This window comes from Petromyzon marinus, chromosome 60, assembly GCF_048934315.1.
Source record: "Petromyzon marinus isolate PM22_M1 ecotype Great Lakes invasive population chromosome 60, UKy_Petmar_22M1.pri1.0, whole genome shotgun sequence".
Taxonomy (NCBI): domain Eukaryota; kingdom Metazoa; phylum Chordata; class Hyperoartia; order Petromyzontiformes; family Petromyzontidae; genus Petromyzon; species Petromyzon marinus.
In genome coordinates this window covers 3884513-4094019 of record NC_133726.1, presented here as the reverse complement: position 1 = coordinate 4094019, position 209507 = coordinate 3884513, and the positions used below count along the sequence as shown (strand labels likewise).

The window sequence follows — 209507 nt, the reverse complement described above, 5'->3', positions numbered from 1 at the left end:
CCTCCACCACTCCCCACCTCCCCCTCCCTCCACCACCCCCCCCAACCTCCCTCCCCCACCCCCAACCTCGCCCCTCCCTCCACCACCCCCAACCTCCACCACCCCCAACCTCCCCCCTCCCTCCACCACCCCCAACCTCCCCCTCCCTCCCCCACCCCCAACCTCCCCCCTCCCTCCACCACCCCCAACCTCTCCCCTCCCTCCACACCCCCCAACCTCCCCCTCCCTCCACCACCCCCAACCTCCCTCCACCACCCCCAACCTCGCCCCTCCCTCCACCACCCCAACCTCGCCCCTCCATCCACCACCCCCAACCTCCCTCCCCCACCCCCAACCTCCCCCCCTCCCTCCACCACCCCCAACCTCGCCCCTCCCTCCACCACCCCCAACATCCCCCCTCCCTCCACCACCCCCAACCTCCCTCCACCACCCCACCTCGCCCCTCCCTCCACCACCCCAACCTCCCCCTCCCTCCACCACCCCAACCTCCTCCACCACCCCCAACCTCGCCCCTCCCTCCACCACCCCCAACCTCCCCCCTCCCTCCACCACCCCCAACCTCGCCCCTCCCTCCACCACCCCCAACCTCCCTCCCCCACCCCCAACCTCCCCCTCCCCTCCACCACCCCCAACCTCGCCCCTCCCTCCACCACCCCCAACCTCCCCCCTCCCTCCACCACCCCCAACCTCCCTCCACCACCCCCAACCTCCCTCCACCACCCCCAACCTCGCCCCTCCCTCCACCACCCCCAACCTCCCCCCTCCCTCCACCACCCCCAACCTCCCTCCACCACCCCCAACCTCGCCCCTCCCTCCACCACCCCCAACCTCCCCCCTCCCTCCACCACCCCCAACCTCGCCCCTCCCTCCACCACCCCCAACCTCCCTCCCCCCACCCCCAACCTCCCCCCTCCCTCCACCACCCCCAACCTCGCCCCTCCCTCCACCACCCCCAACCTCCCCCCTCCCTCCACCACCCCCAACCTCCCTCCACCACCCCCAACCTCCCTCCACCACCCCCAACCTCGCCCCTCCCTCCACCACCCCCAACCTCCCCCCTCCCTCCACCACCCCCAACCTCCCTCCACCACCCCCAACCTCGCCCCTCCCTCCACCACCCCCAACCTCCCCCCTCCCTCCACCACCCCCAACCTCGCCCCTCCCTCCACCACCCCCAACCTCCCTCCCCCACCCCCAACCTCCCCCCTCCCTCCACCACCCCCAACCTCGCCCCTCCCTCCACCACCCCCAACCTCCCCCCTCCCTCCACCACCCCCAACCTCCCTCCACCACCCCCCAACCTCCCCCCTCCCTCCACCACCCCCAACCTCCCTCCACCACCCCCCAACCTCCCCCCTCCCTCCACCACCCTCCAACCTCCCCCCCCACCAGCCTTAACCCCCCCCCCCCCATCACTCGATGATCGGCAGGTCCACGCGCGCGTGCGGTGGTAGGGCAAATCGTAGGTAACTCCCACCTCTTCAAAAACTTCTCGTCGGCGTGGAAGAGTAGGCCAAACACTCTCGGCAGAGGCTCGTCTACCAGAGTTCCCTCTGCCGGACGTGGTGTCGCCTTCTGCCGCCAGCGCACGTGGGCAAAGTGACAGCTTCTAGCATCATAAACTCGCCCTTTTTGCCCGTCCCATAGGACGGAAGCTGTAATGTTTACGGTAAAAATTTGGGCAGATTTTAATTGCATCTTGTTTAAATGCAACGGCAGTGATTCTTGCACAAAACTATGCCATAAAACGCCTCACTTCACGTCACTGTAGCACTTTATGTAACTGGCCTTCAGTTTTTGCTCGGATGCATTACTCTGTTTTCCGTCGCCGGGGTTGAAATAAATTGAAAATCGATACACTCTCTGGAAAATCACCGAGAAATGTCTATTTTACCATAATGTAGAAGCATCAATTAGACTTGCCTTTCGTCTCAAGTGCTGAAGAAATAAATAAAGACACCAAATCCACTTTGTTGCTGCGTAGAATTATTTATCAGGTTAACTTTCAATAAAGAAAACGTGAAACTTTAAAGCGAATTTGCGAAAGAAAAAAATATTCCCGCTCAGACCTTCTTCTGCGCGAGTGGAAAAATCCACCGGCTCATGAATATTCATGAGGGGGGGTGCGGCATGTGGAGTGACGTCACGCGCGTTACACACAGACAAAACATTCTTGGCTCATAATAAATGTTATTCTTTGGGTCTTTCGATAAAGTCACGTAGATAGGTAAACTTTTTTTTTATTACAAATGTGTAATCTACGGTAAAGTCACGCGGATAGGTTAAAAAAAATAACAAATTTGTAAAAAATAAAAAATGTGAACCTATCTACGTGACTTTACCGAAAGACACAAATAATTTGAAATCCTGCAGTCACCGAAAGCTTTAAGTGAAGATACAATCAATGTCGTTTTGGGTTAGATCGCCGTCAATATAACAGGTCCCTGCAGGGTGGGCTGGTAGGACAAGTCTCCGCGCTGTCTATTGCTGATTTTACACCCAACAGCACGAGATTTCACTTCGTTAAAGTATTGAAAGGGGACGGACGGACGGACACATTAATCTATTGCAGGCTGGTACACTCAGTTTACAACTTTTTCCTACCAGTATAAATGCGTCGTTAAACCCGCCACCACCCGCGACACAGCCAATTTGTGAGGTCTGTCACGTAAACAGAACGTGACGATTTCGATTTAAAACTTTCGTGACTGCAAGGATTCATCTTCTTTGGTTCTTTCGGTAAAGTCACCACGTAGAATGAGAATAAAATAATACATTGATAAAATAAAATAACGCAATCAAATTCTCACGACGTTTCGGCCACAACAGGTGATGAAGGCCGCTTGTGTTGTGGCCGAAACGTCGTGAGAATTTTTATCGTGTTATTTCATTTTATCAATTTATTATTTCATTCTCATTCTACGTGGTGGTGACTTTACCGAAATAACCAAAGAACAGAACGTGACGCTTAGTTACTCGCGCAGAAACCTCAGGTGGCGTGTTGGGAGGTCAAACCCACTGCAACGTTCACAATTCGAGTACCGGTCACGTTCCGCTGGTGCGATATGCCGGCGTTGTGAAGCAAGTCACTAATTGGCGCGTTTCGTTTTACGTGACAAGCCTCGCTAATTGGCTGTGTCGGATGCTGGTGGGTTCACGATAGAGGCCGACCCGAAATTCGGTTTCCCGCCTTCGGCGCCGAAATTTAGCAAATGACCTCTTTCGATTCTAGATTTAAAGCTTTCGTGACTGCTAGGATCCATACTCTTTGGTTCTATTGGGTAAAGTCACGTAGGTGAAAATAAAATAACAAAAAATCACGACGTTTCGGCCACAACACAACCGGCCTTCATCACCTGTTGTGGCCGAAACGTCGTGATTTTTTGTTATTTTATTTTCACCTACGTGACTTTACCCAATAGAACCAAAGAGTATGACCTCTTTCGGTTTAATTTCGGTGTCAGCCGAAAGTCAAATTTTTTTTTTAACTTTGCGGTGTCTGGTTTCGGTTTCGGCCGAAACTGACATTGACTTTCGCTCGTCAACCGAAGATCTACTTTTAGAATATAACGCCAGTGCTAAGTCTATCACAATCCTATGCGATGGGCTGCAAACGCACACGTCAGCAGCAGCAGCAGCTTGGGAGCGAGGTTACAGCGGCAAGGATGGTGTGCTAAGGGGCCGTCCATAAATGACGTCACGCACCTGTGTGGGGTTGGGGGGGGTCAGATATTTGTGACGATGTGTGACGATGGGGGGGGGTGAGTGGGGGTTGAGAAATGTGACGTCACATCAAAATGCTGCAACTTTGAATAAATATAGACAACACCTTCTTTGGTTCTTTCGGTAAAGTCACGTAGAATGAGAATAAAATAATAAATTGGTAAAATAAAATAACACAATAATATTCTCACGACGTTTCGGCCACAACACAAGCGGCCTTCATCAGGTGAAGGGGACGAGACTGTCCAGACAGCAGACAGCTATCCTCCAGACAGCTGTCCTCCAGACAGTCTCGTCCCCTTCACCTGATGAAGGCCGCTTGTGTTGTGGCCGAAACGTCGTGAGAATATTATTGTGTTATTTTATTTTATCAATTTATTATTTTATTCTCATTCTACGTGACTTTACCGAAAGAACCAAAGAAGATGAATCCTTGCAGTCACGAAAGCTTTAAATCGAAATTTATAGACAACACGTTCTACTTAATTAAATCGACTTTTTAAATAAATGTTTTCTCCTATAACAGCAAAGTGCAGCGCGACATTAAATACGCGCTACAATGCCAATAGTTTAAAGCGATTTGAAGCATATCCGAAGTTACCGAACACCAAGATTTATGAAATATATCATGATGCAATGCTACTTTAATTTGAAATAAATCTAGAAATAATCATTCAGAGCCTGCAGTAAGAGTCGCTAAATATCAAATCTTTAGGTGTTACTTACTTAGTAATTACTGTAGATCCAAACAAACGAATGTCGTGGTTAAGAAACAAGTTTTTCCGCATTCAGCCAGATAGGCTGCCGTCTGTTGACCGGTCGTATCTACATTTGGGGCGTCCATAAATGACGTCACGCGATTTTGGACGATTTTTGACCCCCCCCTCCTCCCCTCGTCACACGGCGTCACAAAAAGTCAGACCCCCAAAAAATAAAACATGCTTCAAATCGCTTTAAACTATTGTCACAGTGTAGCGCGTATTTAATGTGGCGCTGCACTCTGACATTGTAGGAGAAAACATTTATTAAAAAGTCTATTTAATTAAGTTAGAACGTGTTGTCTATATTTATTTAAAGTTGCAGCATTTTGATGTGACGTCACATTTCTCACCCCCCCCCCCCTCGTCACACATCGTCACAAATGTCTGACCCCCCTCCCCCCATAGGTGCGTGACGTCATTTATGGACGGCCCCATTTGTGATAGCCAGGTCGCGTCTGAAAAAGAGCTATATTAGCTCAGTAGGCCTTACCTGGTAAAATAAAAAAATAGTTTAGTTTTAGTTTCAGAGACAAAAAAACTGGCTTCTTCTACATTGTAAGTTTACCGACCCCTGTGTTACACCGTACAGCCTTGCAGGGCTGCGCCTTTGCCAAATTAGAAACACAAGCCCTGTTGTCGCGCGTCTCGAACGGCATCACGCAGAAGCAACTGCTTCCGCGTCACGGGCGAACGCCGAAGAAAAATTCACTTCCGCCCTCTCCCCACGAGCGGCTTCGCTCATTGGTCGAGGCGGTCAAGTGGAGGGGGGGGCGGTGGCAGCCCCGCGCTGTGATTGGTCGCCCGTGCCCTCCACGTGTTCCGCGGAACCGGCTGATGAAACGCCTCGGATTGACGTGGGCCTTTTAAGCGCTTAGACCACCAGGTAATTCTCTTTTCACTTTAACCTTAATTCACCCACGCGTGCGTTAATTACGATTCGATATCGCCGTATGAATGCCGGTCTCTGTGCACGTGTCGAGCCGTACGTAACGTGTTCGTTATGGTGAGGAACGCGATGCTTCAGTTGGCGATTGAGCTGCAATATGGGATCCCATTCATTTTGCTATGGGCCACCACCGAAGATCGTTAATTCCCCCACCCGTTGTCGCCAATAACAACACTAAATTTAGATTTAAAGCTTTTCGTGACTGCAGTGATTCATATTCTTACAATAACAACACTGTTGGGACAAGTGCTGTTAGTGAAGGCCGGCACGTCATATCGGGCACCACCACCACAATCATCAGCAGCAGCAGCCATGGTCAATCCACTGCTAGATGAGAGCCTCCCTATCCAGGCCAGCGCGCGGTAGCTGCTTGGGCACACGAGGATTGTAGGCTTCATGATCGCTCCGTCTCCCATCGCTGGGTGGGCTGCTCGATCCTTTGACTGCCACTCCATGAAAAACCGCAACATTCGTCCGTAGCAGTAACCGTGCGTGTTGGCATTGGGGGAAAAAAACATATATATAACGGGCAGACGTTTCGGGCAATGGGCCTTAGCACGAAACATGATTTACGGCGGATTGGGTGGAGGCATTCATCCAAGAGGGGATTGACCATGGCTGATGATGACAAATCAGTGGGACACGTTAAATGCGAGTCCCGTGTATAAACCGCGTTTTTATTATTTGCCCTCATTTGCATCATTGCTGAACAGTACTTTAATCATGTTTGCGTTTGTAATTTTGGTGACAACGCAGGAGGAGGTCATTTCTTGCGAATGAGACTCATCCTGGCCTCTTGAGTTCTCGCCATGATGCAACAAAATCGCCTGGAACTTTTGAAGCCTGTGCTATGACGTTGGGCCATTGCCCGAAACGTCGTCGCGTATCTTTCCGTTCAAAGCATACTGCAGTCCCTCCATCCCTGCTGCTGTTGTTACCCATCCTAGAATCTCACGCATGATCAGGTTGCTTATGAAAAATAAGCTAATAGCTCAGTGGGCTTTACAAATAGTTCAGTTTTGTTTGTGTATTTGTAAGTGATTTGTTTACCTTTCCTATAATTTGCACTCTGTTGTAACGTTCTGACCTGCCCCTACTGGACATCTCTGAAAATTAGCTTCATAGCTCATCCCGATTCCTCCGGGATGAATTAATATTCTGATTGTGAGAACCGGAGGATTAGCTTCATAGCTCATCCCGATTCCTCCGGGATGAATTAATATTCTGATTGTGAGAACCGGAGGATTAGCTTCATAGCTCATTCCGATTCCTCCGGGATGAATTAATATTCTGATTGTGAGAACCGGAGGATTCGCTTCATAGCTCATTCCGATTCCTCCGGGATGAATTAATATTCTGATTGTGAGAACCGGAGGATTAGCTTCATAGCTCATTCTGATTCCTCCGGGATGAATGAATATTCTGATTGTGAGAACCGGAGGATTAGCTTCATAGCTCATCCCGATTCCTCCGGGATGAATGAATATTCTGATTGTGAGAACCGGAGGATTAGCTTCATAGCTCATCCCGATTCCTCCGGGATGAATGAATATTCTGATTGTGAGAACCGGAGGATTAGCTTCATAGCTCATCCCGATTCCTCCGGGATGAATGAATATTCTGATTGTGAGAACCGGAGGAACGCTGCTGCTGCTGCTGTCACCCATCCTAGAATCTCACCCAGAACCAGAGAAAAGCTGCTGCTGCTGTTACTCATCCTAGAATCTCACCAGCCAGATCCGTCAGAAAGCCGATACTGCTGTAGTCACCCATCCTAGAATCTCACCCAGATGCGGAGGAAATCTGCTGCTGCTGTGCGAACAGAGAGTGGAACAATGCGGACGTCCACAATAATGAACTCCTCCTCATTGCGAGACTCAAATATCATCACAGCCACTCCTCCTAGCTTTGATGTTCCCCCTCGAAGACACCGGTGTGACCGTCAAACACAGCAGAACATCAGCAGGCCGATGGCCACATCGCCTTCGTAAGTGGAAAATTAAAGACAAGCCACAGTGATGCGTCTGTGGCCATGCAACCAGAACTATGGACCACACGCTTGTCTGCCCTCCTTCGACAAAGGAGGAGAAACATCAAAACGACAAGAACTGACTCCTGAAGCCCCCCCCACCCCCCTCTTGTTGTGGCCAGCAACAGACCTCGACATTGGCATCTAACTCCTGAACATATTTCCATACTCAAGAACAGAAAATGTTGGATGAGGTCATTAACCTGCGTGTGTTCCCTGTGTAACCCACGTGTTCCCCGTTCTGTGTCTCAATGTAATTTTATATCGTGCATCTCTCCACGCTTCTGTTTAGTTTGTGTTCCGTATTGATTAACGTTCACTAATAACGGCATTTAATGATAACTAGCAACCTGGTCGTCCCTTGAACGTGGCATCCTGCCAGCCAGGATATATTTTTTTTGTCTAATATCTTACGGCAATCTTATTGGTTCTTTCGGTAAAGTCACGTAGAATGGAAATAAAATAATCAAAATAAAACATTTTTTATTTAAAGCTTTCGTGACTGCAGTAATTCATATTCTTAGCTCTTTCGGTAAAGTCACGTTGGAGGGAAACAATAAAATAATAACATATATATAAAACAATAAATTTCTCACGACGTTTCGCCCATAATGCAAACGGTCATCATCAGGTGTGAAAAAAAACAACCTGATGATGACCGTTTGCGTTATGGTCAAAACGTCGTGAGAATTTTTTATTGTTTTATACATATTTTATTATTTTATTGTTTCCCTTCAACGTGACTTTACCGAAAGATCTAAGAATAAAAAATAAAACGTAATAAAATAAAATTCTCACGACGTTTCGGCCACGACACAAGTAGCATTCCTCAGGTGAAGAAACAGGACTGTCCGGAAGACAGCGCTTGAGTGAGCACTGCCAAGCATGGACAGCGTCTTTTAAGCTGTGTGGGAGGGAACAGAGCGCCTTGACAAAGGAGTTAACATATAAATTAGCATGTTGCTGGGGGATTAGCATGATGTTGGTGTGAGGGATTAGCACCACGGAGAGCGACGAGCTATGTTCAGACGGACGAGGGGAGGTGGGAGAGGAGTTTACATACAAATTAGCATTACGAAAATTTGCAGCCCGTTTTTCAGTCCACTGCTGGATGGAAGCCTCCCCATGCTTTGTTAGTCATGGGGAATGTTTCACCCGATAATCTTTTGATTGATTCATTGAGCCATACCCCACTCAAAACAACATTTTAATGTTAATAGCGTTCACTGCGTTAGCAGTGGTGCACAAGCGCAAATAACTACGGAAACTGAACACGTTTGTCAATAGCAACACTGTGTGTGGGGCCTTTAGAGGAAACAAATATAATGGCCCTTCTAAATGTAGTCTTCTTCGATGTGCCATGAAGAAGGCCCGTTGCTCGAAACGTTGCCTGTATCTTCTTTGGTTCTTTCGGTAAAGTCACGTAGAATGAGAATAAAATAATAAATTAATAAAATAACACAATAAAATTCTCACGACGTTTCAGCCACAACACAAGTGGCCTTGTATTGTGGCCGAAACGTCGTGAGAATTTTATTGTGTTATTTTATTAATTTATTATTTTATTCTCATTCTACGTGACTTTACCGAAAGAACCAAAGAAGATGAATCCTTGCAGTCACGAAAGCTTTAAAACGTTGCCTGTGCTATGCTTCCTTTAAGGCCACCCGCACGCAGTGCTGTTGACGGATGTGCTGAGCTCTTTGAGAAGGGGGAGGGACCAGAGTGGGGGAGGGGGAAGGTGGGGGGGGGGTGAAATATAAAAGAGGAAGCCCAGTCTGGTTCAGATTTTACTGCACAACTGAAGTTAACCCTGGCCGGGAATCAAACTCACGTCTCCAGGTTCGTAGAGCCTTGTTTTTGGGGTTGTTTTTTTATATGTCTATGTATGTGTGTGTGTGATTTACAGGATCTGAATCTTTATTTAGACGGGAGGAGGAATCCGATAAGCCATGAAGCCCTATTTCACAGATGCCCAGTATGGGTGGCTCAGAAAGTTATACCAGCAAACAATACAAAAAAAATTATCGGAGTGCAAAATAGAGAAAATGGTAAACAAGTCACTAAATATAAAATATAACTACAGTAAAACCTTGGATTGCGAGGAGCATAATTCGTTCCGGGAACGTGTTTGTAATCCCAAGCACTCGTATATCAAAGCACTCGTATATCAAAGCACTCATATCAGTTGTGATCACGTGACACTCGCGATCCAAGGTTTTACTGTACATTAAATATGTTATTTTGAAACAGCATGTTATCTTTGATTATTATGACACATTGTTGGTGATCCATTCTGGTTGTTGTTTTGATGTTGTGTATTTTCACAGCCCTTCAATCATGGGTGAATCAATGGACGTCGACGAGAAGCTGAAACTCATCAACCGCAACCTGCAGGTAAATCTATGCACGTGTGTGCGTGTTTTTTTTTTTATACACAAGGTGCACCTAGCTTGGCACGAGCCATGCGGTAACATCACCGTCACTTAGTTGTTAGCGGCAGGTGGCTCAGCTGCCCGTTACACTCAAAAATCTAAGTTTGGGAGTTTGACTCGGCCCATTATCTCTCCTGCCGGGGGGGGGGGGTCGATCAAATTGATACCAAATCACATTATTTAACAAGATAAATTGAGTACCAATTTATGGGGAAAGTCAACAGCGGTTGTGCCGTGGATAAACACGGCCCCACCATAGTAATGTGGAATTTCCACAACTGGCTCTGCAGGGCTGTGAGCACCGATAACTCGATGCTAGTGTGATCAGGAATGCAGTCTGTGCAGTTCGTATGGTCAGGTTCTGGCTGTTTAAAATTTGCCACATTTTTTGACGGTACAGTGCTCAACTTCACGATGTGACGCTTATCGCGATTGCAGTTTCGCGTATTTTTTTTTATATCAATGGCAGTACAGGACAACTATGTAAATAGCATCAAGTTGCCACGTGGGCAAATATTTATTTTGTGTTTCGGGAAAACTGGAGGAGGAATTGAACAATTTTGTGCAGAGTTTAATTTTTGGCCATCACATTTCTGTCATCATTGTGCTGTTATTTCGTGAATATATTCTGCTCCTGAATAAAATACAGCACAACCTTGGATTGCGAGCATAATTCGTTCCGGAAACGTGTTTGTAATCCAAAGCAGTCGTGCATCAGTTGTGATCACGTGACGCTCGGCAGTACAAAGCGTCTACACGTGCTACTACTACTCGTATAGCAAGGCCCTCGCCCGTTTATCAAATTAATATTTATTTAAAATGTTTGCTCGTCTTGCAAACCACTCGCAGACCAAGTTACTCGCAAGGTTTTACTGTATTGGTAATCACGATATGACAACATTGTGCACACCGGACGAAGCGTTTATCGCGACCCGTATATCGTACGGTGTGCCGTGGCAATCCCAAGTCGGTACCATAAACACCATGGCCTAGGCTACTGCTAGGTTGACTCGGCCTAAAAAAATATCAATTTGCGTTGCAGCAGCGGTCGCGTGTGCCGACACATTTCAGCAGAAACGCTCGGCGATATCCGATGCATGTCCTGGCCTTCCTCTAGGTTGGCTCAGCCTTAAGTGAATACCTGGGGCGGTGCTGGGAGTGTCCCTGTTGGCGGGGGGTGGGGGGGGCGAGAGGTGGCCGAGTGCAGTGCGGGCCACCACCATCACCACTTAGTGTGCGGGCATGCCGGCTTTAAAACTATTTATACTAAACTCTTTTTATCTTACATTTTAAGGCCCAGTTTAACACGTAGGCTTTCGCGACCAATATTATTCATGAATACAGGTTTTTGGGTTAGATCGCGTTATTTATAAATGTGTCGTAACCCTCCACCACCCGACACGGCCAATCAGCAAAAAAGTGTCACGTTATTATGAATTTCAAGGCCCCCTGAGCTATGTGGCTCTTCTTCAGAAGCGACCTGGCCACAAATAATAGCTCAACAAAGTGGCTTTTCACGTGGAAATTTATTGCAGCCAAATACTATAAACACATGTTTCTCAATGTGGAGGGAAAAACCACAGGACCCAAAGTAAAATCCACGTGACCACGGGGAGAGATAGAGCACGCAAACTCCAAATATACAGCAGGCATAAGGGTTGAGATCGAACCCACAACCTCGTGAATACCATTCGAGATAATCAACATCTCCTAGCCACCGTGGTGCGATATTAACAGGTGCTCGCTAACTGCTCTTAACAGCAGCAGACCGTAGCGTTACAATGAGCACGAGTAATTATGTCGATGTTTGTCTTGTGGTGGTCTGTGTGCGTTCTCAATAGAGGAAGCAACTTGACCTTTATAACTTCAGTTTCGCATCGGTGAGGTCACGCTCTCGCTACGCAAGGACAAAATACCTGCCAGTGTAAACGGAACACCTCCCCCGCCCGCTCCCCTTGCCACGCCCCCTAACCCCTGCAGTGTTGTTGCTACCACCACATGAAATCCCTGCAATGCAGAAGCGAAAAACACTCGACGTCTGAAATACTTTGGCGACTGCCGTTCGGAGTTGGGGGCGTGGCGCGGCTCGTTCGCGCGCTCCAACCAAAGTTTCCGCTGTGGGTATTTGCAAAAAAAAAGATGCAAATAGAGCCGCTTGCTGAAGGGCGCCGGGAAAATGCGAAGGTTTAGGAATAGGTTTTACCCTTTTAACTGGCACAAAAACTGACACCTTTATTCAACTCTGATAATAATATGCACTGTGCATATGCACTGTGCATATTATTATCAGTGTTGTCTTTTTTGTTTGCATTCTGACTGCTTGTGTTGTGTTTTTTGCAAACATGATGCCTTGAATAAAGGTGTCAGTTTTTGTGCCAGTTAAAAGGGTAAAACCTATTCCTATATCTTGTTTCTGGCAAAGGAGGTCTCATAATGCGAAGGTTTTTAACCGACCCCACCCACCACCCATTCGCCTCCAACCCCCACGACCTGGAAAAAAAAACCGATTGAACTGCCCGAGGGGTTTGTGGCACAGTGGGAGAGTTTATTGCCTTTTGCGCTGCCGTGGCAGATCCGTAGGCTGCAGTGGGGTCCGGGAGGGTGGTGGGGCAATCGGGGCACCATAGTGGCGATAGGAGATGTCAACTTACCTCGCCTGGTATACAGGAGTTCATATTCTTGGTTCTTTCCGTAAAGTCACGTAGATAGAAAATACTAATTATAATGAAATTTTAAAAAAATGAAAATAATAGAAGCAAAAAACCCACGACATTTCGATCGCAACACAAGCGGTCTTCATCAGACGTTTTCTTTTGCTTTTATTATTTTCATTTATTTTTTTATTTTCTATCTTCGTGACTTTACCGAAAGAACCAAGAATATGAATTCCTGGTGTACAGGAGGTCGTGGGTTCGTTCCCGACCCCTGACGCCTGCTGCTGTATATTTGGAGTTTGCGTGTCTCTCTCTCATCATCATCACGGTGGCTCGGAGATGTTAACTACCTCGCCTGGTATGCATGAGGTCGTGGGTTCGATCCCGACCCCTGACGCCTGCTGCTGCTGTATATTTGGAGTTTGCGTGTCCCTGTCGCCGTGGTGGACGTGTCGATTTTTCTTCGGATTCCTCTGGTTTTTCCCGCATCCTTTTAGGAAGTTTCCAGATCTGCCTCCGGATTAGATTGGTACCGGAAAAAAATGTTGAGATTTTTAGACGACCACGGTAATCGTCACGGTGTGTGTGTGCAGGAGGTGCTGGGCGAGGAGAGGATGATGGAGGTGGTGAGGGAGCGGCCGCTGCGGGTCTACTGGGGCACGGCCACCACGGGGAAGCCCCACGTGGCCTACTTTGTGCCCATGTCCAAGATCGCAGACTTCCTCAAGGCCGGATGTGAGGTACGGCTCCTTCTCGTAACGAACGGGTGAGTGGCTGGCTGAGTGAGTGAGTAAATGGGTGAACGAGTCATTGGGTGAGTGAATTGGTAGGTGGCTGAGTGAGTGAGTGCTTGGTTGGAGTGAATCGGTGAGTGCTGGATCATCAATCACTCTTGGCTGCTACTCAACTCTGAATTCTCTCTGCAGCGAGGTAGCAACTGGGTGTGCTCCACCCCAGATCAGACTTGCGTGCTTTGCATAACACTCACCTGCAGATTAGAAACAACGATAGGGTCAACTTGTAATGCGCATAGCATCCGCTCCTTGCTCTCGTAGAGAGAGGGTGACTCAGAGAGAGAAAGGGAGGGGACGGCTCAGAGAGAGAGAGAGGACGTATCCGAGAGAGAGGGTGACTCAGAGAGAGAGGACGACTCAGAGAGAGAGGACGACTCAGAGAGAGAGAGGGTGACTCAGAGAGAGAGGACGACTCAGAGAGAGAGAGGGTGACTCAGAGAGAGAGGACGACTCAGAGAGAGAGGGTGACTCAGAGAGAGAGGACGACTCAAAGAGAGAGAGAGGGTTACTCAGGAGGAGGAACCACAAACGAGGAGCAGGAATTTCGATTTAAAGCTTTCGTGACTGCAAGGATTCATCTTCTTTGGTTCTTTCGGTAAGGTCACGTAGAATGAGAATAAAATAATTTCAATAACACAATAAAATTCTCGTGACGTTTCGGCCACAACGCAAGCGGCCGTCTTCAGGTGAAAGGTACAGACCTGTCGGGACGACAGAGCTTCAATGTACCTTTCACCTGAAGACGGCCGCTTGCGTTGTGGCCGAAACGTCGTGAGAATTTAATTGTGTTATTTTATTATTTTATTCTCATTCTACGTGACCTTACCGAATGAACCAAAGAAGAGGAGCAGGAAAGCGGCAGCAGCAACAGCCATGCGGTGAGGGATCCGGCACTACCACCAATTGCCCAAGCTCTGCGCCCCTTTATGTATTAACCCCATTCCCTACGTCATCGGTTTCATATACGTTATCGGAACGGAAACGCAACAAAAAACTAAAATAAAATAACTTCATCGTTACCGAGGCTCCCACGAGGCCAATGCGGGAGGGCGTGTGGCACAGTTTGGCGCCACCTATCGTTGAGTGCATTTGTGTCCCTACGGTTCTCTGCGGCGAGTACAGTGTCTTAAAAACAATGGCGCTACGCCTCCTCTGAATAAAATTAACGCGAAGCCAGCTGCACGTCCCGAGGTTCAGCGGTGAATGGGACCCACCCCGAAACTTGCCGTCGGCTCGGAACATGAAAGGGTGAAGGTGCTATCAGCGAGGGGGCAACACTCTATCCCCTTCATGCAGGTGGAACAGGTGCGGTCCGCATTTTTAGCGGTACCGCATTCTCCTGGTAGAGCCAGAGCTCGGCTCCTCGACTCCCAACAACCCTCGCTGCTGCCTCCGTAGTGCTGAATTATTCCGGGCAGCCAAGAGCAGCGTAGTAGCCACCACCACCACCACCGCCACTGGCTTCTGCGGCTGAACTAGAACCGTGGGATTCACTCAATCCTGGGTATCAAACCCAGGATAATAATAATAATGCTTTCATTTCATGTCGCGTCATTCCTGCAAACAGCATCCCACAATGCCGTGCTTTATTTGTATACAAGGACTAATTCCCATATACAGGGTTGGCTACGCACAGCGCAAAAGAAGCTCAACACACACACACACGCACTAAGCAAATGCAAACCCCTACTACTACCAAGCAAAATTAAACAAAAAAAATCAATAAACAAATTAAGTAATGGAACCTAAACGAAAAGTGTACAAGCAACAAAAAGTTTTCAATCAAGACAAAAAGTTATCGCAACAGAGGACGCGAATTGCTCTCGAGCGAACCGCGCGGCGTCGACCTCATCGCCTGCTCTGCCGCCGCCGCCGCCGCTGCTGCCGTTGGTCGCCGCTGGCGTGCAGGTGACGGTGCTGTTTGCGGACCTGCACGCGTATCTGGACAACATGAAGGCCCCGTGGGAGCTGCTTGAGCTGCGCACGCACTACTACGAGAGCGTCATCAAGGCCATGCTGCGCGGCATCGGAGTGCCCCTCGAGAGACTCGCCTTCGTGCGGGGCACGGACTTCCAGCTCAGCCGGTCAGTGACCTCAACGAAAACTAAACCTGCATTCCAAGCTCTTTCGGTGAAGTCACGTCGTTGAAGGGAAACAATAAAAATGATCAAATATATATATATAAGACAATAAAAATTCTCACGACGTTTCGAGCATAGCACAAACGGTCGTCGTCAGGTGTGAGAGACGTCGTGAGAATTTTTATTGTGTTATATATATTTTATTATTTTATTGTTTACCTTCAACGTGACTTTTACCGAAAGAGCTGAGAATATGAATTACTGCAGTCACGAAAGCTTTAAATCAAAATTTAAAACTAAACTGGTTTTTATCCTCCCAGGTTGGGTGAGGCCCACCGAGCTGTATATATATATTTATTTACTGCTCCTTTTTCAGACGCGACTTGGCCCACAAGTGGCTCATCGCGTGGAAATTTACAGCAGCAAAATAATTTAAAGAATTAACTAAATGGATGATAGAGGGTTTTTTTTTTTTGGGGGGGGGGGTTAGATCGTGTAAATATATAAATGTTGTGTCGTTAAAACCCGCCACCACCCGACACAGCCAACTAGTAAGGGTTGTCACGTGAACAGAACGTGCCAATTCGTCACTAGTACAGCACACCGGTTGTGTGTTGGAGAGCCAAGCCAGATTGTAAATGTTGTGGCTTGATTTCTCTCCAACACACAGATTGTAAATGTTGTGGCTTGGCTCTCCAACACACAGATTGTAAATGTTGTGGCTTGGCTCTCTCCAACACACAGATTGTAAATGTTGTGGCGTGAATCTCTCCAACACACAGATTGTAAATGTTGTGGCTTGGCTCTCCAACACACAGATTGTAAATGTTGTGGCTTGAATCTCTCCAACACACAGATTGTAAATGTTGTGGCTTGGCTCTCCAACACACAGATTGTAAATGTTGTGGCTTGAATCTCTCCAACACACAGATTGTAAATGTTGTGGCTTGGCTCTCTCCAACACACAGATTGTAAATGTTGTGGCTTGAATCTCTCCAACACACAGATTGTAAATGTTGTGGCGTGAATCTCTCCAACACACAGATTGTAAATGTTGTGGCTTGGCTTTCCAACACACAGATTGTAAATGTTGTGGCTTGGCTCTCCAACACACAGATTGTAAATGTTGTGGCTTGGCTCTCTCCAACACACAGATTGTAAATGTTGTGGCTTAAATCTCTCCAACACACAGATTGTAAATGTTGTGGCTTGGCTCTCCAACACACAAATTGTAAATGTTGTGGCTTGGCTCTCCAACACACAGATTGTAAATGTTGTGGCTTGGCTCTCTCCAACACACAAATTGTAAATGTTGTGGCTTGGCTCTCTCCAACACACAGATTGTAAATGTTGTGGCTTGAATCTCTCCAACACACAGATTGTAAATGTTGTGTCTTGAATCTCCCCAACACACAGATTGTAAATGTTGTGGCTTGAATCTCTCCAACACACAGATTGTAAATGTTGTGGCTTGAATCTCTCCAACACGCAGATTGTAAATGTTGTGTCTTGAATCTCCCCAACACACAGATTGTAAATGTTGTGGCTTGAATCTCTCCAACACACAGATTGTAAATGTTGTGGCTTGAATCTCTCCAACACACAGATTGTAAATATTGTAGCTTGAATCTCTCCAACACAGAGATTGTAAATATTGTAGCTTGAATCTCTCCAACACACAGATTGTAAATGTTGTGGCTTAAATCTCTCCAACACACAGATTGTAAATGTTGTGTTCTTGGCTCTCCAACACACAGATTGTAAATGTTGTGGCTTAAATCTCTCCAACACACAGATTGTAAATGTTGTGGCTTGATTCTCTCCAACACAACCGGTGTGCTGTACTAGTGACGAATTGGCACGTTCTGTTTATGTGACAATCTTTACTAGTTGGCTGTGTCGGGTGGTGTCGAGTTTTAACGACACATTTACATATTTACGCGATCTAACTGAAAAAAAAACAACCTCTTATGGATAATATTGGTCGCGAAAGCCATCTAAAAGTGTTTTTCTAAATGTGGAGGGGAAAGAAAAAAAACGAAGGACTCAGATAAAAATTCCATGCTACCACGGGGAGAGAGAGACACACAGACTCCAATATTCAGGCGTGAGGGTCGGGATAGAACCCCACGACCTACATACCAGGAACCAAGTATCTCACAAAGATAATCCGAGTCTCATTTCACTCATCCAGCATCGCACTCAACAAGTCATTCACTCACCCACTCACTCAACCACTCACTATTGCAAACGAGAGACTCTCAGGGGCTCTTGAGTTCTCACCTAGCAAAAACAAACTTAGAAGTCACTCATCGTCGTACTCAATCATTTACCCACTCACCCACCACCTCACCCAAAATCTCACCCACATCTCACCCTCCATCTCACTCACCCACTCGTCCACTGATCCACCCACTCACCCACTCACTCATTCATCCACCCGCTCACACATTCACTCATTCATCCACCCGCTCGCACATTCACTCATTCATCCACCCGCTCGCACATTCACTCATTCATCCACCTGCTCACACACTCACTCATTCATCCACCCGCTCGCACATTCACTCATTCATCCACCCGCTCGCACATTCACTCATTCTAACCCTTGACTTCGCAGCTTCTCAGCTGGCTAAATAAGTTCACCTTGTCGGAGTTCCTAACAGTCTTGTCGCTTGTTCGTGCGTGCGTGGGTGCGTGCGTGCGTGCGTGCGTGCGTGCGCGCTCACAGGGAGTACACACTGGACGTGTACCGCCTCTCCTCCGTGGTGACGGAGCACGATGCCAAGAAGGCCGGTGCCGAAGTGGTGAAGCAGGTGGAGCACGCACTCCTCAGCGGCCTTCTGTACCCCGGCCTGCAGGTGAGTGGAGCGCTAAGAGAACCGTACTCCCCCCTCCTCCCCATCGCCATCTGATACACAAACCGAGTCTCATCCCGATACAGATAGTCTAATTTGTGAGACGTTAACCACCTCGCCCGGTATGCAGACGGTAGTGGGTTTGATGCCTACCTTGGAGTTTGCGGCGTCTCTTTCTCTCCCTGTGGTCGTGTGGAGTTGTCTCCGCGTCCCCGTGGTTGTCCCCGTCGCGTTGAGAATCAACATCGCCACGCGTTCAGGGTATTTGCCTGCCATACATTTCGACGTGACGAAAAGCCACTTCGTTGAGCCATCGTTTGTGGTCAGGTCGCTCCTGCAAAAAAGATCTACATAGCTCAGTGGGCCTTACCTAGTAAAGTAAAAAAAAATTAGTTTAGTTTAGTTTTAGAAAGCCGATTCTCATCCCGACAGGGGACCAGATGTTTGTTGTGCTGGAGCCATTTGTATTTCCTGCCCAGGCTTTGGATGAAGAGTACCTCAAGGTGGACGCGCAGTTCGGAGGAGTCGACCAGAGGAAGATCTTCACGTTCGCCGAAAAGGTGGACAAGACTCCGCTGGCGTTTTTACTTTTTCTTCCTCTTAGCGATTCGTTCGAATCGGTGATCGAGTGAGTACCGCGTTGTGGGGAAGAGTTTGCGGTATGTCACGAGTTAGACTCCTGGCTGTAGGCGGGGGTTGCTACTGGACACGAGTGAAAAAAGAGCTCTATAGCTCATCAGATTCCTCCACGATAAATAAAGATTCTGACTCAGTCCATCATCATCATCATCATGTTCTCCCCGTGGTCGTGTGGATTTTTTCTCCGAATCCTCCGTTTTTTTTCGCTCCGCGTTTGGAATCGACGTCACGTGTTTAGAGTATTATTTGTCTGCTGTAAATTTCCACGTGACAAGCAGCTTTCTTTGGGCGATCATTTGTGGCCAGATCACTTCTGAAAATGTCTATGAAGCTCAGTGGGCCTTACCTGATACAATAAAGAAAGTCATCCATCTCTCCAGAGTCGATCATATTCGACCATCTTCATGGGGAAGTCATCAACAGCAGTTGTCCTTTGTAGAGAATCGCCCCCACCATAGGAATGTGGAATTTTCACCACCAGCTCAGTGCTGCAAACAGGACATGAGCACCAAGGAGTACAATTGAGCAGCAAATTACATTGAGGCTCTTTTTTTTTAATCGTATTTTTGCGTTTCGAGTTTAACTTGCACCCCGATCGCATTCCCAACTTCATGTGGACGCCATGCTACGTGAAAAGAGGGAGACGTTTCTCACGTTTGTAGCCACAGGGTAGACAACTTAGAGGTTGGGAACAGGAGGGGAAAAGGTGATAGTGATGGGTGTCCAGGGTGGGAGGGCGGTGGAGGGAATATGGTTAGCAATTTCGAGGAGGGGGGTACCGAAATGCTCTCGCTGCTGTCATCAACGCTTCTGATGCCACAATTAACGACGACGACGGCAATGATGATGATGACGACGACGATTAATGGATGACAATTTCTCGTAACTTTTTTTCCCAGTACCTCCCGGCGCTGGGCTACGCGAAACGAACCCATCTCATGAATCCCATGGTTCCAGGACTGACCGGGGGCAAGATGAGCTCCTCCGAAGAGGTAAGCCAGGGGCCCGGCGATTATTCCCATCCGGCACATTCGCGAGCAGAAGAGGCGCGGCACGTTGCAACAGAAATCTTCCTCTTTTTCTTTTTGCATGTACAGGCGGTACCCCCCACCCCCCCCCACCCCCCGCCCCCGCATTGACGACGTGACAACGTCTTCCTGGAAAATCCGCGTTGTCGTTACCGGGACCCTGTTCACCCATAAGCAGGAGAGACATCACTTGCCAGTGTGTTTGTGTGTGTGTGTGTGGTTTCTTTCCCTTTACATCGTACCGTATTTGAAAGGGGATTTTTTTTTTTTTAAAAGAGAGATAACCCTCCGCAAAAAAAAAACACTCGAGAGCAATAAACGCTCCACGCCAAGTCACATCGGTAGACGCGCCGTGAATCAACTGTCTGCGTGTCGTAAATGAATCCAGGGTGGCGTTGTATATTAACGTGGTATAAGTGGGTCGTAGCACATCGCACCGTTGTCGTAAGGCTGTTTGTATCCCCCTCCCCCCCTTCCCCTCCTCGTTTCGTTTGTGTCCCATGCGCTCGCTCATCCGTAAAAGGCGTCTGTTTGTGCACGCACGTTGAGCTTCTTTCGCACCGTACGTAGCCGACCGTGCTAATCGGATTTTCTTTTTTTTGTTTTTACACACATATATTTGCCCCGGCTAAGCGCAACTTGACGGTTGGGCATTGCGTTGAGAGCTAGGCACGAATGTGAATTCAACAAAACGAACGTTGCGTGTCGCATGCTTGGATAGCTGACGTGGAAACATACGTTGTGTGTGTGTGTGTGTAGGTGCTCGCTAGTGGGGAGCGGTGGTGTAGCGGTTAGCGCTACGCTGCGCTATGAACCTGGCGACCCGGGTTCGACTCCCGCTCACGGCCAACACCAGTGACGATTATCTGAACCGGTCCCGGGCCTCCCCTAGGTCGACTCGGCCTCAAATGAGTACCTGCTGCGGTGTGTAGTAAACATCGCCGCTGGGGAGACAAAGGCGGTCGGGCGTGGTGCTGGCCACCCACCCCCTCGTGTACCGTTCCGGCCTTCATAGGTGCTCGCTAACAGCACTTGCCCCTACAGTCAGTTAAGGCTATACGGGGGGGGGGGGGAAATTTGTCTTTTTTTGTGCGTGTGTGTTTGTGGAGCCATGGCGCAGCGATTCGTGCGCCGTAACTAGAAACCCGGCAAACCCGAGTTCGATTCCCGCACGCAGCCAACAACAGTGGCGAATATTTGAACCGGTCCTGGGCCCTCCCCTAGGTCGACTCGGCCCCAAATGAGTGCCTGGTGCGATGCGTAGTAAACATCGCCACTTGGGAAAAGCGCAGGTGGGCGGGCGTGGTGTCGGCCACCCATCCCGCTCGTGTGCCGTGCCGGCACTTCATTAGGTGCTGCTCGCTAACGGCACTTTCCACCAACAGTCTGTTAAGGCTATCCGGGGAATCTTCGCCTTTGCATCCCGTGTTCTTCGGAATGGCAGACGCACTTCATTTCTCTGTGTTAAAGAGCAAAAGTTCTGGACGGCGCATCTTACCATCCAGAGAATGCATGCAGTCTGCTGGAAGAAGCATTGTAATCAGAACCGGCTCCCGTAAGTAAGGTGCTCGCTAACAGCACTTGCCCCAGCAATCTGTTAAGGCTATACGGGGGATATTTGTGTTTGTGACCAGGTTTGTTATAACTTTAAGATCTGCTGCATACGTCACGTGATCCCTCCCCAGGCATCTCTGCCTAGGCCCCTTCCTCCCCCCCCATTCCAGGTGGATGAATGGGTGAGTGGGTGGATTAATGGGTGAGTGGGTGGGCGTGTTAGTGAATGGATGGGTAGATGAATGGGTGAGTGGGTGGATGAATGGGTGAGTGGGTGGACATGTTCGTGAATGGGTGGATAGATGAATGGGTGAGTGAGTGGACGTGTTAGTGAATGGGTGGGTGGATGAATGGGTGAGTGGGTGAATGAATGGGTGAGTGGGTGGACGTGTTAGTGATTGGGTGAATAGATGAATGGGTTAGTGGGTGGATGAATGGGCGAGTGGGTGGACGTGTTAGTGAATGGGTGGGTGGGTGGATGAATGGGTGAGTGGATGAATGGGTGAGTGGGTGAGGCACCATGTGGGTGATGGGTGAGTGAATGAGAGGGTGAGTAAGTGGGCGAGAGAGTGAGTGGGTGAATCAGTGGGTGACGTAGTGAGTGGATGAGATGGTGAGTGGGTGGGTGAGAGTGAGTTGATGAGTGTGTGAGTTAGTAAGTGGGTGAGTGAGTGAGTAAATAATCGTGAGAGTACGGTGTGTACTGTATATGTAGGAGTGTTTGTGTGTCTGCGTACCGTGCCGTTCTGCCAGTGAGACGTCTATAAAATAAAACACAGGCATTGTTCTTGAGAGGTCTATTGAGCCAATGTCCTCTGTGTAACGAGGTTAAGATCCCACTGTGATCGAACATGTTGTTTGCAGATGGTTTGTGGGTGGGGTGGGTGGGTTGTGTGTGGTTGCGTTGTGAGTGGGTTTGGGTGGTTGGGTTGTGGGTGGGTTGTGGGTGGGTGGGTTTTGTGTGGTTGCATTCTGAGTGGGTTTGTGTGGGTGGGTGGGTTGTGTGGTTGCATTGTGAGTGGGTTTGGGTGGTTGGGTTGTGGGTGGGTTGTGGGTAGGTTGTGGATGGTGGGTGGGTTGTGTGTGGTTGCGTTGTGAGTGGGTTTGGGTTGTGAGTGGGTTATGGGTGGGTTGTGGGTGGGTGGGTTGTGGTTGGGTTGTGGGTGGGTTTTGGTGGGTGGGTGAGTTGTGGGTGGGTGGGTGGGTGGATGGGTGGATTGTGAGTAAGTTTGCGTGGGTGGTGGGTTTGGGTGGGTGAGTTGTGGGTGCGGTCGGTGGGTTAGTTGTGGCCGGGTTATGAATGAGTGTGCTGTTGCCGGGTGGTTACTTCAACCAGAAACGTGGCACGAGAGAGATGGAATGCAACCGCTCTGCACTGTGCTTTGCGAGTCCAGGGGGCGTGCGCCAGCGATCGTTACACCGCTCTGGCGGTGAAGTCCGTCCACCCGCGGCACGAGAAGGAATTCTCTGAAACTGCCCCACAGCGACGAGCAGAAAATGCAATTCCATCAAAGTCATTTAAAAACTGATTTGTTGGAATGGGGAGGAACCGGAGGCTTGGTTGCAATGAAGTGAACCACAAATAGATGGTTGAGACGTCTGCATTTAATTTATACAATGCGCGCGCGTGTGTGCGTGTGTGCGTGTGCGTGTGTGTGTGCACGTAGCAGTGCTAGCTAACATTACTTGCCACGAAAAGTATGTGAAGGCTATAAGGGGGATCTTTTGTTTTTTGCATGCAGCTGGTTAGCGTGCTGCACTGCGAAACCAGCGAACCGAGTTAGATTCCTGCTCGCGGCAAACATCGGGACGAAAACATGAACTGGTCCCGTGCCTTCCCTAGGTCAACTCGGCCTCAACAGAGTACCTGCTGCGATGTGTAAACATCGCCGCTGGGGAGACAAAGGCGGTTGTGCGTGGTGCTGGCCACCCCCCCCCCCCCCACCACCTTATGTACCGTGCAGGGCTTCATAGGTGCTCACTTACAGCACTTGCCCCAACAGTCTGTTAAGGCTATACGGGGGATCTTTGTCTTTTTATATCTAGCCACGGAACAATGTAATGCTCGCTCGCTCGCTCGGTGCTTTTAAGAATTCTTGCGGAACAATCCAGGAAGATGAATATTTACATGTGACTGTCTCGTCTGTCCGGTCGGCCTCATTGTGTGCTGTCTAACGTATCTGTCTCACGTGCTAGCATGTCGCGTTCGCAATAATAATTTCATTTTATACAGCGTCATTCATGCCAATGGCGTCCTGCAAGGCTGTACATTGACTATTCATGAGGACCGAATCCTGCGTGTCTCATTTGTACTGTGTCTTGTTTGCACTGTGATTGATGTATAATGCCTCTCCCGTGTACTGTGCAGTCTCATGCGCACCAATAGCAAGCAGTTGCACGTTGTGCGGTGTCATTAACAGCCAGCAGAGAGACGGACCGCTCCGTCTTATTACACGCGGGGTGTAGCAGCGGCGGCGGCGGTGCCTAGCGCACTGTGGCCGTGAAAACCCAGTCCACCTGAGTTGGATTCCCCCCCCCCCCGGCCATGGCCAACGTTGGTGGCAAGTGATGTCGGAGCCGGTCCTAGCCCTAGGCCGCTTCGATTCCCCCAACCGACGCCGTCCGCCACCGTGGAGAGGAACGGCGCGGGGGGGGGCCTTCATCCAGCAGTGGATTGACAGAGAGGGGGGGGGGGGCTGCAAGTTGTAGCTATTGCTTTGTAATAAGTCACGTGATGGGAGGACGCACGCGCAGGTAGAAGACGTGGTTTAAACTAAACTTTTTTTTATTTTACCGGGTGAGTCCCACTGAGCTACTTTGTCTCTTTTTCACAAGCGACCTGGCCACAAAACGATAGCTCACCGAAGTGGCTTATCGCGTGGAAATTTATAGCGGCAGGCAAATACTCTGAATGCACTTTGATTCCGAATACGTGGGGAAGGGAAAACCGGAGGGCCCAGATAAAAATCCGCGCTCCCCACGGGGAGAGAGACACGTAAACTCCAAATATACAGCAGCAGGCATAAGGGTCAGGATGGAACCCACGACCTCCTGTGCACCAGGCGAGGTAGTTAACATCTCCTAGCCACCGTGATGATGATGAGAGAGAGACACGCAAACTCCAAATATACAGCAGCAGGCGTCAGGGTCAGGATGGAACCCACGACCTCCTGTATACCAGGCGAGGTAGTTAACATCTCTCCACCAAGGCGCTCTCTGATGACAAACTTGAGTGGGGCTCGGGCCGGACCCGTCATTAGAAGGGACGATAGCCGATGGTCAAGATTCATGAAGGAGTGACAGCTAAGGAATGGAACGCGTCCGAGGGGACATCTATTGAAGAGATGGAGCAATAGAATAAATAAAAAAATTAACGGAATATTTACCCAGTTCAGGCTTCCACAGATTATTTATAGCGGATCTCACTGCCGCCACTTTCGCGCATTCCTCCATCCGGTCGGTGACCTTGGCGCGGTGACCTCTGACCTCCGCGTGCCCCAATTAATCCTCCAGCCAAAGCGCGCGTCCATCTCCGGGCTTAGACGAGTGGCCGACAGCGTCCTTGGCGTCACGACGAGGACAGCTCGCGCCCTCTCCCGCCCCCCTCCCCTGCCGATTCCTGCTCGTGCCCGCTAAAACCGGTGACGATTGGTGAACGCGCGAGTGAGTGGGTGAGCGGGTGAGCGAGCGAGCGGGTAGGTGAGTGAGTGAGTTAATGAGCGGATGGTTGAGCAAGTGAGTGAGTTATTGAGTGGGTGGGCCAGTAAGTAAGTGAGTTAATGAGTGAATGGTTGAGCAAGTGAGTAGGTGGGTGAGTGTGTTAATGAGTGGATGATTGAGCAAGTAAGTAGGTGGGTGAGTGAGTTAATGAGCGGATGGTTGAGCAAGTGAGTGAGTAGATGACCAAGTGAGTAGCTGGATGAGTGAGTTTATGAGTGAAAGCTTGAGGGAGTGGGTGAGCACGTGAGTGAGTTATTGAGTGGATGATTGAGTGGGTGGGCCGGTAAGTAAGTGAGTTAACGAGTGAATGGTTGAGCAAGTGAGTAGGTGGGTGAGTGTGTTAATGAGTGGATGGTTGAGCAAGTGAGTAGGTGGGTGAGTGAGTTAATTAGTGGATGGTTGAGCAAGTGAGTAGGTGGGTGAGTGTGTTAATGAGTGGATGGTTGAGCAAGTGAGTAGGTGGGTGAGTGTGTTAATGAGTGGATGGTTGAGCAAGTGAGTAGGTGGGTGAGTGTGTTAATGAGTGGATGGTTGAGCAAGTGAGTAGGTGGGTGAGTGTGTTAATGAGTGGATGGTTGAGCAAGTGAGTAGGTGGGTGAGTGTGTTAATGAGTGGATGGTTGAGCAAGTGAGTAGGTGAGTGAGTGAGTTAATGAGTGAGTTAATGAGTGGATGGTTGAGCAAGTGAGTAGGTGGGTGAGTGTGTTAATGAGTGAATGATTGAGCAAGTGAGTAGGTGGGTGAGTGAGTTAATGAGTGGATGGTTGAGCAAGTGAGTAGGTGGGTGAGTGAGTTAATGAGTGAGTTAATGAGTGGATGGTTGAGCAAGTGAGTAGGTGGGTGAGTGAGTTAATGAGTGGATGGTTGAGCAAGTGAGTAGGTGGGTGAGTGTGTTAATGAGTGGATGGTTGAGCAAGTGAGTAGGTGGGTGAGTGTGTTAATGAGTGGATGGTTGAGCAAGTGAGTAGGTGGGTGAGTGTGTTAATGAGTGAATGATTGAGCGAGCGAGCGAGTGAGTGAGTGCGAGTGTACCGTTGTGACCTGCAGTGTGGCGGTTGTTGAAATGCCACGCGGTCCGGCTAACCCGGAGCAACGCACGACGCAGGACTCCAAGATCGACCTGCTGGACTCCGAGGCGGAAGTCAAGAAGAAGCTGAAGAGGGCGTTCTGCGAGCCGGGCAACGTGGAGAACAACGGCCTCCTCGCCTTCGTCAAGCACGTCATCTTCCCGCTCCACGGAGGTACGGCTCGCCGGGTTCGTCACCAGGGCCGCGGCGGCGGTGGTAGCTTCACGTGGCGCCGAGTTGCTGCCGTCTGTGAGCGTTGGGGGTGTAGGTCCCCGAAGTCGACTCGGGAACAAAGGCGGCCGGGGCGTGGTGCTGGCCACCCACCCACCCACCTCGTGTACCGTACCGGCCCTCATAGGCACTGTTCGTGAACAGCGCTTGCCCCCAAAACAGGCTGTTTAAGGCTACACGGGGGGATTCTAGATTTGAAGCTTTCGTGACTGCAAGGATCCATATACTCTTTGGTTCTGTTCGGTAAAGTCACCACGTAGTAGGTAAAAAATAAAACGACAAAAATCACGACGTTTCGGCCACAACACAAGCGGCCTTCATCAGGTGAAGGGTCCAGACTGTCTCTAGAGGACAGCGCTGTAGACAGCCCGGTCCCTTCACCTGATGAAGGCCGCTTGTGTTGTGGCCGAAACGTCGTGATTTTTGTCGTTTTATTTTTTACCTACTACGTGACTTTACCGAATAGAACCAACGGGTATACACGGGGGGATCTTTGTCCTTTGATGTCGGTGGTGGTGGCGGCGCAGGTCAGCTCGTCCTCAAATAAGCACCCGCTGCAAGGCGTAGTAAACGTCGCCGCTGGGGGAGAGACGCAGGCGGGGGAGACGCACTGGACGTCTGTGAAAAGAGCTTCATCGCTCGTGGGGATTCCTCCGGCACGAATAAATGTGCTCATTCCGGGCCCCGTTTGAACGTCGGCGGCTGTGGCTCCAGGTGAACGACGTCGCGTACATTGCCGTCGTTGCAGAGTTCATCATCGCGAGGGACGAAAAGTATGGCGGGACGAAGACTTACCAGGTCTTCGCGGACCTGGAACAGGACTTCAAGGACGAGGTGAGAGAGCGAGAGTTAAAGCCGGCGACGGGAGCCTCCGTTTAGTCTTGCCACGGGATTGGGCTGCGCGGGAAAACGTGCAGCACGGGAACACGCAGAGCCACTGCGGCGAAACGACTTGCATGGCGGGATTGCCTCGGAGGCTTACACAGAGGCCTCTGGGCCAGCGTTTGTTACTTTGCCGACCCCGCGCATGCTGGACATCTGTGAAGAAGAGCTTTGGCAGCTCGTCGGATTCCTGCAGCCTTAATCAAGATTCTGATACACACCCATAGACATACATAGAGACCCAGCGACTTCCGAAACAGCTCGCTTGCATCGAGACGCACAGACTGAGACGGTCACCTTCACTTATTTTATTGACGCCAGAGTAATGATGGTGATGATGGTGGTGATGGTGATGATGATGATAATATGACGGTAGTGTTGACGATGATGATGACGGGCTTATTCGACCACGCAAACCAGCATTTGAACTCGTGACCTTCCCCGTTGCAGATCACACGCACGCCCTAACCAAACCTCTGCTACTTCGTGCCACACTTTCTCATTTGGCGAGAGAGAAAAAACGCGCGAGGACGCACACAAACACAAACAAACACATACACATGCACACACACACACGCGTGCACACACACACACACGCACGCACACACGCGCACACACGCACACACACACGTGCACACACACGCGCGCACACACACACACGCACACACACACGCACACACGCGCACACACACACACACGTAATAGAATACATTATTCATCCTTAACATTTTCCCATAAATAGCGACGCTTGCTCGCAAGGCACGCACGCACGCACCAGCGGGCGCGGGGGGTAGTAATTCACTCGCGCGGGAAAACGTAACGCAGTGTGTAACTCATTCCGGATAGAGCTGTTCCCTCTTGCCCTCCCGAGCGTTAAATGATTTTCTGGAAAACGAATTCAAATGTGCGCGACTCTCCCAGCAGTAGCGGTCGCGGCGTCGCTAGAGGCGCAGCCCCTGCAACTGCTCGCACCGTGCCGCTGCTGCCAGAAGGGCCTCCTCGGCCAGAGCAGAGCCGGAGAGAGAGAGAGAGAGAGCGCGTGCACTCCGAGAGGGTTTGTACGTACGCACGTTGAACTTCTTCCGCACCGTGCCAACCGGAGGCGCTGGGGAAGGATGACAAATGAAACGCAAAAATGGGCGGTAGGGAATTGCCGACGACAGAGCAGGAGCCGTGAATTTTCGCGACGTCGCCGCCAGATTTTTCCGGATACCGGGAGCCCCGTTGGGCTCGCGGTTCGGCGTGGGCTGCGGCGGATGCCTTGACGACACCCCGAGTCGAGCGTTGGGCCGACCGTGTCACTACCCCCCCCCCCACCTCCTCCTCCTCCTCCTCCGCAGCACATCCACCCAGCAGACCTGAAGCAGTCGGTGGAGAAGTCGCTCAATGTCCTGCTCGACCCCATCCGGACCGAGTTTCAGAGTCCGGAACTCCGGAAGCTGATGAGCGACGCCTACCCCTCAGCCACCAAGCAGAGTGAGCGCCTTCCACCACGTGACCGTCACCCCTCCCTCCCTCCCTCCCTCCTCCACTCCCTCCTCCACTCCCCCCTCCCTCCACTCCTCCACTCCCCCCTCCCTCCCTCCCTCCACTCCCTCCCTCCCTCCTCCACTCCCTCCCTCCCTCCCTCCTCCACTCCCTCCCTCCTCCACTCCCCCCTCCCTCCTCCACTCCCCCCTCCCCTTCCCCCTCCCTCCCTCCACTCCCCCCTCCCCCCTCCCTCCACTCCCCCCTCCCCTCCCTCCCCTCCCCCCTCCCTCCACTCCCCCCTCCCCTCCCTCCCCTCCCTCCTCCCCTCCCCCCTCCCTCCACTCCCCCCTCCCTCCCCTCCCCCCTCCCTCCACTCCCCCCTCCCCTCCCCTCCCCTCCCTCCCTCCTTCCCTCCCTCCTCCCTCTCCCCCTTCCCTGCACTCCCCCCTCCCTCCACTCCCCCCTCCCTCCACTCCCCCCTCCCTCCACTCCCCCCTCCCCTCCCCCCTCCCTCCACTCCCCCCTCCACCCCACACCCCCCTCCTCATCCCCTCCCTCCACTCCCCCCTCCTCTCCCCCCTCCCTCCACTCCCCCCTCCCTCCACTCCCCCCTCCCCTCCACCCCACACTCCCCTCCTCATCCCCTCCCTCCACTCCCCCCTCCTCTCCCCCCTCCCTCCACTCCCCCCTCCCTCCACTCCCCTCCTCCCCCTCCACCCCACACCCCCCTCCCCATCCCCTCCCTCCTCCCCTGCTGCGTCTCTCACCGTCTCACTGTCACGCCGAGTCTCTAGAACTCGTTACCAGGTGGGTCCTGCCAAGTTGCCTCGTGGTGGTGGGGGGGGGGGGGGTGAGGGCGGGGGGCGCCGTGGCGATCTTGTTGCGAGATGCGATCCCGATTCAGTAGAATTATCGCAGTGCTGATGTGCCTCTGTAAACGAAACTCTTTTCTATTGTACCAGGCAAGGCCCCCCACTTTGTGTGTGTTCTCTGGCTCCTGTTCACGAGTGACCCGGGGCCGCAGACGAAGTGGCTTGGCGTCGCCGTGGACATTTTTACGGCATGCCCGATTCTCGAGACGTACGCCAATTCTAAATGTGGAGGGAAAAATGCGGACGCTGCCCGGAGAAAAATCCACTCCTCCACCTGGAGAGAGAGAGAGAGATAGAGAGAGATAAACATTTATACGGGCGTTAGGGTCGGGATTGAACCCACGACCGCCTGTATTTGAAATAGGGCGCCACATTTCACCATGGAATCCTTGCCGACCATTGTGAGACTCCACTGGGGCGAACAATCACAACGGGACAAGCTCCACACACGCGCAACGGCACCTGGCTCGGGAATCAAACCTCACAGGGCCCTTCTAAACTAAAACTCTAAAGTAAACAATTGTATTATTGTATTATTATTATTTCCCGGGTGAAGCCCACTGCGCGATCAGCTCTTGTTCAGAAGCGACCTGGCCACACGTGATCATAGCTCATCATCGACGGTGGCTGATATCGTCATCATAATCGTCGCACGTGGGGATTTATAGAAACAGCCAAATCATCTGAACACGAGTTGATTCTCAATGTGGACCCCAAAACGGTTGCGGTCACCACTGCTGTGCCGCCACCACCCCCACCACCACTGAGCTACCTCAACCACACCACCACCACTGAGCTACCTCAACCACACCACCACCACTGAGCTACCTCAACCACACCACCACCACTGAGCTACCTCAACCACACCACCACCACTGAGCTACCGCCACCACACCACCACCACCGCACTACCACAACAACACCACCATCACTGCACTACCGCCACCACACCACCACCACCACTGCACTACCGCCACCACACCACCACCACCACTGCACTACCGCCACCACAGCACCACCATCGCACTACCGCCACCACACCACCACCACTGCGCTACCACAACCACACCACCACCGCGCTACCGCCACCACAGCACCACCACTGCACTACCGCCACCACCGCCCTGCCGCTAACGCTAGATGCGCCGTTACCGCAGAAGGGAAGGCGGCGGCGGCGGCGGTGGCGGCTGACGATGAGATCTCTCCACGGCGCCTCGACATCCGCGTCGGGAGAATCATCTCGGCAGAGAAGGTGAGAGGATCCCGACCGGGTCTCACGATCCCTCGCTCAGGAGGGGTCCTGCCAGCTCCTCGCAGTTAGGGGGGGCGGGCGGTGGTGGTAGGGGGTGGTGGTGGTGTAGGGGGTGGTGGTGGTAGGGGGTGGTGGTGGTAGGGGGGGTGGTGGTGGTGGTAGGGGGTGGTGGTGGTGGTGTTGGGGGGGCGGTGGCGGTGCGGAGCACAATGATTGCCGCGTACAACTCTTGATCAGCATCGGGGTGAGAACTCGGTGAGACCCAGCGGTAGGGGGTCTCATTTGCGCGAGAGTGAGCGTGGGGGTATCGGTCTGCCGCCGCTCGGATCGGGGGGCGGGGGCGGAGGGCGGTGACGGACCGTTGCTGCAGTCTGTACCATCGCGGTTGAGGCATTTGTTTGCGGCGACGCTGGGGCCTGGCGGGGTCTTCAACGCCCGCCGTTTCTGTTCCTGCGAACGGCAAGCAATGTTATGAGTTGGCGGAGGGAGGGAAGGGGAAGGGGGGGAATGGAAGGGGAGGGAGGGAGGTGTGAGCTGGGGGGGGGGGGGGGGACAGGACACGCGTATGTCCGTCCACGCATCGGAATGTCCGTCCAAGTCTCTGCCCGTGTGTCTGTGTGTATGTCCTTAAACGCCCTTCCAACGCGGTCCGTCTCTCCGGTCGTGCGTCTGTCCGTGCGTCGGAACGTCCATCCAATCGTCCGTCCGTGTGTCTTGTCTCAATGCCCTTCTGTGCACGCGTGTGTCCGTGGTGCAGCTGTAGCGTAGCGCTGAGCGCTACGCTGCAGCTACGAACCCCCGGCCACCAACACCGCTCGCGCCGACGATTATCTCAACCCTTGTCCCGGGCCCCCCTCCCCTAGGTCGACTCGGCCTCGAATGAGCACCCTGGTGCGACGTGTAACAACAAAAAAACACAAAGTCATGCGGGGGAGACAAAGGCGGCCGGGCGTGGTGCTTGCCACGCCACCCCCGAGCGTGCGCCGTGCCGGCCTTCATCGGTGCTGCTCGCTCAACAGCGCTTGCGCCCGACAGCCCGGTTGAGGCGACACGGGTTCATCTTTTTGTTGTTTTTGCCCGTTTCTTCTGTGAGCAGCACCCGGATTCGGAGGAGCTGTTTGTGGAGCGCGTGTCCCTGGGCGAGGGTGAGGAGCGCGTGGTCGTGAGCGGCCTGGCCAGGGCCGTGCCACTTGCTTCGCTGCCCGGACGCCTCGTCGTGCTGCTGTGCAACACGAAGGTGGCGCGCATGCGCGGCGTTGAGTCCCGTGCCATGCTGCTCTGCGCATCGTCGTCACCGTACGTGCAGCGCACAGACAACACGTGGGCACCACGGCGGGGGGGCGGGAGAGGGGGAGAGGGCGAAACCTGGACTATCATAATGCTCGTGAGCGGCAGGGCCGTGCCACGTTCACTACGCGGTGTGCGCGCGAGTCACACCGGCATAGGTCACGGCAATATCCGGTCTTAGGAACTGCAACGCCGGCGTGTTTAAGTACGTACTTGCGTGCACGCGCGTGCATTTGGGCGTGCGTGTGTGCGTGCGTGTGTGCGTGCGTGCGTGTCGTAGGGAGGGGGGGACGCCCAAGTTGGAGCTCCTGGATCCCCCCGAGGGCTCGGCTCCAGGAGACCTTGTCCACGTTGCCGGGTACGAGGCTGTGTCCCCCGACGCGGAGCTCAAGCCCAAGAAGAAAATCTTCGAGAAAATCCAGGTGTCGCAATCGCCTTCTCTCTCTCTCTCTCTGTCACCCTCTCCTCCTCCTCCCAATACCCCTTCATCCACCGGGCACATCCGAGCCAAGCCAGCGCTGGCACGGTACGGGTGGTATTTCCCACTGCCTCTTTGCCGAACCGAACCAGAACCAAGCCGTGCTGCGCTGCTTGCCTCGAAAAAAAAACATTTTAATCTGGCTTGGGGCCAAGCAGGGCCAGGGGTGCCACGGTGGCCAGATGTTAACTACCTCGCCTGGGATGCAGGAGGTCGTGGGTTCGATCCCAACCGTGACGCCTGCTGCTGTACTTTTGTAATTACCACGTCACCGTGGTCACGTGGATTTTTGCCTCGGTCTTCCGTTTTTTTTCCCCCTCTGCATTTAGAAACATGCAATTAGATTGTTCGGCTCCAATGAATTTCCACGCGATGATAAGCCACTTCGTTTGACTGTAATTTGTGATGGCCAGGTGACTTCTTAAACAGGGCCCAATAGCTCGGGGTGGGCCCTTACCCGATTAAAAAAAAATAAAAAGTTTAAAGTTTTAGTCGATGAAGCTATCATCTTCTTTTTTCCACCGCCCCGGCTCCCCCGCGCGTCCATCCAAGGTCGACTTGCGAACATCGGAGGGACGCATCGCTCAGTGGAAGGGCCACGACCTCGCCACAAAGCTGGGCCCCGTGACCTGCGCGACGCTCGCCAACGCCCTCATCGGCTGAGAGCGGAGCCGCACACACGGTCTGCGGTTGGGGCGGTGATGGGGGGGATACACCGGTGGTTCGCATAGAAGGGAGGGAGTGGTTGCCCCCAACACATGGTGGGTTGATTGGTCAGTTGAAATAAATAAACACGTACATAGTGCAAGTCTACACCACAAAGTAACCTGCTGCTGACTTCATTGCCACAGAGTGGCAAGTGATTTTATCGACCGCGGAGAGAGGATGATTGTGGGCCGGGTCGACCTCCACCCGCACATTCTGTTGGCTCATGGCTTCTAAGTGGGGTAAATAAAACACACTTAAAAAAAATGTATGTTTACTCATGAACGTTGAATTATCCCAAAAAGCAATATGTGTACACACGGCCTATGTCAAAATTAAAACGTTCCGTCAGGCACAAAGCCAGTCTCGTGCAGTTTCCAACAATCACATGGGCTCCATCGGCCAATGGGATGCGTCGTAGCTGAACGGCCATTTAATATTATTGGATCTTGTGCCAATGGCCCAAAAATGTCTTATTGACGGTACCACCCAGGGTGGCAAAGGCTAACAGTTATTCTCAGAGAGGATTTTGTCCCTAGACCTTAGATATGTATGATAGCAAGGCCACAGTGGTAGTTGTGAGAGAGAAAAACGTTACCGTTGTGCAATGTTTTATAGAGTGTATGTATTTAGAAGGGGGGGAAATTATCTGATATGAAACATCTATGGAATATTAAGATGATTTGCATCTATAAAACAGAGTGTAACGTGAAGCTTTCTGTCCATGGTGGGCATTTTGTAGTTATTTCCACCCCAGATGGTACCGATCAAATCTAAATTTAACCATGGATTATCTTATGCATTGGTGAATTTAACCGGACAGTGAGATGCCACTTGTTCATGAACTGAAATTTATATTTCGGAGCATAATGAGAAAACGTGCGGTTGTAACGCTGAAGTTAGTGGAATAATATCAAATAAATATGAATTGCATACCCTTTTAAATCGCTATCTGGATTTAGTTTGCACTTAACTCCGTGAAGCTGTTTATATATATATAAAAAAGTACGTTTTGCAACATCATTTGTAACGGAGAGGTGGCCGATGAATTGGAGCGCGTAGATTAAAAACTCACTTCTTTAGAACTGCTTTTTGTGTTTAGTTGTCCTTTGCCCCACACTTGCAATTAGCACGATTGGCTACGTACGGTGTGAGAGAGTTCAACTTACATAGATACATAGAGACCCACAGACTCACACAGAGACCCATTGGCTTGCACAGAGACACACAGACTCGTAGAGACCCACAGACTCGTAGAGACCCACAGACTCGTAGAGACCTACATACTCACATAGATTGAAAACTAGACTCAAAACACGTTTATTTGGAACGGCTGTTTGTCTTTAGTTTGTCCGTTCCCCGCACCTCCGATTAGTACGGCTGGCTACGTACGGTGCGAGAGAAGTTCAACCTGCGTACATATTCATAATAAACATGTTTGGGTTAGATCGCGTTATTATTTATAAATGTGTCGTAACCCTCCACCACCCGACACGGCCAAACAGTAAAAAAATGTGTCACAAAAGACAAATAGTTCACTACTTTAGCCCACCGGTGTGTTGAAGAGTGATTCAACATCATTTACAATTTTTTGAGTACGACGTTTCGCTGGTAATTACATCCAGCATCATCGGGCAATTTGCCAGAATAATAAAGCCCTCCACTTGCTCCCAGTCTTAAATAGAGCAACAGCAGGGTGACTAGATACGAGGTTGCCAAAATAATTGAGAAGAGCAAAGTACCAAAAGTAAATATTACCTCGAACGAAGCAAAAGCCTTAAGAGTGCTCCGATTGAATAGAGATATCCAAATCCTGGTAGCTGATAAAGGCCGCACTACTGTAGTGATGTCACGAGCCGATTATGATAATAAAATGAAAGATTTACTGGAGGAAAGTACCTACATTATAATTAAACGAGATACAACTAATACTTTAGAACTAAGACTACTGCAACCATTGCAAATTCATTCATCCTTAAGCAATACCAATTTAAGCCAAGGACCTCAAAACCACCTAGACTCTATGGGCTACCAAAGATTTATAAAATCGGTGTCCCATTACGACCCATAGTACAATTGGCTCTGCCACATAAATTAGCAAAACATATGACTAAACATACAGCCCTACATCGGTAGGATATCTTCATTCATAAGAAATTCAGAACATCTTGTGAACGTGTTTAAAGATATTAAACTTAACCCTAATGATATTCTGGTGAGTTTTGATGTGATTTATTTATTCACTAAGGTTCAATTACTTGATACACTAGTAAAGAATACAGGTTTACCAAAAGATATCCCGAAACTAGCTGACCATTGTTTAAATAACACTTCTTATGGAGAGGGGATTTCTTTAAACAAAAGGAAGGAGCAGCAATGGGCTCTCCTTTATCACCTGCTATAGCAAATCTGTACATGGAAAACTTTGAAACAAGAGCACTTGCCTCGAGTACATTAAAACCATATTTTTAGTTTAGATATGTTGATGACACTTTGCTTGTCTGGCCACATGGTAAAGATACACTTAATGATTTTCTAAATCATCTCAATGCACAAAACCCGGCCATCCATTTCACCATGGAAATAGAGGTGAATAACACACTACCGTTCCTGGATATGTTTCTTTTACATGGTCTAAATTGCAAAATAACACAGCGTTCACAGAAAGCAAACGCACACTGATTCCTATCTGAATGCAGATTCACATCATCACCCAGCTCAGAAATCCTCTCTTATCAAGACGCTCATACATCGGGCTAAAACAGTGTCAGATGGTGAGAGTCTAGTGAGAGAGATCAAACACGTTAAAGAAGCACTACGACAGAATGGCTACAATGATGCTAAAATTAATAGAGCACTGAATGCCAAATCACGAACGCAAAGCAACACTGCTGAAAGCGATCAGATTGTTAAAACAATTAAAATACCATTTATCTCAGGAGTAACTGACAAATTAGCCCGTGTTTTGCAAAAGCAAAACATTTAAAAGTAAGATTTGGTACAGTAGACAATTAAAAAACTAGTATCTTGCACTAAAGACGAATTACCTAAATTACTAACAGAAGGTGTATATCGGATTAATTGTTTATGTGGCAGATGCTATATTGGTCAGACGGGACGTAACATCAGCGCAAGACTAAGAGAACGCAAAATAAATATTAAATTATCTCAAACACAACTGTCGGCAGTGGCAGAACATGCTTGTCAACAAGGACACTCAATTGATTTTGATAACCTTGAAGTGTTGTGTAATTATTACTGGCCAAGACTAATTTGAGAATCCATTGACATACAAATAACTTTAATCGCTCTGACAGCTGCAGGCTTTGTGCGGCCTGGAAGCGTATTATTAAATAAAATATATATTACAATTCCTTATAGGGGAAACATACTCATTAATAACAATTGAATGATTACCAATCTATTATATAATTACAATACCCTCACCCTCTCTGCCTCAAATCACTGCACCAGAATGGGTTAAATGATGACGTCACCCTGCTGCTGATCTATTTAAGACCGGGAGCAAGTGGAGAGGGCCTCAGCTTTCTGGCAAATTGCCCGATGACGCTGGATGTAATTACCAGCGAAACGTCGTACTCCAAAATTGTAAACGATGTTGAATCACTCTTCAACACACCGGTGGGCGAAAGTACTGAACTATTTGTCTTTTGTAAACGTGAGACACTTTTTTACTGTTTGGCCGTGTCGTGTGGTGGAGGGTTACGACACATTTATAAATAATAACGCGATCTAACCCAAAAACGTTTATTATGAATAATGTTGGTCGCGAAAAGCCTGCCTACGTGTTAAACTTGCGTACATACGTAGTGGGAACACGTCCACCCAGGGCGGTTCACGGAGGAGGTGCGGGTCCCGTGGTAAACCCCACCCTGTGGACCGCCCCGACACCTTCGAACTAAACTGGAAAGTATTCCATCTGACACCGTGACGTCGAAACGCCGGATGCCCCCCAAAGCACGGGACCCGGGGCTAGTCGCCCCAATTCGCCGTACCCTAGGGACGGCTGAATAAGGCGCATTGCCAGAAACGTCGCCTATTTTATATCGCTTATTTTTCCTGCTAAGGCCACAGTAATTGAATTCCAGCTTCGTGTAAATAACCTTTTTTTTTTTACCACCGTTGGTAGTAGTGTGGGCAAACCCTCAAGAGGAGGAGGGGGGCTGGGGGTTGGGGCTATAATCTTCCACCGCCTTGCCACGCTGCGCGTCTCCCAGGCCCTGTGATGGGATGGTGTAACAGATGTCGGGGGTTTGTAAAATGGTGTTGTGAGAATGCGTTAAGGGGGCGAGTTGGGTCTTGGGTGCTCCAACACGGCCGGTGCTCCTAAAATAGCCTCGTGGCTGAGTGGAGGGTGGACTGGGTGGATGGCGAATCGTCGAGGGGTATTTTGAGTGACGAGCGAAGGTGGCCTTTGGCATTCCTCCTGCAGATGAAATGCGACGTTGCCCGCACGTACAATGTGCGCACACAAACACAAAGATCCCCCGTATAGCCTTGGCAGACTGCTGGGGCAAGTGCTGTTAGCGAGCGGCACCTATGAAGGCCGGCACGGGACACGAGCGGATTGGGTCGCCAGCATCATTCAAATATGCTCAAAAGGACCCCCCCCAAAATATATTGCTATACAATAGATTTATGTTTATATGATTGTGATTATGGTTGTACTTTATTAATTCCTAATCTCTGCCATTACATACAATGAAAACAAGAAAAGGTAAAAAAGAAAAAAAACAGGGCAATGTGATACAATAACACTCTTAGACATTGTTACAAATAAATAAAAAGTCCATCCAATGTGTTAGTGATTTTTTTAATATTTTAGGCAGGAAATTAGTTTTCAAATTTAGATTTTTTTTCTGGGTTGGGACCCCCAGACACCCTGGAAGATTTGGTCCCCCCCAATGTTGACTCCATGGCTACGGCCTTGGTTCACACCCTGCACCAGGTACTCCTTTTGAGGCCGAGTCGACCTAGGGAAGGTCCAGGAATGTTTCGGATAAATTGTCGCTCGTGTTGGACGTAAGCGGGAAATCGAACTCGGCTGTCGGCGCACAATCACGTGCTCCCAACTGTTCTCGCACGGCCCATGAGATTCGTAATTGATTGTGTGTTCATATTCTTAGTTTTTTCGGTAAAGTCACGTTGAAGAGAAACAACAAAATAATAAAATATATATAAAACAATAAAAAATTCTCACGACGTTTCGACCATAACTCAAACGGTCGTCTTCAGGTGTGTTGGTTCGCATAAATTTATTTTTAAACGGCGCATTTATTTATTTATAAAAAAAAACGTTGGCGTCACGCGCAGCGATTTGGCAGTTTGCCCAGGACTAGTCCATCTATATTTTGAAAAGAGGAGGGGGGAGACGAAATTTTTTATAATGTATGCTGTCTGAAAGCCAATGTAAGCGTGAACAATCAATTAAGAACTGAAATGGTTTATCAAATCTTTCCAATGATTGCTAAGATAGAATCCATCTTCTCGGTTGAAATTGTCTCTGTGCTTGTATATGTGGATAGCCTCATGAACGAATCTCTCATGGAAGCCAGATGGCTTACAAAGAACCTCTGTCTTGGAAAAGTCAATGGCATGTGAGCCTACTGAATTAGAACAATGATCTGCTACGGCCGAGGTGTTGGTCCTACCGTGTTTAAGGTCTGCTTTGTGTTCACGAATGCGGTCCGAGACATGGCGTTTGGTTTCTCCAATGTAACTACTACCGCAGAGGCAACTTAGTTTGTAGACACCAGGGTATTGTATGTCCGGAATCACATCTTTTTACAGACGGAACCAGATCACGGATTTTCTGTAATGTGTTGAAACGGACCTGGATCTTGTGTTTATTCAAGATTTTGGAGATCTTTTTTGTGATCCCAGCAATGTAGGGTAAAGTGATGGTTTTGATTGTGTGTTGTAAAGCCACCCGACGACACAGCCAGTTGACACAGTTGTCACGTGGCGATATTAAACTTAACTGTTAGCAACTTTTAATTTTACCGGGTTAAGGCCTGCTGAGCAATATAGCAGTTTTAACAGAAGCAACCGATTCACATTCTTATTCTTGGTTCTTGCGGTAAAGTCACGTAGAAGGGAAACAATAAAATAATAAAAATATGAAACAATACAATTATCTTCTACGTGACTTTACCGAAAGAGCCAAGAATATGAATCCCTGCAGTCACGAAAGCTTTAAATCAAAATTTCCATTCTTTTCTATTTCGGATTTATGATTGCTCAACGAAGTGACTTATCACGTGAAAATGTATAGCAGACAAATTACTATTCTTGGTTCTTTCGGTAAAGTCACGTAGAAGGGAAACAAAATGATAAAAATATAAAACAATAAAATTCTCACGACGTTTCGACTGCAACACAAGCAATCATCATCAGGTGTGAAAACCACAGCAAGAAAATTTGAAAAAAGTGGTGGGTTTTTTTAACGTTAGCGCCACTTTTTCAATTTTTCTTGCTGTGGTTTTCACACCTGATGATGATTGCTTGTGTTGCAGTCGAAACGTCGTGAGAATTGTATTGTTTTATATTTTTATAATTTTATTGTTTCCCTTCTATGTGACTTTACCGAAAGAACCAAGAATATGAATCCCTGCAGTCACGAAAGCTTTAAATCAAGACAAATTACCGTAAACATACGTTGATTCTAACTACTAAACCTTGGCCGCGCTGATCGCTCCTTCGACTTACCGGCGAGGAGCTGAAACGACAGTAAACTGGCACGTTGGCGCACGTGGTGAGCAATTTGGTGCACGTGGTGAGCAATTTGGCGCACGTGGTGAGCAATTTGCGCACGTGATGAGCAATTTGGCGCACGTGGTGAGCAATTTGGCGCATGTGGTGAGCAATTTGGCGTACGTGGTGAGCAATTTGGCGCACGTGGTGAGCAATTTGGCGCACGTGGTGAGCAATTTGGCACGTGGTGAGCAATTTGGCGCACGTGGTGAGCAATTTGGCGCACGTGGTGAGCAATTTGGCGCACGTGGTGAGCAATTTGGCGCACGTGGTGACCAATTTGGCGCACGTGGTGAGCAATTTGGCGCACGTGGTGAGCAATTTGGCGCACGTGGTGAGCAATTTGGCGCACGTGGTGAGCAATTGTTACGTTTGGCTACGTCGGGTGTTAGAGGGTTTTTATACGACAAGAATTGTCACCAAAAAAAATCAATCGGACATGACAAATATTGTTTTACCATTGATAACGTTTGCGTGAAAATTCAGTGATTATTATTCAAGATTATTATAAGATACATTTTCGTGCAATGACTAATGAAAGTTATGATTTTAAACGAGGAAAAAAAAATTACAAGATCCAAAATCGAGCCTTAACATGTTAAAACTAAAAACTCTTACCTAATACATGCTTGACCCCCATACGCACGCTCACACTTTACGTGTTTATATTACACGCACAAAAACGTACACAAAGGGGTGGGTGGCCGGTACCACGCCCGGCCGCCTTTGTCTCCCCAACGCCGATGATGTTTACACACCAGGTACTCATTTAAGGCTGAGTCGACCAAGGGGAAGCCCAGGACCGGTTCAACGTCACTGTTATTGGTCGTGAGCGGGGACTCGAACTCGAGTCTCTGCGGGGTTCAGTGGCGCGCGGGTGCGCTAACCACCGTGCCACCGTTCCCCACCAAAGACAAAGATCCCCCGTGTAGCCTTAACAGACTGTTGGGGCAAGTGCTGTTAGCGAGCGGCACCTATGAAGGCCGGTGCTGCACCACGAGGTGGTGGGTGGCCACCACCGCGCCCGGCCGCCTTTGTCTCCTTCGTAGCGACGTTAACACACCGCACCGGGTACTCATTTGAGGCTGAATCAGCCTGAGAGAGGCCCAGGACCGATTTAGATCATCGTCATTGGTGTGGAATCGGAACTCTGGTCGCGGCTTCGTAGCGCAGCGTGCTAACCACCGCGCCACCGCTCCCCACAAAAGACACGTGTTTGTGGAACACGCATTGCATGCATGCACGCAACTTTGGTGCACAGAAATAGACAGACCCCTGCTACAGCATCTCCGCATCGACTTTGGGGACTACTGCTCTGTTAGTGAGCACCTATTAAAGGTTGCCATTGCGTGCACGGCGAGTACACACGCGCCAGACGTCTCAGTAGTCATATGTGTACGTTGACATGTTTCGGACACACACTGACACGTGATTAACACTCACCCACACACAGCCCATGTAACACCATCACACACCCACACACTCTCAGTCCGTGTAACTCCACACACACCTCACACACACACCACACGCACACACACACCCCACACGCACACACCCCACACACGCACCCCACACGCACACACCCCACACACACACACCCCACACACACACACCTCACACACACTCCACACACACCCCACACACACCCCACACACACACATCCCACACACACCCCAACACACACACCACACACACACCCCCCACACACACCCCACACACACACCACACACCCCACACACCCCACACCACACACCCCACACACCCCACACCCCCCACACACCCCACACACACCCCGTGTAACCCCACACACACCCCGCGCGCACACACCCCACACACACCCCACACTAACACACACCCCCCACACACACACCCCACACACACACACCCAGTAGGATTCACGATTCACGCCGTGACTGGGCCACCAGCTCTGATCGAGTGGGCTCGGTTTAGAAACATTTTGATCTGCGAGCCGACGCAATGGAGGAGGAGGAGGAGTCGTCGTGCTCCAGGTGGTTCATCCTTCTCATCGCTCTCACCTCGCCAGCAGCCACAGGTAACAACACAAACAGGTAACAACACAAACAGGGTCGTTGTTATAATTTATTTATGTAGTTTATTGTTAAAAATTCGGTCACAGTCCCTATGATCACTGTTACATTGGATTTATGGCTTTTATTTTGGTGATTTCGAAAAGTTTTTTTTTTGTTTTGGCCATGTTTTTGTTTATTGTAGTATGGAGTTAGACTGATGGCCTTAATCTTGTGGTTGTTGTTGTTGGTTGACTTGCATCCCACTGGGATTTTTGCACACAGCGTTGGTGTACGGTGCTATTTCAGGAATATTTTGATATTTTTTTCCTGGATTTTCTGTTTGCACAGTCACACAAAGTCACTTTAAGATGTTTTTCTTGTTCGTGTTTTTTTTGTTTGTTGCGGTTGCACCCGATTCAAGAGCCGAATGGCTCACAGGGCTATACCAACATAAATTAAACTATGAACTATGAACTAAACTATGAAGTGCTGTCGGCGAATAGCACCTGCAAACGCGTGGCGAGGATAACACTACGCCCGCACGGCCGCCTTTGTCTCCCCAAACGGCGATGTTTTTTTTATTGACACCGCACCAGGGTGACTATTGTTTTAGGGCCGAGCGAACCTAGAGGAGGCCCGGTTTGGGTTTTCGCTGTGCACTGTCGCTGTTGTTGGTTGTAAGCGAGAATCGAACTCCCGAGTCGGTGCGTGAACCACGACGCCACCGCTGCACGTGCACAAGGCAAGGACAAAGATCCCCTGCATAGCCTCAACAGACTTGGGGACAAGTGCTGTTAGCGAGCTCCGATGAAGGCAAACGAGTTGGTGGGTGGTCAGCACCACGCCCGGCCGCCTTTGTCTCCGCAGTGGCGATGTTGACACACCGCACCGGGCACTGCACTCATTTGAGGCTGAGTCGACCTCGGGGAGGGCCAGCACCGGTTCAGTTCAAAGTCCCACCGGCGTTGGCCGTGAATTTGTGCCGCCGGGTTCAACGGTAACCGTTTCGACAATCGGTTATGCAGTTTAACACGCAGGAGGATTTCGCGACCAATATCATTCGCAATAGAGGGGTTTTTTTGGGGGTTAGATCGGGTAAATATCTAAATGTTGCGTCGTTAAAGCCCGCCACCTCCCTACACAGCCAACTAGTAAGGGTTGTCACGTCAACAGAACGTGGCCAATTCGTCACTAGTACAGCGCTAGTGTATAGTGTAGTGTATAGTGTAGTGTATAGTGTAGAATACTAGTACAGCACTAGTGTATAGTGTAGTGTATAGTGTAGAATACTAGTACAGCACTAGTGTATAGTGTAGTGTATAGTGTAGAATACTAGTACAGCACTAGTGTATAGTGTAGTGTATAGTGTAGAATATTACTAAAGCACTAGTGTATAGTGTAGTGTATAGTGTAGAATACTAGTACAGCACTAGTGTATAGTGTAGTGTATAGTATAGTGTATAGTGTAGAATACTAGTACAGCACTAGTGTATAGTGTAGTGTATAGTGTAGTATACTAGTACAGCGCTAGTGTATAGTGTAGTGTATAGTGTAGTGTACTAGTACAGCACTAGTGTATAGTGTAGTGTATAGTGTAGTGTATAGTGTAGTGTACTAGTACAGCACTAGTGTATAGTGTAGTGTATAGTGTAGTGTACTAGTACAGCACTAGTGTATAGTGTAGTGTATAGTGTAGTGTATAGTGTAGTGTACTAGTACAGCACACTGGTTGTGTGTTGGAGAGCCAAGCCACAACATTTACAATCCGAGCACGACGTTTCGCCAGTAATTGCAACCAGCTTCATCAGGCGGACAGCCAGATTTGTGGAGAGGTCCACCTGTCTCGTTCCTTATATAGAGGCGTGGATGTGGTGACCACGCTTCTGCGCTATTGCGCAAAGTGTGGTGTGGAGATTACTGAGTCGTCGTTCCTTAATGCACGTGCATTATGCAAGCCCTTTGTATATATTTACGCGATCTAACCCAAAAAAAAAAAAAAACCTCCATTATGGATCCTTTGATCCTACTCGGAGCGGCCTGGCTCCGCCCTGGCCACGCCTCCCTTCTCGAACCCACGAGCGGCTTCCAGGGGGCTTCCAGGGGCTTCCAGGGGCCTCCGGGTGGGGGTCTCTGTGACCCTTGCCCCAGTTCCTCCGCCCTGCCGGCACACACAGCCGCGTCAGCGCTCACCGGCGCGTGTGCCGCTCGTCCACCGGCGCGTGTGCCGCTCGTCCACCGGCGCGTGTGCCGCTCGTCCACCGGCGCGTGTGCCGCTCGTCCACCGGCGCGTGTGCCGCTCGTCCACCGGCGCGTGTGCCGCTCGTCCACCGCACTTGCCGCCTGCTGGACAGCAGTCGGCGCTATTACACTGCGCATGGATTTCTCAGAGCCACGTTGGGTCAGACAAGGGGGGGTGAGGGTAACACTCGGTGAAAACAACATTTTAAAAGGAAGGGGTAGAGCAGTAGCCAGCCAAGGTTTGAGACCAGTGGCTCACACCGCCAACGACACGCGATGCAATTGCACTGCTGCTGTATTTAGCCAGAGACGAGGGTTTTTTTTATTTTCTGTACTTACGTAAAAATATATAAGAACCCCCATCGTTGCAACTGTCGCGGCGCTGGGAAAGGCGTCGAACCGGCGACTTCTGAGTGCGACTGCTATCACACCGCCGGTGTGGCAGCTTCCTTTAGTATCTCAGTTCAGTCATCGTTTACCGCTCTGGACTTTCCTACGTGGGTCGGACGAGTGTTCTGCATCGGGTGGACAGATTGTGGTGGCGATCCTGATTGGGGTGAACGAGCGAGAGATTGTCCAACCCCAGGTGGACTCGGCGTGCCCTCCCCTCCGGCGAACGTGAGCGTGGCCCTGCTGGGCCCCACCACGGCGCGGGTTGCATGGCAGCTGCCCGACCCCGGCGCTGTCATCGGCTTCACCGTGAAGCAGCAGGTGTGGCCCCTCCCCTCGGCTCACCCCCTCACCCCCTCACCCCCTCACCCCCTCACCCCCTCACCCTCACACCAGCCCATCAAACCGCTCGTTCACCGCTCTGCCAGCTCGTGTCGCCCGCCACGTCACCCCCCTGCCCACTTGTCCCTCCACTCACTCATCCCTCCCTCCAGCTCTGCCTGTCTCCATCCTCACGCTCATCCCTCCCTCCAGCCCTGCCTGTCTCCCTCCACTCACTCATCCCTCCCTCCAGCCCTGCCTGTCTCCATCCTCACACTCATCCCTCCCTCCAGCCCTGCCTGTCTCCCTCCACTCACTCATCCCTCCCTCCAGCCCTGCCTGTCTCCATCCTCACACTCATCCCTCCCTCCAGCCCTGCCTGTCTCCATCCTCACACTCATCCCTCCCTCCAGCCCTGCCTGTCTCCCTCCACTCACTCATCCCTCCCTCCAGCCCTGCCTGTCTCCATCCTCACACTCATTCCTCCCTCCAGCCCTGCCTGTCTCCCTCCACTCACTCATTCCTCCCTCCAGCCCTGCCTGTCTCCCTCCACTCACTCATCCCTCCCTCCAGCCCTGCCTGTCTCCATCCTCACACTCATTCCTCCCTCCAGCCCTGCCTGTCTCCCTCCACTCACTCATCCCTCCCTCCAGCCCTGCCTGTCTCCATCCTCACACTCATCCCTCCCTCCAGCCCTGCCTGTCTCCATCCTCACACTCATCCCTCCCTCCAGCCCTGCCTGTCTCCATCCTCACGCTCATCCCTCCCTCCAGCCCTGCCCACTTGTCCCTCCACTCACTCATCCCTCCCTCCAGCCCTGCCTGTCTCCATCCGCACGCTCATCCCTCCCTCCAGCCCTGCCTGTCTCCCTCCACTCACTCATCCCTCCCTCCAGCCCTGCCTGTCTCCATCCTCACGCTCATCCCTCCGCCTCACCACCAATCCAGCCTCCATTCGCTCATTAATTGCAAGGCCACGGATAGATTGATGCATGTCGCGTACGTTGTTCCCCTACATACGTACGCTGGACTTGTCTCGCACCGTGCGTAGACAACCGTGCCAATCGGAGGTGCGAGGGGAATGACAACAAGCTGAACCCGTCGAAGACCGGCGTCAGGTTTTTGAGAAGACAGCGGTGGAGTCGAATGAGGAGAGGCAAAGGAGTGAGAATTAAGGCGGGAGATTGAAGACAACTCGCGCGGAAGAAGCGTTTCGAATTTGCTGGAGGGCAAGAGGACAGTGGCAGGGAGACGAGGAAGAAGGGAGTGGCGGTGGTCCAGATCACAGAATGAGCCGCATGGCCCACAGCATCTTTATTTATTTTTTTCCTAGAGAAATCGAACGAGCCATGGAGCACTCTTTTTCACAGGCGTCCACAGTATGGGGGGGGGGGGGGTCAGGAAGTTACAACAACAAGCGGGTACGAAAAACACAATAGGAGTGCAAAGTCTGGAAAAGGAAAACAAATCACTGAACCATAAGAACGTAAAAGGAATGCATGAATAAATACGTAAAGAGTATATTGCACCTGGCTCTCTCTGTGTCACCGTGTCACCGTCTCACCGTGTCACCGTGTCACCGTCTCACCGTGTCACCGTCTCACCGTGTCACCGTGTCACCGTCTCACCGTGTCACCGTGTCACGGTCTCACCGTCTCACCGTGTCACCGTGTCACCGTGTCACCGTGTCACCGTCTCACCGTCTCACCGTGTCACCGTGTCACCGTCTCACCGTGTCACCGTGTCACCGTCTCACCGTCTCACTGTGTCACCGTGTCACCGTGTCACCGTCTCACCGTGTCACCGTCTCACCGTCTCACCGTGTCACCGTCTCACCGTGTCACCGTCTCACCGTGTCACCGTCTCACCGTCTCACCGTGTCACCGTGTCACCGTGTCACCGTGTCACCGTCTCACCGTGTCGCCGTCTCACCGTGTCACCGTGTCACCATCTCACCGTGTCACCATCTCACCGTGTCACCGTGTCACCGTGTCACCGTCTCACCGTGTCACCGTCTCACCGTGTCACCGTGTCACTGTCTCACCGTGTCGCCGTGCGGTGTCACCATCTCACCGTCTCACCGTGTCACCATCTCACCGTGTCACCGTCTCACCGTGTCGCCGTGCGGTGTCACCGTGTCACCGTCTCACCGTGTCACCGTCTCACCATCTCACCGTCTCACCGTGTCACCGTCTCACCGTGTCACCGTGTCGCCGTCTCACTGTGTCACCGTGTCACCGTCTCACCGTGTCACCGTCTCACCGTCTCACTGTCCCACCGTCTCACCGTGTCACCGTCTCACCGTGTCACCGTCTCACCGTCTCACCGTGTCACCGTCTCACCGTGTCACCGTCTCACCGTGTCACCGTCTCACCGTGTCACCGTGTCACCGTCTCACCGTGTCACCGTCTCACTGTGTCACCGTCTCACCGTCTCACCGTGTCACCGTGTCACCGTCTCACCGTGTCACCGTATCACCGTCTCACCGTCTCACCGTATCACCGTCTCACCGTCTCACCGTGTCACCGTGTCACCGTCTCACCGTCTCACCGTGTCACCGTCTCACCGTGTCACCATCTCACCGTCTCACCGTGTCACCGTGTCACCATGTCACCGTCTCACCGTCTCACCGTCTCACCGTCTCACCGTGTCACCGTGTCACCGTCTCACCGTCTCACCGTGTCACCGTCTCACCGTGTCACCATCTCACCGTCTCACCGTCTCACCGTGTCACCGTGTCACCGTCTCACCGTCTCACCGTGTCACCGTCTCACCGTGTCACCATCTCACCGTCTCACCGTGTCACCGTCTCACCATCTCACCGTCTCACCGTGTCACCGTCTCACCGTGTCACCGTGTCACCGTCTCACCGTGTCACCGTGTCACCGTCTCACCGTCTCACTGTCCCACCGTCTCACCGTCTCACCGTGTCACCGTCTCACCGTGTCACCGTCTCACCGTGTCACCGTGTCACCGTCTCACCGTCTCACTGTCCCACCGTCTCACCGTCTCACTGTCCCACCGTCTCACCGTCTCACCGTGTCACCGTCTCACCGTGTCACCGTCTCACCGTCTCACCGTGTCACCGTCTCACCGTGTCGCCGTGTCACCGTCTCACTGTCTCACCGTGTCACCATCTCACCGTGTCACCGTGTCACCGTGTCACCGTCTCACCGTGTCACCGTCTCACCGTCTCACTGTGTCACCGTCTCACCGTCTCACCCTGTCACCGTGTCACCATCTCACCGTGTCACCGTGTCACCGTCTCACCGTGTCACCGTCTCACCGTCTCACCGTGTCACCGTGTCACCGTCTCACCATCTCACCGTGTCACCGTCTCACCGTCTCACCGTCTCACCGTCTCACCGTGTCACCGTGTCACCGTGTCACCGTGTCACCCTCTCACCGTGTCACCGCAGAAGCGCCCGGGCGCTGGCCAGCGCTTCATCACCGAGGTGAACACGACGGCACGCTCGTGCCTGCTGTGGGGCCTCGAGGCTGGCAGTGACTACGTGGTGGCCGTGCAGGCGCTGGGCCGCGGCGGGGCGGCCAGCGAGCCCAGCCCCGGCCTGCGCTTCAGCACCCCCCCCGCGGAGGAGGACGGCGAGCGCGACAACTCCTCGTCGCGCTCATCCTCGTCGCGCTCGTCGTCGTCGTCGTCCGAGGTGGCGGTGGCGGTCACCTCGTCCCTGGCGTCGCACGGAGGAGGTGCGGTGCGGCTGGGCACGCGACGGGCTCGCTGGCCACCCAGCCCGCTCCGTGTGCCGTGCCGGCCTTCGTAGCTGCTGCTGCTGCTGCTGCTACTCGCTTACGGCACTTTTCCGAACGAGTCTGTTAAGGTTATACGTCGGCGGGGGGGGTGGGATCTTTTGTCTTTGTTCCAGAGGCTGGATTGGGTGTCGGAGACAAAGCTCGCTACTTTGCGAGTGAGGGTGTGCTTACGATCACGGTCTTCCTCCTCTGGATTGGTGAGGAAATGCAAACGTTTTTGGGATATGTGTTTGGGACTTTGGTTTTTTTTTGTTTACCGGTATGAAACGGGAGGTGTGAAGATGTTCAAACACCGAATCGATACCTATTGCCAGGCATCATCTGTGGCTAAATATGCAGACAAACACGCTCGGATAATGAAATGCATGCTTCGTCTTTGCAACCGATTGCCCTTACACCAGGGACATCCTCCTTCATGGCTTATTCTCACCGCCGGTGTTCGACCGGAGAACAACACCAAATGGCGAAAAGTACAAAGGCAACTTTTTTTTTTAAGTTGGGGTTTCATAATTGCCAGGGTCAGGGACACTGAGCCAGCACAGCTAAGGTCAAGAGGTTGAGTCGTGAAATCCGCAGTGTGTCTCTCCCAGGGGCTCATAATAAACTAAAAACTACGAAACAAATTTTTATTTTTACCAAGTAAGGCCCACGAAGGTGTATAGCTCCTTTTGTATCAGAAGCGACCTAGCCACAAATTAAAACCCACCGAAGTGATCTATCACGTGGAAATTCATAGCGGCCACATACTCTGACTGAATGTTGTAGAACATCTACACAACCACGGGGAGAGAGACACACACATACGCAAACTCCAAATATACAGCTAGTGGTCAGGGTCGAGATTGAACCCACGATCTCATGTATACCAGGCGAGGTAGTTAACAGCTCCTAGCCACCGTGATGATGATGAGAGAGAGAGATACGCAAACTCCAAATATACAGCAGCAGTGGTCAGGGTCTGGATTGAACCCACGACCTCCTGTACACCAGGCGAGGTAGTTAACATCTCCTAGCCACCGTGATGATGATGAGAAAGAGGGAGATAGAGACACGCAAACTCCAAATATACAGCAGTGGTCAGGGTCGATATTGAACCCACGACCTCCTGTATACCAGGCGAGGTAGTTACGATCTCTTAGCCACCGTGATGATGATGAGAGAGACACGCACACTCCAAACATACAGCAGCAGCAGTGGTCAGGGTCTGGATTGAACCCACGACCTCCTGTATACCAGGCGAGGTAGTTAACATCTCCTAGCCACCGTGATGATTATGAGAGAGAGACGCAAACTCCAAATATACAACAGCAGTGGTCAGGGTCGGGATTGAACCCACGACCTCCTGTGTACCAGGCGAGGTAGTTAACATCTCTTAGCCACCGTGGCGCCCCAGTGACCATGTCAGAGCTGTTGTGAGTGAAGTAATTGTGTCTTTGTGTGCGAACCCGATCACCCGAGTTCGATTCCCGTTCACATCAGTGATGATTACCCGAATTGGCCATGGGCCACCCCTAGGTCGATTCAGCCTCAATTGAGTACCTGGTGCGGTATGTAAACATCGCCATCGTGAATGGTGCTGGCCACCCACCCCTCTCGTGCACCATGCCGGCCTTTCACAGATATCTCGCGACCAGAACTTGCCCCAAAAAGTCTGCAGAGGCTATACGGGGGCCTCCCCTGAGTCTATTCAGCCAGACAACTGAGCATCTGCTGTGGCTTTAGTAATATCAGCGCTAGAGAGACAAAGGCGGCCGGGCGGGCGTAGTTTTCCCTGGCCACCCCCCCCCCCCCCCCCACATGCGCCGTTCCGGCCTTCATTCATCGGCACTCACTTACCAGCACTTGTCCCCGACAGTCTGTGCAGGCTATACGGGGGACCTTTGCCTTTAGTGGGTATAGGTGGTGGTGGTGGTGGCGGTCGTGGCCACGAAACGTAGTCCTTGTGCGTGCGCGTGTGTAGCAGTGATGGTCCTCTGCTTGCGCGAGTACCGCACCATCAAGGACAGCTCCATTCTTCACCACGGCGGCATGGTGAAGCCTGCGCTGGGGGAGCGGGGGAGCGCCATCCTCCGCAAGCCGGACACCCCCATCGCTACGGCGCAGGCAAGATGATGCCATCGCTGGGGTGGTGGTGATGGTTGTGGTGATGATGGGAGATGGTTGTAGTGATGATGATGATGGAGATAGTTGTGGTGATGATGGTTGTGGTGATGATGATGATGATGATGGAGATGATTGTGGTGATGATGGTTGTGGTGATGATGGGGGATGGTTGTAGTGATGATGATGGAGATGATTGTGGTGATGATGGTTGTGGTGATGATGGTTGCAGTGATGATGGAGATGATTGTGGTGATGATCATTGTGGTGATGATGGGAGATGGTTGGAGTGATGATGATGATGATGGAGATGGTTGGAGTGATGATGGTTGTGGTGATGGGAGATGGTTATGGAGATGATTGTGGTGATGATGGTTGTAGTGATGATGGAGATGATTGTGGTGATGATTGTGGTGATGATGGGAGATGGTTGTGTGATGATGATGATGGAGATGGTTGTGGTGATGATGGGGGATGGTTGTAGTGATGATGATGGAGATGATTGTGGTGATGATGGTTGTGGTGATGATGGTTGTAGTGATGATGATGGAGATGATTGTGGTGATGATGATTGTGGTGATGATGGGAGATGGTTGGAGTGATGATGATGATGATGGTTGTGATGATGATGGTTGTGGTGATGGGAGATGGTTATGGAGATGATTGTGGTGATGATGGTTGTAGTGATGATGGGAGATGGTTGTAGTGATGATGATGATGATGGAGATGGTTGTGGTGATGATGGTTGTGGTGATGATGATGGAGATGATTGTGGTGATGATGGATGATGGTTGTAGTGATGATGATGGAGATGATTGTGGTGATGATGGTTGTGGTGATGATGGTTGTAGTGATGATGATGGAGATGATTGTGGTGATGATGATTGTGGTGATGATGGGAGATGGTTGGAGTAATGATGATGATGATGATGGAGATGGTTGTGGTAATGATGGTTGTGGTGATGGGAGATGGTTATGGAGATGATTGTGGTGATGATGGTTGTAGTGATAATGATGGAGATGATTGTGGTGATGATGATTGTGGTGATGATGGGAGATGATTGTAGTGATGATGATGATGATGGAGATGGTTGTGGTGATGATGGTTGTGGTGATGATGATGGAGATGATTGTGGTGATGATGGTTGTAGTGATGATGGGGGATGGTTGTAGTAATGATGATGGAGATGATTGTGGTGATGATGGTTGTGGTGGTGATCGTTATAGTGATGATGATGGAGATGATTGTGGTGATGATGGTTGTGGTGATGATGGGAGATCGTTGTAGTGATGATGGAGATGATTGTGGTGATGATGGGAGATGGTTGTTGTGGTGATGGTTGTGATGGGAGATCGTTGTCGTGATGATGATTGTTGTGGTGATGGGAGATGGTTATGGAGATGATTGTGGTGATGATGGGATATGGTTGTAGTGATGATGATGCAGATGATTGTGGTGATGTCGATGGTGCTGGTGGAAGTTGTGATCGTCTTAGTATTAGTGATGGTGCTGGTTGAGATGATGGTGACGATGCTAAGATTTATGGTAATGACGATTGGAGGGGTGATGATGATGCTGACTATTAAATATTGCTAATTTTACTTTTGCTTTACACCCATTTAAAATCGTCAGATTGTGAGATTGCTAAATATTAAATGGTTCTGAGCGTAGCACTGCAGCCACTGTCAAAGTATAATTAATGAAATATGAATAATTTATATACCATTTTAAATTAACGCAAGTCAGCTATAAGTTGTTTAGAGTTTAAATGTCACGTTTTACTAATGTGCGCGTGTGTGCGCGTGTGTGCGTGTGCATGCACGGCTGCATGTGTCCGTCTCTGTACACACGTGTGCAATGCGTGTGTGCGCGTGCGTGCATGTGCAAGTACCTGTGTGCATACATACGTATGTGTTTGTACATGCATGCATGTGTCTGCGTGCGTCCACGTGTGTGTACGTGTACGTATCTGTATGTACGCGTGCGTATGTGTACCGTATGTTTGCGTGTGTGTATGTATTTATGTACGTGTGTGCTCGTGTCTGGGTACGCACGTGTGCCTGCGCGTGTGTGTCCTCTTGTGAATTTCGCAGCCTCGGAGGAATTCCCATAGCCCCCGCGTTTCGAATGTGTGACTCACATCGAAAATCGACCACTCAGCCGGGTGAACAGTGTTCATGCGAAGAGGGGTTCATAATGGCCACGTCAGACACTTAGCACCACCAGCAGACCAACGAGCCACCATCAATGATCATCACCATCATTATGGTCATCAGCACTGCCACTATTAGAATGAGAACCACAACCAACACTAACGTAATTTTCATCATCATCATCATCATCAACATCGCAACCATCACGATTCCCATCATCATTCTCATCGTCACAATGAGGACCCCCATCGGCAGGATCATCGTCGTCATCAAAAGGAAAAAGTAGAGATTTTTAGAACGCAAAAAATATATAAACTCATCCATTCACGATACTGCATCAACTTTATTACATTTTTTCAAATTACATTTTTTATCTAGAATAAAGGTTTTATAAACATTTTTTTTTTGCACGGACGTATTCCGGGATGTGAAATTTATTGCTTGTTTTGAAAGTCAGTGCTATGGACTTTGTGGTGTACCATGATCTTAAACAATAGCGCTCACATATGGAAATATACAAAACAAAACATCGAACAATAATAAAAAAATACAACAACTCACAGCCGCCGTCCATCCACTGCTGGATGAAAAGCCTCCCCCATGCCGCGTCGGCCATGGGATTCGTACAACCATACTTCGCCGCGCTGGTCGACGCGCGTGTTGGCGAAGGCTCCGCGGGGGTGTTCGCAGGCTCGGCAATCACGCCCCGCCGTTCGGCCGTGGCGGGGGAATCCAACTTTAAAAAAAAAAAATAATAAACTTGATCCACCCAGGCGGGGGAAATAAACACGCGATAGAAAATTAGACGCGCAGTGCACGGCGGGTCCTCGCTTCGACGCGTGGCGGTGTCCACGCGGCGCTGTGCTTACGCCACGACGGCCGTGCTTCCCACCTTCGGGAGCGCTTCGCGCGCCGCTGTGGTGCCGAACACGTGCCCGTTACAACGCGGTTTCCGAGTGGTCGACGGGCTTCTTTCCTGAGCCGCGCCGCTAGCGAGCGCTGGTAGCGATAGAGCTCGTGGAATGATGCAGCGGCAACAACGCGGTGGCGACGTGCCGCCGTCTCGCCCGTGTCCTCGCCAAACTTTATCGTTATTGCGTCGCTCGTGGGGGGTGGGGGGGGGGGAATAGTTTACGCTTGAAACGCGTTTTTCGCTTCATGCGGCACTTTTCGAATGCATCTGCTACGACGGCTGTACTCGGAACGGGTCACGTTCGACATCGTAGCTGCGTGGCACAGCGGTGAGAGCGCTCGCCCCTCAACGATGAAGGTCGCGAGTTCAAATCCCGGTCGCAGAATGATGGAACGTATTATTAAATAACGTGGGATAATTTCATCACACTTAAGTTAAGTAACGTTAATTACAATAATGACGTGATTTACAATTAATTCCCCCAGAAAGAGCATCGCTGAATCTCACGAGATTGTTTGCAACAGGGCCCTGCTGCATTCAGATGTTGGGCCAATTTCACTTAATTCGTGGAAAGAAAAAAAATACCATTAATTTTTGCGTCACAATTATTAATTGACGTGTTTAAAATGTCGGGAATGTCTCCCCCCTCCCCCTCCGCCATAGGGAGATTCAAGATGCATTTGTGCAGGAAACTCAGAAGTTAATACAAATCTGGTATGGATGGGGTTTTTTTTGTTGTTAATTGCTTAAAATGAAATCGCTTAAATTAAAACAATCGTCTTGGGGATTGTCGCATCATATTAACACAAATTAGAATAATTATGACAACGTATGAATCGTAACGTTTTGACCCGGCTTAGATTTAGGAGTGTAAGCGTGAATGCATACTGTATACGCAGGTACATGTCACACACAAGGACACGTCCCAGGCTTCAGGCAGGCAGGGTCCCGTCATGGAAACGGGGAATTTTTTTTTTTAAACATTCTCCACATCCAGGCCATCATGCGCTGCGCCCGACTTGAGCTCCCGCTTATCGTAACCTGAAACTACAAGCGCATTGATTTCGCTGTAATCACGAACAAGTTCACAGTTCTGCTGTAGGTGTTTTTTTTGGGGGGGGTTTTGTTAAAAACGAGAGATAAGTGTTTGGAAAAAGAAAACACAGACTCTTGGTCATATCTACAGGAACCTTGCACATCTGCGCGTCAAGGTCGTCGAATGAACTCCATTTTTTTGCGATCCATCAAATGTTCTCAAAAACTGTACAAGGTTAAACGGGTTTAAGGGTCAAAGAAGGTCAAAGGTCATGTTTGTAAAGAAAATTCAAATGCACAGGCAGGAGGAGTGTGTCTGTGTGTGTGTGCGTGTGTAGGGTTGCCACTTGAGTTGTGAAAAAAATCCCGGGGCAGATCACGTGATGAAGAAGACTTATCTCACGATCGCGAAAAGAGGAGAGAGCTCTCTGTAAACGCATCGTCTTGAGTGGTGGATCATCATCACCATCATTACTACGACGATGACAAAAACCGGGACTTTTAATGTCACACCCACTCACTCGCCCGACTCACCCACTCGTACTCATCCACTCACTCGCCTCTCAACTTACCCACTCTCACCTCATCCATCTACCCATCCACTCACCCATCCACTGACCCACCCACTCACTCGCCCATCCGCTGACCCACCCAACCCACTGACGCACCCACCCACCCACCCACTCACCTATCCACTACATGTGAACGCATTGTCTCGAGTGATGCGTCACCATCATTGTCACGATTGCTATTCATTACGCCATTGACAAACACCGGGACTGGTAATGTGCCGGGAAGACTTCGAGATGTCCCAGGAGCAGCAACGGCCTCACTCGACAAAGAGGAAGGTCGCTGGGGAATACCGGGGCGGGTGGCAACTCTACCGTGCATGTGTGCGTGCGTACTTCCAGGATTGTTGTACACAATGGTTAAATACTTCTTAGTTCAAATCAAATATGCATTTGGCCATTGTTTTCACCCCCCCTCTTCTCAAAAATGCAGGATAATTGTGCATGCGTGTGTTTTTTTATATATATACAGAGCGTAGACCCCATCCATAGTCTTCCCCCTGGGTGGGCATGGCTCTCGGGATGCAGTGTAAAAGGTCCCGGCCGGGGTTGGATCCCGCTAAATGCCGAGGCATTATTGCTGCGGCTGCGATCATCGCCACCGCTGGATTGAAACTTGAACACGACTACCCCCCCGTTTATCCGCTGCCACGTCCAAAGCCAGCCCGGGGCCATCATGGAACGTGTGTGTGTGTGTTTTTTTTTCCATTGGGCCTGGTTTGCCGAGCCGAGCACAGAAACCAATTGGCGACACGCTGCTGGCCTCACGAGAAGACTTCTGAAACTGGCGCCAGGTGGGCGAGGTTGGGATGGGGGCGGGGGAGTGGGGCGGAGCCAAGCAGGGGCGGGGCTAACGACGCGTCTGTTGCGTGCGACGTCACTCGGGGGCACACTGCGTCGGTGCAGCGTCATGGCACGGCGATTGGCGTAGGCGGGGGTGGGGGGGGAAAAAAACCGTGGCGCTTACCGGGCCAGCCCGGCATGGCCCCGGCACGGCACGGCACGGCCACCTAGCACTGGTCAGCTGTGCAGTGGAATAAAAAAACAGAAAGGTAGGGAATTCGGAGCAGCCCGTGGAAACGGAAATCGCGCCAGAGAGTTGAGGCCGCCTCCTCAGCTCGGCAGCCAGCTCGGGCTGCCCGATTGGTCAGCCCTTGGGTAAATCCACTGCTAGAACGAAAGCCCGTCGAAGTACATCTCGGGCCATAACCGTGCCACCTCAATCCCATCTCAGACGATTCTAAGGGCACCCCCGGCGGCAGCCGTCCCTGTTAGGCGCCAGGTGACTTCCGCAACCGTGTGGGGGGGGGGGGGGGGGGCGTGGAGGTCGCCGTGTTGCGATCGCATTCCAAGTTGTTGCGTGGCATCTTTTTTCCCAAATTTGGCAAAACGCCGACGGCGACGTCCGACACACGGTGGCCTCCTCGTGTCGAAACGGCGACGTTCCGGGGGACCTTTAAACGCCCAACGCGACGCGGACGGCACGTGCACGCTACGCGCTTAACACGCGTGCGCTACACGGTCGACCGAGGCGGGCCCCACCGGGTTCGACACCGCAAATCTCTGCAACGAGCAGGAACATGCACTCTCCTGCTGGGCCAGGTGTGGCGGGACGACACGGGAAAAACAACGTGTCCAGCTTTCTGGGCGGGTCCAGCGATCACGGACCAGCCCTGCGAAAGTAAAACACCCACCCACCCACACCCACCCACACCCCCCCCCCCATTAATTAAGCGATATCCGTTACGCTCGTACGGCGGAGTCGCGGAAGTGCCCCCCCGCCCACCGCTACTGTCCACGTGTGCGGAACAGACGTCACTTTCAAAAGCTCTCCGAGGTAGCTCTGCGATGTCCACTTCAGCGGATTCCATTCTCTAACAATACGGATTTGGGGGGGGGGGGGGGTGGGGTGAGGGTGAGAACAGCAGGAAGGCAGGGGTGGCGGTCACACCCCGCTGCTAGATTTCCCGACGGGGATTCCGCGTCTCGCCGCGGGCGGCGCGACGTGCGGCAATCGGGGGTCGACAGGAGAACGATCAAATTACTGACGGGGAAAGGAAGCGTCGGCGAATCGCGAATCCACGGCTCTCCTTGCGCGCTCTCTCGCTCCCCGCTCCTCCCCGCTCCCCTCGGGTGTCGCGTTGCCTGGCTCACGGGGATCACTCCTCTCCCCCCCCCCCCCCCCCCCACCGAGGAGGTCAAACTTCGATGATGTTGATCGTTGGCGTCTTTGTGTACTGCGCACGGGACGGGACACGGAGACAAACACCGGCGCGGTCAGCGGCGCGCGACGCACGCAAGACCGATGGGATGAAAATTCACCATCGGCCGCTTTCCACGATACAAGTCCTCTCCAAGCCGTCGCCGCCAACGTCTCGCGAACCCCGCGATCTGCCGCCCAGCATCTGTTCTACGCGCGAGGAGCTGACGTCGTCGTCATCGTCATCATCGCTCAATCCCCTTCGTGGATGTCCTCCTTCGCCTACCGTCCCGTTATTAGTCTCGACCATCTTGGCCATCGTCATCATCCCTCGTCCCCATTGTGGCCATGACGCGTGCTGTCCCCCAAGCCCCGCTCATTCCTCCTAACAGATTGGATGGTGGCGATTATGTTATTAATCTCGTGGAGGAGCATAAAACCATCACGCAAAGTCCAGTCATCCGCGCAGCAGCGGCTTTTGTCTGGCCATCGAACAAAGACGGTCACCGCATTGCGTGCATTCAGATGCTCCTTCTTCGGACGTCTGGAACGCTCTTCTGATATCAGGAAGACACTGGAGCTACGCACTTTTAAGTCATCGTCTCGATTGAAAACGAATTTCTTTAAAACTGTTTTTTGTCTTTAGTTTGTTGTCATTCTCCCCCCTGCACCTCCGATTAGCACGGTTGGCTAAGTACGGTGCGACATAAATTCAACGTGGTGTTTTTTTGAACCCACATGTTCCTCTTTTTAATGGAGTTCCCTCCATGTTTATTTAGCCATGAAATTCTAACGTTATATTTAAAATTTGTATATATTTTTTTTTACCAAATGTGCGAAACTAAACGTTTGTGTCGTCAGCGGTGACCCGGCTGAGACCATGAGACTCACTCCGCTTGAGAACACGGCCTCGTCACGGGTGACTGAACCCCGGGGTTCAAACCCAGGCTCTTAGTGGTGCGTGCCGTTTGAGTGACGTAAAAGTCGCCCAGGCCCGGAACTCAAACCCCCTGCAATTCAAAGATTACTGACGCAGAATGTTAAGAAGCACCCAGACCCAAGGCTTGAACCCAGGATCTCGCAGATTCCTGGTTTTGTATACAGAGGGATACCCATGGCTCAAACCCATATCATCATAGATTATGGGTTCACTGTCTTGATAGAGACCGATTGCCCTGGCCCTCATATATTGCCAGCTGAAGTCGGACCAATATTTGTATTTACAATTATAAATACATGTTTGGGTTAGACCGCTCTGGACAAATCTGTGCAGTAAGCCCCTCCACCACCCAACGCAGCAAACTAACCGGGTGATTCTGAGCCGATATAATAGCGCGTGGACAATGTGTGGCAACTTCGTTTGTTTGGCCTGGCTGGGTGGTGGAGGGATACACGACACCAATGTATTTGGCCAGATTGTTGCGTGGCCTAAACAAAAAAAATAAAAATTACGAATCGTGCCACAGTAATAATACCCGGAGTTACATGTCCCCCTTTAGCGTCATTTCGCAGGTACGTCGTCACTTTATCATTATTATTAATGCTACTACACTCACGTCGCTGACAGCATCATCCATCCTTTCCCGTATCCGTCGCCTCCCAGCCTTCACCTCCACCACCGTACTACCCCATGAACCGTTTTTGATTTACGTCGTTTCGATATTCACCTCCCATTAGCGCAGTTGGCTACGTACGTTGCGCAAGTCCAGCATACATTCACCGTTGCACCTTTCAGGAATGCATCCCCAGCGTAAACCGGGGCTGTTACCGAACCGACAGTGACAACATATGCATTAACATACGCGTTTGACCTTCTGATAAGAACAATCTATTTTATTTCCTAAAAAAATAAACGGCCAAAACAAACGTGACCCCCAGCGTGTGTCCAAATCATTACACCAGCGTCGCTAATTACTAATTAAGGCGGTCGCCACCTCGGTGACGTTCGCCGGTAATGCCCAGAATTATTTGTTGGTGGGCGCGGCAGGGGAGAGAGAGAGGGGGGGGGGGAGCACCGGACCATCGACAATACGGCTAACGAGGTTACTCGATATGATCGTTAAAATGTCGGCGACCCCACCCCACCAACCCCCCGTGACCCTGTCCGGTGCAGGAAGGGTCGCGTGGATCCATCGCGGAGCGAGGCCCCCCCGTCCTGCGGAATCCCTTCCCCGCGTCATTAACGACCATTAAGTAAATTGGGAATGCATTAGCACGCTTGTTTCGGTGCGGATTCTATTACAGCGCATGGATTTTTATGTTTTGTCTAGCTTCATATTGGCAGCACGGACCATTACATGAATCATCGCGCATGTACATGTATACAATTCCATATATATACACACACACACACAATTTATATATTCTGTATAATGCGTTGTGGCGGCATCATGGCCAGGCGATAGTGCATTTGGCTGTTGCAGCCAGGGGATCTAGCAATGCATTCGCAGGCTTGTATGTGTGTGTGCGTATTATATTAGAGAAGCATGGACTTTATTGGTTCATTTAAAACAAAATTGTGGAGCTTCGTGTTGGCAGCACGGGCCATTCCGTGAATTATCGCGCATGTATACAATTCCATGTGCGTCTGTGTGTGTATATATATAAAAAGATAAAGACAAAGACCCCTCCCCACCTCCCCCCCCCCCCCCCCCCGGGGGAATCGAACCCGGGTCACCAGGTTCGTAGCGCAGCGTAGCGCTAACCGCTGCACTACCGCTACCCACACACGCACACGCACACGCACGCGATCACACACAATCACATTTCCCATAGTACCGCGTGCAGCTCCATGGAAGTAAAGCTCACCATTTGCATTCAGGGCTGCACGACTCGGAATTTGCGTCCGTGCGCACAAAGAGACCCCAGGTGGCCTTTACAGACTGTTGTGGGACACGTGCCGTTTGCGAACAGCACCTACGAATGCCGGCACGGCACCGCACGAGGGGGTGGGGTGACCAGCCACCACGCCCGGCCACCTTTGTCTGGCAAGTGGCGGAGTTTGCACAGCGCAACAGGTTACTTATTTTGGGCTGAGGCGACCTAGGAGAGGCTCAGGACCGATTCAGATAGGCGTCGCTGCTGTTGGCCGTGAGCGGGAATGGAACTCGGGTCGTCTGGTTCGTAGCGCAGCGTAGCGCTAACCGTTGCACTACGGGGCCGTCCATAAATGACATCACGCGATTTTGGACGATTTTTGACCCCCTCCCCCCTTAGTCACACGGCGTCACAAAAAGTCAGACCCCCCCCTCAAATATGACGTCACAAAGCTCTGCCCCCCCCCCCACACAAAAAAATATAAAAAATATGCTTCAAATCGCTTTAAACTATTGTCATTGTAGCGCGTATTTAATGTGGCGCTGCACTCTGATGTTGTAGGAGAAAACATTTATTAAAAAGTCTATTTAATTAAGTAGAACGTGTTGTCTATATTTATTTAAAGTTGCGCATTTTGATGTGACGTCACATTTCTCACCCCCCCCCCTCGTCACAAATGTCTGACCCCCCACCCCCCCACCCCAGGTGCGTGACGTCATTTATGGACGGCCCCAAAGTAGCGCAGCGCGCTAACCGTTGAACTACCGCTCCCCATACAGACAGACACACGTGCACACACACACAAAATCACCCATATAGCCTAAACAGGCTGTTGGGGCAAGTGCTGTCAGAGAGCATCTACTGTAAGCGTTTCACGGTGGCCTAGAAAACTTGACCAGATCGATGGGGAGATATTTAGGAGGCCAGCCCATTCAATGTGTCCTTGAGAAGCGGAATCTTAAAGTCGATTCAGTACTTTACAGGCAGCCAGTGCAGCGGCGAAAGAATGGAAGGAAGATGGTCATGCCATTTAGATTTGGTTAAAACCTGGGTTGCCGAGACTTTTCTTGTACATATTGTGATCTATTTAAAACACTTTTAGAAACGCCAGCAAAGCGAGGCATTGCAGGTATCGAAACGAAGGCATGCACCAGCCTCTCGTCATTCGGAAGAGAGACAGCCTGAGTCTCAGGTCGAGCCGTTACATAAAATGAAAGAACGAGATTTTGGTGATATTACGCACGTAGGCTTCAAATGTCAAACCGAGGTCGACGGCAACAGCCAGCATTCTGACCGCAAACTTACTTACTCCTATAATAAAGGTTTTTGGGTTAGATCACGTTATTTATAAATGTGTCGTAACCCTCCACCACCCGCGACGCCAAACAGTAAAAAATGTGTCACGTTTACAAAGGACAAATAGTTCACTACTTTAGCCCACCGGTGTGTTGAAGAGTGAATCAACATCGTTTAAAATTTGAGTACGACGTTTCGCTGGTAATTACATCCAGCACCATCGGGCAATTCGCCAGAATGGTAAAGCCCTCACTTGCTCCCGGTCTTAAATAGAGCAGCAGGGTGACGTCATCATTTAACTCATTCAGGTGCAGTGATTTGAGGCAGAGGGGGGGGGGGGGTATTGTAATTATATAATCGATTGGTAATCAGTCAATGGTTATGATTAGTAATGAGTTGTAGATTAGTAATTCGTTGTAATGTGTTATTGTGATTATATGCTACGTTAGTAATCCGTTAAATTATGTTGATTCACTCTTCAACACACCGGTGGGCTAAAGTAGTGAACTATTTGTCCTTTGTAAACGTGACACATTTTTTTACTGTTTGGCCATGTCGGGTGGTGGAGGGTTACAACACATTTATAAATAGCGCGATCTAACCTAAAAAACCTTTATTATGAATAATATTAGTCGCGAAAGCCTGCCTACGTGTTAAACTTACTTACTCCTTAATTCTATTTCGATTTAAAGCTTTCGTGACTGCAAGGATTCATCTTCTTTGGTTTTATTCGGTAAAGTCACTTAGGTAGATTTTGGCTGTGACTGGTCCCACCTGAAGACGGAAGCTTGCGTTGCCTCCGAAACGTCGTGTTTTAATTGTTTATTTTATTTTATTTTTAATTCGTTTTACTTTTAATTACTCCTCTTCGATCCCTGTGGAGCACTAGGCCGCAACAAGCCCACACGATGCCGGACGGTCTTTAGCGGCTTTCTCTACGAGACTTTTGGACCTCAGGAGGAAGACCAAATTACAGTCCCACCTGTGGCCATTCGCAAACCATCCAATTTATGCCCCTTGATGTGGAGAGCCAAACAACATCATCTTGTCGCAACTGTGCTTAAGAAATTTTGATTTAAAGCTTTCGTGACTGCAGTAATTCATATTCTTAGTTTTTTCGGTAAAGTCACGTTGAAGAGAAACAACAAAATAATAAAATATATATAAAACAATAAAAAAATTCTCACGACGTTTCGACCATAACTCAAACGGTCATCTTCAGGTGTATTATTTTGTTGTTTCTCTTCAACGTGACTTTACTGAAAAAACTAAGAATATGTGCTTAAGAAAGTTGAGGTGCATCCACGACTTGACCTCAGCAAGGTCACGTTGACCTCTACCAACTTGTGTGCAAACACCTTAAACATAATCGCATGGCTGACGCACAGGCGAACCGCCCTTAACAGACGATGACAGAGCGCCCTGCAGGTGACGCGAGAGTGAGGCCTACCGAGGGCTGTTCCTTGCCTGTGATGGAACTCTCCACGGCCTACTTGCTAGCAAGCGAGACCCACATCCAGGGCTTGAACCCAGGTACAATGCTCAGCGGTGTTGGCTCAAGAGTCACCGACAGGGGCCATTATGAACCCGGTGAGAACTACACCGAGGCTGAGGATCTTGGAGTTGACCACAGGTAAGTAGCTGTGCTGGCTTTGAGTGTATCCCGACCTGGCCATTATGAACCCCGCCCGGTTCGGCTACCTTGCCGCGCTTGATGCTGTCCTCGGAGCGGTCTGGAGAGCTCTCGCTGGAGGAAATCTTCACCTTCTCCTTGCTCTCCTTCGAGTCGTTGTCCTTGATGATGTCATACTGGCGGCAGAAGTGGGCGATGACAGCTGGGGGAGGTGGGGGGGACAGGGGGGGGGGGACAGTGGTGATGATTGTGGTGGTGGTGGTGATGATAGTGTGGAGAGAGGGAGTGCAGTGGTTAGCGACCCGAAGTTTGATTCCCGATCACGGCAAACATCGGTGACGATTATCTGAGCGAGTTCTGGGCCTCCCCTAGGTCGAGTCAGCCTCAAATGAGTACCTGGTGCGGCGTGTAAACATCGCCACCGGGGAGACAAAGGCGTTCGGGCGTGGTGTTGGTCACTCACCCCCTCGTGTGCCGTGTCAGCCTTCTTGGGTGCTCGCTAACAGCACTTGCCCCTACAGTCTGTTAAGGCTACACTGGGGGGGGGGGTCTTTGTATTTGGTGATGATAGCGTTGGTAAATCTGGCCTGAATAGCACCGCCAGGTGAGTGTGGCCACTCACCTGGCTGCCTGGCAACTCACCTGGCGAATCAGCCACTCACCTGGCGAATCAGCCACTCACTTGGCGGTCCAGCCACTCACCTGGCGAACCGGCCACTCACCTGGCTGCGTGGCAACTCACCTAGCGAATCAGCCACTCACCTGGCGGTCCAGCCACTCACCTGGCGAACCGGCCACTCACCTGGCTGCGTGGCAACTCACCTGGCGAATCAGCCACTCACCTGGCGGTCCAGCCACTCACCTGCCCACATGACGAGCACCAGGACGATGATGATCATTTCTCCCGTCATGAGTTCCCGGTTGTCAAGAGCGTTCATCTGGACGTCCGATGCCCCTGGGAGGGAACATGCGGCGACGGAGAAGTAACCGTTCATGCACAGCCTCAGAACGACAAAGGTCAGCAACAAACAGCACCATTGAAATTCAGAATAGATTTTTGTTTTCTATTTATTAACATGTATATTTTACCGACATTGCATCCTGAGTAGCTCACGATGCCAAGCACTGTTACCTTTGTAATATATGAGAGAGAGAGAGTTCAAGAAGCAAGCGCGTTTCCTGAATTGTCCGTGAGCATGTGCCCGCGTGCTCACGAACAAAGACAAAGATCGCCCGTATAGTCTTAACAACCTTGTGGGGCAAGTGCTGTAAGCGAGCACCTATGAAGGCCGGCACGGCACGTGGGGGGTGGGGGTGCCCAGCACCTCGCACGACCGTCTTTGTCTCCCCAATGCCGATGTTTACAATACACCACGCCAGCTATTTATTGATTGCCGATTCGACCTAGGGAATGCCCAGACGAGGTTCAGAGAGACACGCAGACACAGGCACGCACACAGGCCTACACACACACACACAAATATTTCTGGATGACTTAAACACAGACACAGGCAGGTACACACAGAGGACAGGCGGACAGAAATAGGCAGACACAGATCACAGGCACAGACAGAGACACACAGAGAGACAAATACCATCCCCCGTACTCGTGGGGAGATAGCATCATCAGCGCTCCTTGCAGAGAACCTCAGCACTTAGCCAAATTACATGCAGCAGCAGCAACAGTCGCAGCAGCAACAGCAGCAGCACCTTTTTTCGTTTCACATTTGTAACATCATCGGGTACAAAGACGCGAGGCGATAGGCCCGTGTTCATCGAGCACGGCTTGCATCTGGCTCTCAAGTGAGCCAGGCCGGCTCACAGCCAATGCGCTCGCATACCGTGAGCCAGCCCCCTTCCGTCCGAGCGAGCGGCGAGTCCGCCACAAGCCATGAGCCGGAGCCGCGAGCCCGAGTGACAGTCCAAGCCGCTCGTTCGTGCCCGAGGACGAGCCGTGTTGGAGCTGACCTCGAGCCAGGACTCGAGAACACGAGCCAAAGGATCAGTTTCAGCCTCCAATTGTTGTAGCGGATTCCTCCAATTGTTGTAGCGGATTCCTCCAATTGTTGTAGCGGATTCCTCCAATTGTTGTAGCGGATGCCTCCAATTGTTGTAGCGGATTCCTCCAATTGTTGTAGCGGATTCCTCCAATTGTTGTAGCGCTTGCCTCCAATTGTTGTAGCACTTGCCTCCAATTGTTGTAGCGGATTCCTCCAATTGTTGTAGCGCTTGCCTCCAATTGTTGTAGCGGATTCCTCCAATTGTTGTAGCGCTTGCCTCCAATTGTTGTAGCGGATTCCTCCAATTGTTGTAGCGGATTCCTCCAATTGTTGTAGCGGATTCCTCCAATTGTCTCAGCGCATTCCTCCAATTGTTGTAGCGGATTCCTCCAATTGTTGTAGCGCTTGCCTCCAAATGTTGTAGCGGATTCCTCCAATTGTTGTAGCGGATTCCTCCAATTGTTGTAGCGGATTCCTCCAATTGTTGTAGCGGATTCCTCCAATTGTCTCAGCACATTCCTCCAATTGTTGTAGCGCTTGCCTCCAATTGTTGTAGCGCTTGCCTCCAATTGACCGACGACAACCGCCGTTCGCCAGGATGTGGCGGTGACGTTGCCGCCAAGTGGCGGGGGCGACATCCACCACGGTGCTCGTGCCGGGCTAAGTGCACCTTGAGGCCAGACAAAGTGTCAAAGGCTCTCCGCGTGCAGGAGGTCACGGGACACATCCAGGTGTTATGGGTTGACCGACTGGACGAACAAAGATCCCCCATAGAGCCTTAACATGCTTTCGGGGAAAGTGCTGAGAGCGAGTATCACCTATGAAGGCCGGCAAGGCACACGAGGGGTTGGGCGGCCAGCACCACCATGTTTACACACCGCACTGGGTTCCTCGTTTGAGGCCGAGTCGACCTAGGGGACGCCCAGAACCGGTTCAGATCATCGCCACTGGGTGTTGGTGGCCGTGAGCGGGAACGGACCTCGGGTCGCCGGTTTGGTGGTACAGCGCAACGCTCAGCATGACGCGACCGCTCCCCAATACCAACACCTGTCATTCGCCACGTGACCAAAGCGCCTGTGCCAGGCTAGGTGCACTTTGAGGCCACGTGAAGCGTCGAAGGCTCGCCGACGGCCAGACCCAGGTGCCACGGGTTGGCCGACTGGGATGATCAATAGATGGACCGGCTGTGCCCCCTACTGTGCCAACTTGCAGCATTTTAGCCGCCCGGCGCTCCGCTCGTTGTTGTGAGCGTCGCTCCTCCGCCCTCCGTTGTTGCTGGAGGGCGACTGCCTCCAACTGCCCAGTAGCAGCAGCGTCCTTCACGAGCCTCCTCCACAGAGGCCGATCTTGACACCGCTGGTACCAGTCGTCGGCAAGTCCACTCAGCTCCACGTCCTACCGTACCACATCACTCCATCTCTTCTCCAGGCAGTGTTGTGCCCATTTAGCCCCCTCAATCCGGCCAAACAGAAGCTGCTTGGGGCATGCGGTCAGTGGGCATGCGGTCGGTGGGCATGCTGGCAACGTGACCCAGCCAACGCAGCCTTGAAACATCTGAATGTGTCCAGATCTTTCAACGATTTGTGAGCTCCTCACACAATCCAGCCTGGTCAAACCCAGGATGGATCGTTGTCAGGCCAGCCTACATGTTTCTAACCGGCGAAGATGTTCCATTAGAGGGGTCCAGGTTTCACAAGCGTAGAGAAGGGAGGGCATGACTGTGGCCGAGAAGACCTGAAGCTTTGTGCGGAGTGACAGACCAGGTAGCTTCCACACAGCGTTACGCAACCGATGAAAAGATAATTCTGCCCGACTGATTCGGAGTGAGACCTCTGCTGTCAAACCGGAGCTGGTCATGAGCACGCTGACCAGGTATGGGAAACTCTCCACTCTCTCCCACTACTGCTCCATCACCAATGGGGAGCTCAGGCGATTTGAGTTTTTCGTAGCACAAAATACCCAGGAAGGTGCTTAGTTTTGGTGGGGCTGATGGTAAGACCCCACCTCTTCATGAAACACTTCAGGTTCAGCAGCAGTGCCTCCAACTCGCTCCCCACACAAAGATCCTCACGCAAAGATCCCCACACAAAGATCCCCTGTATAGCCTGAACAGACTGTAGGGGCAAGTGCTGTTAAGCGAGCGCCTCTGAAGGCCGGAACGGTACACGAGGGGGTCGGTGGCCAGCACCACGCCCGACCGCCTTTGTCTCCCCAGTGGCGATATTTACACACCGCACCGGGTACTAATTTGAGGCTGAGTCATAGTTCTACAGCTTATAGTTCCATTTATTTGGTATAGCCCTGTGAGCCATTCGTATCTTGAATCGGATGCAACCGCAACAAAAAAACACATGAACAAGAAAAACATCTTAAAGTGACTTTGTGTGACTGTGCAAACAGAAAATCCAGGAAAAAAACACCAAAATATTCCTGAAATAGCACCGTACACCAACGCTGTATGCAAAAATCCCAGTGGGATGCAAGTCAAATAACAACAACAACAAGACAACTAAGATTAAGGCCATCAGTCTAACTCCATACTACAATAAACAAAATCATGGCCAAACCAAAAAACTTTTTAGAAATCACCAAAATAAAGCCATAAATGCAATGTAACAGTGATCATAGGGACTGTGACCGAATTTTTAACAATAAACTACGTAAATAACATGTAACACCAAACCCTAGAGCCATAGCTGGCTGCATGAGTCACTCCACAACACAGGAGCATCAGTCGGAGAATCACATTTTTCAATGCACCTTTAAGATCAGCACACTAAATCAAAATACAGATAATACTTTGCAGCGTCATCCGGAGCGAAACATTTTATTTTATTTTAGGCCACCGAATAGCAGTGGCAGCTAGGGGTGTACAACTCCTCTAGAGCAGTTTTGAGTGAAGATGTCATAGGTAATGATTCAAGTTGCAGTTTATTGGTAATAGCATTCCAGATCCTGGGGGCATCAATAACAAAGGCCCTTCCTCCGGTTTTTGTATGGCAATAGGGAATGTGAAGCTGGTAAATGAGCGAGGAGCTGAGGTCAAATTTGTTCTTTGAAACAGAGAGGACATCCAGCAGGTAGTCTGCGGATTTTTTTGTAAGTACATCGTGAATAAATAAGATCTGGTGCACAAGCCGTCGAACATTAAGAGATGTTAAGTTTGACCCAATGTAGAGATCACAGTGGTGAGTCCTATATGGGCAGTTCAATGCAAATCTTAAGGCCGAATCAAGCTTCTTCAGTACAGTACTTGGGGCTGATTTATACACGATATCACAGTAATCAAGTGGAGGCAGTATGGTAGCTTTTATCAATTCCAAACGGAACATAGGGGGGAAGCAGTGCTTGTGTGATCTTCAAAATTCAGGGGAGGCCCAGGACCCGTTCAGATAATCGTCACTGGTGTTGGCCGTGAGCGGGAATCGAACCTGGGTCGCCGGGTTCATAGCGCAGCGCGCGAACTGCTACACTACCGCTCCCCACACAAAGATCCCCCGTATAGCCTTAACAGTGCCTCCAACTCGCTCCCCACACACACCCACACCCATGCATTTCGTTAAGTGTTCTCATTCCATTAACATTGGGAGTGATTAATTTAGCGAGTGCTGCATGTGACGGAAATGAGCATGCCCGAGTAAAAAGCAGCTCTTAGTGAATCACTCAGGGAGGGGGAGGTGATGTGTGGGACACGTGGTGTGCAGCCTGCAGGTAGTAATGGGTCTCCCTTGGATATCGGGCATCCGGCAGAAGGAACGAGGCGATGGCGAGGTGCGTTGGCCATCGACGGAATTGACTGGGACGGAATCGTCATCTTATATATGATGCTCCTGTTGGGACACTGAGATCCTGGGATCTCGCCCTGGGGTTGGGTCTCAAGATATTGAGATACTACAGACTCTGGTCCCGAGACTCAGGTCTTAGATCAAGACACCGATCCTGAGACCAGGTCTCAGCTCATGACACTGATCCTGAGAACCGATCTCAGCGCAAGACTCGAATCCTTAGATCCGGTGTGAGCTAAAAGACAGATTCGGAAACACAGTCTTAAGACACCGATCCTGAGAGATTGAAACCACCGCATCTTGCTTAGCCCAGTCACCAATATGACATTTCAAGCGAGGGGGTGGTGGGGGGGAGGGTGATTTCCAGCCCCGATGATGAATTAGGGCCCGCGTTTGATCGATGGCACACACGACGCTATAAAAGCTGCCACCATAAATGATAACGAGGAAATATTGACGCAAAGCAATAAGCTTAAGTGCAGCGCTGTTTGTATATATACACACATATATTTTATGTTTCGCCACCTTCATCACGCTAGCACGGTGCCAATCGCGCCGTCGTAGAAGCGGCGTCTAAGCTGACCCACATTTACGAGTTACGGCTACCATCGGGGGGGGGGGAGGGGGTGGGAAGGCACGTCTCCCAAATTACGACGTAGAACGTAAACAACAAGCGACTGGAGAGAGCGAGAGGGCAAGAGAGAGAGAGAGCGCCGTAAACAAACAACAACAATAATAATAACCATGGCAGTGATGAGCGATATACTTGCAGCGGGAATTCGGCAGCCAACGTGAGCAGGGTGAGTTTAAAACGCGGTAGACTTTGGGGGCCAATCTTCTGGGTTTTTTTTGTTTGCGCGACAAACTCGACCGTTTGGCTGTGTCGGGTGGTGGTGGTGGGTTTCACGACACATTTCTATTTACACGATCTAACCGCCCCTCCCCCCACAAAATAATAACCTCCTCCCCGTTATTGTGGATAGCACGAGGAGAACCGGGAGTTACTGTATGATGGTAGCCGGTGAGTTTAACACCTCATGGTTGTTCAGCGGTAGAGCGAACGGTGAATTCAGTCCTCAGCTCATCATCCCTCCCTCCGGGGGTCGATAAATTGGGTACCACTTTGTGAGACTGGTCCGGTGGCTCAGCAGTAGAGGGAGCGTCTCGCAGCAATCACTAAGGTGTGGGTGTTGACTCAGCTCATCATCCCTCCAAGGGGGGGGGGGGGGGGGTAAAACGAGTACCACTCTGCAGGGGAATTCTCGGGCGGTTGTGCTATTGTTGTCCTCGCCCCCGACATAGGAATGTGGAATTTACACCACTGGCTCAGGATGGTTGTGAACAGGATGAGCACCGATGCCAGGAAATTTGTGTTTTTTTACTATCAGCACTGGGGAGACAAAGGCGTGGGGTTAATTGGTATCTCGCTTGCACGAGTGAATGTTGCAATGGACTATTTCGCCGAAAAATAAATCGCTCGCCAATTTTATGAACAGAACGGCCACGAGTTCTGTCGGCGAGCGCACGTTCAGGACAATCTCGGGTGCGGTTCTGTATGATAAGAGAGTGTGAAGCGAACAGTTGAGCGATGAGCGAGAGGGTGAGAGAGTGAGCGAGTGATTGAGCGAGCGTGGGGGAGAAGGAAGGGGGGCTGTATGACCCCCCCCCTGCCTGCCTGCCCTGCCACTCGGGTTCTGGACACAGGGACTCACCACAACGGCCATTCGTCTGCCGGATTATTAAGACATTGCCATCCTGCGCAGCTTACACACTCCCTTTGCTCACTCACGCGTGTGCTCGCTTGCTCACTCGCTCGCTTACTCACTCGCTCGCTTGCTCACTCACTCGTGTGCTCGCTTGCTCGCTCACTCACTCGCTTGCTCACTCACTTGCGTGCTCGCTTGCTCACTCACTCGCTTGCTCACTCACTCGCTTGCTCACTCACTCGTGTGCTCGCTTGCTCACTCACTCGCGTGCTCGCTTGCTCACTCACTCGCGTGCTCGCTTGCTCACTCACTCGCTTGCTCACTCACTCGCCTGCTCACTCACTTGCTTGCTCACTCACTCGCGTGCACGCTTGCTCACTCACTCGCGTGCTCGCCTGCTCACTCACTCGCGTGCACGCTTGCTCACTCACTCGCTCGCTCACTCGCTCGCCTGCTCACTCACTCGCGTGCTCGCTTGCTCACTCGCTCACTCGCGTGCTCGCCTGCTCACTCGCGTGCTCGCTTGCTCACTTGCTACATCACTTGCACACTCGCTCCCCTGCTCACTCACTCAGATGCTCGCTCACTCGCTCGCTCATATACACATGCAATGGCCAAATTACTCAGTCCCAGACTCACTCGAATGGCCACTCACTTCACCCACTTGCCTCAGTTACCCACTTCACTAAAACATATGAAGACAAAGACGAAGATCCCCCGTATAGCCTTGTCTTTGTTGATGAAAAGTGCCGTTAGCGAGCACCCATTAAGGCCAGCATGATACACGATGGTCAGAATTTTACCCGTCCGCCTTTGTCTCCCCAATGATGATGTTTACACACAACACCGGGTAAACATTTCAGGCCGAGTCAACCTAGAGGGTGGCCCAGGACCGGTTTAAAATAACCATCACTGATGTTGGTGGCCGTGAGCGGGAATCGAACTCGGATCACAGCTGCACCACCACTCCCCACACAAAGACAAAGAACCCCCGTATAGCCTGAACAGACTGTTGGGGCAAGTGCTGTTAGCGAGCACCTATGAAGGCCGGCACGGCATACGAGGGGGTGGGTGGCCAAGACCACGCCCGGCCGCCTTTGTCTCCCTAGTAGCGATGTTTAAACACTGCAGCAGGTACTCATTTGAGGCTGAGTCGACCTAGGGGAGGCCCAGGATCGGTTCAAACAATCGTCACTGGGTGTTTGCCGTGAGCGGGAATCGAACCCCTGTCGCCAGGTTCGTAGCGCAGCGTAGCGCTAACCGTTACACTACCGCTCCCCATACACACACACTCAGACACGCACACACAGACACACACATAGTATGATATTTTTTTTCTGATTCACAACTGGCTTTCCACTAAAGATAAGTCGAGAAGATACACAAATGGAGATAAATTCTGGCTCCTCGCGTCTGGAGTGATGTGGAGATGTTCCGACCGATAGAGACAGTCTGGAATCATATAAATGATCGGTTTCATACACAGACACTCAATCAACATCTACAAACGATGCCCACTACATCTGTATAATACCCACTACTATATGCAACTGCACACACTACATATATAAAATGGGCAATATAAAAAGTACGCACAATATACAATGAGACCCATTAAATGTAATGCACACTGTATATAATACCCACTATATATTAATTATTTTGTACCGTACATAGCCAAATGTGCTCAATCGGAGGTGTGTTTTTGTAAGCTAAGCAGGCTTTCAGCCTGGGGTAGTGGACTTTCCACCATTATTATCTCAGGGATATGCATTTTGATTATAATCATGACTGCACTTCTTTAAATTTTGATTTAAAGCTTTCGTGACTGCAGGGATTCATATTCTTGGTTCTTTCGGTAAAGTCACCACGTAGAAGGGAAACAATAAAATAATAAAACTATAAAGCAATAAAATTATCACGACGTTTCGACTGCAACATAAGTAATCATCATCAGGTGTGAAAACCACAGCAAGAACATTTGAAAAAAGTGATGATGATTGCTTTTGTTGCAGTCGAAAAGTCGTGAGAATTTTATTGTTTTATATTTTTTTTATTTTTCGATTTAAAGCTTTCGTAACTGCAATGATTCATCTTCTTTGGTTCTTTCGGTAAAGTCACGTAGAATGAGAATAAAATAATATATTGATAAAATAAAATAACACAATAATATTCTCACGACGTTTCGGCCACAACACAAGCGGCCTTCATCAGGTGAAGGGACGAGACTGTCTGGTAGGACAGCGCTGGAGTGAAAGAGCCACGTTCAGATCACGACCTTTAAGCTGTGTGAGAGGAAACAAAGCGCCCTCTTTCACTCCAGCGCTGTCCTACCAGACAGTCTCGTCCCTTCACCTGATGAAGGCCGCTTGTGTTGTGGCCGAAACGTCGTGAGAATATTATTGTGTTATTTTATTTTATCAATTTATTATTTTATTTTCATTCTACGTGGTGACTTTACCGAAAGAACCAAGAACATGCACTTCTTTATTTCAGCAAATCCCGACTGATTTTCACGACTCTTCCTTCAGGAGGGCCTTGCCAAGTTACCGCTGGAATAGGGGCCCGACCTTCCCCTCTTCTTTTCCTTGCTGATGTAGATGCAGAGCATCGACTACAATTTCCGGGTGGGTCAGGCCAGATAACCGTGCCAGGAGCAGTGGAATTGCATCACTTGCGATGTCACCTTCGTATTTGTGAATCGGGCATTGCATCGCCCTGCGTTGTACGTTCTGTTCTGAATGACCAGAGTCGAAGACCTGAGAGTTTTTTTAAAAAATTCGATTTGTGCATAGGGGTATCGGCATCTGCCATATTCGAGTGATGATTGCTGCTGCGACGTGTTTGCCATCCCAAGAGGGCAAAACGTGCGGTGTCATTTTTCAAAATCCGGCAGCAAATTTGAACCGTGGGCCGGCACACAATGTCCATCCGCTGTCGTTGTAAAGCGACTGCCCCCAACTAACCCAGTAGAGTCCCTTGACGAGCCTCCGACAATTATAGGGTAAATAAACAAAGATCCCCGGTGTAGCCTGAACAGACTGTAGGGGCAAGTGCTGTTAGCAAGCACCTATGAAGGCCGGAACGGTACACGAGGGGGTGGGTGGCCAACACCACGCCCGGCAGCCTTTGTCCCCATAGTGGCGATGTTTACACACCGCAGCAGGTACTCATTTGAGGCTGAGTCGACCTAGGGGAAGGTCCAGAACCGGTTCAGATAATCGTCACTGGTGGGGTTGGCCGTGAGCGGGAATCGAACTCGGGCCACCAGGTTCGTAGCGCTAACCGCAGCACTACCGCTCCCCACAGTAAACACAAAGATAAAGATCCCCCGTATAGCCTTAACAGACTGTAGGGGCAAGTGCTGTTAGCGAGCACCTATAAAGGCCGGAACGGCACACGAGGGGGTGGGTGGCCAGCGCCACGCCCGACCGCCTTTGTCTCCCTAGTGGCAATGTTTACACACCACACCAGGTACTCATTTAAGGCTGAGTCGACCTAGGGGAGGCCCGGGACCGGTTCAGATAATCGTCACTGGTGTTGGCCGTGAGCGGGAATCGAACCCGGGTCGCCAGGTTCATAGCGCAGCGTAGCGCTAACCACAGAACTACCGCTCCCCACAACAGTAAACACACACGCGCGCACACACATACACACCCAGCACAGTATTAACCAGGGCGGGCGGGCGGATTCCAACAGCAAAGCGACAAAGTGACGATCGCGCCACTGCTGGGCCACGTCAGCTCGGCACCGACGCGCCGGTGGCAGCAGCCACGTGGGGCAACACCCCACGTGGGACTCAGGTGGGGGTCTCAGGTGGGGGTCTCAGGTGGGGGTCTCAGGTGGGAGTCTCAGGTGGGGGTCTCAGGTGGGGGTCTCAGGTGGGGGTCTCAGGTGGGGGTCTCAGGTGGGGGTCTCAGGGCCCTCTCTTCAAGCTGCTGAATGATCCGGCTGGTCGCCCAGATCGGCAAGATGAGCAAATAAATAAATAAACAATGTGCCACATCGTCCGATGACTGCCGAATGCACACATGCAATCGTAGTAATACACAGTGATTTACACTCCTAAGGCACCTTCCACAGCGAATATTTAAACCCACCCTAGGCCTCCCCGCTAGATCTACCGGGCCTTCAATGTGTACCCGGCCTTAATGTGTCCTTAAACAGCACTTGTCCCTAAAACCGTTGTGAACGACCTGGGGTATATTTGTCTTTGGAGGATAGGGGGCTCCTCCTGGCATGCACGTGCAAACATTAACAACAACAACAACACACCACTAACACCACTAACACCACTAACACCACCACCTCCTCCTCGTCCTCCTCGCATGCACCATCCCAACAATAACAACCACTACCACCACTTTCATCACCACCACCTTACACACACACACATCCAACATTAACAACAACCACTACCACCACCACCTTACACACACACATCCCAACATTAACAACAACAACCACCACCACCTTACACACACATCCCAACATTAACAACAACCACCACCACCACCTTACACACACACATCCCAACATTAACAACAACCACCACCAACACCTTACACACACACATCCGAACATTAACAACCACCACCACCTTACACACACACATCCCAACATTAACAACAACCACCACCACCACCTTACACACACACATCCCAACATTAACAACAACCACCACCAACACCTTACACACACACATCCCAACATTAACAATAACAACAACCACCACCACCACCTCCTCCCCACATGCCACGGTCACCCACCTCCTCCGTGCGCCGAAAGCGACGACGCCGCAGACAGCGACGACGACGAGGAGGAGGAGGAGGGCGACGAGGATGAGCGCGACGAGGAGTTGTCGCGCTCGCCGTCCTCCTCCGCGGGGGGGGTGCTGAAGCGCAGGCCGGGGCTGGGCTCGCTGGCCGCCCCGCCGCGGCCCAGCGCCTGCACGGCCACCACGTAGTCACTGCCAGCCTCGAGGCCCCACAGCAGGCACGAGCGTGCCGTCGTGTTCACCTCGGTGATGAAGCGCTGGCGAGCGCCCGGGCGCTTCTGCGGTGACACGGTGAGAGGGTGACATGGTGACACGGTGAGAGGGTGAGACGGTGAGACGGTGACACGGTGACACGGTGAGAGGGTGAGACGGTGAGACGGTGACACGGTGAGAGGGTGACACGGTGAGACGGTGAGACGGTGACACGGTGAGACGGTGACACGGTGAGACGGTGACACGGTGAGACGGTGACACGGTGAGACGGTGACACGGTGAGATGGTGACACGGTGACACGGTGAGATGGTGACACGGTGACACGGTGAGATGGTGACACGGTGACACGGTGAGATGGTGACACGGTGACACGGTGACACGCTGAGACGGTGAAACGGTGACATGGTGAGACGGTGAGACGGTGACACGGTGACACGGTGAGACGGTGACATGGTGACATGGTGAGACGGTGAGACGGTGACACGGTGAGACGGTGACACGGTGAGACGGTGACACGGTGACATGGTGAGACGGTGAGACGGTGACACGGTGACACGGTGAGACGGTGACACCGCACGGCGACACGGTGAGACGGTGACATGGTGAGACGGTGAGACAGTGAGACGGTGACACGGTGACACGGTGACACGGTGAGACGGTGACACGGTGAGACGGTGAGACGGTGACACGGTGAGACGGTGACGCGGTGAGACGGTGACACGGTGAGACGGTGACACGGTGACACGGTGACACGGTGAGACGGTGACACGGTGAGACGGTGACACGGTGAGACGGTGAGACGGTGACACGGTGACACGGTGAGACGGTGACACGGTGAGACGGTGACACGGTGACATGGTGAGACGGTGAGACGGTGACACGGTGACACGGTGAGACGGTGACACCGCACGGCGACACGGTGAGACGGTGACATGGTGAGACGGTGAGACAGTGAGACGGTGACACGGTGACACGGTGACACGGTGAGACGGTGACACGGTGAGACGGTGAGACGGTGACACGGTGAGACGGTGACGCGGTGAGACGGTGACACGGTGAGACGGTGACACGGTGACACGGTGACACGGTGAGACGGTGACACGGTGAGACGGTGACACGGTGAGACGGTGAGACGGTGACACGGTGACACGGTGACACGGTGAGACGGTGAGACGGTGAGACGGTGACACGGTGACACAGTGAGACGGTGAGACGGTGACACGGTGACACGGTGACACCGTGAGACGGTGACACGGTGACACGGTGAGATGGTGACACGGTGAGACGGTGAGACGGTGAGACGGTGACACGGTGAGATGGTGACACGGTGAGACGGTGACACGGTGACACAGTGAGACGGTGAGACGGTGACACGGTGACACGGTGACACCGTGAGACGGTGACACGGTGACACGGTGACACGCTGAGATGGTGACACGGTGAGACGGTGAGACGGTGACAGGGTGAGACGGTGAGACGGTGAGACGGTGACACGGTGACACAGTGAGACGGTGAGATGGTGACACGGTGAGATGGTGACACAGTGAGACGGTGACACGGTGAGACGGTGACACGGTGACACGGTGACACGGTGACACCGTGAGACGGTGACACGGTGACACGGTGACACGCTGAGACGGTGACACGGTGAGACGGTGAGACGGTGACAGGGTGAGACGGTGAGACGGTGAGACGGTGAGATGGTGACACGGTGACACGGTGAGACGGTGACACGGTGAGACGGTGACACGGTGAGACGGTGAGACGGTGACACGGTGAGATGGTGACACGGTGACACGGTGAGATGGTGACACGGTGACACGGTGAGATGGTGACACGGTGACACGGTGACACGCTGAGACGGTGAAACGGTGACATGGTGAGACGGTGAGACGGTGACACGGTGAGACGGTGACACGGTGAGACGGTGACACGGTGACATGGTGAGACGGTGAGACGGTGACACGGTGAGACGGTGACACGGTGAGACGGTGACACGGTGACATGGTGAGACGGTGAGACGGTGACACGGTGACATGGTGACACGGTGACACGGTGAGACGGTGAGACGGTGACACGGTGAGACGGTGAGACGGTGAGACGGTGACACGGTGAGACGGTGACACGGTGACATGGTGAGACGGTGAGACGGTGACACGGTGAGACGGTGACACGGTGACACGGTGAGACGGTGACACGGCGAGACGGTGAGACGGTGAGACGGTGACACGGTGAGAGGGTGAGACGGTGAGACAGTGACACGGTGAGAGGGTGACACGGTGAGACGGTGAGACGGTGACACGGTGAGACGGTGACACGGTGAGACGGTGACACGGTGAGACGGTGACACGGTGAGACGGTGACACGGTGAGATGGTGACACGGTGACACGGTGAGATGGTGACACGGTGACACGGTGAGATGGTGACACGGTGACACGGTGACACGCTGAGACGGTGAAACGGTGACATGGTGAGACGGTGAGACGGTGACACGGTGAGACGGTGACACGGTGAGACGGTGACACGGTGACATGGTGAGACGGTGAGACGGTGACACGGTGAGACGGTGACACGGTGAGACGGTGACACGGTGACATGGTGAGACGGTGAGACGGTGACACGGTGACACGGTGAGACGGTGACACCGCACGGCGACACGGTGAGACGGTGACATGGTGAGACGGTGAGACGGTGAGACGGTGACACGGTGACACGGTGACACGGTGAGACGGTGACACGGTGAGACGGTGAGACGGTGACACGGTGAGACGGTGACGCGGTGAGACGGTGACACGGTGAGACGGTGACACGGTGACACGGTGACACGGTGAGACGGTGACACGGTGAGACGGTGACACGGTGAGACGGTGAGACGGTGACACGGTGACACGGTGACACGGTGAGACGGTGAGACGGTGAGACGGTGACACGGTGACACAGTGAGACGGTGAGACGGTGACACGGTGACACGGTGAGACGGTGAGACGGTGACACGGTGACACGGTGACACCGTGAGACGGTGACACGGTGACACGGTGAGATGGTGACACGGTGAGACGGTGAGACGGTGAGACGGTGACACGGTGAGATGGTGACACGGTGAGACGGTGAGACGGTGAGACGGTGACACGGTGACACAGTGAGACGGTGAGACGGTGACACGGTGACACGGTGACACCGTGAGACGGTGACACGGTGACACGGTGACACGCTGAGACGGTGACACGGTGAGACGGTGAGACGGTGACAGGGTGAGACGGTGAGACGGTGAGACGGTGACACGGTGACACAGTGAGACGGTGAGATGGTGACACGGTGAGATGGTGACACAGTGAGACGGTGACATGGTGACACGGTGAGACGGTGACACGGTGACACGGTGACACGGTGACACCGTGAGACGGTGACACGGTGACACGGTGACACGCTGAGACGGTGACACGGTGAGACGGTGAGACGGTGACAGGGTGAGACGGTGAGACGGTGAGACGGTGAGATGGTGACACGGTGAGATGGTGACACAGTGAGACGGTGACACGGTGAGACGGTGACACGGTGAGACGGTGACACGGTGAGATGGTGACACGGTGACACGGTGAGATGGTGACACGGTGACACGGTGAGATGGTGACACGGTGACACGGTGACACGCTGAGACGGTGAAACGGTGACATGGTGAGACGGTGAGACGGTGACACGGTGAGACGGTGACACGGTGAGACGGTGACACGGTGACATGGTGAGACGGTGAGACGGTGACACGGTGAGACGGTGACACGGTGAGACGGTGACACGGTGACACGGTGAGACGGTGAGACGGTGACACGGTGAGACGGTGAGACGGTGAGACGGTGACACGGTGAGACGGTGACACGGTGACATGGTGAGACGGTGAGACGGTGACACGGTGAGACGGTGACACGGTGACATGGTGAGACGGTGAGACGGTGAGATGGTGAGACGGTGACACGGCGAGACGGTGAGACGGTGAGACGGTGACACGGTGACACGGCGAGACGGTGAGACGGTGACACGGTGAGACGGTGAAATGGTGACACGGTGAGACGGTGACACGGTGACACGGTGAGACGGTGACACGGTGACACGGTGAGACGGTGAAACGGTGACACGGTGAGACAGTGACACGGTGGGATGGTGACACAGTGACACAGTGAGACGGTGACACGGTGAGACGGTGACACGGTGAGACGGTGACACGGTGACACGGTGACACGGTGAGACGGTGACACGGTGAGACGGTGACACGGTGACACGGTGACACGGTGAAACGGTGACACGGTGACACGGTGAGATGGTGAGATGGTGAGACGGTGAGACGGTGACACGGTGAGACGGTGACACGGTGAGACGGTGACACGGTGAGACAGTGAGACGGTGACACGGTGAGACGGTGAGACGGTGAGACGGTGAGACGGTGACACGGTGACATGGTGAGACGGTGAGACGGTGAGATGGTGAGACGGTGACACCGCACGGCGACACGGTGAGACGGTGACACGGTGACACGGTGAGACGGTGACACGGTGAGACGGTGACACGGTGACACGGTGAGACGGTGAGACGGTGAGATGGTGACACGGTGACACGGTGAGACGGTGAGACGGTGACACGGTGACACGGTGAGACGGTGACACAGTGAGACGGTGACACGGTGAGACGGTGAGACGGTGACACGGTGACACGGTGAGATGGTGACACGGTGAGACGGTGACACGGTGACACGGTGAGACAGTGACACGGTGAGATGGTGACACGGTGAGACGGTGAGACGGTGAGACGGTGACACGGTGAGATGGTGACACGGTGAGACGGTGAGACGGTGAGACGGTGACACGGTGAGACGGTGAGACAGTGACACGGTGAGACGGTGACGCGGTGAGACGGTGACACGGTGAGACGGTGACACGGTGACACGGTGACACGGTGAGACGGTGACACGGTGAGACGGTGACACGGTGAGACGGTGAGACGGTGACACGGTGACACGGTGACACGGTGACACGGTGAGACGGTGAGACGGTGACACGGTGACACAGTGAGACGGTGAGACGGTGACACGGTGACACGGTGAGACGGTGAGACGGTGACACGGTGACACGGTGACACCGTGAGACGGTGACACGGTGACACGGTGAGATGGTGACACGGTGAGACGGTGAGACGGTGAGACGGTGACACGGTGAGATGGTGACACGGTGAGACGGTGAGACGGTGAGACGGTGACACGGTGACACAGTGAGACGGTGAGACGGTGACACGGTGACACGGTGACACCGTGAGACGGTGACACGGTGACACGGTGACACGCTGAGACGGTGACACGGTGAGACGGTGAGACGGTGACAGGGTGAGACGGTGAGACGGTGAGACGGTGACACGGTGACACAGTGAGACGGTGAGATGGTGACACGGTGAGATGGTGACACAGTGAGACGGTGACATGGTGACACGGTGAGACGGTGACACGGTGACACGGTGACATGGTGACACCGTGAGACGGTGACACGGTGACACGGTGACACGCTGAGACGGTGACACGGTGAGACGGTGAGACGGTGACAGGGTGAGACGGTGAGACGGTGAGACGGTGAGATGGTGACACGGTGAGATGGTGACACAGTGAGACGGTGACACGGTGAGACGGTGACACGGTGAGACGGTGACACGGTGAGATGGTGACACGGTGACACGGTGAGATGGTGACACGGTGACACGGTGAGATGGTGACACGGTGACACGGTGACACGCTGAGACGGTGAAACGGTGACATGGTGAGACGGTGAGACGGTGACACGGTGAGACGGTGACACGGTGAGACGGTGACACGGTGACATGGTGAGACGGTGAGACGGTGACACGGTGAGACGGTGACACGGTGAGACGGTGACACGGTGACATGGTGAGACGGTGAGACGGTGACACGGTGACATGGTGACACGGTGACACGGTGAGACGGTGAGACGGTGACACGGTGAGACGGTGAGACGGTGAGACGGTGACACGGTGAGACGGTGACACGGTGACATGGTGAGACGGTGAGACGGTGACACGGTGAGACGGTGACACGGTGACATGGTGAGACGGTGAGACGGTGAGATGGTGAGACGGTGACACGGCGAGACGGTGAGACGGTGAGACGGTGACACGGTGACACGGCGAGACGGTGAGACGGTGACACGGTGAGACGGTGAAATGGTGACACGGTGAGACGGTGACACGGTGACACGGTGAGACGGTGACACGGTGACACGGTGAGACGGTGAAACGGTGACACGGTGAGACAGTGACACGGTGGGATGGTGACACAGTGACACAGTGAGACGGTGACACGGTGAGACGGTGACACGGTGAGACGGTGACACGGTGACACGGTGACACGGTGAGACGGTGACACGGTGAGACGGTGACACGGTGACACGGTGACACGGTGAAACGGTGACACGGTGACACGGTGAGACGGTGAGATGGTGAGACGGTGAGACGGTGACACGGTGAGACGGTGACACGGTGAGACGGTGACACGGTGAGACAGTGAGACGGTGACACGGTGAGACGGTGAGACGGTGACACGGTGAGACGGTGACACGGTGACATGGTGAGACGGTGAGACGGTGAGATGGTGAGACGGTGACACCGCACGGCGACACGGTGAGACGGTGACACGGTGACACGGTGAGACGGTGACACGGTGAGACGGTGACACGGTGACACGGTGAGACGGTGAGACGGTGAGATGGTGACACGGTGACACGGTGAGACGGTGAGACGGTGACACGGTGACACGGTGAGACGGTGACACGGTGAGACGGTGACACGGTGAGACGGTGAGACGGTGACACGGTGACACGGTGAGATGGTGACACGGTGAGACGGTGACACGGTGACACGGTGACACGGTGAGACAGTGAGACGGTGAGACGGTGAGACGGTGACACGGTGAGACGGTGACACGGTGAGACAGTGACACGGTGAGATGGTGACACGGTGAGATGGTGACACGGTGAGACAGTGAGACGGTGAGACGGTAAGTCGGTGACACGGTGAGACGGTGACACGGTGAGACAGTGACACAGTGAGATGGTGACACGGTGACACGGTGACACGGTGAGACAGTGAGACGGTGAGACGGTGAGACGGTGACACGGTGAGACGGTGACACGGTGAGACAGTGACACGGTGAGATGGTGACACGGTGAGACGGTGACACGGTGACACGGTGACACGGTGAGACGGTGAGACGGTGACACGGTGAGACGGTGACACGGTGAGACGGTGAGACGGTGACACGGTGAGACGGTGACACGGTGACACGGTGACACGGTGACACGGTGAGACGGTGAGTGACACAGTGACACAGTGACACGCCGACACAGTGACACGGTGACACAGTGACACGGTGAGACGGTGACACAGTGACCCGGTGACACGGGAACGTGGTGACACAGTGAGTGAGACAGCGACACAGTGACACAGTGGCACGGTGACACAGTGACGCGATGACATGGTGACACGGTGACACGAGAACGTGGTGACACAGTGAGTGAGACAGCGACACAGTGACACGGTGACACAGTGACACGGAGACATGGGAACGTGGTGACACGGTGAGACAGTGACACAGCGAGTGAGACTGGTGTGTCGTGACTCCGGGATACACAGCGTGCATTGTAAGTCGGGGGCGACGTTGCTGCTGCTGCCGTGTGTGTGACCCTAGCCGAGTCATTTTCCTTCAAAAACGTGGGCCCAGACGCCTGCACGCAAATGCCCTCCTCTTTGCGAATCACATCACGGGATCTTTAACGTCCACAGTGAGCGAAGCAGAGCGCGCGAAATAGTCGCATTCCCACGATTGATAGACGCGTGCTATTACATCGGGGCGGCCCACTGGATTCGAACTGTAAACCCCCACGACCGCTGGACCACATTACCACCCTACGGTAACGTCAACAAATTGTAACGCTGCGAGGCCACAGACGAGGATGAGGCAGCAGCAGCAGCCACGCGTTCATCTGACGCCAAATTCCCCCTCCCCACAAAGCTCTGTGATCCCCTACATATGAAGGTGTTACCGGCCAATGACGGAGCGTTTACGTGTGGAGGGAAACTGGAGCTACGCCGGAGGAAACCCACCTCGAGCAAGGGAGCAACACGCGATCCCATGCAGACGGAACAGACGGAGTCCACGGTTTCTGCTGTACCGCCCCCTGCCCTCGCTTCACGACGACATTGGCGCGTGTGTGCGTGTGTGTGTGTGTTTCCGTGTGTGCGTGTGTGTGCGTGTGTGTGTGCGTGTGTGTGCGCGTGTGTGTGCGTGCGTGTGTGTGCGTGTATGTGTGTGTGCGTGTGTGCGTGTGTGTGCGTGTGCGTGTGTGTGCATGTGTGCACGTGAGTTAAACTGAAATATGTAACTAATAAGCTTGTGCCGGAGGCCCTGGGGGGACAGGCGTCTATGACGTCTCCTGGCCAAACCCCAATTGGCGGAGCCAGGAGATTGAATCTCTACCCTCGGGGCTCCTCCAGAAACAACGAAAAGCCACTACGGATGGCCACGTGGAATGTTCGAACACTCACTGCGGAGGAGAGGCTGCCACTCCTCTGTCGGGAGCTGGACCGGTACCGCCTGGATCTCTGTGGCATTCAGGAGGTCCGGTGGACTGGTTCTGGCTCCTGCCACCATGAGGGGTGGACAGTCCTCGACTCGGGGTAGCAGACTGCCAAACAACAGGGTGTGGCTCTTCTTTTGAACAAAAGAATGGAGGAGTCGTGGTCGTGGTTACTTATGTACCCACCGAAGATGAACATCCGTGGAGGGATGCAGGCAAAGCCGATGAGTCAGATGCTTTCTATGACCTCCTGTCACAGGTGCTGGCTAAAGTGGCACCTCGGGATACAGTCATCATGTTGGGTGACTTCAATGCCCGAGTTGGTCATGATGCTGGCACCTGGTCTGGAGTGATTGGAGGGCATGGGCCACCTCAGATAGATTGTTGTGCTGCCCATGGGCTTGTAATTACCAACACGCTGTTCCGGCATCGGCACATCCACACAACATCATGGATGCATGCCCGGTCCAAGCAAGAACATCTGCTGGACTACATAGTGACGGACCAGCGGAAGCGAGCCCATGTCCTTGACACCAGCACCTACCGTGGAGCTGATCTGCCCTCTGACCATCGACTAGTCATCTGTAAGATGCGCCTGCCATTCTTCCACTCCGGTGGTGGGTGTACACCCAGGACCCCATTCCAACCTAAAGTGGCCTAGTCTCAGTTATCTGATGAAAGTTGCAAGAGAGAATATCATCATCGCTTGCGGCTGGGGTTGGCATCGTCCCCCACTCCTCCTGATGTCGAGGGTAAATGGGCGAGGTTTAGGATTGTGACTCATGCAGCTGCAATGGCTGCTTTGGGTACGCGCTCCAGACCTCCCCAAAGACCCTGGCTGACAGAGGAGGTGTTCAGGATGGTTGAGAAAAAGCGACAGGCCCACTGTCATCGGCTACAGAATCCCACGTCAGAGAATGAGGAGGCTTACCGCAGCCTTCGCTCGGAGGTTCGGAGAGCCGTGAGGCTCTGCAAGGATGGGTGGTGGTCGCGGGTTGCTGAGGAGTTGGAGTCTGCCTCAGTGGCCCACGATCACAAATCTCTATTTAACTCCATCAAAAAAGTAACCTGCAGCACCACACCTATTACCATCATTAGGGGAAAAAACGGTGATCTAATCTCCGACCCCCAGGAACAAGTTTGCAGATTTGCTGAACATTTCTGTGAGGTCCTGGGGGAGGGAAAATCCCTCAGCCAGGAAAACATCGTGGCACAAAGTGAGGATGACCCTGCTGAGGCTGCGGTGCCTCAAATATTGGAAGAAGTCACCCCCTGTGAGTGGCTGGCTGAGGTGCCATCTGTTGAGGAAGTACTGAAGGCGATCCGGAGTCTGAGACCAGGAAATGCAGCGGGCAGAGATGATCTCCCAAGCGAAATGCTGAGGGAGGGTGGCGTTTGTGCACAGACTGCCATATATGATATCATAAAAACAGTCTGGACCACTGGACGGGTTCCACAGGATAGGAAGGATTCCCTGGTGGTCCCCCTCTTTAAGAAGGGGGACCGCACAGACTGTAACAACTACAGGGGCATCTCACTCCTCAGTGTGCCGGGAAAGGTCCTGGCAAGGATTATTCAACATCGCCTTGCCAGGCACGCTGAGGAGAGGCTTGCGGAGCCCCAATGCGGTTTCAGGAAAGGGCGGTCCTGCACAGATGCCATATTTTCTGTCCGTCTGCTACAGCAGAGATGTAGAGAATTCCAGCAAGACCTACATCTCTGCTTTATTGACCTGGTCAAGGCCTATGATACCATCAGTAGACCTGGGCTCTGGGTTGTTCTTCGTGCTTTTGGAGTACCTGACCCTCTGCTCACGATTATTAAGGACCTTCATGATGGTGAGCGGGCCCGGGTAAAATTATGTAGCCGGGAGTCAGAGCTATTCCCTGTACACCTTGGGATGAAGCCTTCAATAGCTGTACCGGGGGAATCTCCATATGGTACAGATATAATGGGAGGCTGATCGATGCCCGGGTGCGGTCAAGGGATGGCTGCCTATTACTCAACCACGTTATGTTTGCCGATGATTTGGTAATAGCTGCTCATTCAGAGGAGAAGTTGGAGACGCTGCTGCTGAGACTGGAGCGTGCTACTAAGAGATGGGGCCTTACCATCAGCCCCACCAAAACTAAGCACCTGCCTGGGTATTTTGTACCATCGGACACTCCACCCCCACAACTCCCAATCGGTGATGGGGCAGCTGTGGAGAGAGTGGAGAGTTTCCCATACCTGGGCAGTGTGATTATGACCGGCTCCAGTTTAACAGCAGAGGTCTCACTCCGAATCAGTCGAGCGACAATATCTTTTCATCGGATGCGTAACGCTGTGTGGAAGCTACCTGGTCTGTCACTCCGCACTAAGCTTCAGGTCTTCTCAGCCATGGTCAATCCCTCTCTTCTCTACGCTTGCGAAACGTGGGCCCCTTAATGGATCATCTTCGCCGGTTAGAAACATTTAGGCTGACCTGCCTACGACCCATCCTGGGTTTAACCAGGCTGGATTGTGTGAAGAGCTCACAAATCCTTGAAAGATCTAGCTCCACCGGCAGGCAAGGCTGCGTTGGCTGGGTCATGTAGCCCGCATGCCCAGCCACCGCATGCCGAAACAGCTTTTGTTTGGCCGGATCGAGGGGGCAAAACTGGCGCGGCACGGGCGAGAGAAGAGATGGAGTGATGTGGTACAGGAGGGCGTGGAGCTGAGTGGACTTGCCGATGACTGGTACCAGCGGTGTCAAGATCGGCCTCTGTGGAGGAGGCTCGTGAAGGACGCTACTGGGCAGTTGGAGGCAGTCGCCCTCCAACAACAACGGAGGGCGGAGGAGCGATGCTCACAACAACGAGCGGAGTGCCGGGTGGCTAAAGCACAGCAGGTTGGCACAGTAGGGGGCACAGGTGGTGCATCAGCCATTCATATCAGTCAGTTGACCCGTGGCACCTGGGTCTGCCCCGTGACCTCCTGCCAGCGGGCGTTCGACGCTTCACGTGGCCTCAAGGTGCACATGGCCTGGCACAAGCGTCGTGGTGATGTCACCGCCACTTAGTGGCGAATGGCGGTTGTTGTTGTTGTGTGCGTGTGTGTGTGTGTGCGCGCGCGTGCGGAGCGGCAGTGTAACGGTCGGCACGCTGCGCTAAGCGGTCCTGGGGCTCCCCTTGGTCGACTCAGCTTCAAATGAGCACCTGGCGCGGTGTGTCAACATCGCCACTGCCGGTGCGCGGTTCTGGTCACCCCCCCCCCCCCTTCGTGTGCCGTGCCGGCCTTCATAGGTGCTCGCTAGCAGCACTTGCCCCGACAGTCTGTTGAGGCTATCCGCAGGGATCTTTGTCTTTGTCTATGCGTGTGTGAGCCACCAAACCCCGCTCAGTGAACCCACTGGCGACGTGACGATGCCCACCTGCTGCGAGATGGCGTAACCGATGACGGAGTCTCCGTCCGCCACGTCCCAGGACACGATCACGGAGGAGGCACGCACGGCGCTCACCGACACGTTCACCGGCGGCGGTGGGCGGTCTAGGTGGAGGGGGAGAGCACGGTGCGGTTTGTTGCTGGCCGCTTGACGTTTTGTGGACTATGGGAACCTGTGTTAAACAATTACGCTCTCGTGGCGGATTTCGGCTGGCCATCGAGCAAAGACGGTCGCCGAATCGAGCGTCACTTTCAGATACACGGCCGTCTGGAACGCTCTTCCTTCAGTTCGCCCCCCCCCCCCCCCACCCCTTAAATCGCTCTTCTAGCGCTGCCGTGTTCCCGTGACCATCACTCGAAGATTCCTCGACCCCTGGTCGAGCACTCGGTCTGTACCGGACACTGTTTGGTCAACCACCACACTGCAGGTCACAACAATTCACTTCGCCAAACTCACTCGCTCACTCATCCACCCACTCACTCACTCATCCACTCATCACACTGCAGGTCACCTCACCTATCTTTTGCTCCTTGCCTCGCACTGTCCCAGGGAAGTTCTTCATCATGGCTAACCATCGCACAAAGACGGTGGTCACTGCAATGTGCGCGCTTTTCAGATTGCGCTTCTGCGGCCGCCTGGAATGATCTTCCTTGGAGCTATGCACTTTTTAAAAAAATCATCTATAATGAAAACTCATTTCTTTAGGACCGCTTTTGCGTTTAGTTGGTTGTCCTTCCCCCGCACCACCAAAGAGCACGGTTGGCTACGTACGGTGCGAAAGAATTCAATTTACGTGAAAATAAAAAAATAAAAAATAAGCCGTTCCCAGCTCGCCCTTCTGCTCATCCCAGCAAAAACCGGAGCACCTCCTGCTCAAGGCGTCCCGTGAGTGAGGCACTCACCACCGCCATCACCCGTTCTTCTCATTCCCTCCTCCCATCATCACAATGATCATCGACCGCTTCTCTCCTCATAGTTCTTCCCGTGGATATAATCTCGCTCGATCAAAATAAAACGTATTACTATACGCCGACCTATTTACCACTTTAACGGTGCTGTTTTGTTGCTGGTCGCTGGGCGTCTTGGGGCTATTGGAGATACTATATTAACCGGGCGGCCCAAATGTCAGGAAACACTGGGATATTTCATTTATTTTAATGCCACAATTATAACATTGTCATTGTTTATTCATTAAGTTAATGTTGTGTCTATCATTATTATTATTCATGTAAAATTGTATTCTTCACGTGGGTATCACCTCAATCCGTCCTTTAGAAATCCCTGAACGAATTTCGACAACAAAATAGAATTGATTAATATTCATAGATTACAAAACCTGTAATCTTAAACAAAGACGTCCTAAATTCAACTTCAAGAGAACGCATGCATCGTGCATTAACGTGTAATGCTCGTCAGTTTTAAAGTTTGTTAAAGTGGATGAAATAACCCGACGTGATCTCAGAAGTCCAGGAAAATCAGAAGTTAATTTCCAAAGCCCGGATCAGGATATTTACTTAGACTGGAGGAGAAATCCGATGAGCTACAAAGCTCTCTTTCACGGATGTCCAGTAGGAGCAAAGCCCATTGAGCTATGAAGGTCCTCATATTATAATATTGTCGAGTTGTGTATACTGATTTTCTCTCCACTCTGCATCCGTGTGCTGAAGTGAAAGCTAATTGACCCGTTTTGTTCACGTGGCAAAGCTTACTAATTGGCTGTGTAAGGCGGTGGCGGGTTAAAGCAACATTTATATTTACACGATCTAACCCACAAACCTTGATTATACATAAGCTCTTTTAATTCTATGGTCACGTAGATGAAAAAAATGACAATAAAATAATGCAAATATATCTAGAAGAAAAAAATCTAGAATAAAAATAAAGTTAATACAAATATCACGAAGCTTCGATCGCAACACAGGCAGTCGTCCTCATTGTGCAAAATATGAGCTCCTTTGTAAGGGTGACTCGGCATATTTCTGTTAAAATAAATACAGCAGAGAAGTAACCCTGTGTTACCCGACTTTCTGGCCACCCTGTACAATACGAATGGAAGAAATAAAATTAACACGCGTTGATTGTTACAAACCTGTGATGTGATGCCTGAACAACGAGATGAAGAATCGATGTTAACAGAGGAGGGCGCGTGGCTTCGAGATCAGAGCGCTGAGCTGGCCCCACTGAGAGCCAGGAATTTAAAGCGTGTCCTCCTCAAGTCTACTAAATTGATGGTCTGAGCATGGTCCACCAGTGAATCACGCAGAGACCCATAGCCTCACGCAGAGACCCATAGCCTCACGCAGAGACCCATAGACTCACGCAGAGACCCACAGCCTCACGCAGAGACCCATAGACTCACGTAGAGACCCACAGCCTCACGCAGATACCCATAGACTCACACAGACACCCACAGTCTCACAAAGATACCCATTGACTCACGCATAGACCCACAGACTCACGCAGAGACCCATAGACTCACACAGACACCCATAGACTCACACAGACACCCATAGACTCACGCATACACCCATAGACTGACGTAGAGACCCATAGCCTCACATAGAGACCCATAGCCTCACGCAGAGACCGATAGCCTCACGTAGAGACCGATCGACTCAAGCAGAGACCCATAGACTCACAGACGGACCCATACGCTCACGCAAAGACCCATAGACTCACACAGAGACCCAGAGACACACACAGTGACCCATAGACTCACGCATAGACCCATAAACTCACGCATAGACCCATATAATCACACAGAGACCCATAGAATCACACAGAGACCCATAGACTAACACAGAGACCCATAGACTCACACAGAGACCCATAGGCTCATGCAGAGACCCATAGATTCACACAGAGACCCATAGACTCACGTAGACACGTATAGTCTCATGCAGAGACCCATAGCCTCACGCAGAAACCCATAGACTCACACATAGATCCATAGATTTACGCATAGACCCATAGAATCACATAGAGACCCATAGCCTCACGCAGAGACCCATAGCCTCACGTAGAGACCCATAGACTCACACAGAGACCCATAGACTCACGTAGACACCCATAGGCTCACACAGAGATCCATAGCCTCACGCAGAGATCCATAGCCTCACGCAGAGACCCATAGGCACACAGAGACCCATAGGCTCACACAGAGACCCATAGGCTCACGCAGAGACCCATACACTCACGAAAAGACCCATAGACTCACACATAGACCCATGGACTCACGCATAGACCCATAGAATCACATAGAGACCCATAGCCTCACGCAGAGACCCATTGCCTCACGTAGAGATGCATAGACTCACACAGAGACCCATAGACTCAGGTAGACACCCATAGGCTCACACAGAGACCCATAGCCTCACGCAGAGAACCATCGACTCACGCAGAGACCCAAGGACTCACACAGAGACCCATAGACTCACGTAGACACCCATAGGCTCATGCAGAGACCCATAGGCTCACACATAGATGCAAAGACACACACAGAGACCCATAGACTCATGTAGACACGCAAAGTTTCAAGCAGAGACCCATAGCCTCACGCAGAAACCCATAGACTCACACATAGACCCATAGACTCAAGCATAGACCCATAGAATCACATAGAGACCCATTGCCTCACGCAGAGACCATATTCTCACGCAAAGACCCATAGCCTCACGCAGAAATCCATAGACTTACACAGAGACCCATAGCCTCACGTAGAGACCCATAGACTCACACAGAGACCCATAGACTCACGCATAGACCCATAGACTCAAACATAGACCCATAGACTCACGTAGAGACCCATGGCCTCACGCAAAGACCCATAGCCTCACGCAGAGACCCATAGGCTCACAGAGACCCATAGGCTCACACAGAGACCCGTAGCCTCACGCAGAGACCCATATACTCACGCAGAGACCCATAGAAGACTCACGTAGAGACCCATAGCCTCACACAGAGACCCATAACCTCACGTAGAGACCCATCGACTCATGCAGAGACGCATACACTCACACAGACATCGATAGACTCACGTAGACATCCATAGTCTCACACAGAGACCCATAGCCTCATGCAGACACCCATAGATTCACACATAGACCCATGGACTCACGCATAGACCCATAGACTCACGAAGAGACCCATAGCCTCACGCAGAGACCCATAGCCTCACGTAGAGACCCATCGACTCATGCAGAGACACATACACTCACACAGACATCGACAGACTCACGTAGACACCCATAGTCTCACGCAGAGACCCATAGCCTCATGCAGAAACCCATAGACTCACACATAGACCCATGGACTCACGCATAGACCCATAGAATCACATAGAGACCCATAGCCTCACGCAGAGACCCATAGCCTCACGTAGAGATGCATAGACTCACACAGAGACCCAGAGACTCACGTAGACACCCATAGGCTCACACAGAGACCCATAGCCTCACGCAGAGACCCATCAACTCACGCAGAGACCCACAGACTCACACAGAGACCCATAGACTCACGTAGACACCCATAGGCTCATGCAGAGACCCATAGGCTCACGCATAGATGCAAAGACACACACAGAGACCCATAGACTCATGTAGACACGCAAAGTTTCATGCAGAGACCCATAGCCTCACGCAGAAACCCATAGACTCACACATATACCCATAGACTCAAGCATAGACCCAAATAATCACATAGAGCCCCATTGCCTCACGCAGAGACCCATATTCTCACGCAAAGACCCATAGCTTCACGCAGAAATCCATAGACTCACACAGAGACCCATAGCCTCACGTAGAGACCCATAGACTCACACAGAGACCCATAGACTCACGCATAGACCCATAGAATCAACCATAGAACCATAGACTCATGTAGAGACCCATAGCCTCACGCAAAGACCCATAGCCTCATGCAGGGACCCATAGGCTCACACAGAGACCCATAGACTCACGTAGACACCCATAGGCTCACGAGGAGACCCATAGCCTCACGCAGAGACCCATATACTCACGCAGAGACCCATAGACTCACGTAGAGAACCACAGCCTCATGCAGAGACCCATAGGCTCATGCAGAGACCCATAGACTCACACAAAGACCCATAGACTCACCCATAGACCCATAGACTCACACATAGACCCATAGACTCATGTAGAGACCAATAGCCTCACGTAGAGACCCATAGCCTCACGCAGAGACCCATAGCCTCATGCAGGGACCCATAGGCTCACAGAGACCCATAGGCTCACACAGAGACCCAAAAGCTTATGCAGAGACCCATACACTCACGCAAAGACCCATAGACTCACGTAGAGACCCAAAGCCTCACGCAGAGACCCATAGCCTCATGTAGAGACCCATCGACTCATGCAGAGACCCATATACTCACACAGACATCGATAGACTCAGGTAGACACCCATAGCCTCACGTAGAGAACCATAGCCTCACGCAGAGACCCATAGCCTCACGTAGAGACCCATAGACTTACACAGAGACCCATAGACTCACGAAGACACCCATAGAGTCACACAGAGACCCATAGTCTCACGCAAAGACCCATAGCCTCACGCAGAAATCCATAGACTCACACAGAGACCCATAGCCTCACATAGAGACCCATAAACTCACAAGGAGACCCATGGACTCACGCATAGACCCATAGAATCACATAGAGACCCATAGCCTCACGCAGAGACCCATAGCCTCACGTAGAGATGCATAGACTCACACAGAGACCCATAGACTCACGTAGACACCCATAGGCTCACACAAAGACCCATAGCCTCACGCAGAGAACCATCGACTCACGCAGAGACCCAAAGACTCACACAGAGACCCATAGACTCATGTAGACACGCAAAGTTTCAAGCAGAGACCCATAGCCTCACGCAGAAACCCATAGACTCACACATAGACCCATAGACTCAAGCATAGACCCATAGAATCACATAGAGACCCATTGCCTCACGCAGAGACCCATATTCTCACGCAAAGACCCATAGCCTCACGCAGAAATTCATAGACTTACACAGAGACCCATAGCCTCACGTAGAGACCCATAGACTCACACAGAGACCCATAGACTCACGCATAGACCCATAGACTCAAACATAGACCCATAGACTCACGTAGAGACCCATGGCCTCACGCAAAGACCCATAGCCTCACGCAGAGACCCATAGGCTCACAGAGACCCATAGGCTCACACAGAGACCCGTAGCCTCACGCAGAGACCCATATACTCACGCAGAGACCCATAGTAGGCTCACGTAGAGACCCATAGCCTCACGCAGAGACCCATAACCTCACGTAGAGACCCATCGACTCATGCAGAGACGCATACACTCACACAGACATCGATAGACTCACGTAGACACCCATAGTCTCACACAGAGACCCATGGACTCACGCATAGACCATAGACTCACGAAGAGACCCATAGCCTCACGCAGTGACCCATAGCCTCAGGTAGAGACCCATCGACTCATGCAGAGACACATACACTCACACAGACATCGACAGACTCACGTAGACACCCATAGTCTCACGCATAGACCCATAGAATCACATAGAGACCCATAGCCTCACGCAGAGACCCACAGTCTCACGTAGAGATGCATAGACTCACACAGAGACCCAGAGACTCACGTAGACACCCATAGGCTCACACAGAGACCCATAGCCTCACGCAGAGACCCATCAACTCACGCAGAGACCCACAGACTCACACAGAGACCCATAGACTCACGTAGACACCCATAAGCTCACGAGGAGACCCATAGCCTCACGCAGAGACCCATATACTCACGCAGAGACCCATAGACTCACGTAGAGAACCACAGCCTCATGCAGAGACCCATAGGCTCATGCAGAGACCCATAGACTCACACAGAGACCCATAGACTCACCCATAGACCCATAGACTCACACATAGACCCATAGACTCATGTAGAGACCAATAGCCTCACGTAGAGACCCATAGCCTCAGGCAGAGACCCATAGCCTCATGCAGGGACCCATAGGCTCACAGAGACCCATAGGCTCACACAGAGACCCAAAAGCTTATGCAGAGACCCATACACTCACGCAAAGACCCATAGACTCACGTAGAGACCCATAGCCTCACGCAGAGACCCATAGCCTCATGTAGAGACCCATCGACTCATGCAGAGACCCATATACTCACACAGACATCGATAGACTCAGGTAGACACCCATAGCCTCACGTAGAGAACCATAGCCTCACGCAGAGACCCATAGCCTCACGTAGAGACCCATAGACTTACACAGAGACCCATAGACTCACGAAGACACCCATAGAGTCACACAGAGACCCATAGTCTCACGCAAAGACCCATAGCCTCACGCAGAAATCCATAGACTCACACAGAGACCCATAGCCTCACATAGAGACCCATAAACTCACAAGGAGACCCATGGACTCACGCATAGACCCATAGAATCACATAGAGACCCATAGCCTCACGCAGAGACCCATAGCCTCACGTAGAGATGCATAGACTCACACAGAGACCCATAGACTCACGTAGACACCCATAGGCTCACACAAAGACCCATAGCCTCACGCAGAGAACCATCGACTCACGCAGAGACCCAAAGACTCACACAGAGACCCATAGACTCATGTAGACACGCAAAGTTTCAAGCAGAGACCCATAGCCTCACGCAGAAACCCATAGACTCACACATAGACCCATAGACTCAAGCATAGACCCATAGAATCACATAGAGACCCATTGCCTCACGCAGAGACCCATATTCTCACGCAAAGACCCATAGCCTCACGCAGAAATTCATAGACTTACACAGAGACCCATAGCCTCACGTAGAGACCCATAGACTCACACAGAGACCCATAGACTCACGCATAGACCCATAGACTCAAACATAGACCCATAGACTCACGTAGAGACCCATGGCCTCACGCAAAGACCCATAGCCTCACGCAGAGACCCATAGGCTCACAGAGACCCATAGGCTCACACAGAGACCCGTAGCCTCACGCAGAGACCCATATACTCACGCAGAGACCCATAGTAGGCTCACGTAGAGACCCATAGCCTCACGCAGAGACCCATAACCTCACGTAGAGACCCATCGACTCATGCAGAGACGCATACACTCACACAGACATCGATAGACTCACGTAGACACCCATAGTCTCACACAGAGACCCATAGCCTCATGCAGACACCCATAGACTCACACATAGACCCATGGACTCACGCATAGACCCATAGACTCACGAAGAGACCCATAGCCTCACGCAGAGACCCATAGCCTCAGGTAGAGACCCATCGACTCATGCAGAGACACATACACTCACACAGACATCGACAGACTCACGTAGACACCCATAGTCTCACGCATAGACCCATAGAATCACATAGAGACCCATAGCCTCACGCAGAGACCCACAGTCTCACGTAGAGATGCATAGACTCACACAGAGACCCAGAGACTCACGTAGACACCCATAGGCTCACACAGAGACCCATAGCCTCACGCAGAGACCCATCAACTCACGCAGAGACCCACAGACTCACACAGAGACCCATAGACTCACGTAGACACCCATAGGCTCATGCAGGGACCCATAGGCTCACGCATAGATGCAAAGACACACACAGAGACCCATAGACTCATGTAGACACGCAAAGTTTCATGCAGAGACCCATAGCCTCACGCAGAAACCCATAGACTCACACATATACCCATAGACTCAAGCATAGACCCAAAGAATCACATAGAGCCCCATTGCCTCACGCAGAGACCCATATTCTCACGCAAAGACCCATAGCTTCACGCAGAAATCCATAGACTCACACAGAGACCCATAGCCTCACGTAGAGACCCATAGACTCACACAGAGACCCATAGACTCACGCATAGACCCATAGAATCAAACATAGAACCATAGACTCATGTAGAGACCCATAGCCTCACGCAAAGACCCATAGCCTCATGCAGGGACCCATAGGCTCACACAGAGACCCATAGACTCACGTAGACACCCATAGGCTCACGAGGAGACCCATAGCCTCACGCAGAGACCCATATACTCACGCAGAGACCCATAGACTCACGTAGAGAACCACAGCCTCATGCAGAGACCCATAGGCTCATGCAGAGACCCATAGACTCACACAGAGACCCATAGACTCACCCATAGACCCATAGACTCACACATAGACCCATAGACTCATGTAGAGACCAATAGCCTCACGTAGAGACCCATAGCCTCATGCAGGGACCCATAGGCTCACAGAGGCCCATAGGCTCACACAGAGACCCAAAAGCTCATGCAGAGACCCATACACTCACGCAAAGACCCATAGACTCACGTAGAGACCCATAGCCTCACGCAGAGACCCATAGCCTCATGTAGAGACCCATCGACTCATGCAGAGACCCATATACTCACACAGACATCGATAGACTCAGGTAGACACCCATAGTCTCACGCAAAGACCCATAGCCTCACGCAGAAATCCATAGACTCACACAGAGACCCATAGCCTCACATAGAGACCCATAAACTCACAAGGAGACCCATAGACTCACGCATAGACCCATAGACTCACACATAGATCCATAGACTCACGTAGAGACCCATAGCCTCACGCAGAGACCCATAGCCTCACGCAGAGATCCATAGGCTCACAGAGACCCATAGGCTCACACAGAGACTCATAGGCTCATGCAGAGACCCATAGACTCACGCATAGACCCATAGACTCACGCATAGACCCATAGACTCACGTAGAGTCCCATAGCCTCACGCAGAGACCCATAGCCTCACGCAGAGATCCATAGGCTCACAGAGACCCATAGGCTCACACAGAGACTCATAGGCTCATGCATAGACCCATAGACTCACGCATAGACCCATAGACTCACGCATAGACCCATAGACTCACGTAGAGACCCATAGCCTCACGCAGAGACCCATAGCCTCACATAGAGACCCATCGACTCACGCAAAGACCCATATACTCACACAGAGACCCATAGACTCACGTAGACACCCATAGGCTCACGCAGAGACCCATAGGCTAACACATAGACCCATTGACTCACACAGAGACCCATAGCTTCACGGAAAGACCCATAGAATCATATAGAGACCCATAGCCTCACGCAGAGACCCATAGCCTCACGTAGAGACCAATAGCCTAACACAGAGACCGATACACTCACGCATAGACCCATAGACTCACGCAGAGACCCATAGACCCACGTAGAGACCCATAGCCTCACGCAGAGACCCATAGACTCACGCACAGACCCATAGACTCACACAAACAACCATAGACTCAGGCATAGACCCATAGACGCATGCATGGATCCAAAGACTTACACAGATACCCATAGACTCACACAGAGACCCATAGACTCACGCACAGACCCACAGACTCACGCGTAGACCCATAGCCTCACGCAGAGACCCATAGACTCACAGAGAGACCCATAGACTCAGGCATAGACCCATAGACTCACGCAAAGACCCATAGACTCACGCATAGACGCATCGACTCACGCAAAGACCCATATACTCACACAGAGACCCATAGACTCACGTTGACACCCATAGGCTCATGCAGAGACCCATAGGCTAACACATAGACCCATTGACTCACACAGAAACCCATAGCCTCACTCAGAGACCCATAGTATCACATAGAGACCCAAAGCCTCACGCAGAGACGCAGAGACTCACACAGAAACTCATAGACTCACACAGAGACCCATAGACTCACACATAGACCCATAGATTCACACATAGACCATAGACTCACGCAAAGACCCATACACTCACGTAGAGACCCATAGACTCACAGAGAGACCCATAGCCTCACGTAGAGACCCATAGCCATACGCAGAGATCCATAGGCTCACAGAGACGATAGGCTCACACAGAGACTCATAGGCTCATGCAGAGACCCATAGACTCACGTAGAGACCCATAGCCTCACGCAGAGACCCATAGCCTCACAAAGAGACCCATCGACTCACGCAAAGACCCATATACTCACACAGAGACCCATAGACTCACGTAGACACCCATAGGCTCACGCAGAGACCCATAGGCTAACACATAGACCCATTGACTCACACAGAGACCCATAGCTTCACGGAAAGACCCATAGAATCACATAGAGACCCATAGCCTCACGCAGAGACCCATAGCCTCACGTAGAGACCAATAGCCTAACACAGAGACCGATACACTCACGCATGGACCCATAGACTCACGCAAAGACCCATAGACCCACGTAGAGACCCATAGCCTCACGCAGAGACCCATAGGCTAACACAGAGACCCATAGACTCAGGCATAGACCCATAGACTCACGCAAAGACCCATAGCCTTACGTAGCAACCCATAGCCTCACAAAGAGACCCATAGACTCACGCAAAGACCCATATACTCACACAGAGACCCATAGACTCACGTAGACACCCATAGGCTCACGCAGAGACCCATAGGCTAACACATAGACCCATTGACTCACACAGAAACCCATAGCCTCACTCAGAGACCCATAGTATCACATAGAGACCCATAGCCTCACACAGAAACCCATAGACTCACACAGAGACCCATAGACTCACACATAGACCCATAGACTCACACATAGACCATAGACTCACGCAAAGACCCATAGACTCACGTAGAGACCCATAGCCTCACGCAGAGACCCATAGCCTCACGCAGAGACCCATAGACTCACGCAAAGACCCATAGACACATGTAGAGACCCATAGCCTCACGCAGAGACCCATAGCCTCACGTAGAGACCCATAGACTCACACATAGACCCATAGACTCACCCATAGACCCATAGACTCACACATAGACCCATAGACTCATGTAGAGACCCATAGCCTCACGCAGAGACCCATAGCCTCACGTAGAGACCCATAGACTCACACATAGACCCATAGACTCAGACAGAGACCCATAGAATCACGCATAGACCCATAGACTCAAGCATAGACCCAAAGAATCACATAGAGCCCCATTGCCTCACGCAGAGACCCATATTCTCACGCAAAGACCCATAGCTTCACGCAGAAATCCATAGACTCACACAGAGACCCATAGCCTCACGTAGAGACCCATAGACTCACACAGAGACCCATAGACTCACGCATAGACCCATAGAATCAAACATAGAACCATAGACTCATGTAGAGACCCATAGCCTCACGCAAAGACCCATAGCCTCATGCAGGGACCCATAGGCTCACACAGAGACCCATAGACTCACGTAGACACCCATAGGCTCACGAGGAGACCCATAGCCTCACGCAGAGACCCATATACTCACGCAGAGACCCATAGACTCACGTAGAGAACCACAGCCTCATGCAGAGACCCATAGGCTCATGCAGAGACCCATAGACTCACACAGAGACCCATAGACTCACCCATAGACCCATAGACTCACACATAGACCCATAGACTCATGTAGAGACCAATAGCCTCACGTAGAGACCCATAGCCTCATGCAGGGACCCATAGGCTCACAGAGGCCCATAGGCTCACACAGAGACCCAAAAGCTCATGCAGAGACCCATACACTCACGCAAAGACCCATAGACTCACGTAGAGACCCATAGCCTCACGCAGAGACCCATAGCCTCATGTAGAGACCCATCGACTCATGCAGAGACCCATATACTCACACAGACATCGATAGACTCAGGTAGACACCCATAGTCTCACGCAAAGACCCATAGCCTCACGCAGAAATCCATAGACTCACACAGAGACCCATAGCCTCACATAGAGACCCATAAACTCACATGGAGACCCATAGACTCACGCATAGACCCATAGACTCACACATAGATCCATAGACTCACGTAGAGACCCATAGCCTCACGCAGAGACCCATAGCCTCACGCAGAGATCCATAGGCTCACAGAGACCCATAGGCTCACACAGAGACTCATAGGCTCATGCAGAGAACCATAGACTCACGCATAGACCCATAGACTCACGCATAGACCCATAGACTCACGTAGAGTCCCATAGCCTCACGCAGAGACCCATAGCCTCACGCAGAGATCCATAGGCTCACAGAGACCCATAGGCTCACACAGAGACTCATAGGCTCATGCATAGACCCATAGACTCACGCATAGACCCATAGACTCACGCATAGACCCATAGACTCACGTAGAGACCCATAGCCTCACGCAGAGACCCATAGCCTCACATAGAGACCCATCGACTCACGCAAAGACCCATATACTCACACAGAGACCCATAGACTCACGTAGACACCCATAGGCTCACACAGAGACCCATAGGCTAACACATAGACCCATTGACTCACACAGAGACCCATAGCTTCACGGAAAGACCCATAGAATCATATAGAGACCCATAGCCTCACGCAGAGACCCATAGCCTCACGTAGAGACCAATAGCCTAACACAGAGACCGATACACTCACGCATAGACCCATAGACTCACGCAGAGACCCATAGACCCACGTAGAGACCCATAGCCTCACGCAGAGACCCATAGACTCACGCACAGACCCATAGACTCACACAAACAACCATAGACTCAGGCATAGACCCATAGACGCATGCATGGATCCAAAGACTTACACAGATACCCATAGACTCACACAGAGACCCATAGACTCACGCACAGACCCACAGACTCACGCGTAGACCCATAGCCTCACGCAGAGACCCATAGACTCACAGAGAGACCCATAGACTCAGGCATAGACCCATAGACTCACGCAAAGACCCATAGACTCACGCATAGACGCATCGACTCACGCAAAGACCCATATACTCACACAGAGACCCATAGACTCACGTTGACACCCATAGGCTCATGCAGAGACCCATAGGCTAACACATAGACCCATTGACTCACACAGAAACCCATAGCCTCACTCAGAGACCCATAGTATCACATAGAGACCCAAAGCCTCACGCAGAGACGCAGAGACTCACACAGAAACTCATAGACTCACACAGAGACCCATAGACTCACACATAGACCCATAGATTCACACATAGACCATAGACTCACGCAAAGACCCATACACTCACGTAGAGACCCATAGACTCACAGAGAGACCCATAGCCTCACGTAGAGACCCATAGCCATACGCAGAGATCCATAGGCTCACAGAGACGATAGGCTCACACAGAGACTCATAGGCTCATGCAGAGACCCATAGACTCACGTAGAGACCCATAGCCTCACGCAGAGACCCATAGCCTCACAAAGAGACCCATCGACTCACGCAAAGACCCATATACTCACACAGAGACCCATAGACTCACGTAGACACCCATAGGCTCACGCAGAGACCCATAGGCTAACACATAGACCCATTGACTCACACAGAGACCCATAGCTTCACGGAAAGACCCATAGAATCACATAGAGACCCATAGCCTCACGCAGAGACCCATAGCCTCACGTAGAGACCAATAGCCTAACACAGAGACCGATACACTCACGCATGGACCCATAGACTCACGCAAAGACCCATAGACCCACGTAGAGACCCATAGCCTCACGCAGAGACCCATAGGCTAACACAGAGACCCATAGACTCAGGCATAGACCCATAGACTCACGCAAAGACCCATAGCCTTACGTAGCAACCCATAGCCTCACAAAGAGACCCATAGACTCACGCAAAGACCCATATACTCACACAGAGACCCATAGACTCACGTAGACACCCATAGGCTCACGCAGAGACCCATAGGCTAACACATAGACCCATTGACTCACACAGAAACCCATAGCCTCACTCAGAGACCCATAGTATCACATAGAGACCCATAGCCTCACACAGAAACCCATAGACTCACACAGAGACCCATAGACTCACACATAGACCCATAGACTCACACATAGACCATAGACTCACGCAAAGACCCATAGACTCACGTAGAGACCCATAGCCTCACGCAGAGACCCATAGCCTCACGTAGAGACCCATAGACTCACACATAGACCCATAGACTCACGCAGAGACCCATAGACTCACGCAAAGACCCATAGACACATGTAGAGACCCATAGCCTCACGCAGAGACCCATAGCCTCACGTAGAGACCCATAGACTCACACATAGACCCATAGACTCACCCATAGACCCATAGACTCACACATAGACCCATAGACTCATGTAGAGACCCATAGCCTCACGCAGAGACCCATAGCCTCACGTAGAGACCCATAGACTCACACATAGACCCATAGACTCAGACAGAGACCCATAGAATCACGCATAGACCCATAGACTCACACATAGACCCATAGACTCACGCATAGCCCCATAGACTCACGCATAGACCCATAGACTCAGACAGAGACCCATAGCCACAGGTAGATACCCATAGACTCACGCAGAGATCCATAGCCTCACGCAGAGACCCATAGACTCACACAGAGACCCATTGCCTCGCACAGAGACCCATAGACTCACGCATAGACCCATAGACTCACGCAAAGACCCATAGACTCACGTAGAGACCCATCGCCTCACGCAGAGACCCATAGACTCACACATAGACCCATAGACTCACACATAGACCATAGACTCACGCAAAGACCCATAGACTCACGTAGAGACCCGTAGCCTCACGCAGAGACCCATAGCCTCACGTAGAGACCCATAGACTCACACATAGACCCATAGACTCACGCAGAGACCCATAGACTCACGCAAAGACCCATAGACACATGTAGAGACCCATCGCCTCACGCAGAGACCCATAGCCTCACGTAGAGACCCATAGACTCACACATAGACCCATAGACTCAGACAGAGACCCATAGAATCACGCATAGACCCATAGACTCACACATAGACCCATAGACTCACGCATAGCCCCATAGACTCACGCATAGACCCATAGACTCAGACAGAGACCCATAGCCACAGGTAGATACCCATAGACTCACGCAGAGACCCATAGCCTCACGCAGAGACCCATAGACTCACACAGAGACCCATTGCCTCGCACAGAGACCCATAGACTCACGCATAGACCCATAGACTCACGCAAAGACCCATAGACTCACGTAGAGACCCATCGCCTCACGCAGAGACCCATAGCCTCACGTAGAGACCCATAGCCTCACGTAGAGACCCATAGACTCACACATAGACCCATAGACTCATGCATAGACCCATAGACTCACGCATACACCCATAGCTTCACATAACGACCCATAGCCTCACGCAGAGACGCATAGGCTCACGCAAAGACCCATAGACTCACACAAAGACCCTTAGACTCACACAAAGACCCTTAGACTCACACATAGACCCATAGACTCAGGCATAGACCCATAGACTCACACAGCGACCCCTAGACTCACACAGAGACCCATAGACTCACGCATAGACCCATAGACTCACACAGCGACCCATAGACTCACACAAAGACCCATAGACTCACGCATAGACCCAGAGACTCACGCATAGACCCATAGATTCACGCATAGGCCCATAGACTCACACATATATCCATAGCCTCACGTAGATACCCATAGCCTCACGCAGAGACCCATAGCCTCACACAGAGACCCATAGACTCACACAGAGACCCATAGCCTCACGTAGAGACGCATACCCTCACACAGAGACCCATAGACTCACGCATAGACCCATAGACTCACGCAAAGACCCATAGCCTCACGTAGAGACCCATACCTCACACAGAAACCCATAGACTCATGCATAGACCCATAGAATCACGCAAAGACCCATAGACTCAGGTAGAGACCCATAGCCTCACGCAGAGACCCATAGCCTCACGTAGAAACCCATAGCCTCACGCAGAGACCCATAGACTCACACCGAGACCCATAGCCTCACGTAGAGACCCATAACCTCACACAGAGACCCATAGACTCACCTAGAGACCCATAACCTCACGCAGAGACCCATAGGCTCACGCAAAGACCCATAGACTCACACATAGACCATTAGACTCACGGATAGACCCATAGACTCACCCATAGACCCATAGGCTCACACAGAGACCCATAGACTCACACAAAGACCCATAGACTCACGCACAGACCCATAGACTCACGCATAGACCCACAGACTCACACATAGACCCATAGAATCACACAGAGACCTATACACTCACACATAGACCCATAGACTCACACATAGACCCATAGACTCACACAAAGAACCATAGACTCACGCACAGACCCATAGACTCACGCATAGACCCATAGACTCAGGTAGAGACCCCATAGCCTCACACAGAGACCCATAGACTGACGTAAAGACCCATAGCCTCACGCAGAGACCCATAGCCTCACGTAGAGACCCATTGACTCACGCAAAGACCCATATACTCACACAGAGACCCATAGACTCACGTAGACACCCATAGGCTCACGCACAGACCCATAGGCTAACACATAGACCCATTGACTCACACAGAGACCCATAGCCTCACGCAGAGACCCATAGAATCACATAGAGACCCATAGCCTCACGCAGAGACCCATAGACTCACGCATAGACCCATAGACTCACACAAAGAACCATAGACTCACGTAGAGACCCATAGCATCACGCAAAGACCCATAGCCTCACGTAGAAACCCATAGCCTCAGGCAGAGACCCATAGACTCACACAGAGACCCATAGCCTCATGTAGAGACCCATAGCCTCACACAGAGACCCATAGACTCACGTAGAGACCCATAGCCTCACGCAAAGACCCATAGCCTTACGTAGCGACCCATAGCATCACAAAGAGACCCATAGCCTCACACAGAGAACCATAGCCTCACGCAGAGTCCCATAGACTCATTCATAGACCCATAGACTCAGGCATAGACCCATAGACTCACGCAAAGACCCATAGCCTTACGTAGCGACCCATAGCCTCACAAAGAGACCCATAGCCTCACGCAGAGACCCATAGCCTCAAGTAGACACCCATCGACTCACGCAAAGACCCATATACTCACACATAGACCCATAGACTGACGTAGACACCCATAGGCTCACGCAGAGACCCATAGGCTAACACATAGACCCATTGACTCACACAGAAACCCATAGCCTCACTCAGAGACCCATAGTATCACATAGAGACCCAAAGCCTCACGCAGAGACGCAGAGACTCACACAGAAACTCATAGACTCACACAGAGACCCATAGACTCACACATAGACCCATAGATTCACACATAGACCATAGACTCACGCAAAGACCCATACACTCACGTAGAGACCCATAGACTCACAGAGAGACCCATAGCCTCACGTAGAGACCCATAGCCATACGCAGAGATCCATAGGCTCACAGAGACGATAGGCTCACACAGAGACTCATAGGCTCATGCAGAGACCCATAGACTCATGTAGAGACCCATAGCCTCACGCAGAGACCCATAGCCTCACAAAGAGACCCATCGACTCACGCAAAGACCCATATACTCACACAGAGACCCATAGACTCACGTAGACACCCATAGGCTCACGCAGAGACCCATAGCTTCACGGAAAGACCCATAGAATCACATAGAGACCCATAGCCTCACGCAGAGACCCATAGCCTCACGTAGAGACCAATAGCCTAACACAGAGACCGATACACTCACGCATGGACCCATAGACTCACGCAAAGACCCATAGACCCACGTAGAGACCCATAGCCTCACGTAGAGACCCATAGGCTAACACAGAGACCCATAGACTCAGGCATAGACCCATAGACTCACGCAAAGACCCATAGCCTTACGTAGCAACCCATAGCCTCACAAAGAGACCCATAGACTCACGCAAAGACCCATATACTCACACAGAGACCCATAGACTCACGTAGACACCCATAGGCTCACGCAGAGACCCATAGGCTAACACATAGACCCATTGACTCACACAGAAACCCATAGCCTCACTCAGAGACCCATAGTATCACATAGAGACCCATAGCCTCACACAGAAACCCATAGACTCACACAGAGACCCATAGACTCACACATAGACCCATAGACTCACACATAGACCATAGACTCACGCAAAGACCCATAGACTCACGTAGAGACCCATAGCCTCACGCAGAGACCCATAGCCTCACGTAGAGACCCATAGACTCACACATAGACCCATAGACTCACGCAGAGACCCATAGACTCACGCAAAGACCCATAGACACATGTAGAGACCCATAGCCTCACGCAGAGACCCATAGCCTCACGTAGAGACCCATAGACTCACACATAGACCCATAGACTCAGACAGAGACCCATAGAATCACGCATAGACCCATAGACTCACACATAGACCCATAGACTCACGCATAGCCCCATAGACTCACGCATAGACCCATAGACTCAGACAGAGACCCATAGCCACAGGTAGATACCCATAGACTCACGCAGAGACCCATAGCCTCACGCAGAGACCCATAGACTCACACAGAGACCCATTGCCTCGCACAGAGACCCATAGACTCACGCATAGACCCATAGACTCACGCAAAGACCCATAGACTCACGTAGAGACCCATCGCCTCACGCAGAGACCCATAGCCTCACGTAGAGACCCATAGCCTCACGTAGAGACCCATAGACTCACACATAGACCCATAGACTCATGCATAGACCCATAGACTCACGCATACACCCATAGCTTCACATAACGACCCATAGCCTCACGCAGAGACGCATAGGCTCACGCAAAGACCCATAGACTCACACAAAGACCCTTAGACTCACACAAAGACCCTTAGACTCACACATAGACCCATAGACTCAGGCATAGACCCATAGACTCACACAGCGACCCCTAGACTCACACAGAGACCCATAGACTCACGCATAGACCCATAGACTCACACAGCGACCCATAGACTCACACAAAGACCCATAGACTCACGCATAGACCCAGAGACTCACGCATAGACCCATAGATTCACGCATAGGCCCATAGACTCACACATATATCCATAGCCTCATGTAGATACCCATAGCCTCACGCAGAGACCCATAGCCTCACACAGAGACCCATAGACTCACACAGAGACCCATAGCCTCACGTAGAGACGCATACCCTCACACAGAGACCCATAGACTCACGCAAAGACCCATAGACTCACGCAAAGACCCATAGCCTCACGTAGAGACCCATACCTCACACAGAAACCCATAGACTCATGCATAGACCCATAGAATCACGCAAAGACCCATAGACTCAGGTAGAGACCCATAGCCTCACGAAGAGACCCATAGCCTCACGTAGAAACCCATAGCCTCACGCAGAGACCCATAGACTCACACCGAGACCCATAGCCTCACGTAGAGACCCATAACCTCACACAGAGACCCATAGACTCACCTAGAGACCCATAACCTCACGCAGAGACCCATAGGCTCACGCAAAGACCCATAGACTCACACATAGACCATTAGACTCACGGATAGACCCATAGACTCACCCATAGACCCATAGGCTCACACAGAGACCCATAGACTCACACAAAGACCCATAGACTCACGCACAGACCCATAGACTCACGCATAGACCCACAGACTCACACATAGACCCATAGAATCACACAGAGACCTATACACTCACACATAGACCCATAGACTCACACATAGACCCATAGACTCACACAAAGAACCATAGACTCACGCACAGACCCATAGACTCACGCATAGACCCATAGACTCAGGTAGAGACCCCATAGCCTCACACAGAGACCCATAGACTGACGTAAAGACCCATAGCCTCACGCAGAGACCCATAGCCTCACGTAGAGACCCATTGACTCACGCAAAGACCCATATACTCACACAGAGACCCATAGACTCACGTAGACACCCATAGGCTCACGCACAGACCCATAGGCTAACACATAGACCCATTGACTCACATAGAGACCCATAGCCTCACGCAGAGACCCATAGAATCACATAGAGACCCATAGCCTCACGCAGAGACCCATAGACTCACACAAAGAACCATAGACTCACGTAGAGACCCATAGCATCACGCAAAGACCCATAGCCTCACGTAGAAACCCATAGCCTCAGGCAGAGACCCATAGACTCACACAGAGACCCATAGCCTCATGTAGAGACCCATAGCCTCACACAGAGACCCATAGACTCACGTAGAGACCCATAGCCTCACGCAAAGACCCATAGCCTTACGTAGCGACCCATAGCATCACAAAGAGACCCATAGCCTCACACAGAGAACCATAGCCTCACGCAGAGTCCCATAGACTCATTCATAGACCCATAGACTCAGGCATAGACCCATAGACTCACGCAAAGACCCATAGCCTTACGTAGCGACCCATAGCCTCACAAAGAGACCCATAGCCTCACGCAGAGACCCATAGCCTCAAGTAGACACCCATCGACTCACGCAAAGACCCATATACTCACACATAGACCCATAGACTGACGTAGACACCCATAGGCTCACGCAGAGACCCATAGGCTAACACATAGACCCATTGACTCACACAGAAACCCATAGCCTCACTCAGAGACCCATAGTATCACATAGAGACCCAAAGCCTCACGCAGAGACGCAGAGACTCACACAGAAACTCATAGACTCACACAGAGACCCATAGACTCACACATAGACCCATAGATTCACACATAGACCATAGACTCACGCAAAGACCCATACACTCACGTAGAGACCCATAGACTCACAGAGAGACCCATAGCCTCACCTAGAGACCCATAGCCATACGCAGAGATCCATAGGCTCACAGAGACGATAGGCTCACACAGAGACTCATAGGCTCATGCAGAGACCCATAGACTCACGTAGAGACCCATAGCCTCACGCAGAGACCCATAGCCTCACAAAGAGACCCATCGACTCACGCAAAGACCCATATACTCACACAGAGACCCATAGACTCACGTAGACACCCATAGGCTCACGCAGAGACCCATAGGCTAACACATAGACCCATTGACTCACACAGAGACCCATAGCTTCACGGAAAGACCCATAGAATCACATAGAGACCCATAGCCTCACGCAGAGACCCATAGCCTCACGTAGAGACCAATAGCCTAACACAGAGACCGATACACTCACGCATGGACCCATAGACTCACGCAAAGACCCATAGACCCACGTAGAGACCCATAGCCTCACGCAGAGACCCATAGGCTAACACAGAGACCCATAGACTCAGGCATAGACCCATAGACTCACGCAAAGACCCATAGCCTTACGTAGCAACCCATAGCCTCACAAAGAGACCCATAGACTCACGCAAAGACCCATATACTCACACAGAGACCCATAGACTCACGTAGACACCCATAGGCTCACGCAGAGACCCATAGGCTAACACATAGACCCATAGACTCACACATAGACCATAGACTCACGCAAAGACCCATAGACTCACGTAGAGACCCATAGCCTCACGCAGAGACCCATAGCCTCACGTAGAGACCCATAGACTCACACATAGACCCATAGACTCACGCAGAGACCCATAGACTCACGCAAAGACCCATAGACACATGTAGAGACCCATAGCCTCACGCAGAGACCCATAGCCTCACGTAGAGACCCATAGACTCACACATAGACCCATAGACTCACCCATAGACCCATAGACTCACACATAGACCCATAGACTCATGTAGAGACCCATAGCCTCACGCAGAGACCCATAGCCTCACGTAGAGACCCATAGACTCACACATAGACCCATAGACTCAGACAGAGACCCATAGAATCACGCATAGACCCATAGACTCACACATAGACCCATAGACTCACGCATAGCCCCATAGACTCACGCATAGACCCATAGACTCAGACAGAGACCCATAGCCACAGGTAGATACCCATAGACTCACGCAGAGACCCATAGCCTCACGCAGAGACCCATAGACTCACACAGAGACCCATTGCCTCGCACAGAGACCCATAGACTCACGCATAGACCCATAGACTCACGCAAAGACCCATAGACTCACGTAGAGACCCATCGCCTCACGCAGAGACCCATAGACTCACACATAGACCCATAGACTCACACATAGACCATAGACTCACGCAAAGACCCATAGACTCACGTAGAGACCCATAGCCTCACGCAGAGACCCATAGCCTCACGTAGAGACCCATAGACTCACACATAGACCCATAGACTCACGCAGAGACCCATAGACTCACGCAAAGACCCATAGACACATGTAGAGACCCATAGCCTCACGCAGAGACCCATAGCCTCACGTAGAGACCCATAGACTCACACATAGACCCATAGACTCAGACAGAGACCCATAGAATCACGCATAGACCCATAGACTCACACATAGACCCATAGACTCACGCATAGCCCCATAGACTCACGCATAGACCCATAGACTCAGACAGAGACCCATAGCCACAGGTAGATACCCATAGACTCACGCAGAGACCCATAGCCTCACGCAGAGACCCATAGACTCACACAGAGACCCATTGCCTCGCACAGAGACCCATAGACTCACGCATAGACCCATAGACTCATGCAAAGACCCATAGACTCACGTAGAGACCCATCGCCTCACGCAGAGACCCATAGCCTCACGTAGAGACCCATAGCCTCACGTAGAGACCCATAGACTCACACATAGACCCATAGACTCATGCATAGACCCATAGACTCACGCATACACCCATAGCTTCACATAACGACCCATAGCCTCACGCAGAGACGCATAGGCTCACGCAAAGACCCATAGACTCACACAAAGACCCTTAGACTCACACAAAGACCCTTAGACTCACACATAGACCCATAGACTCAGGCATAGACCCATAGACTCACACAGCGACCCCTAGACTCACACAGAGACCCATAGACTCACGCATAGACCCATAGACTCACACAGCGACCCATAGACTCACACAAAGACCCATAGACTCACGCATAGACCCAGAGACTCACGCATAGACCCATAGATTCACGCATAGGCCCATAGACTCACACATATATCCATAGCCTCACGTAGATACCCATAGCCTCACGCAGAGACCCATAGCCTCACGCAGAGACCCATAGACTCACACAGAGACCCATAGCCTCACGTAGAGACGCATACCCTCACACAGAGACCCATAGACTCACGCATAGACCCATAGACTCACGCAAAGACCCATAGCCTCACGTAGAGACCCATACCTCACACAGAAACCCATAGACTCATGCATAGACCCATAGAATCACGCAAAGACCCATAGACTCAGGTAGAGACCCATAGCCTCACGCAGAGACCCATAGCCTCACGTAGAAACCCATAGCCTCACGCAGAGACCCATAGACTCACACCGAGACCCATAGCCTCACGTAGAGACCCATAACCTCACACAGAGACCCATAGACTCACCTAGAGACCCATAACCTCACGCAGAGACCCATAGGCTCACGCAAAGACCCATAGACTCACACATAGACCATTAGACTCACGGATAGACCCATAGACTCACCCATAGACCCATAGGCTCACACAGAGACCCATAGACTCACACAAAGACCCATAGACTCACGCACAGACCCATAGACTCACGCATAGACCCACAGACTCACACATAGACCCATAGAATCACACAGAGACCTATACACTCACACATAGACCCATAGACTCACACATAGACCCATAGACTCACACAAAGAACCATAGACTCACGCACAGACCCATAGACTCACGCATAGACCCATAGACTCAGGTAGAGACCCCATAGCCTCACACAGAGACCCATAGACTGACGTAAAGACCCATAGCCTCACGCAGAGACCCATAGCCTCACGTAGAGACCCATTGACTCACGCAAAGACCCATATACTCACACAGAGACCCATAGACTCACGTAGACACCCATAGGCTCACGCACAGACCCATAGGCTAACACATAGACCCATTGACTCACACAGAGACCCATAGCCTCACGCAGAGACCCATAGAATCACATAGAGACCCATAGCCTCACGCAGAGACCCATAGACTCACGCATAGACCCATAGACTCACACAAAGAACCATAGACTCACGTAGAGACCCATAGCATCACGCAAAGACCCATAGCCTCACGTAGAAACCCATAGCCTCAGGCAGAGACCCATAGACTCACACAGAGACCCATAGCCTCATGTAGAGACCCATAGCCTCACACAGAGACCCATAGACTCACGTAGAGACCCATAGCCTCACGCAGAGACCCATAGACTCACGCAAAGTCCCATAGACTCACACATAGACCCATAGACTCACACATAGACCCATAAACTCACGCATAGACCCATAGGCTCACACAGAGACCCATAGACTCACACAAAGACCCATAGACTCACGCACAGACCCATAGACTCATGCATAGACCCATAGACTCACATAGAGACCCATAGAATCACACAGAGACCCATAGACTCACACATAGACCCATGGACTCATACATAGACCCAGAGACTCACGCATAGACCTATAAACTCATGTAGAGACCCATAGCCTCACACAGAGACTAGTAGACTGACGTAGAGACCCATAGCCTCACGCAGAGACCCATAGCCTCACGTAGAGACCCATCGACTCACGCAAAGACCCATATACTCACACAGACAACCATAGACTCACGTAGACACCGATAGGCTCACGCAGAGACCCATAGGTTAACACAGACCCATTGACTCACACAGAAACCCATAGTCTCATGCAGATACCCATAGAATCACACATAGACCCATAGACTCACGCATAGACCCATAGACTCACGCATAGACCCATAGGCTCACACAGAGACCCATAGACTCACACAAAGACCCAAAGACTCACGCACAGACCCATAGACTCACGCATAGACCCACAGACTCACACAGATTCCCATAGAATCACACAGAGACCCATACACTCACACATAGACCCATAGACTCACACATAGACCCATAGACTCACACAAAGACCCATAGACTCACGCAAAGACCCATAGACTCACGCATAGACCCATAGACTCAGGTAGAGACCCATAGCCTCACACAGAGACTCATAGACTGATGTAGAGACCCATAGCCTCACGCAGAGACCCATAGCCTCAAGTAGACACCCATCGACTCACGCAAAGACCCATATACTCACACATAGACCCATAGACTGACGTAGACACCCATAGGCTCACGCAGAGACCCATAGGCTAACACATAGACCAATTGACTCACACAGAGACCCATAGCCTCACGCAGAGACCCATAGAATCACATAGAGACCCATGGCCTCACGCAGAGACCCATAGACTCACGTAGATACCCATAGCCTCACGTAGAGACCCATAGCCTAACACAGAGACCCATAGACTCACGCATAGACCCATAGACTCACGCAAAGAACCATAGACTCACGTAGAGACCCATAGCCTCACGCAGAGACCCATACGCTAACGCGAAGACCGATAGACTCACACATACACCCATAGACTCACACATAGACCCATAGACTCATGCATAGAGCCATAGCCTCACGCAGAGACCCATACGCTAACGCGAAGACCGATAGACTCACACATACACCCATAGACTCACGCAAAGAACCATAGACTCACGTAGAGACCCATAGCCTCACGCAGAGACCCATACGCTAACGCGAAGACCGATAGACTCACACATACACCCATAGACTCACACATAGACCCATAGACTCATGCATAGAGCCATAGCCTCATGCATAGATCCATAGACTTACACAGAGACCCATAGACTCACACAGAGACCCATAGACTCATGCATAGACCCATAGAATCACGCAAAGACCCATAGACTCACGTAGAGACCCATAGCATCACGCAGAGACCCATAGCCTCACGTAGAAACCCAAAGCCTCACGCAGAAACCCATAGACTCACACAGACCCATAGCCTCACGTAGAGACCCATACCCTCACACAGAGACCCATAAACTCACGTAGAGACCCATAGCCTCACGCAGAGACCCATAGGCTCACGCAAAGACCCATAGACTCACACATACACCCATAGAATGACGCATAGATCCATAGACTCATGCATAGATCCATAGACTTACACAGAGACGAATAGACTCACACAGAGACCCATAGACTCACGCATAGACCAATAGACTCACGCATAGACCCATAGACTCACACATAGACCCATAGACTCACACAAAGACCCATAGACTCACACAAAGACCCATAGACTCACGCACAGACCCATAGACTCACGCATAGACCCATAGACTCAGGTAGAAACCCATAGCCTCACACAGAGACCCATAGACTGATGTAGAGACCCATAGCCTCACGCAGAGACCCATAGACTCACGCAAAGACCCATAGCCTCACGTAGAGACCCATAGCCTCACGGAGAGTCCTATAGCCTCACGTAGAGACCCATGGTCTCACGCAGAGCCCCGTAGACTCACACAGAGACTGATATCCTCAAGTAGGTACCCATAGCCTCACGCAGAGACCCATAGCCTCACACAGAGACCTATAGACTCACACGGAGACCCATAGACTCACGCAGAGACCCATAGACTCACGCATAGACCCATAGACTCACACAGAGACCCATAGACTCACGCATAGACCCATAGACTGATGTAGAGACCCATAGCCTCATGCAGAGACCCGTAGACTTACACAGAGACTGTTATTCTCAAGTAGATACCCATAGCCTCACGCAGAGACCCATAGCCTCACGCAGAGACCCATAGCCTCACACAGAGACCCATAGACTCACGAATAGACCCATAGACTCACGCAAAGACCCATAGACTCACGTAAAGACCCATAGCCTCACGCAGAGACCCAAAAGCTCACGCAAAGACCCATAGACTCACGCATAGTCCCATAGACTCACGCATAGACCCATAGATTCACACATAGACCCATAGACTCACGCATAGACCCATAGACTCATGCATAGACCCATAGACTCACACAGAGACCCGTAGCCTCAGGAAGATACCCAAAGCCTCACAAAGAGAACCATAGCCTCACGCAGAGACCCATAGACTCACGCATAGACCCATAGACTCAGGCATAGACCCATAGACTCACGCAAAGACCCATAGCCTTACGTAGCGACCCATAGCATCACAAAGAGACCCATAGCCTCACACAGAGAACCATAGCCTCACGCAGAGTCCCATAGACTCATTCATAGACCCATAGACTCAGGCATAGACCCATAGACTCACGCAAAGACCCATAGCCTTACGTAGCGACCCATAGCCTCACAAATAGACCCATAGCCTCACGCAGAGACCCATAGCCTCAAGTAGACACCCATCGACTCACGCAAAGACCCATATACTCACACATAGACCCATAGACTGACGTAGACACCCATAGGCTCACGCAGAGACCCATAGGCTAACACATAGACCCATTGACTCACACAGAAACCCATAGCCTCACTCAGAGACCCATAGTATCACATAGAGACCCAAAGCCTCACGCAGAGACGCAGAGACTCACACAGAAACTCATAGACTCACACAGAGACCCATAGACTCACACATAGACCCATAGATTCACACATAGACCATAGACTCACGCAAAGACCCATACACTCACGTAGAGACCCATAGACTCACAGAGAGACCCATAGCCTCACGTAGAGACCCATAGCCATACGCAGAGATCCATAGGCTCACAGAGACGATAGGCTCACACAGAGACTCATAGGCTCATGCAGAGACCCATAGACTCACGTAGAGACCCATAGCCTCACGCAGAGACCCATAGCCTCACAAAGAGACCCATCGACTCACGCAAAGACCCATATACTCACACAGAGACCCATAGACTCACGTAGACACCCATAGGCTCACGCAGAGACCCATAGGCTAACACATAGACCCATTGACTCACACAGAGACCCATAGCTTCACGGAAAGACCCATAGAATCACATAGAGACCCATAGCCTCACGCAGAGACCCATAGCCTCACGTAGAGACCAATAGCCTAACACAGAGACCGATACACTCACGCATGGACCCATAGACTCACGCAAAGACCCATAGACCCACGTAGAGACCCATAGCCTCACGCAGAGACCCATAGGCTAACACAGAGACCCATAGACTCAGGCATAGACCCATAGACTCACGCAAAGACCCATAGCCTTACGTAGCAACCCATAGCCTCACAAAGAGACCCATAGACTCACGCAAAGACCCATATACTCACACAGAGACCCATAGACTCACGTAGACACCCATAGGTTCACGCAGAGACCCATAGGCTAACACATAGACCCATTGACTCACACAGAAACCCATAGCCTCACTCAGAGACCCATAGTATCACATAGAGACCCATAGCCTCACACAGAAACCCATAGACTCACACAGAGACCCATAGACTCACACATAGACCCATAGACTCACACATAGACCATAGACTCACGCAAAGACCCATAGACTCACGTAGAGACCCATAGCCTCACGCAGAGACCCATAGCCTCACGTAGAGACCCATAGACTCACACATAGACCCATAGACTCACGCAGAGACCCATAGACTCACGCAAAGACCCATAGACACATGTAGAGACCCATAGCCTCACGCAGAGACCCATAGCCTCACGTAGAGACCCATAGACTCACACATAGACCCATACACTCACCCATAGACCCATAGACTCACACATAGACCCATAGACTCATGTAGAGACCCATAGCCTCACGCAGAGACCCATAGCCTCACGTAGAGACCCATAGACTCACACATAGACCCATAGACTCAGACAGAGACCCATAGAATCACGCATAGACCCATAGACTCACACATAGACCCATAGACTCACGCATAGCCCCATAGACTCACGCATAGACCCATAGACTCAGACAGAGACCCATAGCCACAGGTAGATACCCATAGACTCACGCAGAGACCCATAGCCTCACGCAGAGACCCATAGACTCACACAGAGACCCATTGCCTCGCACAGAGACCCATAGACTCACGCATAGACCCATAGACTCACGCAAAGACCCATAGACTCACGTAGAGACCCATCGCCTCACGCAGAGACCCATAGACTCACACATAGACCCATAGACTCACACATAGACCATAGACTCACGCAAAGACCCATAGACTCACGTAGAGACCCATAGCCTCACGCAGAGACCCATAGCCTCATGTAGAGACCCATAGACTCACACATAGACCCATAGACTCACGCAGAGACCCATAGACTCACGCAAAGACCCATAGACACATGTAGAGACCCATAGCCTCACGCAGAGACCCATAGCCTCACGCAGAGACCCATAGACTCACACAGAGACCCATTGCCTCGCACAGAGACCCATAGACTCACGCATAGACCCATAGACTCACGCAAAGACCCATAGACTCACGTAGAGACCCATCGCCTCACGCAGAGACCCATAGCCTCACGTAGAGACCCATAGCCTCACGTAGAGACCCATAGACTCACACATAGACCCATAGACTCATGCATAGACCCATAGACTCACGCATACACCCATAGCTTCACATAACGACCCATAGCCTCACGCAGAGACGCATAGGCTCACGCAAAGACCCAAAAACTCACACAAAGACCCTTAGACTCACACAAAGACCCTTAGACTCACACATAGACCCATAGACTCAGGCATAGACCCATAGACTCACACAGCGACCCCTAGACTCACACAGAGACCCATAGACTCACGCATAGACCCATAGACTCACACAGCGACCCATAGACTCACACAAAGACCCATAGACTCACGCATAGACCCAGAGACTCACGCATAGACCCATAGATTCACGCATAGGCCCATAGACTCACACATATATCCATAGCCTCACGTAGATACCCATAGCCTCACGCAGAGACCCATAGCCTCACGCAGAGACCCATAGACTCACACAGAGACCCATAGCCTCACGTAGAGACGCATACCCTCACACAGAGACCCATAGACTCACGCATAGACCCATAGACTCACGCAAAGACCCATAGCCTCACGCAGAGACCCATAGCCTCACGCAGAGACCCATAGACTCACACAGAGACCCATTGCCTCGCACAGAGACCCATAGACTCACGCATAGACCCATAGACTCACGCAAAGACCCATAGACTCACGTAGAGACCCATCGCCTCACGCAGAGAACCATAGACTCACACACTGACCCATAGACTCACACATAGACCATAGACTCACGCAAAGACCCATAGACTCACGTAGAGACCCATAGCCTCACGCAGAGACCCATAGCCTCACGTAGAGACCCATAGACTCACACATAGACCTATAGACTCACGCAGAGACCCATAGACTCACGCAAAGACCCATAGACACATGTAGAGACCCATAGCCTCACGCAGAGACCCATAGCCTCACGTAGAGACCCATAGACTCACACATAGACCCATAGACTCAGACAGAGACCCATAGAATCACGCATAGACCCATAGACTCACACATAGACCCATAGACTCACGCATAGCCCCATAGACTCACGCATAGACCCATAGACTCAGACAGAGACCCATAGCCACAGGTAGATACCCATAGACTCACGCAGAGACCCATAGCCTCACGCAGAGACCCATAGACTCACACAGAGACCCATTGCCTCGCACAGAGACCCATAGACTCACGCATAGACCCATAGACTCACGCAAAGACCCATAGACTCACGTAGAGACCCATCGCCTCACGCAGAGACCCATAGCCTCACGTAGAGACCCATAGCCTCACGTAGAGACCCATAGACTCACACATAGACCCATAGACTCATGCATAGACCCATAGACTCACGCATACACCCATAGCTTCACATAACGACCCATAGCCTCACGCAGAGACGCATAGGCTCACGCAAAGACCCATAGACTCACACAAAGACCCTTAGACTCACACAAAGACCCTTAGACTCACACATAGACCCATAGACTCAGGCATAGACCCATAGACTCACACAGCGACCCCTAGACTCACACAGAGACCCATAGACTCACGCATAGACCCATAGACTCACACAGCGACCCATAGACTCACACAAAGACCCATAGACTCACGCATAGACCCAGAGACTCACGCATAGACCCATAGATTCACGCATAGGCCCATAGACTCACACATATATCCATAGCCTCACGTAGATACCCATAACCTCACGCAGAGACCCATAGCCTCACGCAGAGACCCATAGTCTCACACAGAGACCCATAGCCTCACGTAGAGACGCATACCCTCACACAGAGACCCATAGACTCACGCATAGACCCATAGACTCACGCAAAGACCCATAGCCTCACGTAGAGACCCATACCTCACACAGAAACCCATAGACTCATGCATAGACCCATAGAATCACGCAAAGACCCATAGACTCAGGTAGAGACCCATAGCCTCACGCAGAGACCCATAGCCTCACGTAGAAACCCATAGCCTCACGCAGAGACCCATAGACTCACACCGAGACCCATAGCCTCACGTAGAGACCCATAACCTCACACAGAGACCCATAGACTCACCTAGAGACCCATAACCTCACGCAGAGACCCATAGGCTCACGCAAAGACCCATAGACTCACACATAGACCCATAGACTCACGGATAGACCCATAGACTCACCCATAGACCCATAGGCTCACACAGAGACCCATAGACTCACACAAAGACCCATAGACTCACGCACAGACCCATAGACTCACGCATAGACCCACAGACTCACACATAGACCCATAGAATCACACAGAGACCTATACACTCACACATAGACCCATAGACTCACACATAGACCCATAGACTCACACAAAGAACCATAGACTCACGCACAGACCCATAGACTCACGCATAGACCCATAGACTCAGGTAGAGACCCCATAGCCTCACGTAGAGACCCATTGACTCACGCAAAGACCCATAGCCTCACACAGAGACCCATAGACTCACGTAGACACCCATAGGCTCACGCACAGACCCATAGGCTAACACATAGACCCATTGACTCACACAGAGACCCATAGCCTCACGCAGAGACCCATAGAATCACATAGAGACCCATAGCCTCACGCAGAGACCCATAGACTCACGCATAGACCCATAGACTCACACAAAGAACCATAGACTCACGTAGAGACCCATAGCATCACGCAAAGACCCATAGCCTCACGTAGAAACCCATAGCCTCAGGCAGAGACCCATAGACTCACACAGAGACCCATAGCCTCATGTAGAGACCCATAGCCTCACACAGAGACCCATAGACTCACGTAGAGACCCATAGCCTCACGCAGAGACCCATAGACTCACGCAAAGTCCCATAGACTCACACATAGACCCATAGACTCACACATAGACCCATAAACTCACGCATAGACCCATAGGCTCACACAGAGACCCATAGACTCACACAAAGACCCATAGACTCACGCACAGACCCATAGACTCATGCATAGACCCATAGACTCACATAGAGACCCATAGAATCACACAGAGACCCATAGACTCACACATAGACCCATGGACTCATACATAGACCCAGAGACTCACGCATAGACCTATAAACTCATGTAGAGACCCATAGCCTCACACAGAGACTATTAGACTGACGTAGAGACCCATAGCCTCACGCAGAGACCCATAGCCTCACGTAGAGACCCATCGACTCACGCAAAGACCCATATACTCACACAGACAACCATAGACTCACGTAGACACCGATAGGCTCACGCAGAGACCCATAGGTTAACACATAGACCCATTGACTCACACAGAAACCCATAGTCTCATGCAGATACCCATAGAATCACACATAGACCCATAGACTCACGCATAGACCCATAGACTCACGCATAGACCCATAGGCTCACACAGAGACCCATAGACTCACACAAAGACCCAAAGACTCACGCACAGACCCATAGACTCACGCATAGACCCACAGACTCACACAGATTCCCATAGAATCACACAGAGACCCATACACTCACACATAGACCCATAGACTCACACATAGACCCATAGACTCACACAAAGACCCATAGACTCACGCAAAGACCCATAGACTCACGCATAGACCCATAGACTCAGGTAGAGACCCATAGCCTCACACAGAGACTCATAGACTGATGTAGAGACCCATAGCCTCACGCAGAGACCCATAGCCTCAAGTAGACACCCATCGACTCACGCAAAGACCCATATACTCACACATAGACCCATAGACTGACGTAGACACCCATAGGCTCACGCAGAGACCCATAGGCTAACACATAGACCAATTGACTCACACAGAGACCCATAGCCTCACGCAGAGACCCATAGAATCACATAGAGACCCATGGCCTCACGCAGAGACCCATAGACTCACGTAGATACCCATAGCCTCACGTAGAGACCCATAGCCTAACACAGAGACCCATAGACTCACGCATAGACCCATAGACTCACGCAAAGAACCATAGACTCACGTAGAGACCCATAGCCTCACGCAGAGACCCATACGCTAACGCGAAGACCGATAGACTCACACATACACCCATAGACTCACACATAGACCCATAGACTCATGCATAGAGCCATAGCCTCACGCAGAGACCCATACGCTAACGCGAAGACCGATAGACTCACACATACACCCATAGACTCACGCAAAGAACCATAGACTCACGTAGAGACCCATAGCCTCACGCAGAGACCCATACGCTAACGCGAAGACCGATAGACTCACACATACACCCATAGACTCACACATAGACCCATAGACTCATGCATAGAGCCATAGCCTCATGCATAGATCCATAGACTTACACAGAGACCCATAGACTCACACAGAGACCCATAGACTCATGCATAGACCCATAGAATCACGCAAAGACCCATAGACTCACGTAGAGACCCATAGCATCACGCAGAGACCCATAGCCTCACGTAGAAACCCAAAGCCTCACGCAGAAACCCATAGACTCACACAGACCCATAGCCTCACGTAGAGACCCATAGCCTCACACAGAGACCCATAGACTCACGTAGAGACCCATAGCCTCACGCAGAGACCCATAGGCTCACGCAAAGACCCATAGACTCACACATACACCCATAGAATCACGCATAGATCCATAGACTCATGCATAGATCCATAGACTTACACAGAGACCGATAGACTCACACAGAGACCCATAGACTCACGCATAGACCAATAGACTCACGCATAGACCCATAGACTCACACATAGACCCATAGACTCACACAAAGACCCATAGACTCACACAAAGACCCATAGACTCACGCACAGACCCATAGACTCACGCATAGACCCATAGACTCACGTAGATACCCATAGCCTCACGTAGAGACCCATAGCCTAACACAGAGACCCATAGACTCACGCATAGACCCATAGACTCACGCAAAGAACCATAGACTCACGTAGAGACCCATAGCCTCACGCAGAGACCCATACGCTAACGCGAAGACCGATAGACTCACACATACACCCATAGACTCACACATAGACCCATAGACTCATGCATAGAGCCATAGCCTCACGCAGAGACCCATACGCTAACGCGAAGACCGATAGACTCACACATACACCCATAGACTCACGCAAAGAACCATAGACTCACGTAGAGACCCATAGCCTCACGCAGAGACCCATACGCTAACGCGAAGACCGATAGACTCACACATACACCCATAGACTCACACATAGACCCATAGACTCATGCATAGAGCCATAGCCTCATGCATAGATCCATAGACTTACACAGAGACCCATAGACTCACACAGAGACCCATAGACTCATGCATAGACCCATAGAATCACGCAAAGACCCATAGACTCACGTAGAGACCCATAGCATCACGCAGAGACCCATAGCCTCACGTAGAAACCCAAAGCCTCACGCAGAAACCCATAGACTCACACAGACCCATAGCCTCACGTAGAGACCCATAGCCTCACACAGAGACCCATAGACTCACGTAGAGACCCATAGCCTCACGCAGAGACCCATAGGCTCACGCAAAGACCCATAGACTCACACATACACCCATAGAATCACGCATAGATCCATAGACTCATGCATAGATCCATAGACTTACACAGAGACCGATAGACTCACACAGAGACCCATAGACTCACGCATAGACCAATAGACTCACGCATAGACCCATAGACTCACACATAGACCCATAGACTCACACAAAGACCCATAGACTCACACAAAGACCCATAGACTCACGCACAGACCCATAGACTCACGCATAGACCCATAGACTCAGGTAGAAACCCATAGCCTCACACAGAGACCCATAGACTGATGTAGAGACCCATAGCCTCACGCAGAGACCCATAGACTCACGCAAAGACCCATAGCCTCACGTAGAGACCCATAGCCTCACGGAGAGTCCTATAGCCTCACGTAGAGACCCATGGTCTCACGCAGAGCCCCGTAGACTCACACAGAGACCGATATCCTCAAGTAGGTACCCATAGCCTCACGCAGAGACCCATAGCCTCACACAGAGACCTATAGACTCACACGGAGACCCATAGACTCACGCAGAGACCCATAGACTCACGCATAGACCCATAGACTCACACAGAGACCCATAGACTCACGCATAGACCCATAGACTGATGTAGAGACCCATAGCCTCATGCAGAGACCCGTACACTTACACAGAGACTGTTATTCTCAAGTAGATACCCATAGCCTCACGCAGAGACCCATAGCCTCACGCAGAGACCCATAGCCTCACACAGAGACCCATAGACTCACGAATAGACCCATAGACTCACGCAAAGACCCATAGACTCACGTAAAGACCCATAGCCTCACGCAGAGACCCAAAAGCTCACGCAAAGACCCATAGACTCACGCATAGTCCCATAGACTCACGCATAGACCCATAGATTCACACATAGACCCATAGACTCACGCATAGACCCATAGACTCATGCATAGACCCATAGACTCACACAGAGACCCGTAGCCTCAGGAAGATACCCAAAGCCTCACAAAGAGAACCATAGCCTCACGCAGAGACCCATAGACTCACGCATAGACCCATAGACTCAGGCATAGACCCATAGACTCACGCAAAGACCCATAGCCTTACGTAGCGACCCATAGCATCACAAAGAGACCCATAGCCTCACACAGAGAACCATAGCCTCACGCAGAGTCCCATAGACTCATTCATAGACCCATAGACTCAGGCATAGACCCATAGACTCACGCAAAGACCCATAGCCTTACGTAGCGACCCATAGTCTCACAAAGAGACCCATAGCCTCACGCAGAGACCCATAGCCTCACGCAGAGACCCATAGACTCACACAGAGACCCATAGCCTCACGTAGAGACGCATACCCTCACACAGAGACCCATAGACTCACGCATAGACCCATAGACTCACGCAAAGACCCATAGCCTCACGCAGAGACCCATAGCCTCACGCAGAGACCCATAGACTCACACAGAGACCCATTGCCTCGCACAGAGACCCATAGACTCACGCATAGACCCATAGACTCACGCAAAGACCCATAGACTCACGTAGAGACCCATCGCCTCACGCAGAGACCCATAGACTCACACACTGACCCATAGACTCACACATAGACCATAGACTCACGCAAAGACCCATAGACTCACGTAGAGACCCATAGCCTCACGCAGAGACCCATAGCCTCACGTAGAGACCCATAGACTCACACATAGACCTATAGACTCACGCAGAGACCCATAGACTCACGCAAAGACCCATAGACACATGTAGAGACCCATAGCCTCACGCAGAGACCCATAGCCTCACGTAGAGACCCATAGACTCACACATAGACCCATAGACTCAGACAGAGACCCATAGAATCACGCATAGACCCATAGACTCACACATAGACCCATAGACTCACGCATAGCCCCATAGACTCACGCATAGACCCATAGACTCAGACAGAGACCCATAGCCACAGGTAGATACCCATAGACTCACGCAGAGACCCATAGCCTCACGCAGAGACCCATAGACTCACACAGAGACCCATTGCCTCGCACAGAGACCCATAGACTCACGCATAGACCCATAGACTCACGCAAAGACCCATAGACTCACGTAGAGACCCATCGCCTCACGCAGAGACCCATAGCCTCACGTAGAGACCCATAGCCTCACGTAGAGACCCATAGACTCACACATAGACCCATAGACTCATGCATAGACCCATAGACTCACGCATACACCCATAGCTTCACATAACGACCCATAGCCTCACGCAGAGACGCATAGGCTCACGCAAAGACCCATAGACTCACACAAAGACCCTTAGACTCACACAAAGACCCTTAGACTCACACATAGACCCATAGACTCAGGCATAGACCCATAGACTCACACAGCGACCCCTAGACTCACACAGAGACCCATAGACTCACGCATAGACCCATAGACTCACACAGCGACCCATAGACTCACACAAAGACCCATAGACTCACGCATAGACCCAGAGACTCACGCATAGACCCATAGATTCACGCATAGGCCCATAGACTCACACATATATCCATAGCCTCACGTAGATACCCATAACCTCACGCAGAGACCCATAGCCTCACGCAGAGACCCATAGTCTCACACAGAGACCCATAGCCTCACGTAGAGACGCATACCCTCACACAGAGACCCATAGACTCACGCATAGACCCATAGACTCACGCAAAGACCCATAGCCTCACGTAGAGACCCATACCTCACACAGAAACCCATAGACTCATGCATAGACCCATAGAATCACGCAAAGACCCATAGACTCAGGTAGAGACCCATAGCCTCACGCAGAGACCCATAGCCTCACGTAGAAACCCATAGCCTCACGCAGAGACCCATAGACTCACACCGAGACCCATAGCCTCACGTAGAGACCCATAACCTCACACAGAGACCCATAGACTCACCTAGAGACCCATAACCTCACGCAGAGACCCATAGGCTCACGCAAAGACCCATAGACTCACACATAGACCCATAGACTCACGGATAGACCCATAGACTCACCCATAGACCCATAGGCTCACACAGAGACCCATAGACTCACACAAAGACCCATAGACTCACGCACAGACCCATAGACTCACACATAGACCCACAGACTCACACATAGACCCATAGAATCACACAGAGACCTATACACTCACACATAGACCCATAGACTCACACATAGACCCATAGACTCACACAAAGAACCATAGACTCACGCACAGACCCATAGACTCACGCATAGACCCATAGACTCAGGTAGAGACCCCATAGCCTCACGTAGAGACCCATTGACTCACGCAAAGACCCATAGCCTCACACAGAGACCCATAGACTCACGTAGACACCCATAGGCTCACGCACAGACCCATAGGCTAACACATAGACCCATTGACTCACACAGAGACCCATAGCCTCACGCAGAGACCCATAGAATCACATAGAGACCCATAGCCTCACGCAGAGACCCATAGACTCACGCATAGACCCATAGACTCACACAAAGAACCATAGACTCACGTAGAGACCCATAGCATCACGCAAAGACCCATAGCCTCACGTAGAAACCCATAGCCTCAGGCAGAGACCCATAGACTCACACAGAGACCCATAGCCTCATGTAGAGACCCATAGCCTCACACAGAGACCCATAGACTCACGTAGAGACCCATAGCCTCACGCAGAGACCCATAGACTCACGCAAAGTCCCATAGACTCACACATAGACCCATAGACTCACACATAGACCCATAAACTCACGCATAGACCCATAGGCTCACACAGAGACCCATAGACTCACACAAAGACCCATAGACTCACGCACAGACCCATAGACTCATGCATAGACCCATAGACTCACATAGAGACCCATAGAATCACACAGAGACCCATAGACTCACACATAGACCCATGGACTCATACATAGACCCAGAGACTCACGCATAGACCTATAAACTCATGTAGAGACCCATAGCCTCACACAGAGACTATTAGACTGACGTAGAGACCCATAGCCTCACGCAGAGACCCATAGCCTCACGTAGAGACCCATCGACTCACGCAAAGACCCATATACTCACACAGACAACCATAGACTCACGTAGACACCGATAGGCTCACGCAGAGACCCATAGGTTAACACATAGACCCATTGACTCACACAGAAACCCATAGTCTCATGCAGATACCCATAGAATCACACATAGACCCATAGACTCACGCATAGACCCATAGACTCACGCATAGACCCATAGGCTCACACAGAGACCCATAGACTCACACAAAGACCCAAAGACTCACGCACAGACCCATAGACTCACGCATAGACCCACAGACTCACACAGATTCCCATAGAATCACACAGAGACCCATACACTCACACATAGACCCATAGACTCACACATAGACCCATAGACTCACACAAAGACCCATAGACTCACGCAAAGACCCATAGACTCACGCATAGACCCATAGACTCAGGTAGAGACCCATAGCCTCACACAGAGACTCATAGACTGATGTAGAGACCCATAGCCTCACGCAGAGACCCATAGCCTCAAGTAGACACCCATCGACTCACGCAAAGACCTATATACTCACACATAGACCCATAGACTGACGTAGACACCCATAGGCTCACGCAGAGACCCATAGGCTAACACATAGACCAATTGACTCACACAGAGACCCATAGCCTCACGCAGAGACCCATAGAATCACATAGAGACCCATGGCCTCACGCAGAGACCCATAGACTCACGTAGATACCCATAGCCTCACGTAGAGACCCATAGCCTAACACAGAGACCCATAGACTCACGCATAGACCCATAGACTCACGCAAAGAACCATAGACTCACGTAGAGACCCATAGCCTCACGCAGAGACCCATACGCTAACGCGAAGACCGATAGACTCACACATACACCCATAGACTCACACATAGACCCATAGACTCATGCATAGAGCCATAGCCTCACGCAGAGACCCATACGCTAACGCGAAGACCGATAGACTCACACATACACCCATAGACTCACGCAAAGAACCATAGACTCACGTAGAGACCCATAGCCTCACGCAGAGACCCATACGCTAACGCGAAGACCGATAGACTCACACATACACCCATAGACTCACACATAGACCCATAGACTCATGCATAGAGCCATAGCCTCATGCATAGATCCATAGACTTACACAGAGACCCATAGACTCACACAGAGACCCATAGACTCATGCATAGACCCATAGAATCACGCAAAGACCCATAGACTCACGTAGAGACCCATAGCATCACGCAGAGACCCATAGCCTCACGTAGAAACCCAAAGCCTCACGCAGAAACCCATAGACTCACACAGACCCATAGCCTCACGTAGAGACCCATAGCCTCACACAGAGACCCATAGACTCACGTAGAGACCCATAGCCTCACGCAGAGACCCATAGGCTCACGCAAAGACCCATAGACTCACACATACACCCATAGAATCACGCATAGATCCATAGACTCATGCATAGATCCATAGACTTACACAGAGACCGATAGACTCACACAGAGACCCATAGACTCACGCATAGACCAATAGACTCACGCATAGACCCATAGACTCACACATAGACCCATAGACTCACACAAAGACCCATAGACTCACACAAAGACCCATAGACTCACGCACAGACCCATAGACTCACGCATAGACCCATAGACTCACGTAGATACCCATAGCCTCACGTAGAGACCCATAGCCTAACACAGAGACCCATAGACTCACGCATAGACCCATAGACTCACGCAAAGAACCATAGACTCACGTAGAGACCCATAGCCTCACGCAGAGACCCATACGCTAACGCGAAGACCGATAGACTCACACATACACCCATAGACTCACACATAGACCCATAGACTCATGCATAGAGCCATAGCCTCACGCAGAGACCCATACGCTAACGCGAAGACCGATAGACTCACACATACACCCATAGACTCACGCAAAGAACCATAGACTCACGTAGAGACCCATAGCCTCACGCAGAGACCCATACGCTAACGCGAAGACCGATAGACTCACACATACACCCATAGACTCACACATAGACCCATAGACTCATGCATAGAGCCATAGCCTCATGCATAGATCCATAGACTTACACAGAGACCCATAGACTCACACAGAGACCCATAGACTCATGCATAGACCCATAGAATCACGCAAAGACCCATAGACTCACGTAGAGACCCATAGCATCACGCAGAGACCCATAGCCTCACGTAGAAACCCAAAGCCTCACGCAGAAACCCATAGACTCACACAGACCCATAGCCTCACGTAGAGACCCATAGCCTCACACAGAGACCCATAGACTCACGTAGAGACCCATAGCCTCACGCAGAGACCCATAGGCTCACGCAAAGACCCATAGACTCACACATACACCCATAGAATCACGCATAGATCCATAGACTCATGCATAGATCCATAGACTTACACAGAGACCGATAGACTCACACAGAGACCCATAGACTCACGCATAGACCAATAGACTCACGCATAGACCCATAGACTCACACATAGACCCATAGACTCACACAAAGACCCATAGACTCACACAAAGACCCATAGACTCACGCACAGACCCATAGACTCACGCATAGACCCATAGACTCAGGTAGAAACCCATAGCCTCACACAGAGACCCATAGACTGATGTAGAGACCCATAGCCTCACGCAGAGACCCATAGACTCACGCAAAGACCCATAGCCTCACGTAGAGACCCATAGCCTCACGGAGAGTCCTATAGCCTCACGTAGAGACCCATGGTCTCACGCAGAGCCCCGTAGACTCACACAGAGACCGATATCCTCAAGTAGGTACCCATAGCCTCACGCAGAGACCCATAGCCTCACACAGAGACCTATAGACTCACACGGAGACCCATAGACTCACGCAGAGACCCATAGACTCACGCATAGACCCATAGACTCACACAGAGACCCATAGACTCACGCATAGACCCATAGACTGATGTAGAGACCCATAGCCTCATGCAGAGACCCGTACACTTACACAGAGACTGTTATTCTCAAGTAGATACCCATAGCCTCACGCAGAGACCCATAGCCTCACGCAGAGACCCATAGCCTCACACAGAGACCCATAGACTCACGAATAGACCCATAGACTCACGCAAAGACCCATAGACTCACGTAAAGACCCATAGCCTCACGCAGAGACCCAAAAGCTCACGCAAAGACCCATAGACTCACGCATAGTCCCATAGACTCACGCATAGACCCATAGATTCACACATAGACCCATAGACTCACGCATAGACCCATAGACTCATGCATAGACCCATAGACTCACACAGAGACCCGTAGCCTCAGGAAGATACCCAAAGCCTCACAAAGAGAACCATAGCCTCACGCAGAGACCCATAGACTCACGCATAGACCCATAGACTCAGGCATAGACCCATAGACTCACGCAAAGACCCATAGCCTTACGTAGCGACCCATAGCATCACAAAGAGACCCATAGCCTCACACAGAGAACCATAGCCTCACGCAGAGTCCCATAGACTCATTCATAGACCCATAGACTCAGGCATAGACCCATAGACTCACGCAAAGACCCATAGCCTTACGTAGCGACCCATAGTCTCACAAAGAGACCCATAGCCTCACGCAGAGACCCATAGCCTCAAGTAGACACCCATCGACTCACGCAAAGACCCATATACTCACACATAGACCCATAGACTGACGTAAACACCCATAGGCTCACGCAGAGACCCATAGGCTAATACATAGACCCATTGACTCACACAGAGACCCATAGCCTCACGCAGAGACCCATAGAATCACATAGAGACCCATGGCCTCACGCAGAGACCCATAGACTCACGTAGATACCGATAGCCTCACGTAGAGACCCATAGCCTAACACAGAGACCCATAGACTCACGCATAGACCCATAGACTCACGCAAAGAACCATAGACTCACGTAGAGACCCATAGCCTCACGCAGAGACCCATACGCTAACGCGAAGACCGATAGACTCACACATACACCCATAGACTCACACTTAGACCCATAGACTCATGCATAAAGCCATAGCCTCATGCATAGATCCATAGACTTACACAGAGACCCATAGACTCACACAGAGACCCATAGACTCATGCATAGACCCATAGCATCACGCAAAGACCCATAGACTCACGTAGAGACCCATAGCATCACGCAGAGACCCATAGCCTCACGTAGAAACCCATAGCCTCACGCAGAAACCCATAGCCTCACGCAGAAACCCATAGACTCACACAGAGACCCATAGCCTCACGTAGAGACCCATAGCCTCACACAGTGACCCATAGACTCACGTAGAGACCCATAGCCTCACACAGAGACCCATAGGCTCACGCAAAGACCCATAGACTCACACATACACCCATAGAATCACGCATAGATCCATAGACTCATGCATAGATCCATAGACTTACAAAGAGACCGATAGACTCACGCATAGACCCATAGACTCACGCATAGACCCATAGACTCACACATAGACCCATAGAGTCACACAAAGACCCATAGACTCACACAAAGACCAATCGACTCACGCACAGACCCATAGACTCACGCATAGACCCATAGACTCAGGTAGAGACCCATAGCCTCACACAGAGATCCATAGACTGATGTAGAGACCCATAGCCTCACGCAGAGACCCATAGACTCACGCAAAGACCCATAGCCTCATGTAGAGACCCATAGCCTCACGCAGAGTCCTATAGCCTCACGTAGAGACCCATAGCCTCACGCAGAGCCCCGTAGACTCACACAGAGACCGATATCCTCAAGTAGGTACCCATAGCCTCACGCAGAGACCCATAGCCTCACACAGAGACCTATAGACTCACACAGAGACCCATAGCCTCACGTAGAGACACATAGACTCACGCAAAGACCCATAGACTCACGTAAAGACCCATAGCCTCACGCAGAGACACATAGGCTCACGCCAAGACCCATAGACTCACGCAGAGACCCATAGACTCACGCATAGACCCATAGATTCACACATAGACCCATAGACTCACGCATAGACCCATAGACTCATGCATAGACCCATAGACTCACACAGAGACCCATAGCCTCAGGAAGATACCCAAAGCCTCACGCAGAGATCCATAGCCTCACGCAGAGAACCATAGACTCACGCATAGACCCATAGACTCAGGCATAGACCCATAGACTCACGCAAAGACCCATAGCCTTACGTAGCGACCCATAGCCTCACAAAGAGACCCATAGACTCACGCATAGACGCACAGACTCACGCAAAGACCCATAGACTCACGTAGAGACCCAGAGCCTCACAGAGAGACCCGTAGCCTCACATAGAGACCCATAGCCTCACGCAGAGACCCATAGCCTCATACAGAGACCCATAGACTCACGCATAGACCCATAGACTCACGCAAACACCCATAGACTCACGTAAAGACCCATAGCCTCACGCAGAGACCCATAAGCTCACGCAAAGACCCATAGACTCACGCATAGACCCATGGACTCAAGCATAGACCCATAGACTCACACAGAGACCCATAGACTCACGCACAGACCCATAGGATCAGGCATAGACCCATAGACTCACACAGAGACCCATAGCCTCAGGAAGATATCCATAGCCTTACGCAGAGACCCATAGCCTCACGCAGAGACCCATAGACTCACGCATAGACCCATAGGCTCACACAGAGACCCATAGACTCACACAAAGACCCATAGACTCACGCACAGACCCATAGACTCATGCATAGACCCATAGGCTCACACAGAGACCCATAGACTCACACAAAGACCCATAGACTCACGCACAGACCCATAGACTCACACACAGACCCATAGACTCACGCATCGACCCATAGACTCACGTAGAGACCAATAGCCTCACACATAGACCCATAGACTGACGTAGAGACCCATAGTCCCACGCAGAGACCCATAGCCTCACATAGAGACCCATCGACTCACGCAAAGACCCATACCTCACACAGAGACCCATAGACTCACGTAGACACCCATAGGCTCACGCAGAGACCCATACGCTAACACATAGACCCCTTGACTCACATAGAGACCCATAGCCTCACGCAGAGACCCATAGACTCACGTAGATACCCATAGCCTCACGCAGACACCCATAGCCTCACACAGAGACCCATAGACTCACGCATAGACCCATAGACTCACATAAAGACCCATAGACTCACACAGAGATCCATAGACTCACGTAGAGACCCATAGCCTCATACAGAGACCCATAGACTCACGCATAGACCCATAGACTCACGCAAAGACCCATAGACTCACGTAGAGACCCATAGCCTCACAGAGAGACCCGTAGCCTCACATAGAGACCCATAGCCTCACGCAGAGTCCCGTAGACTTACACAGAGACCGATATTCTCAAGTAGATACCCATAGCCTCACGCAGAGACCTATAGCCTCACGCAGAGACCCATAGCCTCACACAGAGACCCATAGACTCACGCATAGACCCATAGACTCACGCAAAGACCCATAGCCTCAGGCAAAGACCCATAGCCTCACGCAGAGTCCCATAAGCTCACGCAAAGACCCATAAACTCACGCATAGACCCATAGACTCAAGCATAGACCCATAGACTCACACAGAGACCCATAGACTCACGCATAGACCTATAGGATCAGGCATAGACCCAAAGACTCACACAGACACACATAGACTCACACAGAGACCCATAGACTCACGCATAGACCCATAGATTCACACATAGACCCATAGACCCACGCATAGACCCAAAGACTCACGCATAGACCCATAGACTCACACCGAGACCCATAGCCTCAGGAAGATATCCATAACCTCACGCAGAGACCTATAGCCTCACGCAGAGACCCATAGACTCACGCATAAACCCATAGACTCAGGCATAGACCCATAGACTCAGGCATAGACCCATACACTCACACAGAGACCCATAAAATCACACAGAGACCCATAGACTCACACATAGACCCATAGACTCATTCATAGACCTCATAGACTCACACAAAGACCCATAGACTCACGCACAGACCCATAGACTGACGTAGAGACCCATAGTCCCACGCAGAGACCCATAGCCTCACATAGAGACCCATCGACTCACGCTAAGACCCATACCTCACACAGAGACCCATAGACTCACGTAGACACCCATAGGCTCACGCAGAGACCCATAGGCTAACACATAGACCCATTGACTCACACAGAGACCCATAGCCTCACGCAGAGACCCATAGACACACACATAGAGACCCATAGCCTCACGAAGAGACCCATAGACTCACGTAGATACCCATAGCCTCACGCAGACACCCATAGCCTCAAACAGAGACCCACAGACTCACACATAGACCCATAGACTCACGTAAAGACCCATAGACTCACACAGAGATCCATAGACTCACGTAGCGACCCAAAGCCTCACAAAGAGACCCTTAGACTCACGCAGAGATCCATAGACTCATGTAGAGACCCATAACCTCACAGAGAGACCCGTAGCCTCACATAGAGACCCATAGCCTCACGCACAGACCCGTAGACTTACACAGAGACCGATATTCTCAAGTAGCTACCCATAGCCTCACGCAGAGACCCATAGCATCACTCAGAGACCCATAGCCTCACACAGAGACCCATAGACTCACGCATAGACCCATAGACTCACGCAAACACCCATAGACTCACGTAAAGACCCATAGCCTCACGCAGAGACACATAGGCTCACGCAAAGACCCATAGACTAACGCAGAGGCCCATAGACTCACGCATAGACCCATAGACTCACACAGAGACCCATAGACTCACGCATAGACCCATAGACTGATGTAGAGACCCATAGCCTCACGCAGAGACCCGTAGACTTACACAGAGACCGGTATTCTCAAGTAGATACCCATAGCCTCACGCAGAGACCCATAGCCTCACGCAGAGACTCATAGCCTCACACAGAGACCCATAGACTCACGAATAGACCCATAGACTCATGCAAAGACCCATAGACTCACGTAAAGACCCATAGCCTCACACAGAGACCCAAAAGCTCACGCAAAGACCCATAGACTCACGCATAGTCCCATAGACTCACGCATAGACCCATAGATTCACACATTGACCCATAGACTCACGCATAGACCCATAGACTCATGCATAGACCCATAGACTCACACAGAGACCCATAGCCTCAGGAAGATACCCAAAGCCTCACGCAGAGATCCATAGCCTCACGCAGAGACCCATAGGCTCACGCATAGACCCATAGACTCACGCAAAGACCCATAGCCTTACGTAGCGACCCATAGCCTCACAAAGAGACCCATAGACTCACGCATAGACGCATAGACTCACGCAAAGACCCATAGACTCACGTAGAGACCCAGAGCCTCACAGAGAGACCCGTAGCCTCACATAGAGACCCATAGCCTCACGCAGAGACCCGTAGACTTACACAGAGACCGACATTCTCAAGTAGATACCCATAGCCTCAAGCAGAGACCCATAGCCTCACGCAGAGACCCATAGCCTCATACAGAGACCCATAGACTCACGCATAGACCCATAGACTCACGCAAACACCCATAGACTCACGTAAAGACCCATATCCTCACGCAGAGACCCATAAGCTCACGCAAAGACCCATAGACTCAAGAATAGACCCATGGACTCAAGCATAGACCCATAGACTCACACAGAGACCCATAGACTCACGCATAGACCCATAGGATCAGGCATAGACCCATAGACTCACACAGAGACCCATAGCCTCAGGAAGATATCCATAGCCTCACGCAGAGACCCATAGCCTCACGCAGAGACCCATAGACTCACGCATAGACCCATAGTCTCACACAGAGACCCATAGACTCACACAAAGACCCATAGACTCACGCACAGACCCATAGACTCACGCATAGACCCATAGGCTCACACAGAGACCCATAGACTCACACAAAGACCCATAGACTCACGCACAGACCCGTAGACTCACACACAGACCCAAAGACTCACGCATCGACCCATAGACTCACGTAGAGACCAATAGCCTCACACATAGACCCATAGACTGACGTAGAGACCCATAGTCCCACGCAGAGACCCACAGCCTCACATAGAGACCCATCGACTCACGCAAAGACCCATACCTCACACAGAGACCCATAGACTCACGTAGACACCCATAGGCTCACGCAGAGACCCATACGCTAACACATAGACCCCTTGACTCACACAGAGACCCATAGCCTCACGCAGAGACCCATAGACTCACGTAGATACCCATAGCCTCACGCAGACACCCATAGCCTCACACAGAGACCCATAGACTCACGCATAGACCCATAGACTCACATAAAGACCCATAGACTCACACAGAGATCCATAGACTCACGTAGAGACCCATAGCCTCATACAGAGACCCATAGACTCACGCATAGACCCATAGACTCACGCAAAGACCCATAGACTCACGTAGAGACCCATAGCCTCAAAGAGAGACCCGTAGCCTCACATAGAGACCCATAGCCTCACGCAGAGTCCCGTAGACTTACACAGAGACCGATATTCTCAAGTAGATACCCATAGCCTCACGCAGAGACCTATAGCCTCACGCAGAGACCCATAGCCTCACACAGAGACCCATAGACTCACGCAAAGACCCATAGCCTCAGGCAAAGACCCATAGCCTCACGCAGAGACCCATAAGCTCACGCAAAGACCCATAAACTCACGCATAGACCCATAGACTCAAGCATAGACCCATAGACTCAAGCATAGACCCATAGACTCACACAGAGACCCATAGACTCACGCATAGACCTATAGGATCAGGCATAGACCTAAAGACTCACACAGAGATGCATAGACTCACACAGAGACCCATAGACTCACGCATAGACCCATAGATTCACACATAGACCCATAGACCCACGCATAGACCCAAAGACTCACGCATAGACCCATAGACTCACACCGAGACCCATAGACTCAGGAAGATATCCATAACCTCACGCAGAGAACCATAGCCTCACGCAGAGACCCATAGACTCACGCATAAACCCATAGACTCAGGCATAGACCGATAGACTCAGGGATAGACCCATACACTCACACAGAGACCCATAAAATCACACAGAGACCCATAGACTCACACATAGACCCATAGACTCATTCATAGACCTCATAGACTCACACAAAGACCCATAGACTCACGCACAGACCCATAGACTGACGTAGAGACCCATAGTCCCACGCAGAGACCCATAGCCTCACATAGAGACCCATCGACTCACGCAAAGACCCATACCTCACACAGAGACCCATAGACTCACGTAGACACCCATAGGCTCACGCAGAGACCCATAGGCTAACACATAGACCCATTGACTCACACAGAGACCCATAGCCTCACGCATAGACCCATAGACACACACATAGAGACCCATAGCCTCACGCAGAGACCCATAGACTCTCGTAGATACCCATAGCCTCACGCAGACACCCATAGCCTCAAACAGAGACCCACAGACTCACACATAGACCCATAGACTCACGTAAAGACCCATAGACTCACACAGAGATCCATAGACTCACGTAGAGACCCATAGCCTCACACAGAGACCCATAGACTCACGCATAGACCCATAGACTCACGCAAAGACCCATAGCCTTACGTAGTGACCCAAAGCCTCACAAAGAGACCCTTAGACTCACGCAGAGATCCATAGACTCATGTAGAGACCCATAACCTCACAGAGAGACCCGTAGCCTCACATAGAGACCCATAGCCTCACGCACAGACCCGTAGACTTACACAGAGACCAATATTCTCAAGTAGCTACCCATAGCCTCACGCAGAGACCCATAGCATCACGCAGAGACCCATAGCCTCACACAGAGACCCATAGACTCACGCATAGACCCATAGACTCACGCATAGACCCATAGACTCACGCATAGACCTATAGGCTCACACAGAGACCCATAGACTCACACAAAGACCCATAGAAGCACGCACAGACCCATAGACCCACGCATCAACCCATAGACTCACGTAGAGACCCATAGTCCCACGCAGAGACCCATAGCCTCACATAGAGACCCATCGACTCACGCAAAGACCCATACCTCACACAGAGACCCATTGACTCACACAGAGACCCATAGCCTCACGCAGAGACCCATAGAATCACATAGAGACCCATAGCCTCACGCAGAGACCCATAGACTCACGTAGATACCCATAGCCTCACGCAGACACCCATAGCCTCACACAGAGACCCATAGACTCATGCATAGACCCATAGACTCACGTAAAGACCCATAGACTCACGTAGAGACCCATAGCCTCACACAGAGACCCATAGACTCACGCATAGACCCATAGACACACGCAAAGACCCATAGACTCACGTAGAGACCCATAGCCTCACGCAGAAACCAATAGGCTCACGCAAAGACCCATAGACTCACACATACACCCATAGACTCATGCATAGATCCATAGACTTACACAGAGACCCATAGACTCACACAGAGACCCATAGACTCACGCATAGACCCATAGAATCACGCATAGACCCATAGTCTCCCGCAGAGACCCATAGACTCACACAGAAACTCATAGCCTCACGTAGAGACACATAGCCTCACGCAGAGACCCATGGCCTCACGCAGAGACCCATAGCCTCACACAGAGACCCATAGACTCACGCATAGACCACTAGACTCACGCAAAGACCCATAGACTCACGTAAAGACCCATAGCCTCACGCAGAGACCCTTAGGCTCACGCAAAGACCCAAAAACTCACGCATACACCCATAGACTCACGCAGAGACCCATAGACTCACACAGAGGCCCATAGACTCACGCATAGACCCATAGACTCACACAGAGACGCATAGACTCACAGAGAGGCCCAAAGACTCACGCATAGACCCATGGGCTCACGCATAGACCCATAGACTCACACAGAGACGCATAGACTCACACAGAGACCCAAAGACTCACACAGAGACCCATAGAATCACGCATAGACCCATAGACTCACACATAGACCAATAGACACACACAGAGACCCATAGCCTCAGGTAGATACCTATAGCCTCATGCAGAGACCCATAGCCTCACGCACAGACCCGTAGACTTACACAGAGACCAATATTCTCAAGTAGCTACCCATAGCCTCACGCAGAGACCCATAGCATCACGCAGAGACCCATAGCCTCACACAGAGACCCATAGACTCACGCATAGACCCATAGACTCACGCAAAGACCCATAGCCTTACGTAGTGACCCAAAGCCTCACAAAGAGACCCTTAGACTCACGCAGAGATCCATAGACTCATGTAGAGACCCATAACCTCACAGAGAGACCCGTAGCCTCACATAGAGACCCATAGCCTCACGCACAGACCCGTAGACTTACACAGAGACCAATATTCTCAAGTAGCTACCCATAGCCTCACGCAGAGACCCATAGCATCACGCAGAGACCCATAGCCTCACACAGAGACCCATAGACTCACGCATAGACCCATAGACTCACGCATAGACCCATAGACTCACGCATAGACCTATAGGCTCACACAGAGACCCATAGACTCACACAAAGACCCATAGAATCACGCACAGACCCATAGACCCACGCATCAACCCATAGACTCACGTAGAGACCCATAGTCCCACGCAGAGACCCATAGCCTCACATAGAGACCCATCGACTCACGCAAAGACCCATACCTCACACAGAGACCCATTGACTCACACAGGGACCCATAGCCTCACGCAGAGACCCATAGAATCACATAGAGACCCATAGCCTCACGCAGAGACCCATAGACTCACGTAGATACCCATAGCCTCACGCAGACACCCATAGCCTCACACAGAGACCCATAGACTCATGCATAGACCCATAGACTCACGTAAAGACCCATAGACTCACGTAGAGACCCATAGCCTCACACAGAGACCCATAGACTCACGCATAGACCCATAGACACACGCAAAGACCCATAGACTCACGTAGAGACCCATAGCCTCACGCAGAAACCAATAGGCTCACGCAAAGACTCATAGACTCACACATACACCCATAGACTCATGCATAGATCCATAGACTTACACAGAGACCCATAGACTCACACAGAGACCCATAGACTCACGCATAGACCCATAGAATCACGCATAGACCCATAGTCTCCCGCAGAGACCCATAGACTCACACAGAAACTCATAGCCTCACGTAGAGACCCATAGCCTCACGCAGAGACCGATATACTGAAGTAGATACCCATAGCCTCACGCAGAGACCCATGGCCTCACGCAGAGACCCATAGCCTCACACAGAGACCCATAGACTCACGCATAGACCACTAGACTCACGCAAAGACCCATAGACTCACGTAAAGACCCATAGCCTCACGCAGAGACCCTTAGGCTCACGCAAAGACCCATAAACTCACGCATACACCCATAGACTCACGCATAGACCCATAGACTCACACAGAGACGCATAGACTCACAGAGAGGCCCAAAGACTCACGCATAGACCCATGGGCTCACGCATAGACCCATAGACTCACACAGAGACGCATAGACTCACACAGAAACCCAAAGACTCACACAGAGACCCATAGAATCACGCATAGACCCATAGACTCACACATAGACCAATAGACACACACAGAGACCCATAGCCTCAGGTAGATACCTATAGCCTCATGCAGAGACCCATAGCCTCACGCAGAGACCCATAGACTCACGCATAGACCCATAGTCTCACGCAGAGACCCATAGACTCACTAAAAGACCCATAGCCTCAGGTAGAGACCCATAGCCTCACACAGAGACCCATAGACTCACGTATAGACCCATAGACTCACGCAAAGACCCATAGACTCACGTAGAGACCCATAGCCTCACGCAGAGACCCATAGCCTTACGCAGAGACCCATAGACTCACGCAGAGACCCATAGCCTCACGCAGAGACCCATAGACTCACGCATAGACCCATAGTCTTACGCAGAGACCCATAGACTCACAAAGAGACCCATTGCCTCAGCTAGAGACCCATAGCCTCACACAGAGACCCATAGACTCACGCATAGACCCATAGCCTCACGCAGAGACCCATAGCCTCATGCAGAGACCCATAGACTCACACATAGACCCAAAGGCTCAAACAAAGATCCATAGACTAACACATAGACGCATAGACTCACGCATAGACCCATAGACTCACGCATAGACCCACAGACTCACACAGAGACCCATAGACTCACACAGAGACCCATAGACTCACACATAGACCCATAGACTCACGCATAGACCCATAGATTCACGCATAGGCCCATAGACTCACACAGAGACCCATAGCCTCACGTAGATACCTATAGCCTCACGCAGAGACCCATAGCCTCAAGCAGAGACCCATAGACTCACACAGAGACCCAGATCCTCACGTAGAGACCCATAGCCTCACACAGAGACCCATAGACTCACGCATAGACCCATAGACTCACGCAAAGACCTATAGCCTGACGTAGAGACCCATACCGCACACAGAGACCCATAGACTCACGCATAGACTCATAGAATCACGCAAAGACCCATAGACTCATGTAGAGACCCATAGCCTCACGCAGAGACCCATAGCCTCACGTAGAAACCCATAGCCTCACGCAGAGACCCATAGACTCACACAGAGACCCATAGCCTCATGTAGAGACCTATAGCCTCACACAGAGACCCAGAGACTCACGTAGAGACCCATAACCTCACGCAGAGACCCATAGACTCACACAAAGACCCATAGCCTCACGCAGAGACCCATAGCCTCAAGCAGAGACCCATAGACTCACACAGAGACCCAGATCCTCACGTAGAGACCCATAGCCTCACACAGAGACCCATAGACTCACGCATAGACCCATAGACTCACGCAAAGACCTATAGCCTGACGTAGAGACCCATACCGCACACAGAGACCCATAGACTCACGCATAGACTCATAGAATCACGCAAAGACCCATAGACTCATGTAGAGACCCATAGCCTCACGCAGAGACCCATAGCCTCACGTAGAAACCCATAGCCTCACGCAGAGACCCATAGACTCACACAGAGACCCATAGCCTCATGTAGAGACCTATAGCCTCACACAGAGACCCAGAGACTCACGTAGAGACCCATAACCTCACGCAGAGACCCATAGGCTCACGCAAAGACCCATAGACTCACACATAGACCCATAGACTCACGCATAGACCCATAGACACACGCAAAGACCCATAGACTCACGTAGAGACCCATAGCCTCACGCAGCGACCAATAGGCTCACTCAAAGACCCATAGACTCACACATACACCCATAGACTCACGCATAGACCCATAGACTCATGCATAGATCCATAGACTTACACAGAGACCCATAGACTCACACAGAGACCCATAGACTCACGCATAGACCCATAGACTCACGCATAGACCCATAGTCTCACGCAGAGACCCATAGACTCACACATAAACTCATAGCCTCACGTAGAGACCCATAGCCTCACACAGAGACCCATAGACTCACGCATAGACCCATAGACTCACGCAAAGACCCATACACTCACGTAGAGGCTCATAGCCTCACGGAGAGACCCATAGCTTCACGTATAGACCCATGGCCTTATGCAGAGACCCGTAGACTCACACAGAGACCGATATACTGAAGTAGATACCCATAGCCTCACGCAGAGACCCATAGCCTCACGCAGAGACCCATAGCCTCACACAGAGACCCATAGACTCACGCATAGACCACTAGACTCACGCAAAGACCCATAGACTCACGTAAAGACCCATAGCCTCACGCAGAGACCCATAGCCTCACACAGAGACCCATAGCCTCACGCAAAGACCCATAAACTCACGCATACACCCATAGACTCACGCAGAGAACCATAGACTCACACAGAGGCCCATAGACTCACGCATAGACCCATGGGCTCACGCAGAGACCCATAGATTCACACAGAGACGCATAGACTCACAGAGAGGCCCAAAGACTCACGCATAGACCCATGGGCTCACGCATAGACCCATAGACTCACACAGAGACGCATAGACTCACACAGAGACCCATAGACTCACACAGAGACCCATAGACTCACGCATAAACCCATAGACTCACACATAGACCAATAGACTCACACAGAGACCCAGAGACTCACGTAGAGACCCATAACCTCACGCAGAGACCCATAGGCTCACGCAAAGACCCATAGACTCACACATAGACCCATAGACTCACGCATAGACCCATAGACACACGCAAAGACCCATAGACTCACGTAGAGACCCATAGCCTCACGCAGCGACCAATAGGCTCACTCAAAGACCCATAGACTCACACATACACCCATAGACTCACGCATAGACCCATAGACTCATGCATAGATCCATAGACTTACACAGAGACCCATAGACTCACACAGAGACCCATAGACTCACGCATAGACCCATAGACTCACGCATAGACCCATAGTCTCACGCAGAGACCCATAGACTCACACATAAACTCATAGCCTCACGTAGAGACCCATAGCCTCACACAGAGACCCATAGACTCACGCATAGACCCATAGACTCACGCAAAGACCCATACACTCACGTAGAGGCTCATAGCCTCACGGAGAGACCCATAGCTTCACGTATAGACCCATGGCCTTATGCAGAGACCCGTAGACTCACACAGAGACCGATATACTGAAGTAGATACCCATAGCCTCACGCAGAGACCCATAGCCTCACGCAGAGACCCATAGCCTCACACAGAGACCCATAGACTCACGCATAGACCACTAGACTCACGCAAAGACCCATAGACTCACGTAAAGACCCATAGCCTCACGCAGAGACCCATAGCCTCACACAGAGACCCATAGCCTCACGCAAAGACCCATAAACTCACGCATACACCCATAGACTCACGCAGAGAACCATAGACTCACACAGAGGCCCATAGACTCACGCATAGACCCATGGGCTCACGCAGAGACCCATAGATTCACACAGAGACGCATAGACTCACAGAGAGGCCCAAAGACTCACGCATAGACCCATGGGCTCACGCATAGACCCATAGACTCACACAGAGACGCATAGACTCACACAGAGACCCATAGACTCACACAGAGACCCATAGACTCACGCATAAACCCATAGACTCACACATAGACCAATAGACTCACACAGAGACCCATAGCCTCAGGTAGATACCTATAGCCTCACGCAGAGACCCATAGCCTCACGCAGAGACCCATAGACTCACGCATAGACCCATAGGCTCACGCAGAGACCCATAGACTAACAAAGAGACCCATAGCCTCAGCTAGAGACCCATAGCCTCACACAGAGACCCATAGACTCACGCATAGACCCATAGACTCACGCAAAGACCCATAGACTCACGTAGAGACCCATAGCCTCACGCAGAGACCCATAGCCTCACGCAGAGACCCATAGACTCACACAGAGACCCAAAGGCTCACGCAAAGATCCATAGACTAACACATAGACGCATAGACTCACGCATAGACCCATAGACTCACGCATAGACCCATGGACTCACACAGAGACCCATAGACTCACACATAGACCCATAGACTCACGCATAGACCCATAGATTCACGCATAGGCCCATAGACTCATACAGAGACCCATAGCCTCACGTAGATACCTATAGCCTCACGCAGAGACCCATAGCCTCACGCAGAGACCCATAGACTCACACAGAGACCCAGATCCTCACGTAGAGACCCATAGCCTCACACAGAGACCCATAGACTCACGCATAGACCCATAGACTCACGCAAAGACCCATTGCCTCACGTAGAGACGCATACCTCACACAGACACCCATAGACTCACGCATAGACTCATAGAATCACGCAAAGACCCATAGACTCATGTAGAGACCCATAGCCTCACGCAGAGACCCATAGCCTCACGTAGAAACCCATAGCCTCACGCAGAGACCCATAGACTCACACAGAGACCCATAGCCTCACGTAGAGACCTATAGCCTCACACAGAGACCCATAGACTCACGTAGAGACCCATATCCTCACGCAGAGACCCATAGGCTCACGCAAAGACCCATATACTCACACATAGACCCATAGACTCACGCATAGACCCATAGACACACGCAAAGACCCATAGACTCACGTAGAGACCCATAGCCTCACGCAGAGACCAATAGGCTCACTCAAAGACCCATAGACTCACACATACACCCATAGACTCACACAGAAACTCATAGCCTCACGTAGAGACCCATAGCCTCTCACAGAGACCCATAGACTCACGCATAGACCCATAGACTCACGCAAAGACCCATAGACTCACGTAGAGACCCATAGCCTCACGGAGAGACCCATAGTTTCACGTATAGACCCATAGCCTTATGCAGAGACCCGTAGACTCACACAGAGACCGATATACTGAAGTAGATACCCATAGCCTTACGCAGAGACCCATAGCCTCACGCAGAGACCCATAGCCTCACACAGAGACCCATAGACTCACGCATAGACCACTAGACTCACGCAAAGACCCATAGACTCACGCATAGACCCATAGACTCACGCAGAGACCCATAGACTCACACAGAGGCCCATAGACTCACGCATAGACCCATGGGCTCACGCATAGACCCATAGACTCAAACTGAGACGCATAGTCTCACACAGAGGCCCATAGACTCACGCATAGACCCATGGGCTCACGCATAGACCCATAGACTCACACAGAGACGCATAGAATCACACAGAGACCCATAGACTCACACAGACACCCATAGACTCACGCATAGACCCATAGACTCACACAGAGGCCCATAGACTCACGCATAGACCCATGGGCTCACGCATAGACCCATAGACTCACACAGAGACGCATAGACTCACACAGAGACCCAAAGACTCACACAGAGACCCATAGCCTCACGTAGCAACCCATAGCCTCACGCAGAGACCCATAGACTCACACAGAGACCCATAGCCTCACGTAGAGACCTATAGCCTCACACAGAGACCCATAGACTCACGTAGAGACCCATATCCTCACGCAGAGACCCATAGGCTCACGCAAAGACCCATATACTCACACATAGACCCATAGACTCACGCATAGACCCATAGACACACGCAAAGACCCATGGACTCACGTAGAGACCCATAGCCTCACGCAGAGACCAATAGGCTCACTCAAAGACCCATAGACTCACACATACACCCATAGACTCACGCATAGACCCATAGACTCATGCATAGATCCATAGACTTACACAGAGACCCATAGACTCACGCATAGACCCATAGTCTCACGCAGAGACCCATAGACTCACACAGAAACTCATAGCCTCACGTAGAGACCCATAGCCTCTCACAGAGACCCATAGACTCACGCATAGACCCATAGACTCACGCAAAGACCCATAGACTCACGTAGAGACCCATAGCCTCACGGAGAGACCCATAGCTTCACGTATAGACCCATAGCCTTATGCAGAGACCCGTAGACTCACACAGAGACCGATATACTGAAGTAGATACCCATAGCCTTACGCAGAGACCCATAGCCTCACGCAGAGACCCATAGCCTCACACAGAGACCCATAGACTCACGCATAGACCCATAGACTCACGCATAGACCCATGGACTCACACAGCGACCCATAGACTCACACATAGACCCATAGACTCACGCATAGACCCATAGATTCACGCATAGGCCCATAGACTCATACAGAGACCCATAGCCTCACGTAGATACCTATAGCCTCACGCAGAGACCCATAGCCTCACGCAGAGACCCATAGACTCACACAGAGACCCAGATCCTCACGTAGAGACCCATAGCCTCACACAGAGACCCATAGACTCACGCATAGACCCATAGACTCACGCAAAGACCCATTGCCTCACGTAGAGACGCATACCTCACACAGACACCCATAGACTCACGCATAGACTCATAGAATCACGCAAAGACCCATAGACTCATGTAGAGACCCATAGCCTCACGCAGAGACCCATAGCCTCACGTAGAAACCCATAGCCTCACGCAGAGACCCATAGACTCACACAGAGCCCCATAGCCTCACGTAGAGACCTATAGCCTCACACAGAGACCCATAGACTCACGTAGAGACCCATATCCTCACGCAGAGACCCTGAGGCTCACGCAAAGACCCATATACTCACACATAGACCCATAGACTCACGCATAGACCCATAGACACACGCAAAGACCCATAGACTCACGTAGAGACCCATAGCCTCACGCAGAGACCAATAGGCTCACTCAAAGACCCATAGACTCACACATACACCCATAGACTCACACAGAAACTCATAGCCTCACGTAGAGACCCATAGCCTCTCACAGAGACCCATAGACTCACGCATAGACCCATAGACTCACGCAAAGACCCATAGACTCACGTAGAGACCCATAGCCTCACGGAGAGACCATAGTTTCACGTATAGACCCATAGCCTTATGCAGAGACCCGTAGACTCACACAGAGACCGATATACTGAAGTAGATACCCATAGCCTTACGCAGAGACCCATAGCCTCACGCAGAGACCCATAGCCTCACACAGAGACCCATAGACTCACGCATAGACCACTAGACTCACGCAAAGACCCATAGACTCACGCATAGACCCATAGACTCACGCAGAGACCCATAGACTCACACAGAGGCCCATAGACTCACGCATAGACCCATGGGCTCACGCATAGACCCATAGACTCAAACTGAGATGCATAGACTCACACAGAGGCCCATAGACTCACGCATAGACCCATGGGCTCACGCATAGACCCATAGACTCACACAGAGACGCATAGAATCACACAGAGACCCATAGACTCACACAGACACCCATAGACTCACGCATAGACCCATAGACTCACACAGAGGCCCATAGACTCACGCATAGACCCATGGGCTCACGCATAGACCCATAGACTCACACAGAGACGCATAGACTCACACAGAGACCCAAAGACTCACACAGAGACCCATAGCCTCACGTAGCAACCCATAGCCTCACGCAGAGACCCATAGACTCACACAGAGACCCATAGCCTCACGTAGAGACCTATAGCCTCACACAGAGACCCATAGACTCACGTAGAGACCCATATCCTCACGCAGAGACCCATAGGCTCACGCAAAGACCCATATACTCACACATAGACCCATAGACTCACGCATAGACCCATAGACACACGCAAAGACCCATAGACTCACGTAGAGACCCATAGCCTCACGCAGAGACCAATAGGCTCACTCAAAGACCCATAGACTCACACATACACCCATAGACTCACGCATAGACCCATAGACTCATGCATAGATCCATAGACTTACACAGAGACCCATAGACTCACGCATAGACCCATAGTCTCACGCAGAGACCCATAGACTCACACAGAAACTCATAGCCTCACGTAGAGACCCATAGCCTCTCACAGAGACCCATAGACTCACGCATAGACCCATAGACTCACGCAAAGACCCATAGACTCACGTAGAGACCCATAGCCTCACGGAGAGACCCATAGCTTCACGTATAGACCCATAGCCTTATGCAGAGACCCGTAGACTCACACAGAGACCGATATACTGAAGTAGATACCCATAGCCTTACGCAGAGACCCATAGCCTCACGCAGAGACCCATAGCCTCACACAGAGACCCATAGACTCACGCATAGACCACTAGACTCACGCAAAGACCCATAGACTCACGCATAGACCCATAGACTCACGCAGAGACCCATAGACTCACACAGAGGCCCATAGACTCACGCATAGACCCATGGGCTCACGCATAGACCCATAGACTCACACAGAGACGCATAGACTCACACAGAGGCCCATAGACTCACGCATAGACCCATGGGCTCACGCATAGACCCATAGACTCACACAGAGACGCATAGAATCACACAGAGACCCATAGACTCACACAGACACCCATAGACTCACGCATAGACCCATAGACTCACACAGAGGCCCATAGACTCACGCATAGACCCATGGGCTCACGCATAGACCCACAGACTCACACAGAGACGCATAGACTCACACAGAGACCCATAGACTCACACAGAGACCCATAGACTCACGCATAGACCCATAGACTCACACAGAGACCCATAGCCTCAGGTAGATACGTATAGCCTCACGCAGAGACCCATAGCCTCACGCAGAGACCCATAGACTCACGTAGAGACCCATAGCCTCACGCAGAGACCCATAGCCTCACGCAGAGACCCATAGACTCACACAGAGACCGATAGCCTCACGTAGAGACCGATACACTCAGGCATAGACCCATAGACTCACGCATAGACCCATAGACTCATGCATAGACTCATAGACTTACGCATAGACCCATAGACTCACACAGAGACCCATAGACTCACACAGAGACCCATAGACTCACACAGAGACCCATAGACTCACACAGAGACCCACAGACTCACACAGAGACCAATAGACTCACACATAGACCCATAGCCTCACACATAGACCCATAGACTCACGCATAGACCCATAGATTCACGCATAGGCCCATAGACTCACACAGAGACCCATAGCCTCACTTAGATACCTATAGCCTCACGCAGAGACCCATAGCCTCACGCAGAGACCCATAGACTCACACAGAGACCCATAGCCTCACGTAGAGACCCATAGACTCACACAGAGACCCATAGACTCACGCATAGACCCATATACTCACGCAAAGACCCATAGCCTCACATAGAGAGCCATACCTCACACATAGACCCATAGACTCACGCATTGACCCATAGACTCACGCATAGACCAATAGGCACACACATAGACCCATAGACTCACACAAAGACCCATAGACTCACGCACAGACCCATAGACTCACGCATAGACCAATAGACACACACATAGACCGATAGACTCACACAAAGACCCATAGACTCACGCACAGACCCATAGACTCACGCATAGACCCATAGACTCACACAGAGACCCATAGAATCACACAGAGACCCATAGAATCACACAGAGACCCATAGACTCACAAATAGACCCATAGACTCACGCATAGATCTATAGACTCACGCATAGACCCATAGACTCACGCATAGACCCATAGACTCACACATAGACCCATAGACCCACGTAGACACCCATAGCCTCTCGCAGAGACCCATAGGCTCACTCAAAGACCCATAGGCTCACACAGACACCAAGATACTGACATAACGACCCATATATTAAACCTGGTTCTTCGAGTTCAGAATCAGAATCTGTATATAAACTGGAGGAATCCGATGGATGATAAAGCTATTTTCACAGCTCAGCAGGGTCAGCAATGACTGCAGAAAAAAAAACATCGCATGGAATTTGGTACTGCAAATTAATTAGACTGAGAATTAAACAAAAAAATCGAGAAAGTTACAGCCCTCTACTATGTATGTGCATGCCAAAGGTTCACTTGAAGGTTTCCAACATACACTGCTCTGAAATATCCACTTCCGTGGGCGACTCTTTACGCGCACCAGAGCGTCACTTGAAGCAGGGATCTCAGAGCGAGCTCTGTGACATCCGCTTCCGCAGACCATTGTGCGTGGACCAGAGTGTAACATACGAATCGATGAATGATTGGTTGATGATGTAATTTCACGCCCCGTCCCCATCCTACTTGCTCCGTGGCCTGCAACCTGCCAAATTGACGTGAAGAGAATGGCCTCTGGTGAAACGGACGGAGATAAATGATGATGATGAGGAGGGCGAGAGAGATGGGGAGGTTACAGACAATTCCCATCAACGGGACACTAGGCTGATTGCGATGTATCTTGATATAATCACGCGTGAACATGTGTCTGTGTGTCTATTTAGATGAGCGGTTAGCGCACTGCGCCAACATTCACACGGTCAGAGTTTGATTCCCGCTGACGGCGAATATCAAAGTGACGGTTATCTGAACCGGTCCTGGGACTCCCCTAGGTGGACTCTGCCTCAAATGAATGCCTGGTGCGGTGTGTAGTAAATATCACCGCTGGGGGATACAAAGGCGGCCGGGCGTGGTGCTGACCGCCCACCCCCTCGTGTGCCGTGGGGGCCTTCAAAAGGTGCTACTCGCTAACAGCACTTGCCCCAACAGTCTGTTGAGGCTATACGGGGGATCTTTGTGTGTGTGCGTGTGCGTTGCTAGGCATAGCTAAAATAGAAATGTTGTGTAACCCTGATTTACTTTCATACTTAATTATTGGCCTCCCTGAATTACAGCACAAAAATCTCTCATCCGTGTAAGGAAATGCGTGTGCGGCAGTGCGTGTGTTATGTGTCATTATATGTGTGTGTCAGTGTGTCATAGTGTGTGTCAGTGTGTCATAGTGTGTCACAGTGACAGTGTGTCATTGTGTGTGTCAGTGTGTCATAGTGTGTGTCACAGTGATATAGTGTGTCACAGTGACAGTGTGTCATTGTGTGTGTTAGTGTGTCATAGTGTGTGTCACAGTGATAAAGTGTGGCACAGTGACAGTGTGTCATTGTGTGTGTCAGGGTGTCACGGTGTGTGTCACAGTGATATAGTGTATCACAGTGACAGTGTGTCATTGTGTGTGTCAGTGTGTCATAGTGTGTGTCACAGTGATATAGTGTGTCACAGTGACAGTGTGTCATTGTGTGTGTCAGTGTGTGTGTCACAGTGATATAGTGTGTCACAGTGACAGTGTGTCATTATGTGTGTCACAGTGTCACTGTGTGTCACAGTGATATAGTGTGTCACAGTGACAGTGTGTCATTGTGTGTGTCACAGTGTTACTGTGTGTGTGTCACAGTGATATAGTGTGTCACAGCGACAGTGTGTCATTGTGTGTGTCAGTGTGTCACTGTGTGTCACAGTGATATAGTGTGTCACAGTGACAGTGTGTCATTGTGTGTGTCACAGTGATATAGTGTGTCACAGTGACAGTGTGTCATTGTGTGTGTCAGTGTGTCACGGTGTGTGTCACAGTGATATAGTGTGTCACAGTGACAGTGTGTCATTGTGTGTGTCAGTGTGTCACTGTGTGTCACAGTGATATAGTGTGTCACAGTGACAGTGTGTCATTGTGTGTGTCAGTGTGTCACGGTGTGTGTCACAGTGATATAGTGTGTCACAGTGACAATGTGTCATTGTGTGTCAGTGTGTCACGGTGTGTGTCACAGTGATATAGTGTGTCACAGTGACAGTGTGTCATTGTGTGTGTCAGTGTGTCACGGTGTGTGTCACAGTGATATAGTGTGTCACAGTGACAGTGTGTCATTGTGTGTGTCAGTGTGTCACGGTGTGTGTCACAGTGATATAGTGTGTCATAGTGACAGTGTGTCATTGTGTGTATCAGTGTGTCATAGTGTGTGTCACAGTGATATAGTGTGTCACAGTGACAATGTGTCATTGTGTGTTTCAGTGTGTCACGGTGTGTGTCACAGTGATATAGTGTGTCACAGTGACAATGTGTCATTGTGTGTGTCAGTGTGTCACGGTGTGTCACAGTGATATAGTGTGTCACAGTGACAGTGGCATTGTGTGTGTCAGTGTGTCACGGTGTGTGTCACAATGATATAGTGTGTCACAGTGACAGTGTGTCATTATGTGTGTCAGTGTGTCACGGTGTGTGTCACAGTGATATAGTGTGTCACAGTGACAGTGGTATTGTGTGTGTCAGTGTGTCACTGTGTGTGTCACAGCGATATAGTGTGTCACAGAGACAGTGTGTCATTGTGTGTGTCAGTGTGTCACGGTGTGTGTCACAGTGATATAGTGTGTCACAGTGACAATGTGTCATTGTGTGTGTCAGTGTGTCACTGTGTGTCACAGTGATATAGTGTGTCACAGTGACAGTGTGTCATTGTATGTGTCAGTGTGTCACGGTGTGTCACAGTGATATAGTGTGTCACAGTGACAGTGTGTCATTGTGTGTGTCAGTGTGTCACGGCGTGTGTCACAGTGATATAGTGTGTCACAGTGACTGTGTGTCATTGTGTGTGTCAGTGTGTCACGGTGTGTGTCACAGTGATATAGTGTGTCATAGTGACAGTGTGTCATTGTGTGTGTCAGTGTGTCACGGTGTGTGTCACAGTGATATAGTGTGTCACAGTGACAATGTGTCATTGTGTGTTTCAGTGTGTCACGGTGTGTGTCACAGTGATATAGTGTGTCACAGTGACAATGTGTCATTGTGTGTGTCAGTGTATCACGGTGTGTCACAGTGATATAATGTGTCACAGTGACAGTGTGTCATTGTGTGTGTCACAGTGATATAGTGTGTCACAGTGACAGTGTGTCATTGTGTGTGTCAGTGTGTCACGGTGTGTGTCACAGTGATATAGTGTGTCACAGTGACAGTGGTATTGTGTGTGTCAGTGTGTCACTGTGTGTGTGTGTGTCACACACACACAGTGACACACACAGTAACAGTGTGTCATTGTGTGTGTCAGTGTGTCACGGTGTGTGTGTCACAGGGATATAGTGTGTCACAGTGACAGTGTGTCATTGTGTGTGTCAGTGTGTCACGGTGTGTGTCACAGTGATATAATGTGTCACAGTGACAGTGTGTCATTGTGTGTGTCAGTGTGTCACGGTGTGTGTCACAGTGATAAAGTGTGGCACAGTGACTGTGTGTCATTGTGTGTCAGTGTGTCACGGTGTGTGTCACAGTGATATAGTGTGTCACAGTGACAGTGTGTTATTGTGTGTGTCAGTGTGTCACTGTGTGTGTCACAGTGATATAGTGTGTCACAGTGACAGTGTATCATTGTGTGTGTCAGTGTGTCACTGTGTGTCACAGTGATAAAGTGTGTCACAGTGACAGTGTGTCATTGTGTGTGCCAGTGTGTCACGGTGTGTGTCACAGTGATATAGTGTGTCACAGTGACAGTGTGTCATTGTGTGTGCCAGTGTGTCACGGTGTGTGTCACAGTGATATAGTGTGTCACAGTGACAGTGTCATTGTGTGTGTCAGTGTGTCACGGTGTGTGTGTCATAGTGATATAGTGTGTCACAGTGACAGTGTGTCATTGTGTGTGTCAGTGTGTCACGGTGTGTGTCACAGTGATATAGTGTGTCATAGTGACAGTGTGTCATTGTGTGTGTCAGGGTGTCACGGTGTGTGTCACAGTGATATAGTGTGTCACAGTGACAATGTGTCATTGTGTGTGTCACAGTGATATAGTGTGTCACAGTGACAGTGTGTCATTGTGTGTGTCAGTGTGTCACGGTGTGTGTCACAGTGATATAGTGTGTCACAGTGACAGTGGTATTGTGTGTGTCAGTGTGTCACTGTGTGTGTGTGTCATACACACACAGTGACACACACAGTGACAGTGTGTCATTGTGTGTGTCAGTGTGTCACGGTGTGTGTCACAGTGATATAGTGTGTCACAGCGACAGTGTGTCATTGTGTGTGTCATTGTGTCACGGTGTGTGTCACAGTGATATAGTGTGTTATAGTGACAGTGTGTCATTGTGTGTGTCAGTGTGTCATAGTGTGTGTCACAGTGATATAGTGTGTCACAGTGACAATGTGTCATTGTGTGTGTCAGTGTGTCACTGTGTGTGTGTGTGTCACACACACAGTGACACACACAGTGACAGTGTGTTATTGTGTGTGTCAGTGTGTCACGGTGTGTGTCACAATGATATAGTGTGTCACAGTGACAGTGTGTCATTGTGTGTGTCAGTGTGTCACGGCGTGTGTCACAGTGATATAGTGTGTCACAGTGACAGTGTGTCATTGTGTGTGTCACAATGTCACTGTCTGTGTCACAGTGATATAGTGTGTCACAGAGACAGTGTGTCATTGTGTGTGTCAGTGTGTCATGGTGTGTGTCACAGTGATATAGTGTGTCACAGTGACTGTCTGTCATTGTGTATGTTAATGTGTCACTGTGTGTGTCACAGTGATATAGTGTGTCAGAGTGACAGTGTGTCATTGTGTGCCAGTGTGTCACTGTGTGTGTGTCACAGTGATATAGTGTGTCACAGTGACAGTGTGTCATTGTGTGTGTCAGTGTGTCAGTGTGTGTCACAGTGATATAGTGTGTCACAGTGCCAGTGTGTCATTGTGTGTGTCAGTGTGTCACGGTGTGTGTTACAGTGATATGTGTCACAGTGACAGTGTGTCATTGTGTGTGTTAGTGTGTCACTGTGTGTGTCACAGTCATATAGTGTGTCACAGTGACAGTGTCATTGTGTGTGTCAGTGTCATTGTGTGCACACACACACATACATGAGCACGGTTGTCTACGTACGGTGCGAAATACGTTCAAGATACATTCATACATTTACAGATACATTCATACATTTACAGATACATACGGAATCAGGCACACATTGACACATCTTAACACACACACAGGCACACACACGTATGTACACAGGCACGTATCACATACACAATGACACGTTCATACACACCGACACAAATGTCATCATACACCCACACGTATACAGACATGTGTACACATCTCACATGCACACACAGAGACAAAGATCCCCCGTATAGCCTCAACAGACTGTCGGGGCAAGTGCTGTTAGCGAGCACCTATAAAGGCCAGCACGGCACACGAGGGGGTGGGTGGCCAGCAACACGCCCGGCCGCCTTTGTCTCCCCAGTGGCGATGTTTACACACCGCACCAGGTACTCATTTGAGGCCGAGTCGACCCAGGGGAGGCCCAGAACCGGTTCAGATAATCGTCACCGGTATTGCCCGTGAGCGGGAATCGAACCCGGATCGCCGAGTTCGTAGCGCAGCGCGCTAACCGCTGCACCACCGCTCATCAAAATCTATAGACTGTACACACACAGGTACGTACGTTATCGCGTACACATTGACACATCTTAGCACGCGCAACGCACACATTAACACACATCTAGCACACACGCACACGTATTACATGCACAATGACACATCTTCATACACACACACACCGACACAAATATCCATCACACACACACGCACACATAAAGACACGTGTGCACGTCTCACAAAGACAAACATCCCCCACCCCCCGTATAGCCTCAACAGACTGTTGGGGCAAGTGCCCTTAGCGAGTAGCACCAATGAAGGCCGGCACGGCGCACGAGGGGGGGGGGGAGAAGGAGGGGGGGGGGAGGTTTGACCAGCACCACGCCCGGCCGCCTTTGTCTCCCCTAACAGAGAGACTCACTCACCTGCGTTGGCAGCGATGAGACCCAACGCCAAGTCGAGCACGGTCACTGCCAGCCATCCTCGGCCCTTCATCTCCACGGCCACACTGTGGCTTGCCAAAAGCCTCCTGGTGTGTGGGGGGGGGGGAGGGCGGGATGGCCTCCAAAAAAAAGCAGCCTCACCCCAAAGCCTCCTCCATGTGAGAGCCCCCCTTTTCTTCCCGGTTCGATCCCGATATCGGTGGTCGGGGGGAGGGGAGGCTCAGATCAGCGAGAGGTAACGGAGGTCGCACATCGCTTGACCGAATTGCCTCCCAAGAGCGATTATATATTGCACGTGTACGTGCTCTACGTGCCAGTGGAACGTGGTAGTAACCAATTACGCGATTTGATACGCAAGCACGTGCCAGTACAGCGTAGAGGCTACATCTAATTATCTCAACGTATTAATTGCGAGGTATATATATGCCTCGTAGCGTTGCAGCACGGCTGGTTTAATTCCACAACGGATATGTTCGTCTCTCCGAACTAATTCGCCAATTATTTCCCAATATCTCACCACGCTGAATATGCATATGGGTAAGCGAATACAAATACGGAGATATATGTAGAAGAAAACAATATTAGCCCTGCGCAAAAAAAAAATCTGCTGTCGAAAATAAAAAAAAATGCCTATAACGTCTTAGAAGCTTGCCTGGGAACGAATTGAATAGCCAAACTGCAAATATTCGTGCCTGTCGAAGCCTTGAAGGGTTATCATCGTGGCGGTATCTGCCGAGTGGGTTGAGTCTGAACGGAGCTACCGACCCACAGTGATCTACGCGTACAGCACACACACACAGCTCGCACAAAGACAAAGAGCCCCCTCCCCGCCAGATAGCCTTCACCACGCTGTTGGGGCAAGTGCTGCGAGCGAATCGCCGTGCCGAATGAAGGCCCGGCGGAGGCCGCGCGAACGATGGTGTCGGGGGGGGGGGGGGTGGTGGTGGCCAGCACCACGCCCGGCCGCCTTTGTCCCCCCCCCAGTGGCGATGTTTGGGGAGGCTGAGTCGACCTATGCGAGACGACACGGACACACACACACACAACACACACAACACCCCCACGTGTGTGTGTGTGGTGTGACGTGCGCTCAATGAACGCCGTGCCATTGGTGTTGCCCGCAGAGCGCTGCGAGCAACGGGGGCAAACGCTGCGATGTCGCTCCTCGCCACTTGGTGTCACACGTGCTCCCCAACGTCGCCATGCTGGTCTCCCTGACCGTGCGTGCGGTCGGCCACGGAATCAGAAACATGTATTTGCACTCGAGGAATCCGATGAGCTGTGAAGCTCTTTTTGATAGACGTGCCAGTAATGAGGGGGAGAGGGAGGGGGGGGGTTATGAACGTTGCGACAACTGAGACGTAGTCGGATGTGCAAAGACAAGGACGTGCAAACAAAGTACTAATAGTTCTTTCGGTAAAGTCACGTAGAATGAGAATAAAATAATAAATTGATAAAATAAAATAACACAATAATATTCTCACGACGTTTCGGCCACAACACAAGCGGCCTTCATCAGGTGAAGGGACGAGACTGTCTGGAGGACAGCCGCTTGTGTTGTGGCCGAAACGTCGTGATTTTTGTTATTTTATTTTTTACCTACGTGACTTTACCCAATAGAACCAAAGAGTATGGATCCTAGCAGTCACGAAAGCTTTAAATCTAGAATCGGTGTTTAAGGTTAGCGATTTGTCGTATTATCTGGCTGTATAGCCAATAAAAAAATGCAATTACTTTACTATGCAAGTTAAAAATGTATGTGATTTAATATGTACGTGTTTTTTTTATATTTAGGACCCCTTTGTAACATAATGCTACAGGCCCCGCACTAGCTTCATCCGGCACTGGTCCGAGTTCGACTTGTATGTGCGTTACAATCCGTGTGTGTGTGTATGTGTGGGTGACCAGATTTGTATACCTTTAAAGGGGTGCGTCGTATTTTCCGGAGCGTCTTATACTCTGGAGAATAGGGTATCGGACAGACACACACCACCCACCCGAATGCATGGCTGGGTCATGTAGCCTGCATGCCCAGCCACCGCGTGCCCAATAAGCTTCTGTTTGGCTGGATAGAAGGGCTGGAGACGAGATGGACTGATGCGTTACGGGAGAATATGGAGCTGAGTGGACTTGCCGATGACCGGTACCAGCGGTGTTAAGATCGGCCTCTGTGGAGGAGGCTCGTGAAGGACGCTGCTGCTGGGCAGTTGGAGGCAGTCGCCCTCCAACAACAACGGAGGGCAGAGGAGCGACGCTCAGAACAACGAGCGGAGCGCCGGGTGGCTAAAGCACAGCAGGTTGGCACAGTAGGGGGCACAGGTGGTGCATCAGCCAGTCATCTCAGTCATCTCAGTCAGTCGACCCGTGGCACCTGGGTCTGCCCCGTGACCTCCTACCAGCGGGCGTTCGACACTTCACGTGGCCTCAGGGTGCACATAGCCTGGCACAAGCGTCGTGGTGACGTCACCGCCACTTAGTGGCGAATGGCGGTTGTTGTTGTGTGTATGGTGTGTGTGCATAGTGTGTGTGTGTGTGTGCATGGTGTGTGTGCATGGTGTGTGTGTGTGCAGTATGTGTGTGCATAGTGTGTGTGTGTGCGCATGGTGTGTGCCTGCATGGTGTGTATGTGTGTGCATAGTGTGTGTGCAGTATGTGTGTGTGCATTATGTGTGTGTGCATGGTGTGTGTGTGTGCAGTATGTGTGTATATGGTGTGTGTGTGCATGGTGTGTGTGTGCATAGTGTGTGTGTCCATTATGTGTGTGCATGGTCTGTGTGTGTGCAGTATTTGTGTACATGGTGTGTGTATGTGTGTGTGCATGGTGTGTGTGTGTGCATAGTGTGTGTGCATGGTGTGTGTGTGTGCAGTATGGGTGTATATGGTGTGTGTGTGCATGGTGTGTGTGTGCATAGTGTGTGTGCAGTATGTGTGTGTGTGCATGGTGTGTGTGTGCATGGTGTGTGTGTATGAATAGTGTGTATGTGTGCATAGTGTGTATGTGTGCATGGTGTGTGTGCTTGGTGTGTGTGTGCAGTATGTGTGTGCATAGTGTGTGTGTGTATGGTGTGTGTGTGCATCGTGTGTGTGTGTGCAGTATGTGTGTGTGTGCATGGTGTGTGAGTGCATGGTGTGTGTGTGCATAGTGTGTGTGCATGGTGTGTGAGTGCATGGTGTGTGTGTGCATAGTGTGTGTGTGCATGGTGTGTGAGTGCATGGTGTGTGTGTGCATGGTATGTGTGTGCATGGTGTCTGTGTGTGCATGGTGTGTGTGTGTGCATGGTGTGTGTGTGTGTGCATGGTGTGTGTGTGTGCATGGTGTGTGTGTGCATGGTGTGCGTGCATAGAGTGTGTGCATGGTGTGTGTGTGTGTGCATGGTATGTGTGTGCATGGTGTGTGTGTGCATGGTGTGCGTGCATAGAGTGTGTATGTGTGCATGGTGTGTGTGTGTGCATGGTGTGTGTGTGTGTGCATTGTGTGCGTGCATAGTGTGTGTATGTGTGCATGATGTGTGTGTGTGCATGGTGTGTGTGCATGGTGTGTGTGTGTGCATGGTGTGTGTGCATAGTGTGTGTGTGTGCATGGTGTATGTGTGACTGGTGTGTGTGTGTGCATGGTGTGTGTGCATGGTGTGCGTGCATAGTGTGTGTGTGCATGGTGTGTGTGCATTGTGTGTGTGCATGGTGTGCGTGCATAGTGTGTGTATGTGTGCATGGTGTGTGTATGTGTGCATGGTGTGTGTGTGTGTGCATGGTGTGTGTATTTGTACATGGTGTGTGTGCATTGTGTGTGTGTGCATGGTGTGTGTGTGTGCATGGTGTGTGTGTGCATGGTGTGTGTGTACATGGTGTGTGTATGTGTGCATGGTGTGTGTATGTGTGCATGGTGTGTGTGTGTGCATGGTGTGTGTGTGCATGGTGTGTGTGTATGTGCATGGTGTGTGTGTGCATGGTGTGTGTATGTGTGCATGGTGTGTGTGTGTGTGTGCATGGTGTGCGTGTGTCCATGGTGTGTGTATATTGGGAGCGGTAATGTCGCGGTTTGAGCGCCGCGCTCACGGCCAACACCGGTGACGATTATCTGAACCGGTCCTCATCCTCCCCTAGGTCGAGTACCTGGTGCGGTGTGTAACACTGGGGAGACAAAGGTGGCCCGGAGTGGTTCTGGCCACCTACCTCATTGTGTGACATGCCGGCCTTCATAGGTGCTCGCTAACAGCGCTTTCCCCAAGAGGCTGTTAAAGCTATACGGGGGATCTTTGTCTTTGGAGTGTGGGTGAGTGCGCAGACGATTACTATAGTACTATACTGCCTTCAACGTTTATGAACGAATGGGTGTTTAAGGTTAGCGATTTGACGTATTATCTGGCTGTATAGCAAAAATGAAAAAAATACTTTACTATGCAAGTAAAAATAATGTGCGTGTTTTAATATTAACGTGTGTTTTTTGTTTGTTATTTTAGAGCCCCTTTTTAATATATGCTACAGGCCCCCCGCACTAGCTTCGTCCGGCACTGGTGGAGAGTATCGCGTAACGCGGCGGTTTTCATTGCACTGCCGGAAGGCCCCCAGGTGGCCTTCAGTGCGGCCTTCAGGTGGCCTTCAGTGCGGCCTTCAGGTGGCCTTCAGTGCGGCCTCCAGGTGGCCTTTAGTGCGGCCTCCAGGTGGCCTTTGGTGCGGCCTCCAGGTGGCCTTCATTGCGGCCTCCAGGTGGCCTTTAGTGCGGCCTCCAGGTGGCCTATAGTGCGGCCTCCAGGTGGCCTATAGTGCGGCCTCCAGATGGCCTATAGTGCGGCCTCCAGGTGGCCTATAGTGCGGCCTCCAGATGGCCTATAGTGCGGCCTCCAGGTGGCCTATAGTGCGGCCTCCAGATGGCCTTTAGTGCGGCCTCCAGGTGGCCTATAGTGCGGCCTCCAGGTGGCCTTTAGTGCGGCCTCCAGGTGGCCTTTAGTGCGGCCTCCAGATGGCCTTTAGTGCGGCCTCCAGGTGGCCTTTAGTGCGGCCTCCAGGTGGCCTTTAGTGCAGCCTCCAGGTGGCCTATAGTGCGGCCTCCAGGTGGCCTTTAGTGCGGCCTCCAGGTGGCCTTTAGTGCGGCCTCCAGATGACCTTTAGTGCGGCCTCCAGGTGGCCTATAGAGCGGCCTCCAGGTGGCCTTTAGTGCGGCCTCCAGATGGCCTTTAGTGCGGCCTCCAGGTGGCCTATAGTGCGGCCTCCAGGTGGCCTTCAGTGCGGCCTTCAGGTGGCCTTTAGTGCCGCCTCCAGGTGGCCTTTAGTGCGGCCTCCAGGTGGCCTATAGTGCGGCCTCCAGGTGGCCTATAGTGCGGCCTCCAGGTGGCCTTTAGTGCGGCCTCCAGGTGGCCTTTAGTGCGGCCTCCAGGTGGCCTATAGTGCGGCCTCCAGGTGGCCTATAGTGCGGCCTCCAGGTGGCCTTTAGTGCGGCCTCCAGATGGCCTATAGTGCGGCCTCCAGGTGGCCTTTAGTGCGGCCTCCAGATGGCCTTTAGTGCGGCCTCCAGGTGGCCTATAGTGCGGCCTCCAGATGGCCTATAGTGCGGCCTCCAGGTGGCCTATAGTGCGGCCTCCAGGTGGCCTTTAGTGCGGCCTCCAGGTGGCCTATAGTGCGGCCTCCAGATGGCCTATAGTGCGGCCTCCAGGTGGCCTATAGTGCGGCCTCCAGATGGCCTATAGTGCGGCTTCCAGGTGGCCTATAGTGCGGCCTCCAGGTGGCCTTTGGTGCGGCCTCCAGGTGGCCTTCAGTGCGGCCTCCAGGTGGCCTTTAGTGCGGCCTCCAGGTGGCCTATAGTGCGGCCTCCAGGTGGCCTTTAGTGCGGCCTCCAGGTGGCCTATAGTGCGGCCTCCAGGTGGCCTTTAGTGCGGCCTCCAGGTGGCCTATAGTGCGGCCTCCAGGTGGCCTTCAGTGCGGCCTTCAGGTGGCCTTTAGTGCCGCCTCCAGGTGGCCTTTAGTGCGGCCTCCAAGTGGCCTTTAGTGCGGCCTCCAGATGGCCTTTAGTGCGGCCTCCAGGTGGCCTATAGTGCGGCCTCCAGGTGGCCTATAGTGCGGCCTCCAGGTGGCCTATAGTGCGGCCTCCAGGTGGCCTTTAGTGCGGCCTCCAGGTGGCCTATAGTGCGGCCTCCAGGTGGCCTTTAGTGCGGCCTCCAGGTGGCCTATAGTGCGGCCTCCAGGTGGCCTTTAGTGCGGCCTCCAGGTGGCCTATAGTGCGGCCTCCAGGTGGCCTATAGTGCGGCCTCCAGGTGGCCTATAGTGCGGCCTCCAGATGGCCTATAGTGCGGCCTCCAGGTGGCCTATAGTGCCGCCTCCGACAGTCACACAAACGGGAAAACCACCCCCAATGGTGGTGCCGAATCGGGCATAGTGGCCGCTCACTGGAAATGAGTGAAGAGCACTGGGGGCAGGCCCGGTAGTGATGGACGTGAACCAAGGCCATAGCCATGGAGTCAACATTGGGGGGGAACAAATCTTCCAGGGGGTCTGGGGGGTCGTCGTCCCCCCCCCCCTCCCCCCAGAAAAAAAATCTAAATTTGAAAACGAATTTCCTGCCTAAAATATTTCAAAAATTCACTAACACATGTGATTGACTTTTTATTTATTTTTTTACAATAATGTCTAATAGTGTATTGTATTACATTGCTCTGTTTTTTCTTTTTGACCTTTTCTTGTTTCATTGTATGTAATGGCAGAGATTACGAATTAATAAAGTGCAACCATAATCACAATCATATAAACAGAAATCTACTTCATAGCAATATATTGGGGGGGGGACATTTTGAGCATATTTGAATATTGGGGGGGGGGGGTGTGTGTCCCCCCCCACCCCCCAAATTATATTATAATTACGGCCTTGACGTGTACCACATTTCTCTTACCCGTGTCTTGTAGCGGTCAGCCTCGAGCCATTGCATTCGTCTCAAGCTAAACTCGGACCCACGTCTCACAGAGGAGGTGCCCGTGCTCATACAGCAAACAGCGGCGAGGCAAGCGTTGTCTTTCAGGCAAGCCGGATTGCTGATGAGACGCTAAATGTCGAAATAGGTGCCGAGTTTGATTTGCGTTGGATCAATACTGCCGATGAAGATGCACTCATAGAAGGCCATGCCGCTGATGAGATGTATACAATAAACGTTTGTTTTATTGTATGCATCTCGTATGTGTAATTATATTGTGGAGAGACACGCACGTGCGAAGGAGATGAATTCTGATTTAAAGCTTTCGTGACTGCAGGGATTCATATTCTTGGTTCTTTCGGTAAAGTCACGAAGAAGGGAAACAAAAAAATATTTTATAAAAAAAAACGATTTTATTGTTTCCCTTCTACGTGACTTTACCGAAAGAACCAAGAATATGAATTACTTCCTTATTTTGTTACTTGTGACACAGCAGTTGCGGTTGGGCATTTGTCCACAAGAGGGCGACCCACACTAACCCTGGACTCTCACCCAGAGATCCATACACAGAGACCCACAGACTCACACAGAGACACACAGACTCACACAGTGACACTCACACATGAGACCCACGGACCCACACAGTGACTCACACTCACACAGAGACCCACAGACTCACACAGTGACTCACACTCACACAGAGACCCACAGGCTCACACAGAGACCCACAGACTCACACAGTGACTCACACTCACACATGAGACCCACGGACCCACACAGTGACTCACACTCACACAGAGACCCACAGACTCACACAGTGACTCACACTCACACAGAGACCCACAGACTCACACAGTGACTCACTCTCACACAGAGTACCACAGACTCACACAGAGACCCACAAACTCACACAGTGACTCACACTCACACAGAGACCCACAGAGACCCACAGACTCACACAGTGACTCACACTCACACAGAGACCCACAGACTCACACAGTGACTCACACTCACACAGAGACCCACAGACTCACACAGAGACCCACAGACTCACACAGTGACTCACACTCACACAGAGACCCACAGACTCACACAGAGACCCACAGACTCACACAGTGACTCATACTCACACAGAGACCCACGGACTCACACAGTGACTCACACTCACACAGAGACCCACAGACTCACACAGAGACCCACAGACTCACACAGTGACTCACACTCACACAGAGACCCACAGACTCACACAGAGACCCACAGACTCACACAGTGACTCACACTCACACAGAGACCCACGGACTCACACAGAGACCCACAGACTCACACAGTGACTCACACTCACACAGAGACCCGCAGACTCACACAGAGACCCACAGACTCACACAGTGACTCACACTCACACAGAGACCCACAGACTCACACAGAGACCCACAGACTCACACAGTGACTCACACTCACACAGAGACCCACAGACTCACACAGAGACCCACAGACTCACACAGTGACTCATACTCACACAGAGACCCACGGACTCACACAGTGACTCACACTCACACAGAGACCCACAGACTCACACAGAGACCCACAGACTCACACAGTGACTCACACTCACACAGAGACCCACAGACTCACACAGAGACCCACAGACTCACACAGTGACTCACACTCACACAGAGACCCACGGACTCACACAGAGACCCACAGACTCACACAGTGACTCACACTCACACAGAGACCCGCAGACTCACACAGAGATCCACAGACTCACACAGTGACTCACAGACTCACACAGTGACTAACACTCACACAGAGACCCACAGACTCACACAGAGACCTAGAGACTCACACAGAGACCCACAGACTCACACAGAGACCTAGAGACTCACACAGAGACCCACAGACTCACACAGAGACCTAGAGACTCACACAGAGACACACAGACTCACACACTAACCCACAGGCTCACACAGATTCAAATACTGTACTCACACAGAGACTCATAAACTCACACACAGACTCAGAGGCTCACACAGAGACCCATAAACTCACACAGATTCAAATACTGTACTCACATAGAGACCCAGAAACTCACACACAGTCTCATGCGAGGCCCACACGGAGACCCATAAACTCACACAGAGACTCATGAACTCACACACATTCACCCAGAGCAGTAGCGTGACCCTCACTGACAGTGGAGGAGGCTTCATCCATCAGCGGAGTCCGCTAACGTAGACGAAGACAAACATCCCCTGGGGCAAAGTTGACGCACCCATACAGATACTCGGTTCAGGCTGAGTCGACCTAGAGAGGGCCCACCATCGGTTCAGATATACGTCCCGTGTTGCGTGGCCATGAGTGGACATCGCAAGGTCATCTGAGAGGTGGTGGCGACTTGACGAGGCCTTCATCCAGCAGTGGATAGGCCATGGCTGATGGTGACGATGGGGATGATGAATCGCCATCGTCACAATCAACAATTACCTTCCCACGTGTTGTCGTCTTTTTTTACTCGCGCGATGGACACTGCTGTTGTCCTCCACACACATGCGGGATCTTCCCCCAATGCATTCCAAGTCTCCTACTACTGGCGTCGAGCGCCACGTTACTCTTAACCCCCTTTCACAAAGGCAAAGATGCCCCGTGTAGCCTTTAACAGAATTGTTGTAGCAAGTGCTGTTAGAGCCCAGGAAGGCCGAGCACGACACGGAAGGGGTGGGGTGGCAAAACACCACGCCCCGGCCGCCTTTGTCTCCCCAGTGGCGATGTTTACACGCTGCCGCACCGGGTACTCATTGAAGGCCGAGTGCGCTAACCATTGCGCCACCGCTCCACGTCACACGCGCGTTCCCCACACATCGCGACGCGACAGGTCGTTCCGTGGTCGGTGTGTACATCTAAACATCTTTGATGCGGCTTCCTTTTCATTGTTTTTTTATGCGGATGAATAAAAAGTCGTACGCAATGTAAGAGATAGTATATGAAGCGTTAATATAAAGTGGTCATAACAGAGACATAAGTGGAATAACTATTGCTCCTTCCGCGAATGGGTTGCCACCTGTCCGGTTTGGATTGTCATCTGCAGTTCGGGTAGCAGGAATTGATGATCATCACTCTACAGCCACACACTCCACTACCCAGCCATACACTCCACTACCCAGCCACACACTCCTCTACCCAGCCACACACTCCACTACCCAGCCACACGCTCCATTACCCAGCCACACACTCCACTACCCAGCCACACACTCAACTACCCAGCCACACTCTCCACTATCCAGTCACACACTCCACTACCCAGCCACACACTCCACTACCCAGCCACACACTCCACTATCCACACACACACTCCACTACCCAGCCACACACTCCACTACCCAGCCACACGCTCCACTACCCAGCCACACACTCCACTACCCAGCCACACGCTCCACTACCCAGCCACACACTCCACTACCCAGCCACACACTCCACTACCCAGCCACACGCTCCACTACCCAGCCACACACTCCACTACCCAGCCACACACACCACTACCCAGCAACACACTCCACTACCCAGCCACACACTCCACTACCCAGCCACACACTCCACTATCCAGCCATACACTCCACTACCCAGCCATACACTCAATTATCCAGGCAAACACTCTGGAAATAACAATTATCGTGCCAACGGGTACATTACAAATCTGTCTACGTGACTTTACCGAAAGACCCAAAAAACATGAATACATTACAAATGTTTTATCATCATGATTATTGTCTGTACCGAGATCTGGCAAACTCCGGTGTTGAACTTTCTGACAGTTCTAACAACAGGTCCTGGTGCTAACTGAGAAACGTCTTTTTGGCCTGCAGTACACAAGGTGGCAGCCCTTCTTGTAACCTTGACCCCAACCGAACCGTGCTGAGATTCGCAAATTCACCAATTATTCTTATAACGTTCGTCAAAACAAAACAAAAAACCACGTGCCGACTGACGCGACCACCACCACCCCCCCCCAAAAAACTCTCGCGCTGCGGTGAAGGGCTCGGCGTTGCGTCGATCGTCGATTGCGACGATTTTAACGCCACCGCCGCCGCCACCGCCCGCGCAAGTCGCCCTTCGTTGCTCAGTGGATCTTGCCGTCGCAGTAGCACGAGGCAGGGCAGTTCTTCTGGATCACCTTGCCGCTCGTGCTGTTGCTGCAGCCGTAGGTCGCCTTCATCTGGGCGCAGGTTGAGTAGTAGTCGGTGAACATGCAGGGGTTGACTGCGGGCGGCAGGGCAAGGCAAAGCGAGGCGGCGGTGTGAGCCACCGACGGCGGGTTGCTGGTGGCGACCGACAATGTTTGTGCATGCAGCGCGTTGAACTTCTTTCGTGCCGTACGTAGCCAAACGAGCTAATCGCTTGATGGAAAGCAACACGAAGCAGGCGGGTTTCCTTGATTCATCCAGAACTGCGCGCGAACATTTGCACCCGCTCACCCCACGCGCTCACCGGGGAAATCAGTCGCCTCTATTATTAATAGACGCTTTTTTATTATCTCACTCTGTCTGTTGTATCCTCAAATCTTGTAACTCATTTTAAACCCACTTCACAATGTGGTATCCGACTGCAAACTTGGTATAATTATGTCATACTGATGACAATACTATATTCTATCATTAAAAATAAAAAAAATAAAAAAAAATTCATGTTATGTTTCGGCTTGGGTCTAATTGTCCACGCTCAACTCACGTTGGCTGCAATTGACCACGGCCCCCTTACGTTGTGGCAAGCTTCGGGGCCACTTTCCTGGAGTCTTCAAAGTTCTTCCACCAGTACGGTACATTTCATTAAAGCGTGTTTTTTAAAAAAAAGTATTCTTAAATATTACTTATTTTTGCTACTGCCGTGGTTGCTATCCCCGTGAACTTCACTCACCGAGGCCTTCTGCCCGTGTTTGAGGACTCTGTCTGTACCGCACTGACTGGCTCATCCAAACGGTGTTCAACCACCATCACCACCAATTCCAGTCACGGTCCGTGACTGGAATTGGCCAAATCTGGCAATGCAGCTGGACACTGCTGCCGTGCAAAGTCTTTGCAGGGTGAGGTTTTCCTGGGTAAATAGTCGGCACCATCATCATAACCATCATCACCATCGTCATCATCGTCATCGTCATCACAAACCGTGCCCAATCATTGTTAATATTTAACACGCAGGAGGATTTCGCGACCAATATCATCCGTAATAGAGGTTTGTTTGGTTTAGATCGCGTAAATATATAAATGTGTCGTTAAAACCCGCCACCACCCGACACAGCCAACTAGTAAGGGTTGTCACGTAAACAGAACGTGGCCAATTCGTCACTAGTACAGCACTAGTGTATAGTGTAGTGTATAGTGTAGTGTATAGTGTAGTGTATAGTGTAGTGTATAGTGTAGAATACTAGTACAGCACTAGTGTATAGTGTAGTGTATAGTGTAGTGTATAGTGTAGAATACTACTACAGCACTAGTGTATAGTGTAGTGTATAGTGTAGAATACTAGTACAGCACTAGTGTATAGTGTAGTGTAAAGTGTAGTGTATAGAGTAGAATACTAGTACAGCACTAGTGTATAGTGTAGTGTATAGTGTAGTATACTAGTACAGCACTAGTGTATAGTGTAGTGTATAGTGTAGAATACTAGTACAGCACTAGTGTATAGTGTAGTGTATAGTGTAGTGTACTAGTACAGCACTAGTGTATAGTGTAGTGTATAGTGTAGTGTATAGTGTAGTATACTAGTACAGCACTAGTGTATAATGTAGTGTATAGTGTAGAATACTAGTACAGCACTAGTGTATAGTGTAGTGTATAGTGTAGTATACTAGTACAGCACTAGTGTATAGTGTAGTGTATAGTGTAGAATACTAGTACTAGTGTATAGTGTAGTGTATAGTGTAGTGTACTAGTACAGCACTAGTGTATAGTATAGTGTAGTGTATAGTGTAGTGTATAGTGTAGTGTATAGTGTAGTGTACTAGTACAGCACTAGTGTATAGTGTAGTGTATAGTGTAGTGTACTAGTACAGCACTAACCGGTTGTGTGTTGGAGAGCCAAGCCACAACATTTACAATCCGAGCACGACGTTTCGCCAGTAATTACAACCAGCTTCATCAGGCGCCAGCCAGATTTGTGGAGAGGCCCACCTGTCTCGTTCCTTATATAGAGGCGTGGATGTGGTGACCACGCTTCTGCGCTCTTGAGTCAACGCACATTAGGCACGCGCATTATACTGTGTAGGAACCTCCTGGTTACACCACCAGCCCACAGGGGATTATTGTGTCCGTCCGTCCATCGTGCATCCAAAAACGGGAGGGGTGGGGCTGGGTGGAGAGGGGAGGGTGGGGAGGGGCTGGGTGGGGAGGGTGGGGAGGGGCTGGGTGGGGGGTAGGAGGGGTGGGGCTGGGTGGGGAGGGGCTGGTCACCCCGTGGTGCCCTTATAAAACTCAACGTTTAACCTACTCACGCCGGCTTGTGCCCGCCCTCACAGTCGTGCATATTGTGCGGAATACACCACGTGGTGGTGCCGCCGTTGTTGACCCTGGCCACTGACCGAGCAACCCAACGTTCCCACCAGCTCCTCCCTCCGCAGGAGAATGTGTTGCGTCACCCATTGATCTCGTCCTCCTTGTCCATTGTGAGTATTAAAATAGCCGTACCAGCGGTAATCCCATGGCTCTTTCTCAGGAGGGTCCCGCCACGCGAATTCCATTCATTCGTGGCACGGGGGTACGCAGACGCGGGGGGTTTAGGGCGCGTGCCCGGGTACAAACAGACACGGGGACAGCCATGAAGAAAGAGACGCACACGTGGAGAAAGACGAGCACCGAGGTCTAGAGTCGACACGTACGCGGAGACGGACGCGCAGAGAGACACACGCCCGACATAATTGTGTACGCCTCCAATAAAAGTTGGATCCCCCCGTGTATTCAACGCGTGTGTGATTTAACCTCTCCGTGTACACACGTGCAATGTATTTCAGGGCCGGATTATGACAATTCTGGGGCCCGAAGCTATGTCAAGCCGAAGACGCCTCCGTCGAGGAGTGCCTTCTATATTTTTTTCGTCACGTCGAAAGGCCTTCTTGTTTTATGCACAACTTCAAACGCCTCATTATTTTTTGCTTCGCGTTTAGGGGTACCCTCACAACGCGAGTCTCGAAGCTGTAGCTTGCTTCGCCCGTGCCTAATTCGGGCCCTGATTCATTGACGCAAACAAAAACAAAAACCCGGTTTACGTCAGGGGTTTTCGTTCCTGAAAGGTACGAAGGCGGATATCGAAGATGTCGTAAATCGAAGCGATTCACAGGGTAGGTGGTGCTGGTGCTGGTGGTGGAAGCGAAGGCTGAGAGGCGACGGATAACGAGAAAGAACTGTGGGTTGAAGCGACGCAAAATCGGGGCAGCGGCGTCGGTAATTGATTACAGTGACGGCGTGTTTGCGAAACGAGGTCAAATGGGGGAGACGTAAACGGGGGGGAGGGGGGTGTTTTTGACTTAAAACTTTCGTGACTGCAGGAATTCATATTCTTTGGTTCTTTCGGTAAAGTCACGTAGATATAAAAAAAAAATAAAGTTAATAAAAATATCACGGCGTTATTTTTTTTATTATTATTCTTTTTCTATCTACGTGACGTTACCGAAAGGAACAAAGAATATGTTAATGGGGGAGTTGCTGTGTCGACGGCAAAGCTCTGTCACCCGGCATCTATGGGGGACGGAGGGTGCCGATTAATCCGATCTGAGAGTCAAACATTTCCCGAGCGCGTGCAACTTTTCAAGAGAGAAACTGCGCCTACAATGTTTCTAGGGTTGGCTGTGGCGAAGCAGTGGGGCCCCCATTGAGCACACAGTGGGTGCAATTCCGCCTGTACAGAGACCGCCGCCGGCACCACCACTCGCCAGCAGCAGCAGCAGCAGCGACCTGCAGCCCCCGTTGACGACGACTCCGGCTCCACCAGAAGCGAACGGCAAGATGCCGGAAGGCTGGCGGGATTTATTGTCGACGGATACGTGAAGGAAGGTTCCTGTTTTTGCCACCTACGACAGACGCCGGTCAACGGAGCATTCCGAATTGTAAAGGGTGCCACGGTGGCTATGAGATGTTAACTACCTCGCCTGGTATGCAGGAGGTCGTGGGTTCGATCCCAATCCTAACGCCTGCTGCTGTATATTTGGAGTGTCCGTGTCTAATCTCTCATCATCATCACGGTGGCTATGAGATGTTAACTACCTCGCCTGGTATGCAGGAGGTCGTGGGTTCGATCCCAACCCTGACGTCTGCTGCTGTATATTTGGAGTTTGCGTGTCTCTCTCTCTCTCATCATCATCACGGTGGTTAGGAGATGTTAACTACCTCGCCTGGTCTACAGGAGGTCATGGGTTCGATCCAAATCCTAACGCCTGCTGCTGTATATTTGGAGTTTGCGTGTCTCTTTCTTTCCCCGTGGTCGCCAGGATTTTATCTGGGCCCTCCGTTTTTTTCCCTCCACGTTTAGAATCGCTGTACGTTGAAACTATTTGACTCCTGCTATAAATGTCCACGTGATCATAAGCCACTTCGGTGAGCTATCATTTGTGGCCAGGTCACACTTACAGCTCAGTGGGCCTTTAGGGCCGTCCATAAATGACGTCACGCTATTTTGGACGATTTTTGACCCCCCCCTTCGTCACACGGCGTCACAAAAAGTCAAACCCCGCCCCTCAAATATGACGTCACACAGCTCTGCCCCCCCCCAAAAAATAAAACATGCTTCAAATCGCTTTAAACTATTGTCATTGTAGTGCGTATTGAAGGTGGCGCTGCACTCTGATGTTGTAGTAGAAAACATTTATTAAAAAGTCTATTACATTAAGTAGAACGTGTTGTCTATATTTATTTACGTGACGTCACATTTCTCAAACCCCTTCTCCTTCGTCACACATCGTCACACAAATGTCTGACCCCCCCCCCCCCCCCCCTCTAGGTGCGTGACGTCATTTATGGACGGCCCCTTTCCCTAGCAAAAGAAAAAAGAAAAATTTAGAAAACTGCGGACAACAGGGGCTTTTCGCGCACTTTTGCTCGCGAGGGCACGAAACGTCTACCACTGCGACTGCCGCCGTGCCCACCCGGCCGCTCGAGGCACGCACGCGTGCCCTCGGAGAACTCACCGCACAGCTTGTTGACGCAGCTCTTGGGGCAGGAGGTGCAGGCGCTCCCCTTGTCGTACGGCCGGAAGACACGCGTGTTCAGGTTTCCGCTGGGAGGGGCGACAGCAAGGGCAGGCGACGTCTCGCTCTCGGGGCAAAACGTCGACGACGACAGAAAACAGGGCAGCCACGCGCGCGGCTCTGGCTGGGGGTCTTTACACGTGGTTGCTGGGGTGGGGAGGGGTCTTACATGAACCCGTTCGCATTCTGAGACATCTGCGTGTTGCCGCGTGGGTGTCCCGTTCGCCTGCTGAATTCCCAGAAAACTCAAGCGGTTTCTGCGTAAAACTTATTCAGAGACAAGCGTAGCGCCGTTGGTTTTTATGAAGACGTCGCACTCACTGCAGGGAACCGTAGCGACATGACCACCACACTCTACGATAGCTGGCACCTAACTGTGCCACACGCCTTCTCGCATGGCCTTGTGGGAGCCTCGGTAGCGAGAAAGTTTTGTTTAACTTTTGCTTTTCTTTTGATTCCGTTTCGATGTCGTGCACATACGTCATCGAAACTGAATCGGAAGAAAAACTTATGACGTACAGGGAAATTATTCCGTTTAAATTTGCATTTTTTTATGATGACGGTATTAACCATAATACTGTCATAAACTTATACAGTTAGCAACTAAAACCGTCATAAACTAATGCTCAGTTTAACACGTAGGCTTTCGCGACGAATATTATTCATAATACACGTTTTTGGGTTAGATCGCGTTATTTATAAACGTGTCGTAACCCTCCACCACCCGACACGGCCAATCAGCAAAAAAAGTGTCACATTGACAAAAGACAATTAGTTCACTACTTTAGCCCACCGGTGTGTTGCAGAGTGAATCCGCAACATTTACAATTTTTGAGTACGACGTTTCGCTGGTAATTACATCCAGCATCATCGGGCAATTCGCCAGAATGGTGAGGCCCTCCACTTGCTCCCGGTCTCAAATAGAGCAGCAGCAGGGTGACGTCATCATTAACTCATGCTCCCATCAATACTGCCATACCGTCATAATACCATCGCCAAGTAATATTGTCATCAACTATGTACTGTAATACCGTCATCATAACACCATCATGATACCATCAATTATCCCCGTTAATTATAATACCGTCATCACTCTAATACTGTAATCAACTACGTCCTGTAATACTGTCATAATCAATACCGTCATCAACTTACACCATTTGGGCGAAATGGACACCGCTAATATGAATCTAGACGTGATCACTGGTGCTAAATGCCGAGAAAAAGGGCCATCTTAAAGGTCAGACACCACTCCGGCAACGTCTCCGAGTGTACCAACTCAACATTGAGGAAGTCTCAAGGCCGAATTTTGACCTCCTGGCCAGAAACCGAGGAGAATGAAGCCCTCCCGGCACGGCCAGCAACACCATCAGCAACAGACCTCGACATTGGCATCTACAGCTGCCGAACAACAGCATTGCTGCTGCCGTCACGCGCAAGAGAGTGGGGAGTAGAGCCAGGGTCGTCTCATCTCTGCTCCACCTGTCGCAATTCCCTCCCATCGTCTCATTTTCATTAAAAAAAAACTCTGCCGAATTCAATAAAAGTGTCGCGACTTTCAGAATCACGATATTTATTTATCCTGGAGGAATCCGATGAGCTATAAAGCTCTTTCGCGCAGATGTCCAGTCGTGCTGTTTCGTTTGCTGGCCACTTGACGCCTTTGGTTCTTTGGACACTTGCGCCAAACAGCTGATTTGTAAAATCTTGATTTGAAGCTTTCGTGACTGCAGGAATCCATACTCTTTGGTTCTTTCGGTAAAGTCCACGTAGTAGGTATAAAATAAAATAAATCACAATCATTACTGAGTGGGGTAACGATGGATGTGCGGGCGTTGCTTACGCTGGACAGTAGTGGCAAACGTAGAAGTACTTCTTAGCAGTGGCGCAGAAGTTGACGGAGCATCCGATCTGGAAGGAACTGTACCACACCAGCTGCAATAACAAACAACAACCGACATTCGCCACTAAGTGGCTGCGACATCACCACAGCGCTTGCGCCAGGCTAAGTGCACGTTGAGGCCGTCACGTTAATTGTTGAAGGCTCTCCCTGCCGGCAGAAGGTCACGGGACAGATCCAGGTGCCGTGGGTCGACTCCTTTGCCAGCTTAGGCGCAGGAGGAGGTCACCGGTACAGACCCAGGTGCCGTGGATTGACAAACTGAGATGACTAGCAGTTCCATCACCTGTGCCCCCTAAAGGTGCACGCGTTCGGCGTTTTATATATATATATATCACAGGCGTGGGTTACGTGTTATAATGGTGCGTACGTTCTGCGTTATAATAGGCACACGTTCTGCGTAACAACAGTGTGTGTGTTGATGCGTAACAACAGTGTGTGTGTTCGTGCGTAACAACAGGGTGTGTGTTCGTGTGTAACAACTGTGTGTTTTAAATTTTGATTTAAAGCTTTCGTGACTGCAGTAATTCATATTCTTAGTTTGTTCGGTAAAGTCACGTTGAAGGGAAACAACAAAATAATAAAATATATATAAAACAATAAAAAAATTCTCACGACGTTTCGACCATAACTCAAACGGTCGTCTTCAGGTGTGTTGGTTTGCATAAATGTATTTTTAAACGGCGCATTTACGTATTTATAAAAAAAAACGTTAGCGCCACGCGCAACGATTTGGCAGTTTATTTAGGACTAGTCCATCTATATTCTGAAAAGAGGAGGGGGGAGACGAAATTTTTTATAATGTATGCTGTCTGAAAGCCACTGTAAGCGTGAACAATCAATTAAGACCTGAAATTGTTTATCAAATCTTTCCAATGATTGCTAAGATAGAATCCATCTTCTCGGTTGAAATTGTCTCTGTGCTTGTATATGTGGATAGCCTCATGAACGAATCTCTCATGGAAGCCAGATGGCTTACAAAGAACCTCTGTCTTGGAAAAGTCAATGGCATGTGAGCCTACTGAATTAGAACAATGATCTGCCACGGCCGAGGTGTTGGTCCTACCGTGTTTAAGGTCTGCTTTGTGTTCACGAATGCGGTCCGAGACATGGCGTTTGGTTTCTCCAATGTAACTACTGCCACAGAGGCAACTTAGTTTGTAGACACCAGGGTATTGTATGTCCGGAATCACATCTTTTACAGACGGAACCAGATCACAGATTTTATGTAATGTGTTGATTCAACCGCATTAATTGATCAATCTAAACAGTTTTTGTTGAAACCTTCTGCTGCCAGGCCACCAAGATTATACGGCTTACCAAAAATACATAAAGTAGATACACCCCTTAGTCCCATAGTCTCTACTATCGGCTCCCCCACCTACAAACTAGCTCGTTTTTTGTCTGAAATCCTGCGTCCTTTCACTGGAAAGACCACCTCTGCGGTACAAAATTCTACTCACCTGGTATCGACAATCAAGGGTATTTCCCTGTCCCCAGACGACCTGCTTGTCAGTTTTGATGTAGTTTCCTTATTCACCAAGGTTCCTGTACCTGACACCATTGCAATCATTGAAGACTTGGTTCATCAAGGACTAAACACTGAGGTACCCCCCCTGGTGAGACACTGTTTAACCAATACATACTTCACTTGGAATGGAACTTTCTACAAACAAACTGAGGGCACCCCAATGGGCTCCCCCCTTTCTCCAGTTATAGCTAACATTTTCATGGAGAAATTTGAGACTGACGCCATCCAGACTGCCACTCTGCGCCCAACCTTATGGAAGAGGTACGTGGATGACACTTTTGTCATCTGGCCACATGGCCGGCCTGCTCTAGACCAATTCTTCGACCACATCAATTCCATACACCCAGCCATCAGATTTACCATGGAAGTCGAAATACATGGCAAGATACCTTTTTTGGATGTCCTAATTAAAAAGAGACCTGATGGCTCAATGAGCCACTCTGTCTACAGGAAAGCTACCCATACGGATGCTTATCTGAAACCGGATTCCCACCACCATCCATCACAGAAGAATTCTCTCATCAAGACTCTGTATCATAGAGCCCAATGCATATCCGACCAGGAACACATAAGCAGTGAACTCAAACACGTACACCAAGCTCTTAGGGCTAATGGTTACTCCGACTATACAATCCGCAAAGCTATCACTCAAACCATGAAGAAGAACCCTCTTGAGGAGCCTTTCAAAACCATCACTTTACCCTACATTGCAGGGATCACAAAAAAGATCTCCAAAATCTTGAATAAACACAAGATCCAGGTCCGTTTCAACACATTACATAAAATCCGTGATCTGGTTCCGTCTGTAAAAGATGTGATTCCGGACATACAATACCCTGGTGTCTACAAACTAAGTTGCCTCTGTGGTAGTAGTTACATTGGAGAAACCAAACGCCATGTCTCGGACCGCATTCGTGAACACAAAGCAGACCTTAAACACGGTAGGACCAACACCTCGGCCGTGGCAGATCATTGTTCTAATTCAGTAGGCTCACATGCCATTGACTTTTCCAAGACAGAGGTTCTTTGTAAGCCATCTGGCTTCCATGAGAGATTCGTTCATGAGGCTATCCACATATACAAGCACAGAGACAATTTCAACCGAGAAGATGGATTCTATCTTAGCAATCATTGGAAAGATTTGATAAACGATTTCAGGTCTTAATTGATTGTTCACGCTTACAGTGGCTTTCAGACAGCATACATTATAACAAATTTCGTCTCCCCCCTCCTCTTTTCAGAATATAGATAGACTAGTCCTAAATAAACTGCCAAATCGTTGCGCGTGGCGCTAACGTTTTTTTTTATAAATAAGTAAATGCGCCGTTTAAAAATAAATTTATGCAAACCAACACACCTGAAGACGACCGTTTGAGTTATGGTCGAAACGTCGTGAGATTTTTTTATTGTTTTATATATATTTTATTATTTTGTTGTTTCCCTTCAACAGTGTGTGTGTTCGTGCGTAACAACAGTGCGTGTGTTCGTGCGTAACAATAGTGTGTGTGTGTTCGTGCGTAACAACAGTGTGTGTGTGTTCGTGCGTAACAACAGTGCGTGTGTTCGTGCGTAACAACACGTCACAATGGTGACGCATTCCGCGTGTGCCCCCAGCGGAAGAATGCGCGTGGCAGCCAAGGCGAGGAGTCACCGCGCGCTCCGCGTTGATCCGCCGCGAGCGAGGCGCCTCTCACCTGCGTGTAGTGCTCGACGCCGGCGCCCTGGCCGGCCTTGTCGTACACGAAGCCCGGCGCGGTCACCTCGTTGTACCACTCACCGATGACGTACTTCCAGGTGAAGGGGGCATTGCCGATGTAGAGGTTTTCGCCGCAGCCAAACACTGCGCGGGACAGGCTTCGTCTAATCACTGCGGGGCTGTCCAGTCGCATTGATTGTCGTCGTCGTCATCATCGTCGTCGTCATCATCGTCGTCATCATCGTCGTCGTCGTCATCATCGTCGTCATCATCGTCATCGGGGCAGCTGCCGTGCTTGTTAATGGTTAGCGCACCAGACTTGCAGCCCAATCTGCTCACAGGGGTTGGCTACTTCCTCAATCCTGCAATCATCACACTTATAACTACACATATACTAATACAAAGATCCCCCGTATAGCCTTAACAGACTTTCTTTTCGGGCAAGTGCTGTTAGCGAGCACCTATAAAGGCGGGCACGGCACACGAGGGGGTGGGTGGCCAACACCACGCCCGGCCGCCTTTGTCTCCCTAGTGGCGATGTTTACACACCGCACCAGCAACTCATTTGAGGCTGACTCGACCTAGGGGAGGCCCTGGACCGGTTCAGATAATCGTCACTGGGTGTTGGTCATGAGCGGGAATCGAACCCGGGTCGCCAGGTTCGTAGCGCAGCGTAGCGCTAACCGCTACACTCCCGCTCCCCCCCATCACACACACACACATAGACACACACATACACACGTACTCTCACATGTACACACGTACAGGAATTCTGCCACCGTGGTGTTATGGAGAGCACCACTGTGCTTGCAATCCGGAGGCCGCTAGCTCGATTGCCTATTTCCCAGCGCGGCAGGTGAAACAATGGGGACTGATTTCTTAAATCAATCCACTGCTGGCCTTCATCCAGCAGTGGATTAATCATGGTTTATGATAATTATTACAACAGATTTCGAGTCTTGGTGCTGATGATTTATATGGCAAGCCTTCGCTTAACGGACCCATAGGAGCAGATGCATTCCCGATAAGTGCCACGTTAAGCGAAAAACGCACTAGGCGAAAAATGTTTCCCCCATAAATAATGTAAGGAGGATACAGTTTGGGCGAGATACGATCTACTGCTATGCACACGCGGTGAGATGGTGGGATACGTAAACTGAGGGTAGACCTGTATCATTGTGCGCACTATCACCGTAAAAGTAGTTCGTCGTGGACCGCTCAGAAACCACGTTAGAACGGGTGTCGCGTTAGAACGAGCACGTGCCGCCTTTTAATGGTTCGCGCTTCTCGTTACAGCAACGGGCGCATTTCTGCGTTTGCGTGCAAAGTGTCCCAAAAAGGAAGAACCGCGTTGTAGCTAACACGCGTTGTTCGCGTGAACACCGCCACGCGTTAAGCGAGGATTTGCCGTAAATGAAAATAGTTATTTGCTTACGAAGTATGTTTTATTTATATCTTACCAGGCAAGGCCCACTAAACTATATAGCTCTTTTTCAGAAGCGACCTGGCCACAAATGATAGCTCAATGACGTGGCTTATCACGTGGACATGTATTAGCAGCCGACTACTCTGAACACATGTTTCTAAATGTGGAGGGGAAAACCAGAGGACCTGGAGAAGAATCCACACGACCACAGGAAGAGACACGCAAACTCCAAATATACAGCAGCAGGCGTCAGAGCCGGGATCGAACCCACGACCTCCTGCATACCAGGCGAGGTAGTTAACATCTCCTAGCCACCGTGATGATGCTGAGAGAGACACAAACTCCAAATATACAGCAGCAGGCGTCAGGGCCGGGATCGAACCCACGACCTCCTGTACACCAGGCGAGGTAGTTAACATCTCCTAGCCACTGTGATGATGATGAGAGAGAGAGACACGCAAACTCCAAATATACAGCAACAGGCGTCATGGCCGGGATCGAACCCACGACCTCCTGTATACCAGGCGAGGTAGTTAACATCTCCTAGCCACCGTGGCGCCCCAAAGTGAATGTAAGTGCAGCAATGGGGTCTCACCCGGAGTCTTGCGGTTGGCGGACGCGCTGTGGCCCAAAGCACAGGATTTGGCCCAGTTGAGGCTGTTGTTGGCAGCTTGCTTGTTCCATGACTTAAGGGAGACAATAAAAACCACACTGCCATTCTCACGGGTCGGCAAAACCTGCGGCTGCAGAGCCGCATGCGACCCTTTAAGGGCCCTGCTTCGTGACATTGTTCATGAAGGGCCCATCGGTATCTTATTCACCACGTGCATTGCGGCTCTTAAAAGATTTGAGGGGTTTTTTTGTTTAATGAATCCTACAAAAGAATGGATTTTCTTGTTGTTTTGGCTGCCGAGCCCTGTCCATGCTTCGTTCATCGTCTGGCCGATGTCCCCCCAAACACCTGGAATTGCATCACTTCAACAATGTCCTTGGTGAACTCTCCCCATCCAGATCGCGATGCGGAGCTGTGGAACTGCGGATTCTGCGTGATTAGCACGCTTTGACGTTGTGTTTGACACGTGTCCATCACGACTTCAACAACCGCTCTCAATCCACTTTGAATGTTTTTTTTTCAAAGCAATTTCTCCCAGCTGAGTTTGTTTAAGAGGAATTTTTTTTTATTCAATATTCATGTTTGTGCTGTGATTTCTAATCGGTTGTCGCTAGCCTCATGATTTATTTAGCTGTCTTTGCTCTGACTTCTATTCAGTTTAGTTGTGCCGCGTGTACATGCATGTTGAACTCCTTTCGCATCGTACAAGCCAACTGTGCCCAAATCAGAGGTGGTTGTTTTTACTCTGATTCCTATTTGCGTCATTGTTGTACTATAACAGTACAGTTACTTGTGTTTCTGTGTCACCTAGTTTTCTCATTTTGATAACATAGGTCACTCTAACTAACTAACTATTAATGAGCTAATTTCATTTTACCAGGTAAGGCCCACTGAGCTATCTAGCTCTTTTTTTTATAAGCAACGTGGCCACAGATAATAGTTCAACAAAGTAGCTTATCACGTGGCAACTTATAGCAGCCGAATACTCTAAACGCACGTTGGTTCTAAATGTGGAGGGAAAACCCGGCGAACCCGGAAGAACATTCACGCGACTATGGGGAGAGAGAGACACGCAAACTCCAAATATACAGAAGCATTCTTCAGGGTCGGAATCTAACCCAGGAACTCCTGTATACCAGGCGAGGTAGTTAACATCTCCTAGCCACCGTGATGATGATGAGAGAGAGAGACACGCAAACTCCAAATATACAGCAGGCGTCAGGGTCGGGATCAAACCCACGACCTCCTGTATACCAGGTGAGGGAGTTAACATTTCCAAGCCACGGTGGCGAGACGTTGACGGCTTATCCTGAACTCTTGAATTTCCACCCAGCTTAAATTTCCACCCAGCTTAACCAAAACAATGGTGAACCCTCGTGGACCAGCGTTATTTGAGGTGCATTCGCAGCTGCTCGATTAAATAAAAAATGTATCGTCGCTGATTGTACGGACTGAAGAACACCATCATATGGCCATTCGGGAGCACAAGCAAGAGGGTGATAGTGACACATGCATATAACAACCTTCATAATCATCTTCTGAAAGACTTAAAGGAGCCTCCAGGCCACGATTTAAAGCAAGTCTTTCTATGGTCTCTTGGGAGTTGAACAAAATAACGCTATATACTGTATTACTATATTTCCAATTTTTCCACGCAAAGCCCACTGAGCTATGCGGCTCTTTTTTTTAGAAACCTGGCCACAAATGAGAGCTCAACGAAGTGGCTAATGGTGGTCATTCATAGCAGCAGCCAAATACTCTAGACGCGTGATGTTGCTTTTTAAATGTGGTGGGGAAAAGCCGGGGGACCCGGAGAGAATTCCACGCAACGACGGGGAGAGAGACACGCACACTACAAATATGCAGCAGGTGTCAGGGTCGGGGTCGAACCCATGCGCGCCTGTATAGCAGACAAGTCACTTAACATCTCTCTACCGTGACGCCGAAGTAAAGTTGAACAACTCCCACAAGAACCTTCACTGAAGCGCCCTCGGGTCCCTCTTCTTCCGCTGAAGATTTCGTGGTGCCTCACACGCGGCGGTCGCTTCTGCCGTGGCCGGGGGGCGGCAGGGGGCGGCAGAGGTCCCATCACCTGTGGGGGTCCCACCACCTGTGGTGGTCCCACCATCTGTGGGGGTCCCACCATCTGTAGGGGTCCCACCATCTGTAGGGGTCCCACCATCTGTGGTGGGACCACCATCTGTGGGGGTCCCACCACCTGTGGTGGTCCCACCATCTGTGGGGGTCCCACCATCTGTGGTGGGACCACCATCTGTAGGGGTCCCACCATCTGTGGTGGGACCACCATCTGTGGGGGTCCCACCATCTGTGGTGGGACCACCATCTGTGGGGGTCCCACCACCTGTGGTGGTCCCACCATCTGTGGGGGTCCCACCATCTGTGGTGGTCCCACCATCTGTAGGGGTCCCACCATCTGTGGTGGGACCACCATCTGTGGGGGTCCCACCACCTGTGGTGGGACCACCATCTGTGGGGGTCCCACCATCTGTGGGGGTCCCACCATCTGTGGGGGTCCCACCACCTGTGGTGGGACCACCACAGGTGGTGGTCCCACCACCTGTGGTGGGACCACCATCTGTGGGGGTCCCACCATCTGTGGGGGTCCCACCATCTGTGGGGGTCCCACCATCTGTGGGGGTCCCACCACCTGTGGTGGGACCACCACCTGTGGTGGGACCACCACCTGTGGGGGTCCCACCATCTGTGGGGGTCCCACCACCTGTGGTGGTCCCACCATCTGTGGTGGTCCCACCATCTGTGGGGGTCCCACCATCTGTCGAGGTCCCACCACCTGTGGTGGGACCACCACCTGTGGGGGTCCCACCATCTGTGGTGCTCCCACCATCTGCAGCATGTTGCTGTGTGGGGGGGGGGTCCCTACCATCTGCAGCATGTTGCTGTGTGGGGGGGGGGTCCCTACCATCTGCAGCATGTTGTTGTGGGGGGGGGGTCCCTACCATCTGCAGCATGTTGTTGTGGGGGGGGGGGTCCCTACCATCTGCAGCATGTTGCTGTGTGGGGGGGGGGGGGTCCCTACCATCTGCAGCATGTTGCTGGCTGCTGGGCTCACGCCTCGACGCAGCTGGTTGTGAAGGTCCACGATGTTCTTCTGCACCGACGCCTGCGCGGTGCTCAGCGACGTCCACTTGGTCACCGTCACGGCGGCCGCGGCTGCCTGGGCGGGCGGCACCTCAGCGGCCAGCAGCACTCCCAGCGCCACCATCAGGGCGCAGCTGTGAACACGAAACAATGACAGAGGGCGCCACGGTGGCTAGGAGATGTTGACTACCTCGCCTGGTGCGCAGGAGGTCGTGGATTTGATCCCGACCCTGACGCCTGCTGCTATATATTTGGAGTTTGCGTGTCTCTCTCTCTCTCATCATCATCACGGCGGCTAGGAGATGTTAACTACCTCGCCTGGTGTGCAGGAGGTCGTGGGTTTGATCCCGACCCTGACGCCTGCTGCTGTATATTTGGAGTTTGCGTGTCTCTCTCTCTCTCATCATCATCACGGCGGCTAGGAGATGTTAACTACCTCGCCTGGTGTGCAGAAGGTCGTGGGTTTGATCCCGACCTTGACGCCTGCTGCTGTATATTTGGAGTTTGCGTGTCTCTCTCTCTCATCATCATCACGGTGGCTAGGAGATGTTAACTACCTCGCCTGGTGTGCAGAAGGTCGTGGGTTTGATCCCGACCCTGACGCCTGCTGCTGTATATTTGGAGTTTGCGTGTCTCTCTCTCTCATCATCATCACGGTGGCTAGGAGATGTTAACTACCTCGCGTGGTATACAGGAGATCGTGGGTTCGATCCCGATCTTGCCGCCTGCTGTATGTTTGGAGTCTGCGTGTCTCTCTCACTCCGTGGTCGCGTGGATTTTTCTCCGGTTTTTCCTTCCACATTTAGAATCAACATCACGCGTTTAGAGCATTTGACTGCTACACATTTCCACACCATAAGCCACATTGTTGAGCTTTCATTTGTGGCCAGGTCGCTTCTGAATAAAGCCCTATGCAGCTCAGTGGACCTTACCCAGTAAAGTAAACATAATTTCCCATATAGCCTTTAAAATACTGCCGGTGCAAGTGCTGTTAGCGAGTAGCACCTGTGAAGGCCGGCATAGTACATGAGAGCGAGTGGGTGAGACAGCACCTGCACGCCCAGGCCGCCTGTGTCTCCCCACCGACGATGTTTATACAACGCACCGGGCACTCGATTTAAGGCTGAGTCGACCTAGAGGGCATGCCCTGGAGCGGGAATCGAACTCGGGTTCGCCAGGTTCGCGGTGCAGCGGGCTGAACCGCTGCACCACCGCTCCCCACACGGTCACACACGCAGACAACGCGTTCCACGGCATGTACGTGCGTTGAACTTCTTTCGCGAGCGCACGTAGCCAACCGCGCTCATCGGAAAGTGCGGGGAGGGACGACGAAACGAAGCTCACAACAGAAGCAGCGATGCGAACGGAACATTTGCACGGCCCGCCGTGATTTTATTTGTGCGATTGAGACGCTTCTTAAAAATCGAACGATGATTCTGGTCGACCACGGGACGGTTCGAATGCATTATACGGCGACGTGGTGAAGGTCACACTAATGATCACTTTACCTGAACATCTTTCTCGAATGTAAGTCCGCGCGTAGCTGTTCTCCGCAGGAGATGACAAAACATCTCCATTGACCCAGGGCTTTTTAAAGAAATTGCTGACAATGCCCCCCCACCTTCCACACCAACCCCCCCCCCCCCCCCCCCCCACCACCACCACCACCGGGTCAGATAATGCCGATTTTCTTTTTTGAAAGACTGTTCCGAATGGTCTTAGCTCTTTCGGTAAAGTCACGTTTTATTGTTTCCCTTCAACGTGACTTTACCGAAAGAGCTAAGAATATGAATTACTGCAGTCACGAAAGCTTTAAATCAAAACTGTTCCGAATGTTCTGCCCATTGTCGTCTCTGGAAATGTCAAAAATAAATGGGACGGATCGCCGACAATGAGCAGGATACGATTTCGGGGTTTAACGCTTAATGCGTGGCCCTGCCATCTCCCGGTCTCACTCACGCCACCCTTTGTGACACTACCACCACCCCCACCTCCCCCGAGCACGCACGTACCCTGCTGCTGCAGCTACCACGCCTCGTGCGATTTCTTGTGGTCGTTGTTGTTGTTGTTTGATTCGCATCCCACTGGGATTTTCTTTGCACACAACGTTGGTGGTGTACGGTGATTTTTTTTTCAGGAATATTTTTGCTGGGTTTTTTTTGTCCATGGATTTTCTGTTTTGCACGGTCACACGTAGTCACTTTAAGATGTTTTTTCTTGCTCGTTTTTTTTTTGTTGCGGTTGCACCCGATTCAACAGCCGAATGGCTCACAGGGCTATACCAAAATAAATAAACTTTTCAAAAAAGGGTCGGTGGTGGCGCGGTGGTTCTAACTCTTGTGGCTCACGACAAGAAGGACCTGGGATCGATCTCCCCCCCCACCCCGACACGGGCGTCTATCTCTCTCTCTCCGTGTGTGGCATGGTCTCTCCTCCCCTGTACTGCTGAGCATGCAGTGCCGCATTAAGCAAGCGCGGTGCCTGTAGCGTTATGTTATAAAGGGGCCCGAAGTAAAATAAAACACGTAAATATTACAAACACGTACATTTTTTACTTGCACGGTAAAGTAATTGTACTTTTTCCATTTGCTATACAGCCAGATAATACGACAAATCGCTAAGCTTAAACACCCAGTCGTTCATACAAGTTGAAGGCGGTATAGTACTATAGTAATAGAGCAAGTGCAGAATCACTGAACCGGAATTGACATCTTGAAAGCATTTAGCGTGGGGCCCTTGAAAGTGCGGGGCCCGTAGCTACTACTACATATGCAGCTACTACACGTGTAGTAGCTACTACACACATGTAGTACACATGTAGTAGCTACTACACATGTAGTAGCTACTACACGTGTAGCAGCTACATGTGTAGTAGCTACTACACATGTAGCTACTACACATATGTAGCTACTACACATATGTAGCTACTACACGTGTAGATACTACACATGTTGTAGCTACTACGCACATGTAGCTACTACACGTGCAGCTACTACTACATGTAGCTACTACACATATGTAGCTACTACACATGCAGCTACTACACATGAAGTAGCTACTACACATATGTAGCTACTACACATGTAGCTACTTGTGCTACTAGGATCATCCGGCACTGAGAGTATGAGTATGTATGAGTGAGTGACCTCACAATCCTCCAAAACCGGATCTGGCCTACCGAGGAAGATCTGGTTCTCCTTGAATCGGATTCGGACGCTCGATGGAAGATGTTTGGGACACTTCCTCCATGAATGGAAAAATAACGAGATTTTAGTTTGTGACAGTGGTGCTGATGGTGGTGCCTCTCACTCCGTACAGCATCTCAGGATCGGACTGCCCCAATCGGATCATTCAACGGCGATCTGAAACAAATACAACCGGCTCCTCCTGAAGCAGCCGGATGGATATAAAATCTCGACGTGAATTTGTAATCTGTTGTAATCCCCCAAAGATGGCATACGAAACAAGACGAGTGAGTGAATGTGTGAGCCTGTATGAGTGACTGTGAGTGCGTGGAGTTTGTATTTTCTCTCTGCACCAGTGGCGATTATCTGAACTGGGCCTCCCCAAGGTCGATTCAGCCTAAATTGAGTACCTAGTGCGATGTGTAACAAACATTGCCACACTGGGGGAGACAAAGGCGGCCGGGCGTGGTGCTGGCCACCCACCCCCATTGTGTGCCGTTTCTGGCCTTCGTAGGTACTCGCTAAAATCACTTGCCCCAACAGTCTGCTAAGGCTTTACGGGGGGTCTTTGTCTTTTTAACTATAGTGTGGAGTGTCGTCATCCAGCAGTGGATGAACCACGGCTAATCATAGCTTCTATAGTGCAACATCTCAGGATGCGTTTACAGCAATGGAATAAAACGTGGGAAACACTCAATTGTGCGATAGTGTTTGTACAACAGCTGATATTGTTCATCATTGTGGACAGGCGAAGAGTTGAAAAGTCAAAAGCGTTTACAGGCCTGCAGGGCCAGTCGTGGACAATCCACATTACTATGGTATGGGCAAGTTCATCCATAGAACCATCATTGTTGATTTGAAGCTTTCGTGACTACACTTACGTGACTTTGCCGAAAGAACATTGTTGACTTTCCTACAAAATGGTAGTCATTTTATCTACCCTGGAAGGATGATAGTTTGAGCCAACCCCCCCCCCCCAAGCTTCGCATTGAAGCCAAATTCTCGACCGCGACGCCATCTGACCAGATCACTATCATGAAGAGTCAGTTGTCATGGCAGATAGCCAAATCAGAGGTTAGGGTTGGTGGTGGTGATGATGGTGGTGGTGGTGATCGTGCTGATAGTGATCTTGATGCCGCTGATGGTGTATATGATGGTATTGATGCTGTGCGTGATGGTGCTGATGTTGTTTAGTTGTTGGGGACAATGGTTGTGGTGAAAGTGGTGTTGCTATTGATGGTGTTGGTCGTGGAGAGCGGTTAGCGTAGTAGTTTGCGCACTGCGCTACTAAGCCGGTGACCCGAGTTCAATTCCCACTCACGACCAAAATCGGTGAGGACCATCTGTACCGGGCCAGGGCCTCCCCTAGGTCGACTCAGCATAAAAAAATTAGAATCAGAATATGTATTTGGACTGGAGGAATCCGATTAGCTATGAAGCCCGTTGTTTCACAGATGTCTAGAAGGGGCGAGTCAGCACGTTACGACAACAAACACAATCCAAAAAAACACGATAGGAGTGTATAGGAAATGGTAAACAAATCACTTAAAAATATACACTCATTAAACAAAATTTGTTTGTTTATTTACTTAAACAGAGGCAAAGCACACTGAGCTATCAACTTATGTTTCAGGAGCCACGTGGCCACAAATAATGGCTCAAAGGAGTGGATTATCATCGTGCGGAAATTTAGAGCACGGGCAGAGAACACATCGCAATGACGAATGACGCCCAACAGTAACAATGAAGCAAGTTCGTGAAGAGTGGGCAGGAAAGCCCCCTCCCCCCACCACGCCCCCCCCCACCACGCCCCCCCCCCCCACTATGCCCCCCCCCCCACCGCCTCCCCCCCTAAGCCCCCCCCACCCACGCCGCCCCTCCCCCAGTGCCGGACTAAGCTAGTGCAGGGCCTTAGCATATGTTATAAAGGAGCCCTAAATAAAATAATAAAACACGTAAATATTTTTAAAAAACATACATTTTTAACTTGCATAGTAAAGTCATTGTATTTTTTCATTTGCTATACAACCAGATAATACGACAAATCGCTAAGCTTAAACGCCCAGTCGTTCATACAAGATGAAGGCAGTATAGTACTCTAGTAATAGAGCAAGTGCAGAATCACTGAACCGGAATTGATAGCTTGAAAGCATTTAGCGCGGGGGCCTTGAAAGTGCGGGGCCCGTAGCTACATATGTAGCTACTACACATGTAGTAGTAGCTACATATGTAGCTACTACTACATATGTAGCTACTTGTGCTACTCGAATAATCTGGCACTGCCCCCCCCCAACACCCCTCCCTTGGGTCAGCTGTTAGGGAGGAATTCGCTGAAAGCTTTAGCAGCAAGTCATCACATTCTTCGGCTTTGGCACAAATATGTTGGACAGATAAATTATAGGTACACACGCTCGCAGACTCCCACCGGTCGCGCACGCAATGCCAGCACGCACGCACGCCCGCCCGCCCGCCCGCAAGAATACTGCGATCCCGAGAGAGGATTTAACCGGCGCCTTTAATGTCCGTCGCCTAATCAGCATTGTGATGTCTCGGAGAGCCTCGGGGTGGAGGGCGCTGACGCTGCTGCTGCTGCTGCTACGCCGTCGTTTGCGTGCCAGCTTCTGGGGGCGTCAGCCCAGCACCGTACGCGCGAATCGCCACGTTGCCTCCGGATGATTTGTCCATCCGACCGGTGGATGATTTGAACATCCGACCGGTGGATGATTTGAACATCCGACCGGTGGATGATTTGAACATTCGACCGGTGGATGATTTGAACATCTGCCCGTTGGATGATTTGTCCATCTGACCGGTGGATGATTTAAACATCCGACCAGTGGATGATTTGTCCATCCGACAGGTGGATGATTTGAACATCCGAACGGTGGATGATTTAAACATCCGACCAGTGGATGATTTGTCCATCCGACAGGTGGATGATTTGAACATCCGACCGGTGGATGATTTGAACATCCGACCGGTGGATGATTTGAACATCCAACCGGTGGATGATTTGAATATTCGACCGGTGGATGATTTGAACATCTGCCCATTGGATGATTTGTCCATCTGACCGGTGGATGATTTAAACATCCGACCAGTGGATGATTTGTCCATCCGACAGGTGGATGATTTGAACATCCGAACAGTGGATGATTTGAACATCCGACCGGTGGATGATTTGTCCAACTGACCGGTAGATGATTTGAACATCTGACCGGTGGATGATTGTCCATCTGACTGGTGGATAATTTGAACATCCGAACGGTGGATGATTTGTCCATCCGACAAGTGAATGATTTGAACATCCGACAGGTGGATGATTTGTCCATCTGACCGGTGGATAATTTGAACATCCGAACGGTTGATGATTTGAACATCCGACGGGTGGGTGATTTGTCCATCCGAACGGTGGATGATTTGAATATCTGACTGGTGGATGATTTGTCCATGCGACAGGTGGATGATTATAACATCCGAACGGTGGATGATTTAAACATCTGACAGGTGGATGATTTAAACATCCGAACGGTGGATGATTTGAACATCCGACCGGTGGATGATTTAAACATCCGAACGGTGGATGATTTGAACATCCGACAGGTGGATGATTTGAACATCCGATGGGTGGATGATTTGTCCATCCGAACGGTGGATGATTTGAACATCTGACCGGTGGATGATTTGAACATCTGACCGGTGGATGATTTGTCCATCCGACAGGTGGATGATTCTAACATCCGACCAGTGGATGATTTGTCCATCCGACAGGTGGATGATTTGAACATCCGACCTGTGGATGATTTGAACACCGACCGGTGGATGATTTGAACATCCGACCTGTGGATGATTTGAACATTCGACCGGTGGATGATTTGAACATCTGCCCGTTGGATGATTTGTCCATCTGACCGGTAGATGATTTAAACATCCGACCAGTGGATGATTTAAACATCCGACAGGTGGATGATTTAAACATCCGAATGGTGGATGATTTGAACATCCGACCGGTGGATGATTTGAACATGCGACAGTTGGATGATTTGAACATGCGACAGGTGGATGATTTGTCCATCCGACAGGTGGATGATTTGAACATCCGACCGGTGGATGATTTGAACATCCGAACGGTGGATGATTTGTCCATCCGACAGGTGGATGATTTGAACCTCCGAACGGTGGATGATTGTAACATCCGAACGGTGGACGATTTGTCCATCCGAAAGGTGGATGATTGGAAAATCTGACAGGTGGATGATTTGAACATCCGAACGGTGGATGATTTGTCCATCCGACAGGTGGATGATTTAAACATCCGAACGGTGGATAATTTGAACATCCGACCAGTGGATGATTTGAACATCCGAAAGGTGGATGATTTGAACATCCGACAGGTGGATGATTTGAACATCCGAACGGTGGATGATTGTAACATGCGAACGGTGGACGATTTGTCCATCCGACCGATGGATGATTTGAACATCCAACAGGTGGATGATTTGTCCATCTGATCGATATCTATGATGCAGTGCTGAGCCTATGGGCAGTGTTGAGTCTATGGGTAGTGTAGCGTCTATGGGCAGTGTTGAGTCTATGGGCAGTGTTGAGTCTATGGGCAGTGTTGAGTCTATGGGCAGTGCTGAGTCTATGGGCAGTGCTGAGTCTATGGGCAGTGTTGAGTCTATGGGCAGTGTTGAGTCTATGGGCAGTGTTGAGTCTATGGGCAGTGTTGAGTCTATGGGGCAATGTTGAGTTTGGAGAGGTGTTAACTACTCACTGTTTGGTAACCTGCATTGCCACTAGGTATCAAAGGGGCAGTGCAGCGTTACCTCTGTGTACATAATGGTTGGGCTCAGACGAGGTGAAGTGGATCGTAGCCACAGTTTGGTAAGAACCAATCAGACAGTTACACGTGGGAATGTGGGATTGGTTACACCTGGCCACAAACGGGTATAAGAAGGGTGACCACGCAGAGTGCGAGGAGTTCTCTCCCTACACGAAGACTGAAGCCCGGGCTGAAGATAGTCAGGACCCTGGACCCGGCCTTCCAGCCCTTCTGAGGGATAAGGCTCGGCGTATCCAGTGGTCAAGACCCACCGGGCCAGCGGTGGGTTAGATAGCCTCCCCTAGGTCCCAGCCGGAGGACTCTAGGATAGCGGTAGACGTGTGAGTAAGTCCCGCCAAGATAGGAGGCTGTACCTCCTTAGGTTAGGAAGAGACCTGTGTGTAGGTCACGCTAAGTCCGGAGGCTGTATCTTCTTAGGGTATCGGGTGAGGGGACCGTATACCCCTCTGTGTGTTAAGGACTGTTTAAGAGAAGTATTACAATAAACAGAGTGTGCCTCGTAAGAAGTTTATTCGTCATTATAAACACTACAACTGGAGTCAGAAGTGGTTGAAAATGGAAACGAGAAGTTCGGCCCACGTGCGAAGTCAGAATGAAGAAAACTCTGACTCACCTGAGGGAACCGCCAACACCGCTGAAAATGCCGGCGCGTTGCCAGCCGCCCATCCACCGGCTCAGCAGCCGGTTGCTCCTCCTGCCATGGGGGACGGACTCCGGGCAGCACACAGCCGTCTTGCCCAACTTCTACATGCTGCGGCCTCCATTCTTGACAAGATCAACTCGGAGGTCGCGGGCGGATCGAATCAGCCACCGGCGGATGTTCCCGCCATCGGCCAAGACGGACATTTTGATTTTCCCGCCGAGGAACCACGTGGTCCCGCCGGAAGCGGAAGCCAAGGGCATTCTGGGAATGTTGGGGGCCAATTACACCCTGTAGAGTCATCAGCGCGCGAAGCTGTTAACTCACGCTACTCAGCCGATGCCGCATCATCACAGTACCGACAGAGTACAGTAGACGCTATCGGCCAGGCGATCGCCGATTTCCGGCTCGAGACTGTCCAGGCTGAGGAGGAAACGACGTCCACCCTCCAACAGCGCCTGCCCATCTTTCGTGAATTCGCGTCTACAGGGGGCGACTGGGCGGCGTTCCAGCGTCGCTTCCTGAGCCACCAAGATATGGTGGGCTGGTCGGATGCACAGGCGCGTCGAGTGCTACCGGCCACCTTGGACGACGACGCTCTCGCCTCGCTCCTCACCATACCCAGGCAACGAAGGGCGACTCTACAATCGACCCTCCGACGGATGTCCAACGTCTACGGGCCTCCGTCTGACGTCCGCAGCCGGTTTTATGATAGGCGACGCCACCCTAAAGAGTCTCCACTAGCGTTCCGGACCACTCTACTCGCGATGGCAAGAGCGGGTTACCCCCGCATGGACGATGAAGCCATCGATGCTATCGTCCTCCAGACGATGCTGGAACTGGCGCGCGAGCTGCACATCGTCATCCAAGCGGTGGACGACGACAGTATGTGCTCGCTACGAGCCGCTCGGAGCATCCACGCGGATCTACTACTCCACACGGATTCGACCATCGCCGCCTCGGCTTCGACATCGGAGCCTGCCAGCAGGGACACCAAATTCTCCCCCGACCGGGCCTTCATGGCGACCAGGTCAAGGGGCCGACGATCGTCCGACCACGCTGATCGCCGCAATGACCAGCAGCGGGGACAGCCTCCTCCACGCAGCGACATGACGTGCTTCAACTGTGGAAGTTCGCTGGGCATTATTGGGCAAATTCGTGCGCAAATTTCAATTGGTGACATTAAATTGGTGGGGCCTATTTTGGTCTCTTCCTCCCTCGCCGTGCCGTGTTTGTTAGGCACTGACTTTCTCGCGAAAATGCCTATTAAGATCCTTGTAGATGAAGGCTGCATAGAACTCCCGTCGGGTCGACGGATGACGTTCTTGCCCACGCCCTCACATCTGCGCACGGCAAATGCCTCTGTGCAGGCGTTCGTCGCCAGCACAGTCCGCATTCCGCCAGGGACACAAATGCTCGTGCCATTGCGACTTAAAAAACCGCTAGCGCCGGACGCCTCGGCGTCCCAACATTTTGCCGGGACCTTCCAACACAGCTGTTAAAGGGTTGGAATTACTGGCTGCACAGACCCACGTAGCAGCTGACAGGGAGCCGTTCTTGCAGGTTTTGAATGTTGAATTGTCCTCAACCATCATTCCGCAAGGAACTGTGCTCGCTCACGCGACCCCGGTGCCTCTGTGGACCGGAGTCGTGGGACACGTGCTTAACAGGCCACAGGTTCCACCTCCTTCTGAATCAGATGAGGAATGGTTGGACGCGCTCTGCGCAGACACAGGCGTTCTGTCTGGTTCGCAGCGAATTTAATTGCGCGCTCTTCTGCGAGAATTTTCTGATATATTCAGTAAATCTAAATTTGATATTGGCTGCACTGAGCTGCTGCGTCACCACATTGATACTGGTGACGCTGCCCCTATTTGACAAAACCCGTTTCGGCTTAGCCCGGCGGAGAAACAGCATGTTAAATCGGCTGTGGATGATGTGCTGGAGGCCGATATCATTTCTCCTTCCACTAGTCCCTGGGGTGCTCCAATTGTGCTGGTCAAAAAGCATGATGGCAGTCTTAATTTTTGCGTTGATTTTCGGCGCCTAAATAAAATCTCGGTAGCTGACGCCTACCCTCTCCCTTGTATGGATGAATCATTGGATGCCCTGGCAGGAGCGCACTTTTCTCCACTTTGGACCTTCTGTCAGGGTTTTGGCAACTCCCCCTCGACGAAGCGTCAAAACTTAAGACTGCTTTTCGGATACCACAGGGCCTTTTTGAGCTTAATAGATTGCCCATGGGTCTCCACTCGGCCCCAGCGATGTTCCAGAGGCTCATGGAGCTGGTCCTCGCTGGGCTCCAGTGGGACTCATGTCTCATTTATCTTGACGACGTCATCGTCTTTAGCCGCACGTTTGGCGAACACATTGAGCGATTGCATGCTGTCTTCTTGAAAATGCGGGCCGCTAACTTAAAATTCAAGCCGCAGAAGTGTCACCTTCTGCGTGAGTCTGTGCGCTATTTGGGCCACATAGTCAGCCACTCGGGAATTTCTACCGACCCTGAAAAAACCAAATGCGGTCAACACTGGCCGACCCCTACATCTGCAGGCGATGTTCGCAGTTTTATTGGTTTTGCGTCATATTACCGCTGTTTTGTTGCTGGCTTTATGACGATTGCCAAACCGCTTCATGCCCTTACGTCCAAAGGGGTGATGTTTCATTGGGGGGATGCGGAACAGGCCGCATTCGACTCCTTGTGGAACGCACTCGTAACGGCACCGTCCCTTGCATACCCCGATTTTTCCGTACCATTTGTGTGCTAGCAATACGGGGATTGGGGGTGTTCAGTCCCAAAAGGTTGTTGGCATTGAAAGGGTCATTGCCTATGAACAACCGTCCGGCCAGCTTTCTCGGTGGCTCGGACTCCTTCAGGACTATGATTTCAATGTTACTTACCGTAAGGGTGCACAACACATGAATACCGATGCGTTGTTTCGCCTCCCGCCGGCTCAAAAATGTGCATGCTTTACGTGGCTCTGGCCGTTGTAAGCCGCCACTGCCTGCGCAGGTCGCGCCTCTCGAAACGGTGTCCGCCGCGCTTCCCGTCGCCTCAGCGCCGATGTTGGATCATGCAGATCCAACGGCCAGTGACGACTTGCTGGGGCTGACTATGGCCGAATGGGGTCGGCACCAGAGCGACGATATGTCATTGTTGCGGTTGCGTCATCACGCAAATAATGCGCCTCCGTGTCAAGGGAAATTCAATTCATTTGTTATGAAGCTCGGCTTGCTGATGCATTAGGATGCTGACTCGTGTCAACATAAAATCGTCGTGCCCTCCGCCTTGCGATGTAAAGCCATATGGGCAGCGCACGAGCGCTTGTTACACCTGGGGGGTTCATAAAACCATTGGGTTGTTGCGATTGCAATTTTTCTGGCCGGGCATGCTGCGCGATGTAACCGACAGTCTACTGGGATGCACCCATTGCGCGCAACGAAAACCACCGGCTAAAACCGCATGCCCGCCCCTGCAACCCATTTCGGTGTCTCGTGTAAACGAGTTGGTGGTTCTCGATATTTTGGGCCCTTTTCCTACTACGCCACGGGGTAATAAGTACCTTCTGGTTGGGGTGGAGTATTTTACACGGTGGCCTATGGCCTGGGCCCTCCCCAACCAGTCGGCGGCGGCCATCATGGACGCCTTTGTTCAGGGCTACGTCCTGGACAAGGGCGCACCAGAACGGTTGCTGACCGATCAGGGAAGAAATTTTTCAGGAGTCCTGCTGAATGATGCGTGCCGCCTATTGGGCACTAAGAAAGTGCGCACTTCGCCCTACCATCCCCAAACCGACGGCATGGTGGAGCACCTGCATAGAACTCTCACCGCTATGTTATGCCATCAGGTCGATGAATCCCACCTCGATTGGGACTTGCAGATTCCAGGGGTCTGTTGTATATGTTGGTATTGAAAATTTTATGAAAATAATAAAAATTAAATGAAATTTGGAAAAATGCGTAATTATCCGAAGTTTTGTAAATAGATGAAATTATGCGCATAAAATATGCTAATTCGAGAGATAATCGTACTAATTTATGCGCGTGCGTGTGCGATTATGCTAATGTACACAATTATGATAATTGGGCCCTGCCTCGCTGACGAGGGTCGTATCATCAATTGGGATAATACAATTAATCGTATGAAGTTATGCAGGTGTGCTGTAAGTGTGCTAGATTAAACTCGGCTTCTTTGTCTAGGTTCGTATTATTAATCGGTCTAATACTCTTATTCTCGCTTTAACATTTACTGATTATGTATTGGTGTTTATGTCAGGTCTCCAAATTCAAGTCTCAATGCAGGATGCAGTCCTTATAAATAAGATTATTATGCATGAACTCAGGAAGGAAACACTCAATCACTTCTGTGTTAAGCAATTTTATTCTAAACGAAACCTTAACACTATACTATGCGAACTCTCATGCCTGGAATTATCAACACTACCATCGGGGAATTTTCTCTCAGGTAGTAGGACATTTAACATCAGTGATTGCGTTGTTTCACTATGGCAACAGCACCTATGATTAATTCCACCGCGCAACGCAAGCTCACTTGGTGATAGGGAGAGTTTTTTTTTTAAGACAGGCATGCACAATATTCTAACAAAACTTTAACACATTCTAATATGCGAATTATTATGCTTGAAATTGTCAACACAGTACTCCAGGTGATGTTCCCCTCATTGACCATACATTCAACCCTCAATAATTACGTTGTTAATTGGGTAACAGATGAATTGATTACTTCAGAGTACCACGGGCATACACGGCAAATACGAATAAAAGTCCTTCAAAATTCATCCGACGATATTCGTGCGAAAGGCGATCAAAGCAATTATGATACCCCAAAGGCACAAATATACGTCAATAGCTTCATCGGAAAGATTATAATAATTAACGAGATGTCTTGGAATAAGGTGTGTGGCGGTACGTGCTCTCCCATTAATTAATTCGTGAGCAAGATTGTATGATAAAGAAAACCGGTTTAACACTATTTCTCTCTGTGAGCATATAGAATCGTAGCGAAGGTTTCAAAATGTTTAGTTGTATCGATGAATCTATTGGTAATCTATGCGATTGGAAGTAAAATCACGTAACAATAATGAATGTACTTATAACGACGTATTCTCATCACTCGGTGAGCCGCGATGCCTTCACGGCCAGCTGATGGTTCGTGTATTTGATAATTAGGCTTCTTATTAATGATTCGTGTATGTGTTGAGTGGTATGAATTAGGTTGAGTGGGTAAGTGTTCGCGATCAATTCTTTGCATCAAGCAGACGCCAGGTGATGTGTGGGGCAGAGTGCGTATCATACGAATAGCGGGGTTGCCTTCTTTCACGCGGTCGGCCGGCGTTCGGCCCACAGCAGGTTGACGAGTTGACACGGTGCTTGCCGTCGGCGCGATGATCCGTCGGCAGATGACGCTCGCAGCTCGATCGCCAGCAAATGCCTCTGTGCAGGTGTTCATCGCCAGCACAGTCCGCATTCCGCCAGGGACACAAATGCTCGTGCCCTTGCGACTAAAGAAACCGCTAGCCCCGGACGCCTTGGCACATGGCATTTTGCTGGGACCTTCGAACACAGCTGTTAAAGAGTTGGATTTAGTGGCTGCACAGACCCTCGTAGCAGCTGACAGGGAGCCGTTCTTGCAGGTTTTGAATGTCGAATTATCCACAACCGTCATTCCGCAAGGAACTGTGTTCGCTCACGCGACCCCAGTGCCTCTGGGGACCGGAGTCGTGGGACACGTGCTTAACAGGCCACAGGTTCCACCTCCTTCTGAATCAGATGAGGAATGGTTGGACGCGCTCTGCGCAGACACAGGCGTTCTGTCTGGTTCGCAGCTAATTAAATTGCGCGCTCTTCTGCGAGAATTTTCTGATATATTCAGTAAATCTAAATTTGATATTGGCTGCACCAAGCTGCTGCGTCACCACATTGATACTGGTGACGCTGCCCCTATTCGAGAAAACCCGTTTTGGCTTAGCCCGGCGGAGAAGTAGCATGTTTCATCGGCTGTGGATGACATGCTGGAGGCCGATCTCATTTCTCCTTCCACTAGTCGCTGGGGTGCTCCAATAGTGCTGGTCAAAAAGCACGATGGCAGTCTTCATTTTTGCGTTGATTTTCGGCGCCTAAATGAAATATCGGTAGCTGACGCCTACCCTCTCCCTCGTATGGATGAGTCATTGGATGCCCTGGCAGGGGCGCACTATTTCTCCACTTTGGACCTTCTGTCGGGGTTTTGGCAACTCCCCCTTGACGAAGCATCAAAACCTAAGACTTCTTTTTGGACACCACAGGGCCTTTTTGAGTTTAATAGTTGCCCATGGGTCTCCACTCGGCCCCAGCGATGTTCCAGAGGCTCATGGAGCTGGTCCTCGCTGGGCTCCAGTGGGACTCATGTCTCATTTATCTTGACGACGTCATCGTCTTTAGCCGCACGTTTGGCGAACACATTGAGCGACTGCGTGCTGTCTTCTTGAAAATGCGGGCCGCTAACTTAAAATTCAAGCCGCAGAAGTGTCACCTTCTTTGTGAGTCTGTGCGCTCTTTGGGCCACATAGTCAGCCACTCAGGAATTTCTACCGACCCTGAAAAAACTAAATGCGTTCGACAATGGCCGACCCCTACATCTGCGGGCGATGTTCGCAGTTTTATTGGTTTTGCGTCATATTACCGCTGTTTTGTTGCTGGATTTACGACGATTGCCAAACCGCTTCATGCCCTTACGTCCAAAGGGGTGATGTTTCATTGGGGGGATGCGGAACAGGCCGCATTCGACTCCTTGCGGAATGCACTGGTAACGGCACCGTCCCTTGCATACCCCGATTTTTCCGTACCATTAGTGTGCTAGCAATACGGGGATTGGGGGTGTTCAGTCCCAAAAGGTTGATGGCATTGAAAGGGTCATTGCCTATGACCAACCGTCCGGCCAGCTTTCTCGGTGGCTCGGACTCCTTCAGGACTATGATTTCAATGTTACTTACCGTAAGGGTGGACAACACACGAATGCCGATGCGTTGTCTCGCCTCCCGCCGGCTCAAAAATGTGCATGCTTTACGGGCTCTGGCCGTTGTAAGCCGCCACTGCCTGCGCAGGTCGCGCCTCTCGAAACGGTGTCCGCCGCGCTTCCCGTCGCCTCAGCGCCGATGTTGGATCATGCAGATCCAACGGCCAGTGACGACTTGCTGGGGCTGACTTTGGCCGAATGGGGTTGGCACCAGAGCGACGATATGTCATTGTTGCAGTTGCGTCATCACGCAAATAATGCGCCTCCGCGTCAAGGGAAATTCAATTCATTTGTTATGAAGCTCGGCTTGCTGATGCATTGGGATGCCGACTCGTGTCAACATAAAATCGTCGTGCCCTCCGCCTTGCGATGTAAAGCCATATGGGCAGCGCACGAGCGCTTGTTACACCTGGGGGGTTCATAAAACCATTGGGTTGTTGCGATTGCAATTTTTCTGGCCGGGCATGCTGCGCGATGTAACCGACATTCTACTGGGGTGCACCCATTGCGCGCAACGAAAACCGCCGGTTAAAACCGCATGCCCGCCCCTGCAACCCATTTCGGTGTCTCGTGTAAACGAGTTGGTGGTTCTCGATATTTTGGGCCCTTTTCCTACTACGCCACGGGGTAATAAGTACCTTCTGTTTGGGGTGGAGTATTTTACACGGTGGCCTATGGCCTGGGCCCTCCCCAACCAGTCGGCAGCGCCCGTCATGGACGCCTTTGTTCAGGGCTACGTCCTGGACAAGGGCGCACCAGAACGGTTGGTGACCGATCAGGGAAGAAATTTTTCAGGAGTCCTGCTGAATGATGTGTGCCGCCTGTTGGGCACTAAGAAAGTGCGCACTTCGCCCTACCATCCCCAGACCGACGGCATGGTGGAGCACCTGCATAGAACTCTCACCGCTATGTTATGCCATCAGGTCGATGAATCCCACCTCGATTGGGACTTGCAGATTCCAGGGGTCTGTTGTATATGTTGGTATTGAAAATTTTATGAAAATAATAAAAATTAAATGAAATTTGGAAAAATGTGTAATTATCCGAAGTTTTGTAAATAGATGAAATTATGCGCATAAAATATGCTAATTCGAGAGATAATCGTACAAATGTATGCGCGTGCGTGCGATTATGCTAATGTACACAATTATGATAATTGGGCCCTGCCTCGCTGACGAGGGTCGTATCATCAATCGGGATAATACAATTAATCGTATGAAGTTATGCAGGTGTGCTGTAAGTGTGCTAGATTAAACTCGGCTTCATTGTCTAGGTTCGTATTATTAATCGGTCTAATACTCTTATTCTCGCTTTAACATTTACTGATTATGTATTGGTGTTTATGTCAGGTCTCCAAATTCAAGTCTCAATGCAGGATGCAGTCCTTATAAATAAGATTATTATGCATGAACTCAGGAAAGAAACACTCAATCACTTCTGTGTTAAGCAATTTTATTCTAAACGAAACCTTAACACTATACTATGCGAACTCTCATGCTTGGAATTATCAACACAGTACCATCGGGGAATTTTCTCTCAGGTAGTAGGACATTTAACATCAGTGATTGCGTTGTTTCACTATGGCAACAGCACCTATGATTAATTCCACCGCGCAACGCAAGCTCACTTGGTGATAGGGAGAGTTTTTTTTTAAGACAGGCATGCACAATATTCTAACAAAACTTTAACACATTCTAATATGCGAACTATTATGCTTGAAATTGTCAACACAGTACTCCAGGTGATGTTCCCCTCATTGACCATACATTCAACCCTCAGTAATCACGTTGTTAATTGGGTAACAGATGAATTGATTACTTCAGAGTACCACGAGCATACACGGCAAATACGAATAAAAGTCCTTCAAAATTCATCCGACGATATTCGTGCGAAAGGCGATCAAAGCAATTATGATACCCCAAAGGCACAAATATAAACGTCAATAGCTTCATCGGCAAGATTATATAATTAACGAGATGTCTTGGAATAAGGTGTGTGGCGGTACGTGCTCTCCCATTAATTAATTCGTGAGCAAGATTGTATGATAAAGAAACCGGTTTAACACTATTTCTCTCTGTGAGCATATAGAATCGTAGCGAAGGTTTCAAAATGTTTAGTTGTATCGATGAATCTATTGGTAACCTATGCGATTGGAAGTAAAATCACGTAACAATAATTAATGTACTTATAACGACGTATTCTCATCACTCGGTGAGCCGCGATGCCTTCACGGCCAGCTGATGGTTCGTGTATTTGATAATTAGGCTTCTTATTAATTATTCGTGTATGTGTTGAGTGGTATGAATTAGGTTGAGTGGGTAAGTGTTCGGGATCAATTATTTGCATCAAGCAGACGCCAGGTGATGTGTGGGGCAGAGTGCGTATCATACGAATAGCGGGGTTGCCTTCTTTCACGCCGTCGGCCGGCGTTCGGCCCACAGCAGGTTGACGAGTTGACACGGTGCTCGCCGTCGGCGCGATGATCCGTCGGCAGATGATGCTCGCAGCTCGATCGCTGGCAGTTGACACGGTGCTCGGTGTCGCTTGGTGGCGCGCTCTCTGGCGATGGATGATGCTTCGTTCGTTGATGGCAGGCTTGGTCGACGTTTTGGCTCTTTCCGCCCTCTGGTGGCTGATGCTGGAACTCTCGTCAGCTTAGCTAGACCTGCTGGACTCTTGTGAGTCGAGGTTCAGAGCGGAATGCTTTTCGAGCGATACTTCTTCTGATGGTGCTGAATTCGCACGGCGTAGCATGTCGCTAAACAGCGAGCCTCGCCATTCTGGGTGAGTTGTTGAGTCTTCTTCTGCGTCGGTGGTTGGCTGGTATCTTCGGGTTGGTCGCCGTCTTTTGCCGCTGGTCGCTGATCTTCTGCTTTCAATGCTCGCGGGTCTCTCTTTTTATGCCAAAGTTTCTTTCTCTGGCTCCGCCTTCTTACAAAGGACCGGATCTCTCTTTGATCTCGCTCTGCGTTGTGTGGGGGGGTGTGCCGTACGTGTTTGTGTGTGTGTTCTCCCAAGCCATCTGTGTCCCTTCCTGTGATCACCGTCGCCCTCCCCAAGGTGTTACATTCCTTGCCGTCCGTGCTGCGGGAAGACAAAGACGGTTGGGAGGCTCCTTCCCTATGGGACACAGTCTATCCTGGTTGTGTAAGCCCGACCCATTCTGCCTCATCCCTTCTCGATAACCCTCGGTTTAATACTGCACAATTATCATCTTGGCTCACGTTTCCCAAGATTTGTGATTTAACACCGTCATCACGACGCACTTCCTAGGTTTCATTAATTTTCGTTCCGTGCTGTTATGCTTGAGTTATTATTTATTTTATTTTATTTTTGATGTCCTGAGTTTAAGAGGTCAGTTTCTTGATTGTTGGAATTCATATCCCTTGGTTTTTGCAAGGTCGTGTAATGGCAAGCTGTAATGTAATTTAAGGTGAATAACGTTAGTGTTAATATTATGTACGTGAAGTAATGACCCGCTATGTAGATTGTAGTTTGGATTTTCTTAGTGAGTGTGTGGATTCTTTATGATGTCGACTCATTTGTTGCTAAGTTCTGAACTATAACCGTTGTATTAATAGCAACGAAGGGTAAGATTGTTTAAACCTCTCCTTTGCGTGGCGTCTCATTGTCTGGGAGTTCCACGATGGAGTCTTTGAAGCCTGGAATTTCCCCTCGGGCTTCATTAGTAATTCCCCCTCATCTTTCCCTCTTTGATTTTGGGGTTTTATTACTTTATTGTTCATCTCCTGGCGGCCTGTGGTGTGTGAGGGGAGGGGGAGTCTGTATCCCCCCCCCCCCCCCCCCCCCCGTTTGCCCGGAGTTTATTATTTAATGGATTTTTACGACCTCCAGCTGCTTTTTCTGGGTCTCGGTTCTTGTCAGTTTGAGGGTGTTTATTTATTTATTTACCGATGGGTTTTTTTATATATATCGGTAAATAGTATTATTCATATCAATTGTGGGAAAAGGCCCATATACAACAGGCCCTTGCCGCATACCACATGGCACCTCACGCGGCGACGGGATTTTACCCGTTCTTTTTAATGTACGGCAGGGATGCCTCTTCTCCCGCTGACGTTCGGCTGGAGATAGAATAGCTCGTTGACCACTTGCGGTTTCACCTCCGTAAGTTGGCCGAGGCACGGGAAGCTGCCATTGAAATTTCGGCTTCCCGCCCAGCGAGAGAGTTTGCGACTGCGTGATCCTCGGACGTCCACGCATCGGTGGGCACCGGGAGACAGGGCGTGGCTCCACTGCCCCCAGGTGCCGGTGTCCACGTCGGCGAAACTCCACAGGCCATGGCGGGGTCCGGTGGAGGTGGTTGAGGTCCTGCGTCCCCAATGTATTAAAATTCAGTGGGGACGGCGTCGCTGGTTCGCTCGCCCTTCTTGGTTGAAACCCTCCGTCACGCCGCGCGTCCCTCCACAAGACACACGACACGGGGCCGAGTGTGGGACACGTCTGACGAGCCGGATGTTGCCCCGTTGGTGCCTAACCCACGGCGCAGGCGTGTCATTCCTCCTGCAGAGTCTATGGGGCAGTGTTGAGTCTATGGGGCAGTGCTTGAGTCTATGGCAGTGTTGAGTCTATGGGCAGTGCTGAGTCTATGGGCAGTGCTGAGTCTATGACAGTGTTGAGTCTATGGGCAGTGCTGAGTCTATGGGCAGAGTTGAGTCTATGGGCAGTGTTGAGTCTATGGGCAGTGTTGAGTCTATGGGGCAGTGCTGAGTCTATGGGGCAGTGCTGAGTCTATGGGCAGTGTTGAGTCTATGTGTAGAGTTGAGTCTATGGGCAGTGTTGAGTCTATGGGCAGTGCTGAGTCTATGGGCAGTGTTGAGTCTATGGGCAGTGTTGAGTCTATGGGGCAGTGTTGAGTCTATGGGCAGTGCTGAGTCTATGGGCAGTGTGAGAGTCTATGGGCAGTGCTGAGTCTATGGGGCACTGTTGAGTCTATGGGGCAGTGTTGAATCTATTGGGCAGTGCTGAGTCTATGGGCAGTGTTGAGTCTATGGGTAGAGTTGAGTCTATGGGCAGTATTAAGTCTATGGGCAGTGCTGAGTCTATGGGCAGTGTTGAGTCTATGCGCAGTGCTGAGTCAATGACAGTGTTGAGTCTATGGGCAGTGCTGAGTCTATGGGCAGTGCTGAGTCTATGGGCAGTGCTGAGTCTATGCGCAGTGCTGAGTCTATGGGCAGTGCTGAGTCAATGACAGTGCTGAGTCAATGACAGTGTTGAGTCTATGGGCAGTGCTGAGTCTATGGGCAGTGCTGAGTCTATGACAGTGTTGAGTCTATGGGCAGTGCTGAGTCTATGGGCAGTGCTGAGTCTATGACAGTGTTGAGTCTATGGGCAGTGCTGAGTCTATGGGAAGTGTTGAGTCCCTCCCCACCACCTACCCCATCACCCCTGTATGTATTTTGAGTTTCTTTCGCACCGTACGAACTATTACCAAACGCGTCGTTGCCCAAGAGCATCTTGCAGTGCACCATCATTGGTTCGTGTCAAGCCGGACCCTTGCTGCTGATGATGAGACACTGCAAGTCGAAACCGGTCCAAAGTTTTGGTTGTTTAGAACTCATCATGTCCGCTATAATTGTTCACTCATTGACTCAACAAACCTTGCATGTTATTTACGTGGAGGGACTGGCGTGTGAATGAGGCGTGTTGTCTGGCTGTGAATGACTGGGTGAATTAGTCAATGGGTGAGTTCGCGACTGAATAGAGTGAATCAGTGAGCGCTGGGTTACCCGTCACCTTTGACTGCTGCTTCACTCTGAAGTCTGCTGGCGAATGAGTGACTTGTGAGTGGTTGAATGAGTGGGTCAATTAGTGAGTGGCTGGGTGAACGAGTCAGTGGATGAGTGGGTGGGTGGGTGGTTGAGTGTGCGAGTGAGTGGAGTCAATGAGTGAGTGACTGGGTGCGTGAGTGGGTGAATGAGTGAGTGGGTGAATCAGTGAGTGGCTGGGTGAATCAGTCAATGAATGAGTGGGTGGGTGGGTGGCTGAGTGCGCGAGTGAGTGGAGTCAATGAGTGAGTGACTGGGTGAGTGAGTGGGTGGCTGAGTCAGTGAGTGGGTGATTGAGTGATTGACCAAGTTAATTAGTGAGCGGCTGGTGAATTAGTCAGTGGATGAGTGGGTGGGTGGGTGAATGAGTGATTGACCGGGTGAATTAGTGAGTGGCTGGGTGAACGAGTCAGTGGATGCGTGGGTGGGTGGGTGGTTGAGTGTGCGAGTGAGTAGAGTCAATGAGTGAGTAACTGGGTGAGTGAGTGGGTGGGTGGGTGAATGAGTGAGTGAGTGAATGAGTGATGGACCGGGTGAATTAGTGAGTGGCTGGGTGAACGAGTCAGTGGATGAGTGGGTGGGTGGGTGGTTGAGTGTGCGAGTGAGTGGAGTCAATGAGTGAGTGACTGGGTGCGTGAGTGGGTGAATGAGTAAGTGGGTGAATCAGTGAGTGGCTGGGTGAATCAGTCAATGAATGAGTGGGTGGTTGGCTGAGTGTGCGAGTGAGTGGAGTCAATGAGTGAGTGACTGGGTGAGTGAGTGGGTGGCTGAGTCAGTGAGTGGGTGAATGAGTGATTGACCAAGCTAATTAGTGAGCGGCTGGTGAATTAGTCAGTGGATGAGTGGGTGGGTGGGTGAATGAGTGATTGACCGGGTGAATTAGTGAGTGGCTGGGTGAACGAGTCAGTGGATGCGTGGGTGGGAGGCTGGCTGAGTGTGCGTGTGGCTGGAGTGAATCGGTGAGCCCTGGATCATCCATCACCCATGATTGCTGCTTCACTCTCAATTCTCTCTGGTGGCTCAAGTGAGCTGGTTGTCGAACTGGGTGTTCCACTCCAGATATGAAACCAACAGTTGTCCAACCTGGATCTCATTTCTCGCTGTGTGTGTCGTGAGTGGGTAGTAATAATAATAATAAAGGTGCGTAATGAGATTGAATGGGAACAACAAAAAACGTTCAATCTACTCGCTGTCCGACTGCTGCAGCCAATAGCAATGCATAATCTACTTTTTTGGGGGGGTTTTAAACATATCGTGCCAGCAAAAGAAATAACAGGAAAAAGACACGTGACATCAATCACAAGGAGAAGTGTGCCGACCATCGCCATCGTCAGCAGCAGCAGCAGCACGCGATTGTGTTTACGTGGGGTTCAGAAAGCGATCGAATGAGTAGGCGACTCCTCCTGCTGCTGCTGCGATGCCTCTTCCCCGAAGACCGAAACGGCACTTAAGAATTGCGCGCCTCATTATTCTTAAACGCTACCTGCCACCACCGTCACCTTTCCCCCCACCCCCATCCCCATCCCCCTCCTTGGTATGTCAGTCTTGCGGTAATTTTTCACAATTTCAGTGGGGGGTTTTTTTGGGGGGTTAGTCACGACGCTACGCCGCCCACCTGTCGACTGACACGCGCGCCTCTCATGCGCGGTTGAACTTCGCTTGGCCTCTCACACCCTGCCCCCAAGCCACGCGTGCCCGCACCTCTGCCGGCCAAGTCCACCAGCGGCCTCTTCTACTTGGCCTGTGGCCAGTGCCGGACTAAGCGAGTGCGAGGCCTGTAGCAAATGTTCTAAAGGGGGCCCTACATAAAAAAAAAAAACGTAAATATTAAAACACATGCATTTTTAACTTGAACTGTAAAGTAATTGTACGTTTTCATTTGCTATACAGCCATATAATACGACAAATCGCGAACCTTAAACACCCAGCCGTTAAAATTTTGATTTAAAGCTTTCGTGACTGCAGGGATTCACATTGTTGGTTCTTTCGGTAAAGTCACGTAGAAGGGAAACAATAAAATAAAAAAAATATTAAACAATAAAATTCTCACGACGTTTCGACTGCAACACAAGCAATCATCATCAGGTGTGAAAACCACAACAAGAAATTTTGAAAAAAGCCACTTTTTTCTAATTTTCTTGTTGTGGTTTTGAAAAAAGCCACTTTTTTCAAATTTTCTTGTTGTGGTTTTCACACCTGATGATGATTGCTTGTGTTGCAGTCGAAACGTCGTGAGAATTTTAATTGTTTTATATTTTTATTATTTTATTGTTTCCCTTCTACGTGACTTTACCGAAACAACCAAGAATATGAACCCAGCGGTTCGTACAAGTTGAAGGCGGTATAGTACTATATCAATAGAGCAAGTGCAGAAACACTGAACCGGAATTGATAGCTTCAAAGCATTTAGCGCGGGGCCCTTGAAAGTGCGGGGCCCGTAGCTACTACACATGTAGCTACTACACATGTAGTAGCTACTGCACGCGCAGCTACTACACGTGTAGTAGCTACTGCACGTGTAGTAGCTACTGCACGTGTAGTAGCTACTGCACGTGTAGTAGCTACTGCACGTGTAGTAGCTACTGCACGTGTAGTAGCTACTGCACGTGTAGTAGCTACTGCACGCGCAGCTACTACACGTGTAGAAGCTACTGCATGCGCAGCTGCTTGTGCTACGAGGATAATCCGGCACTGACAGAGCTGCAGGTTTTTGCTGATTTGTTTTTCGGTTGTGCTGTTTTGTTTTGGTGTCATTTCTTAATTTGTTTATTATTTTCTTATTTTGCTTGGTAGTCGTAGTAGCAGGGGTTTTAATTTGCTCGGTGTGTATGTGTGTTGGGCTTCTTTCGTGCCGTGCGTAGCCAGCCTCGTGTATGGGATTTGGGCCATGTAAATAATGAATGCACAGCGTTGTGGCATGAATGACACCGCTATTTGAAATTAAAGTACGATTATTATTCGCTGTTTTAAACTAAACTGAACGTTTCATTTCATCAGGTAAGGCCCACGAAGCGATGTAGCTTCTTTTTCAGTAGCGACCTGGACACAAATGATAGCTCAACGAAGTGGCTGATCACGTGGCAATTCATATTGCGGTAGCAAAACACTCTAAAACGCGTGCGTCTAAGTGTGGAGGGAAAACCCCGGAGGGCCTTGGAGAAAAATCCACGCGAACCAGGGGAGAGAGACAGTACATGCAACTCCAAATATACAGGTGTCAGGAGCGGGATCAAACCCACAAGCTCCTGAATACCAAGCGAGAGAGTTCGCAAGCTCGCTAACTTGGCGACAATGCTGTATAGCAACCGTATATCAACCAAATACTTTAAACGCATGTTCATTCTTAATGGGGAGTGGGCAGCCAGATCAAAATTCACACGACCACGGGGAGAGAGACATGGAGACTCCAAATAGATCACAGGCGTCAGGGGATCGAACCCATGACCTCCTGTATACCAGGCGAGGTACTTAACATCTTGCCACCGTGGATGAGACGCAAGTCAGTGTCTGGTATAGACCGAGATCGAGTCCGTCCCCATTAAGAATGAACAGCGTTAAAGTTTGATTTAAAGCTTTCGTGACTGCAGTAATTCATATTCTTAGCTCTTTCGGTAAAGTCACGGTGAAGGGAAACAATAAAATAATAATAAAAAATATATTGTTTTATATATACTTTATTATTTTATTGTTTCCCTTCAACGTGACTTTACCGAAAGAGCTAAGAAAAATTAACAGCGTTGATAACACGGTGCTTTTTTTCTGGAAGACTTTTGCTGTTTTTCCCTGGATTTTTCATGTTTTGCGCGAAGTCACTTTAAGATGTTTTCTTGTTTTTGGTTTGTTGCGGTTGCACCCGATTCAAGAGCCGAATGGCTCGCAGGGCTGTACCTAATGCATGCAATTGAAAGGGAAA

The 209507-nt window shown here is 50.9% G+C and overlaps 4 protein-coding genes across 6 annotated transcripts; 2 read left to right on the top strand and 2 right to left on the bottom strand.

Moving 5' to 3' along the window:
- The first annotated feature begins 5229 nt into the window (after window positions 1-5229).
- YARS1 (tyrosyl-tRNA synthetase 1) lies at window positions 5230-34550 on the top strand. 2 transcript variants are annotated; one of them, XM_032976729.2, is made up of 14 exons: window positions 5230-5367; window positions 9790-9856; window positions 13142-13288; window positions 15251-15426; window positions 18155-18284; window positions 18761-18841; window positions 19820-19912; window positions 26327-26462; window positions 27268-27353; window positions 28742-28877; window positions 30901-30995; window positions 32092-32291; window positions 32563-32704; window positions 33313-34550. In XM_032976729.2, exons 2-14 carry the CDS (start codon window positions 9800-9802, stop codon window positions 33421-33423), a joined length of 1590 nt encoding a protein of 529 aa, XP_032832620.2. In that variant the 5' UTR covers window positions 5230-5367; window positions 9790-9799; the 3' UTR covers window positions 33424-34550. The 2 variants fall into 2 exon arrangements, with proteins under 2 accessions (XP_032832620.2, XP_032832621.2); XM_032976730.2 differs by lacking the exon at window positions 5230-5367 and adding an exon at window positions 9217-9301.
- A 7534-nt stretch (window positions 34551-42084) lies between these two features.
- On the top strand, window positions 42085-53318 carry LOC116955599 (fibronectin type III domain-containing protein 4-like). 2 transcript variants are annotated; one of them, XM_032976753.2, is made up of 6 exons: window positions 42085-42292; window positions 45094-45218; window positions 48637-48925; window positions 49102-49185; window positions 50952-51091; window positions 53183-53318. In XM_032976753.2, exons 1-6 carry the CDS (start codon window positions 42217-42219, stop codon window positions 53222-53224), a joined length of 756 nt encoding a protein of 251 aa, XP_032832644.2. In that variant the 5' UTR covers window positions 42085-42216; the 3' UTR covers window positions 53225-53318. The 2 variants fall into 2 exon arrangements, with proteins under 2 accessions (XP_032832644.2, XP_032832643.2); XM_032976752.2 differs by having other exon boundaries at window positions 50949-51091.
- Window positions 53319-53565: 247 nt separating this feature from the next.
- On the bottom strand, window positions 53566-158835 carry LOC116955600 (fibronectin type III domain-containing protein 5b-like). Its single transcript, XM_032976754.2, has 6 exons — window positions 157691-158835; window positions 88204-88319; window positions 75966-76251; window positions 64568-64660; window positions 63774-63907; window positions 53566-57996 (listed from the first exon to the last, which is right to left on the bottom strand). Exons 1-6 carry the CDS (start codon window positions 157758-157760, stop codon window positions 57958-57960), a joined length of 738 nt encoding a protein of 245 aa, XP_032832645.2. The 5' UTR covers window positions 157761-158835; the 3' UTR covers window positions 53566-57957.
- A 9258-nt stretch (window positions 158836-168093) lies between these two features.
- Window positions 168094-184284, bottom strand: LOC116955518 (serotriflin-like). The gene is made up of 6 exons (XM_076053273.1): window positions 184058-184284; window positions 180982-181072; window positions 178959-179104; window positions 175677-175768; window positions 173774-173862; window positions 168094-168861 (listed from the first exon to the last, which is right to left on the bottom strand). Exons 1-6 carry the CDS (start codon window positions 184241-184243, stop codon window positions 168722-168724), a joined length of 744 nt encoding a protein of 247 aa, XP_075909388.1. The 5' UTR covers window positions 184244-184284; the 3' UTR covers window positions 168094-168721.
- Window positions 184285-209507: the final 25223 nt, after the last annotated feature.

Bases quoted from the DNA above. Each gene is read 5' to 3' on its own strand.
- LOC116955600 (XM_032976754.2), bottom strand. From the start codon at position 157,760: ATGAAGGGCCGAGGATGGCTGGCAGTGACCGTGCTCGACTTGGCGTTG. The intron at 76,252-88,203 runs GTGGGCATCGTC...GTGTCACCGCAG, and splicing joins GTTACGCCATCTCGCAGCAG to AAGCGCCCGGGCGCTCGCCA. The intron at 64,661-75,965 runs GTGGGTGACCGT...GTTCCCTCCCAG, and splicing joins GCTTTCGGCGCACGGAGGAG to GGGCATCGGACGTCCAGATG.
- LOC116955518 (XM_076053273.1), bottom strand. From the start codon at position 184,243: ATGGTGGCGCTGGGAGTGCTGCTGGCCGCTGAGGTGCCGCCCGCCCAG. The intron at 179,105-180,981 runs GTGAGACCCCAT...TGTCCCGCGCAG, and splicing joins CGCCAACCGCAAGACTCCGG to TGTTTGGCTGCGGCGAAAAC. The intron at 168,862-173,773 runs GTGAGTTCTCCG...TGCCGCCCGCAG, and splicing joins CTGCGTCAACAAGCTGTGCG to TCAACCCCTGCATGTTCACC.
- YARS1 (XM_032976729.2), top strand. From the start codon at position 9,800: ATGGGTGAATCAATGGACGTCGACGAGAAGCTGAAACTCATCAACCGC. The intron at 19,913-26,326 runs GTAAGCCAGGGG...CGCACGACGCAG, and splicing joins AGATGAGCTCCTCCGAAGAG to GACTCCAAGATCGACCTGCT. The intron at 32,292-32,562 runs GTACGTGCAGCG...TGCGTGTCGTAG, and splicing joins CTCTGCGCATCGTCGTCACC to GGAGGGGGGGACGCCCAAGT.
- LOC116955599 (XM_032976752.2), top strand. From the start codon at position 42,217: ATGGAGGAGGAGGAGGAGTCGTCGTGCTCCAGGTGGTTCATCCTTCTC. The intron at 45,219-48,636 runs GTGTGGCCCCTC...GTGTCACCGCAG, and splicing joins GCTTCACCGTGAAGCAGCAG to AAGCGCCCGGGCGCTGGCCA. The intron at 48,926-49,101 runs GTGCGGTGCGGC...TCTTTGTTCCAG, and splicing joins CCTGGCGTCGCACGGAGGAG to AGGCTGGATTGGGTGTCGGA.